General features: G+C 44.6%; 2 protein-coding genes across 4 annotated transcripts; both read left to right on the top strand.

Moving 5' to 3' along the window:
• The first annotated feature begins 84,382 nt into the window (after window positions 1-84,382).
• On the top strand, window positions 84,383-233,223 carry LOC120918610 (protein-glutamine gamma-glutamyltransferase E-like). 3 transcript variants are annotated; one of them, XM_040330283.1, is made up of 13 exons: window positions 84,383-84,488; window positions 95,202-95,375; window positions 100,244-100,486; window positions 104,153-104,271; window positions 107,851-107,979; window positions 108,065-108,236; window positions 112,047-112,185; window positions 118,249-118,352; window positions 122,906-123,148; window positions 125,346-125,672; window positions 129,145-129,302; window positions 131,390-131,523; window positions 233,038-233,223. In XM_040330283.1, the coding sequence occupies exons 1-13, from the start codon at window positions 84,482-84,484 to the stop codon at window positions 233,186-233,188; spliced, it is 2,100 nt and encodes a 699-aa protein (XP_040186217.1). In that variant the 5' UTR covers window positions 84,383-84,481; the 3' UTR covers window positions 233,189-233,223. The 3 variants fall into 3 exon arrangements, with proteins under 3 accessions (XP_040186217.1, XP_040186216.1, XP_040186218.1); XM_040330282.1 differs by lacking the exon at window positions 233,038-233,223 and adding an exon at window positions 136,082-136,748; XM_040330284.1 differs by lacking the exons at window positions 84,383-84,488; window positions 95,202-95,375; window positions 100,244-100,486; ... (7 more) ...; window positions 129,145-129,302; window positions 131,390-131,523 and adding exons at window positions 152,763-152,869; window positions 158,371-158,544; window positions 164,580-164,822; ... (7 more) ...; window positions 224,072-224,229; window positions 228,636-228,769.
• Window positions 233,224-255,411: 22,188 nt separating this feature from the next.
• LOC120918609 (protein-glutamine gamma-glutamyltransferase E-like) lies at window positions 255,412-281,239 on the top strand. The gene is made up of 13 exons (XM_040330281.1): window positions 255,412-255,512; window positions 258,887-259,060; window positions 261,529-261,747; window positions 263,321-263,442; window positions 264,439-264,567; window positions 265,410-265,581; window positions 266,807-266,942; window positions 270,557-270,660; window positions 271,877-272,116; window positions 274,556-274,885; window positions 276,515-276,672; window positions 276,990-277,123; window positions 281,024-281,239. The coding sequence occupies exons 1-13, from the start codon at window positions 255,494-255,496 to the stop codon at window positions 281,172-281,174; spliced, it is 2,088 nt and encodes a 695-aa protein (XP_040186215.1). The 5' UTR covers window positions 255,412-255,493; the 3' UTR covers window positions 281,175-281,239.
• The last annotated feature ends 1,324 nt before the right edge of the window (window positions 281,240-282,563 follow it).

The following is a 282,563-nucleotide window of genomic DNA, read 5'->3' as shown; positions in this document are numbered from 1 at the left end:
AATATTTACATTGATCTTTGCTGGTCACAATTTGACATCCATTTGAGTGCATGGCCTCGAACACATAGGGGCAGATTCAGATAGAGATACGACGGCATACTGTATCTCCTGATACGCCGTCGTATCTCTGAGATCCGACGGTCGGATCTATGCGACTGATTCATAAGAATCAGTTACGCATAGATCTCCCTTAGATCCGACAGGTGTAAGTGACTTACACCGTCGGATCTTAGGCTGCAATCTCCCGCTGGCCGCTAGGTGGCGCTTCCATTTGTATACGCAAGGAATATGCAAATGAGGAGATCCGCCGATTCAGAAACGAACGCCCGCCCGTCGCTTTTTTTTAACGTCGTTTGCGTTCGGCTTTTTCTGGCGGATAGTTACCCCTGCTATATGCGGTGTATCCTATGTTAAGTATGGCCGTCGTTCCCGCGGCGAGTTTTGAATTTTTACGTCGTTTGCGTAAGTCGGTCGCGAATAAGGATGGACGTAATTTACGTTCACGACGAAACCAATGATGTCCTAGCGACGTCATTGGGAGCAATGCACGCCGGGAAAATTTGCGGACGGCGCATGCGCAGTTAAATCGGCGCGGGGTCGCGCCTGATTTAAATACTACACTCCCCCTAGCCGTGGAATTTGAATTCCGCCCGGGGATTTACGATCCGCCGGCGCAAGTTTCGAGGTAAGTGCTTTCTAAATACTGCACTAGCCTCTCAAACTTGCGCTGGCGGATCGTAAATCAGATAGATTACGCGGATCTAAAGATCCACTAATCTATCTGAATCTACCCCATACTGTCTGCATTTGGGGCAGTTCACCAAGACCCACATGGTTATCAGATTGGAAGCAGCTGCTGCATCCATGCAGCCACTGCCTCACAATTGACATCAATGGGACTGCCTGCATGGGGATGTATGGAACACCTGGGCATCCTCATGCGGGAAAACACGGCCCCCTACAGGCGCTTTAGTACACCCTGTGTAAATGTGACCAAATCTTCCCTTTTTCCATCTAAAAGGAAAAAAAGTTTTGCCTTCAGATCTACTTAAAGTAACACTATAAGCACAGCATTTTATTTATTTTAATTTTGGATAGAGTAAGGGAGGGTCATAACCCCTGTCAGTAAATTTTTTGCCATCTGTGTCCCATTGAGGAGATTTCCCCTCCACTTCCTGTTCCATAGCCAAAACAGGAAGTGAGAGGAAATCTGTGCAAATTTAAGGAATGCATTAACCCCCCCCCCCCCCGCACCCCCACCAAGTTACCAGAAATAGTGTCCATATTGGAAGATTTACCCACTATTACTTTTCTTTTACTTCAACTTTCAATTATAATGGTAAACAGGAGAAAAGGAGACTGTAAATCTCCCTAACGGGACACAGACAGCAATAAAAAAATGACAGGTGTTCTAATCCATCTCTACTAAAAAATAGTTTCTGAAATGCTGAAATGAGGGGGAGCTCTGCTGATTTTATCATCCAATCGTGTGCAAGCTAACTTATGGTGCAAAATGGATTTGCCTTTAGTAAATAACCCCCATTGGATCACCTTTCCAGAAATAACATAATAAATAAAGTGTAGGGTGTTATAGTGTGACATGAATTGAGGCAAAATTAATTGAACACAAACATTCAGTGATGTACAGGGGAACTTAAAATAATAACACCTCTCTTGTCTATGATAGAATATTTACAGTGTTAATTAAAGTCTGATTTATTGCACGTAACAAATTATATAATCAAACCGAAAGAATTATTTTGCTTACTGTGATGTCATAGGAGTATAGCATTGTTTATCCTTCTGAAGAACATATCAACAAGTCTAATAAACAATTTCTATGCAGTATAATAATTAAAAATCATTCTCTGCCTCATTTTTTTACATATTTTGTTGTTTTATTGTTAATTGGACCTGAAATTAACAAATGAAGATTTACATTGAACATTTAGAAATGGTTATTGTGTCTATACAGTAACCTTGATTTGATTTTTATTATTTGTAAAGCGCCAAATACAGTTCATGAACTGCGCCTAAGCGCTAGACAGACTAAATACGTGTACTGACATTCAAAATAGACAAAACAGACATCACATGTAAAACAAATTAATAATAGATAACAACTAAGGTAAGATAAGAATCATCTAATCAGAGGGGAAAAGGAATAGAAAGTTGAATAGACAGAATAACAGTCAACATTAGACAAGCAGCAACAAGTCAGGGGCGGGCTGATCAGGTGGTTAATGATAGATAAAGCACGCCCATTATCCAAATGCATTGGAGAATAAGTGAGTCTTCAACCTTGTGAAAGTGGATTAGCGAGTTGATTTTCTGCATGCTCTCAGGAAGATTATTCCATAGAGATACACCAAAGACTTAAACCAGAACCTTAAGGCCTCATGCACACTGGACGTCAAAATAACGTTATAAAAACGCCAGTAGCTTTGCAGTGAGTTTTTCAACTTTTTTCAGCTTTTTTCAAAGTATTTGCAATAGCGTCTTTTTGCGTTTATTAGCGTTTTTCTGCGTTAGCGGTTTTTAGCGTTTTGTTTTTTAAGAATTTTTTTCCCTTTTTCTTCTTTTTCAATGGATCAAAAATGAGTGAGGTTTTTGAGCGTTTATTGGCATTTATCGATGTTTATTAGCAATTGAGCTGCAAGTTTGAAAATGACTTGCGAAGCTGTTGCTAGACTTGCCCTGCTTCACAATTGCAGAAAGTCCACATTACATGACTCCAGATCAACTTTCTTTGCAAATATTCTGGAAGTCTGCTGCAAGTTCTGGTTCAGTTAAGCGGAAATTTTGAGTGTAGTCTCATGTAACAAAAATAACTATTTTTAGCAACCTACCATCTTCCGGGTATTTTAAGAGAAAAAAAGGGTGATGAGGACAAGGGACAAAGGGGCAGTAGCTGATGCAGACCCTACAAAGTTTCCTTCACATAATTTGATGGACTATCTCGGTATTGATAAACAACGACATACATATTGAGATAAAAATATTTATTACATGTAAAAATTATACAAAATGTACATTTTAAAATTGAAAACAACAGAAAATCAGGGTTCCCCCAAGAGATATCTGTCATTAACCTATAGAATGGTCTGGGTTCCCACCAATTTTAGCGGTGTACCCATATGTATGTTTACAATAAGGCAAACATAATGATTCAATAATAGAAATACAACAGCATGTATGAAGGGTGACATTAATAAAGAGGAGGAAATAGCTTACCCAGTATTGAGGTGGTCATGTGCGGCACCAGGCCGCCCAATCAGATTCCCCATGCGGCGGACAAGGGGGATTGTGCAGAAACTCTAAATAAGGGCATAATATTGGTAAGGGCCTGGTGGTTGACAGTTGTAAAGGATACAGCTACCGTAGGGGGGGGGGGGGGCACCGGGGAAGAGAGGGCGAAGGGGAGGGGCATTCAGTAATGTTGTGCACTAGTCATCCCACCACAGGGGTCACTGTGGCTGAATTTGGAAAAGTGTCAACTAAAACTAGAACTGAAAATGTGCAGCAAGTTAACAGACTTACACTTCAACACAGCTACACATTTGTGGAAAGTTATCCTTGCTATCTGGGTGGCTCATGCTTTTCATGCTATAGGCTCCTGGGGGTTCTTCTGATACTGAGGCTATCCCAAAGAGGCAAAGGTGTCTTTCACCTACTGACTGTCTGTCCTGAGATGTTCCTGCCTCTTTTAAGCACTAAGGGCCAGATTCACAAAAGAGATACGACGGAGTATCTCCTGATACGCCGTCGTATCTCTGAGAGTATCTATGCGGCTGATTCATAGAATCAGTTACGCATAGATAGCCCTAAGATCCGACAGGTGTAATTGACTTACACCGTCGGATCTTAGGATGCAATACTTCGGCCGCCGCTGGGTGGAGTTTGCGCCGTTTTCCAGCGTCGGGTATGCAAATGAGCTTTTACGGCGATCCACGAAGCTACTCGCGTGCGTTACGTCGTCGCAAGTCGTTTTTTTCCATCGCAAAGTTAAGCCTGCTTTTTCATGGCTTAACTTTACACCAGCCATGTTAAAGTATGGCCGTCGTTCCCGTGTCAAATTTGATTTATTTTTTTTTCGGGGTAAGTACGTTACGCGCGTCGCCATTCACAAACACGTCGGGGCGCCGTAATTTCGCGCAAAGCACGTCGGGAAATTTACTAACGAAGCATGCGCAGAACGTTCGGCGCGGGAGCGCGCCTAATTTAAATGGTACACGCCCCATTTGAATTAGGCGGGCTTGCGCCGGACGGCTTTACGTTACACCGCCGTAAGTTTACACGCAAGTGCTTGGTGAATCAGGCACTTGCGCTGAAAACTTGCGGCGGTGTAACGTAAAGACGATACGTTACGCCGCCGCGATTCTTTCTGAATCTGGCCCTGAGCTTTCAAACCTGAGCTCTGAAAAGCAGCTGGGACAGGAGAGCGGGCAGTGGAAAATGAAAAAGTGTGAGCAGTGCTGTGCCAGGACCTGGGGCAGAGAGTAGGGGCAAGTGCCTCTTATACCCCACACTGTCTTTTTGGGGGGAAACCAGCAGGACTCAATCAGTGCAGGACAATAGAGTTAAAAGCGGGGCTGCTGGCAAGTACTTTGGGCCAAACATCAGCTGTTCACCCCGTTCTGGGGCACACCTCAATTTTCAGGGTGTTTGGCGGGTTTTTGCCCTGCCAAACGCCCTGCAATGCACTGCATGCTGCACGGTGCAGATTTGCCCAATCAGGGCACAGAAAAATCTTGTTCTTAAGGAGTGGGACTAGGAAGCCCACTGACAGCTGAAAATAAACTAAAAAATGTGCTGGTAAAAAAATTGTAAAAAAAAAAAAACTGTCGTGGGGTCCCCCCAAAATTCATAGCAGACCCTTGTCTGAGCATGCAGCCTGGCAGATCAGGAAAGGGGGGGCCGAAAGAGTGACCCCCCGGACCATACCAGGCCACATGCTCTTAACATTGGGGGTTGCTGTGGGGCAGGGGGGGCACGACTGCCCCCCCTGCCCCAAAGCACCGTGTGCCCATGTTGATGAGGACACGGGTCTCTTCCCCACAACATAGTACCTCTACCCATTCATCAAAAATGTGTGCAAAAGTATAGGATTAACAGACGTAGGCTGCAAATAACTGAAATAATATGTGGAAATTAATATAATCTGTGACATCCCCCTTTTGACTCCTAATTAACCCAAACCCCCCCCCCCCCCGTCCAAAACAGCACAATATCAAAAAGTTACAATCTACAAAAAATGAGAAAAAAGTACACCATTTTCCTTATCTCTGTGCTTTTTTTAATTTTTGCAGATTGGAAATTATATGATTTTAAATTTTGACCATAGGTACACTTTAAATACCTGTACAGCTGCATAAGGAGGTACATATAATCTTTATAACAATTTAATCATTAATATTTAACCTAACCTTGACTGGTTCTCTTTAAGGAGAGTGGGATAACATCCAGGTACACTTGACGCAAGTGTACTGCTTGGTATATATAAAGCACAATGGTCGACCCAGAGAAAAGAGTAGCACAGCACTGTACAGAGGAGTTTTTGTGTAGAATGTGGTTTCCTCATATACTAGGACTACAGTTAGCCTTCGGAGTGCTCACATTCACAAAGAGTAAGGCCCCTTTCACACGTGCGGACTGTATGTCCGCTTTTTCATCCATCAGTTTGCGGATGAAAAGGGGACATACATTGGTCCCTATCAAAAGCCGCGCCTCCTCCTCATCCTGTTCCGCGATAGGCGGAACACTCAGTTTCCTAGAAGAGCCTATGTTCAGTGTTCCGCCTATCATGGATGTTCTTGGCCTCGAACGAGAGGACGTCCGTGATAGGCGGAACACAGACAAAAATAAGAGAGGGCATCATCATCTAAGTGTAGATGTATTGTATAAAATATAAAAATTACACAATAATGCACTCACTGATCAAATAGCTATCTGCAATCTGTATATCAGACAGTAAAGCAAGAGTGCAACTGCACTTTGATAAGTGTACAGCCTATTTGACTTTAAGAGGAGGTCTGGGAAAAAAATAAAAATTAAAAGCCAGCAGCTACACATACTGCAGCTGCTGGCTTTTCATAAATGGACACTTACCTGTCCTGGAGTCCAGCGATGTCGGCAGTAGGGTTCCCAGGAAATGAATTGCTTCACGCCAAGAACCTTACTGCGCATGCGCGAGGCCCCACTCCTCTTTCCTATTAGCCCGGCGGCCAGATGAGGAGGAGGAGAGAGCCTCAAGGTGACGTCGCGGCCGGACTCCCGGAAGTGGGAAAGTATACCTGTCAAAGACAGGTATTCTGTCCCCCCTCCCCCCGAAAGGTGCCAATTGTGGCACCAGAGGGGGGAGGAATCCGATGAGCGGATGTTCCAATTTAGGGTGGAGCTTCGCTTTTAGTAAATCCCCCCCCTGAATCTCATATCTCTCAACTTTTTGAGATGGGAATGAGGGACACCTATGTAGGCAAAGGACACACCCCCTGCCATGCCCCCTTAAAGCAGAATTATAAAAAAAAAAAGAAAAAAAAAACGCTTTTGAAATTTACAAATGCAGCAATTTAGAAACTGGATGAAAGGTTGGGAACCTGGGAAACACCTTTTGAAAGATAAAAAAGTGCATTTTTTATGCAACTATATAGATCAGACCAAAATGAGGGACGAATGAGGAGGAAACAGTGACAGGGGGACTTTGTTCCAAATCAGGGGCAGTCCCTCAAAATCAGGGACAGTTGGGAGATATGGGATCTCTTTAATGAGGACACAGACAGCAGAATAAAAAACAAACACTTCAACGTATCATTTTAAATTTAAAAATAATGTTTTGCCTGCAGTCGCACACTAAGTTAAAGATGTCTCTGACGATAGTGTATTGGACTGTTGTTGTCACTAGGTGACACTGTTGAATAACTTAAACATGTTTGTATTTTCCTTCCCAGTCTTAGATTACGCAATGAGACATTCTGAAATATTTTCTAACTAGTAACTTGCATGAATAACATACATTTAGATTTTTTTTTAAAAGATTTCAAACAAACTTCTTTCATGTTGTCATTTGTAGAATTTTGAGGATAATAATGAATTTAATGAATTTTGGAATAAGGCTGTAACCAAACAAAATGTGTAAAAAGTAAAGCGCTAAGAATACTTTCCAGATGCATTGTATTTTACAAAAGTGAGTACACCCCTCACATTTTTGTAAATATTTTATTCTATCTTTTCATGTGACAACACTAAAGAAATTATACTTTTCTACAATGTCCCTTACTTTTTAATATATTTATAAATGATATTGGGTCTGAGATCAAAAGTAACATTTCTGTCTTTGCAGATGACACCAAGCTATGCAGTGGAATAACGTCCTTACAGGATGTCTCCAATTTACAAGCCGACCTCAATGCTCTGTCTGATTGGGCGACTAAGTGGCAGATGAGGTTTAATGTTGATAAATGTAAAGTTATGCACTTGGGGGCTAAGAATATGCATGCATCATACATACTAGGGGGAGTACAACTGGGGGGATCTGTAGTGGAGAAGGATCTGGGGGTTTTAGTTGATCATAAGCTCAATAATGGCATGCAATGCCAAGCTGCGGTTTCCAAAGCGAGCAAAGTCCTTTCTTGTATTAAGAGAGGTATGGACTCCAGAGACAGAGATATAATTTTGCCCCTGTACAAATCATTAGTAAGACCTCATCTGGAATATGCAGTTCAGTTTTGGGCACCAGTTCTCAAAAAGGATATAGGAGAACTGGAGAAAGTGCAGAGAAGAGCAACCAAACTGATAAGAGGCATGGAGGAGCTCAGCTATGAGGAAAGATTAGAGGAACTAAATGTATTCACTCTTGAGAAGAGGAGAATAAGGGGGGATATGATCAACATGTACAAATATATAAGAGGTCCATACAGTGAACTTGGTGTTGAGTTATTCACTTTACGGTCATCACTGAGGACAAGGGGGCACTCTTTACGTCTAGAGGAAAAGAGATTTCACCTCCAAATACGGAAAGGTTTTTTCACAGTAAGAGCTGTGAAAATGTGGAACAGACTCCCTCCAGAGGTGGTTCTGGCCAGCTCAGTAGATTGCTTTAAGAAAGGTCTGGATTCTTTCCTAAATGTACAGAATATAACTGAGTACTCAGGCCCCATACACACGAGAGGATTTATCCGCAGATACGGTCCAGCGGACCGTTTCCACGGATAAATCCTCTCAAAGATTTCCGCAGATTTCGATGCGATGGAGTGTACACACCATCGCATTGAAATCCGCGCGGAAATCCTCTGCCGATGACGTGTCGCGCCGTCGCCGCTATTATGACGCGGCGACGGGCGCGACGCTGTCATATAAGGAATTCCACGCATGCGTCAAATCATTACGACGCGTGCGGGGAATCCCTTTGGACGAATGGATCCGGTAAGTCTGTACAGACGAGCGGATCCATCCGTTGGAATGGATTCCAGCAGATGGATTTGTTGTGCATCTCAGCAAATATCCGATCTGCTGGAATCCATCCCAGAGGAGATTTCTCCGCGGAAACAGATCCGCTGGCGTGTACACACCATAGGATCTATCCGCAGAAACCCATTTGCTGGGATTTATCTGCGGATGTATTCTATCGTGTGTACGGGGCCTAAGATTTGTAGGTATAGTTGATCCAGGGTAAATCCGATTGCCTCTCGGGGGATCAGGAAGGAATTTTTTCCCCTGCTGTAGCAAATTGGATCATGCTCCGCTGGGGTTTTTTGCCTTCCTCTGGATCAACTGTGGGTATGGAGTTGGGTGTATAGGATTTTACTGTGTTTTTTTATTTTGTTTTTTGTGGTTGAACTGGATGGACTTGTGTCTTTTTTCAACCTGACTAACTATGTAACTATGTAACTATGTAACTATGTAATGTAAAGTAGTGAGTGTACATCTTGTATAACAGTGTCAATTTGCTGTCCCCTTAAAATAACTCAACACACAGCCATTAATGTCTAAACTGGGCCCAATTAGCCATTATCCCTCCCCTTGTTTAGTGTTACAAGGTCTCACATGTGAATGGGGAGCAGGTGTGTTAAATTTGGTGTTATCGCTCTCACTCTCTCATACTGAAAGTTCAACATGGCACCTCAGGGCAAAGAACTCACTGAGGATCTTAAAAATGTTTTTGTTGCTCTACATAAAGATGGCCTAGGCCAGTGATGGTGAACCTTGGCACCCCAGATGTTTGGGAACTACATTTCCCATGATGCTTATGCACTCTGCAGTGTAGTGGAGCATCATGGGAAATGTAGTTTCAAAACATCTGGGGTGCCAAGGTTTGCCATCACTGGCCTAGGCTATAAGAAGTTTGCCATGAAACTGAGCTGCAGTTTGCTGGCCAATACCTTACAGTAGTTTAACAGGACAGGTTTCACTCAGAACAGGCCTCATCATGGTCGACCAAATAAGTTGAGTGCACGTGCTCAGCTTCATATCCAGAGGTTGTCTTTGGGAAATAGAGAAATAGATGTATGAGTGCTGCCAGCATTGATGCAGAGGTTGAAGTGGTGGGGGTTAGCCTGCCAGTGCTCAGACCATACGCTGCACGCAGCATCAAATTGGTCTGCATGGCTGTCGTCCCAGAGGGAAGCCTCTTCTAAAGATGATGCACAAGAAAGCCTGCAAACAGTTTGCTGAAGACAGGTAGAATGAGGATATGGATTACTGGACCAAGTGTCCTGTTGTCTGATGAGACCAAGATAAACTTATTTGGTTCAGATGGTGTCAAGCGTGTGTGGCGGCAACCAGGTGAGGAGTACAAAGACAAGTGTGTCTTGCCTACAGTCAAGCATTGTGGTCAGAGTGTCATGGTCTGGGAGTGTCATGGTGATGGGAGTGTCATGGTCTGGGGGTGCATGAGTGCTGCGGACACTGGAGAGCTACAGTTCATTGAGAGAACCATGAATGCCAACCTGTACTGTGACATACTGAAGCAGAGCATGATCCCCTCCCTTCGGAGACTGGGCCGCAGGGCAGAATTCCAACATGATAATGACCCCAAACACACCTCCAAGATGACCACTGCCTTACTAAAGAAGCTGAGGGTAAAAGTGATGTGCTGGCCAAGCACGTCTCCAGACCTAAACCCTATTGAGCATCTGTGGGGCATCCTCAAATGGAAGGGGGAGGAGCGCAAGGTCTCTAACATCCACCAACTCCATGATGTCGTTATGGACGAGTGGAAGAGGACTCCAGGGGCAACCTGTGAAGCTCTGGTGATCTCCATGCCCAAGAGGGTTATGGCAGTGCTGTAAAATAATGGTGGCCACACAATATATTGACACTTATATATATATATATATATATACACACACATACATACATACATATATACATATACACACACACACACACACACACACACTAGAGCTGCACGATTCTGGCTAAATGAGAATCACGATTTTTTTGCTTAGAATAAAGATCATGATTCTCACGGTGTAACATCTTCTTTCACAAAAAATTGGGCTAACTTTGCTGTTTTGATTTTTTTAATTCAATAGTGTAATTTTTTTTTTATTGCATTTGAAAAAGTGCTGCACAAATACAGTGTGACATAAAATATTGCAACAACCACTATTTGATTCTCTAGGGTCTCTGCTAAAAAAAAAATGTTTGGGTGTTCCAAGTAATTTTCTAGCAGAAAATAATGATTTTTTACTTGTAAGCAACAAATGTCAGAAAATGCTTGGTCTTTAAATGGTTAAACTTCCTTCATCTACACCAGAAGTGATGTGTATTACACCATAAGCCCCTGCTGAAGTCTATTCAGACGAAACACGTCGGGCTTGGCTTATTGCTCCCCACATTGCTCCTTTTTGTGATCACAAATTTTAACCATTACAGATTTTAGTTGTTTTCATCCAATAAAACCTATCCTTTTTGATCTATACTATGTGGAGCCCTTTCTTTTTCTCTTTAAATTTTCCTCGATGAGAGATTTTGTTTGGCCTTTCCATCCGGTTGTTTCAACTGAGTCTTCCAACCTTATGGTTATCTATAAGACCCCTAGAAGCTGCTCCTGCAATCGCCTGGGTTTTCACAATCGGATCTGAAAGATTGCCTATTCTGGCTCTCTCTGCTCGATTGACTCGTTGTTACCGATATTCGAGTCCACCATCTCTGGTAAGAGTACACACCCCATAGCTTTGATAGAAGACACATCACCCCCGATGTTTCCACATGTTCACTACATCACTGTGCCCAACTTCTGTTGGACTCCACGTGTTAACCACACGGATTGGTTCACTTATTTGGACATTTCCCATCATTTTTCATATATGTGTGTTTTTATATTTGTATATGTTATATTTTCACACCTTGTGGCCAACTTGTATGTGTATAGCAACATTTGGTTAATTAAATATTGCTTATTTCAGTTTTTTTTGCTGCTGTGGCCAGGGATGAAGCTAATGGAGCATAATCTGTGTCTAAAGTAACCATGATGCCGCATTAAAGAGAACCTGTCATAAATATGAATTTGTAAGATAAATAAGTTGAACCTCCCCAACGAAAGCTCCTCTGTGAGTGCCAGAATCCCAAGCAACAAAATCTAAAGTAAATGTACCAATACACACATGACTTCAAATTCCAGCACATTTCATAAAACACACATAGTGGGGTTATTTACTAAAGGCAACTGAACTTTGCACTACAAGTGCAAAGTGCACTTGAAATTGCACTGAAAGTGCACTTGGAAGTGCCGTTGCTGTAAATCTGAGGGGTAGCTCTGCTGATTTTATTATCCAATCATGTGCAAGCTAAAATGCTGTTTTTTATTGTCCTTGCATGTCCCCCTCGGATTTACAGCGACTGCACGTTCAGTGCAATTTCAAATGCACTTTGCACTTACAGTGGGGATCGAAAGTTTGGGCACCCCAGGTAAAAATTTGTGTTAATGTGCATAACGAAGCCAAGGAAAGATGGAAAAATCACATTACAGATTAGACATTCTTATAATATGTCAAAAAAAGTTAGAATTTATTTCCCTCATTTACACTTTTAAAATTACAGAAAACAAAAAAATGGCGTCTGCAAAAGTTTTGGGCACCCTGCAGAGTTAATATCTTGTACTGCCCCCTTTGGCAAGTTTTACAGCTTGTAAATGCTTTTTGTAGCCAGCCAAGAGTCTTTCAATTCTTGTTTGAGGTATCTTTGCCCATTCTTCCTTACAAAAGTCTTCCAGTTCTTTGAGATTTCTGGGCTGTCTGTCACGCACTGCTCTTTTAAGGTCTATCCATAGATGTTCAATTATGTTGAGGTCGGGAGATTGTGAAGGCCATGGCAAAACCTTCAGTTTACGCCTCTTGATGTAATCCCCCGTGGATTTTGAGGTGTGTTTAGGATCATTATCCATTTGTAGAAGCCATCCTCTCTTTAACTTTAGCTTTTTCACAGATGGCATCAAGTTACCATCCAAAATTTGCTGAAATTTTATTGAATCCATTTTTCCTTCTACTCGTGAAATGTTCCCTGTGCCACTGGCTGCAATACAACCCCAAAGCATGATTGATCCACCCCCATGCTTAACAGTTGAACAGAGGTTCTATTCATTAAATTCTGTACCCTTTCTTCTCCAAACGTACCTTTGCTCATTCCGGCCAAAAAGTTCTATTTTAACCTCATCGGTCCACAGAACTTGTTTCCAAAATGCATCAGGCTTGTCTATATGTTCATTTGCAAAGTTCAAACGCTGATTTTTGTGGTGAGGACGTAGAAGAGGTTTTCTTCTGATGACTCTTCCATGAAGACCATATTTGTACCTCTTTATAGTGGAATAGTGTACCACAACTCCAGTGTCTGCCAGATCTTTCTGGAGGGATCATGCAGTCAAACGTGGGGTTTGAATTGCTTTTCTCACAATCCTGCGAGATGTTCTGTCTGATATTTTTCTTGGTCTTTCAGATCTTGCTTTAACTTCCACTGTTCCTGATGACTTCCATTTCTTAATTACATTCCGAACAGAGGATATTGACATCTGAAAACGCTTTGCTATCTTCTTATAGCCTTCTCCAGCTTTGTGAGCGTCAATTATTTTCAGTTTCAGTTTTCTAGACAACTGCTTAGAAGAACCCAGAAAAATGGATGGAGTACAGCGCTCAGGGTGTTTGCACAAAACAATCAATGGAGGGTTAAAAATTAAAAATAAAAATAATAATAGAATTAAGTGGATAATAAATTAAATTAAGATTAAAATCACAAACCACAGTGGAGATATATGGTGTAAATGTTCAAGAGTCCATAAAAGGATCAGTCCCAGCAGGGTGCCAAAAAGGCTATAGTTAATGGCAGTGATGAACCAATATAGATGAAGGCAGTAGATCAGGGCTGCTATCCAGGAGCGAAGCCAGCTCAATATATGCAGGAGAAAAACAAGAGAGAAGAGCGCTTAGAAGAACCCATGGTGCTGATTGTTGGGGTAAGGTCAGATGAGTCTGGGCATTTAAAACTTTGAGATTGACATCACCTGATCTTCCCAGACGATGATTGAGAACAATCCATGACACTGGCAGGTTCAGCTTTGCAAAGGAGGCAGTGCATGCTATAAATTCTGCAGGGTGCCCAAACTTTTGCAGATGCCATTTTTTTGTTTTCTGTAATTTTGAAAGTGTAAATGATGGAAATAAAATCTAACTTTTTTTGACATATTATAAGAATGTCTAATCTGTAATTTGATGCCTTTTGGAGATTTTTCCATCTTTCCTTGGCTTCATTATGCACATTAATACACATTTTTACCTAGTGTGCCCAAACTTTCGATCCCCACTTTATAGTGCAAAGTGGATTTGCCTTTCGTCAATATAACCCCATAGAGTATAAAAATACCAACTTATTTATAGAAGTGTACTTCATTTAGACATATACCGTAAGTGATAGTGTACTCTCTGAGCCATTAAAATAAATGGACATATGTTACATATAGTGTAAGCAAAGTGATACTTCTTAGCTCAAAGTACAATGCAATCATATACAAGTATGTGTCTACACGTTCCATGGTGAGCCAGCTTCTTCAAGACCCCACAAGCTAGGTGGTATACAGTTTGTTCATAATAAAATCTATTTGAAAGATCACTTTGCTTGATAACATCACATATCTCTTCAATTATCTGCAATAACATGGAATCATAAACATAAGCAATAACTCACTAACAAATTAATGTACTTGTTCCACTGAATAACATATCATGTTACAGGTTTAAACTCATATAAACTGTGAAATTTAAATAGAACAGTTCTGCCTCCCAGGCATACCTTCATACCAGTGACCTAAGGTGCCCGCTAAATGTTATGCCAGGAGCGGCTGTACCACAGCAGCCTGAGAAGGCATACATAGAAAACTAAGCCAAAGTGTCTAGCAGAGCAGTGAGGACAGAGTGTTCAGGGTGAATTTTACCCATGTTGTAGAACATGGTTTTGCGCCACCTGGAATCCAAAAAAATGCCCCTGTGATACTCCTTCCTCTTCTCTCTATCCATACAAACAAGTGGCCACTGCCCCCACCTATAACCAGTGGGTGACGTATGTCAAAAATAATTCCAAGCTGAACTTACCGACCAGCCTGCAACCAGCCAAATTGATCTGTCTAACACTATGGGGCTGATTTACCAAGCCTTTACTCCATGACTCATGGAGTAAAAGCAGGAGTAGCAGCCGTTTTGCCATTTACTAAAGAAATACGCTGCTAGTGCAGTGTATTTCCCTAGTTACTAATGTGCTCCGTGCGCCCAGGAGAGGGTGCATTGTGCACCAGTACAGACCTGGCGCACGGCACATTAAACTGTAAATTGCGGGGGTTTGGGCGGGAGTTTATTAGGGGGGGAGGTGGGGGGATGCAGGGGAAGTGAAGTGACATGTGTTTTGAAGTGTTTGGCGGGCCGAATTGAAAGGGAAAGTGTTTTTTGAAAACAGATCCCCGTACGCTTGCACAGTGCGCCTGAACCTCGGGAGGTTCATTTGCATACTGGGCATGCGCAGAGAGAAAAGTCAGGGATTCCCGTGCGCCTTGTCAGTACGCCGTGAAAATCTTGGTAAATACCAAGCGGCGTACCCGTGAATGCGCTGCGTGACGCGGCGCACGGGAATCTCCGAGCTGTTTTCAGCCCTGAAGGGGAACTCCGCGCCAAATTTCAAACTTGAAATCGGCGCGGGTCCCCCTCCAGGGCTACATTAGGCTCTTAGGCTTGGTCCGGAACGTGAGGGGTTAAACCCGCGCCGATTCGGCGCGGGGGTCCCCCCCAGATCCAAACCAAGCCCTCATCCCAAGCATGCAGTCTGGCCCGGACAGGAATGGGGGCGGGGACGAGCGAGCGCCCCCCCCCCTCCTGAGCCGTACCAGACCGCATGCCCTCAACATGGGGGAGTGTGTGCTGTGGGGGAGGGGGGCACTGCCCCCCCACCCCACAGCACTCTTGCCCCCATGTCGATAGGGACAAGAGCCTCTTCCCGACAACCCTTGCCATTGGTTGTCGGGGTATGCGGGCGGGGCTAATCGGAATCTGCGAGCTCCCTTTAATAAGGGGGCCCCCAGATGCCGGACCCCCACCCTATGTGAATGAGTATGGGGTACATCGTACCTCTACCCATTCACATGGGGGAAATGTAAAGTAAAATAAAACACCACACACAATAAAATATTTTATTAATCAGCTCCGGAGCCCCCCCTTTCTTCTTTAGCTCTCTTAGAAGGGGGGGTTTCTTCTCTCCCGATCTTCTGCCGGGACCCTGGGCTTCGGTGATTTCTGCCGGGGGAGGGCGCCATCCCTCGGTCCTCTCCGGAGCCTTCCGCCGGATGCCCCCACCCCATTTAAGCTCTTTTTCATTAGGGAGGGGCATCCGGACTTCGGGGTCTTCTGCCGGGGGATGGCGCCTATCCCCCGGTCTTTCCGGTGCCTTCCGCCAGGGTTCCGGTCTTCCTGGTCTTCTGCCGGGGGTGCGCCAACTCCCAGGTCTTTTCTCTGCTCCCTCTTCTGCCTGGCTCCCCCGCGGAGCCAGGGCTTTCTTCCGTCTTCTTTCTTCTCTCTTCCTTCTTCTGCCTGTCTCCTCCGGGAGCACAGGGCTTGTCTGCGCTGTCCTCTCCCTTCTCTTCCATTGGATGTTGACACGACGAGGTTCCGCGCTGACATGCCGTGTCAGCGGCGGGCATGGACTTATATAGGGCAATGCCACCATGTGACCTCAACCCATGTGACATCACATTCCCTGGGCATGATGGGAATGTGATGTCACATGGGTTGAGGTCACATGGTGGCATTGCCCTATATAAGTCCATGCCCACTGCTCAGACGGCATTCCAGCGCCGGACCTCGTCGTGTCAACATCGAATGGAAGAGAAGGGAGAAGACAGCGGAGACAAGCCCTGTGCTCCGCGGAGGAGACAGGCAGAAGCGGAAGGCATCGCAGAAGCCCGGAGAGTGGCGCCCTCCGGCGGAAGACACCGTACAAGCCCGGGACCCTCCCCCAAAGGCAGGAGCCTCCCTGGTGAAGGGGGTCCCGGTGAATTACGTCGCTGAAGACGGGGGTGGGGTGCCAGTGCACCCCCCCCCGCAGAAACCGTCGTGGAAGCCCGGGACCCTCCCCCAAAGGCAGGAGCCTCCCTGGTGAAGGGGGTCCCGGTGAATTACGTCGCTGAAGACGGGGGTGGGGTGCCAGTGCACCCCCCCCCCGCAGAAACCGTCGTGGAAGCCCGGGACCCTCCCCCAAAGGCAGGAGCCTCCCTGGTGAAGGGGGTCCCGGTGAATTACGTCGCTGAAGACGGGGGTGGGGTGCCAGTGCACCCCCCCCCCCCGCAGAAACCGTCGTAGTAGCCCGGGACCCTCCCCCAAAGGCAGGAGCCTCACTGGTGAAGGGGGTTCCGGCAGAAGATGGCGAAGCCCGGGGCCTAATGGGGTGGTGGTGGGGGGCCCCGGCAGAAGACCCCCGGCTGACTAATAAATTAATTTATTCATGTGTGGTGTATTATTTTTTTCCATTTTTTTCCCCAGGTGAATGGGTAGGGGTACAATGTACCCCCATACTCATTCACATAGGGTGGGGGGCCGGAATCTGGGGACCCCTTTATTAAAGGGGTCTCTCAGATTCTGATAAGCCCTCCGCCCGCATACCCCGACAACCAACGGCCAGGGTTGTCGGGAAGAGGCTCTTGTCCCTATCGACATGGGGACAAGAGTGCTTTGGGTTGGGGGGGCAGTGCCCCCCTCCCCCACAGCACACACTCCCCCATGTTGAGGGCATGTGGTCTGGTATGGCTCAGGAGGGAGGGGGGCGCTCGCTCGTCCCCACCCCCATTCCTGTCTGACCAGACTGCGTGCCTGGGATAATGGCTTGGTTTGGATCTTGGGGGGGACCCCACGCTATTTTTTTTGCGCGGGTTTAACCCCTTATGTTCCAGACCAAGCCTAAGAGCCTGGTATGCACCTGGAGGGAACCCACCTTATTTTTTTTTCCGGGGGTCTGGAGTTCCCCTTCATGAACAGCGATCTGTCATTTACACATGTCAGTCCCCCCCCCCCCCTACAGTTAGAACACACCCAGGGAACATATTTAACCCCTCCCTCGCACCTAGTGTTAACCCCTTCCCTGCCAGTGGCATTTTTTGAGTAAGCAATGCATTTTTTACAGCACTGATCGCTAGAAAAATGCCAATGGTTCCAAAAAACTGTTCGATGTGTCCGCCATAATGTCGCAGTACCGATAAAAATCGCTGATCGCCCCAATAACTAGTTAAAACAACAACAAAAAAAAATTTGTAGACGCTATAACTTTTGCAAAAACCAAACACTAAACGCTATTTGCGATTTTTTGGAACCAAAAAGATGTAGAATACGTATCGGCCTAAACTGAGGGTTTTTTTAGTTTTTTGAATATATATTTTTGGGGATATTTATTATAGCAAAAAGTAAAAATAATTTTTACATATGTGGGCGGGACTTACGCAAGTCCCGCCCACATATATAAACATCGTTCAAACCACACATGTGAGGTATTGACGCGTGCGTTAGAGCGAGAGCAATACTTTTACCACTAGACCTTCTTTGTAACTATAAACTGGTAACCTGGAAAAAAAAGAAAAAGGTCACCTATGGGGATATTCACGGAATTCATTTTGGCCCCATTGCAGGAGTGTTTCCAATAGTAAAGCGTGACATGTAAGGTATCTATTTACTCAGTGTAACATCATCTTTCACATTATCCCCAAAAATTGGGCTCACTTTTGTGTTTTGTTAATTTTTAACCACTTGAGCCCGGACCATATTTCTGGTCAATGACCGGGCAAGTTTTTGTGATTCGGCGCGGCGTCGCTTTAACTGACAATTGCGCAGTCGTGCGACGTGGCTCCCAAACAAAATTGGCAACCTTTTTTTTCACACAAATAGATTATTAAATGTGCGTGTTTACTTCTGTCTTTAACACCTCCCCTTCAGGCTGGAAAGCATCAGATCAGGGGAAACCAAAAAAAAAAAGCTCTCATTCCATTGCAGCTTGGTTCCTACATGTGTGATGAACTGAGCATGCTCAAACACTTAGAAAAAAAATATCCTTTCTTTTTAAAAGGTGAAAAACACTCATTGGATGCTCATAGAGCGTGGTTTGGGTTAATTGCAGGTGTGCCCAATTACAAGCTCACCCAAACTAGAGACTGCAATTTGGTCATGTGATTTCAATTGCTTCATTACTAGCACTGTTATAAAAAGCTTGGATCGATCAGTCCTCAGCTGCCCTCAGAAGGGGCAGGCTGGCAGAAATGCTGTTGCTAAACACAAATGTGGTTTGTTGCATGGGTTTTGTTTTATTTTGCCAATGGTTTTGGTTTATTTTTAAATGATGTTCACTTTGATGTATTTGTCTATGTGGCCTTATTTTCTGAAAAATGTGTAAAGCTATGGTTAATTAGAATTTTGAAATGTATTTTTGTTTGTTTGTCTTTTTTTGCTTTCCTTGTTTTGTTGACCAATAAAAATTACTTTAAAATTGTTAAGTTTGTCTTTTGTTACTTTTTCATGCTACATATGTTGGCAGCTGAACTAGGTTAGGGCCTAACAAATTATGTGTGATTTTTGTCTAAGCTTCTTTCCTGGTGTGTAATCATGAAATGTTTGCCATGTTTATTCTCCCTGACTTTAAAGACAAAAACTGGTAAGTATTTTATTTATTCTGCAGTGGTCCTCAGCCCTCAAGTACCCCCGACAGGACATGTTTTGGGGATTTCTCTTATCAAGAATTGCTGTCCAGACTATTTTAAAGCACATGTGCAAGATGAAGGAAAACCTGCAAACATGGCCTGTGGGGGGGGGGGTTTGCTATTGGTGGACAGGCTTGACGTGCTGATTTACAGCACTGTGCTTAAATCTAGCGCAAGGCAATCCTATTCAAATTGTGGGTGTTTGAGGGAAGCCAAGTGAGTGTTAGAACCCCTGCTTTGTGTTTTTTTATTTTTGTGTTGAGCTTTGTGTCCCTTTTCTTAAAATTGGCTTCACTTCCTGTCACACAGCTGAACAGGAAGTGAGGTTAAAACCCTACCAGTGTCATTTCTTGGGGACACCGGTCAATCTAACTAGTGTCCCCATTAAGCAAATTGCACTCCAGCACTGCTGTGTACACCCCAAATCATGGGTCTTCAAACTACGGCCCTCCAGTTGTTCAGGAACTACAATTCCCATCATGCCTAGTCATGTCTGTGAATGTCAGTGCATTACAAGGCCTCATGGGATGTGTAGTTCTACAACAGCTGGAGGGCCGTAGTTTGAGGATCCCTGCCCCAAATGATTATTTAGTTTGGGGTTTAGTAAAGGCAAAGCCACTCTGCAGTACAAGCATAGTTGCTGAAAATCAGAGAGGAAGCACTGATGGTTTTAACATCCAATCCTGTAGAAGCAAAGTTGTTTTGTTTTCTTCCTTGCTTTGCACTTGTAGGAGTGGATTTGCCTTTAGTAAATGGACCCCAAAGTCCAAGATCCCTAATAATTTGGGGTGTACACAGCAAAATGCTAGAGTGCAATTTACATAATGGGAAACTATTTAGATTGATCTCTGTGTCCCCAAGAAAATATATTAGTAAGGTTTTACCCTCACTTCCTGTTTGGCTATGTGACAGGAAGTGAATGAATTAGAAAGGGTGAAGACACCTCACAAATGTTGTCACTATCAGGGGTGCAGACATCCCCAAAAAAATGAGCAGATAATACTTATTTGCAAATTAATAATTTTTTAGTTAACATTGGGTGGGGTGCTCTAACACACACATTCCTACATATTAGCAACGCTCTATCCTGGCCTATTGGCATGGTTATATTTTCTTAGGGCTCTCAATAAAACTCTATGAAATTTGTGCTTAAACTAGAACCAGGGGCGGACTGACAACTCATGGGGCCCCTGGGCAATAGAAGATTATGGGGCCCCTGGGCTTACAGATGACCACCACGCCAGGAGGTAGTGCAGAGGCGGGCAGCTAAAATCTTGGGATATTCACATTAAAAGCATGTCATTTTCGGACATATCAGGGACAGATCTAAAAAAAACACAGATTTTTACATACTGTCCCTGGTTTTACTGAGCCTGGCAACCCGGATGGGGCCCCCTAGTGGCATGGGGCCCTCGGGCAGTGCCCGAGTGACTCAATGGTCAGTCCGCCCCTGACAAGAACTATAATCAACAAGTTTTATTTTCTTTCATTTTGGATAGAGTGAGGGAGGGTTATAGGCCCTGTCAGTTTATTTTGTATTATCTGTGTCCAATTGGGGAGATTTGCCTTCACTTCCTGCCCCATAGCCAAACAGGAAGTGAGAGAAAAACTATGCAAATTAACCACTTCCCGCCCAGCCTATGGCCGATTTACGTCCGGGAAGTGGTTACACAATCCTGACAGGACGTCCTGCAGGATTTCATGCCGCACGCGCCTGTGGGGGCACGCAGCGCGGCGATCGGTGATGCGGGGTGTCAGTCTGACACCCTGCATCTCCGATCTCGGTAAAGAGTCTCTCACGGAGACGGAGACTCTTTACCACGTGATCAGCCGTGTCCAATCACGGCTGATCACGATGTAAACAGGAAGAGCCATCGATGGCTCTTCCTCACTCGCGTCTTACAGACGCGAGTATAGGAGAGCCGATCGGCGGCTCTCCTGACAGGGGGCGTTCGCGCTGATTGTTTATCAGCGCAGCCCCCCCTCGGATCACCACACTGGACTACCAGGGATGCCCACCCTGGACCACCAGGGTGTGCAAAAACAAAAAAAATATAGAACAAAAAAACAAAAAGCATTAAAAAATAAGAAAAAAGATGCCAATCAGTGCCCACAAATGGGCACTGACTGGGAAAATCAGTGCCGCCCCACAGTGCCCATCCATGCACAGTGCCCACCTGTGCCACCCATAAGTATCCATCAGTGCCACCCATAAGTGCCGCCCATAAGTATCCATCAGTGCCACCCATAAGTGCCGCCCATCTGTGCCGCCCATGAGTGCCCATAAGTGCCGCCTATGAGTGCCCATCAGTGCCGCATAGCAGCGCCGCCAATCAATGCCACCTCATCTGTGCCGTCAGTACTACCTCATCGATGTCCATCAGTGCCATCTCATCGGGGCCCATCAGTGCCGCCATATCAGTGCCCGTAATTGAAAGAGAAAAACTTATTTACAAAAAAATTAACCTAAAAAAAGAAAAAGGTTTTTTTGTTTCAAAATTTGCAGTCTTTTTTTAGTTGTTGCGCAAAAAAAAAAACGCAGAGGTGATCAAATAACAACAAAAGAAAGCTCTATTTGTGGGGAAAAAAGGACGCCAATTTTGTTTGGGTACAGTGTTGTATGACCGCGCAATTGCCATTCAAAGTGCGACAGTGTTGAAAGCTGAAAATTGGCTTGGGCGGGAAGGTGCGTAAGTGCCTGGTATGGAAGTGGTTAAGGGAATCCAGTGCCCCCCCCAGAACTAGTGTGTGGGTCCCCTGAAAATTACTGGGCGGGGTTATACAAAAACAGGGTGTGACCTTGACAGGAAGGGGTGGGTCATTTTTCTATTAGGAGGTGCAGATATGTAGTCAGGCCTTGGGCAGAACCAAACCTTAATATACTACTGCATATTAGGGCTTATTTAGACCGGAACCGATTTACAGCGTGTTTTTATATTGTGGGAGGAAACCCACGCAGGCACAGGGAGAACATGCAAACTCCATGCAGATGCTGTCACGGGCGGGATTCGAACCAACGACTCTTTTGCTGCTAGGTCAAAGTGCTATACACTACACCACTGTGGTGAACGAACATGATTGCAGCTGAAAGCATGAGATCTTTTTTTTTTTTTTGCAATACCATGCTTTCCAGCCTTATTGACCCCGCCTCTCTCCATAAAGAGGACCTGTCACACACTAGTCCTATTACAAGGGATGTTTACATTCCTTGTAATAGGAAGAAAACTGATCATTTTTTTTTTATTTTTTTATTTCAGTGTAAAACATTATAAAACTAAATAAAAATAAATAAGAAAACCCCAAAAAAAATTTTTAAAGCGCCCCGTCGCGACGAGCTCGCGCACAGAAGCAAACGCATACGCGAGTAGCGCCCGCATATGAAAACAGTATTCAAACCACACAAGTGAGGTATCGCCGCGATCGTTAGAGTGAGAGCAATAATTCTAGCCCTAGACCTACTCTGCAACTCAAAAAATGCAACCTGTAGAATTTTTTAAACGTCGCCTATCGAGTTTTTTAAAGGGTAAAAGTTTGACGCCATGCCACGAGCGGGCGCAATTTTTAAGCGTGACATGTTGGGTATCATTTTACTCGGCGTAACATTATCTTTCACAATATAGAAAAAAATTGGGCAAAATGTATTGTTGTCTTATTTTTTAATTCAAAAAAGTGATTTTTATCCAAAAAAAGTGCGCTTGTAAGACCGCTGCGCAAATACGGTGTGACAAAAAGTATTGCAATGACTGCCATTTTATTCCCTAGGATGTCTGCTAAAAAAAAATATATAATGTTTGGGGGTTCTGATTAATTTTCTAGCCAAAAAATTGTGATTTTCACATGAAGGAGAGAAGTGCCAGAATTAACCCGGTGGGCAAGTGGTTAAAGTACTCATGGCTATAAAGAATAGAGTCATTGCTCATTAAAAAAAAAAAAAAAAAAAGGGGTCCCTCCAAATTAAATTACCAGGCCCTTCAGGTCTGGAATGGATATTAAGGGGAACCCCGCCGTAAAAACCCCCAAAAAAAAAGACGTGCGGTTCCCGGCAAATATCCATTCCAGACCCTTCAGGTCTGGTGTGGATTTTAAGGGGAACTCCACCCCAAATTGAAAAAAAAAATGGCGTGGAGTCCCCCTAAAAATCCACACCAGACCCTTATCCGAGCACGTTGACCTGGCCGGCCGCAGAAAAGAGGGGGGGACAGAGTGCGGCCCCCCCCCTCTCCTGAACCGCACCAGGCCACATGCCCTCAACATGGGGAGGATGTCCCCATGTTGATGGGGACAAGGGCCTCATCCCCACAACCCTTGCCCGGTGGTTGTGGGGGTATGCGGGCGGGAGGTTTATCAGAATCTGGAAGACCCCTTTAACAAAGGGGACCCCCAGATCCTGCCCCCCCCCCTGTGTGAAATGGTAATGGGGTACATTGTACCTCTACCATTTCACCCCAAAAAAAATGTCAAAGTGATAAAAATGACAGTAGCCGGTTTTTGACAAATCTTTTAATAAAATCTTCTTTTCTTCTTTCCTTCGGGGTTCTTCCGCTGCTTCTTTCTTCTCGTCCACATCTTGCCCGACGTCTTCTTCTATCTTCTCCGTCCGTCCTTCCGCCTTCTGGTCCCGCATCTTGCCCGTTGTCTTCTCCGTCCGCCTCCTCGTCCGCATCTTGGGTCTTCTGCGGTCTTCTTCTCGGTCCGCCGCCTTCTCGTCCCCTGCGTTTGAATTGTAATTGGCCGCCGTTTTCCCGCTCCTGGGACCCGCCCCCCTCTGACGCCACAAGTAAACTCCTTAGAAGGTCATGTGCGTCAGAGGGGGGCGGGGTCGCAGAGCGTCACACAGCGGGGGAATTCAATTTCAATCGCGCCGCCCGGAGAAGAAGTTCCCGCCGTGTCACACTCATGTGACCCCGCCCCCCTCTGACGCACATGACCTTCTAAGGAGTTTACTTGTGGCGTCAGAGGGGGGCGGGGTCACATGAGTGTGACACGGCGTGAACTTCTTCTCCGGGCGGCGCGATTGAAATTGAATTCCCCCGCTGTGTGACGCTCTGCGACCCCGCCCCCCTCTGACGCACATGACCTTCTAAGGAGTTTACTTGTGGCGTCAGAGGGGGGCGGGTCCCAGGAGCGGGAAAACGGCGGCCAATTACAATTCAAACGCAGGGGACGAGAAGGCGGCGGACCGAGAAGAAGACCGCAGAAGACCCAAGATGCGGACGAGGAGGCGGACGGAGAAGACAACGGGCAAGATGCGGGACCAGAAGGCGGAAGGACGGACGGAGAAGATAGAAGAAGACGTCGGGCAAGATGTGGACGAGAAGAAAGAAGCAGCGGAAGAACCCCGAAGGAAAGAAGAAAAGAAGATTTTATTAAAAGATTTGTCAAAAACCGGCTACTGTCATTTTTATCACTTTGACATTTTTTTGGGGGTGAAATGGTAGAGGTACAATGTACCCCATTACCATTTCACACAGGGGGGGGGTCAGGATCTGGGGGTCCCCTTTGTTAAAGGGGTCTTCCAGATTCTGATAAACCTCCCGCCCGCATACCCCCACAACCACCGGGCAAGGGTTGTGGGGATGAGACCCTTGTCCCCATCAACATGGGGACATCCTCCCCATGTTGAGGGCATGTGGCCTGGTGCGGTTCAGGAGAGAGGGGGGGCCGCACTCTGTCCCCCCCTCTTTTCTGCGGCCGGCCAGGTCAACGTGCTCGGATAAGGGTCTGGTGTGGATTTTTAGGGGGACTCCACGCCATTTTTTTTTTCAATTTGGGGTGGAGTTCCCCTTAAAATCCACACCAGACCTGAAGGGTCTGGAATGGATATTTGCCGGGAACCGCACGTCTTTTTTTTTTTTGGTTTTTACGGCGGGGTTCCCCTTAATATCCATTCCAGACCTGAAGGGCCTGGTAATTTAATTTGGGGGAACCCCTACACATTTTTTTGTTTGTTTTATGAATGAATCCCTTTAGAATTGTCAGAGCCGACAATTCATTATAGCCGCGTGTGAAATTTTAAATGACTTTTTTCCTTCAGAATGTCACTTTGTGCAGGGGGAGTTCTAAGTGCGGGAAAAATGCGCTATTTCACATGCTGACATTACACCCCCCCTAGGTACGAAATTTAAAGGAATATTTCACTTTTATTGTTTCACTTTAAGAATTATTAATTTCACTGCTCCCGAAAAAACGGCCGTTTTAAAAAATAAAAAAAGCATTGATACATGTTCCCTGGGGCAGGACTGAGGTCCCCAAACACTTTTTAGGACTAAACTTGCAGATTAGCCTTTAAAATGAACACTTTTGATTTCTCCCATAGACTTCTATAGGGAGTTCGGCGCGGCTTTACATATTAGTTTCAATGCGCCGGCTGCTACGCTGGTTCATGCGCCTGATTAAGCCTCCACCCGGAGTACTAATTAATGCATGAACCAGCGCAGCGCACATAGCTTAGTAAATCAGGCCCTATGCCTTAAGAACTGCAATTAAACGCATAAGCTACAGGTTCCGTGAAGGCACCCTATTTTCTGTAGTCCTAACTCGTAACTTCTGAGAGTCTCCACAATGGAATGTGACAGGAAGTCAGGTAAATCTGTGGGTGTTGTCACAAACGGGACATACATTTCTGCCTTGCTTAGACAATACACTAATCATTATTAGGCGTCGGCTGCGCGAAATAGCCAGACAAGGTCTAAGGGCGTTGAAAGACTCCAGCTGTTCATGATAAAGGAAATTAAGGCCTATATAAGAAGTCCAAAGGATTGCCACTAATTGGCTGCATCACTCCTAAGCCTGTGTGAGTAGGAGAGCAGTGCCAGAAGGTCTTCTGTGGAGGTGAGGAGAGGATTGATTTTTTCTGTGTGAAACAAAATCAAAAGACTATTGTTTTGTGCTGTATGACCAGCACTGTCTACCCAGCAGTAGGCTGTGTTAGACTTCATAGATAGGTTCCTGTGTGGAAGGTAGACGCCCAGAGTGGCTAGGATTTATTTTATGTTTGATTTTGTTTATGCTGTTTGGATGCTTGCAATTGTTTTCCAGCAAGATGGAAAAATAAACCAGAAACTTTGTTTTCAACCGTCTTCGACTGCCGGTCTGTATAAATTCAGTGTGTGGTGAACCCAACCAAGGTGTCACACACCCAGCTACCGAGCTAACCCCTCACATATGTTGGAGAATGCGGGCAGTTAAAGTAAACCCAAAATGGAGGAAATATTGAAACAGCTGGTTTTATCAAATGCAAATCAACAACAAGCAAATGCAAATCAACAGCAGATGAATGCAGATTTGCAGCGGAGCATTGCAGCTCAACAACAGGCTCACCAAGAAAGCATGGCAGCTCAACAACAGGCTCACCAAGAGAGCATGGCAGCTCAACAACAGGCTCACCGAGAGAGCATGGCAGGCTGGGAACAGAGACACCAGCAGCAAATGGAGGCCATCGTGACACAGCTTCAGAGACAGCAGACCGAGGCTGGGAGTCAGGCCAGTAACATACCGACTTTTTGGGACAGAGAACTGGGATAAAAACAAAGCCCAGCAGAGAATTTTCTGTTGTTGGAGGACTGCACAATCTACTGTACAAATGAAGACTTTTTTCAGTGCGAAAGTAGTACAAAATGTTTTGAGAAGAAATACCGATGTGATGGGGTGCCACAGTGTCCTGATGGATCTGATGAAAAAAACTGTACTGTCTTAAACACGTCCGCTGTCAAAGTGGGGAATTTAAATGTCCATCTGGTGATTGCTTGCTAATGGAATGGAAATGTGATGGTGCAAAAGATTGTAAAGACGGAAGTGATGAAAACAACTGTAAATTGGAGAAGATCACTTGTGAAAATGAGCAGTGGGCTTGTGCTAGTAAAGATCAATGTGTTCCGACCTTCTGGCGGTGTGATGGTCCCACGGACTGCCATGATGGCAGTGATGAAGTTCATTGCAACCTGCAGATGTGCAAAAGTAACGAGTATCAGTGTAAAAATCTTAATTGTGTTCCAACTAATGCTGTTTGCGATGGACAATCTGACTGTCTGGATGACTCAGATGACGGTGGTGCAACCCCAGTTCAAGATGAGCGTGACTCTGATGATTCAGAAGATAATGAACCTATAGATATGTAGAAAATGGTAGCAATAATTGTAATGCTAGTGACTCTGAAAATAAAGATGCTCAAAATCACATTGCCAGTGATTCGGATGATGAGCCAACCAGACAAAAAGGCACAAATGAAATTGAGGTTGTGGTAGACGAGGAAGGATTTATTTACCTTTCATTTGAAAACCCGGAGCCAGTTGACAAACCACAGTTCTTCTGGTCCAAGGACTACAAGGGAGCTACAGACTCAGAGAGAACAGACATTTCTACCGATGGAAATAAGTCTAAACTTATTCTAACAAACCCTTCTGAGGAAGATGTAGGCACCTATGTTGTTGAAGTGCCAAATACAGATGGAGTATCTGCTAGTCACATGCTAACAAAGGAAGAACTAGAGGAACTGATGCGCAAAAGCCATGATGTACGACATCCACTGATACAGAAAATCTCAGGCTGGAATGTGGAAGTACTGGAGAATGGGGACGTGCGCCTCTGGTTACAAGTAGAAAAACTGTCCTCTGATGCAGATTTGGAGGTGATTCTTAATGACAAAGTCATCCAAAATACACCGAAACGAAAAATAACATTTGACAAGGAAAATTCACTTATTGAAATAATTAAGGAAGACTTTGGTAAAGAAGATAAAGGAACGTATACTGCAAAAGTAGTAGATGGAAAAGCATCAAACCAGCTCATTGTTACCCTTACTGGGGAAGATTTTGATGAAGTTTATGATGAGTCCCAAAAGAAGAAGAAGGCATGGAAAAAAGGACCACATTTTGAGGAGCAGTTGCAGTGCAAGGTCACAGAAGACTGCCACGTTATTATGATATGCAAGGTTAAAAATACAAAAACAGAGACCACGCTCAAGTGGTCTGTGGACAAGAAACCACTATCTAACGGACAATTTGATAATCAAACTGGGTCAGGGACACTTGTAATGAAAAAGTTTACAAATGAAGATAAAGGACTTTACAAAGCTGTGGTAAAAGATAGCAGGGGAGACAACACGACTGAAATGGATCTTACCAAAGAAGGAATTGAAGATATAATGCAGGAAATTTGTAGAATATGTGCAATGTCTGCCTCCCCACTGAAAGGTAAAGGCACAGCTGACGGAACTAAGATTTACAGCGATGTGAAATATTTCATGGAGAGCATGAATCCTGTGTGGCACCACAAAGATAAGAAAGTAAGCAGTACAGATCGACTTAAATCAGGAAGCACAATGGAACAGGTTTGGCTGCACATTACAAATCCTACAGAGTCAGATCGGGGCTTGTACATGCTGGAACTGTCTGATGGCAAGGAGGAGTTGGGAAAGAACATAAATGCAGATGAAGCAGCAGCTATGGGGGCTGTATATCAAGCAGCTGCTCTTAGCAAGGCATTCAAAGTTAAGCCATTTGTAGTTCGTGATGCAGCGATCTATCCAATACAGGTGGAGTTTACTAGAGAGCTGGAAGAAGAAGAAGACAATGAAGATGACAAACATGATATCAGTGATACCTTTTCAGAGCCAGGTTATGAAAATGATTCTGTTGAAGATTTGAAAGGAATAACTGCCGTGTCATTGAGGAAAAGACGAAAGCGAAAATATTTCTGGGAATATAGCGAGCAATTAATGCCTTCTCAACATGAAGGGATGCTGAGACCGTCTGAATGGGACAGAGACACGCTTCCCAGTAATATGTACCAGAAGAATGGTCTGCATCACGGCAAGGATACTGTGAAGAAATCTTGCAGGACAGATGTGGAAGACATGACTCCAAATCCAAATCCAAATCCAATCCAATCCAATCCAAGAAAACTTCTGCAGATTGGTGGTGAACTGCGTAAACTGAATAAAGTAATCAGTGACATAACACCCGTATCTGAGCTTCCTGTCACTGCCAGGCCGCGATCTCGTAAGGAGAAAAACAAGCTGGCCTCCAGAGCTTGCCGTCAAAAAAAGAAAGCCCAGTATGAAGCCAATAAAGTGAAGCTGTGGGGCCTGAATACGGAATATGATAATTTGCTGTTTGTGATCAATTTGATAAAACAAGAGATAATGACACAAATACAAATCCCCTGAGGGGTCACAGCACTATGCTGGACCGGCATGGGATGGCTCAAAGGGGAGATGTTGTTTCTCCCTTTCCCCTGCTTGTCTCGACACAGGATCGGAGTTTCTCCGGGGCGGGACCGCTCCCTCCCGTGATTGGTCGGAAGAAGGCGGCACCCTATTGGTCGTGGCGTGCGGCGGGAGCCCGCGCTGAAGAGTCTATATATAGCCCTGCGTGAGGTGACCGCTCAGGCTGCTTCTTCCGACACGCAGCAACGAGCGTCACCTCGCCTCACCGTCGCAGCTATGGATCCCTCCAGAGCCCGTGAAGAGCTTCTCTGCAAGTTGCTAGAGAGGGCGGAGAGCGGAGGGGGGGAGGAATGGCTGAGGCGGTGCTTGGGTGAGGAGGGCGGCTCTTGCTTCACACCACCTATCCCAGAGGTGAAAGCGGTCGGGGGCGGCACAAGGAAGCAGCCTGCCAGAAAAAACAAGAAGCAAAAAACGAACGCTCCTCTGCAGCCTGCTAACCAAGAGGGAGCTGTGGCACAGGGTGCCCCTTGCCAGCAAGGGGGCAGCGCTACTCCCCCCCCAGCGGGGGCCACGAGTGGGCACGTTCCTGGTGGTGAGAATCTTTATGTTAATCATTTTGCTAAATTGTCAAATTTGATGGATTCTTTTTCTGAAGTGTTGAAACAGTTTAAAGGGGCACACGATAGTGGTGCGGAGATGAGTGGTGTCACACAGGGTGCACGGGGGTCCGGTGCCAGAGGTAATGTATTAAGAAGTGATGGTGATGTTTCATGCACACAGTTTGCTGGTGCTCAAAGAATGCAACATATGTCTGGTAATGAGTTTAATGGTGTTAACATGCATGATGATATCAGTGCGGTATGGCAAGATTTAGGTGACCCCGCAATGCAGGTCAATGATACTTATTTGTCACATGCCAGTGGATACCAACCAATGTCGGTTAACCCTATGTTGCCGATTAGACCTTCTGCCATGACGGTCGGCGAGTCCTCTTTTAAAGAGCCCCTCCCATGCGCTTTATCTCCACTGGGCTTTCATTTATCAAAAGCTGTGAAAGAAAAAATATGGAGGGGGGAGTATCTTGATATTTTGTCACTATTGCCTGCCTCTAAGGAGTTTCTGTCCAAGTCGGACAAGCAGGCAGGGGATAGAGCGGAGGAGGATAGGAGGAGGGCAATCCCCAAGACGTTTCAGAATTGGCTGCAGGCTTTCTGTATATATGCCGCAGTCATGGGGGAGCGCTTTCCTGGTAAGTGCTCTGGATTATTCCAGCATCTGGATATAATCGCTGAGGCTTTCCGCCATTTTGGCGGCTCGGCATGGTTCACTTATGACGAGAATTTTCGTCAAAAATTAGCGGTCCATCCCTCGTTGCACTGGGGGTCCAAAGATGTGGGCCTATGGCTCAATTTGATGCTACCGAAGCCGCAGTTTACCCCCCGACCCCAGACGGCCGCTCAGAGCACATTTCGGAAGGGGTTTTGCTTCGCATTCAATGAGGGACAATGTAAATTCCTCTCAAACTGCAGGTTTAAGCATGAATGCTCATACTGCAGCGGTACTCATGCGGCGACAAGATGTTTCCGCAAAGCTGCCGCAAGCTCTTTCCAGTCAGGTTCCAGCAGCCTGGGGAAGGGCCCCGACGCCAGTGAGCTTGGCAAAAATGCGCCCGTGGCTAGAACGATATCCCGACCGCAAGATGGCAGCCCTGCTATCTGATGGGTTTACAGATGGTTTCCTGGTACCCACTTTCAGAGGTCCAGGGTGTACAGTGGTACGGAACTTACAATCGGCGGTTACGCATTTGGACATCGTCCGGGATAAGATTTACAAGGAGCTTTTGGATGGCAGAATTGCTGGCCCCTTTTCTGACCCTCCGTTTTCCGATTTTCGGGTGTCCCCCCTAGGCATTGTGCCAAAGAAGGAGGTCGGCAGTTTTAGATTGATCCACCATCTTTCTTACCCCCCCAAATTTTCTTTGAACGATGAGGTCGCTAATGTCAATGCACCGGTGTGTTACGCTTCCTTTGATGAAGCGCTAGTCCTGCTAAGGCAGTCAGGCCAGGGGTCACTTTTAGCCAAGGCTCATATTAAGGCGGCTTTTCGCCTCCTCCCAGTTCACCCCCAGGGATTTAACTCCCTGGGTTTCCACTGCATGGGGCAATTTTATTTCGACAAATGCATGCCCATGGGGTTTTCTCTTTCATGTTATTATTTCGAAGCTTTTTCTTCTTTTTTACATTGGGTAGCGTCAGAGGCGATACCCCAGAGTTTCATCCTGCACTATCTGGATGATTTTTTATTTATTGGCCCGGCGGGGTCGTCATTATGCATGGAATCGCTCCAGGTGTTTTCCGATGTCTGTAAGGAGTTCGGGGTTCCTCTGGCACATGAGAAGACGGTTCTACCCGCAGCTTCCATAGAATTCCTGGGTAATACCATCGACGCTCAAAAGATGGAGTTTAGGTTACCGGAGCAAAAGGTGCAGAGGATGTCCTTGCTGATTACGGGTTTTCTAGCCAGGAAGAAGGTTTCGCTGAAAGAAGCCCAGTCCCTGCTGGGGCTGTTTGCTTTTGCGGCCAGGATCATCCCAATGGCTAGGGTGTTTTCACGGAGATTCTCCTTAGCCCTGCGGGGTTACAAGAGCCCGTATGCCCATGTGCGAATCTCCAAGAATATTAAGGAGGATTTGAAAATATGGGATTCCTTTTTAAGTAATTTCAACGGTGCATCAGCCTGGCAAGTAGATTTCATGGATAGCACGCAATTGGAATTCTTCACGGACGCGTCGGGGTCCTTCGGTTTCGGGGCCTTTTTGCAGGGTCATTGGTGTTCTAGCAGGTGGCACTTGGATTGGCAACAGAAGGAAATATTGCAGAACCTTGTCCTTCTGGAGTTATTTCCGGTCATCGTTGCTGTTGTGATTTGGAAGGACGCCTTTGTGAACCAAAGGATTTTGGTCCACACGGACAACAAAGGCGTCCTTTTTGCAATTAACACGTTATCTTCAAAATCTGAACCAGTCATTAAATTGCTACGGTTTTTAGTACTCCATTGCATGCGGTTTAATATTTGGTTGAAGGCTGAACACATAGCGGGAAAAGTGAATAATATAGCTGACGCTTTATCTCGTTCGCAGCTCAGGAGGTTCCGGGAGTTGGCCCCGTCAGCGGATCCGCATGGCACCCCCTGCCCAGACTTCCTCTGGGGCTTAATCTGGGATTAATCTTCACCAACCTCAAGGCCTCGGTATCGGAGAAAACATCGATGGACTACAGGCACTCTTGGAGCAAGTGGTGTTTGTTCTGTCGCAAGGCGGGTTTGGATTCTCTTTTTGTCACTTCATATGTTGCATTATCCTTTTTGTCCCATTTGATTCAATCCCAGCTTAGCCCGTCCTCTATTAGCAGGATTCTCGCGGGTGTTTCTTTCTTTTTAAAATTTGCGGGTCTCCCCGCTTTGACTTCATTTTTTCAAGTCACCCAGGTCATTAAGGGTCTTAGGAGATCTAATCCTGTGGTGGACGTCAGGCGCCCGATATCCATCTCTATGTTGGGGGACCTTCTGTCAGTCCTGCGGGAGGTATGTGTATCCGAATTCGAGGTTCTTCTTTTCAGAGCCGCATTTGCGGTAGCTTTCTTTGGTGCCCTTAGGCTAGGTGAATTCACAGCACCTAATAAGAAGTCATGGTCTTTTTTGCTTTTTTCGCATGTCCGTATAGAGGGAGGCTCCCTCCACTTTTTTATGTGTAGATCCAAGACATCCCAAGCAGGTCAGGGTCGTTGGTTTCGTTTGTCTAGTTCCCCAAATAGGGCCATCTGTCCGGTTCTTCACACATCAAATTATGTTTCTACTAGGCCCGCGGCCGGCGGGTTGTTTTTTATACATAAGGACTTATCTTCACTGACCAGGTTTCAGTTCTCGGCTGTTTTGGCCGCCTGTCTGAAGTATCTGAACTTATCCGGTCTACGCTTTTCATCGCATTCGTTCAGAATCGGGGCGGCCACTACTGCTGACTCTCTGGGCCTATCTGTTAACAAGGTAAAGAGTATAGGTCGTTGGGGCAGTGACAGATACAAGATCTATGTCCGCCCGGGTCTCTTAACCCCTTGAATTTCTTTTTCAGATCATCCCAGGACAGTCGTGTGGATCGTAGGCCACTCCTACATCTTTTGGGCCGCCAGGCAGGCTGGAGCTAGATCTTACTCGACTGCGTTAGGTCTGGACACAGATTTATTTATGATTTTTTGGTCTGGAGTCAGGGGCATGAGATGGCGGGACTTGCTAGAACATCTGTCCTACTTATCTGGCATATGGCCCGCCCCTCAGGTATTAGTCTTACACACTGGGGCGAATGACCTGGGAAAATACAGAACTTGGGATTTACTGTGTGAGATGAAAAGAGACTTACACTCTATAACCCTAATGTACCCGGGGGTGGTGCTGGCTTATTCAGAGATGATCCCCAGGCTTCTATGGTCCCCTCAGGGCAGCCTTTTTTATGTGGATAGGATCCGTAGGCGCCTGAATAGGACGGTACATAGTTTCATTTCCTCCATTGGGGGGGTTTCCTTTCGCCACACTGAATTGGAGGGGTTTTTGCCAGGATTATTCAGGAAGGATAAGGTTCATTTATCCATGATAGGTTTGAATATTTTTAATATGGGTCTCCAGAGTTTAATTGAATCGGCCACAGTGGTGGGGGGGCCACAGCCGGCAGCTTTGCGGCCGGCTGGGGCCGGTGGGGAGTAGTCGTCCAGCTTCGGCTGGATGGACAGCATTTAAGTCATAGGAGTTCAGCCAAAAAAGGGCTTATTTATTTATTTATTAATTTATTATAATTGTAACCCCCCATCCTGGTGGATGACACCGTGGCCAAAATTTAATCCAAACTTAATAAAGATGTTGTATTATATTGGTGTGTTTGTGTGTTTGTTATGGTATACCTTTGTGCTAGCCCATGAGGGGTCACAGCACTATGCTGGACCGGCATGGGATGGCTCAAAGGGGAGATGTTGTTTCTCCCTTTCCCCTGCTTGTCTCGACACAGGATCGGAGTTTCTCCGGGGCGGGACCGCTCCCTCCCGTGATTGGTCGGAAGAAGGCGGCACCCTATTGGTCGTGGCGTGCGGCGGGAGCCCGCGCTGAAGAGTCTATATATAGCCCACTAATCATTATTAGGCGTTGACTGCGCGAAATAGCCAGACAAGGTCTAAGGGCGTTGAAAGACTCCAGCTGTTCATGATGAGGCAATTAAGGCCTATATAAGAAGTCCAAAGGATTGCCACTAATTGGCTGCATCACTCCTAAGCCGGTGTGAGTAGGAGAGCAGTGCCAGAAGGTCTTCTGTGGAGGTGAGGAGAGGATTGATTTTTTCTGTGTGAAACAAAATCAAAAGACTATTGTTTTGTGCTGTATGACCAGCACTGTCTACCCAGCAGTAGGCTGTGTTAGACTTCATAGATAGGTTCCTGTGTGGAAGGTAGACGCCCAGAGTGGCTAGGATTTATTTTATGTTTGATTTTGTTTATGCTGTTTGGATGCTTGCAATTGTTTTCCAGCAAGATGGAAAAATAAACCAGAAACTTTGTTTTCAACCGTCTTCGACTGCCAGTCTGTATAAATTCAGTGTGTGGTGAACCCAACCAAGGGGTCACACACCCCGCTACCGAGCTAACCCCTCACAGGAAGCACATGCATTTGAATGGATAGGCAGAGGACAGGTGAGACTGGAAAGAGCCCATCCCTCCTTAAAGGCACCCAGCACATAGCACTATGGCATCAAAGGTGGCCACTGCCCCCATCTATAACGTGCCTTTGCAGCAAGGAGCACGTCAAACAAAGCCAAAGAAAGTTCCCAGCTCAACCTACCGACCAGCCTGCGACCAATCAAATCGACATGTAAATACATGCATAAGCTATAGGCCCTGTCAAGACACGCCTTTTCTCTCTACCCTCCTTTAACCACTTCACTACCAGCCGCCGTCAATTGACAGGACGTCATATGACGTCCTCGTCTTTCACAGCCAATAGGGGGCCCGCGTAGGCCGCCGGGCACCCGCGATTGGCCAAAATGTCAAAAGTGTCCGATGTGTCCGCCATAATGTTGCAGTCCTGATAAAAATCGCAGATCACCGCCATTAATAGTAAAAAAAAAATTAAAAAAAATAATACAAAAAGATTTATAATTATTTAGAATTATGTCCCCTATTTTGTAGGCGCTATAACTTTTGCGCAAACCAAAAATAGGTAGAAGAATACGTATTTTTTAAATTGGATATTTATTATAGCAAAAAGTAAAAAATATTGTGTTTTTTTTTCAAAATTGTCGCTCTTTTTTTGTTTAAAGCACAAAAAATAAAAACCACAGAGGTGATCAAATTCCACCAAAAGAAATCTCTATTTGTGGGGAAAAAAGTACGTCAATTTTGTTTGGGAGCCATGTCGCACGACCACGCAATTGTCAGTTAAAGCAACGCAGCGCCGGAAGCTGGAATTTTGCCTGGGCAGGAAGGGAGTATATGTGCCCAGTAAGCAAGTGGTTAAATATCCCTGCTGCATCTACTCCTGGATCCATCATCTCCAGTTCTCTCGTGGGGTAAGCCACTCACCACCATAAGAATGCTGCATCTAGCTTGGAATGCAAGCATAACGTATGATTGTACACTGGTGTCATTCAGTGAATGCTGGAATTGAAAGTCCCTTGTGTATTGGTACCTTCACTATAAATATGCTTTGAGATAGATTGGTCCCCTACGTGATAGCTACTGGAAAAAAAAAATGTAACCCCTCCCCAAAAAAGAGTCCCACCCCAACATACATACATATGAAATGCACATGTATGGGGCACCCATGTATGATAACATTGATTGTTTTATCATCTGTTCATGAATAGTTCTATATGCATTTAAATGGATTGTACACTTTCAAATGTTTTTGTTGTTTTAACCACTTAAGCCAGGGACCATTTTGCTGGTCAATGACCGGGCCACTTTTTGCAATTCGGCACTGCGTCGCTTCAACTGACAATTGTGCGGTCGTGCGACGTGGCTCCCAAACAATATTGACATCCTTTTTTCCCACAAATAGAGCCTTCTTTTGGTGGTATTTGATCACCTCTGCGGTTTTTATTTTTTGCGCTATAAACAAAAATAGAGCGTCAATTTTTGCTATAATAAATACCCCCAAAGAATATATAAAAAACATTTTTTTCCTCAGTTTAGCCCGATACGTATTCTTCTGCATATTTCTGGTAAAATAAATCGCAATAAGCGTTTATTGATCGGTTCGCGCAAAAGTTATAGCATCTACAAAATAGGGGATAGTTTGTAGCACCTCTAATGTGTGCTAGATGTTAATGTAGGTTTGTTAGTGTAGGTACATTTCTTTGGCTTGGGATTAAGCCTGATCTGTAGATCTGGGTTAGAGTTTAGTGTGTCAGGCTGGATGACTCATCCTGACAGCTCTTTTGGTGCCTGCCCTGGTCTGGACGATTTTAGAAACTTCTGGAGCTAGTGGGTGGAGGTTAGGGGGGCGATTCAGAATATTTATGAGGGCCTCGGCCAATCCCAAGCAAAGGGGCTGGCAGGGGGCAGGCCATCTCATATAGAGGCATGAGTAGTACCAGCAGAGGCATTAGGGTGGAAGATGGAGATGAAGTGCTGAGGAGGCTGCCAGTGGCCCTCATGCCCCCTAGTCTGGGGAGGGGGGCCCATCCTTTCTGGAGGCATGGGAGAGAAAACAGCAGGAGCAGGTCAGCACTACTGGGAGATCTCCTGAGAGTCAGCTGGGTGGGCTAGTGAGTGTTAGTAGAGAGGACTGTGGTGGAGAAGTTAGCCTGAAGGACTAATAAAAGGGGCAGCTGCAGACAGGTGGGTTTGCAGTGTCTGAAGAGGTGGTGCTGGGACCAGTAGCCACAGAAGAAATGTGCAAGCTTTTTCCACCGTATTTTTGCTACACTACAAGGGGCCTTGGTTTCCTGCCTGCAATGATTCAGATGGGTCCTGCAAGAAAGTGTGTGCTGTAAGAAGATGGAGCTGTATATAGACTGTATATAGAAAGAAACGTGCACTAATATAATATTACAACCAACTGCACCTACACCCCTAGTGAAGAAATTTACTTTTTTAATACCATCACCCAGATGCCTGTGTTCGGCAATCCATAGTATCCAATTTGGGCACGTAGGGGCAATCACCAGCATTGTATTACTACAGTGTTGAACCTTAGCGGAGGCACAGGTGCTGTGGTTGCCCTGTGTTGACAATCCAGAGTGCTCTGAGTCTGCCTATGGAGTGGGCAGTTCCGTTCTGCTCACTCACCGCCTCCTGTGACGCTCCAACACGTCACACGCGTGCAATGCGCATGTGCAGGCGGCGGTTTTGTTGGATGGGAGTCACATTTCTCCCACGTCACTCTTGCGCCCACAGACGTGTTTGACGCCAGATGCGTCACATGCCAATGCCACACCACCGCCTTGAGGGGATATATAAAGGGCTCCCTCAGCGTATACCAGCTGCACGAGCCCTGCCGGGGAAGCCAAGCTGTAATACAGCCGCCGCAAAGGTAAATACTATTAGAACCTATGGGGGTATTTCCAGCTGCCTCCATATGGCTCATACCCAATATATTGTCTCTTTGATTATAGACCATGGTGTGCCTTTGTCTCATCCATACACCCCTATTATTTGTAGATTTTTATCTATAAAAGGTGACCGTGGAGCAAAGCACCCTTCTTCGAAATCTGAACTCTTTAAGGTATATAATAATTTTTGAACATATGCTCTTTTGAGCAAATATTTCTTCAGTATTTTGAAGTTAACTCAGCAATTTATATATATATATATATATATATATCCCCTTTTTACACCTATCATTTATTTCTTATAATTTTTTATCCTTTTTTTCCACCATTTCTTTCTCTATTCCCTATATATTGCAGTCTACAGGTTGACGTTAGTTACTTCTTTGGCGGCTCTCTGTAATACACACCTGTAGGTTTACACATTTCATCTGTGCACTTGGGCGATACAGGTCTTTGGCATTCCATATATTCACATGAAAGTGGCCCTCAGCCACCCTTTAAAAGCATTTTCCTTTTCGTATTGTCTATTCTTATGTTCTATACGGGTCACTGACCAACTTAGACATAAATAGGACACGGTGGGTTAATCCCACGATGTCTTTCTATTTATATACAAATTTTTGCCATTTGTTAAACAATGGGAATGTACTGGTGGGCTTTCACACCATGTGATAGATGCTCAGACTCTATGTTTCTCCTATCAGGATCATTTCTGGACACAGACATATATGGGTCAGATGTGATGCACTGCTGGTCTGTTATGACACAACAGTGGATCCTGTCATACGGGAAGTGGTATAGCCTTACTCAACAGGAGGACTCGTGATTTTCCAGGAGGTACTGTTTTGATTCCTCTCTGTGTAACAATACAACTATTGTAATTGTGATTCTTTATATATATATATATATATATATATATATATATATATATATATATATATATATATATATATATTCTTTCTATTTATTCAATTATGTTCTCTCTTTGTAACAAGTATTTGCAGTAATATGATATGTTTATTTGCTCATGCTTGACTACAAGACGTAATCTTTTATTTACTTATGTACATTCTCTGTATTTATTATAGATTTTTTTCTATGTCTGTGCCACCCTGAAGAAGCTCTCTTTAGGGCGAAACATGTAGGACTACTAGCATGGGATACACAAGAAAGTTGGTGCACACTGTTGTAAATTCCTCTTTCTTGGGTTCTTTTTAACAAATCTGTACATGTAAAAGGAACAAATATATTTATGAATAAACATATGTTCTTAACTATATAATTGTGATTTTTCAATAATTTCTGTGGCTTTGGTTTAAAATGCCAGTATTTACAACAATAACATTAGAATGTTCCAACATGCATCTATGCATATATAGGAAGAGTGTCCATGGAGTTTTGCTAAAGTCAAGTGAGCATCCCATAACCTCCCATCCCTATCCATTTTTTAACCCTCAATAAATAAACACAAAGTCACGGACTGTTCTCTGTCTCTGGGGTGCTTGTGAAGATTCAGTGTGCCTGGCTGTGCAGGGTAGGGCATCACAGTTTAACTGCTGCTCCTTATGAGGGGGGGCAACACTTTCATACAAGAGGGTAACTTAAGAAAACATATGATGACTGGGGCTTGGTAAAACGTGAGATTTAGAATAACAGAAGTGCCTACACATTTTCCTATGTCTCCATTACACATCTATAAATGATTAAGAAAAGCAGCATTTTCATCGCTTAGTAAGGCATCCTAAGAAAAGGGCAGGGCTGTGTGATGAGTGGGTTTTCCAATTACGCAATATGTTGTCATATTAACATTGTAGATGTGCTCAGAGGGGTTGGTTCACTACAGCAATGTATGTTACAACTGGGGTTGCAAAGGAGACAGTTTCTAAAGCAACCTGCAAGAATGTTCACTATGTTAGACCAATTGCATGCATCCATGGTTGGGGAATTGCAAAATGATCCTGATGATCTAAACTATTATTGCGTCTGGGCTTTATTTACTAATTGTGTAAAGTGATGAGAATTACTAAAGTGTGAAGTGGACCTTGTCCAAAACTTTTAATAATTTTCTTTTTCAGTTGACTTTACACTAGTAAATGAGTCCCTAAGACCAGTATACATATACACATCTTAGGTTATTGTATATGGGAACTCTCATTAAATAGTTTTGACTATAATTACTGGGTGTTAGTCAGCTAACTTACGATCCTGAAAGTATGAGTGCTATAACTAGTTACCTCCCAATGTGAAACTAACAAGGAATTGCTAAAACCTGAAGCTTGTGCTATACAGTATGTATGTACACTATATGGCCAAAAGTATGTGGACACTCCTCCAAATTATTGAATTCAAATGTTTCCAGTTAAGGGTGATGTTAACGCTATAGCATACAAAGATAAATTGGATAATTTGCGCTTCCAACATTGTGGCAAAGGTTTGGAAAAGACCGTTTTCTGTTCCTCCAAGATGGTCTCCTTGGACACAAATTCAGATCTGTGAAGACATGGTTTGATATGTTTGGTATAGAGCAGGGGTGTCCAAACTTTTTTCAAAGAGGGCCAGATTTCATGAAGAGAGAAGCCCGGAGCCAAATACAGAGTATAGGCAGAGGGCTGGCATGACTAAGTAGCAGGGAACCGTGAAAGGGTTAATAAGTAGGGGAGTGACAACTTTAGTTGGGAGGAGGTGGCCAGAGTTAATATTTTCCCAGGTAGAAGGGGCTTGGGGGAAGGTTTGCAGTTCAGTGTGGGGCCAGAGTAGGAAAAGGAAGCAATCACCCTCCCGCCCTATTATGTTGGGATTGTGTTGTGTTGGGGTGGATTTAGCGGTTGGAGATTTTTGGAGGCAGTAGACATTTTGACCAATTTGACATAAGTGGGGAACCATCAAGGTATGGGATCCTCAGTTGATGCCAGCTAACCGTGGTTTAGCTGGCATCGGTTGATGGGTATCAGCGTGGGGAAGGTTCAGAGTACTATGGTCCATTGCAACTGGGATCTTGGATGGGCACGCTGGTACGAGGGAAATTTGGTCAATGCCTTCAATCATCTCCAACATACTGTATGACGTATTTTCTTCCTGGCAATCTAGGGCGCACGCGGCACCGCTCGTGACCCCCGCGATGTCCGCCGGGCACCCGCAATTGTCAGCGATCACGGCAGGAGTGTGGACACACAGATCCACCTCCTGTCAGAGGTAAGGAGAATGATGTGTGTTCCCAGTACAGAGGAACACACATCGGTCTCTTCCCCTTGCGAGTCCCCCTCCCCCTACAGTAAAAATCACTCCCAGGAATCATATTAACCCCTTCAGCGCCGCCTAGTGTTAACCTGTCAGTCACATTTACACAGTAATCAGTGCAGTTTTATAGCACTAATCACTGTATAAATGTGAATGGTCCCAAAAACGTGTCAAAAGTGTCCGATATATCCGCCGCAATGTCACGGTCACAATAAAAATCACAGATTGCCGCCATTACTAGTAAAGAAATATGTAGAAGAATACATATCGGTCTAAAGTGAGGAAAAAAATTGTTTTAAAAAAAAAAAATGATATTTATTAAATCAAAAAGTAAAAAAAGATTGTGTTTTTTTTTTTAAATTGTCGCTATTCTTTTGTTTATAGCGAAAAAAATAAAAGGCGCAGAGATGATCAAATACCACCAAACGAAAGCTCTATTTGTGGGGGAAAAAAAAAAGATTTCATTTGGGTACAGTGTTGCATGACCGTGCAATTGTCATTCAAAGTGCAACAGCGCTGAAAACTAAACATTGGTCTGGGCAGAAAGGGGGTGAAAATGCCCCGTATGGAAGTGGTTAAACACCCCAGCCAGAGATGTGATGTCTGCTGCATATCTGCTCATTTGTGCACTAATATTGTCCTGTAGAGAACTGTTCATTATTTCCTGCAATGCTGAAAAATGTATGAGATTGGGCTGTGTTTGTGACAACTGCCTTATGAAAAGTTGCAGCTTTGTTCCAAAGGCTTTGAGGTGTGAATAAAGCTGATTCGCCGCTGCATCTTTGCCCTAAAGACTCGTGTTCAGTACATTCAGATGCTTCGTAATGTCAAGTAGAAACCCCAAATTAGCCAGCCAAATCAGATCAGATAGTTCTGGCAATGGCTGTCCCGTTGTTTCCAAGAATTCTCAGATTTCCTTTCTGAGAGCGTAGAAACGCTGCAGTGCAGAACCCCGACTGAGCCATCTTACATCGTTGTGATATAAAACATCTTCATATTCAGCCTAGATGTCCAGTAGAAACTTTTTAAACTTGCGGTGCCACAGGGCTTTAGAGTGAATACAATTAATAGTCTTTACCACCAGTTTCATAACATGGTCATATTTGAGATGCTTAGCACAGAGAACTTGTTGATGAATGATACAATGGAGTTTAATAGCTTTGCCTTCTTCTTTGATCACCTTGTTACAGATTAGGCCCCGTACACACGAGGAGACATGTCCGATGAAAACGGACCGTTTTCATCGGACATGTCCCCTGGGAGCTTTTGGTCTGATGTGTGTACACACCATCAGACCAAAATCCCCGCGGACAGAGAACGCGGTGACGTAGAAGACACTGATGTTCTTAAACACGGAAGTGCAATGCTTCGACGCATGCGTCAAATCAATTCGACGCATGCGCGGGATTTCGGAACGCTGGTTACACGTCATAACCAGCGGACATGTCCGATTAGGTGTACTAACCATCGGACATGTCCGACGGACATGTTTCCAGCGGACAAGTTTCTTAGCTTGGTAAGAAACTTTTGTCCGCTGGAAACCTGTCCGCTAGGCCGTACACACGGTCGGACATGTCTGCGGAAACTTGTCCGCGGACCAGTTTCAGCGGACATGTTCGACCGTGTGTACGCGGCCTTAGGGTTGCCAATCCACTTCGTTCACCAGCCTTGGCAGGTGCCCCATCAGTAATAATCCCAGCAAGTTTGTTCCAAGTCAGTTTCATGTCATCTATGTTGGAACTAACAGAAACTAATACATCTTTTAATCTTGTTTGGTCCATAAGGCTCTGGAGGTCAAGTAGCTGTTCAGTCACATTAATTTCATCATCCACCCCTCTCATAAAAATCAGCAACTGAGCCGTGTCAGATAGGTCCTTGCTTTCATCACAGGATATTGAAAAGAAGTCAAAATCCACTCCTTTGGATGTCAACTGTCAACTGTCTCTTAATATCTGATGAAATCTCTTCAATTCTGCGTGCTACGAGCCAGGCAAATGTTGGCAAACTCTTGCTTCTTCTCGGGACAGATATTCTCAACCATTTTCGCACTATTTGATAAAGTCACCCTCAGCAAAAGATTTTCAATTTTTAGCAATTAATGTTGCCACCTTAAAGTTTGCCTTTGTGGCATTTTTATTTGACTCACGGGCTCTTGTGAAAAATCTCCGTTGTGACATTAAAACAGCTTCAAGTTGCTTCAGCTTTTCACTGCGGTCGCGCCCCGTGAGCTTGTCGTATGTGCTATGTCGCGACTGGTAGTGTCTCTTGACATTAAATTCCTTATAAACAGCCATAGTCTCTTGGCATATCATACAAACACAGTGATTCCGTTTTTTAGTGAAGAAATATTCCACTTTCCACTTTTCCTGGAAACGGCGGCCCTCACTGTCAACTTTCCTTCTCTTGTTTACAGTCGCCATTTTAGAAATTGACCAGAAGGGGAAGGGATCATGTGAGCGCAGTGTCAGAGGTTTTGATCTAAGCGTGTTAATCCGATACACTAATACACTGCCCAACAAGTATATACTTTGGATATATATATCTCCTCTTTGGCCCCCAACAAATCCCAGAGCTCCGCTAAGGGTAAGGATTTACAAAGTTTTTACAAATCATTTATTTTCTCTCGCACTGTCATCTTCCCGGCGGGATTTGGAACCCCAGCTTGTCAGTGAGAGGTGCTCGGGGATAAGAGAACACATATTTTTTTTCGAAAAGCTGCAGCCAATCACCGCCGCCAATCACAGGCACTGGCACAGGCATGACTCAGTGTCTGCTATTGGCACCGCGCACTGTCAGTTCCCCGGCGGCGTTTTGATCAAGCCCCAGGAACATGCCCCAACTTGACAGTGAGAAGCGCTCGGGGAATAGAGAACATTTTTTTTTGTGTCTAAAAGCCAAGCTCGTCCTTGTCCTGTGGATGACAAAATGCCAACTGAGATGGGGGCCGTATAAAACCGGACCGCGGGCCGCAACTGGGCAGGACTTTGGACATCACTGGTATAGAGAGACTTGAGTGGCCTGCACAGAGCCCAGACCTCAACCCTACTTAAAGTGATTGTAAAGTCAGAAGGTTTTTTTATCTTAATGCATTCTATGCATTAGGATAAAAATCCTTCTGTGTGCAGCAGCCCCTCTAATAATTATCTGCGCCCTATCTAGATCCAGCGATGTTGTAGGATTGTCTCGGCTGCCCGCAGGGCTGGACTGGGACAAAAATTTGGCCCTGGACTTCATCCAGACTGGCCCACTTTGACAGGTCTCTCCCACAGCGGCCGGACAACTCCCGCACCCCCCCGGCCACCCAAGCCCCCTCTCCCCCTTCCCTAGCCACTAGCCGTTTTACTTTATTAGAGTAGAATGGCTGGTACTGGTACTCTTATAGGCAGTACCAGTGGGGAAGCTAGACATTATTTCTCCTGGGGCAAAGAATCAGTTTGGTGCCCACCCTTATGGGACAAGATTAGACAGAAGTGAGAAACTCCCAGGCCGCTGTCACTGAACCCGGCCCACTGAGCCATCGGCCCACCGGGAAACTCCCTGTAGTCCCAATGGCCAGTCCATCCCTGGCTACCCGGGACTCCCCTCCTCATTGGCTAAGGTAGCAGTGTGGCATTATTGGCTCCCTCTGCTGTCAATCAAAATCAGTCAGTCAATACAGAGAGAAAGGGGGTTGTGCCAGGCCACGGCTCTGGTGTCTAAATGGACACACAGAGCTGTGGCTCGGCTCGGGTGTCCCCATAGCAAGCTGCTTGCTGTGGGGGCACTCAAATGGAGGGAGGGGCCAGGAGCACCAAAGAGGGACCCGAGAAGAGGAGGATCTGGGCTGCTCTCTGCAAAACCACTGCTCAGAGGAGGTAGGTATAACATGTTTGTGATTTTTAACAAAAAAAAAACAAGACTTTAAAATAACTTTAATACTTAGCAAGTAAATAATGTGCTGATTGTAAGCCTAATGCCTCATACACACGACCATTTTTCCTGGCAGGAAAATTGCCATGGGAGCTTTTGGCCGGGAATCCCAGCCGTGTGTATGCTCCATCGCAGTTTTTCCAACAGGAAAACTGCAAGAAAGAAAAAGAGAACATGTTTTATTTTTCCCAGGTGACTTTTTTCCGTCTGGAAAACTGGTCGTGTATATGCTTTTTCGAGGGGGAAAAAAATGCGCATGCTCAGAATTAAGTATGAGACGGGAGCGCTCGTTCTGGTAAAACTAGCATCCGTTTGAATGGAACTTTCCCTTTATAGTCCCGTCGTACGTGGTGTACGTCAACGCACTTTGGACGGGCGGTGTAACGGAACCCCAAATGGGACAGGGGTTAACGCCGTTTAAAGATATTTCATTCCGAACCCAAGACAGCTTATCGACACTCCACAATCCGGCGACACGACCCATACGGATTTTCCCCCCAGAAACGAGACACACAGCTCTATTCTCTGGTTCAACAGGAATAGACTCTTTAATGAGAAACTCAGGCTCTTTATATATAGTCAGCAACCAAATATGGACAATGACTCAACTCCACCCACAACATTACACAATGGTTCCTAACGAGCCTCCAATACACATCTTTTAGGTAGACATCATAACTCCGGCTTCTCTCACCTGCTATACAATACACATTCCTTTAGTAGACATAATTTACATAAGCTAATTAACTACAGCTGACAAGTCAGACATCTGACCTTTAGACTGTGCTAACTCACAACACACATCTATCATCAATAGAACTTTCACACAATACAGTGTCAATTAGCATAACACAATGAAAGGTTCTTAGGAGCCATACTAAGGTTAATTTACATCACAGTAGCAGATGACATTAACACCTTAACAGTCTATGTTCCCACATCGAATGAGTCACTCTTTCAATTGACCTGTTGGGTTCAGAATCAACCAGTAATATTTCAAGATATCCTGAAATACATTGTGAATTATCATTACTGCCCCATCTCATGTAGTTCATCATTTCTCAGTCATTCTATGCCCATGGTGGACATAGGAAGACTTTAGACACAAGAGTCATCGGTGAAGCTGAAACAGTAGTACCCCACACCCTTCAAGAGCCTCTGGGTCCCACAGGCAATTCTGTTACATCTCTTCCCTTTTGGCAGGAGACTAACACAGGAGGAGACCCCAGATGGGTTGACTCCGAAGTTAGTCCATAGTTCCATTCCTCTAATGCCTGGACAACCCATCAGCATTGCCATTTTGCTTACCAGGTCGGTAGATGATGGTGAAGTTGTAAGGTTGCAGGGTGAATAATGGAATTCAGTTCTGGAACACTCACTTGCTTTGCTCTCTCAATGGCTCCCAAAACTTGTTGCTGATGCTCTTGGGAGAGATAAGGCACAACCTGGATGCAAATCCCATTTCACCTTTTGACAATTTCAGCCTGTTAGTGCATTTCAATGTTCAAGCCACGGGATATCTCATAATACATGATGTAGTGTCGTTGCATCTCCGATTTCTCACTGGCCAACTTGTCACATTCCAACTTTAGACTGTGATATTGGACCTGATCTAAGGTACATGTCGGGGAAGATAGTCTTACCCGGGTCTCAGCAGCAAGCGGGTTGGTTCCGGCAGCACGGGTCTGAGCACAGGTAGTCACTGGGTTGGCTTCAGCGGGGTACATCGGGGCGTAAGCCGAAACAAGGGGGGCCAAATCATTCCCCAGTAGTACATCCGCTGGCAAATCTTTCATCACCCCCACATTCACGTGTCCCGAACCAACCCCCCAATCCAGGTGAACACGGGCAACCGGAAGACGGTGCCTCAAGCTACTCTTACGGCTACAGTGTCTCTGGTGTGCTGGCTCTCTGGGATGAGGTTCTTCTGTAGCAGGGTCATGGTGGCACCAGTATCATGTAGGCCATTGGCTACCTTTCCATTGACCCAGACAGTCTGCCTGTGTTGCTGCCTGTTGTCCTGGTTAGCTGCTTGTATTGGATCTGCCTCGTGCAGGACGCCCCAATGTTCTTCCTCCTCAACGCAGTGGGCTGCAGCCATGGATGTGTGGGGGTTCCCCCTTTCTGGCTGTCTCCATGATTGTGACTGCCTGGGTGGATTCAACGGACAGTCTAGCTTTTTGTGCCCTAGCTGTTTACACCCAAAACACTTGATGGGTTGTGAGTAGCCCTGGGAGTTGGACCTGGGCTGGACGCGGGCACCTGGGGGGGGGCTCGATCGAGCCCCTCACCCGCTGGGAGGCAGGGACATATATATATCCTTTTGCCTGCCCATGCCATTCTGCCGACGTATATAGTCGTGCGGCAAGTGGTTAAGGGACAATGTGGTAGTTACAGTATATACAATGCACAATATGAACACGTTGCCAAGAGATTTCCATTAATAACATTTTTTTATAGGCTAGATCTGATGAAACAGGTGAAAGATTTCAACAAAAAATGTATTGTGAATGGTAATAAAGCATATTTGGCCACCCTTATTAATCAAGATATTATACTGATATTGTCAGTGAGATTACAAAGCATTTTATTGCTCAATTTCTCTAGTAACATGTTGTTGAGCAACTATCCTTAGGAAATAAAGGACCTTTTAATCTGACACAGTCACACAATAAAACAGTCTCTAATTTACCAAAAATATCATTTTATATATAATTAAACCAAATAAAGGGAATAAGGTGGTAGTTAAGAGACCATAGGTGTGCCCAACCTATAGCATTAGGGTGTGCACCTCAAACCAAAGCTCATACACACGTGCATCTGTGTATGTGTGTATATATATATGAACCACCTAGCGCCGATAAACGTCGGCACATGGATGTATATATACGTCCCCTTTAAGACCCCAGCCGTGGGTGGCGCGCACACGCGACCTGGCTCGAAGCTCCATGACCGCGCCCACGGGACCCGCGGACCCGATCGCCGCCGGTGTCCCGCGATCGGTCACAGGAGCTAAAGAACGGGGAGAGGTGTGTGTAAACAAACCTTCACCGTTCTTCACTGTGGCAATGTCAGTGATTGTCTTTTCCCTGATATAGGGAATGACGATCCTTGACGTCACACGTCCAGCCCCGCCCCCCTACAGTTAGAAACACACATAAGGTCACACCTAATCCCTACAGCGCCCCCTAGTGGTTAACTCCTAAACTGCAATTGTCATTTTCACAGTAAGCATTTTTATAGCACTTTTCGCTGTGAAAATGACAATGGTCCCAAAAATGTGTCAAAATTGTCCGATGTGTCTGCCATAATGTCACAGTCACGAAAAGAATCGCTGATCAGCGCCATTAGTAGTTAAAAAAAAAATAATAAAAATGCCATAAAACTATCCCCTATTTTGTAAATGCTATAAATTTTGCGCAAACCAATCGATAAACATTTATTGCGGAATAAAGGGGGGGGGTTTCAAATTTGGGACTTTAAATGAGGTAGTTAGTAAACCACCTCCATCCCTGGTTGTATACTAAAAAAGAAAGAGAGAGCGGGACTTTAAATGAAGCATGTGCAGGGATCAGATTACAATGGATAGGGGGAAAATAATAAATATGGAATAAGTTATTAATTTCAAGACTTTCAAATAATGCACCGTCCATGACTATATTGCATTATTAAAGAAATTTTGTAAACAATTATATATATATACTTGACAGAAAAAGCTGGGGTATTTAATATAGAAAAAAGGGGGGGTTTTTTTTGGGGCTATAAATTAGATGACAAACTCAAATACAGGTGAAGCAATAAACATTTCTAACCAGGTTCCTCCTTACCATCCAATCAGCAAGCCAAGTACATTGCGATTTTTTTTTACTAAAAATAGGTAGAATAATACGTATCGGCCTAAACTGAGGACAAATTACGTTTTTTTATATCTTTTTTGTAAATATTTATTATAGCAAAAAGTAAAAAATATTTTTTTTTTTTTTTTAAATTGTCGCTCTATTTTTGTTTATAGCGCAAAAAAATAAAACCGCAGAGGTGATCAAATACCACCAAAAGAAAGCTCTATTTATGTCCCTTCCTTTCTTTTCTCGCTTTTTATTTCTCCTATGTATAAGTTAGGCCCCATACACACGAGAGGATTTATCCGCAGATACGGTCCAGCGGACCGTATCCGCGGATAAATCCTCTCGAGGATTTCAGAAGATTTCAATGCGATGGCGTGTACACACCATCGCATTGAAATCCGCGCTGAAATCCTCTGCCGATGACGTGTCGCGCCGTCGCCGCTATTATGACGCGGCGACGGGCGCGACGCTGTCATATAAGGAATTCCACGCATGCGTCAAATCATTACGACGCATGCGGGGAATCCCTTTGGACGGATGGATCCGGTAAGTCTGTACAGACGAGCGGATCCATCCGTTGGAATGGATTCCAGCAGATGGATTTGTTGAGCATGTCAGCAAATATCCATCTGCTGGAAATCCATCCCAGGGGAGATTTATCCGCGAATAAATATCCGACGGAGTGTACACACCATAGGATCTATCCGCAGAAACCCATTTGATGGGATTTATCTGCGGATAGATTCTATGGTGTGTATGGGGCCTAATAGTTTGTCTATATAGGTTTCTACTCAGCAGAGCCATGATTAGCTGTTCTTGTTGAACTCGCTACTTAATTCCTAATTTTTCTTTATTGTTATAACAAACATGTATACATCCAGATCTGTATGTTACCTGCTGACATTGTGATTGTTTATTTCCTATACTCTCGACCAATCAAATGTCTGGATTTTGTTATTACTTTGTATGACTTAAAAATCTTTAAATAAACAATTAAAAAAAAAAAAAAAGAAAGCTCTATTTGTTGGAAAAAAAGGACGCCAATTTTGTTTGGGAGCCACATCGCATGACCGCGCAATTGTCAGTTAAAGCGATGCAGTGCCAAATCGCAAAAACTGGCCAGGTCCTTTACCTGCATAATGGTCCGGATCTTAAGTGGTTAAAACATTTTTAATTAAAAAAACATTTATCAATGTAAACAAACATAATTTTGTCCCCGGCCGGCGTCTTCATTTTCAGTGTGGGCACCCGGCCGTGACAGCTTTCGGCTTCACGGCCGGGCACCCACTGCGCATGCGCGAGCGCGAGCGGCGCGGCACTGCGCATGCGCGAGCGGCGCGGCCCGGCGCTGCGCCGTGTAATTGGCCAGGAGATCGCCTAGGACCTGTGACGTGTCCTAGGCGATCGCCTACAGCAGCCACTTCCTGAAGGCGATTAAGCTTAGTCGCCTACAGGAAGGAGGAAGTGGGACAGGAAGTCCCACTCGTGCTGAAGCCCCCACTCCCCCCCCCAAAAAAATTACATGCCAAATGTGGCATGTAAGGGGGAGAGGAGTGGGTTAAGAGGAAGTTCCAAATTTGGGTGGAACTCCTCTTTAAATAAATCTCTAAATCAAATAAGCAATTTTAAAAACTGCACGGTAAGTAGGATTTAACAAAAAAGAAAAAAAACAGCTCTGCCCCCACAGCCGCATCATTAAGACACACCGTTCTGTGTGTCTGAGTGAATTATAAGCCCATCCTTGGCTTGGAATTTGTTCCTGTCAGGGAGTATCGGCTTACCTATACCGTTAAGCCGATACACCGACAGTCTACATGAGACCTGCATGGCATCAGTGATCTGCTGATCGCTGCTGCAATGCTTTCCAGGCTTCTGCAACAAAAAATAAGAAATGTAAAAAAAAATTATTGATGGGCACAGTGTCAGCAATTGATGTGCACATTAGTGGGAATTGATGGACTCAGTAGTGGCAATTGATGGGCACAGTGGCAGCAATTGATGGGCAGACTGGCAGCAATTGATGGACACAGTAGCGGCAATTGATGGGCACAGTGGCGGCAATTGATGGGCACAGTGGCAGCAATTGATGGGCACACTGGCAGCAATTGATGCGCACAGTAGCAGCAATTGATGGGCATACTGGCAGCAATTAATGGGCACAGTGGCAGAAATTGATGGGTACAGTAGCTGCGTTTGATGGCACAGTGGCGGCAATTTATGGGTACAGTGGTTGCATTTGATAGGCACAGTGGCGGCAATTGATGGGCACAGTGGCGACAAAAAAAATTGAGCACCAGCCACCACTGCTCCAATGTTGGCTGACGTACAGGTACGTTAACCCACATTTGGCACTGCTTCCCGTCCGCCATATATAGGGACTATGGGCATATCGGAAGTGGTTAATATACACTCTGGATTTATTTTTTATACCAAAGCCATGTAATATATGTACAGTATATAAATAAATATGCACTTTTTACATATAGTTTTAATTATATACATATATATATATATATATATATATATATATATATATATATATATATATATATATATATATATCTATATATATTTATTAATTTTGACACTATATATATATATATATATTACTAATAAGACAAGTAAGACAAGCCAGGGTAAGAATTCATATGGATTGGTTGGCTTTTTTTTGGTGCATCATTTGCCCATTGTCTGCCCTGCTCTGTGCCCAGTGCTGTCTCACTCACTGCAGTGCTCTCTATGTACTTGTGCCACTGCCACAACCTGGTCATCATCTGGACTGGCACCAAAAAAGAATTTGGCAAGTTTATGCAAACTTTGTGTAGCAATAAGTTCAACCTTAAATTCACTATGGGCTAGATTCAGTAAGAATCGCCTATCTTTAGGCGGGCGCAGCATATCTCATATACGCTACGCCGCCGTAACTTTGAAAGGCGAGTCCCGAATTCTGAAAGAAGTTACGGCGGCGTAGCGTAAATGTGCCGGCGTAAGCGCGCCTAATTCAAATTGTGAAGAGGTGGGCGTGTTTTATGTAAATAAAGCATGACCCCACGTAAATGACGTTTCTAATGAACGGCGCATGCGCCGTCCGTGAACGTATCCCAGTGCGCATGCTCCTAATCACGTCGCAAATAGTCAATGCTTTCAACGTGAACGACTTACGCAAACGACGGAAACGACGGAGAATTTAAGTATGGACGCTGTCCCGACGTCCATACTTAACATTGGCTACGCCTCATATAGCAGGGGTATCTCAATTTGAGCATACGCTTAAAGATACGACGGCGCGGATTCGGACTTACGACGGCGTATCTACTGATACGCCCGTCGTAAGTCTACCTGAATCTAGCCCTATGAGTTTAAGGGAATATGGTATATCATTTTTGGATATTGGAATTCTAGTACAGAAAGATGGGTCATTTGCTATGCCTTTACAGCCCACAGTAGGCAAAACAATATTCCATGATACCCATACCCTTCCTTAGAGTGGAAGTATAGCTTATGGTCTGTATTTAACATCTTGGCACCGGCTAAACACATATATGTGGCTTCTCGATAGATGGGCCTTGGTACCAAGCAGCCACATATTTGCGTGCAATATTGCAAAAACAGCTGTGCTGAGAGTGCGCCCTGTGCGCTCCCGGCACTGTTATTAGTGACTATATGAAAGCTCCTGACCACTCCTTGTGAAAGGCGGTCACATGATCATAAACTCCGCCTCCTGGCATCCTAAATCCCTTAAAGAACTGGGAGGTGCCGGCTCCAAGGGGTTAAAACAGTAATAAGCCCAATAACTAATAATTGCAGTTTGCCAGTCCTTAAATGTGGTGAGTTCATTCGTTTTCTATTTCTGGGCTTTTAATTCCATTATTTTGACTTGGTAATCCGGCCAGTAACACAGGGGGTTATCCTCAAAAGAGATACTCCGACTTAACTGCTGTTCAGTCTGTGTGTAACTTTGGAAACGATCCTCAAAAGGCTTTTTCCAAAGTTACACAGAAGATCCGGCATGTGTAATTGAATTACACTGCCTAATTTTAGGATGCAGTACCGCATCCGCCGCTGGGGGCATTTCGAGTCGAAATGCCGTTGCTAGTATGCAAATTAGCACTTAAGGCGATCCACAAAGCTTTCTAGCTTCCTTTTTGCGCCGTAAGTGTTATTTTGCAAGTGTAAAATTAGGGCTCGTTTTACAAAGTGTAAAGTTAGTCACACCTTGTAAAGGCCCATTCCAGCGACGGCATTTGGTATGCTTTCCCGAGGGAGAACTCCACGTCAATTTGTAAAAAACAAAACCGGCATGGGTTCCCCCCCAGGAGCATACCAGGCCCTTAGGTCTGGTATGGGTTGTAAGGGGACCCCCCCTACGCCGAAAAATCGACGTAGGGGGTCCCCTACAATCCATACCAGACCCGTATCCAAAGCACGCTACCCGGCCGGCCAGGAAGGGAGTGGGGACGAGCGAGCGCCCCCCCCCCTCCTGAGCCGTGCCAGGCCGCATGCCCTCAACATGGGGGGGTTGGGTGCTCTGGGGCAGGGGGGCGCACTGCGGGCCCCCCCACCCCAGAGCACCCTGTCCCCATGTTGATGAGGACAGGACCTCTTCCCGACAACCCTTGCCATTGGTTGTCGGGGTATGCGGGCGGGGGCTTATCGGAATCTGGGAGTCCCCTTTAATAAGGGGGCCCCCAGATACCGGCCCCCCACCCTAAGTGAATGGATATGGGGTACATCGTACCCCTATCCATTCACCTGGAGGCAAAAAGTAAAAGTTAATAAACACACAACACAAGGCTTTTTAAAATATTTTATTATTCTGCTCCGGACGCCCCCCCTGTCTTCGTTATTAGCTCAATTACCAGGGGGGGCTTCTTCTTCCACTCTCCGGGGGTCTTCCGCTCTCCGGGGGTCTTCCGCTCTCCGGGGGGGCTTCTCCGGACTCCGGGGGGGCTTCTCCGGACTCGGGGGGTCTTCTTCCATCTTCTCCCCTCTTCCGCTCTTGACTCGGCGAACCCCGGTTCTTCTGCAGCTCTCCGGTGCCTTCTTCTTCAGCGCTGGCTGCCTGCTATGTTTGTGTGTTAGCTCGATTTCAAACAGGCAGCCGGCGCGGTCTTCTGTGGCGTCAGGGTCTTCTGGTCTTCTGGTCTTCCGATGTTGCCTCGTCGCCTGTTGTCGCTGTAATGATGGAAGCGCGCCTTGCATCACATTTATATAGGCATCACCGTCCCATCATGCTCCGGTAGGTACCCACGTGGTGGGTGCCTACCCACGTGCACCCACCACCAGCTGCAGAAGAACCGGGGTTCGCCGAGTCAAGAGCGGAAGAGGGGAGAAGATGGAAGAAGCCCCCCGGAGTCCGGAGAAGCCCCCCCGGAGAGCGGAAGACCCCCGGAGAGCGGAAGACCCCCGGAGAGTGGAAGAAGAAGCCCCCCCTGGTAATTGAGCTAATAACGAAGACAGGGGGGGCGTCCGGAGCAGAATAATAAAATATTTTAAAAAGCCTTGTGTTGTGTGTTTATTAACTTTTACTTTTTGCCTCCAGGTGAATGGATAGGGGTACGATGTACCCCATATCCATTCACTTAGGGTGGGGGGCCGGTATCTGGGGGCCCCCTTATTAAAGGGGACTCCCAGATTCCGATAAGCCTCCGCCCGCAGACCCCGACAACCAATGGCAAGGGTTGTCGGGAAGAGGTCCTGTCCTCATCAACATGGGGACAGGGTGCTCTGGGGTGGGGGGGCCCGCAGTGCGCCCCCCTGCCCCAGAGCACCCAACCCCCCCATGTTGAGGGCACGCGGCCTGGCACGGCTCAGGAGGGGGGGGGGCGCTCGCTCGTCCCCACTCCTTTCCTGGCCGGCCGGGTAGCGTGCTTTGGATACGGGTCTGGTATGGATTGTAGGGGGACCCCCTACGTCAATTTTTCGGCGTGGGGGGGTCTCCTTACAACCCATGCCAGACCTAAGGGCCTGGTATGCTCCTGGGGGGGGAACCCATGCCGTTTTTTTCTTTGAAAATGGGCATGGAGTTCTCCCTCAGGAATGCATGCCGCTGTCATTTTTTTAATCCCCGACGCAACTTTAAGCCGTCGCGATCCTCAAAACTCGGCGTAACGTAACTTCGCGCATGCGCAGTACGGCCGGCGCGCATGCGCAGTACGGCCGGCGCGGGAGCGCGCCTCATTTAAATGGGACTCGCCCCATTTGAATAGGAACGCCTTGCGCCGGCGGAATTTTAGTTACACAGCCTGAAATTTCTAGATAAGTGCTTTGTGGATCAGGCACTTAGGTAGAAACTTTAAGGCAGTGTAACTTAAATTGGATTTTTTAAGTTACGTCAGGTTTTTGTGGATCTGGCCCACACTTCCTATCTTAGGATGGCTTCTCTGTTTTTTTGAGAAGAAACTAGAATTAATAAAAGCTGACCATTGTAGGCACCACTTTCAGTGTTACATGGTTTGTCTCAACCCTCTACCTGCCACTTTTGCTGCACAGCTTCATCTGACAATGAAAGTTGAAAAATAACAGTAGGATATTCAATTACAAAAATAAAATGTAATTAAAAAAATTACGGGAGGGGGACTCAGAAAAGCAATGGCTGCTTTGTTAATTCTAGTAACAGATGGCCTCATATATGTTATTTTTGTTCATGTCCAATATTGTCTTTAGTACCATTCAGACAAGACTAACTTTGAAGAAAAAGTAAAATTCCTGATTAATAGATATGTGCATTCCCGTTCGTACGAATGTTATTTTCGTACGAAAATGTTCATTTTCGTACCCGCAGAATAATGTGTACATACGAAAAAATGAAAGCACCAAAATACGAAAACGACGGGCTTACGAATGAGCTGCATAACGAACAACCGCAAATACGAACGAACGATCCGACAAAAATACGACAAAACGAAAACAGCAAAAGAACGAAAATGATATTTTGTTTGAATCCTTGTTCTGTTCGTATTTTGATTTTCAGTCGTATGTTCATATGACATCTAACAAAAGATTTTCATTCTGTATTTTGTTTGATTCCTTTTTCTGTTCGTATTTTCATATGACATCTATAACAAAAGATTTGTATTCTGTATTCCTTTTTTCTGTTCGTAATTTCGTTTCAAAATACAGAATACAAATCTTTTGTTATAAGATGTAATTTTCGTTTTTTTGAATGGACAGTGAGTGTAGTTAGTTAGTGAAGCAGCTTCTCTTTTGTGCTGAGTACAGTAGTACAGTAGAGCCAAATAAACTTTTCTGTGGATTTTCGTCTGAAGGGAGATCAGTTGGCCAGACTTTTGAACCTGGAACCCAAAAATGGTTTTCTGATGGAGTTTAAAAATGAACGAACGTTCGGTAAAACGATCGTTTTTATGTTTGTTGTTAAAAAAGTCTGACCAAGTGTATGGGGCTTAACAATAGTTAATATGGATGAGCCGCGTGTTGAAAGTGCCGCGTATCCCGCGATATATATTTACGAAAGTACAAAACGACGAAAATTCACGAAAATTATTGTCTAACAAGTAACGAACATGAATTAAACAGAATAACGAACCATCCCGCATGTACGAAAGTAAAACGGTAACCAAAATACGAAACGATAGGAAAACGAAAAAATCACGTCATACGAAAAACGAACGGGAACGAACAGGAAAACAGGCGTCTTACGAAAAACTAACGGAAACGAACCTACGGAACGATACGAAACGGAACAAAAAACACCGAAAAAATATTCTGTGCACATGTCTACTGATTAATAAGGTTACTAAAGAGAGGATATAGTAAAAAAAAAAGTTCTAAAATAAGACTCATCAGAATGGGATGTGTAGCCAAGTTCCTTGGATTATAGATGATGAAGTTTTATTACGAAATGGTTGTAAATTCAAACCTACGTGTTACGTCTTTTCCAGACAAGCAAGAGGTAATATTTATTTCAAACAATGTCATTGTGGTGCTTTAAAAGGGGAACAAACACGTCAGTTTCATCATATTATGAAATCGCATTTATTTGATTGAAATTTGTAAACTATTGAACCCACTCAGTAGACATGTCGGGTTGAATCATAATTATAATAAATTATGGATCAGATTTGAGGCCTTTGATCATATACATGCAGATCTAAGGGGTGATGATTCTGACAAGTTAATCCATAGGCGTAAAACATGCTGAATGCAATCTCTAAAAGTCACGCAGGCACCTGGTTTAGATTAGGATCTTAATTATAAATCCGTTTTTTTAATAATTTACACTTCTATATGTATGATGTGAAATTAATTATAGAATTTTATGTTGCTTAGATACTTAGAAACGTTTATAAGATTATGATGATAATCTTCTTGATCTTTAAAAGTCACTGTATCTTGTATATTGTTGCACTTTAAATATATATGTATATATATGTATATATACATATATACTGTATACAGGTCTCAAAATTACAAGTCCTGAGCTACTAGCCAGGCCTCAAGGGATACTCGCCACCAGTTGCCCCGCCCAACTCCTACCCTGCCCTGCCCCTAATTCCGCCCCTAAACACGCCATCATAAATTATCTATTGAAATGATACTTAAATGTTTTATGCAGAATTAAGTTATAAAAATAAATATTAATAACAACTTTATCCATGCCCAAAAATGTGTCCACCAATGCAGCCTATGTCCGCCAGTGCAGCCTGTGTTTGCCAATGCAGCCTGTGGACCAATGCAACCTGTGTCCGCCAGTGCAGCCTGTGTCACCAATGCAGCCTTTGTCTGCCAACGCAGCCTATGTTTGCCAATGCAGCCTGTGTCACCAATGCAGCCTTTGTCTGCCAATGCAGCCTGTGTCACCAATGCCACCTGTGTCTGCCAGTGCAGCCTGTGTATGCCAATGCAGCTTAAGTCTACAATGCAGCCTGTGTTTGCCAGTGCAGCCTGTGTCTGCCAGTGCAACCTGTGTCTGCCAATGCAGTCTGTGTCACCAATGCAGCCTGTGCCCCCAATGCAGCCTGTGTCTGCCAATGCAGCATGTGTCACCAATGCAGCCTTTGTCTGCCAATGCAGCCTGTGTCACCAATGCAGCCTGTGTCTGTAAGTGCAGCCTGTGTCTGCCAGTGCAGCCTGTGTATGCCAATGCAGCTTGAGTCTCCAATGCAGCATGTGTTTGCCAGTGCAGCCTGTGTCTGCCAGTGCAGCCTGTATCTGCCAATGCAGCCTGTGTCACCAATGCAGCCTGTGCCCCCAATGCAGCCTGTGTCTGCCAATGCAGCCGGTGTCACCAATGCAACCTGTGCCTGCCAGTGCAGCATGTGTCACCAATGCAGCCTGTGTCTGCCAATGCAACCTGTGTCCACCAATGCAATCTGTGTCACCAATGCAGCCTACCTGTGCAGGGAAAGAGAGAGGAGAGCCGCCACCTGGTTTGAGTCAGAAGGTTTGAGGCTTGTCTCTGTGCTGTTTGGCGCACTGTAAGCGGGACACTTTGTGGCATTTGCATAGTAATGGCTTTCTTATGGCGACTCGACCATACAGCCCATCTTTCTTCAAGTGTCTCCTTATTGTGAATCTTGAAACAGCCACACCACATGTTTTCAGAGAATCCTGTATTTCACCTGAAGTTATTTGTGGGTTTTTCTTTGCATTGTGAATAATTTTCCTGACAGTTGTGGCTGAAATTTTAGTTGGTCTACCTGACCATGGTTTGGTTTCAACAGAACCCCTCATTTTCCACTTTTTGATTAGAGTTTGAACACTGCTGATTGGCATTCTCAATTCCTTGGATATCTTTTTATATCCCTTTCCTGTTTTATACAGTTCTACAATAGGAGAGGTAACTGTCAGCGCAGATACAAAGTACATGTATGGGTAGGGGTATGGTTATTAGTCCATTGGAAATAGTAGTAACAGGCAGTTCAATGGTTAAAAATGCAGGTGATTTGGCTGTTCAATGGCGGCTGCTGTCCTCAGAGAGCTGACTCTGTGGTAAACAAAAGAGGGGTAGAGAAAGGAAGCGCCACCTAAGTGCAGTATTAAAGAGGTTCTTTTGAATTCCTGTCGTAAGTCTGCGAAGGATTTCATCTGTTCTCCATTGTACAATTGGTTTAAATGGCTTATCCCTTGTCTCTCGCATTCTTTACATCAAGCGCCCAGAGGCGATTAAGTTCGAATGTGTTGCGCTATATACGTTTTCATTCATTCATTCATTTCTCAATGTCCTTTAATTCTTTTAAGTTTTGATTGGACCAGAGAGGGGTAAAAATTGTTATTCCCTTATAGCCCATCAATACTTTTGTTGTTTGCCACACTTTAAGGCTAAGTTTTATAGTTGGACATTTATGGACGAACGAACCCGCCTCAAGTGCCTCCACTATTGTCCTATGTGGTGCCCCTGTTAGCATCAATCTACCGGAATTCGCACCTCCCTCCAGTCCGCAATTCGCAAGATGTTGCTGCGAGGCTAGGAAGTATGTTTTCGGGTGTGGGACTGCCATTCCCCCCTCTTTAGCTGGTAACTGCATGGTCTGGAGACAAATCCTGGCTTGTCCCTTCTTCCAAATGAACTCTCTGAAGAGGGATTCTATCCTTTTGAACCATTTTTGATCTATCCAAACTGGGGAGTTCTGGAGGATATAGAGTAACTGGGGCAACCATATCATCTTTATTAGATTACATCGCCCCGCTATGGATAATGGTAGTCTACACCAGGTGTCTCTTTTATGTTCCCATTTAGATAATAGAGGGATTAAGTTATTTTGGACAAAGCTATTGATGTCAAGAATTCAACATAACAAATAAAACTTTTTACAGATATCTCCAGATCCAACACGCCATCCAAGATCAGTTCGGGCTACAACCCATCGTATGGTCTCCAGCCCCCACCCTCCTGAAAATAACCTCTTCAAAAACAACTAAAGGCCTGATATCAGAGTTGTACTCTAGAATAGGAGCTAAAACCATAAGTAGGGCAGGCCCTATTAAGAGCAGGACAGGATGGGAGAGAGACTTAGGTCAAATGTCCACGGAACAATGGAGTGCGATCTTGAAGAGGGGGGTATTGGTCTCGATCTCCTCATCTCAGAAAGTATCACACTTGTTCCTCTTGCATAGAGTATACTATACCCCCAGGAAAATGTTCAATCTCGGGTGGAGAAGTACTGACGAATGCCCAAGGTGCAGAGCGACAGGCAATCTTATCCACATGCTATGGAAATGTCCTAAGCTATTTAGATACTGGGAGGAGGTGGTTGCCAAAATAAATACAATTTTCAAAACTAAGCTAGAAGCTGAGTCTAAGATATGCTTGTTAGGCAGCATAGAGGAAAATAGAGTGCCAGCCAGCTCCCTTGAAGTGGTACTGAGATGCCTCTTCCAGGCAAGGAAGTTAGTTGCGTTGAGGTGGCAGGCCCAGATGCCACCCACTGTTAAATCTTGGGTCGAAACCATTAACACAATGATTTGGAGCGAGAGAGTGACACTCACTAGGCAGGGCAATTATAGAAAGTTTGTGAGGATGTGGAAACCCTGGCTAGACGAAACAGGATGCTCTATATAAAAAGAGGACAGTCGTCATTCAAATTCAATAAATATCTTAACACGCTATAGGGCATTCCTGCATGGGGAAGATTTACCCAATAAAGTATATTAATTTTAAAAATTGGTTCACGGTGCGATGGGAGGGTGGTTGTTAGAATGAGGGTTTGTGGGGTGGGGGGGGCTAGGTGAGGTAAGACAGTTTAGAATAAAGAGATTTTTCATTTATTTAAAATGGTACAAAGAAAGAGGAGAGGACAAGATAGGGGGAAAACGGTAAAAAAATGTATGGTTGTGTATTTTTTATACTATGCACGATGATGTAACATTTCTTGTATCTTTTTGTATGCAAACAACAATAAAAAAAGTATTGAAATAAAAAAAAAAAAAGGTTCTTTTAATGACACATTGTACAAAACACACTTAAAGAAGGTAAGGAAAGAAGGCTCATCTGTAACATCCTGTAGTCCTCGTCCCGGATCCATGGGCTGCTTAGAATACTATACAAAAACAAAAATACTATACAAGATTTATACAAAAAAAAAAAAACATGTGTGTAAAAACTGGGATGTATAAGAACCAGGATAATTAACCACTTGAGATTCGCGCTATGGTCGAAAGACGTCCACAGCGCGGCTCTCAAGTGCCGGGTGGACGTCCCTGGACGTCCTGCTGTTGTTGTTCCCTGTGCGTGCCGCTGGGGGCGCGCAGCGAGGAAACAACGTGCCCGGCGCATCGCTCGGGAGCCGAAACGAGTGCCTGGCGGCCGCGATGTCCGCCAGGCACTCGCGATCGTCGGTAACACAGCAGGACGTGGAGCTCTGTGTGTAAACACAGAGCTCCACGTGCTGTGAGGGAGAGAGGAGACCGATCTGTGTCCCTTTACATAGGGACACAGCATCGGTCACCTCCCCCAGTCAGTCCCCTCCCCCCACACAGTAAGAACACAATGAGGGAATACATTTAACCCCTTCCTCACCCCCTAGTGTTAACCCCTTCACTGCCAGTCACATTTATACAGTAATTAGTGCACTTTTATAGCACTGATCACTGTATAAATGTGAATGGTCCCAAAATTGTGTCAAAAGTGTCCGATACGTCCGCCGCAATATCGCAGCCCTGACAAAAAAATCGCAAATCACCGCCATTTCAAGTAAAAAAAAAAAAAAAAAAAAATCATAAATCTATCCCCCATTTTGTAGGCGCTATAACTTTTGCGCAAACCAGTCGCTTATTGCGATTTTTTTTTTTTTTTTACAAAAATACGTCGAAAAATACGTATCGGCCTTAACTGAAAAAAAAAAATAGTTAAAAAAAAAAATGGGATATTTATTATAGCAACAAGTAAAAAACATATATATATTTTTTTAAATTGTCGCTCTTTTTTTGTTTATAGCGCAAAAAATAAAAACCGCAGAGGTGATCAAATACCAACAAAAGAAAGCTCTATTTGTGGGGAAAAAAGGACGTCAATTTTGTTTGGGAGCCACGTCGCACGACCGCGCAATTGTCAGTTAAAGCGACGCAGTGCCGGAAGCTGAAATTTCGCCTGTGCACGAAGGGGGTTTATGTGCCCAGTAAGCAAGTGGTTAAACATATGTTTAATTATCCTGGTTCTTATACATCCCAGTTTTTACACACATGTTTTTTTTTTTTTTGTATAAATCTTTTATAGTATTTTTTTTTTTTAATACACATCTTTTATAGTATTTTATCCAGCTTTTCTACTTATGCCATCGTATTAATTTGTTAGTTTGCTGCTATCTTGGGCCACGCTGGGACCTGTAGTCCCACGGCACCGGCATAAAAGCACCAGCCTCTATAGCTCACCATCAGGCCAATAGAAGGAGCAGTGGCTCCGAGCGCGTAACCCAATCAGCCTTTGTTCTCCCTGTCTGACCCTCCTCCCGGAAGTGTTCCTCGGAAGTAATCACGTGACCTGTCACGTGACCTGTGAGGCTGGATCAGGCTTCATCCTGATGGCCACATGACAGGCCTGAAGCCTCCACACATTCTGCTTTCTTCACTTCTAAGCAGCCCATGGATCCGGGACGAGGACTACAGGATGTTACAGATGAGCCTTCTTTCCTTACCTTCTTGTAAGTGTGTTTTGCACAATGTGTCATTAAAAGAACCTCTTTAATACTGCACTTAGGTGGCGCTTCCTTTCTCTACCCCTCTTTTGTTTTATACAGTTCAGCTACCTTTTCCCACAGATCCTTTGACAATTCTTTTGCTTTCCCCAAGACTCAGAATCCAGAAACGTCAGTGCAGCACTGGATGAAAGATGTAAGGGTCTGTCAGGTGTCCAGAAACTCATTGACTTTTTATACACACACACTAATTACAATCAAACAGATCACAGGTGAGGATGGTCACCTTTAATAATCATTCAAAACCCTTTGTGTCAACTTGTGTACATATTATCAGGCCAAAACCACCAGGGTATGTAAACTTTTGATCAGGGTCATTTGGGTAGTTTCTGTTGCCATTATGATTTAAAAAGAGCAAAGACAGTTGATTGATAATACATGGCTTCAGTCAAACACTAACCATGAGTGAAAGAAAAGTTTTTGTGTTATCATTCATATTCTCTGAAAAATGGCCAAGGAATCATATATTCTGCCAGGGGGTATGTAAACCTATGAGCACAACAATATATATTTATATATATATATATATATATATATATATATATATATATATATATATATATATATATATATATATATATATGTGTGTGTATGTATGTAAAACCTTGGTTCGATGGTAACTTGGTTTGAAAGCATTTGCAAGACAAGCAACATTTTTAAATAAACTTTGACTTAATATACAAGCAATGTCTTGATATAAAAGTAGCGTCATGTCACAACTAAGTAGAAAAGAGAAGAGAGGAGTGTAAAAAAAGAAAAAAGATAAGAGAGTGTAGCAATATAGTTACATTTAATGAAGGTACAACATTTAGCAACACCAGTTCCAGAAAGTGGGGCTTTAATAGACTTTTCTGCTGAGGAGAAACAACCCAGTGAACCTTCAGCAGAAGAGCTGGCTTCAGAGCATGGAATTTCTGACCTTTGCCCACAACAGTCAACTCCTCACCTGACCCCTGTACGTGACATGCGTAGCTGTAGTGCCTGACGTGTCTCATCCATGGGTGCGGTGCATGCTTTGTACACAGGCAGGATACTCCTCTGGTTCAGAGGTGGATAACACATTGGCCAGTATGATCAAGTCCCATTAGAGACGAAACGTCGGGAGGCGGCGTTCTGACGTCACCGCATCACGTGTGAGGACCCGGAAGAGACGGGTACATGCTTCTCAAAGCAGGCCGGCTGATTTTTAATGCTGTTTATCTTCATGATTGATGTAAGTGCGCACAATCTATCTTACCTATTAAAACCCAAGTGATTTTATACTATGCAAGCTTCTCTTGGGTCCTATTTATATCCCGGAGTACTGTTATCCTGTGTTCGTTTGGGATAGTGGCGATTACCTGGCTGACCATACTGAACGGATGTTACTATTACACTTTAATGTGGATGGTGGATGTCACCCTTATTCCTGCTGTGTCCGATCTCTCTGAGATCTTTGGCTCTGGTAAGGGTCAGTGTTTTATGGTGGTGGAGACTCTTGTTTGTCATCAATTACACTGTGTGTCGATCTGTTTTGCACTTTGGGCTTACTATCCTGACCTTTGTCTACCAATGGACTGTGTTTATTATTTTTCATTTTTTCAATTTACATACGTTATGTGTATATCTTTGACATTTCATGTATGCTGATTAGATATTCACTTTGTATTGTGTCCACGTCACTTTAGTGGATAATAAGCAACTTTTTGTTTTGTTCATATAGCGCGACTCCTTTCACTTTTTTATAGAATACATATTGCCCCCCCTCCCCCAGCACCATTCCCAGTAGAGACTACTCTACCCCTAAATTACCCCCAATACAGCCTTTTCTTTACTCCTGGCTTTCTCTACTCTGAGCAGATGGTATAGCAGGACATACTGTGTGTGACTTGCCTCTTAGGCCTCGTACACACGGACGGACTGTCCGATGAAAACGGTCCGCCAGACAGTTTTCATCGGACATGTCCGCTGCCGGATTTTGGTCTGATGGTTGTACACACCATCAAACCAAAATCCCCGCGTACAGGATATGCGGTGACGTGGCCGCGCCGTCGCCGCGATGATGACGCGGCGACGTGCGCGACCCTGGAAGGTCAATGCTTCCACGCATGCGTCAAATCACTTCGACGCATGCGAGGGCTTTCGGCTGAGCGGACATGTCCAGTAAGTCGTACAGACGACTGAACATGTCCGACGGACAGGCTTCCAGCGGACATGTTTCTTAGCATGCTAAGAAACATTTGTCCGCTGGAAACCTGTCCGATCCGCCGGAAAATTGTCTGGTCGGACGTACAGACGACCGAACATGTCCGCTGAAACCGGTCTGCGGACCAGTTTTAGCAGACATGTTCGGTCGTGTGTACGAGGCCTAAAAGCTCATTGTCTGCTACAACACAACCCTCTGTTCTGAGTGTCAGCCTAATTCTTGCCCCTTACAGCTTACTATATGGATGTAAAGGGTGTTCAGTCATGGAGGAGCCAGTAGGGAGCTATGAATCAAATACATTCACTGCCCCCCACCCCTCCACCTCCTTGGGCTGCTGACCTGCTGTGTGTGTAAAGTTTTGAGCAGCCTGGACACACATATTCTCTCCCCATTCAGCAGCACTGTTGATAAACTAAACGTACACATACCTGCAACCCCTGGACACAGTAAAGGAAGTCTTTCTTCACAGACTTGTTTCCAGTTGACAGATCACAGAGAACCAAAGTTCAAGTAAAGCCTGTGAAGGAAGACGTCTTCTTCTGTGTCCAGTCATCACACACATCGCAGGGGGCACCCAGAAGGAGGGAGCAGTCACACTACAGACTAGCTGTGAGTAAACAGCATGGCTCCATCACCCAGCTCTGCCCCCTGGAGTCACCAAGCTGCCGGAACTATAGCAAGCATGGGAAAATGTGGCTCTGGCTGCCTCCACCTAAAAGCCGAAAATAAAAAAAAGTCCATCAATGCTCCAACATCTTGTGCCCCTCTGACTGAAATCATGGGGCCCAAAGAAATGTTATGTTTTACCTATTCCATGTGGGCAGTGTGTGTCAGGGCACAGTGGGCCCCCCTACCATGTGGGCCCATGTTCACTGCAAACCCTGCACACATGGATGATATGCCACTGTATGAGAGTTAGAAGGAGAGTAGGGCAGATTTAAGATGAGACCAGACTTCCACTTCCAAGTCCTTATATAATCTGAACTTTAATTATTTTAAAATGTAACTTTAATTACTGGAAGTTGATGGCGATCAATATACAAGTTTGGCAAGTAAACTTTTATTTTAACATGTATAATGTGTATGTAGCAAGGTCTTTTACCTCTTGTGGTCTAATGAGGACCTCCAAGGCCAAAGATAGCGGACATCCTTCAATATGTGGTGGGTTGTGAGGCATAGTGGGTGCAAAGATGGTAAAAGTCATTGGGCGTCAGACACTCCTTTGATGTAAAAGAGGTTTTATTTCTTTTGACAGTACTTTTTATATATTTTGAGGGAAAGAGGGTTAGAGCCAGGACACCCTTAGATAGTTTGAGACTCAATTGGCAGACCCCGAGACTTCAATAGAACAGCCATGCAGGATTGCTGTCTCCTATGGTAACAATCCTTTAACAGTTCCTAACTCAAATGTATCAGTTCTTTCAGCTCTACTACAACTGCTCCTTGTAGTTCTTCAGTACTGAGCTCCCGGTTTCTCACTAGACCCACTATTTCACTGACTATGAATCCCTTGAGCTCCTCCAAGGTTTGCAGAGGTATCCCCTCAAGCGTCACCCCCGCTTCTCTGCTGAGTCCTCCCTAGCTTGGTACTCCAGATACTCCTCAAGCTTCACCCCTGCTAACCAGCTCCATCCCTGGCCTGGCACACAAGGCTTCTCCGCTGATTGGGTCCCTGACTTGATCACCGCCTGAAGTTTCCTGATTCTCCACTATGCCCTTCGGTGATAATATGGTTTCCGGTACTTGCTTCAGTTACTCACTGTGATCTCGGGTAAAGGCGATTGGTCCCTTTGTGGCGACAGCTTCCCTTCTACCTTCGACCACTGACAGGTTCTCTGGCCAACAGAACTGTCACTTCTGGTTGGACTGCAAGCCTTGAGGCGATTTAGTTTGCATTTGTAGCGCTACCCCCGGAGGAGCTGCTGGTTTGTTTTGGGTGGCATGTTACCTCGTGTTAATCCGCCATCTAGGGGTATTTGGTGAAAATTGTATAGTAACGGAATGTCCACAGGTGTCTTTTTCTGTGCTCTTTATTACCCAGCCGGGTAAAAACAATACAACTTGGTGAAGAGTAGAGATTTAGTAGAAATAGAAATAGCAGATTCAGGTGTGAGTAATAGGGAAACAGTCCTGCTTCCAACGACATTTTCTCTATCACCACTCCAGCCTGAGTGGGTGTAGTGCACCTGGACAGGCCTCTCTCACTAGCCTGGCAGCCAGAATGTCACTCGGAACTTAGGGGAAAAGTCTCTGCCAAAGACCCTCCCTATGGTTGAAACAGCGGAGATAATCCTCCTTAGCAGACACGACACCTGGATCTCCTTCAGGTATTAGTAGTCAGGTTACCGACTGATAGGTGACCAACGTCCAACCTCTCAGCACCCGGTTACCTCGATCCCCCGGTGGATGGTCGAAACCCTTTTGGATCGCCAGCCTCTCTTGGCACTCCTCAGGCAGATTTTCCCCTGAACAGCTTCCTCAATCAGGACTAATGCTTAGGACCTCTTTAGATTTGGGGACCCAGTCGATCACTGGGGCCCAGCCACAGCTCAGATGCCCCGGATCAACGTGGTCCCGGAGTCAGGAACAACGCGTGGCATGCACACCCTGGCCCGGAAGGCCATTTCGTGGCTTGGCTACCCTGAAGGTGGGTGCCACACTCAAAGAAACCCCAGACCAAGGGCATCTGTCTCATCAATACCCTCCCCCAGCAAGCACAGCAAGGCCAACTCCCCCTGATAGGCTGCTGGGTAAGAGCACCTAAACTTTGACTCCACTGCTGCCACCTGCCGACCTGGGGTGTGATCAGCACCCGAGAAACAACAGAATGAACCCACAGCACAGCCAAAGCTGAGACAGAGGCCCACATTTGAACAAATTAACATGGTCAGAGTTACCTAACTCTCTGATCCCCTCTAAATTTAACCTAGCACTGGTTCTAGAAAGTACCCAAGCGCTACACAAGTTATTCACTCACTCACTCACTCAATCCCAACCCTGCACTTCTTTCTCACTTCTGGATAGGCCCTCACACAGCCTAGCAGCCAGATGCCCCCGGGATAGGCATAATCTCTGACCTAGCAGCCTGGGGCGTATGACACACTGGACGTCCAGGTGGCACAGAACAGAGATCACCTGATCACCCGGATATATAGGTTCTTCCAGCAGTGCAAGGGATTCAGGAAAACCTCTGCCCATTGGCTGGGACACCCACATACCCATTACCTGACCTTGGGTTGCCCTTCTCGTATCTAGTACCACCAAGTACCCGGCCACCTAGAGAAAAGTGCAACAAGGTCAAGCTTAGGGAGAAATCAATAGATCCCTATGAATCGACTAAGATAACTACTCTTGACAAGTAAATTTGTGAGGAGCTCCCTGACTAAACCCCAGGGTGCTACATGTATTTATACATTCATGTTTAGATTTACTCAAGCCTTACATGAGATCTGGCATCCCATTTTGTGTGTCCTCTGTGATCTCCTTTTGGATGGCAGTGAGTACCCAGTTCATTATTTGATTGGTAGGTTGTTTTTTGACATATGTAAGCTATATTTTTCTTATGAGTGTGTGTTTTAAATTTGAAAACAATGTTTTATTAATGCCAATTGTGATATAATATTGTAGATACACCTGCTATATCTCTTGATGAAGCAGATCTATGATCTGGGAAACACGTTAAGAATGATCCTCATCCCACTGTAGGAATCAGATTCAACTGAATGGAAAATATCCTTCATTTAAATAATTGTAAATACACCTGAGTTTGCTGAACATTTGGTATTTGATGATATATGGTGGAATAAATGTTATATATTGAACATCTAACACATCTAATTGTATGAACCTAGCTGTTTCTGTGATTTTAAGGTTCATTACAAATAAAACAATTCTTTATGATATAGTGCATGATACCTACAAAGTCTCTCAAACAAATTAGGATGTTTTAATTCTAAACTATAATTCAGAATGAGATATAGAAGACTTCATGAATATAAAAACACTTAAAGCTTTGATGAATACTTTGTTGCTCTCTTTAAAGAGCCGGATGATTTTAGAACAGGATCAACCAGCATTTTTTTTTTCCAAACTGGGTTGGTAATAATTAATATTGCTTTATCACAGACTCTCTTCTGATTCAGCAAAACAAGAAATCAGTCATTATCTTCTTTGTCTGCCATAGGGTGTGTCTTAAAGTATAATTATAGCCATTTTTTCCATTTTGGATAGAGTAAGGAAAAGTTATAACTCCTGTAAGGTTTATTTTTGCCATCTTTGTCCCATTGGGTGGATTTACCTTCACTTCCTGTCCCATAGCCAAATAGGAAGTGAGAGGAAATTCCTGCAAATGAACCACTTACGGACCAGCCGCCGTCGTTATACATCGGTACTTTGACATGGAATACCTTTGTTATGGCAGCAGATAGCTGCCATGACCCCCGTATCCTCTTAAACGGCGAGTAGTCCGCTTTCAGATAAAAGTAGTCTCTGTAGCGGATTTGGCGCAAGATCACTTTTATCTGTGGCGAGAGAGGTGCTCCCACCACTTTGGTCGTCTCCGCCGCTTACCAGAGCCGTTGGTAGACGATCCGATCCTATCCCCTCACAGGCCTGGAGCCGAGTGAGGAAAAGATGGCCCCCACTCAGCTACATAATATTGGATGACGGATGATGGAAAAAAAAATACTTTTTATTGCATTTAAGTGTAAATGTGAGATCTAAGGTCTTTTTAAAGAGGTCCTGTCATGATTTTTTTTCTGTTACAAGGGATGTTTACATTCCTTGTAATAGGAATAAACGTGTCCCAAACTTTTTTTTTTAAAGGACAGTGTAAAAAATAATAATAAAAAGTAAAATATATCAAAACTATTTTTTTTAAAGCGTCCCGTCCCGTTGATTTTGCACGCAGAAGCAAACACATTTTTAAGTAAGTCATGACCGCATATGAAACCGGTGTTCAAAACACATATGTGAGATATCGTGCAATCGTTAGAGTGAGAGCAATAATTCTAGCATTAGACCTCCTCTGTAATTCAAAACTGGTAACTTGTAGACATTTTTAAACATCGCCAATGGAGATTTTTAAGGGTCAAAGCTTGTCGCTATTTCAGAAGTGGGCGCAATTTTGAAACGTGGCATGTTAAGCATCAATTCACTCGGTGTAACATTATCTTTTATAATATAGAAAAAAACTGGGCTAACTTTACGGTTGTCCTATTTTTTTATTCAAAAAAGTGTACCGTATATACTCGAGTATAAGTCGAGATTTTCAGCCCTTTTTTTGGGCTGAAAATGCCCCCCTCGGTTTATACTCGAGTCAGTGTACCTAAAATTATTGAGAGGCTGCGGGCATCCATTGTTTAAAACTTGCGGTCTCCTCCTGGTCCCTTCCGTGATAGGCGGAACTCTGTCTGTTGAGAAACGCCTATCACGAACGTTCTCTCATCCTCACCCATCCCAGCAGACACTGTGTTCAGTGTTCCGCCAATCGCGGACGCCTTTTCATCCTCGGACAAGAGGACGTCCGTGATTGGCGGAACACTGAACACAGTGTCTGCTGGGAAACTTAGTCCGAGGATGAGAGAACGTCCGTGATAGGTGGAACTGTGTCTGCTGATAAACGCCTATCACGGAAGGGACCAGGAGGAGACCGTGACTTTTAAACAATAAATGGATGCCTGCAGCCTCTCAATTTCAGGTACACTGACAATGGACACAGTGACAATGGGCACAGTGACGATGGATACATTGAGGATTGGCACAGTGAGGATTGGCACAGTGAGGATGGGCACAGTGAGGATGGGCACAGTGAGGATGGGCACAGTGAGGATGCAATGGGCACAGTGAGGCGTGCACATGGGCATTGTTGACCCTCTTTTCCGCTTACAGTAGCTGCTGCATTCTCACCCTCGGCTTATACTCGAGTCAATACGTTTTTCCCAGTTGTTTTGTGGTAAAATTAGGTACCTCGGCTTATACTCGAGTATTTACGGTATTTTTTGCATTCAGGTGTAAAAACACAAACCTTTACAACCCCTTTAAAAGCTCATCTTCTTTGAGCTGTCAGTTTGTAAAAAATTTGGGTGCAACCTACACTACTTATGTGTAGTGTTGGTCATACTCGTCTAGCGGCTGGTGTGTACACTACTTTATTCAATGTTATCCCACTAGAGACTATGTAGGAGAAACCTCCAGAAACCTGCGACGGGGTACGACTACCTATAGGCCTCCATAGAGTTTAATCTGACTGGATATCATCACTTCTGAAACAATGTTCTGCAATTATATTTCTGATTCTCTTTTCAGTTTATGGTAAACCTGGGCATGAGAAGGCACTCATATGAACATAACTTCTTTAATATAAAGCTTAAAAAAGCAAATTAGCAACATGAAAAAAATGGAGAACATTTACACATTGCAGCCCAGGAAACCCCTCTGAAAAGCGATTTGCTGTGCAGGGTGGGAGACGATATGTTGTCTTTTCACTGCCTGTTTTAATCCTGAAAACTCCAACCATTGCTCATGGTTGTGGTGTGACCATATTCTTTTGAGTGGGCCATGTTCAGTAGCGGTACTACAGAGAGATTCATTTTTGCATGTGTATCAGTCAGGGGCTGTGAAAGGGGTGGTTGAGGGGGGGCACCATAAAATTGCAGCTCAATCATCTATTTTTACCATCCTCCCCTGGCCACACGCATACCTCCCAACTTTCTGAGATGGGAATGAGGGACACCTATCAGAACAAGTATGTAGGCATAGGGCACACCCCTTGCCACACCCCCTTAAAGGAGAAATGAACAAAAAAATAAGATTGGTTAAACCCACAAGTGCTTTATTACCACTACTATTCCTTTATATTGGCTTTTGGAATTTACAAATGCAGCAATTTAGAAATCAGATGAAAGGTTTAGCACTGGGAAACACTTTTTGATAGATAAAAAGTGCATTTTATATACATCTTTATAGATCAGACCAAAATGAGGGACAAATGAGGAGGATGAGGGACAGAGGGACATTGCTCCAAATCAGGGACAGTCCCTCGAAATCAGGGACAGTTGGGAGGTATGCACACGTGTAATCTAGGCCTTATTAAAGTGCATCATCTTACACTAGTGTATAAAGGTGTCCTTACATTGAAAGATGACTGCCAACTGATTACTGCCAAGTTACTGTGCTTAGCATGCTTTATTTTGCCCCAAAAAAGTGTCAAGACACCCAAAACTGGTATTCAGTTATGAATGGCTGTTGGTGGACTAAATCACTCACTGGCCCAGATTCAAGAAGCTATTGCGCCCGCGCAACCATAGGTTGCGCGGCGCAATAGCTGTTTTGCTCCCGCGTAGCGAATGCCCCTGATTCAGGAACATCGCTACGCGGACTGCAGCCTAGGATATGACAGGCATAAGCCTCCTTATGCCTTCATATCTCAGGCTGCATTCTTGCGTTGGCCGCTAGGGGGCGCGGCCATTGTGATCGGCATATAGTATGCAAATTGCATACTACCACCGATTCACAAAAGTTGCGCGGGCCCTGCGCACGCAAGGTACGGAGTTTCCGTACGGCGACTTTAGCGTAAGGCTGCCCCTTCTCATAGTAGGGGCAGCCAATGCTAAAGTATAGCCGCCCTTCCCGCTCGTGAAATTTAAATTTCACGTCGTTTACGTAAGTGATTCGTGAATGGCGCTGGACGCCATTCACGTTCACTTAGAAGCAAATGACGTCCTTGCGACGTCATTTGCCGCAATGCACGTCGGGAAAGTTTCCCGACGGAGCATGCGCTGTTCGCTCGGCGCGGGAGCGCGCCTAATTTAAATGATTCCCGCCCCCGGCGGAATAATTTACATTAGGCGCCCTTACGCAGGGCTAATTAGCATAGCGCCCGGCGCAATTTACGGAGCTACTGCTCCGTGAATCGCAGGCAAATCCAAATATTTGCGTGGGCGCAGAGCAAAATCTTTGCCCTTTGCCCACGCAAATATTGCGCGGCTCTACCTGAATCTGGGCCACTGTCTTTTAATTTCTTTCCTAGAATTTATGATGTAACATAAAGGAAAACAATGCAGAGTGGAACTTCCCTAGTCAGTTAGTTAATGGGCAGGCTTGATGAATAAATGGCATGACTCAATGTACTGTTCCTGGGAAGTAAAGAAAAGTTGTGGGGCGATGGCTCTCTTAAGTGTTTTCAGCAGGTCTAATGCAGTATAGAGGAAGTGATTATCTCTTACACCATTACGTTTATTTTTAGTCAAGTCTGACGCAGTATAGAAGAAATAATTACCCTTAAAGTGGATGTAAACCCACTGTCATCATTTATAATTCAGTAATATAGTGTATATCTATAAGGATATATATGCCTCCTGCAAAGGGTGTGCCAGGTGTGGCTATGCACACCCTAATCATCCCATGTGGCGCAAATTCCTCCTTTTTTGGATATACATGCCTCCTACAGAGGTGTGCGCACAGGGTGTGCCAGGTGTGGCTATGCACACCCTAATCATCCCATGTGGCGCACATTCCTAAAAATTTCCAAAAAATAATACAAATTAAAATAATAAAAATAAAAAATACTGACACCATCCACTACCCTACAGACACCAATATCGGCCCTACTGACACCGTCCACTGCTCTAATGACACCATCAGTATATTTACACATACACACAGATATGTGTTTGAGCTTTGGGGTGCACACCCTTATTAAATGGGCTGCGCACACCTATGGCCTCCTGTATGTATCCTTATCTTTCAAAACTCACCCCTTTTCAGCTGTCCGAAGCCCCGAAAGATTGTAGAATCTGTGGGCGGATCTTCTTTCCGGCACTCGGTGGACGGAGTCGTGACGTCAGAGGATTCCACTACACTCCCCTGGCCAGCCAGCGTTGCGAGGATGAGCCTCGCACAAGGGGAGACTGAAGTGCACATACAGGAGTAACAGAGCGTGTTCTGTGAAGAAGCAGAGCACGCTCATTTACTCCTGTGCATGTGCAGAAGTAACAGCAATCGAAAGAGGACGATTATAAAGAGCTGAGGCAGAGCTGAGGCAGAGCTGAGGCAGAGAGGCAGAACTGAACCAGAGCTGGGGCAGAGACATTGTGATAATAATTGTAGAGAGAGAAGAGAAAAAATAATGAGAATAATAAGAGAATTATAAGAGAAAATATAATGCCTCTCTCGGGCTCGTGCATGAGATATGCAAATCATCTGTCACTCACAGCAGGGGGGAAGAACTGACTGGGTTTTCTCTCCTTTAGTCAGTTTTATCACACTGAAAAATTATAAAAGGATTGCTCAGAGCTGGATTAACTCTGTGTGGCAAGACTGGGCACAGATGATATGAAATCCTATACTGTACAATGTGCAAGCTTAAAACAAAAATTGGGTTTACGTCCACTTTAAGCACCTCTCCTAGGAGTGGTGGCTTGAAGAAAGGACTCTTCGCTTAAATAGGATCTTTCTGTGCAAGGATGAACGCACCAGAGCGGATCGTACAAGGTCCAGATTTTTTAATATTTTTCTGACACTTGCAGCATAAAAAGCCAGTATTCTTGGGGCATCAAAGGGCCCCCCCGTCATCAGGAATTTGTATTGTTGCATGAAGTGTGTGCTGGATGCCTGTAGTCATCCTGAGGGTTAAATACTATGCTCCTTCCACATATCCATTACTTATCATACTAATACTCTCTCAGGATCCTTCCAGTTGTATCAGTCCATTACACACTTCATTTAAAAGTACAAAGTCTGATTGTAATATTTGCTAAAAACGTGTATAAATCCAGCGTGGACATAAACTAAATGTGGCATCTCCAGAGACCAATTAGGAATGTATATTGAACAACATCAAAGAAAAATAGATGAATACACATGGACATTCTTATTTGACCAGTAGGACTCCTAAAGCCTCGTTTTTCTCAGCAAGAACCAGCAAGAAAATTGCAGAGTAAACCGAGCGTGTGTACGAGGCTTTGAGGTTTCTCGTCAAGAAAACTGCCCAGAATCTAGACGAGAAAAATAGAGAACCTGCTCTCTATTTTCTCGTCGTGATTCTCGGCAGTGTTTTCCTGCTGAGAAAACCCGAGCGTCTGTAAACTTACCTGTTGCCGTGGAAACCCGTGCATGCTCAAAATGACTTTGACGCATTCGTGGTAGCTTCCAAGGCATAGGTAGGGTGTAGCAAGATGGTGGCGACGGCATCGAATGAAGTCACCGCGTTCGTGCCATTTAAAAGAACGGCGGTTCTTTTGAATGGAGTGTGCGTACACTCGGCCGGCAAGAGAATCTTGCCAAGAATTTGGTCAGGGTTTAAGACTATTTACTGCCCCCACACCAGGCCAGAATGGTTCCTGAATATGGAAGGAGTGGATGCACACAGAGGCGTACTAAGCATGGGGCGGAGGGGGCGGGCCGCACCGGGTGCCACACACTGGGGGGGTGTCAGGCCAACGCAACCCCCTCCGCGAATGAAGAGGACTACTTAGCGTGCGGCATGATGATGGCGCATCGCACGGTAACAGGGAGGCAGCGCTAGACACAGCTGAAGCGTGGCTTTTCGGGGGGGGGGGGTGCCTCGTGCGAGCCGTACCCATACCCGGGACCGCAATTATCCCCTTCTCTGTGGCAGCGCAGCGCCCGCGGCTCTGATAGATACGGCTGTGACTGTCTGACACTGACAGTCACACAGCCGAGGAGCGTGAAGCTGCAGCCGCCTCCCCCTGTGCTGTGCTGCCTGTGTGTGTAGACAGTGTAACACGCGGCGCGCTGATGATCATCTGTCTGACGGCATTATGGGTCTGAAGGCAAGGGGGGTGTGTGCACTATTGTAAGGGGGGGGGGGGTGTTCTGTATATGAGGGGGGGGGTGTGCTGTACATGAGGGGGGGTTCTGTATTCTGGGGGGGGGGGGTTCTGTATGTATTGGGGGGGGGGATGTTCTGTATTGTAGGGGGTGGTATCTGTATAGGAGGGGGGGTTCTGTATATCTGGGGGGGTGTTCTGTATATGAGGGGGGGGGGTGTGCTGTACATGAGGGGGGGTTCTGTATTCTGGGGGGGGTTCTGTATGTATTGGGGGGGGGGATGTTCTGTATTGTAGGGGGTGGTATCTGTATAGGAGGGGGGGTTCTGTATATCTGGGGGGGTTCTGTATATCTGGGGGGGTTCTGTATTGTATGAGGTGGAGTTCTGTATTGTAGGGGGGTGGTATCTGTATAGGGGGATTCTGTATTCTGGGGGGGTTCTGTATTGTGGGGGGGGGGTGTGTTCTGTATTGTAGGGGGTGGTATCTGTATAGGGGGGTTCTGTATTCTGAGGGGGGGGGTGTTCTGTATTGTAGGGGGTGGTTCTGTATATGAGGGGGGATTCTGTATTCTGGGGTGGTTCTGTATTGTGGGGGGGGGGATGTTCTGTATTGTAGGGGTGGTTTCTGTATATGAGAGGGGTTCTGTATTGTGGGGGGGGGTGTTCTGTATTGTAGGGGGTGGTATCTGTATGGGGAGGGGGGTTCTGTATATGAGGGGGGTTCTGTATTCTGGGGGGTTCTGTATTGTGTGGGGGGAGTTCTGTATTGTAGGGGGGTGTTCTGTATTGTAGGCGGGTGGTATCTGTATAGGGGGGGGTTCTGTATTGTGGGGGGGGGGTTCTGTATTGTAGGGGGTGGTTCTGTATATGAGGGGGGATTCTGGATTCTGAGGGGGTTCTGTATTCTGTAAGGGGTCCAGAGGTGCAGGATGCTGTGCAATGTAAAGGGGTCCAGAGGTGCAGTGTAATGTAAAGGGGTCCAGAGGTGCAGGGTGCTGTGTAATGTAAGGGCTCCAGAGGTGCAGGATGCTGTGTAATGTAAAGGGGTCCAGAGGTGCAGGGTGCTGTGTAATGTAAAGGGGTCAAGAGGTGCAGGGTGCTGTGTAATGTAAAGGGATCAAGAGGTGCAGTGTAATGTAAAGGGGTTCAGAGATGCAGGGTGCTGTGTCATTTAAAGGGGTCCAGAGATGCAGGGTGCTGTGTAATGTAAAGGGGTCCAGAAGTGCAGTGTAATGTAAAGGGGTCCAGAGTTGCAGGGTGCTGTGTAATGTAAGGGGTCCAGAGATGCAGGGTGCTGTGTAATGTAAAGGGGTCCAGAGATACAGGGTGCTGTGTAATGTAAAGGGGTCCAGAGGTGCAGGGTGCTGTGTAATGTAAAGGGGTCCAGAGGTGCAGGGTGCTGTGTAATGTAAGGGGGTCCAGAAGTGCTGTGTAATGTAAAGGGGTCCAGAGGTGATGTGTAATGTAAAGGGGTCAAGAGGTGCTGTGTAATGTAAAGGGGTCCAGAGGTGCTGTGTAATGTAAAGGGGTCCAGAGATGCAGGGTGCTGTGTAATGTAAAGGGATCCAGAGGTGCAGGGTGGTGTGTAATGTAAAGGGGTCCAGAGGTGCAGGGTGCTGTGTAATGTAAAGGGGTCCAGAAGTGCTGTTGTAAAGGGGTCCAGAGGTGATGTGTAATGTAAAGGGGTCCAGAGGTGCAGGGTGTTGTGTAATTTAAAGGGGTCCAGTGATGCAGGGTGCTGTGTAATGTAAAGGGGTCCAGAGATGCAGGGTGCTGTGTAATGTAAAGGGGTCCAGAAGTGCAGTGTAATGTAAAGGGGTCCAGAGTGCTGTGAAATGTAAAGGGGTCCCGTGGTGCAGTTGTGGAGAGGGGGTACACAGTAGTGACAAAGAGATATTGAAGGATGCAGGGGGCACAGTGGGGTGTTTTTACATTTTACCGGGGGGGGGGGGGGTGGCAGATATTGGATCCGCCCCGGGTGCCAAATGTTCTAGGTACGCCCCTGGATGCACATCCTGAAAACCAGGACCCCTGCAGGGGTTTACTGCCCAAACCTGGCCAGAATGACAGCATGCCTCCAGGAGGGGGAGGGATAAGGACATCTTGTGTGGTCATCTGCTCAAAAGAAACTCAGCTCTGGGCCTGGGATAAGAATGAACTTTATGATCTTTTGGGTCAAGATGTCTTCCACGCAATGTCTTCCAAGCAATGTGCAAAAAACACTTTTAAAGTTCCCTTTATAAGGGTTTATTGCACATTGCATGTTAATATTTGCCATTATATTTTCATATTTTGGTATTTTGGTGGTTACATCCTAGCATTTGAAGAGGGTGATTTTATACATATTTATATATATATACACTTTTGCAAATTTTTTGTACATAATTTAGGAATAGGGCATATTTGCACATTTTTCTTATGGTTATTTTGCACGTAACCTAATATTTATTAAGGATATATTTGCACACTGTGCACACTGTTCCAACACTTTTACCGGATTTAATGTAATTTATTATATTTTACAGTATGTTTAAAAATATCTTTTGCGTGAATCAGCACAGTAACATTTTGGTACATTCCTTCATTAGCAGACATGACATCCCCTCCAGAAGTACAGTGACCCCCCGCCGCCCCCCTCACCCTTAATTAGTCCAGAGAGAGTGACAACCCCACCCAGGCGGCATCTGGAAAGGAGAGCCTGAGAGGAATGTGTGGAGCTGCGCCGCCCGGGTGGAGAAGAAGATCGTGACACGGCGTTGGTAATCGGCGCAGAGAGACACCGACAAGGAGAGGAGGGAGGGGTACAGTGAGCACTCTAGCGCTTGAGCTCCCCCACCTCTGTGGCGCCTGGGTGAACTGCACCCCGCGCAGATGTCTCGAATCGGCCCTGACAGTTTTCCGCCCTGTTTCCCTGGTGGCGCTGGCACCGTAAGGCAAGTTCCATTGTTGCCTTGCGCTAGCGCCGGCCCTAGTCTCAGGCTAGACAAGAGGCATTGGGGTGTGTGAGAGATTCAGTGAGGATGGATGAGTGTTAAGCAAGACGAGACCCCTTTTGTCCCCTATCACCTCATTCCATTTTCCCCCAATTCCTTATTTGTAACTGTAATGTATTTACACCCCTATTTGTAAATAAACCCCAAATTAATTTTAAGACCCAGTTGTCCTTCATTAGAATCGACACACCCCCAAACAAATAGAGCATTATAAAGAGGACCAATCGAACCCCTGAAACAGAGGCTTTTATAATAGAAGCGTCTGGATAAAGTTAAACTTGGACTTTATGGTTCTGCTTTTTGTGCTTTGCACATTACACATCACTGACTCGATATATGACTTGATGACAGAAGTAAATTAGTTATTCAACTGCTGGCATCTATGTAGTTGGAGCAATTCCATGCTGAAAAAGGAAATTTAGCAAACTCCTTGCAGGTGTAACCCACTATGAAAGTGGAGTTACCCTTTGAAGGCATGAGAGGGAGGAATTGAATTTTCCAATCATTATTGAGGTTTATGTCCAAGTCAGGACATTGTTGTTATTATTATTATTATACAGGATTTATATAGCGCCAACAGTTTGCGCAGCGCTTTACATCAGGGAAGATAGTACAGTCACAATACAATTTAATACAGGAGGGATGAGAGGGCCCTGCTAGTTGGAGATTACAATCTACACGGGAGGGTCAAGTGGAACAAAGGGTAGTAGCTGTGGGGGATGATCAGATATACTCAAATGAAAATACAGTTGTTAGGTGCGGGAAGGATAGGCTTCTCTGACGAGGAGGGTTTTCAGGGATCCTCTAAAAGCTAATAGAGAAGGAGATAGATGGACAGATTGGGGTAAGGAGTTCCAAAGGCTTGGAGAGGCTCTGGAAAAGTCCTGGAGACGAACATGGGCGCAGGTGATGAGAGAGCTAGATAGTAGGAGGTCTTGAGAAGAACAAAGAGTTAATACGGGTGGGGAACATTACAGCATTCATTTGAATGGCTGGATATGGGGGTAAACATGGCTGCATATGGGGCACATGGCTGGATATGGGGGGGGACATGGCTGGATATGGGGGAGACATGGCTGGATATGGGGGGAGACATGGCTGCATATGGGGGGAGACATGGCTGCATATGGGGGGACATGGCTGGATATGGGGGGGACATGGCTGCATATGGGGGGACATGGCTGGATATGGGGGGGACATGGCTGGATATGTGGGGACATGGCTGGATATGGGGGGGACATGGCTGGATATGGAGGGGCACATGGCTGGATATGGGGGGGACATGGCTGGATATGTGGGGACATGGCTGGATATGGGGGGGACATGGCTGGATATGGAGGGGCACATGGCTGGATATGGGGGGGGGACATGGCTGGATATGGGGGGACATGGCTGGATATGGGGGGGACATGGCTGGATATGGGGGGGACATGGCTGCATTTGTGGGGGGACATTGCTGCATTTGGGGACACATTTAAAAAAAAAGTATCGGTATTCGGTATCGGCGAGTACTTGAAAAAAAGTACTCGGTCCTAAAAAAGTGGTATTGGAACAACCCTACTCTTAACGCCGGCCATACATGGATCCAAATTCGGACAGTTTGGTAGGGACAGTCCGCATTTAGATCCATGTATGAGCAGGCCGATTGTACCAAAGTCGATCCATCGACTGCTTTTTGGATTTTGTATACTTGGTTAACGCCGGAGGCTATAGCCGCTAGCAGTAATCATTATGTTTTTCCGGCCTGCAGAACACAATAGCGCTGCAGAAGGGATTCCCCCATCAACACTGAATGTATTGATAAGAGAATTGGGCTGTTTTCTTTCCTTCCACCCGTGGGGGAAGGAAAGATAATCGAATCATCTATGTGCTGCTTAACTCTTCCCATAGGGCCTGTGTCAATGGTCTTTTGTTCTCTTTATTGTATTCAAAACCTGCTTGAAGCAGGTCGAGTGCAGGTCAGGAGGAGGACGACAGCTGGTCAGAAGGAGGACAACTGTAGGTCAAATATACCGTATTTGCCGGTGTAAAAGGCGACCAGGCGTATAAGACGACCCCCGAATTTTACAGTTTTTAAAGATTTTTTGCCTGTACTCACCGTATAAGACGACCCCTGCTTCATATTTCTTTCTTCTGGAGCCATATTCTTCTTCATTCCTACTGGAACCATATTCTTCTTCCTTCTTGCTGGAGCCAATCACAGCGAGCAATGTATTCTATTAATAAATACAAAGCCTGCTTGGATTGGCAGAGCCTGTAACATCATCAGCCCACGCCTCTCTGACTCTCAAAGCCAATCCGAGCAGGCTACTGTATGTAGCCTGCTCGGATTGGCAGAGGTTGTTACTCCAATCAGAGCAGGCTCTGTATTCGTTTTAATACATCGCTCACCGGGATTGGCTAAGCGGTATATATTGTATGTAGCTGAAGCTACATACAGTATTACTGAACATCCAGCAAGCATCCGAGAAGCTGACCCGGCGTATAAGACGACCCCTGCTTTTTGGCCAGTTTTTTTAAGTGTAAAAGGTAGTCTTATACGCCAGCAAATACAGTACCTGTCAGTATATTCTTAAAGCGGATCTCCACTCTAAAGTGGAGTCCCGCTGATCGGAACCCTCCCCCCTCCGGTGTCACATTTGACACCTTTCAGGGGGGAGGGGGGTGCAGATACCTGTCTACAGACAGGTATCTGCACCCACTTCCGGCCCTACGATACGGGCAAAGGACGGGTTTTTTCCTTGCTTCCCGTCCGTCCCCCGTTGTATGCTGGGAACACTCGGCTCCCAGCACACAGCGGGAGCCAATCGACTCGCGCATGCGCCGTAGGGAACCGGGCAGTGAAGCCGGAGGATGTCATTCTATTGACGAAACGACGTAGGGAGGAACGGCGTGCTGACGTCATCATTGTTTGCCCGCGACTATCCGGAAGGAACGAGCGGATTATACAAGCCGGCCGGCTTTACATTTTAAACACACGCCAACTTACTATTTTGGATATGTGAGTGCATAAATTTTATTTTTATCAATAAATCGCTGTGTTAGCAGTACTACTCTATGTTTGCCCTTCTTGTCTTTACTCCTGGGTTTAACGCATGAGTGCGTTCTGGCTAAGGACTACCAATTGTTTTCATCTGGTGTGGAAGAACCTAGTTGGGGAACGGAGGTTACCTGTCAGTACTACATGCGATTTATTAATTGGTGTTCGGTAAGCAGGAAATTTTACCTAAGGTGGAGGTGCTTCAATCAGCTGTCTTTCACATATTGTGGATTTGCTTTCCAACACCACTCGGTGCTTATATGAAGATTTGTCACGTTTAATCAACCTCTAGCTAACCATAGCTATATGGACTTTTTTTCTGTGCACCATTCATTTTTGTATTTATTAGCACATAAGCACTTTTTCTGTGATGTGTATAATTGTTCACTTTATCATGTCAGTAATGATGTACACACGTCTACCATACTAGCAGCGCAGCAATCATCCTTTTTATATTCTATATCATTTGTTCATCTAACATTTTTTTGCTGCAGCAGCTATACACTAATAGATTTTGACATCACGTCATTATTTATTATATCCATAGACCTGCGCTGAATTTTCACATATATAGTGAAGCCGGAGCGCTTCACTTCCTGGTTCCCTCACCGAGGATGGAGGGGGGAGCAGCAGGGTGACGAGCGATCGGCTCGTCATCTGCTGCGATCGGCGCTGGACTCCAGGACAGGTAAGTGTCCTTATATTAAAAGTCAGCAGCTGCAGTATTTGTAGCTGCTGGCTTTTAATATATTTTTTTAGTGGCACATCCGCTTTAATAATCTCAGCAGAATGTGGAACTGATGAAAAATTAATGCCATCAACTGAAGCCCTAAGCCCTTTTGACACAATTTCTTATATACAATTATTATATTTCCAATCAAAGATTATTCAAAGCTATCAAGGTATGGTTTGTATTGTTCGTGTTTGACCAATGTATGTATGCAGATTTCATACCTGTGGGATCGCTGCGGAAGCTGGAAATTACTGTAGACTTCGCTGCTACTATAGTGATGATTTGTGTATTTGTGAAGTGTATTGCGCTAACTTATATAAACATTTTACCACGACTGATCCTGTGAACTTGTTACTCAAAAAACAAAAAATATGTACATGTGTCTATGATTATTAGTTAATGTGCAAACAATCAACAAATAGTGTGCAATGAATACCAGTACAGTGCCCTGTGCCAAACTATAACATATGAATTTCTCAATCCATCAAAAAAATTTGAAATAAATCCAAAAAGATTTCAAATATGCTACTGTCCACAGCGTGAATGTGCCCCAAGAAAGCAAGAAAACTGTATTTTATACAAAAAAATATAAAAAAAATAAAAAATATATATGTATATGTGCTAAGAAAGTCCTTAATAGATGATTGCTTGCAGTGATGCCCAGCTATGTTTCCACCTTCACCGCAAATAGTGCCTACACCGTCACCGGATAAAATGGCCACTCACCAGATGGACCCAGAAATCTGCCTTTGGTTCATATGGATAACCACTCCCTCTCTCAGGTTTATCAGCAATCACTCCCAATGCTTTGTCTGTAGTCTCGTTCTATATCCACTCATGTAACATATAAAAGACTATCATGGTGTAGTATATCAAAGAATTTTTTTATGAATAAAACATATATAGTTATTCCACTCACATGTAAAAGTGCCTGAGAGCCGGCACTGAGCTAATCCAGCCGTAAATAGGAGTATACAAATGTACAAGTATGTCCTGGTCCGCACGTGTGATGTCTCACTTTGTCGCCTGCGTTCCCAGCCTTAGGCCCCGTACACACCATAGAATCCATCCGCAGATAAATCCCAGCAAATGGGTTTCAGCGGATAGATCCTATGGTGTGTACACGCCAGCGGATCTGTTTCCGCGGATATATCTCCCCTGGGATGGATTCCAGCAGATCGAATATTCGCTGACATGCAGAACATATCCATCTGCTGGAGTCCATCCCAACGGATAGATCCGCTGGTCTGTATAGACTCACCGGATCCATCCGTCCGAAGGGATCCCCCGCATGCGTCATAATGATTCGACGCATGCGTGGAATTCCTTATATGACAGCGTCGCGCACGTCGCCGCGTCATAATCGCGGCGACGGCGCGACACGTCATCGCCAGAGGATTTCGGCGCGGATTTCAATGCGATGGTGTGTACACGCCATCGCATAGAAATCCGCGGAAATCCTCGAGAGGATTTATCCGTGGAAACGGTCCGCTGGACCGTATCCGCGGATAAATTCTATCGTGTGTATGGGGCCTCATTATACTCAGACTGGACATGACGAACTGGCAATGGTCCCGCAGCCTCTATAGTGATGATTACCAGTTTTCCAAGTCCTGTGCCAAGTGGCTGCCCTGCCATAGTTACCATAGGTGGTTGCTCTCTCAGCAAGGGCCTCATTCAGAGTATGCATCATTTTTCTCAATGAATGCAAAACGCTCTGTGATTGGAGGAGGTAGAGAGACATGGCAGTAATGTAATGATGTTATTATTTCTCTTAGTACAAGTTTCCTTAAGGAAATGGTATCCAGTCAAGTAATACAAAATCCTTCAATTTGTAATTAAATATAAAACGTGTGATCAAGCTGTATGTATAATTTCCCTACAGAAGCTATAGGGAAGTAACATTTGTATGTATGAGTAGCTCTGACTGACTAGTCCCCAGACACGTTCTGGTTGTTGTGACAATGAGATTTTCAGCATTGAGCAACCCCAAAATGTGTGTACATACATCATTAAAAAAAAGGAGGAAAAACCTCACCCAGAAGTTTTGCATACTGAAGCCAATATAAGAAGACAACAATATTGGATACAAGTATACGAAATAGTGACTGTCTGATACACGGAGATACAACCAGCAAGATGCAAAGTAAGTGTGTATATATGTGTGTGTGTGCACCTGGTAGCCTACTAAATGTTGTAGAAATTATTAAGTGACTGTCTGAGCAATATAATTACTTATACTATTTAGGCATTTTAAATACTTTTACAATAAAAGTTTTATGGCATAAAACAATCTAAAATAAAATAAAAATCGAACAAATTATATAGCTAAATATTATGAAGTTGTAAATATTGAAAATGCTAACAATATTACAATGCTCTGTTAAATTTTGCAAAACATCATCGATTGAACTATCAAAAAATTACATCTATATATACACAGTAAAACCTTGGTTTGCGAGCATAATTCGTTCCGGAAACATGCTTGTAATCCAAAGCACTTTTATATCAAAGCATTTTTTACAGAGTATAAAAGAGAAGAGAGGCGCCTCTAAGAGTAGCAATAAGTTGCTAAATGTTGTACCTTCATTAAATGTAACCATATTGCTACACTTAGAGGCTCCACTCTCCTTTTTATACTCAGTTGTGATATGACGCTACTCTTATATCCAGACATCGATTGTATATCGAGGCAAAATGTATTGTAGCGCCTTGTTACTTTCCAGAACCGGTGCTATGGTAAATTTAGAGGGGGTCAGAGAGTTAGTTAACTCTGACCATGTTGATTTGTCCAAATTTGGGTCTCTGTTTCAGCTTTGGTTGTGCTGTGGGCTTATTCTGTCCTTCCTGGGGTGCTGATCACACCCCAGGTCAGCAGGTGGCAGCAGTGGAGTCAAGGATTTGGTGCTCCTACCCAGCAGCCTATCAGGAGGGTTTGGCCTCGCTGTGCATGCTGGGGGAGAGTATTTATGGGACAAACGCCATTGGGCTGGGTCCTTCTTCCTGTGGGGCGCCCATCTTGAGGGTGACCATACCATGGCGCCCCGGCGAAATGGCCTTCCAGGCCGGGGTGCGCGTGCCATGCGGTGTTCCTGGTTACGGGACCACGTTGGTCTGGAACTTGTGAGCTATGGCTAAGCCCCAGTGATCGACTGGGTCCCTAAATCTAACAAGATCTAACAAGCGTTAGTCCTGTTAGAGGAAGCTGTTCGGTGGAAGTCTGCCTGAGGAGTGCCAAAAGAGGCTGGCGATCCAAAAGGGTTTCGACCATCCACCGGGGTTGTAACATGAAGAGGAAACTGGTATTTCAGTTTCATCCTTTCTTAGAAAGGTCCACTTTGGGACCTGGAGCCCGGGGATTTCTGAGAGATTTGGGAGGAATGAAATCCCAGTCCTGGGTCCTGATTTTGAAAACAGCCAACATACTGATTGGTCAGGTGTGTGCTGGGCTTTTAGTAGTAACCTGACCATAGTTCTGGGATCCACCCCTGCAGATAGGAAGTCTCAGTACCAGGAGTATAGGTCCCTATAATGACGTTTTGGTGCATGAGGCTGCATAGTCTGTGTCAGTGTTGCCAACCTACCAGATTGAAATTTACTGGCACGACACCCGAAATTTACTGGTGCAGCCACGTTTTTACAAAAGTTCACATTTCACAAAAGTTACTAAATTACATTTTTAGCTGCAAATTTCAGTATTTAGGCTACAAACAAGTACGCTAGGCAAATAGCAATGTGATTTAAGGTAGATATTAAGGTTACAAAAAAACATATTTTTGTTATTTTCGATATAATAAGCGAAAACATTTTAGTCACATTACCCCCTGCCTCCATCCCTCTCTGCCACCAACACCCCCTGCCTTCACCCCCCTCTGCGGTGCCAATCTCCCCCTGCCTCCAACTTCCCCCTGCCTCCAATCTCCCCCTGCTTCCAATCTCCCCCAGGCCCCCTGCCTCCAATCACCCTCAGCCTCCATCGTCCCCTGCCTCCATCCCCCTCTGCAGTGCCACCAACAACCCCTGTCTCCATTCCCACCCTCTGCGATGCCACCATCCCCCTCTGCGGTGCCACCAACACCCCCTGCCTCCAATCACCCCCTGCCTCCAATATCCCCCAGGCCCCTTGCCTCCAATCGCCCCCTGCCTCTATCGTCCCCTGCCTCCATCCCCCTCTTTGGTGCCACCAACAACCCCTGTCTCTATCCCCCATCCTCTGCGGTGCCACAAACCGCCTCTGCAGTGCCACCAACACCCCCTGCCTCCAATCACCCCCTGCCACTAACACCCTCTGCCTCCAATCTCCCCCAGGCCCCTTGCCTCCAATCACCCCCTGCCTCTATCGTCCCCTGCCTCCATCCCCCTCTTTGGTGCCACCAACAACCCCTGTCTCCACCCCCCACCCTCTGCGGTGCCACCAACACCCCTGCCTCCAATCACCCCCTGCCTCCAATCTCCCCCTGCCTCCATCCCCCTCTGCGTTGCCACCGCAGCCACCATCACCCCCTGCCTCCAATCACCCCCTGCCTCCAATCTCCATGCGCAGTTCCAAGCCGAACCGATCTCGGCTATTTTTACTGGCACATTCCTGCAACCACGGACATTTACGAACGGGGGTAAAAAGTGCCTGTTTTTACGAACTGTCCGTAAAAATACGGATGGTTGGCAACACTGGTCTGTGTGTGCAGGTAAGGAGAACCTGCAAGAGAAAGGTAAGTAGCCTTAGAGAAAGTGCTACAATTTGTTGCTGAACTGTGCAAAGTTGTTCTGGAGTGACTAAGTATGGGGCAATCAAAGCTCCAAAAAGAAGCGAGGATCGCTGAAATGAGAGACAGAGCTCTGTGGCTGGAGGGGTTGTTACCGCCTGATCGAACCCCATACATGCCTGAACAGAGTTTGCCACACTTTATAAGCAGTTACAGCAAATAGTTTTTTTTTATTTCTGAGATAAAAGTGTTATATAAATAAATAGAAGCTAACCATTGTAAGCACCCCTGCCACTGGAAAATGGTTTGTCTCATCCTTGTAACTTCTACATCAGCAAGAGAGCTTGTTCTTTTGAAAAACAACAGACCTACTGGCTGGATCACCAGATGAAAACAGACGAAAGAAAGCCTAAAAAAGAAAGCAAATACAGTGGCGAGTACCTTGGATCACTTAAGCCTCGTACACACGATCGGATATCTGATGGAAGCTAATCCGATGGATTTTTTTGTCGGATATCCGATGAAGCTGACTTTCATCAGTCTTGCATACACACTATCAGACTAAATTCCGGTTGTGCCAAAACACTATGATGAAGTTCAATGCTTCCGAACATGCGTTAACTTGATTCTGAGGATGCGTGGATTTTTCTCAGATGGAGTCACACAGACGATCGGATTTTTCGATCTTTTTTTTATCCATAGGAAAAATATTTTTTTTTAAAAAGACCGATGGGGCCCACACACGATCGGTTTGTCTGATGAACAGTCCATCGGTCCACCAGGACATGCGAACAGACAAAATATTTGTACGAACATGCGAACACCATTATAGTCTATGGGACACGAACGTGAAATATCAAAAATTAAAATTTTAAAGGCTTATATGCAAGTTATTGCTATAAAAAGTGTTTTGGGACCCGGGTCCTGCCCCAGGGTACATTTATCAATGGGAAAAAAAGTTTTTAAAATGTCTGTTTATTCAGGAGCAGTGATTTTAATGATACTTAAATTGAAACAATAAAAATGTAATATTTATTTTAAATATCGTGCCTGGGGGGTCCCCTTAGTCTGCCTGTAAAGTAGCGACTCTTTCCCATGTTTATAACAGTACCGCAGCAAAATCACATTTCAAAAGGAAAAAATGTCATTTACAATTGCTTGCGGTTGTAATGTATTGCCGAATCCTGGCAATATACATAAAAAATCATTGAAAAAAAACAGCGTGGGTTTCCCCTCAGTCCAATACCGGGTCCTTCAGGTCTGGTATAGATTTTAAAAGGGAACCTTGTGCCAAATAAGAAAAAAATGGCGTGGGGGTTCCCCCCAGAATCCATACCAGACCCTTATCTGAGCATGCCACCTGGCAGGCTGCGGGAAAAGGGATGGGATGAGAGAGCACCCCCCCTCCTAAACCATACCAGGCCACATGCCCTCAACATGGGGAGGGTGCTTTAGGGTCCCGCCAAACGCACATTGTCTCCATGCTGATGGGGACAAGGGCCTCATCCCCACAATCCTTGCCCGGTGGTTGTGGGGGTCTATGGGTGAAGGGCTTATCGGAATCTGGAAGCCCCCTTTAACAAGGTGGCCCTCAGATCCCATCCCTCCTATGTGAATGGGTAGGGGTACATTGTTCGGCTTGGAACTGTGCATGGAGATTTGAGGCAGGGGGTGATTGGAGGCAGGGGATGATGGTGGCTGCGGTGGCACCACAGATGGGGATGGAGGCAGGGGGAGATTGGAGGCAGGGGGTGTTAGTGGCAGGGGGTGATTGGAGGCAGAGGGTGTTGGTGGCACTGCAGAGGAGGATTTGCCACCGCAGAGGGTGGGGGATGGAGACAGGGGTTGTTGGTGGCACCGCAGAGGGGGATGGAGGCAGGGGACGATGGAGGCAAGGGGTGATTGGAGGCAGGGGGCCTGAGAGAGATTGAAAGCAGGGGGAGATTGGAGGCAGGGGGTGTTAGTGGCAGGGGGTGATTGGAGACAGGGGTTGTTGGTGGCACCGCAGAGGGGGGTGGTGGCATCACAGAGGGTGGGGATGGAGACAGGGGTTGTTGGTGGCACCGCAGAGGGGGATGGAGGCAGGGGACGATGGAGGCATGGGGTGATTGGAGGCAGGGGGCCTGGGGGAGATTGGAGGCAGAGGGAGATTGTGGCACCGCAGAGGGGGGTGAAGGCAGGGGGTGTTGGTGGCAGAGGGGGATGGAGGCAGGGGTGATGTGACTAAATAATTTGCCCTTATTATATCGAAAATAACAAAAATATGTTTTTTTTACCTTAGTATCTACCTTAAATCACACTGCGATTTTCCTAGCGTACTTGTTTGTAGCCTAAATACTGAAATTTGCACCTAGAATGTAATTTAGTAACTTTTGTGAAATGCCAGTAAAAACTTTGCTGCGCCAGTAAATTTCGGGTGTCGTGCCAATAAATTTCAATCTGGTAGGTTGGCAACACTGATAGAGTTCTGAATTTTAATTTACGTAAGAACCCCATGGATGCCCTACTGAAGTTAAAACACAACTAAATTAAAAGCAATGATTAGCAACAAATTGGTAGCTATATTGCTAGCCATGGATAAGTGGTCTGTCAACCACAGAAAATAAGATATTCTCCCCATCACACATTTCTTGCCCCTCTTAACTCCGTCTTTCCCTTCCCCCTTTTTTCTTATCCTTTCTCTTCCCCTCCCTTCTCACATACTGCTTTTTTCATCTTACGTATTCCCCTTGCTACCCATTTACACAGTGCAGATATAATATACTCATATGAGGAAATGCATATTAGCTGGTGTTTTGAGAGCAAACGTGCCAAATCCCATTATTGAATCAATATTTTTGGAAGGGTATTTGGAGAAATTTTTCAGGTGCAAAGACAAAAATAAGTTATTTTTATATAAAATACATACATTTTATTTGTAACAGAATAAAAGAATGCTGTTTAAAAACAATAACAACATTTTCTTATGGTCATAGCATAAGTACAGTAGTTTTTGCTGGACATGTTTCACCTAAGATATGGCTTCTTCAGGAGACTCATGAAGTGCTGTAAAGAGTCTTACTATGAATCAATAGAGAATATTACATTCTAAGGGTAATTACAGAAGTACTTCGGTATACTCCACTACACTTATAAACATTATTCAGGAAACGCAACATTACTATATTATGATACATATGACAGAGCCTCTTACCATGCCCACATGTGCCAAATAACATACGATGTAAAGCACCTAAAAAGTCATCCCACAGAAGTATCATTAGTCACAGAAGGGATACGCCCATTCAAGAACCTGGGAGATATATAGCACTATCCCCGGAGGAGCTGCTGGTTTAGATTTTGGGAAATTGCAGGTTACCTCTAAGTTCGTTGTCCAGGGAAGGAAGTCTATAGAAATTGCAATGTCCACACAAGATGTAAATCCTTCAACTGTAGGCTTTATTTTTTCTGCATAAAACTTGTGAAGGAAGTAGAGAGTATAGAGAGAAGGGGAAAGTACAAGGTACGCAGTACAGAATGCACAATAGTATTCAAAGTTCCAATATTCACCACTCACTCCTGAGTGGGTATTGCTCACCCGGATAAACCCCTCTCACATGGCCCAGCAGCCAGAAAGCTTCCCCCACTTGGATGGACAGCTTAGGATCCTTTGTAGAACCATAGGCCCCAGCCAGCATAGCTGGACCTACCTGATAGGAACGCAGCCTCGGACCAACATGGTCCCGGGGGTGAAATCACACACCCACCTCACGCCAGGAGAGCCAATAGGCGAAGGACCCCAAAAAACGGCGTCTGCGCCTTAAGTATCCCCTCCCAGCATGCACAGCGGGGCACCACTCCCACTGGGCTGCTGCCGAAAAGGTTCACTCGAGTTCCAACATGGGCCTGAGATGGTACCGCCACCTACAGGCAACGAGGGAAAACTTATACCGAGCACAACCACAGCCAGAACAGAGGCAAATTTAAATAGACGCCCCTAAATTTATAGTAGTGCACTTGTCATTGGGAGCCCGGCGCTACATATATATATATATATATATATATATATTTATATATATATATATATATATCCTAGGTTCTTAGGCTAGACCGCAAGAAAATTATGTTATTGATTTTAAACAGCATTCTGTTACAAATAAAGGGCCAGATTCACAAAAGAGATACGCCGTCGTATCTCTGTGATCCGCCCGCCGTAACTCAGTTACGCATAGATAGCCCTAAGATCCGACAGGTGTAATTGACTTACACCGTCGGATCTTAGGATGCAATTCTAGGCCGGCCGCTAGGTGTCGATTCCATTGCGGTCGGCTAGAATATGCAAATTACTAGTTACGGCGATTCACGAACGTACACTTTACCCATCGCTCTAAATTTACGTTGTTTCCGTCGAGATACGCCGCGTAAAACTAAGGCTGCCCTCTAGGGGGTGTAACGCATGTTAAGTATGGCCGTCGTTCCCGCGTCTAAATTTTAAATTTCACGTCGTTTGCGTAAGTCGTCCGTGAATGGCGTTGGACGCCATTTACGTTAACGTCGAAACCAATGATGTCCTTGCGACGTCATTTAGCGCAATGCACGTCGGGTAATTTGACGGACGGAGCATGCGCAGTACGTTCGGTGCGGGAACGCGCCTAATTTAAATGGTGCCTGCCCCATTTGAATTAGGCGGGCTTGCGCCGAGCGGATTTACGTTACACCGCCGCAAGTTTACAGGTAAGAGCTTTGTGAATCAGGCACTTACGCTGTAAACCTGCGGCGGTGTAACGTAAATGGGATACGTTACGCCGCCAGCTTATTAAATACTGTTCAATTGTAGATCTTCTGCTCTAGAATGGCTCATAATACCAAACCCACAGATGAAGTACTTAGATGCACTGATCAAAAAAAGTCACAGAAGAATAAAAGATTTGAGGACTCATCCAGACTATGGTGTTAACATACGTATTCACAATGTGCTCAGGCACACAGCACTATTACAATGAGTGCACCCATGCAGTAGTGGGATAGCACATTTTGTGTGGTATGGTGCATTAGCAGCCCACTCAAAAGAATAGGCTGCCTCAGTGTAACAAGTGTTAAAAAGCATGCATTGATGCATTGCAGACATAGGCGTGTGCACAGGGTGTGCCAGGTGTGTCCAGGCACACCCTAATCTCCCTGTGCAGCACAATTTCCCACCACTGCCCTGGCTCCCTCCTCTTCCCCCCGCAGTGCTTCCGGCTTCCCTCCTCTTTTAGGATGAGTGGGGGAAGGGGCCAATAAACATTTAATTTACTGGTCCCTTTTTTTTCTGAGTGAAAATCGGGCGTGATCAATAGTGTGTGTGTTTGAGCTTTGGGGTGCACACCCTACTGCAATAGGCTGCGCACCTCTCCTCTCCTGCCGAATGTTGCTGCGGGGATGTTTTAGGATGAGTGGGGAAAGGGGCCAATAAACATGTAATTTACTGGTCCCTTTTTTTTCTGAATGAAAATCGTGCGTGATCAATAGTGTGTGTGTTTGAGCTTTGGGGTGCACACCTTACTGCAATAGGCTGCACACACCTATGAATGCAGAGCAAAGTGGTAATCCACCCTCACGGGTAGGCTGTGGTTGTTATAACAATCCAGAACATTTTCTATCTTTTTTTTTTCAAACCCTATTCCAGATTAACATTTTTAGTTGTTTCTTTTCTGTATGAATCCTCAGAGGAACATTTAACCTTCAATAAGTGGTCATTCAGACAATAGGTGAGATGAAGTTTCCAAATGAAAAGACTAAAGCCGTGTACACGCGACCATTGTTCATGTCATGGGAAAAACAATGTTTTTCTCGACATGATTCTTGTCAAGTCTGCCTTGCCTACACACGATCGTGAAAAAAAAATGCTCGAGCAAAGCGCGGTGACGTACAACACGTACGACGGCACTATAAAGGGGAAGTTCCATTCGGATCGCGCCACCCTTTGGGCTGCTTTTGCTGATTTTGTGTTAGTAAGAGTTTGGTGAGAGACGATACACACTTTTCAGTCTTTGTGCTTTTCAGTCTGTTACAGCATGACGAATGTGCTATCTCCATTACAAACGCAAGTTTTACCAGAATGAGCGCTCCCGGCTCATAACTTGCTTCAGAGCATGCACGTTTTTTTCCCATCGTTAATGCCTACACACGACAAAACATGTGAAAAACAACAAGAAAAATTAGAGCATGTTCTAAATTTTTAATGGCCATTTTTTACGTCGAGAAAAATGCTCTGGAGCCTACACACAATCGTTTTTAATGACCAATTTAAAAAATTGCATTTTCACGTCATGAAAAACAGTCGTGTGTACGCGGCATTACAGCAAAAAAAATCACTTTTTATTAAAGGGGGTGATATTTAGAGCGTCTGTCATATGTTGCTGTTCTTTCCAAAAAGAGACATTCTCCTCACCTCCTTTGTGGTCACAGTTACAGGACGTGATAAAAAATCTCCTTAATGGGGACAAGAGTTTTACCACTTTTATCCATTCTGTACAAGTTTAAGCTCTGGCCAGAGTGGCGCTTTCATACAAAGTAAATTTATATATACAATTCTCATGAGTCTTCTGTAAATATAAAGTACTTCTCTGATTGCACTGTTAAAAACTAGGCCATAGAATATCTAAAGGCCACCACACCTTGCTTGCTTGAAGGTGCCAAATACAGTAAAATCTTTCTTAGAATTTTGCCCAACCTACTCCAATGAATCTGATTATGCAAATTAAGAGTTGTTTAGTTTTCTATATTAATAATGTAGGGCTGTGGAAATTAAAGATTAATTCCTCGATTAATCGTTAATTTTTTTGATCGATTAAAATTCTTTTGATCGGTACTAGTGGTGCAACAGATCGTAAATGATCCGTGATCCGAACAGGTCACCATATGCGGATTGGCACACCACGTAATCTGCGGAGCTCCGCTGCTGCCCCGGCCATAGGAAAGGCCGCGGCTTCGGCCTAACTCCCGGAGCGGTGGCCATCTTGGTCCACCCGGTGGCAGCCTAGGTGAGTCTAGAGCGGCGCGCTGACGTTATCACCCGGCCTCAACAGCATGTGTTCGGTTGGCTTCTCTGGTAAGACTAAGCAAGCACTAATCTTCCTATACAGTGGGGGAGATGTGGACCATATTAAAGTGGGGAGATGTCTGTGGATATTACAGTGGGGGAGATGTCTGTGGATATTACAGTGGGGGAGATGTCTGTGGATATTACAGTGGGGGAGATGCCTGTGGATATTACAATGGGGAGATGTCTGTGAATTACAGTGGGGAGATGTCTGTGGATATTACAGTGGAGGGAGATGTCTGTGGATATTACAGTGGGGGAGATGCCTGTGGATTACAGTGGGGGAGATGCCTGTGGATATTACAGTGGGGGAGATGTCTGTGGATATTACAGTGGGGGAGATGTCTGTGGATATTACAGTGGGGGAGATGTCTGTGGATTACAGTGGGAAGATGCCTGTGGATATTACAGTGGGGGAGATGCCTGTGGATATTACAGTGGGGGAGATGCCTGTGGATTACAGTGGGGGAGATGCCTGTGGATATTACAGTGGGGGAGATGTCTGTGGATATTACAGTGGGGGAGATGTCTGTGGATATTACAGTGGGGGGAGATGTCTGTGGATATTACAGTGGGGGGAGATGTCTGTGGATATTACAGTGGGGGGAGATGTCTGTGGATATTACAGTGGGGGAGATGCCTGTGGATATTACAGTGGGGGAGATGCCTGTGGATATTACAGTGGGGAGATGTCTGTGGATTACAGTGGGGGAGATGTCTGTGGATATTACAGTGGGGGAGATGTCTGTGGATATTACAGTGGGGGAGATGTCTGTGGATTACAGTGGGGGAGATGTCTGTGGATATTACAGTGGGGGAGATGTCTGTGGATATTACAGTGGGGGGAGATGTCTGTGAATATTACAGTGGGGGCTATATATGGTGGTGATCCAAAAAATGTATGTACGTTATAATAATCGAAATTGGTCGATTAATTGATTAAAAAAAATCAATTAATCAAACACAAAAATTTTAATCAGTAACAGCCCTATTAAAATGCAATGACAGCGAACACTATGCATTTCAAAGCAGTGCATGCATTTCCAAAAAAGTGTTTGTATTCGGTTGTAACATAAAATCATTTTTGTTTCAGATCTTTTAGTGACCAAAACTGACTTCCAGAAAGTCAAAAATGCCACAGCTCACAAGACCCAAGACTACGACACCAATGAAATGGTGCTCAGAAGGGGACAGCCAGTTACAATGGCTTTTACATTCAACAGACAATTAACGTCAAGAGATGAGCTTAAAATAATTGTGGAAACAGGTAATATGATTTTCTAAAGTGACCATTCTGTTAACTCCCAAGACGCACATGCAGAATACACATACATAGGATTTAGGTAATGATTTGTGCAGAATAAACTGGGGGTATAATATCATTATGAAAGAGGTAGCTGAGTGGTGTCGTGTATTCACAGAAAATCGATGCTAAGAGAAAAATAAACATTTTATTAATGTATGATATCAAATACAGCCTATGCGTTTCAGGAGACTAGGGCTGACCCTTCCTGGTAGAGTGTATGGCGCCTGCAGACACTAATGCAGATGCAACAGACAAACATTGTTTGATGATTTATCCGCCTGAAAATGTCCGCTAGGCCGTACACACGACCGGATCTATCTGCTGGAACTGATCCGCGGATCAATCCCAGCGGATCGATCCGGTCGTGTGTACGGGGCCTAAGGCACTTGCCGCTTCTAACTCTGAAACTGAGTAGTCAGCAGGGATGGACTGGCCATTGGGACTACAGGGAGTTTCCCGGTGGGCCGATGGCTCAGTGGGCCGGCTTCAGTGACAGCAGATCGCCGCCGCCGCCCCCCCCCCCCTCCGATCCTCTGTCTCTCCCTCCCCACAGAGCTCACCTCCTCTCCCTCCCCGCAGCGCTCACCTGGGGGGGAACAGAGAATCAGGGGGAGGAGCAGGGGGGAGGGGACAGACAGCTGACTCAACAGCTATGGACTGGGAGTTTCTCACTTCTGCCTAAACGTGTCCCATGGGGGGGGGGGGGGGGGGGCACCGAACTGATTCTTTGCCCCGGGTGAAATAATGTCTAGCTTCCCCACTGGTACTGCCTATAAGAGTACCAGTACCAGCCGCTCTACTCTAAGTAGAACGGCTAGTGGCTAGTGAAGGGGAAGAGGGGGCTTGGGTGGCCAGGGGGGGGGGGTGGGAGTTGCCCGTCCGCCATAGGAAAGACATTTCAAAGTGGGCCAGTCTGTATGAAGTCCAGGGCCAAATTTTTGTCCCAGTCCAGCCCTGGTAGTCAGGTTTAGGCAAAGTCAGTAAACTTAACAAAGGACAAATAAATGCATCAAAAGTAAGACTGCAGAGCACAACTAGAGTGTATGATTATCCATGCGCTACCATAAACAATATTAAATAGTGAAACTGCTGCAAGCAGGTCAGACCATACCCGTATAAATCAAATAAAGGAGGGGGGGGGGGTGCTGCGCTGTTCCTAGTAAATAACTCTTACTATGAGTAAAGACACAAAGTATAAAACTAACTGATATCACAAAGTGCATAAATGCTAATCGCACAAACATAAACTTCAAAGATATGAACAAGTAAAATATATTAAATGATCCAATGATATCAAAGTGCAATGTGCATTTATAAAAAATATTCTAAGGGCCGGATTCAGGTAGGGGCGCGCATTGTTACGGCGGCGCAGCGTATCGTATTTACGATACGCTGCCGTAAGTCAGAGAGGCAAGTGCTGTATTCACAAAGCACTTGCCTCCTAAGTTACGGCGGCGTATCGTAAATGGGGCCGGCGTAAGCGCGCATAATTCAAATGAGGATGAGGGGGCGTGGTTTATGTTAATTTTTGGTGACCCGACGTGATTGACGTTTTTCCCGAACGACGTATGCGCCGTCCGTGGAATTTCCCGGTGTGCATTGCTCCAAAGTACGCCGCAAGGACGTCATTGGTTTCGACGTGAACGTAAATTACGTCCAGCTCCATTCACGGACGAGTTACGCAAACAACGTAAAATTTACAAATTTCGACGCGGGAACGACGCCCATACTTAACATTGGCTACGCCACCTAGGGGGCATGTTTATCTTTACGCGGCGTATCTCTTACAAAAACGGCGTATCGTACTGCGACGGGCAAGCGTATGTTCGTAAATCGGCGTATCTAGTAATTTACATATTCTACGCCGAAATCAACGGAAGCGCCACCTAGCGGCCAGCGGAAAAATTGCACCCTAAGATACGACGGCGCAGGCCGTCGTATCTTAGCTAGGTTTAAGTGTATCTCAGTTTGAGCATACACTTAAACTTACGACGGGCTTAGATTCCGAGTTACGTCGGCGTATCTACTGATACGCCGGCGTAACTCTTTGTGAATCCAGCCCTAAGTGTACACTGGTGTACATAAATAAGCTGTGCAAGATTACAAAATAAGGGCCAGATCCTCAAAAGAGATACTCCGACTTAAGTGCTGTTCAGTCTGTGTGTAACTTTGGAAACGATCCTCAAAAGGCTTTTTCCAAAGTTACACAGAAGATCCGGCATGTGTAATTGATTTACACTGCCTAATTTTAGGATGCAGTACCGCATCCGCCGCTGGGGGCATTTCGAGTCGAAATGCCGTTGCTAGTATGCAAATTAGCACTTAAGGCGATCCACAAAGCTTTCTAGCTTCTTTTTTGCGCCGTAAGTGTTATTTTGCAAGTGTAAAATTAGGGCTCGTTTTACAAAGTGTAAAGTTAGTCACACCTTGTAAAGGCCCATTGCAGCGACGGCATTTGGTATGCTTTCCCGAGGGAGAACTCCACGTCAATTTGTAAAAAACAAAACCGGCATGGGTTCCCCCCCAGGAGCATACCAGGCCCTTAGGTCGGGTATGGGTTGTAAGGGGACCCCCCCTACGCCGAAAAATTGACGTAGGGGGTCCCCCTACAATCCATACCAGACCCGTATCCAAAGCACGGTACCCGGCCGGCCAGGAAGGGAGTGGGGACGAGCGAGCGCCCCCCCCCCTCCTGAGCCGTGCCAGGCCGCGTGCCCTCAACATGGGGGGGTTGGGTGCTCTGGGGCAGGGGGGCGCACTGCGGGCCCCCCCACCTCAGAGCACCCTGTCCCCATGTTGATGAGGACAGGACCTCTTCCCGACAACCCTTGCCATTGGTTGTCGGGGTCTGCGGGCGGAGGCTTATCGGAATCTGGGAGTCCCCTTTAATAAGGGGGCCCCCAGATTCCGATAAGCCTCCGCCCGCAGACCCCGACAACCAATGGCAAGGGTTGTCGGGAAGAGGTCCTGTCCTCATCAACATGGGGACAGGGTGCTCTGAGGTGGGGGGGCCCGCAGTGCGCCCCCCTGCCCCAGAGCACCCAACCCCCCCATGTTGAGGGCACGCGGCCTGGCACGGCTCAGGAGGGGGGGGGCGCTCGCTCGTCCCCACTCCCTTCCTGGCCGGCCGGGTACCGTGCTTTGGATACGGGTCTGGTATGGATTGTAGGGGGACCCCCTACGTCAATTTTTCGGCGTGGGGGGGTCTCCTTACAACCCATGCCAGACCTAAGGACCTGGTATGCTCCTGGGGGGGGAACCCATGCCGATTTTTTCTTTGAAAATTGGCATGGAGTTCTCCCTCAGGAATGCATGCCGCTGTCATTTTTTTTTTCCCCGACGCAACTTTAAGCCGTCGCGATCCTCAAAACTCGGCGTAACGTAACTTCGCGCATGCGCAGTACGGCCGACGCGCATGCGCAGTACGGCCGGCGCGGGAGCGCGCCTCATTTAAATGGGACTCGCCCCATTTGAATAGGAACGCCTTGCGCCGGCGGAATTTTAGTTACACAGCCTGAAATTTCTAGATAAGTGCTTTGTGGATCAGGCACTTAGGTAGAAACTTTAAGCCAGTGTAACTTAAATTGGATTTTTTAAGTTACGTCAGGTTTTTGTGGATCTGGCCCTAAATGTGCAAACAACAGTTTGGAGTTCAGCTTTAGATAATAAATAACTAGTTAAAAAAAAATTATGTATTAGGTCACCCATGCCATGCCAGTATTCATTTTACGCTCATAAAATTTCATGTTCCACTAACAACAGAGATAGGAAGCTATTTTTATTAAAGTGAAACTAAACCCTCCAATCATTTTCAGCTAAAGAAGGTGCCATCTTGGCCTTTGTTTGATCTTCAACTGTTATGATGCTGCACATATGATCGTTTATGATACCAGTCATTTAAACAGTTTGACAGTGTGGTTAAGAACACAAAAGGTGTGACAGTTACTGTACATTACCGGCAAGTGCTGGCAATGCAACTTTTTTGAAAAGTGGATGTAAACCCGATTTTTTCTTTTTCTTTTCTTGATGTCACAATGTAGAGTATAATATTTCCTATTATCTGTGCCCAGTCTTGCCACACAGAGTTAATCCAGCTCTGAGCAATCCTCTTTTATTGTTCAGTGAAATAAAACGGACTTACAGAGAAAAACCTTTGTCCGTTCCGCCCCCTTGCTGTGAATGACAGGTTATTTACATATCTCATGCACTAGCCTGGAGGCAGGCATTATTTTTTAATTCCCACCCCCACTCCTTTTCTAAAGTCATGTGGTTACTTTTCTGGATTTTGACTGGATGTTAGTGATCATAGCAGAATTTAGTGTAAGGAATACACAGAAAAAAATGCATGTTGACAAGGGGAGTGTAGAGGAGGGCGGGGAGTCTACTGACATCACGACTCCACCCACCGAGCTCCAGACAACAGATCCACCCACAGAATCTGCAGTTTTTTAGTTCTTATAACAGACAGAGGGGGAGACATTTGACAGGTAAGGATACATGCAGGAGGCGTGTATATCCTTATAGATCAGCACTATGGCAGTAGTTTAGAAAGGATGAGAGTGGGTTAACTTTAAATCGATGGGTTTAGTTCCGCTTAAAACCTAAAGAAAAAAAAAGGCAATGCCATAATAGCTAATCAAATGTTTACATCAGTTAGGTGTTGATTGGTTGCCAAAAGCATTACAAACCCACCCTAGTCATACCAAAACAGTTTGACTTATTGGATTACAATGGCTAATGTATAACTGGTTTCATTGCATGTATCTAAGAAAATGGTATATAAAAAGTATGGAATTTCCATTTTAACAAATAATTACTTTTATTGTCAGGTCCCTCTCCATCAAAGCAGACAAATACAAAGGCAGAAATGCTAGTGTCCAGCTCTAGCAGTGGGACATCCTGGAGTGCGGTACGTGGATCAAGCAGTACCAACGTCTTGAACATTACAATAAATATTCCAGTCAATGCTGTGATTGGCCGATATAAAATGAGTCTACAGACTACCAGTGGAGGAAGACCGAATGTCTCCAAAGTGGGAAACATGATTGTGCTGTTTAACCCATGGGCAAAAAGTAGGTTATCTAAATTGCTTTGACAGCATGTTTTACTTGTTTACTTGTTAGTATGATTAGCATGTTCATCCCCTACTGAAGAAACACTCACAAGTCATCAACATTACATATCCACACACACAAATCATGAGTTAGAGGGTAAATCTCTTCCTTTTAATAGGTTTTATTTTAAAATAAAGGTTCTAAGAACTACATACAATATACCTATTTTAATCTGTGGTCCATGACAGACAGTCCCTATGTCCTCTGATCTTCAGCATTGCAGTGAATTCCTATGGCCTTGTCCATGTCCTTTCCTAATGCCTGCAAGCAATCAAATAGTCTTGCACTAAGGGCTTGTTCACATATGTATCAATACCATGTGTAGCACTACCCCCAAAGGAGCTGCTGGTTTAATTTGGGTGGCATGTTACCTCTATTTCTCCGCCGTCTAGGGTACTGGTGGATGAGAGCTGAAACAAAGTCAATGTCCACGCGTTGCATTCCTTTTTCTCTGCTTTATTTACCGAACGTGGTAAAAGAACGAACAATAGATTGAAGAGGTAAATTAGGGTATTGGTAGTGGGTTCAGGTGTAGAACTTGATCGGAAGCACTGCTGCTTCCAGACATAAACTCTCATCGCCACTCTAGCCAGAGTGGGTAGTGTGCCCCTGGATAGGCCTCTCTCACTAGTCCTAGTAGCCAGAGCGCCACACGGAACCTTGGTACAGTCTCTGCCACTGACCTTCCCAAAGGAGGAGATACGTTCGGTCCAGAATCCTTTCACTTTAGGATTTTGCGAAATCAAGAAACTGACGGGCGATCACTGCTCAGCCTTTCAGTAGTAATGTGTTCTTCAATGAAGTTCAGGCCACCCTGAGTGTACCAGCCTCGTGCTTGGTGCTCTCCAGAACAGGTACTTCATTCGGTGGCTTCCTCGCTCTAGGACAGATAGCGCAGGACCTCTTTGTCAATGCAGACCCTGTCTGACTACTGGGTCTGCCCGGAAAATCACGACTCCAGACCAATGTGGTGCCGGAGCCAGGAACTCTGAACAAGCACCCCCAGCCAGGAGGGCCACACACAGGGGTGATGGGATGACTGCCCAGGGCGGACGACGATGACCCAGAACTAATCAATGAACTACTACGGCGCTTCATAGTGCCGTGGTAGTTCATTGAGAACTACAAGCCGCCAGCCACCAAGGATGTTGGAGCTTGTAGTTCATTCACACACAGAGCTGGGGGGGGGGGGCAATAGAGGTTTCTGTATCCCAGAATGCACTGGGAAATAATAGAGAACTAGGACAGAGCAGCTCCAGCCACTTCCTGTATGTACAGAGCAGCCATGTGGTAACAAAATGTACTTCTGTGGAAGCAGGGCCGTCTTTAATATGGTTTGGGCCCTGGGCAAACATTTTTTTTGGGCCTGGCTGGTTCACATGTATGTGTTTTGGTGGCCCTCATTTGTGCAGGCACAGCAGCCCATTGATTTGAATGGGCTGCCATGCCTTTGTTTCCTGCAGAAAAAAGGTGCATTCAGCATTTTAAAAATACAGTTGCCTTAAAATCCATTCTGCTTTTGCACCATGCTACTTACCTGCAGTTCTTGCACACACAAACGCACTGTGTTTTTAAAAGCGTGACCTAAACATCTAAAAATGCAGCAAGTTTGACAGTGCGGGAACTGCAGATAAGTCACAGCAGACAGCATAATGGACAGACAGTGCTTGATGGGCATAGGTGTGCCGTGTGCGCAGCCTTTTACATGAGGCATGTGCTTTTCTTTGCAGGAAACGCAGGCATGACAGCCCATTCAAATGAATGGGCTGCTGTGCCTGCGCAAATGTGGGCCGCCAAAACACATACATGTGAACCAGCCAAGCCCAAAATAAGCCCATCAAGCAGTTAAATACAGATAGTAATGCCATGTGCTCTAAAGGCCTTTCTCAGCCTGGACTGCAGGTCTGGTCTGTGATTTAAAGAGTTCCTCTATTTTACACATGGCATGGCATTGGGTCCCATGGTGCTAAAGCAAAATGGACAGACGGTGCTGTGACCCCATGCCATGCCATGTGTAAAATAGAGGAACTTTTTAAAACACTGACCAGACCTGCAGTGAATCATCAAATATTATAAAGACTTTGGGCACACTCTACAGAAAACTTCTATTTACAATATAGATTAGCAAACAGTGACATACCTTGAGGAGCAGGACATTAAGAAGTCAGCCTCGGGAAGAGCAAACTGGGGATGTTATAAAATCACATTCTAATTCACTTTTATATACAAGCAGCACCCAGTGGCAGGAAGGGAGAAGTGCACGTCTAAAGGGAAGCCAGGGGTGCTGTACATTTTAAATCTTAACGGGCGGCTCTGCGTTGGGCCCCCAACAGTGACAGGGCCCTGGGCAGCTGCCCCTGTTTTCCCTATGGTAAAGACGGCCCTGGGTGGAAGCATCAAGCTGGCCAGAAATACTGACAGTGCCAGGCAGGAGCAGAGGAATTGAGCAGGATTGCTGTGGCAAAACTTTTTGTGTCCCCAAAGTTGAGCTGGAACAAGCCAAGTGCCAAAGAGATCAAAGTATACGAATTCCAGAGAATTCACAAAAATGTTGGCTATTACACCACAGCCTAACCACACCTCAAAGTAGATATTTTCCTCTACAGCACTTCCTCTTTTAGCACTTTCCACTTGAAAAGTGGTCTCCAAACTGTGGCCTGAGCCCTGGATGTGGCCCTTTGCTAGACTTTATCCGGTCCTTGGGGGATTATTCCTCCCTCGGGCACCAACATTGGGGCATGATACCTGTCACTGACACTAAAGATGGGGCACTATTTCTCCCACTAGTATCAGTGATGGAGCACTATTCCTCCCACTAGTATCAGTGATGGGGCACTATTCCCCCCACTAGTATTAGTGATGGGACACTATTCCTCCCACTAGTATCAGTGATGGGGCACTATTCCTCCCACTAGTATCAGTGATGGGGCACTATTCTTCCCACCGGCACCAAAAATAGGTAACTATTTCTTCCACTGATACCAGTGATGGGGCACTATTTTTCCTCCTACTAACCACCAATTTTGAGGCCATATTTATTCTCACTGATGCTGGGTCCAAGACATGTTTTACCCTCATTGGCCACAATCTTCCCCCTGTAAAGTTTGAAGGACAGTGAACTGGCCCTTTGTTTGAAAAGTTTGGAGACCCTGCACTAGAAAACAACACTTTCATAGGCATTTATCAAGCATTCTTGAAGCTTTTTCAATGCTTTAAAAACACAACAAAAACACAAAAATGTGTTCTTTATAATCAGCACACATCTAAACGAGCCCTAACAATGCTGCTAGGATGAAATCTACATGACCAGTTGCCATAACGGCAACCGTCATTGCTGAAGATCATGGGACCACTGATTAAGTATAAGTATATGGGTCTTAGAAACTATTTTTTTATTTATTTTTTATAAAAGTTAAAGGAATGCCTGGAAGCAGGGGGAGGTAACAAATAGAGTTTTATCCCTGGCCAGAGTTCAGCTTTAAGGACAGTCTAATATTTTCAGAAGTTGAGATTTCATGTTTTAAATAGGTGGATGGGACGTTTTCTTACATGCTATACTCACCATGTCCTACACTACCCATTCCTGCTTAATAAATATATAATTGAAGGTTCCTCTCTCCTCAGGTGATGAGGTATACATGAGTAATGAAGCCGAGAAAACAGAGTACGTTCTGAATGAGATTGGACTCTACTGGTTTGGAAATGCGACTAGTTATTCATCTAGAAGATGGGATTATGCACAGGTGATTGCCATTCTTAAATATTGGGCTTATAATTAGTATGAGTAAGCGGTTTCCATGCACTACACTAATGATGGTCAATAAGCCTGAAGCATTTTTATTAATGTTTGGGTAGCTGTTGGAGAGTTGTAAGCCCCTTTCACACAGGCTTTTCGATCAGGTCTGCCTGTCAAGTTTTCAGGCGGACCTGATCGAACGCTCCATTTATCCCTATGGGGTGGCAGATGTCACTGGTGACACACACTGCTATCCTATCCGATCCTGTCTGTGAAACCCTATTTTCCAATTAGATGGGATCGGATGAAATCTTCAGTTTTTATTCAATTTCACCATAGAGGAGAGCGGGACCCTGACAGTTCCGTCTCAGCACAATAACTGGAGACGGACCTGTCATTCGTCTGCTTAACAGGGATCAGCGAATCAATCCCCCGCTGAGCAAAGCTGAGTCTGTCATTTCCTACCTAGTAAAATTGGTCTGCACTCTGCAGAATAAGGCCCCATACACACCATAGAATCCATCCGCAGATAAATCCCAGCAAATGGGTTTCAGCGGATAGATCCTATGGTGTGTACACGCCAGCGGATCTTTATCCGCGGATATATCTCCCCTGGGATGGATTCCAGCAGATCGGATATTCGCTGACATGCAGAACAAATCCATCTGCTGGAATCCATCCCAACGGATGGATCCGCTGGTCTGTACAGACTCACCGAATCCATCCGTCCGAAGGGATCCCCCGCATGCGTCGCAATGATTCAACGCATGCGTGGAATTCCTTATATGACAGCGTCGCGCACGTCGCCGCGTCATAATCGCGGCGACGGCGCGACACGTCATCGCCAGAGGATTTCGGCGCGGATTTCAATGCGATGGTGAGTACACTCCATCGCATTAAAATCTGCTGAAATCCTCGAGAGGATTTGTCCGCTGGACCGTATCCGCGGATAAATACTCCCGTGTGTATGGGGCCTAAGAGAACACAAATCTCTCCAACAGACCCACAGATTGTAGAATTTTTTTTGACATCTGACCCTCCTTCACTCTATCCAAAAAATAAGAAAAATGTTTTTGTTGCACCTACACTTTAATATTCAAAGAAAGCATTTAATAGGTAGTGTGACTAGGATCTCCTATTCCATAGTATTCCCTACAATGTAGGGGCAGTGTGGAAACAATTTCGTATTCTGTGTCTAATAATGTCATCTATTCATCATTATAAAGAAAGCGCTAAAACATAACTTTTTAAAGATTTTAGATTTTTATGGGGTTCAGAAGGATAAAGTAAAATAGTGAAAAATTAGCGCAACCCACAACAATATATAAATATATCTGAAAAAGAAAACTTTTTGTTTGAACAAAAAATTAAATACTAAGTAAAACAATACATAAAAAATTGTCTCTCGTGATAAGTGCCTAGAATGCAAAATAAAAGTCCACAGAGCAAGATCACATTCCCTGGTTTTGACAGCAGCGATGTTTCCTTATCTTCGTAGAAATAAATGAACATCCATAAGCAAAGGCAACAAATAAAAGCAGGTTGGCCCCTTACCAGAAAGGATGGATCTCAAAAGAGATCATACAGGCATGTAATGAGGGATCAATGGCTGCGATTCCTGTTGGTAGGTAGGATCTGGCGTCCGTCCTGTATTCTCCAGGTGTAACAGCGCTTCCAATCCACTTCAATGCTGCAAGATTGCAGACATTCACAGCTATGCAATGACACAAACACATGACCTTCAGACTGATAGACTGGGTAGCAACTGCTATTGTGTTCCCACCAGAGACAACGGTCAGTCTTTTTTTGTTCCCCCTTCAGAAGAATAGCCGTTGTATATTTGCTTTTCCCAGGGTTTTTTTTTTCTCAGAAATTAGGTGCAGGAGCCCATCCCCCTCATCCCACGGAGGAGAGTAGCGATGTGGTGCTTTGTGCATGCTGCATTATAGGGTGGATGTTGACAATAGAATGCAGAGTTTATGAGTACACTACACAGAGTGCAAGGTTCCAGAGTGCATTACACACAGAATTCAGGATTCAGAAGTGCATTACAAACAGAGTGCAGGGTTTGAGAGTGTGTTATGCACAGAATGAAGGGTTTGGGAGTGCATATGCACAAAATTAAGAATTAAGGAGTGTGTTATGCACAGAATGCAGGGCTCAGAAGTGCATTGCAGCGAGTGCACCTCTACACCTACATCCAAAGCTCACCTCTGCATCCTTCTTCCACAGCTTATCTCTGCAACCCCCCAACCCTTCCTCCTCATCAACTAAGCTCTGCAGGCATTGTACTCAGGTCTGACTTCTGTACCTCCACAGTCCTCACCTTTGCACACACAAAACTCATCTTATCACCTCTCAGCAGCCACCTCTCAATAGTCTTCTTTTCCCACACAGTGCACTAAGTGCACACTCATTTGTGGCTCCACCTCTCCCTTGTTGGCCAGCACTGGCCGCAAGATCATCCATCAGGGGGCATTGCTATCCAGGCACCAGGCTGCAGCTGAGCGAGGGTTGCCCCCCTGCAGTCCATAAACACACTGCACCCTAGTTGCTTCCCTCCCTTGTACCCTCCATGAGTGCAGGGCAGGGGGGGTTCTGTGGAAGCTGCCATGAGAATTGTGCTGTCACGGAAGCCAGGCTTCTGTGTTTACAAATAGAGGTGTGCACGGGGCCACTGCTGGAGGTGGCAGAACTCCATTTGGCCACGGTTTGCCTGAAATAAACCTTGGGTTTTCCCACAATTTTTAAGACATTAAATTAGAATGACCTCAGTACAATCAGTGTCAATCCTTTATGGGTCACTCATTTATAAATGTCCATGATTAGGTCTCTGTTAGTGGACCACTCTCATTGTAGTTTCCTTTATAAGAGCTGGTCTTATTGGTCACATTGTTTAATTAACTCCAAATATTTGAAATTTCAAGTGGATGTAAACCCAGTCTCTAAAATCTCATATAAGCTTTAACAAGGTAATATAATCCAAAAAGTTGTTTAGCCTCTGTAAATCTAAAGATCTCATTAAAGTATTACCTGGTGATCCTGCCATGCCTCTCTGGCGATGACTACAAGCAGCTGTGCGGATACACATAGTGCAGGCCCGATCCACTGTTGTCACTGTCAGGAAGCTGTTCCCGAGTAATGAGGTGCAGCCAATGCTGCATGTGTATATAGGCAAGAAGAGGCTGAAAGAGATGCAAAAGAGGATTTAGAAAATCTAAATACAATATTTTGTAAAATAAAAAATTGCAATTGTTTATGATACACATAATTTAGAAAACTAATTTCTGTCCAGTTAAGAGTTGAGATCTAATTTAAAATGTACATAATAAAAATGTAGCGAAGCACGGGGGAGTCCTACTTCTTACTAAAGCTTTGTCCCAAAGCTAGCCCTAAATAGCTTTCTTGCCTAGATATTTGTGAGTATATACTATACTATATGCCTTTATTTATGACATCACTGTTTCAGTTGTCACTTGGATTGAGATATGTATATATATATATATATATATATATATATATATATATATATATATATATATATATTTATTTTATTTATTGTTTTGTTTTAATTACCATCACACAGTTTGAAAGAGACATATTGAACATCACCCTAACCATGCTTGACAAGAATGTAGAATACAGGAAGAACCCAGCTTTGGATGTGTCTCGCAGAAACGATCCCATTTACGTGGGAAGAGTACTAAGTGCTATGGTGGGTGAAATAAATTGAACTTGACATAATTCAAAAAGATTTAACTCTAAGAAACTCGACAAAGTAATCTGAATGTATTCTATAGGTGAACAGCAATAATGACAATGGAATTGTTGTTGGAAACTGGAGTGGAAGCTATCCTGGTGGAGTGAGCCCAACAACATGGAACGGAAGTGCTGCCATTCTTCGCCAATGGATGCAGAAAGGACCTGTCAAATTCGGGCAGTGCTGGGTGTATGCAGGAGTACTTTGTACAGGTGCAGCTTTTCAAAATTACTACGACTAACAGTATAATCCTTTTCAGTAGAACATTGGTGGGGAAGGTTGAGATATGAGGCACCAACTTTCTGAAATGAGAAAGTATTTAACACAAAGGGCACACTGCGCTATGCCCCTATGCAGGGCTTTTTTTCTCAGGGAATAGGTGCAGGAACTCCCTACTTCCGAGTCACCTGTTGTGTCCACCCGCTACCCACCTCCAAGCACCATTCCTTGGTTCCACCCCCTACCCACCTCTGAGCACATTCGTTGGTTCAACCCCTACCTACCTCCGAGCACCATTCCTTGGTTCCACCCCCTACCCACCTCTGAGCACCATTCATTGGTTCAACCCCTACCTACCTTCGAGCACCATTCCTTGGTTCCACCCCCTACCCACCTCTGAGCACCATTCATTGGTTCAACCCCTACCTACCTTCGAGCACCATTCCTTGGTTCCACCCCCTACCCACCTCTGAGCACCATTCGTTGGTTCAACCCCTACCTACCTCCTAGCACCATTCCTTGGTTCCACCTCCTACCCACCTCTCAGTATGGGATACAGAACCAAGTATCAATTTGTGGTGCTAAGTAATTTGTACATGATAGGAAGTAAAATAGATCCACTGTAGCCAGCAACAATAGACTCTGAACAGCTAGCAACAATAGACCCCCTCCCTCAACAGTTGATGTCTCCCAGTAACATAAGAGCGCCCCCCCCCCAGCAACAATAGATCCCTTACCAGCGACAGCTGACCTCCCCAGCAACAATAGACCCCCCCTGTAAAAATAGATCCCCTCCAGCAGCCAGCATTAATAGACCCTCCAGTACACACCCCAGCACCCCTTGCCATTACATACATTCAGAGCTGGAGGTGCAGGAACTGCGTTTCCCTGAGTTCCTGCTGAAAAAAAGCCCTGTACCTATGTAAACCTAATATGCAAATGATTGTTTTAACCCTCCAGTGCTTTTTCATTACTTTTTTTTTCCATAGTGGCTTTTCAAAATAACAAATGCAATTATTTGAAGGTCAGATAAAAATTTAAGTACTTTTATTGTTAAAAAAAAAAAAAGTTAAGTACAGCACAACACTTTTAAAAGTTAAACCTAAAATTTATAGAAGTACATCAGACTAGAAGTGGAAATCTCACTCACCAGCTATGGGAGTTGGGACATGAAAAGCAATAAAGCACTGACAAATTTTCAAAATCTGTCTCAGACTTCTAAAATATGTGTTTCCTCTTCTTTATCAGAACCATCAAATACACATGAATTAAAAACGATTTATCATTATAATTTTTTTTTTTTTTGCAAAGTACTTTTTTACTGTATTCTAAATTCCAACCTGCCCCCCTCCTCTCCTGCCTTGGCTGATCTGACAACAGCTTTGAAGGAGAGGGCTGATTCATAGCTGCAGCTTGTCATGACTGTGAGCACTTTCCAAAGACAAGTAACAGCAAGAGGAATGCAGAGGAAGGGGGGGGGTGTCAGTCTCTGCATTCCTCTTGTCACTGCTTTACTATGGAAAGTGCTAACAGCTGAGATAAGCTGTACTTATGAAGCAGTCATCTCCTTCAAAGCTGTTGTTGGTTCAGCCACAGCAGTGGGGACAGATTGGACCCTAAAACTTTAGTTAGAGAGCACTTACAACATGGGATAAAGTACTACATGTACTTTGGCCAATAGGATACATGACTGTAACAAAAATATTATGATAGATCTTCTTTAAGATTTTCCTTTATTCGTGAGTCATCTGACATCCATCAAATAAAAAGTAAGGGGAAATCCCACAAATGAGGGTCAACAGAGGTGTTAACCCTTCTTCAAATTGAGAAGCCCAGCTCCAATAATAAAAAAAAAAAAGGTCCAGCAAATCGGGAAAAGAGAGATAGTGTTATGTGCAGAAAGACTGAATAAAATTTGACTTTGATTTCTTGTCAGAGTGACCCCTACATCACTAAGGGCTTGTTTACACTTGTGGTTAGGGACCATAAACCACACGGTTTTTACCTTCCCCAAAACGCTTCCTTTTTAGATACAAAAACTTTGCAGCTGCCACAGAAATTATAACCCCTATCACGCTTGGTGGGTCCCACTAAACATGACACATTCAAGAAAATGGGACTGCACTGCAACTTTTTCAATGCATCTTTGTGTATTTACGGGGTTACTGGGTTAAAAACACCTGTTAAATGCAAAAAGCACTCAGATTACTTTTCAGAGGCATTTGACAGGTGGTTTTAAACCCGTAAATACACACAGATGTGTAGAAAAAGTGGCAGACCTTACCACTAGTGTAAACATGCCCTTAAGGACTCTGCAGTGACCTTGGGCCAGATCCACGTAGCGCGGCGCTTTATTACGTCCGGCGTAGCGTATCTCAGATACACTACGCCGCCGTAACTTACAGCGTATTTTCCGTATCCTCGATGAATTTGCGCCGTAAGTTACGGCGGCGTAGTGTAACTGTGTCGGCGTAAGGGCGCGCAATTCAAATGGATGAGATGGGGGCGTGTTTTATGGTAATACGTCTTGACCCGACGTAAATGACGTGGGGGTATCCCAGTGCGCATGCTCCAAATTAACCCGCAACAAGCAAATGCTTTTGACGTGAACGTAATTCTACGCAAAGCCCTATTCGTGAACGACTTATGCAAACGACGTAACATTTTTAAAATTCGACGCGGGAACGACGTCCATACTTAACATTGAGTATGCCTCATATAGCAGGGGTAACTTTACGCTGGGAAAAGCCTCACGGAAACAACGTAAAAAAATGCGCCGGCCGGACGTACGTTTGTGGATTGGCGTATCTAGCTAATTTGCATACTCGATGCGGAAATTGACGGAAGCGCCACCTAGCGGCCAGCGTAAATATGCACCTTAGATCCGACGGCGTACTAAGACATACGCCAGTCGGATCTAGCCCAGCTTCAGGCGTATCTTGTTTTGTGGATACAAAACAAAGATACGCCGGAGCAACCTAGAAGTTACGTGGCGTATCAATATATACCCCGTCGTAACTTCTTTGTGGATCTGGCCCCTAATGTTTAGAGAAGGCAATCACAACACCTAGCAGGGGACACAGGCATCCGCCAAATCACAGATGATTTAAATGACAAAGAGAGTGTCTCAGGCTGCAGAGTTTGATTTGTAAGGCCTCGTACACACGATAGGCTAAACAGAGGACAACGGTCTGATGGACCGTTTTCATCAGTCAAAACCGATCGTGTGTGGGCCCCATAGGTTATTTAACCATTGATTAAAAAAAAGCCAACTTGCTTTAAATTTAACCGATGGATTCCTAACCGATGGTAAAAAAACGATTGTTAGTAGGCACAACCATTGGTTAAAAATCCACGCATGCTCAGAATCACGCATGCTTGGAAGCATTGAACTTCGTTTTTTTCAGCACGTCGTTGTGTTTTACATCACCGCGTTCTGACACGATCGTTTTTTAACTGATGGTGTGTAGGCGCGACGGACCATCAGTCAGTTTCATCGGTTAACCGATGAAAACAGTCCATCGGTCCGTTCTCATCGGATGGACCGATTGTGTGTACGCGGCATAAAAGGTAGGAAATATAGGCCACTGAAGCGGTGAGTATAATGCCAGGGTGGCTTTCAACCCAAAACTGTACAAAAAATATTTGAATTACAATTTATTTTGGTTGACCAGCGATAATAAAACATATATTATAACATATAAGAACGTTTGTAGTTTACGAAAAATTCTATAATGGACATCTACATGACATGAATATAAAATAGTTGTACAATAATATTATTTTTTTCTTTTGTTGCCCAGCACTCAGATGTTTGGGGATACCAGCTCGTACAATCATAAATTTCCAGTCTGCTCATGACACTGATAAAAATCTCTTTATTGATGAGGTCTATGATGAAAATGGTGTAAAAGTTGAAGCTGAATCTCAGGACAGCACTTGGTAAGTGTGTCAGTTGTACCTAATTAAAGAAAAAAAATAGTTGTTGGACCATTAGGGCCCTTTCACACAGGCTTTGCGATCAGGTCTGCTTGTCCATTTTTTAGGCAGACCTGATCGGACCCTCCATTCACCCCAATGGCACAGCCGATGTCAGCGTTGACATGTACGCTGACACCTGCTGCTATCCGATCGGATCCTTTCCGCAAATCCAGACGAATGGTGACCCTATTTAGAATCCGTCTGAAGGATGGGATTGGATGAAAACAGACAGGCGGTCCAGCTTCATCCGATCTCCCCATAGAGGAGAGCGGGGCTCTGACAGGTCTGTCTCAGCACAGTGAGCAGAGACGGACCTGTTATCCGCCCACTCAGTGGGGATCAACTGATCGATCCCCCACTAAGCAATCAGAGTCTGACAGGAGAGGAGAGTGTGACCGACTTTCAGTGGAACCGGTTGACACACCTCCGGAGCGGCCACGGTCCCAATTGCAGAAGGGTCCTGTGTGTCATTTGGTCTGTTTCAGGTGCGAAATTCAGCCAAAAATTTGAACAGACACAAATAGTGTAGTGAGTGTACAGCTTGTATAACAGTGTAAATTTGCTGTCCCCTTAAAATAACAACACACAGCCATTAATGCCTTAAACTGCTAGTAACACAAGTGAATACACCCACAAGTGAAAATTTCCAAATTGGGCCCAATTGGCCAAGGTCTCATGTGTGAATGGGGAGCAGCTGTGTTAAATTTGGTGTTATCGCTTTCACTCTCTCACATTGGTCACTGGAAGTTCAACATGGCACCTCATGGCAAAGAACTCTCTGAGGATCTGAAAAAAAAGAATTGTTGCTCTATATAAAGATGGCATAGGCTATAAGAAGATTGCTAAGGCCCTGAAACTGAGCTGCAGCATGGTGGCCAAGACCATACAGTGGCTTAACAGGACAGGTTCCACCCAGAACAAGCCTAGTCATGGTCGACCAAAGGAGTTGAATGCACATGCTCAGCATCATATCCAGAGGTTGTCTTTGTGAAATAGACATATGAGTGCTGGCAGCAATACAGCAGAGATTGAAGGGGTGGGCGGTCAGCCTGTCAGTGCTCAGACCATACGCCGCACACTGCATCAAATTGGTCTGCATGGCTGTCGTTCCAGAAGGAAGCCTCTTTTAAAATTGATGCACAAGAAAGCCGGCAAACAGTTGCCTACAGTCAAGCATGGTGGTGGGAGTATCATGGTCTGGGGCTGCATGAGTGCTGTGAGCACTGGGGAGCTACAGTTCATTGAGGGAACCATGAATGCCAGCATGTACTATGACATACTGTACTGAAGCAGCACATGATCCCCTCCCTTCGCAGACTGGGCCGCAGGGCAATATTCCAATATGATAACGACCCCAAACATACCTCCAAGATAACCACTGCCTTGCTAAAGAAGCTGAAGGTAAATGCAATGTACTGGACATGCATGTCTCCAGACCTAAACCCTATTGAGCATCTGTGGGGGATCCTCAAAAGGAAGGTGGACGAGCACAAGGTCTCTAACATCCACCAGCTCCGTGATGTCATCATGGAGGAGTGGAAAAGGACTCCAGTGGCAACCTGTGAAGCTCTGAACTCCATGCCCAATAGGCTTAAGGCAGTGCTGGAAAATAATGGTGGCCCAAAATATTGACTTTGAGCCCAATTTGGACATTTTCACTTGGGGGTGTACTCACTTTTGTTCTCAGCAGTTCAGACATTAAAGAGAAAGTAAAGCCTCTGTAAAAAAAAAATACTCCCTGCAAGACAAAGGCATAATGAGCTAGTTTTCATTGCATACTAGCTCATTATGAAGTGCTTACCTGAGATCGAAGCCCCCGCAGCCGTCCTTGTTCACCTCCTCCATTGCCGCCATCTCTCCCGGAGTGACTTCCAGGTATCGCGGCTCCGGCGCTGTGACTGGCCGGAGCCGCGATGACGTCACTCCCACGCATGCACGAGGGTGCCGACACTAACGGCATTATTGCTGTTAGAAACGGCACGCTCAGTGCGCCTGCGCGCCGTAGACATCGTTGCATGTCTTTTGCAAATATCTCCTAAACCGTGGAGGTTTAGCAGATATTTCTTGCACCTACAGGAAAGCCTTAATCTAGGCTTACCTGTAGGTAAAAGTGGTCTGTAAGGGTTTACAACCACTTTAATAGCTGTGTGTTGAGTTATTTTGAGGGGACAGCAAATTTACACTGTTATACAAGCTGTACACTCACTACTTTACATTGTAGAAAAGTGTCATTACCTTCTGACACCAGACAAGAAGTGAAAAGCAATCTTACAAATAGGGACACAGACCCTATTGATAGTTGACAGAGTGTCATGAATATGCAGTCGTCTCTCAGCTTACCTGTTTCCTTCTGTTCTGGTTCAGGCCTGACCCTGTTCTGGTTTCCTTTTCATCACTTCCTCTTCCTGTATGGCCCCACCCAGGCCATTCCAGGAAGTCTATATTAACTGTTGCACTACAGGTCTGCAGTGCTGTTCAATAGTGTAGTTTGCTAAGTTCCTGTTTGCAGTGTGCTACGATCATCTTCCTGTGTACCGTTTTTGGCTCGTCCCTGACTTCTGCTGTTTGCCTGTGCCCCTGACCATTTGCCTGTCCCACGGTTACCCTTGTCTGCCTGTTGCCCTGACCTCGGCCTACCCATCACCACCTTTTGTCCTGCTGGCTGCTTCCCCTCTCTCCCTGCAGGTTGTGACCTAGGGGATCTCGGGGGCCGCGACCTGGATCCAGTTGCGGCCAAGGCCATCCTCACCACTAGAGGCTCTGGTGAACACAAAACTGGGTCTTAGACTCCGCGCCCTGGGTGATCTTGGGTTCACGCTTCCTTTCTGCTAGCGGAAGTCGGCTATAGGGTTCACTACCCTGTGGTGCATCCCTGACCCCAACGGGGTGCACTTGTCACCTGGCCACGGGTGACCAGACACAGAGGTTCTAAACTTTCCCTATTCTATCCAGAACTAAATATATATATATATATATATATATATATATATATATATATATATATATATTTTGGGGGTTGGGCTTTCATTTTTTTGGGATGTCTTTGTTAGCATAGATGATTGACATAAATACTTCGCATTTTTAACCAAACTATTTACCATAAAATGCATATTACAACACCTCTGTTTTCAAAAAGAACACACCTAAAAGTAAATCATCTTGCATAATTTAGAATTACTCATTGATAACTGTCAAATATCAAATGCAGATTATCTGTTAAATGCTAATGTAATAAAAACAAGAGATTAGGGATGAGCATGGCTGAATGTTTACATTTCTAATCTGTGAAATGTAAATTGTTGAAATCCAAGGCAATTTTGTTTAAAATCAATATTGTATGTAGTCTGCCAGTGCTAACCTTCTGAAAAATGCTAGTAGTCTCATCTGACTGTCTCTGGGTTAATACATTTAGGGTCACTAAACCTAAACACGTAAGCAGTCATTTCCAAACTGCAGCCCTAGGGGCAGATGTGGCCCATTGCTTGCCTTTATCCAGCCCTTGGGCATATTACTAGAACTGAACCAAAACACTATTATGCCAACTGACTCCAACAATGGGGCACAATTTCTGCCACTGACACCAATATTGGGTCACTATTCCTCCCAATGATACCAACGATGGGATATGATTCTTCCCCCTAATACCAAATGTGGAAATGTTTACTCCAGCCGTTTTCCACCAGGGTGCCCAGGCACCCTGGGTGGCTTGAGGTTTCTTCAGGGGTACCTTAGAAAAATTTCTAAAAATTTATCAAAAATTGTATATAAGTAAGCAGGTGGCTCATGCCTGCCCTTTAGTTACACAAAGCCACGGGTTTTCATTATGCACCATTACGATTGGCATGATGTCATCAGTTGATGAGGAGGATGTATGTTGCCTCCACAGCATCCTTTTTTGACCTGCTCTGTCCCTGTCCCTCAGTCTACATCTGGCCCACTTGTGTCTTTTATCCAGCCCACAGCTCACCCAGACTCTGCCAACAGCAGCTGCTGCAACAGCGACAACTCCTGGCTACACGCCCACTGTTTGCATTAAAGATCCTTCCACATGTGTAGGGAGGTGTAGGAGAGCTGAAGTCAGCTCATACTGAGGCAAAAGGCAAAAGTGCTGAAGATGACATGTACAGGACACTCTGATGGGGACACTGCTTATGGGGACACTTCTGCTGGGGACACTGCTGATGGGAGGACTGCTGATGGGGACACTGATGGGGAGACTGCTGATGGGGAGACTGCTGATGGGAGGACTGCTGATGGGGGTCACTCTGATGGGGAGACTACTGGGGACACTGGGCTGGGGACACTGATGGGAGGACTGGTGATGGGGACACTTGGCTAGGGTCACTGATGGGGAGACTTCTGGGGACACTGCTGATGGGGTCACTGCTGCTGGGGACACTCTGCTGAGGACACTTATGGTAGAGATGGGCTGTGATTGGCCCCGTCTGTACCATGTGGTGACTGTGACCAATCACAGAGCTACAAGGCGTAATAAAACCCATTTAAAAAAAAAAACCTTGTGGTATCCTCCTCCCCTTCTGTGTGTAGGCTGGCTATAAAAAGTAAATACTTTTTATTTATTTTTTTATCTGAAAAAGTAGATGCATGCAGGGCCAGGGGCTCAGTGTGACATACCTTTTGGTGGATGGTGCGGCTTTGCATTTAAACATGGCGCCGCCCGGCACTTGGGCGCCACTGCGCATGCGCCATCTGCCCGTTTTCTGGCTTTCCCAAGCAGCTGCGGCGCATGAGCAGTGTGCCTGTCGGGGCCGGCAGCAGCCATTTTTCTCAGGTGCCGCAGCCGATGCGTTGCTCTTCACCCAGTCCCAGGGCAGGGGGACCTGGCAGCGCCTGCTGCTGTGACTCGTAAGAATCAGACTCCTGTCTTGATCATGTGAGTAACTGACTGTGACTCACATTCTGCGAGCTGTGATGGCCCCACAGCGCCCCTGTTGCCCATGGCGCCCTGTGCGGCCGCACAGCTTGCACACCACAAAGGCCGGCCCTGGTTGTCGGGAAGAGGTCCTTGTCCTCATCAACATGGGGACAAGGTGCTTTGGGGTGGGGGGCACAGTGCCCCCCCCGCACCAACCCCCCCCCATGTGGAGGGCATGTGGCCTGGTATGGTCTAGGAGGGAGGGAGTGAGGGAGCCCCCTTTCCTGACCTGCCGGGCTATGTGCTCGGATTTGGGTCTTTTGTGTCTATCCTGGGGGAACCCCCACAATATTTTTTTGGTGTGGTGGATTTTCCTTAAGATCCATACCAGACCGAAGGGTCTGGTATCATCCTGGGGGAAACCTCACACAATTTTTTTTTTTTAATTTTCGCGGGTTCCTCTTCAAGATTCTCTGCACACGAGTCGCCCCACAGATCGGATCATCTTGATCCGACTTCTGTTGCGACCTCTTTTCAAATCAATGGGCTCCCATAGGGAACCATTGATTTTGAATAGAGGAAGAAAAACACGGCTGAAAGCTAGAGAGGCGAAATGTGCATTGAATTCAATGCAAAACGCGGAAAACAGTTGCGTTAAAAACGCCGCTTTTTTCCTGGCGTCTGCACTAGCTTTACAGCCTTTTTTAAAACGTCCGTGGGCATGAGGCCTTACATTAGATGTGCCCAAGATGACCATCATTTACTCTCTCTACAGTGGTTATTTTAGCTAAAGCCTTGTTTTTATTCTTGGTACCTTAATAGTCCCATCCTGGTATAGAAATGTTATTCTATTATATGTCAACAATGAGAACGTGACCCTCTCCTAATTATTACAGTAGGTGTCCAGGAACTCAGTTGCAGATGTGACACCAATGGAGTCCCTGAGAGACATATAAGAGAAATATAAGAGATATAGGAACTTGTCAACTAGTTTTATTCTCCAGCATCTACCAAAATTGCAATGCACATTTTTTTGATGGACCCTTTAACTAACCCTTTAATAAGATAACTATTTGAGGGCCCATTCAAAATATTGTGTTTCAGTAATTCAGCAGGGTATAATGATGTATACGTTTTTCTATTCCTAGGAACTTCCATGCATGGAATGAAGCCTATTTTGCAAGAAAGGATCTTGGGCTCCAGTATGGTGGATGGCAAGTAGTTGATGCAACTCCACAGGAACAAAGCAGGGGTATGTGACTGAATAAAGTTAAAAAAGATGTGCCCTGTATAAATACACATAAAGTATATTTCTATTCATTACATATACTGGATGGACAGATACAATAGATAGATAGATAGATAGATAGATAGATAGATAGATAGATAGATAGATAGATAGATAGATAGATAGATAGATATATAGATAGATAGATAGATAGATAGATAGATAGATAGATAGATAGATAGATAGATAGATAGATAGATAGATAGATAGATCAGTGTTTCTCAACTCCAGTCCTCAAGGCGCCCCCAACAGGTCATGTTTTCAGGATTTCCTTTAGATGAATCGGCTGTGGCGATTACTAAGGCAGTGAAACTGATCAAATCACCTGTGCAAAATAATGGAAAGCCTGAAAACATGACCTGTTGATGCGCCTTGAGGACTGGAGAGTTGAAAAACTTTGAAATAGATACGTTTGGTGAACAATAGCATCTACTTATGTATTCTTTTTGATCCTTTTGAAGCTAGGCAAAAACAGATCAGCAGATCTGAATCCTGGTATGTTAGATTTATAACTTCAAAGGATAAAGCATACATTGTAATGTTTTGCAAATGCCCCTTATACATTAGGGTTACCCTGTCTATTTATTATCCTGGTTTCTATCGCCAAAAAACCCTGCAGAAAAAAAAGTTAGAAAATATACTTACCTTACATTGTGAATTCTAAACTTACGAAAGTGATGTCACGGCCCTTCGAACGAGATCTGGCAAAACTGAGGGCCAGATTCAGCATTGAATTACGCCGCGTAAATTCAAAGCTGTGCCGGCGTATCTTTTTTCTGTATTCAGAAAGCAAGATACGCCGACATTAGCCTAAGATCCGACTGGCGTAAGTCTCTTACACCGTCGTATCTTAGGGTGCATATTTACGCTGGCCGCTAGGTGGCGCTTCCGTCGTTTTCAGCGTAGAATATGCAAATGACCTAAATACGCCGATTCACTAATTTACGTACGCCCTGCGCTATTTTTTTACATCATTTACGTTAGGCTTTTTTGGCATAAGGTTACTCCTGCTATTAGGAGGCGCATGCAATGTTAAGTATGGCCGTCGTTCCCACGTGGAAATTTGAAAAATTTACGTGGTTTGCGTAACTCGTCCGTGAATGTGGCTGGACAAAATTTACGTTCACGTCGAAACCAATGACGTCCCTGCGGCGTACTTTGGAGCAATGCACACTGCATGCGCCATTCGGGAAAAACGTCAATCACGTCGGGTCACCAAGAATTAACATAAAACACGCCCCCTCATCCTCATTTGAATTACGCGCGCTTACGCCGGCCCCATTCACGCTACGCCGCCGTAACTTAGGAGGCAAGTGCTTTGTGAATACAGCACTTGCCTCTCTAACTTACGGCGGCGTAGCGTCAATACGATACGCTGCTGACAGCGGGGAACCTTCTCTGCCATTAGAATACACTGATCAATGCTGCCTTTGTGTCACTTCCCAGTGGCACTGATCATTCAGAAAAACCTGACAGGATGGGAAAACCCAACAGTCTGGTTTTAAAGACATCGATCAGTTATCGGTCAACTTCTGTACAGCCAGCCTGTCCATACATAGATCGAAATTCGACCAGTCCCTGCTGAACCAGATTAATATCAATCCATGTATAGTCATTTTTATAACTTTTCTCCACAGTTTGTTTTTAGTTTTATATGTTTAAAGCTGCAACTGTAAATGGAGTAGGCCTGATATAATAAGCAGACCATATATTGTAAGGTCTCCAGATCTTGTCCTATAATATAGGAGAAACCTGCCTGGAGAGTTTCTTCCTTATTCATTTTTTTTAATAAAATAATACAGTACCTAAGAGGTACTCAATAGAGTAGGGGCTACAGGCATGAGCCAGAGGGATCTGTTAGGATAGATCCAGGATCCTGAGACATACCCTGGGGCGAGACGCCCAAGGTCTAGCAAATGCAAATGCCTAAAATAGCAGGTTGCAGGGCTGTACCTACTAGGGAGTATAAGGCTTCTAGCCTTTTATTCACTGGGTGCTTAAACTCTGGGAAGTCCACAACGGATATAGTCACAGTCTCCAAAAGGAAATGGTAGGGTCTAAACAGGGACAGACCTTTTCTTTAGGAACCCCTCCTCCATAGAGTATTGTTGGGAAAAATGCATAGGAGAAGCAAAGACCTTTTCTGAATTAGACCAAATACTATTCAGGACTGGATGCAATAGAAATTACATTGGAAATATCTTAATAAGTTGTGGGCTCTTTTAAGAAAATGAAGACTCTGGGGGTACTAACTGCAAGTCAGGCAGGAGACAATGATCTGGGCTATTAGCATCAGGCCTTTTAGAAGGTACAGTGCAAGCCCCTCCCCCCATCCCTCCCCAACAAAACGGTTAGAGGATTGCATGCTGACAGGACCTACAGGGAATGCTTCCATTGTGCTTGTCAACTGTCATGCTCTAGGTATTGCCAGGAGGGGTACTCACAGCAAAACTGCAGAAGCAGGAATGTCTACTACCATCTGTGATTCATTATGGGAGGTAGCAGTGTAGGCAGGGCTAGAGCAAGGATTGTTGACACCCTAGGCAAAACCCTACCCCCTTTGCCCTGCCCATGCATACTCCACCTTCTTAATGAAGCGCTCATCATTATGGGAGGTAGCAGTGTAGGCAGGGCTAGAGCAAGGATTGTTGACACCCTAGGCAAAACCCTACCCCCTTTGCCCTGTCCATGCATACTCCACCTTCTTAATGAAGCGCTCATCAAATACAGCCTTCCTGGGCCCATCAATGCAGCCTCACCAGCGCCCATCAAATCCAGCCTACCAGGCCCATCAGTGCAGCCTACCAGTGCCCATTAATGAATGTTTGCTTGCTTCCATTCATTCAGGAGTTAGGACACAAACACAGTCCTCCACCGCCGTTGCGCGTCTGACACTATGTGCAAATGAAGCGGCAGCTGTTCTGAGACTTAGTTGCTTGCTGCAGAGAGAAGAGAGTAGGAACACCAGTGGCCGGGCACCCTAGGCAGCAGTGCGCCCTAGGCTGCTGCTTAGTTTGCCTAGTGGTAGAACCGGCCCTGAGTGTAGCCCAAATACCCTTGCAAACCATCAGAGGTCCAAGTCTACTGAGGGGGTGGTGGGAGAGGCTGTGATAGCGTGGCAATGTCAAGAATCAGCTGATCTGGAAAGCTGCAAAACGAGCCCCTTCTGATTCCGCAGCAACTACAGAAACTTGCTAGTGGGAAAAACAAATCTTGAGAAAAGTAAAGCTTTTTCTTCCAGCAGAGGAGAGATGTTGATTCTCCTAGGACAATAGCATAAAACCAAGGCATGCTAGGACTGGGAAAAATTATCTTGGGCTGTCCTTACAACTTTTTTTTGTCTGATTTCCTGAAGATATTTTACCTTAATTCTGTGTCCTGTGTATGTAATGCAGTGGTTCTCAACCTGGTGGTCGGGACCCCCTCGGGTTCAAATGATGATTTGCCAGGGGTCACCAAATTCTGGGCTATTCCTGAAGCCTGAACCTTTTTTGCAGCCACCCAGCAGGGCTGTCCCTGGAGCCCACAGCCGCCCACTCAGCCTCCCATTCAGTTCACAACATGGCTGGGGGGGGGGGGGGGGGGGGGCAGAGACTTTAGGTCAGCTGACTGGTCAGGAATGTGAAGTGGGAGACATAGTGAGTAACACTACCTGTGATTATAGTTTCCATTAAAAGTCCCCACTACAGTTCTCAGATCAGCAAATGACCTTGATCAAGAGCACCTATGTTGGCTGATCAGAACTCTCCCACCAGCACTGCCACTCATCCCAAATCTCCCACCAGCACTGCCACTCATCCCAAATCTCCCACCAGCACTGCCACTCATCTCAAATCTCCCACCAGCACTGCCACTCATCCCAAATCTCCCACCAGCACTGCCACTCATCCCAAATCTCCCACCAGCACTGCCACTCATCCCAAATCTCCCACTAGCAGTGCCACTCATCCCAACTCTCCCACCAGCACTGCCACTCACCCAACTCTCCCACCCCCACTGCCACTAATCCCAACTCCCCACCCCCAAGGAGTAAGGGAAGGAATAAAAATAGAGATTACATGGAAAGGAAAGCAAAAGAGGGGGAACACCAAATAAAAGGGAGAGAAAGAGCAAGAAAGACGGCTAGATTGAGGGATGGGGGAAAAAAAGAAGAAGAAATTAGGATAGAGAGAAAAAAGGGGAAAGAAAGGAGAACAAAGAGTGGTACATACTAAAATGTACCATATGGGTTTTAATACTTCACAAATGTAAGGGTTAGGGGCGCAAATTACTTGTTTTGCCTTGGGTGCTGACAACCCACGCTACGAACATTTTTACTGTTAGGGGTCCCCACAACTTGGGAAATTTTATCAAGGGGTCACGGCACTAGCATGGTTGAGAACCACTGATGTAATGTAATGTAAGATTAAGGAGAACTTTCTTATGAAGTATTACATTCCATAATTTTTAACACTTACCTAATCGCAGATCTAATCATGTTATACTATAAAACAATACATGACTGTGTTTTCATACAGGTATATACCGATTAGGACCAACCTCATTGTATGCTGTGAAGAACGGAGATGTAGACAAACCTTACGATACACCATTTGTGTTTGCTGAAGTGAATGCCGACACAGTAACCTGGGTAAAAAGTAGAGATGGAACCAAAAGAAAGGTTTACACCGATACTGCAGGTGTAGGGAAGCTCACCAGCACCAAAGCCGTTGGTGCCTTTGAACGCAAGGATGTAACTAATGACTACAAATACCCTGAAGGTATCTTTTACTTTGATTTGGCTCAGCATAAAGTGTTCAAATCTTGCTTGAAGCTTTTGAGTTATATACTAGTCATATGATTAAGAAATAAGCAGCACAAGGGAAGAAAAAAATGGGTCAGGGGGATAAAACTCCAAAAACAAGCCAAGCTTTATACTGTTTATATGCATGTAAAGATGTAAGAAAGAATTTTCTCTGAGAGAGAAGCAGAGGCTGCATTGCAGTGGCGTAGCGTGGGGGGTGCAACATTTGGGGGGCAAAATCCAGCGCCAGTGTGTGTCACCCTCGTCTCCATCCTCCTAATTTTCATTTTCTGTGACCCCGTGCTCCGGCCACCATGTTCAGTGTATAGTGCTCAGTGTGTAGTGTAGTGGTCAGTGTATAGTGTAGTGGTCAGTGTGTAGTGTGGCGTGTAGTGTAGTGGTCAGTGTGTAGTGTTGTGGTCAGTGTATAGTGTAGTGGTCCGTGTGTAGCGCAGTGTTTTGGTCAGTGTATAGTGTAGTGGTCCGTGTATAGTGCTCAGTGTATAGTGTAGTGGTCAGTGTACAGTGTAGTGTGGTGTGTAGTGTAGTGGTCAGTGTGTAGTGGTCAGTGTATAGTGTAGTGTGGTGTGTAGTGTAGTGGTCAGTGTGTAGTGTAGTGGTCAGTGTATAGTGTAGTGTGGTGTGTAGTGTAGTGGTCAGTGTGTAGTGATCAGTGTGTAGTGTAGTGGTCAGTGTGTAGTGTTGTGGTCATCGTATAGTGTAGCGGTCAGTGTGTAGTGTTGGAATACTGTTTGGAATACTTGTTTGGAATACTTATTCCAAACAATTCCGTACAGAGATCTGACACAAGTGTAGAACAGGCTTCTACTGAATTGAACTTTCACTATAAGGCTTAACCGGTTAAGACCCGGACCAATATGCAAGTTATGCCCCTTTTTGCGATTCGACACTGAGTCGCTTTAACTGACAATTGCACGGCCGTGCGACGTGGCTCCCAAACAAAATTGGCGTCCTTTTTTTCCCCACAAATAGAGATTTTTAATGGTGGTATTTGATCACCTTTGCGGTTTTTATTTTTTGCGCTATAAACAAAAATAGAGCGACAATTTTGAAAAAAATGCAATGTTTTTTACTTTTTGCTATAATAAATATCCCCAAAAAAGATATAAAAAAACATATTTTTTCCTCAGTTTAGGCCGATACGTATTCTTCTACCTATTTTTGGTAAAAAAAAAAAAATCGCAATAAGCGTTTATCGATTGGTTTGCGCAAAATTCATAGCGTTTACAAAATAGGGGATAGTTTTATAGCATTTTTATTATTATTATTTTTTTTACTACTAACGGCGGCGATCAGCATTTTTTTTGTGACTGCGACAATATGGCAGACACATCGGACACTTTTGACACATTTTTGGGACCATTGTCATTTTCACAGCGAAAAGTGCTATAAAAATACACTGATTACTGTAAAAAAATGTCAATTGCAGTTTAGGAGTTAACCACTAGGGGGCGCTGTAGGGGTTAAGTGTGACCTCATGTGTGTTTTTAACTGTAGGGTGGCAGGGCTGGACGTGTGACGTCAGTGATCGTCGTTCCCTATATCAGGAAACAGACGATCACTGACATTGCCACAGAGAAGAACGGGGAAGGTTTGTTTACACTCACCTCTCCCCATTCTTCAGCTCCTGCGGCCCAAAAGCGGGACAGCCGCAGCGATCAGGTCCTCGGGACCCGCGGGCACGGTCACGGAGCTTCGGACTGGGTTGTGAGCAAGCCGCCGGCGGAGCGTTCGCGACCCACGGCTGGGCTCTTAAAGGGGACATATATATACGTCCATCTGCCCATCCGTGCCATTCTGCCGACGTATATCGTCGTACGGCGATCTATAAGTGGTTAATGCACATGGGGCGTCCGTTACGCCCATCAGAATGCCAGCACTCCTGGCAGGAAATTGCTGCTTAAAAAACGCGGTTAAAGCCACATATGGTGTACGTGTTTAGGGGCGCCTAGCGTTTGAGCATTATTGCATTCTGCTGGCCAGTATTATTTTTCCTAGCCATTGGAATGCATTAACAGTCAAACGCTAGACGTGTCTAATGTTTATGCGTGTTTAGACTCGTTCCGGTACATTCCAGGTTTTTCTGCTCTTCAGCTCCAAAAAAAATTTCAAGGTTCCACATTCACTGACTGTTATATCAAATTTGTTTGCAGGTTCTGATAAAGAAAGAGAGATTTTTGAAAAAGCAAGAAATATAATGGAGCCACCCAGATCATCTGAAGCGTTTGGAATGTCTATGCGCGAATCAGATTCTGCTGATGATTCTGCTCCTGTAAAACCTTTATTTACTGGCAGTTTTAAAAAGGCCCCTGAAACACAAGTTGGTGAAGACCTGACAGTCACCTTGATGCTCACAAACACTGTAACTGACCCCCAGAAGATACAGATCAACATGACAGCCACCTCCATAATATACAACAGTAAACCAGTTAAAGATTTTCTTACTGAATCCCATTCAGTTTCCCTAGGACCTAATGAAGGTAGGTACAATGTACAGTATGTATGTATGTATATATAAATTCATAAACTGTAAATATTGCACACAGGGAATTTTACTGCCAGGGAATACATAAAACCACGGTTCTACAAATGGTAAATAAATAAAAAAACAAGATTCCTATTGAAGATGAACATTGGTTAGTATGTTACTAATATGTCATCCCTTTAATGCCTGGGGGGCAGAAAGACCCAACTGATTACGTGACCACTGTGATTAGCTAACACCAATGTTGCTAATTCCCTATACGTCACTGACCTTATGCCCGGTTTATGCCTTTTTGTCATGGACCCTACGCCTGGTTAGAGCTTCCCACATGTAATCACCATGCAGCAGTTACCTGTGAGTGATCGGCCTTGGATGAAGACTGCACTTGCATGTAATCGCCAGGATCCAAGAGGGCGGAGAGCTGAAATTACACACTGCAGAATTAAGTGAGGATTACTCTGAGAGCTAATTGGAAAGAAGGGACACATACCCCTTAAAGTAGCACACAGGAAGATAGCTGAGGCTGTCAATCACAGGCTGTGTACTGGAGCTTTCTCCCCTCTCACCTTTTTTCTCTTGGTGTCAGGAAAACTTGTCAGAAGTGACTCAAGCAGATAGCAGAGGAACAGTGTAGCAGAGAGAAATGATACTTAGTGCTCGGAATTGAGACAAGCACACACTATAGAGGAATATAATTTGTTCAGATATAATGTCTGAGGTTTACAAACACACTAACTAGCCTTAACACTATTATCAGAAATCCTTACTCCATGCACTATTTTTTTTTAGGGAAGGGAAACTTTTTTCCTTGAAGTTGGGTAGACCTAGCCAATCCTGTATTTTCTTTTAAACCTAAATTCCTTGCATCTTTAAAATTCACCTTACACTCACACAGCACCCTTTCCCTGCACTGTAAGGGTTATTTGCCCATATTTTCAAGGGACTAAAATGATTTTTGGCTCCTTCAGGCTTCCTTCCTACAGTGCAATCAGTCTCCAAAGCCACTTCTCTCCGGTCACAGCCTGATGTCATCATGTATAATGTAGGACCAGAATTCCAAGGGCCTGCCTACATACCAGGAGTATTAGAGATAAACGGATGCTGGGGAGTGAGGAATAAAATAATATTGTGCTTATTTCACTCCCCATAGCAATAAAAGTCTAAGTTCACCAGAAAAAATATTAAATGCATATATTTTTTCAGAAACAAGAAAATGTGCATTTATTTTTTCCTACAGGAATCTTAGGCCCCATGCACACGAGAAGCAAATGCAAACACATGTAAACTCAAGTTTTCAAAAGCAAAAGCCGGCGTTTTGCTGTGTTTAGCAGCGTTTTACCGCGTTTGTGGCTATCAGCGTTCATAACAAAGACATTGTAGACCCTCCCAAAGCTTTGAAACGCAAAAACGTTTGCGTCTGAACCCAAAATTTTGCATCTGAAAAAACGAGCCTAAACCCAACTGCTTTAAAACTCAAAAAAACGTGAATGTGTGCATGGACACATAGGATAACATTAAATGTGTTCAGGGGCAGTTGAAAAAAATGCCCAAATGCCTCTGAACTCGAGTTTACCAGCGTCTCGTGTGCATGGGGCCTTAAAGCATTGCACCAATGATCAGTAGATCACGGGTGTGATATGGGACATCTCCTCCAGCTTTCAGCCCATACCTCCATACGGGCTTTCTGTTTGAGGATGTGTCAGTGGACTATGAGAGCGCTCATTAGCACCCCTGCTGCCCACTGAAACTACAAATCCGTCTGCCACAGTGAAAGACTATTGGTAGTTTACTTATTCTTAGCAATTTGTGAACAAATGACACGAAAAGTTAAATAAAGTAAATAAAAACATTTTCTAAAGGAGAACTTTTTACACTTACAGTGTTGGTGGAAGCCGTTCTCAAGGTGCTATTTTTTCAGATGACCGGAGTTCTGCTTTAAAAAAAAAGGCTGGATGTGCGTTTAAATGTACCTCTAATTAATGTTTATAAGTATTAATTGCAGGGGTGTCAAACTCAATTGCAGGCCGCATCAGAATTATGGTTGACCTTAAAAGGTCCGGTTGTATCTATGATGCCGCGTACACACAATCATTTTTCAGCATGAAAAAAAAAGTTTTTCAGCATGTCGAATAAACGACGTTTTCCCAACTTCATCATTAAAACGATGTTGCCCACACACCATAGTTTTTAAAAAATTATCTTTTTTTTGAGCTTTTTTGTCTGTTACAGCGTGATTAATGTGCTTACTCCATTATGAACGGTAGTTTTACAAGAACGAGCGCTCCAGTCTCATAACTTGCTTCTGAGCATGCGCAGGTTTTTTACGTCGTTTTAGCCCACACACGATAATTTTTTACAACCCGAAAAACTACATTGTTTAAAAACTATGTTAAAAAATGCAGCATGTTCGAATTTTTTATTGGTCGTTTTTCAGAAACTGAAAAATGATGTGAAGCCAACACACGATCATTTTAAATGACATTTTTGAAAAACAAAGTTTTTTTCAATGCCGAAAAATGATCGTGTGTACGCGGCATAAGACTAATTAAATGTATCCAAGTTTTTTTTCCCCACAGAGAATAGGTGCAGGAAATCAACCATGCCCCCCCCCCATGCCCTCCCCCCCCACCACCCTGCCTGCCAAACCGCATTAAATAGTAGGTGTGGCCAACAGGCACTAAGAGTGGGAGGATCTTAAAGGGGCAATAAATACCAGGAGTGTGTTATATGCAGAGTTCAGGGATGAGCTATGTATAGAGTGCAGTTTCAGGGGTACCTCACCTATCCAGCCCGGCTCTAGTGCCTTCTGGAAATGGAGTTGATGCCACTTCTCTCTCACTTGCAGGGAGATCATTGGCCGGCACAGATGGGGATCACATTGTAGCTTACCACGTGATACCCCATCCCACACTCCACCTACATCTGCATCTCCCTTGTCCACACTGTGGGGGCAGGGCAGACAGGGATCTGTAAGAGCCACTGAAAATAAATCTGTCCTTATAAACACAGAAGGTTTCTTTGTTTACAAGTGACAGTGGTGATTGGGGAGTGCAGGGTGAGAAGTGGAGGAACACTGTTCTGCCACCTTCCAGTCTAAATAAAGCCCAGGGTGTGAGGGCCACATGAAATGGTCTGGCGGGCTGTATTCGGCCCATGGGCCTTGTGTTTCACACATGGACTTACTACAGTCCATGTGTGAAAAACAAGGCCCATGTCCCGAATACAGCCATATCACCGTGGCCACAAGTTGAGCACATTTACTAGAGAAGCATGTATGAAGTTTTTCCTTTGTTAGAGCAAACTAGACCATGCATTAGATGGGTCTTTAGCCTTACTCTGGATGAACTGTGGGCGTCTTCTATTTGTTGACCTTGATGAATCTGTACTTTTTCAGCCTAAATGTAAAACCATATTTTGTTGTGCTTTGATGCCTTTTCATAACCTTTATTTATGTACTTGTTTTCCAGAGAAACCTCTTGAGATGAAATTACCATATGTTGCTTATAGAGATGCCATAACTGCAGACAACATGATCCAAGTTGTAGCTGTGTGTACCGAAGAAAAGGGAGGCAGCTTGCTAGCACAAACAGTGACTACGCTGAAGAATCCAGCACTGCTGATAAGGGTAGGACTCAATCTTCTTACTGCACCCCAATGTCCAGAGGTACAATAAGGGGTCTAGTTACAAAACAGAGGTATGGCCATGCCGTGGGTCATAGCACTGCTTTAACAAAACAAAAAACGATTGAGCATTTATAAAATAGCAGTCTGCGGTACAACATTGCATTGCGCTCCTCTGGCTCCCGACTTCTGCAATATTAATAAACAGAAGTAGAAGAAAGAAAAAAGCCAGCAGTATAGCGCAGTCACATGACCTCTTATGCCTCTTATGACCTCTTATGCCGCGTTCACACGACGGGTTTTTCCAACGGAATTCCGCTCAAGCTGTCTTGGATACACACGGACACACCAAATTTCGACCGTCAAATCCCGGTGATGTACAACACTACAACTAGCCTAGAAAAAGGAAGTTCCATGCCATGATTTTTTTTCTCGGTCGGAATTCCATATAGACGAACAACATTTTCGTCTGAAAAAAGAGAACATGTTCTCTTTTTAAGTCCGTCCGAATTTTCGACGGATTTCCGACGGAAAAAGGCCGATGGGGCATACACACGGTCGGAATATCCGATGAAAAAATTCCATCTGACTTTTTTTCATTGGAAATTCCGATCATCTGATCGGCTCTTTTCTAATTACAGAGTTCTCTCTGCTGCATAGGATTCCGTAGAATGTATTCCGTGAAGCACATTTTATGAATGGGATGCTGTAGCATACAGTCTGCGAAGTATAGCGAAGAGCGTATAGCCATATTAGTTCACTATTATAAATGAGCCTTTTAGTTTTCATATTGAGAGGAAGGAAGAGGAAGGAAGAGAGAGAAAAAGCGGGAGAGGAAGGGAAAAAGGCACTATACCCACATACTGTATTTTTCCAAACAGTGTGTTAAGGGATGAGGTCCTTAACTCTGTGCAAGCTCCCATACAAGACCAACATAGTGCTGAGAGTGGGATTAGAACATATACTATAGAGCAGTCATTATCAACTAGGGGTTCCTCGAGCTGCAGCAACAGACTAATTCATACTGCCTGCATAGATCTGAGGCCAACGCCTCTGTGCGACACCATTTACCCTTTTAGGTGTTTGTATAGGTAGAATTTTGACCATCTCTAATAATGGCACATTTTGACCATAACTTTAAACACTTAAGGACGGGAAGATCGTGCAACGTTGTACCCAAACGCCAGCAGTGACTCCTGCACGACACGACATACAGTTAGGACGTTTCATGCAAAAGGGCCGTCCTGCAGCAGTATATATGAGGTGGGCGGTCCTTAAGTGGTTATGGGTGGCATTTTTCACATTATTTGGTCTTAGCAGGGGGTTCCCCAGGATCTGAAAATTATTCCAAGGGTTTCTCTGAAGTAAAAAGGTTGACAAAAGCTGAAAGGGAAAGGGTACTGTAGTCCACGGAGAGAGAGATGAGAGCAATAATAACTTATGAGGGCTCATTCAGACATTCTTTTAAATGTTCCCATGTATGCCCATTAATGTACCTATTATGTTACTATTCATTAGTGATGTATTCTGCAGGCATTTTAGATGCTTTCCAGGTTCTTCTTTTGTGTTGGTTTTCTTTTGTATAAATTATTTTACAATAATTTTGGCTAGTAAAGCTTTCTAATAGCATCTCAAATGCACCATAGGGTAATTTGTGGTGACCTTGCAGAGCATTTACATTGACATTAATGGAGACGTTTGGGGAGCAGTAAAGCCAGGCAAAGACTTTTTGTGAGATACATTTTGGTGCAACACACCACAAAGTGAAGCAAATGCAATCATGTGAACAACACTGTTCGCTTCAATACATGTAAGAAATACAGAGCATTGACAGGCATTCAATAGGCTTCAAAAACGCAGCACAGGAAGTTACCATTTCACAAGATTCTGGCAGGATCACCTGCCATGGATATAACAAAAAGCTCTGAATAGTAATCTTAACAGACTGAAAGGAAGCAAAGAGAAGTTCATTATTAGGGTTTACATACACTTTAATTTATACATATTATTTTGCATATTAAAACTACTACCATCACCACTATTATTACTACTATAATAATAATACAGATTATATATGCATTTTATTTATAGCCTATCGAAGACGTCAAATACGACAAAACTGCAAGTGTGGATTGCATATTTACTAACCCAATCAAAGAGGATGTCCCGGACAGTATTTTGATTGTAGAGGGGAGTGGCCTTTTGCGTGACCAAGTATTTATCAAGTGAGTATAAATATTATTTGAAAAATTATATCAAATGTAATATGCACTATCATAGTGTAGCACTACCCCCAAAGGAGATGCTGGTTTGTTTTGGGTCTACGCTCTGGCTATCAAGCCCTGAAACTGGCTCGAACCCTCCCTTGACACAACTGGTATCAGTAAGAATTGTGGACCCCACTAGCTGCTGGGGAGCACAATATTTTATCACACCACAGTAAATATGCAAATAAATTGTTACTTTGTTTTGCACCGGTCCCACAGGATAATAGACTGCACACAGATTTGCACTTAACTAAGGAAGCTTTACTTGGTAAAACAAAAAAGTAAGCAAAACAAAGGTAAAACAAATAGTGGACTACTTACAGGGCCCTGCAAGAGTCAAAAATAGCAACAAATAATCACAGGTTGAATTATAATGACTATACGGACCTGTGTAAGTGCACAGCAAAGGGATTCCTTCAGTAAGATATATTCGCACTGAAGTACCCCTCAGCCAGGCCTCACCCAGCTCTTACGGACAACAATGCTGTGCAGCTTCATATAACCAAACACTTAGCTAGAAATATATATATATATATATATATATATATATATATATATATATATATATATATATATATATATATATACTGTGTATATATATATATATATACTGTATGTGTATATATATATATATAATGTATCAACAACTCACTTTGCCTATCAGGCAGTCTTTAAATCAGGTACCACACCAGGGTAGTTTGGTTAATCAGACCAAACGTCAATACGATCGTTTTTAACTGTTCCCACGTATATTAGTTGCATGCGGTGATGCACAATGGTGGATTTGTAATCTGGAAAAGGGAACAAATAAACTGATGAATAATGCCCGGGTAATCAAATCACAAAGGCAAGTCTAAATTAGTCACCCTCCTGCAATACAGTCAGTATACTTGGGCAGGTGCCCGTCTTATCCAACCAGACCAGGCCTTGTCTTTCTGGCACCGACAATCCCCGGTCCTTACACAGGTCACCGCTGAGCTGGGACACAGTCCGGTCACTCCATCAGGGATCCTTTCTTTCCCAATGGACGATCCGCACAGGCGTGGATAGGCCTCGAGACTCCGGCCTAGGCTTCTGGAGAGGCGCCTCACACAGGCATCCTCCTTGGTTGAAGAGGCGGTCCAGAGAGAGCGCGCCAAAGACCATCTCCCCCTAAAATTCCTTCCCCCAGCAGGCTGTGCAGGGTGCAAAGTACTTTGGAAATGCACAGTTGCACTCTGGGTATTGTAGTCTATCAATTAACCAGGGCAATGGAGTCGTTATCTCCCTGTACTTCGATTCCCACAATTCCTCGCTGAACCAGTGTAAAACCAAATAGAAGGTGGCTATCCAATAATTGGCCACTGGAGGGAGCTAAGTTCCTTCTATATCTGTAAACGTTAGTCTTTTAACCATATAGAAAGTGATACCTTGCTACAATAGCTTAAAGCAGTTTTCACTATCTTGACCAATGCCAGGCATTGTGGGCTGTTCTGTCCACTGAATGGACAGAACAGTTTTCAGACATGGTCTACCATATACCGAACAGTTTTTTTCAGTTTAGAGAAGTTAGAACTTTGTTCAGCTTGTTTTGTGCCTAACACGCCTTTGCTATACGTAAGATGGGATCCATCTTTTGGTTCAGCGCTCCTTCTGACTGGACAAATGAATTAGCATTTGGTGATGCTAGTGACTCCGCAAGCTATAAAAGCAGTCCACAGAGTTCAATTGTCACCTACTGGATGCATAGCGGATGTCACAAGAATGGTTGAGCAGAATTGCAAATCCTTTCACTGGAAAACTGGTTCAAATAAGTGGAATTCTAGCTAAAACCAAGCTTTAGGCTTGGTTCCCCGGATCAAATTTGCAATAGCAGGAGATTTTGACCAGCTCTCTATGGAGCCGGTACACATATCTCCGCAACTGATGGGCACTGATAGGCGGCGCTGGTATGCGGCACTGATGGGCACTTATAGGCGGCACTGATGGGTACTTTTGGGTGGCACTGATGGGTACTTATGGTTGGCACTGATAGGTGGCACAGATCCGCACTGGTGGGCACTGATGGGTATAGATGGGCACTGAGAGGTGGCACTGATACTGATGGTGGCATTGCTGGGCATCACTTTACATTGTTTCCAGTCAGTGCCCATTTCCGCCTGGAGGCTCTTTACCGAGATCGGAGATGCAGGGTGTCAGACTGAAACCCCGCATCACTGATCGCCGCGCTGTGCGCGCCTGCATGTTGTCCTGCTGGACGTCAATAGACATCCAGTCAGGATTACAGAACCACTTCCCGGACGTCAATTTACTATTGACCGGGCGGAAAGTGGTTAAACTGTGGGTGCAGGCAAAATTCTAGGTCTTGTCACCTCTCTCTGGTTGCAAGCAAAAAAAGAAGAAGACAGCTGCACACTATTTTAATTCCACATGCAATACTACCAGGAGAGATTCTGCATCCGTTCTTCCATATGATATATTTCGCTCCATACTATAGTTTAATCATAGAGTACAATTACTCCACAGTAGATGGAATTCCAATTTAACAATATCAGCTGATTGATTCAGGAGTTCCACTTCAAAAGAGAAGTGTGGGAAACCAAAATCCAAATATGCTGTTCCCTGCAGGCTCTACACTGTCTGGCTGTGGAAGGGGCAGGACCTTCTGGCTTAGGCTCTTGGTGGTGCGCTGAGAGGCTGAGCCAGCTACTGGTCAGGAACTTGGGCCAATCATGATATTATTGTCAGGATCCTTGCAGAGCTTTGACCAGCTCCATGGCGTCTGTGATGTTAGATGACAGCAGTCTTTAGCCCACTGTTGGCTGAATCTGGGTCACGGGAGTGCAGAACTAAGTGCACTCATTTGACCCACATGAGAAGTAGGGCCAAAAGAGCTTTAAATGATATGTAAAGATTTTTTTTTTTTTTTAAATAACAAACATGTTATACTTACCTCCACTGTGTAGCTCGTTTTGCACAGAGTGGCCCCGAAACTGGTCTTCTGGGGTACTGTATCACTCGGCCCTACCCCCCAGCGTGCCGCGTCATTGGATGTGATTGACAGCAGCGCCAGCCAATGGCTGCGCTGCTTTCAATCAACCAATGAATTAACCTGAGAAGCCTGGCCGAGAAGCAAGTGCGTTCACTTTCGAGGTGTCAGGTAAATGAACGGGGGCTCGGGGGGGCCACTAATGCGCAGATGTTTTTCACCTTAATGCATAGAATGCATTAAGGTGAAAAAACTTTAACCTTTACAACCCCTTTAAAGTAAATCTTTCACAATGATGAGAAAAAAAACTGTTAAATAAACAAAATGATACACCTGAGCCACAGAAATATCCATGCCAAGATAATACAGTAAAACCTTGGTTTGAGAGTAACTCGGGTTGAGAGCGTTTTGCAAGACAAGTAAAATTTTTAAATACATTTTGACTTGATATACAAGCGATGTCTTGATATAAGAGTAGCGTCATGTCACAACTGAGTATAAAATAGAAGAGAGGCACCTCTAAGGCCTCGTACAGACGACCGGACAGGCCGCTGAAAACAGTCCGCTGGACCATTTTCAGCGGACATGTCCGGCCGGAGATTTCTGTATGATGGTTGTACACACCATCATACAGAAATCCGCGCGTACACGATACGCGGTGACGAGGCCGCGCCGATGACGCGGCGACGTGCGCGGCCCTGGAAGTTCAATGCTACCACGCATGCGTCGAAGTGATTCGACACATGCGAGGGATGGCGGCCGCTCGGACATGTACGGTGAGTCTGTACAGATGACCGAACATGTCCGACGGACAGGATTCCAGCGGACATGTTTCTTAGCATGCTAAGAAACATTTGTCCGCTCGAAAACGGTCGGGTGGACAAATGTCCGCTGGAAACCTGTCTGGTCGGCCGTACACACGACCGAACATGTCTGCTGAAACTGGTCAGCGGACCAGTTTCAGCAGACATGTTCGGTCGTCTGTACGAGGCATAAGTGTAGCAATATGGTTACATTTAATGAAGGAACAACATTTACAACTCACATGGTTGATGATTAAATCAGGCACATCTAGGTATGAGGACCATCCTCCTCACCGACATCGATGTCGTCCCTTCCACACTGCACTCCACGAGCGGTTCAAGCCTCGCTTTCAGATCGCTCTACTGCAGGGAAGTCTTCCCGGTCACGATTGCAAACTGATATCGGTGAGAGCCGGCGTTGAGGAGGACGGTCTATGTGGATCGCTTTACCCCGGGTTGCCTGCATACTTAGATGTGCCTCTTTTAATCCCCAACCATGTGAGTTGCTAAATGTTGTACCGTCATTAAATGCAACCACATTGCTACACTTAGAGGCGCCTCTCTTCTCTTTTTAACTCTGTATCTCCTGCTGGGTTTTGCTTCTAATCCCCTTGTGGAGGCTTCCATTTGTGGATGGACATTTTATGGTTACACAACCTATCACATTGCTATAATCTTTTTATATGGACTATAACCTGTTACATACTTCCCACAACTTACTAATAAACATCTTTTTTTCTTCTAGTGTACCAAGTATGAAACCACAAGAGAGGATTACAATTACGTTTAAGGTGACCCCACACAGAAAAGGTGACAGAAGTCTCCTAGCGGATTTCTCCTCTAAGAAGTTTCCAAATGTGAAGGGCTTCCAAACAGTTCAGGTGGCTTCATCATAAAAAGCCATACCTGCCGGAGGGAAGAGAAAAAAACCTAATTTAGAAGCCTCATTTGTTGTTTGTGCATGGAAACATCACCATGCAAAAAGATTTTTAAACATTGGGGGGTCATTTACTATAGCGCCAGAAAGTACTTGGCACTATTGCATATAATAGCGCCCATTTTAGCCAATTAAAATTTCAACAGGCAAATGTGCGAATGAAAAATAGCGTATTAGCGGCGAACAAATGTTAGTAAATTTGAAATCAGCGCTAATTATCGATTCTGCGGACATGCAAGTGCCAATTTTTACTATGTTGTTATATAGTATTGTACTGCAACCATGGTCAATGTATGTGAAAGAAACATTTTTATATGAGATGTTCTCTACCTTGTGTGCATCTATTGATGTATATTGCAATTAGTATTCCTATTTTTTTTCCTTCTTTTGCTAACGCATGCAGTTGTGAATGATTATTACAGAGTAATGTCTGCTATTCTGTAAAGTTACATGTATTAAACATTTAGGTTACCTATTTGTTGTATGTTGTTTTTTTTTTTTTTTATTCCGGTGACTATAAAGGGGTAATTACGGTATTTTTGTTCATTCTTTAATCATAGAACACTATAACGCAGGGCTCAGCGTACTTAACTTAAAGGGGTTGTAAAGGTTCGTCTTTTATTTTCTAAATAGGTTCCTTTAAGTTAGTGCATTGTTGGTTCACTTACCTTTTCCGTCAATTTCCCTTTGAAATGTTTTTTTTCCTTTGTTTGAATTTCTCACTTCCTGTTTCTCCTCAGTAAGCTTTCCACCATCATCAGAGCGGTGGAAAGTCATTTAGAACAGCTTACTGAACACCTTACTGAGGAGGAACAGGAAGTGAGAAATTCAGACAAAGAAAACAAAGAAAAAAAACATTTAGAAAGGAAATCGAAGGAAAAGGTAAGTGAACCAACACTAGCTTAAAGGAACCAATTTAGAAAATAAAAAACAAACCTTTACAACCCCTTTAACAATGGCTTGGTGGTCTGCTCAAATGTCTCCACAGCACTCAAGGTATGAGTTCATATCCCAGCCAACCTACCATCCACCAGCTATGTTTCAGAGCACAAGCAAATTAAAATAAACAAAAAAATGAAAACTGCCCTTTAACTAGTGTGTGATGTTTGAAATTCCACACCATAATATTATTAAATACTTACATACCATTGCATGCATTTAAAGAGTTAAAGTGGAGTTTCACCCAAACATTTGGCACCTTTCAGGGGGGAGCAGATACCCGTGTAATAGAGGTATTTGCTCCCACTTCCGAGCATAGATACATGAGCCACCCACGGGAATCTACGCCACTTTCCTCTTCCCCCCCCCCCCAGCTGTTTTGTAGGAGACACACAGATCCCAGAAGACAGCAGGGACCAGTGGGATCACGCAGCGCTAGGTGCGCATGCGCAGAGTTGCGCATGCGCAGTAGGAAACCAGGAAGTGAAGCTGCAAGCCGAGATGGCAGCAGCAGCACCCCAAGAGTCTAGCGATAGCTTGGCTTCGGGTGCCGACATCCCGTGCTCCCTGGACAGGTAAGTGTCCATATTTTAAAAGTCAGCAGCTGCAGTATTTGTAGCTGCTGACTTAAAAAAACAAAACGCTTTAATATAATAAAATCAGCCAAACTAAGGTGCATTGGCTAATTGCCATTCCCCTTTTTTCAGCATATGCTGCTTTGGCTAATTGTGATTCACCTTTTTTCCACCAATGCATTCTTTTAGGATCCCTCTGTGGGATTTGAACCCATGAGTTTTTCAATGCCTGAAATTTTGAATGTTTAAGTGCTGACAACTAGCCTATTGGGCTAAGCACAATTATACATACAAAATTATTTTACTAGTGTTTGATGTTTTTAATACTATACAATACTGTTTAGAAAATTAGCCATTAATATAATTGAAACCATGCCTAATGCTGATGTGCCATTGGCTATTCCTATTTAAAAAATAGCATGGGCCCCCCTCAGTCCATACCAGGCCCTTTGGGTCTGGTATGGAAATTAAGGGGAACCCTGTGCCCAATTTAAAAAAAAAAAAGGCGTGGGGGTCCCCCCCAAAATCCATACCAGACCCTTATCTGAGCATGCAACCTGGCAGGCTGCAGGAAAAGGGGGAACGGACGAGAGAGCGCCCCCCTCCTGAACCATACCAGGCCACATGCCCTCAACATGGGGAGGGTGTTTTGGGGTCCCATAGCAGATGGGTTTGGGGTCCCCTCAAAACACCTTGTCCCCATGTTGATGAAGACAAGGGCCTCTTCCCTGTAACCCTTGCCCGGTGGTTGTGAGGGTCTTCAAAGGGGGGCTCATCAGAATCTGGAAGCCCCTTTAACAAGGGGACCCCCAGATCCCGCCCCCCATGTGAATGTGTATTGGGTACATTGTACCCCTACTCATTTGCCAAAAAAAGTGTAACAAAACTAAAAATGACAGGAGACAGTTTGGAACAAGTCCTTTATTAAAAAAACTTAAATAAATTGTCCCGCGATGTAACTCCATCTTTGATCACAACAACGTCAACAAAAAATATACGGAAAAACTCAGCCGCGATGGGCGGCATCCCCATGACTGCAGCCTTTTTGCGATGACAGCTGTTATATAGCGTCAGGTGACGTCACATGATGTCAGAAGGGATTGGGGTCATATATAAGAGCTGTCAGCGCAAAAAGGCTGCAGTCGGCGGGTCGACTCCCATCGAGGCTGAATCTTTTTGTTCTCGGGTCATTGGCGTTGTGATCGAAGATCGATTTACATTGCAGGACATTTTTTATTTTATTTTTTAAATAAAGGAATTGTTCAAAAATGTTAACTGTAATTTTTTTACTTTTGTGACACTTTTTTTGGTGAATGTGTAGGGGTACTGGGGGCCCCCCCTTGTTAATGGGAGCTTCCAGATTCTGATAAGCCCCCCAGGCCACAGACCCCCACAACCACTTGGCAAGGGTTGTGGGGAAGAGGCCCTTGACGCCCTCAACATCGGGACAAGTTGTTTTGTTTTCGGGACCCCAAAACACCCTCCCCATGTTGAGGGCTTGTGACTTGGTACAGTTCAGGAGGAGGGGGACCGCTCTCTCATCCCCCTCTATTCCTGCAGCTTGCCAGGTTGCGTGCTCAGAGAAGGGTCTTGTATGGATTTTGAGGGGACCCCCACGCCATTTTGTTTTACATTTTGGTGCAGGGTTCCCCTTAATATCCATACCAGACCTGAAGGGCCTGGTATAGACCTGGGGGGGATCCCATGCATATTTTTTTTGCTTTTTTTAAAAAAAAAATTTTTGGGCTGGCATTTTTTATTTTTTTTGACTTTCAGTGGGGAAGCCGCTGACAGCTGAAGACTCATTGGTTGTTAAGGACACGACAGCTGGCTTACTGGCCCCCCGGTTAGCAACAAGCTACATACAGTGTTAAAATAATAACCCACAAAACACATAAAAAAAATCACATCACAAACGCAACAGTTGCGTTTCTGGTTCGGTTCCATTGAAATCTATTACCTGCAAATCGTGTGAAAAAAGTCCCAACCTTTTACAAAAACACACTGGCCACAAAACGCATACATGTGAACTAGTACCATAGGAAACCATGTTAAATGTACTGTAGAGTGTTTCTGCAAACTGCAAAACGCACTAAAAAATGCATAGGTGTGAACCTAGGGTCAGGACCAGTTCACAATGGAGCGATGCGGGAACCCTGCGAATCCAGTTCCCGCATCGCATTCAACTCGCAGGCAGTTCACACTGCCTTATGCAAACTGCTGGGAGTGTCAGTAGAAAGCTAATTACACCCCTAAATCAGTTTGCATATCGCAGAGCGAACTGCAAATTCAGACAACACATATGCAATCCGATTCTGCTGCGGACCAAAAATATGGAGTTTGGTCCAAATGCGATGCAGATTCAACTATACAATCTGTATGGTTGAGTTTGCATCACACAGACATCGCATGTGACATGTGATTTGCAATTCGGGGCAAATCACATCCGATGTCGGACAGCACAGCAGTGTGAACCGGCCCTAAGGCCCCTTTCACACTTGTGCGACTTGTCCTGCAATTCCTGTGTCCATAGACCTCAAGATTACACTGGCATTGCTTCAAATCACACCAAATGTGCGGAAAAAAGCACTGCAAAATCGTGAGACTTTCAGATCGCACAAGTGTGAAAGGGGCCTTATGGACCTCAAGTTGTATGAAAAATCTGCCAAGTGTGAAAGGAACCTAATGAGAGTCATTGATAACACCTTTGAATTAGGCCCCATTTGAACTTGTGCGACCAATGCCTGTGTAATTTTGTGGTATATGAACCTCAAGTTGCATCAAAGTCAAACCAAAGTAGTGCAGAGACGAATTTGCTCCACTTGCAGGATGCACAAGTGAGAATAGTGCCTAATTCAAAGGTATTATCCATGAATCGCAATCACACTGCTGCAACCTGAAAGTCACACTATTTTGCTGCCACTTTGCTGCTGCAACTTGGGCCCAACTTCTGGGAATGCCTGTGTAATATTGCGCCCTATGTACCGCAAGTCACATGAAAGTCACACCAAAGTAGTACAGGGAATACTTTGAAGTTGCTGCAACTTGAAGTAGCACAGCTATGAATGGTTATCATTAAGAATCATGGGGTACAACTTGTCATGCAACTCGGAGGTCCAAATTTGCTGGAAAAGTTGCCCAACTGTGAAACAAGTCATATATATTTTAATAGAAAGGAGCTCTCATTTATATTTGCATAGTCCTTACTGATTTACATCAGCAGGGGGACCCTGCGTCAATTAAAAAAAAAAAACATGGCGTTGGGTTCCCCCCAAAATCCATACCGGGTCATTCAAGTCTGGTATGGATTTTAAGGGGAAACCTGCACCAAAATTGAAAAAAATGGTGTGGGGTTCCCCCCAAAAATCCATACCAGACCCTTCTCCGAGCACGCAACCTGGCAGGCCGCAGGAAAAAAGGGGGGATAAAAGAGCGGCCCCCCCTCCTGAACCGTACCAGCCCACATGCCCTCAACTTGGTGGGGACAAGGGCCTCATCCCCACATCCCTTGCCCGGTGATTGTGGGGGTCTGCGGGCGGGGGGCTTATCGGAATCTGGAAGCCCCCTTTAACAAAGGGGACCTCCAGATGCCGCCCCCCCCATGTGAATTGTTAACGAGGTACATTGTACCCCTACCATTTCACAAATAAAAATGTCAAAATATTAAAAACCACAGGAGACAGTTTGGGACAAGTCTTATTAAAAAGAAAAAAACGATGTAATCCAGTCTGGAGTGATACGGAGAAAAAAAAAAACGATGCAGCTACGAACGACGCGTTTTAAATTACTTTTTTTCCTTTAGAAATGTCATTTTGTGCAGGGACTTTTCCAAGCACGGGAAACATGCGCTACTTTACAAGCAGACTATAGACACCCCCCCCCCACCCAGGTACGAAATTTAAAGACGTTCTCGGCTTTGTGGGACTATATCTGAATGATGCCTGCAGCTACAGGCATCATTCAGATATTGCCGTTTTCAGCCGGCGATTCCCTACACCATAAGAGGGCTTGATCGTTCTTACAGGTGACGAGAGGAGACGTCCCCCCTCCCGCCGCCCTCTGGTGCTTCTACCGACTCACCTGAGGGGTGGATGAGAGAGAGGGTGTGAGAGCGATGGGTGTGAGAAAGAGGGGGGTGGGGGAGAGGTGGGTGTGAGGGTGGGAGAGAGAGATCCCCCTGTGACTTTCTCAGGCAGCCCCTGTCTGTGTTGGTAGGCGTGTGTGATGCACCTACCTCACGCCTGTCCTCGGTCAGCCTGTCTTCCTGTTCCAGGACAATCACAGCTGGGAGAGGAGTTGGAGAAGGAGTACAGGCTCTGACACTCTGGGAGGTGTGGCGGTGAGGCGTAGTCTTCTCTCACTCCCTCCCGAGCTCTCCCTCTTGCTATTTGAAAATGCCGCTGCCCTGCACCCCACCGCCACTGGACTAACGACGAACTCTCCAGGACCACGACAAAGGGGCGGGGCTCAGCTGAAGGGGACGTGCTGCTGCTTTGAGCCCCTCTGCACTGAAGGAGGAGTAAGTTAAGTCCTCCTCCGCTTTGATTGCTGGGCGTTACATTGAGAGCAAGTGCTTTGTGAAAACTGTGCTCGCCGCTCTGCGCTACGTCGGCGTAGCGTATATTCGATACGCTACGCCGGCATAACTATGCGCCGAGGTATGTGAATCCGGGCCATACTTTATACCTTCTGCTTTTTGTGCTTTGCTCATTACACAACCTTAACTCAATATATCACTTGATGACAGAAGTCAATTGGTTATTCAAGCTGCTGGCATCTATGTAGCTGGAGGAATGCCATGCTGAAAATTGATAGGTGTAACCCACTATCATTATTATTCATCTACAGCAGCCATTTTACAGTCTACCACCATGGCCAAAAGTTGGCCAAAAGTTTTGAGAATGACACAAATACTAATTTTCACAAAGTCTGCTGCCTCAGTTTTTGAGATGGGAAATTGCATACCCTCCAGAATGTTATGAAGAGTGATCAGACGAATTGCAATTAATTGCAAAGTTCCTCTTTGCCATGAAAATTAACTTAATCCCATAAAAAAAATTTCCACTGCATTTGTGAAGAAGGCTTCAGGGTGCCCAAGAAAGTCCAGCAAGCGCCAGGACTGTCTAAAGAGGATTCAGCTGCAGGATCGGAGTGCCACCAGTGCATAGCTTGCTCAGGAATGGCAGCAGGCAGGGGTGAGCGCATCTGCACGCACAGTGAGGCGAAGACTTTTGGAAGATGGCCTGGTGTCAAGAAGGGCAGCAAAGAAGCCACTTCTCTCCAAAAAAAAAAAAATCAGGGACAGATTGATCTTCTGCAGAAAATATGGTGAATGGACTGCTGAGGACTGGGGCAAAGTCATATTCTCCGATGAAACCTCTTTCCGATTGTTTGGGGCATCAGGAAAAAGGCTTGTCCGGAGAAGAAAAGGTGAGCGCTACCATCAGTCCTGTGTCATGCCAACAGTAAAGCATCCTGAGACCATTCATGTGTGGGGTTGCTTCTCATCCAAGGTAGTGGGCTCACTCACAATTTTGCCCAAAAACACAGCCATGAATAAAGAATGGTACCAAAACACCCTCCAACAGCAACTTCTTCCAACAATCCAACAACAGTTTGGTGAAGAACAATGCATTTTCCAGCACGATGGAGCACCGTGCCATAAGGCAAAAGTGATAACTAAGTGGCTCGGGGACCAAAACGTTGACATTTTGGGTCCATGGCCTGGAAACTCCCCAGATCTTAATCCCATTGAGAACTTGTGGTCAATCCTCAAGAGGCGGGTGGACAAACAAAAACCCACTAATTCTGACAAACTCCAATGTGCTTTGCTCATTACACAACCTTAACTCAATATATGACTTGATGACAGAAGTCAATTGGTTATTCAAGCTGCTGGCATCTATGTAGCTGGAGGAATGCCATGCTGAAAATTGATAGGTGTAACCCACTATCATTATTTTTCATCTACAGCAGCCATTTTACAGTCTACATATGGTGCTCAGTTAGTCTTCAATCTATAGTTCATATGCTAATACCACTATGCTGTACGTGCTTTTAACTAAAACATTACAAGCTATAGAACTTTTTAGAACAACAAGCTTTCTAGAACATTACACGGAACCTTGTATAGGCAGTAGCGGCCGGTGCTCAACATTTTTGGATGGGGCGCAAACAAACTGAAAAAAAAAAAAAAAACATAAATTTGAGCTACCAAATTGTCATCAAACGCAGCCACTGTGCCATAAACACAGCTACTGTGCCCATCAAACTCAGCCACTGTGCCCATCAAACGCAGCCACTGTGCCATCAAACACAGCCACTGTGCCATCAAACGCAGCTACTGTGCCCATCAAACGCAGCCACTGTGCCCATCAAACGCAGCCACTGTGCCCATCAAACGCAGCCACTGTGCCCATCAAACGCAGCCACTGTGCCCATCAAACGCAGCCACTGTGCCCATCAAACGCAGCCACTGTGCCATCAAACGCAGCCACTGTTTCCATAATTTGCCACCACTGTGCCCATCAAACGCAGCCACTGTGCCCATCAATAGCTGACACTGTGCCCATTAATTGCCGCTACTGTGCCCCATCAGACGCTGCCAGTGTGCTTATCAATTGCCACTACTGTGCCCCATCAGATGTCTCCAGTGTGCCCCATCAGATGCTGCCAGTGTGCCCCATCAGATGCCACCAGTATGCCCCATCAGATGCCGCCAGTGTGCCCCATCAGATGCCGCCAGTGTGCCCCATCAGATGCCACCAGTGTGCCCCATCAGATGCTGCCCGGAACTTACCTGTCTCGGAGCGGGTCAGCCGCGGTCTCCTGCATGTCCTCCATGTCTTCTTTCGTCCTCTCTCAATCGTCCAATCACAGCACCTGACGTTTCAGCCAATTTGGTGACCGGTAACAGACCCGGCAACCTGATTGGCTGAGAGGCAGATTCAGTGTTAGCAAAGCAAATTCCTTTGCTAACACACAGCTGAGTGGACAGCGAATGCCTAGCATGGCGCCCGCTGTTCACATTTTTGGGCGCCTATTAGAGCCTATGGCTCTAATCAGGTGCTTCCAAAAAACACCTCGCCGGTGAATTTCAGGTGCCCGGTGCCCGAAAAGGGGCCGGACACCTGAGTCTATCTATGGTGATAGAGCGGTGCAGGAGAGAGGGGGCCGCGCTCCTGCGCCCTTTATGGATGCACCGCCACTGGTATAGGGAGAATATTGTCAGAAAATCTTACCTCTCTAAAAATTCTCACTGAGATCTGCTAAACCAATTTCAGAGTATAAAGAGGTAGGTTGGTAAAAGCTGTTTTATTATTACATTCCTAAACAAGATGGCGGTCAGCTGTGACATTAGGCCTGAAGCCTCCTGGGATGTGTATCAAGATCCCAGGTGGCTGTGGACAGGGTGGGGAAAGTGGGGCTGGCCAAGGTGACGTCATCCTAAAAAAAAAAATGGATTCACTTCATAAAAAACACAATGGGGTAGATTCAGAGAGAAGATACGACGGCGTATCTCCAGATACGCCGTCGTATCTCTGAGTCCAGCCGGTCGTATCTATGCGCCTGATTCAATAGAATCAGTTACGCATAGATTTCCCTAAGATCCGACCGGCGTAAGTGTTTTACACCGTCGTATCTTAGGCCATATTTACGCTGGCCGCTAGGTGTTGCTTCCATAGATTTACGCAAAGAATATGCAAATGAGCTAGATACGCCGATTCAAATTTTTACCTTACCTTGCATTGAAGCAGATATGCAGAACCCCTGATAGTGCTGTTGTTTTTCTTAGCATGACTTTCAGCAAGTTAATTGTAATTTTTCTGGATAGCCCAGAAGTACCACATAATGTTCTGGAAAACACAGCTAATGTAACCGTGATAAAAGTCTGACTCACCCTCACATGGTGGGTGGATTTCGCTTTAATTACTGTTCACTAAAAGATCTTACTCAAGAACTAGTGACTATTTTGTAGTCACTACCCCTCTTTCTGATCACATACTGTATGGTTTTCCATTGACTAGAGAATGATTTAATTAAGAGGAAAAAGCCAGGCTGTTGCTATGCAGCAAGGGGAAACTGATCCATTTATTATAACACCGGCCATACATGGGTCCAAACTTGGCCAGTCTGGTAGGGAACGGTCAAATTTTGATCCATGTATGAGCAGGCTGATTGTACCCAAGTGGATCCACCGACAGCCTTTTGGAGTTACTTTTAGATACTTGAAGATACTGGAGAGTTAATAAAAGACCACACAGATGAGTTCTTGCTGGGAAAAAAAAAACATTTTAAGCAACAGACAACATGGATTCATGAAAAACAGAAGTTGTCAGACAAACCTGATTTCTTTTTATGAAGAGGTAAGTAAAACCCTGGACAGAGGCGTGGCTGTGGACGTGGTATACTTGGATTTTGCAAAAATCGTTCGATACAGTTCCCCACACACGGCTCGTGTGTAAGGTAAAGTCTACAGGATTGGAAATATCTGTGTGTAAATGGATAGAAAACTGGCTGAACGACAATTAAGAGACATTAATGATTCTTACTCCGAATGGTCTAGGGTTATCAGTGGTGTACCCCAAGGTTCAGTGTTGGGACCCTTACTTTTTAATACCTTTATAAATTATATTGGGTCTGAGATCAAAAGTAACATTTCTGTCTTTGCAGATGACACCAAGCTATGCAGTGAAATAACGTCCTTACAGGATGTCTCCAATTTACAAGCCGACCTCAATGCTCTGTCTAATTGGGCGACTATGTGGCAGATGAGGTTTAATGTTGATAAATGTAAAGTTATGCACTTGGGGGCTAAGAATATGCATGCATCATACATACTAGGGGGAGTACAACTGGGGGGATCTGTAGTGGAGAAGGATCTGGGGGTTTTGGTAGATCATAAGCTCAGTAATGGCATGCAATGCCAAGCTGCGGTTTCCAAAGCAAGCAAAGTCCTTTCTTGTATTAGGAGAGGTATGGACTCCAGAGAGAGAGATATAGCTTTGCTCCTGTACAAATCATTAGTAAGACCTCATCTGGAATATGTGGTTCAGTTTTGGGCACCAGTTCTCAAAAAGGATATCGGGGAACTGGAGAAAGTAGAGAGAAGGGCAACCAAACTGCTAAGAGGCTTGGAGGAGCTCAGCTATGAGGAAAGATTATAGGAACTGAATTTATTCACTCTTAAGAAAAGGAGATTAAGGGGGGATATGATCAACATGTACAAATATATAAGGGGTCCATATAGTGAACTCGGTGTTGAGTTATTCACTTTATGGTCAACACAAAGGACAAGGGGGCACTCTTTACGTCTAGAGGAAAAAAGATTTCATCTCCAAATACGAAAAGGTTTCTTCACAGTAAGAGCTGTGAAAATGTGGAACAGACTCCCACCAGAGGTGGTTCTGGCCAACTCAGTAGATTGCTTTAACAAAGGCCTGGATTAGTTCCCAAATGCACACAATATAACTGGGTACTAACATTTATAGATAAAGTTGATCCGCGTAATATCCGATTGCCTCTCGGGGATCAGAAAGGAATTGTTTCCCCTTCTGTAGCAAATTGGATCATGCTCTACTGGGGTTTTTTTTCGCCTTCCTCTGGATCAACTGTGGGTATAGCATTCGGTATATGGGATTGTATGATATTATTATTATTATTATTTTATTTTTGTATGGTTGAACTGGGTGGACTTGTTTATTTTTTCAACCTGACTAACTATGTAATCAAAAACTCTCTATATGGGGGATAGATACATATAAACCCCATTGGAGGGGCAGCTCTCTTGTTAGAGAGATTTCCAAGCAAGAAATGGCTTGGATATACAGGGCAAAAACATATGCGCCATTTAGATTGAACGTCAACACTGATGTGAACGCCTTTATTAATAATTCTTGATTAGTCACACTATGAGAGGTGGGGTGGAATATGGTTGTTCACTAGGCACAATATTCATGTATATCACGTCAGTACATGTGTGTATATTTTCTTTTTCTTGTAGATATTTGGAAGTAATTTTTGTAGTATAAAAAATATATGGTGATTGTCACCGGCGCAAAGAAATAAATTATATTAAATTGACCTGCTGCAGTACTATATAAACCTCCGAAAAGGTTTAAGTGCGTAAATAGAAGAATGTTGTTACTGCGCTGGTCTAGTTATGCGATGACACAAAATATTAGTAACTTATATGTGAAACAATAAAGTGCAAAATCCAGTGCAGTGATATACGTGATAAAGCACAATATAAATAACTATACAAATAAATAAATAAATAAATTGCAATATCCAGCTCTTGGCACTACGCAATTGTACATGCTCGTGAGAGCTGGATATTGCAATTTATTTATTTGCATAGTTATTTATATTGTGCTTTATCACGTATATCACTGCACTGGATTTTGCACTTTATTGTATCACATATAAGTTACTAATATTTTGTGTCATCGCATAACTAGACCAGCGCAGTAACAACATTCTTCTAATTTTTGTAGTATGTTTGTAATATTTATTCTTGGTTCTGGTTCATCACCTACCCACGGATTAGCAGTTATGTTTTTTCATTATTTTTCACATGTAGTTTCTTGTCCCAATAAATTGGGTTTATTAATCTATAGTTCCTTGACAGGAATCTGCGGCCTTTGTAGTTAGGGCAGCGCATATAGAATCACTTTGATCACTTTTTGTAAATGAATATGGGGCAGTTCCATCTGTGTCATTCAGGAATTTACCTGTGAGATACTGATAATTTACATTTTACATTTGGTCCACCTAGATTCTTTATATATAGGTCAGCACAAGGGAGTTTCAGGCAGTCTTGGAATCCCACACACTATTTTGAGTGACCTCAGCGTATGGGTGGGGTTCTCATCAATGAGCTATAATCCGCACTACGTGGTGGTGTCCTGGAGTTGGTGTTGAGTTGATTAATTCTTTTTAGAAACATTCATCATATAGTCATTCCAGGGGCATCAGTAGGGTTATCGGAATTTTTAATTCATTTAATCGATAATCAATAATTCAACTTAACAAAATTGAATACATTTTTCTAGATAACCGAACATTGTTTTGTTTTTTTAAATCAAAGGAATTTTTTTTAATTTTAATTTAATTGCAGGGGGGAACCCAGAATATCATTTGGTTTTCCATCCCTTTTTTATGGCATAATTTAATTTATTCAAATCATCTTGGTTTGTATAATAGTCCAAACAAACCTAATATTCCCAGTTATACCAATGTTTTCGTACATTCCATTTTTTTAGATCAGTACCGTTACTGGGCAGTAGGTGTCGCTGTATTTTTGGAGTGAATAGCTCTGCTTATGTACATCTGATCTATTCCCGGAGTGTAGGATGGGATATAAGATAGTTGTGGCAGTATGGTTTTTGTATAACGAACAAATGTTTAATGTCTATAGATGATGTGTCTTTACAGATACAATCTATGGAGTTTTTTTTGCGCCAATTTCTGGTGACATACCATTCCACTATTGTCATGATGGACAATTTGTGCTGTCTGCAGAGTTGGGAGCCATGTTGGAGCCAGCTCGGCCAACACTGCGCATGTCCATGAGTTGGCTCTGAACCAGAAGGAGGCTTTGTTTTATCTATGACTGTTAAATAGTGGTGCCCCTGGAAGAAGTATGTTTTTTACGAAACGGACGTAGGGCAGAGCGGCGTAGTGACGTCACCTAGAGCTCCAATACGATCCCCCAGCAGGACGGGTGTCTGGAATTTGTTTACCGGCCGGCACACCAGATTTAAGGCCGATTTTTCTGCTAAACATTGTAAGTGCAATACTTATTTTAAATAATCTTTTGTATACGTTTAATGCGCTATGTGGAGCCATTGTTGTCTCTTGCATGTTGGATATATTTGCTGGTGATTTGCTAATATTGGATGAGCTGTTAAGGCTGAATCTGTCTGAGCTGCTTGGCTGGAGTAAGCATCTTAACTACAGGCTTGAATGATCCCCTGTCATATGGGATCCTGGTAAGCTGGTAAGGAGCCATTTCATTCATTGGTGGAGGATCATCACTTTTTTGGACACGTTTACTTTTAGACTTTGGATTTCGTCACAGAACACTGGTGTTCAGCAACTTTGATGAATCATTTAATACATGTATGGACTATTTTTTGTCATATGAATTTTAGTTCAAAACTTATGGTCACTTTATAATTTATATTCACTATATTGGCTATACTTAGAGTCACATTAGTATATGTCACTAGTTAGATATATTTATCAACACTAGATTTTTTCTGTGGTAATTTATTATTTATAATTACCAGGATTACCATTAGTTAGGGGATAGCGCAATTTATATATTCTTTCTAACTATGTAATCAATTCGTTAAAGGGTTGAATATTTTTAGGTTCTTTCGGATTTTTGTATTTTCAGATGTTCACTCTTTTGGATTTTCGTTCTTTCTGACAATTAGTATGCATATGCATTTGCCAAAAGAGTCTTTTGTTCATTAGGATGCTTCCGAATTAATGAATATGCCGAATTTCATCCGAAAACAAATTAGTAACAAAACTTGCACATGTTTAATCCAGGCATTGTCCGGCTTTGACCAATGTATGTATGCATATTTCATAACTGTGGGATCCCTGTGGAAGCTGGAAATCACTCTGGACTTTTCTACTACCATAGTGATCACCACAGTTTTCCAAGTCATGTGTCAAGTGGCTGCCCTGCCATAGTACCCCCGGGGCGAGGGTCTTATTCAGAGTATGTGTCAAATTTTTCTCAATGAATGCAACATGCTCTGTGATTGGAGGAGATAAAGAGGCGGGGCAGTAATGTAATGATGATCATGTTATTATTTCTCTTAGCACATGTTTCCTTTAGGAAATGGTGTCCAGCCAAGTAATACAAAATCCTCCAATTTGGAATTAAATATAAAACATGTGATCAAGCTGTATGTATGTAATTTCCCTACTAAAGCTATAGATACATCTTCTAGATTGTAAGCTCTAATGAGCAGGGCTCTCTGACTCCTCCTGTATTGAATTGTATTGTAAAGCCTCGTACACATGTGACTGACATCTGACAAATCCGTGGAATTTTGTCCGAAGGGCGTTGGCCGTGAACTTGTTCTGCATACAACCGGCCGGCACACCAGATTTAAGGCCAATTTTTCTGCTAAACATTGTAAGTGCAATACTTATTTTAAATAAACTTTTTTTAAACGTTTAATGCGCTATGTGGAGCCATTGTTGTCTCTTGCATGTTGGCATGGGCGTCCGCTCCATAGGGCAAGGGGGGTCATCTGACCCCCCCTGGGATCGTGTAAGAGTGTCACTGCAATGATTATTTATGTCTGCAGTCTGTCAGTGTATTTACTCCGCTCCCGCGGCCCGCCCCTGTTTGCCGGCACCAATTCCAGCCTGGCCAATATGATCATCGTGCTGCCGAGCTGCTAACCTTAGTTTACACCCCCGCCCGGCGCCCGTCCTGTCGGCGTGATGTCACTCACGGCGGGCGGGGATTATCATTCAGGGCTGGCTGGGATGGCACTGATGAGGAGTGTAGAGAGGAGGAGCCAGCGCCGCCAACGAGGAACAAACCAGGCAAGCACCAACAACATCTATTTTCATCACAAAATGTCCTAAATGTCCTGCACAGTTGCACTGGTCATAGTAACTCATGTATTAGTGTCCTGCACTGTGCAGGACATTAATACATGAGTTACCATGACCATGCATATTTACTCTGGCCGCTAGGTGACGCTTCCGTATATTTACGCAAGAAATATGCAAATGAGCTAGATACGCAGATTCAGAAACGTACGTCCGGCCGGCGCATTTTTTTACGTCGTTTACGTTAGGCTTTTTCCGGCGTAAAGTTACCCCTGCTATATGAGGCGTAGCTAATGTTAAGTATGGACATCGTTCCCGTGTCGAGTTTTTAAAATGTTACGTCGTTTGCGTAAGTCGTTCGCGAATAGGGCTGTACGTAAGTTACGTTCACGTCTAAAGCATTGATGATTTGCGGCGTAATTTCGAGCATGCGCACTGGGATTTTTTCACGAATGGCGCATGCACCGTTCGTAAAAAACGTTGATTACGCGGGGTGACAGTTAATATACATAAAACACGCCCACATCATCCACATTTGAATTAGGCGGGCTTACTCCGACACACATACGTTACGCCGCCGTAACTAAGGGCGCAAGTTGTTTCTGAATACGGAACTTGCGCCCAAATTTTCTGCGATACGTTACGCCCGCCCATAGATCCGGGCCCTGATTTTTTTTTACTAGTAATGGCGGTAATCAGCAACTCTCTGCCCGTCGCCGCCCGTCACACGGCCTGTCAAATCTTACTTTCCGGGCCCAACTACTACTGGGTGGGGAGCGGAGGAAGATCACTCCGCCAGGGAAGGCAAGGAGATAAGAAGGCAGGCGGCTGTCCAGGACTTGAGCCAAGGCAGAAGAACATGCGAGCGGAGCTGAATGGGCATGCACCCAAAACGGAAGAAATATTCCCTCCGCTCCGACCAGCATACGATCATCAGAAAGGGGCACAGATAATGGAAAAAATACACCCCCCTAAGCTAGCAGGGGTGTGTAATTAAGATTTTCTTTTTTTATTCTGCACAGACTTTCTTTGAAATTGCCCCAGCCCCTGTTCAAATCCAATCCGGGGACAAAACCGGGGACAGACTTGGTCCGGGGACAGTGTCTTCAATCCGGGGACTGTCCCCAGAAACCAGGGATGTCTGGTCACCCTACATTAAATGTACTGTCTGCCCTCATGTTGTAAAGTGCTCTGCAAACTGTTGGTGTTATATAAACCATGTATTATAATAATAATATTAATTTGTATACGTATGAGTAGCTCTGACTGGCATGTCCCCAGACAAGTTCAGGCTGTTGTGACTGTGAGACCTCAGTAATTACATACCAGCCTTAAAAAAACCCAATATGTGTGTACAGCAGTAACAAAAAAAAAAGAAGGAAACAACCTCACCCATGTGTTTTGCATACAGAATACAATATAAGAACACACAGCATTGTTGGATAGTATAACAAAGACGGACTGATACACAAAGACACAAAGTGCAAGATGTCAAGTAAGTGTGTATAGATGGGTGTGTGTACCTGGTCGCCTGAATGTTGTAGGAATGGATAAGTGACTGGCTGAGCATAATAAATAATTATACTATTTAGGTATTTTAAATACTTTTCCAAAAGAAGTTTTAAAACATAAAAACAATATAAATTATTAAGAAAATCTAACAAGTTATCTAGCTCAATAAGCTGTAAATACTGAAAATGCCAACAGTATTACAATCCTCTATTACATTTTGCAAAACATAATCAATTGAACTATCAAAAAGACATTTACACTGAGTTTTAGCACAGGGATATGTCTTGATGGCAAGATGTAATTGTTACCATAAAAGTTTACAGTGTGAGAAAAGGTTAATGACACCCTGTCTATAGGGTACAGGGGAGTATCAACGTTCTCAGGGGGGTCCAAGGTCCATAACCCCATAATGTGTGTATATATATATATATATATATATATATATATATATATATATATATATATATATATATATATATATAATTAATGTATTTCATTAATGTATTTATTGATAAGCAGATTTGTTATATTGTCTGAGGCATGGTATGTGGATCTTTGGGTACCGCAAATCCTATTGAATGATTTGGATTTTTTTCAGACAATAGCCAGTTGCAGTGTAAACAATGAATGCTGATGATGTCATGTGTCCTATAAACCTACATTAGTGTTAAAGTGGAGGTCCACCCTAAAGAGAGAAAAATGACACCAAAATGCTACAAAAAAAATGAAAAAAAATCATTTGAAATTGTTATTTTTTTTACATACCAGAATTTGCGGTTTCTATGCGGATCTTTCTAATCTGCCTTTTCCTAGTCCGCGGCTGGTCTTTATCCTTGCGTTGTCTTCTGGGGAATGGGGAGCGCTGCCTTCTGGGAACTTTGTGTATCCCAGAGAGCAGCCTCCATTTCACAAGACTTGCACATGTGCAGTAGGAAAACGGGCAGTGAAGCTGCAAGGCTTTACTGCCTGTTTCCCTTAGTGAGGATGGCTGCACCCTGCCACGATCGAGGGATCGCCCTCGGGGGGGGCGACGTCGCGGGCGCCTTGGACAGGTAAGTGTGTTTTTTAAAAGTCAGCAGCTACAGTGTTTGTAGCTGCTGACTTTAAAAAAAAAAATCGCTGCTGACTTTTAAAAAAAAAAAATCCCAGGTGGAACCCTGCTTTAAAACGGATCTTCACCCTCAATTTGATGTTGCCTCCTCTTCTCCATCCCTCTTTCTCTCCATTGTGCAAAAAGGGCTTCTTACCTTTATTTTTAATAAGTACATATCCCAGGAGGCATAGTCCTTCAAAAGGTCTGGACCCCAAAGCATCTTGTCCCCATGTTGATGGGGACAAGGGCCTCATTCCAACAACCCTTGCCCGGTGGTTGTGGGGGTCTGCAGGTGAGGGGGCTTATCGGAATCTGGAAGCCCCCTTTAACAAGGGGACCCCCAGGTCCTGGCTCCCCCCAGGTCCTGGCTCCCCCCCCCTATGTGAATTGGTAACAGGTACATTGTACCCCTACCATTTCACCCAAAAAAGTGTAAAAAAAACAAAAAAAACAAAGAGCCAGCTTGGGACAAGTCCTTTATTAAAAAATAAAAAAGTCCAGCGATGTAGATCCATCTCGCTCCGACAGGACTGAAAAAAAAGTTGCTACAGATACGCCTCGACCCCCAGGCATTTTTTTTTTTTTTTACATTTTGGTTCGGGGTTCCACTTAACCCCTTCCATACAGGGCATTTTCACCCCCTTCCTGCTCAGACCAATTTTTAGTTTTCAGCGCTGTTGCACTTTGAATGACAATTGCGTGGTCATGCAACACTGTACCCAAACAAAATCTTTATGTTTTTTTCCCCCCACAAATAGAGCTTTCGTTTGGTGGTATTTGATCATCTCTGCGGTTTTTATTTTTTGCGCAATAAACAAAAGAAGAGCGGAATTTTTTTTTAAAAACACATTTTTTTACTTTTTAATTTAATAAATATCACAATTAAAAAAAAAAAAAAAACATTTTTTTCCCTCAGTTTAGGCCGATACGTATTCTTCTACATATTTTTGGTAAAAAAATAAAACGCAATACTCGTATATTGATTGGTTTGGGCAAAAGTTATAGCGTCTACAAAATAGGTGATAGATTTATGGCATTTTTATTTTATATTTTTTTTTACTAGTAATGGCGGCGATCTGCGATTTTTTATTGTGCCCGTGACATTGCGGCGAACACATCGGACACTTTTGACACGTTTTTGAGACCATTCACATTTATACAGTGATTAGTGCTATAAATATGCAATGATTACTGTCTAAATGTGACTGGCAGGGAAGGGGTTAACCACTAGGGGGCGCTGAAGGGGTTAAAATGTTCCCTATAGTGTGTTCTAACTGTAAGGGGGAGGGGACTCACAAGGGGAGGAGACCGATGTGTGTTCCTCTGTACTGGGAACACAGCATTGGTCTCCTCACCGCTGACAGGAGGTGGATATGTGTGTTTACACACACAGATCCACACTCCTGCCGTGATCACCGGCAATCGCGGTGCCCGGCGGGCAATCGCAGCCGCCGGGCATGCACGCTTGGTCACAAACGGTGCCGCTGGCACGCGCGCCCTAGAACGCTGGGAATACAGGACGTCATATGACGTCCACCCGGATTGAGGAAGGGTTCCTGCCGACGTCATTTGACAATGCGTCGGTAGGGAAGGGGTTAATATTCATTCCAGACCCAAAGGGCCTGGTAATGGACTGAGGGAGGAGCCCATGCCATTTTATTTCAATGACTTTTATCTGTATTGCTGGGACTCGACAATTCATTATAGCCATTACTTTTTTTCCTTTAGAAATGTCATTTTGTGCAGGGACTGTTCTAAACATGGAAAAAATTTGCCACTTTACACGCATACTATAGACACCTCCCCCGGTATGAAATTTAAAGGAATATTTCACTTTTATTCTTTCACTTTAAGCATTATTAAGATCACTGCTCCTGAAAAAACGTCAGTTTTTAAAACTTTTTTTGCATTGATACATGTACCCTGGGGCAGGACCCGGGTCCCCAAACACTTTTTATGACAATAACTTGCATATAAACCTTTCAAATTAGCACTTTTGATTTTTCATGTTCGTGTCTCATAGACTTTAATGGTGTTCGTGTGTTCGAACACAATTTTTGCCTGTCCGCAAGTTCTGGTGCGAACCGGCGTGTTTTGGTTATCCTTACTTTCTATTTCAGTGATCCAGAACGAGTAGTGTGCAGTTGATAGGTCTGATCATACTGGGTCAGTAATGACTTTAACTGCTTGTCCACCACCCGCCGTCAAATGACGGCGGGAGGAAGACCCTTTTGTTCTGGGTGGATGTCATATGACGTTGCACCTTTCTAAGCCAGGGGGCGCGTGTCAGACACCCGTGATTGCCCAGTAATTGAGCAGGACCGTGGATCTGTGTGTGTAAACACACAGATCCACGTCCTGTCAGGGAGAGGAGACCGATGGTGTGTCTCTTGTACAAAGGGACCACCATTGCTCACCTTCCCCAGTCAGTCCCCTCCCCACACAGTAAGAATCACTCCCTAGGGAACACATTAACCCCTTGATCGCCCCCCAGTGTTAACCCCTTCCCTGCCAGTTATATTTATACAGTAATCAATGCATTTTTACAGCAGGGATCGCTGTATAAATATGAATGGTCCCAAAAATGTGTCAAAAGTGTCCGATGTGTCTGCCGCAATATCGCAGTCACGATAAAAATCACTGATTGCCGCCACTACTAGTAAAAAAAAAAAATGCTACAAATCTATCCGCTATTTTGTAGCTGCTATAACTTTTGCGCAAACCAATCAATATATGCTTATTGCAATTTTTTTTTAACCAAAAATATGAAGAGGAATACATATCGACTGAGGAAAAAATTTGTTTTAAAAAAAAAAAGTCTCTATGATCGCCGGAGGTCGGGTGCGATGTTGCGACGTCACGCCCGGCCTCTGCATTTCAAAAAATGGCGCCGCTTCGGCTGGCAAGCCTTGATCTTTTTTATTTTTTATTTTTAGCTTCCCAGCCTAGAAGTGAGATGTGGGGTCTTATTGACCCCATATCTCACTGTAAAGAGGATCTGTCATGCCATTTTCCTATTAAAGCGGGAGTTCCGCAGGAAATGCTTATTTTTTTAACCTGTGCATATACTGCTTTTAACAGAGTTAAGAGTGTACTCACTTCTTGGAATTTTCTAGGCATTTGCATTGAAATTCTGCCGTAAATCAGTGTTTATAAAAATTTGTGCACTTCGGTTCCATATTGCTTGTGGGTATTGTGAAGCCCACAAGCAAAGACTTCCAGGATTCGGTGAATGCTGATATCCCAGCATTCACCGCTCTATGGGCAGTGTTGACGGCGAGCAGCGCGGTTGCCAACAATTAAAATGGTTGAATTAGATCCGCCCTCATCACCTGACCTGCTTCATGGGTCACGTGATGAGTAAAATCCCGCGATATTTCGTTAATCAGCCTTATGAATCGTCTCCTGGGAAGCGTGACGCTGTGCTCCCAGGAGACATTGCAATCCAGAAATGAAATGACACGCCCACTCCCGCGGGAGGGATACCCGGAAGTGCCTGGTATTGTGTCCTGAATAAAGGTATTGCAATCATATAAAAAATTATTGATAGCGGATTTTATATGTACTTATTGTGCCGGTCTTAATAAGCTGCTGTTTCTATTGAGGGTGAACCTCCGCTTTAAAAGTGATGTTTACATTCCTTGTAATAGGAATAAAAGTGATCAAAAATTTATTTTTATTTTTTTAAAGTGTCAAATTATTATTTTTTAAGTAACATTAACAATAAAATATATATTTTTTCTAAGTGCCCCTGTGCTCGCACGCAGAAGCGAACGCATACGTAAGTCCCGTCCACATATGAAAATGGTGTTCAGACCACACATGTAAGGTATCGCTGTGAATGTTAGAGTGAGAGCAATAATTCTAGCCCTAGACCTTCTCTGTAACTCAAAACATGTAACCAGTAAGAAAATGTAGAGCATTGCCTATGGGGATTTTTAAGTACCGAAGTTTGGCACCATTCCACGAGCGTGTGCAATTTTGAAGCGTGACATGTTAGGTATCTTTTTACTCTGCTCAACTTTATCTTTCACATTATGCAAAAAAAAATTGGGCTAACTTTACTGTTTTGTTTTTTTAAAAGCATGAAACTGTTTTTTTCCCCCAAAAAAATGCTGCGCAAATACTGTGCGAGATAAAAAGTTGCAATGACGGCCATTGTATTCTCTAGGGTCTCTGCTAAAAAAACATATATAATGTTTGGGGGTTCTAAGTCATTTTCTAGCAAAAAAAAAATGATTTTTACATGTAGGAGAGAAATGTCAGAATTGGCCTGGTTGACAAGTGGTTAATAATGCAATGACAGCGAACACTATGCATTTCGAAAAAGTGCATGCATTTCCAAAAATGTGTTTTTATTCGGTTGTAACATAAAATAATTTTTGTTTCAGATCTTTTAGTGACCAGTATTGACTTCCAGAAAGTCAAAAATGCCACAGCTCACAAGACCCAAGACTACGACACCAATGAAATGGTGCTCAGAAGGGGACAGCCAGTTACAATGGCTTTTACATGCAACAGACAAATAACATCAGGAGATGAGTTTAAAATAATTGTGGAAACAGGTAATATGATTTTCTAAGGTAACCATTCTGTTAACTCCTAAGAAGCAGATGCAGAATACACATGCATAGGCGTTAGGCAATGATCAGACATCCCCCCGGTTTCCGGGGACAATCCCCGGATTGAGGACACTGTCCCCGGACCAAGTCTTTTGTCTCCGGATTGGATTTGAACAGGGGCTGGGGCAGAAAAAAAAATCTGAATTACACCCCCCACCGCTCCGCCGCACCTACTAGCTTAGGGGGTGTCATTTTTTGCCCCTTTCTAATGATCATGTGCTGGTCGGAGAGGAGGGAATATTTTTTTTAGTTTCGGGCGCATGTCCATTCAGTTCCGTTTGCATGTTCTTCTGCCTTGGCTCAAGTCCCGGCCAGCTGCCAGCCTGCTTATCTCCTTGCCTTTACTGGCGGAGTGATCTTCCACCCCACCCAGTAGTAGGCGGGGGGCCTGGAGAGTGAGACTCGACAGGCTGTGAGGCGGGCAGCGGCGGCGACGGACAGAGAGTTGCGGATTTCCGCCATTATTAGTAAAGTTGCTAGGAGAAAAATAAACATTTTATTAATGTATGATATCAAATACAGCCTATGCATTTCAGGAGACTAGGGCTGACCCTTCCTGGTAGAATGTATAGCGCCTGCCAGGGGCGGACTGACAACTCATGGGGCCCCCGGGCAATAGAAGATTATGGGGCCCCCGGGCTTGAAGATGGCCACCACGCCAGGAGGCAGTGCAGAGGCGGGGCAGCTAAAATCTCGGGATTTTCACATCAAAAGCATGTCGGTTTCGGACATATCAGGGACAGATGTAAAAAAAACATAGATTTTTACATACTGTCCCTGGTTTTACTGAGCCTGGCAACCCTGATGGGGCCCCCACTTGGCTTGGGGCCCTCAGGCAGTGCCCGAGAGCCTCAATGGTCAGTCCACCCCTGGCGCCTGCAGATGCAACAGACAAACATTGTTTGACGATTTAAACCGTCTATGGCCCACTTTAAAGTTTCATGTAACTACTACTAGTCTACCACATCAAATGTCTAATACTTACTTGCAGACAGGTGCAGGTCAAAGCAAATAGCCTGCCATTAGCTGGCACAGGGATGTTTCCCTATTCACCCCTGTGTTTGGTCAAGAGATTTGTAATGTCACATGCATAGGCGTGCGCAAGGGGTGTGCCAGGTGTGCCTGGGCACACCCTAATCCTGGGGTTGGCAACCTGTCAATGGTGGGTATGTGACAGGTAAACCGCAATCCTTCCTTGCCGACACTCAGAACCTGGACAGGAGAGGTGGCGTGGGTGGAATTTAGTGGAACCGATCTGTATTTTCCTCCTGCAGCAGCTGAAAGTAGGCTTCTCCTCCTCTACCTTTTGTCAACATTGAGCTGCCACAGGAGGAAAATACAGGGGATCAGTACTAATATATGCCACCCCCTCCTTACCCTGTTCCTGGTGCCCGGGTCCCCCATGTGCTCCCTTGCTCCCCCTTCCTCCCATTGTTTCAGGATGGAGAGCAGGGAAGAGGCCAGTAAATATGTCAAATGCATATGTGTTGGAGATTTGGGGTGCACTACCTAATGCAATAGGCTGCGCACACCTATGGTCATATTGCTGAATGCAGGGGGAGCATTCAAACATGTGAACGGGACAGTCATCAGCAGATCTCTATTTTGTAGAGGAGGTAATCTGCACCTACAGAATACTCTAGGTTATCTGTGAAAGAAAATAATGTCTGAAGTGAATGAGCAGCAGAGTTGGGGGTTGGCAGCAAAGTGGAGGGGGTGCAATTGGTAGGGGGCGCTATAGGGTTCCCCTTTTCACTCTATGCAAAACTACAAGTATCATAAATGGCTTTAGATGCACTTTAACTACTAGACTGTGTTAATTGACCCTGGTATTCATTTTCAGGAGGAGTTTACCAACAGTCACATAGACTTCTGGGGCACTCAGGGCAGCCATCAGGGGGGTACAGGCAGTACACCTGTAAGGCCTCGTACAGACGGGCAAACATGTACGATGAAAACGGTTCGCTGGACCGTTTTCAGCGTACATGTCTGCCTGGAGATTTCTGTATGATGGCTGTACACACCATCATACAGAAATCCGCGCGTACTCGATACGCGGCGACGTGCGCGGCCCTGGCAGTTCAATGCTTCCACGCATGCGTCAAAGTCATTCGACGCATGCGAGGTATGGCGGCCGCTCGGACATGTACGGTAGGTCTGTACAGACGACCGAACATGTCCGACGGACAGGATTCCAGCGGGCATGTTTCTAAACATGTTTAGAAATATTTGCCCGCTCGAAAAAGGCCCGGCGGGCAAATGTATGCTGGAATCCTGTCCGCTCGGCTGTACGGGGCCTAAGGGGCCCGGAGGTCCCCAGGGCTCTGGATGGCAACCCCCCTTTTTTGATTTTATTTTTTTATAAAAAAAAAATTATATATATTATTTTATTTTTTGTTTTTATTAAAGGGACCAGAGCCTGAAGCTGTGTAAGGGGCCCCATAATTCCTGATGGCGGCCCTTGGGGCACTTGCCACTTCTGACTCTGAAACTGAGGAGTCAGGTTTAGGCAAAGTCAGTAAACTTAACAAAAGGACAAATAAATGCTTCAAAAGTATAACTGCAGAGCTTGACTATTCTGTTTTTTTTAAGCCCTGTTTATTACAATTCTCTTTAAAAGTATATCCATGGTTAAAAATTACAATAACTTACTACTAACACTATCCTTATGTGACTTGAAGGACCGGTGTCAGAAAATTTTATTTTATCACAGAGTCAAAACCAGTCTTTCCAGAATTGTCTCACTCCTTGTCTTGTCTAGCCTAAGATTTGTCATATTTCCTAATCCATTAACATTAAAGAAGACAATTAGGTCAGATGCGTCTTTTTGGAGCTATTTCCCAACAACCATCAATCAAACTGAAATTTGAATGTGACTTGGGGGATGGGAGTACCTCCAGTTTTTCAGAAGACATACCTGATGAGTTTGTTCTGTGAGAAATGAATAGCTAGTAATGGTCATGTAGTTAAGGTATATACATGTCCCTATATGTGGACCTCTCACTGAAGCAATTTTGCTTGATATATTTTGCACAAAAGGAAGTTATTTAACATTTAATAGCAGGCAAGTACTGGCCATCAGGACTACGGGGAGTTTCCCGGTGGGGGTTGGCTTTTGGTGCTATAGCCCTGAATCTGGGGCCCATAGCCCCGAGGCTCAGGGGTCCCCAACCACAAGGCCATGGCCCAATATGAGGCCGTGGTCTCTCTGCAGCTGTGCGGCGGGCAGCATGGGAGAGCTGGGCGGGTGTGAGAACAGAGAGATTACATCATCTCTCACCACCCGCCCTACATCACCAATGTTCCGCCCTCACTGTGCAGCCATCGGCAGCAGAGAGATTACATCATCTCTCACTACCCGCCCTCTCTCTTGTGACCCTGATGTAAGGAGCGACTCTGAGGTAAGGAGGGGCTCGCTGGGGACCCTGATGTAAAGGGGGGCTCTCTAGGGACTCTGATGTAAGGGGAAGGCTTTTTTCGTGCAATTGCGTATAGTTTATATACCAAAATGTTGTCCCGGTCCAGCCCTGTTTGATAGTAGAGATAAAGATAGACTAATCAGCTAAATATGCCAAATGCCAAAAAAATAAGTAATATTCAGTGGAAAACTATGTGTTAAAGTTCTCAATACAAGCAACACTGAGTTGATCAGATCATTGAACAGATATAATACAGAAGTGCATGTTGTGCAGTGGCAAAGAGTAGGGCAGTAAACTTTGGCGTAGTGGTGAAGAGTGAGGTTATTTGCAATGGTGCAGTGGTCCCAAGCGTAGAAATGTTCAGTGTTAATGGTGATTAGTCAAGTAGTGAACGTTGGCATAGTAGTGGCAAGAGCAAAAGTGCACATTGGTGAAATGATGGCGAGTGGGATATAGAGCATTGGTGCATTGACATGTGTTTGCAGGAGTGGAAAGTGGTGTAGTATGTTTATTTGTGCAGTGGCAGAAAGTGGAATAGTGCGCATAGGTAAAGTGGCAGTAAGTGGAGCGGGGCACATGAATGTTGTGGCAGTAAATGAAGATGCATTGGTGCAATAGCAACAACTGGAGCAATGCATATAAATGCAGCGGCAGAGAGAATAGAACTGCAGATTACTGCCGTGGCAGTTAGTAGGGTCCTGCACATTCATGCAGTGGCGGTAAGTGCACATCAGTGCATTGGCCTGAATGGGGTCAAGTATGTTGATGAAGTAGCATCAAGTGCAGAAATATGCATCAATGCAGCGGCAGCCGATACGATAGCTCATTTTGGTGCAGTGGCAATGAATGTGAAAGTGGTCGTTGGTGCTCCAGCTGCTTCCTGGTTCCAATATTGATGCCCACACACTGTGCTCCATTAGCACCTACCCTCCTCTCACTTCCAGTCTGTGGCGCCAAGCTGCTTTCTTGTTGGCATAGTGACCCTTACAGCACAAAACAGCAGTCACTCCTACTATGTGTGTAGGTGACAATATGGCAAGCAGGAATCTGCTGGGTGCTAGTGGAATGTACAGAGTAGAGGTCATAGGTGTGCGCACAGGGTGTGCCAGGTGTGCCTGGGCACACCCTAATCACCCTGTGTGGTGCACATTGTACCGAAAAATACTACATTAAACTGGTACTAACGCACAGAAAAATACAGCATTAAACGGCACATAACAAACCAAAATATACTACTTTAAACATGCACTAATGCACAGAAATATGCTGCATTAAATGTGTAGTAACACACTGGAATATAGTGCGTTAAACATGCAGTAATGCACAGAAATATACCCCCAATATTTCACCAAGGCTCCCTAATGGGGCTCCTAAAAAAAAAAACTACTGACACTGTCCTCTGCCCTACTGACACCGTCCACCGCTCTGCTGACACTATCAGTATACTGTATATACACATGCAAATATGTTTGAGCTTTGGGGTGCACACCCTAATGCAATAGGCTGCGCACACCTATGGTAGAGGTTATGCGAGCCACAGTATGAGGAGTGTAAGTACCAGGAGAGGATAGCGTATATAGGCATTGTTATGTCAACCAGGAAGCAGCTGGTGACCTTTTGCACTTGACTGCTCTTGAGCCATGTACATCAACTGCAATTAACAGTTTGGAGTTCAGCTTTAGATAGTAGATAACTAGCTAAAAAAATGTATGTATTAGATTACCCATGCTATGCCAGTATTCATTTTATGCTCATAAAATTGCATGTTCCTCTAACAACAGAGCTGGGAAGCTATTTTTTTTAAAGCGGAACTAAACCCTCCTATTGTTTTCAGCCAAAGAAGTTGCCATCTTGGCCTTTGTTTGATCTTTAACTGCTATGATGCTGCCCATGTGATCGTTTATGATACCATGATTTAAATTGTTTGACAGTGTGGTTGAGAGCACAACAGGTTTGACAGTTACTGTACATTACCGGGAAGTGCTGGTAATGTAACTTTTTTGATACTGTTAAATCGATGGGTTTAGTTCCGCTTTAAACCTAAAGAATTAAAGAAAGGCAATGCCATGATAACCAATCAGATATTTACATCAGTTGGGTGTTGATTGGTTGCCAAAAGCATTACAAACCCACCCTAGTCATACCAAAACAGTTTGACTTATTGGATTACAATGGCTAATGCGTAACTGGTTTCATTGCATGTATCCAGAGCTTTTTTTCTCAGAAAATAGGTGCAGGAACTCAACCACGACCCCGTTCAGATTTCACAAACAGTAGAAGGGTGTTAAAGGGGCATTAAACACCAGGATTGTGTTACATACAGAGTGCAGAGTTCAGGGGGTTACACACAGAGTGCAGAGCTGTCACTTGTAAACACAGAAACCAGACTTCTGTGTTTACAAGTGATTGTGGTGAGCAGGCGCCAAAGGGTCTGAGCCAAAGGTGGTGGAACTGAGTTCCCCCAAGTTCCCCCTGAAAAAAAGCCCTGCATGTATCTAAGAAAATGGTATATAAAAAGTATGGAATTTCCATTTTACAAATAATGACTTTTATTGTCAGGCCCCTCTCCATCAACGCAGACAAATACAAAGGCAGAAATGCTAGTGTCCAGCTCTAGCAGTGGGACATCCTGGAGTGCAGTACGTGGATCAATCAGTAACACCGTCATGAACATTACAATAAATATTCCAGTCAATGCTCCGATTGGCCGATATAACATGAGAGTACAGAGTACCAGACGAGGAAGGACAAATGTCTTCAAAGCGGAAACCTTCGCTGTGCTGTTTAACCCATGGGCACCAAGTAGGTTATCTAAATTGCTTTGGCAGCATGTTTTACTTGTTTACTTGATAGTATGGTTTAGCATGTTCATCACCTACTGAAGAAACACTCACAAGTCATCAACATCACATATCCACACACACAAATCATGAGTTAAAGCGGGGGTTCACCCTTAGAGGGCACTTTTTCCCCTTAGATTCCTGCTCGGTTTCTCTAGGGGAATCGGCTATTTGTTTTAAAATATGAGCAGTACTTACCCGTTTACGAGATGCATCTTCTTCCGTCGCTTCCGGGTATGGGCTGCGGGAATGGGCGTTCCTTCTTGATTGACAGTCTTCCGAGAGGCTTCCGACGGTCGCATCCATCGCGTCACCATTTTCCGAAAGAAGCCGAACGTCGGTGCGCAGGCGCAGTATAGAGCCGCACCGACGTTCGGCTTCTTTCGGCTACGAGTGACGCGATGGATGCGACCGTCGGAAGCCTCTCGGAAGACTGTCAATCAAGAAGGAACGCCCGCTCCCGAAGACCCATACCCGGAAGCGACGGAAGAAGATGCAGCTCGAAAACGGGTAAGTACTGCTCATATTTTAATACAAATAGCCGATTCCCCTAGACTGAACGAGCAGGAAGCTAAGGGGAAAAAAAAAAAAAATTAATAAATGGGTGAACTCCCGCTTTAAGGCTCGTACACACGATCGGACTTCAAACAAACTTTCCCTTGAATTTTTGTCTGAAGGGAGTTGGCCAGGCACACCCATAGTATACACACGCTCTGACTTTTCTGCAAACTTTCCTAACACTTTCCCAACATCACATGCTTGTTCTGCTCTTTTCTGCTCTTTACTGCCACCCTTTGGTCAACTTCTGCTTTTGTTGGTTAATTTTAACATTGGTTCTGGGCATGCGTATTTGCACTTTGTACAAAAGTCGGACTTTTGTTGCCGAAAAGTTTGTTCGTTTGCAGAGCGGACTTTTGTCCGATGAAAACCGAAAAAGTTTGTCCGATGGAGCGTACACACGGTCGGATTTTTTTGCAAACTTGCTCATTTTGAAGTTTGTTGGCAAAAAGTCAGACTGTGTGTACGAGCCTTCAGAAGGTACATTTCTGTAGCGTCATCTCAGATGGCAGTAAAATCCTATATACAAATCGAAACCAGCACCTAACTCTGAAAGTCGCTGATGGGGAGTGCATGACTACCAGTGTCATCTTGAGAAAAGGGGTCCAGTGTGGCCTCAAAATATCAATGGAGGAACATGTTTTTGACACCGTCTTTGTTACTTGTTTATATGAGCCCTCAATAAACAAGTGAGGCTCATATAGAGTGTTGGCTTTTTCTATTTTATGAGTAGTTAAAATCTTATGCCCTGTACACACGATTGGTTCGTCTGATGAAAACGAATCGATGGATTTTTTCATCAGATATCCGATGAAGCTGACTTTCATCAGTCTTGCCTACACACCATCGGTTAAAAATCAGATCGTGTGCAACGCGGTGACGTAAAACACAACGATGTGCTGAGAAAAATGAAGTTCAATGATTCCGAGCATGCGTCGACTTGATTCTGAGCATGCATGGATTTTTGACCAATGGATTTCCCCACAGACGATCGTTTTTCTCTATCGGCTCTTTATCCACACAAAAATTTTAAAACAGGTTCTATTTTTTTTCACCGATGGGAAACAAACCGATGGGGCCCACACACAATCGGTTGGTCCGATGAAAACGGTCCATCGGTCCGGTTTCATCAGACAAACCGATCGTGTGTACAGGGCTTTAGTGTATCTGTGTGCCCGCACATCTCATAAGGGCAATTAGATACACTGACAGGAAGAATCAATGAACTACTACAACGCTTCACAGCACTGTGGTAGTTCTTTGAGAGCTACAAGCCGACAGCTGCAAATGATGTCGGGGCTTGTAGTTCATTCACACACAGTGCTCTGGCCATGTGGGCAGAGCTGATTTAAAAAAAATGACAGTACCTGTCACAGGGAGGGGGATTCAAGCAGCGGCTGCAGCATTGGAAACATGTTACATGTTCAACCCTAAAAATGGGTGGAGCATGTAATCCCAAAAGTAATCTGTATTTGTTCAGCACTTTTAAAGCCTCATAACCACCCTTCAATGCCTGCCATAAATATTACAATGTCCCCATACGGTGCTGTTCACACAGGAGCTGTGCAATTGTGTTGTGTTTAAAATTAAGTAGCATATTGTTTTCGTGAGGCATCAATGTTTGACAGCCGCCTCCATTGATTTCAATGCTAATGCTCTGTAACTGAACCTTAACCGCACCCATAGCATTTATCATGTGTTAATGAAGCATTTTTAAAGTGTTAGCTGGGTGTCGGGGGGGGGGGGGGGCATTGAGGTTCCTGTATCCCAGAATGCACTGGGAAATAATAGAGAACTAGGACAGAGCAGCTCCATCCACTTCCTGTTTGTACAGAGCAGCCATGTGGTAACACAATTTACTTCTGTGTGCAGGCGGAAGCATCAAGCCAGCCAGCAATACTGACAGTGCCAGGCAGGAGCAGAGTATTGCTGTGGCCAAGCTTTTTGTGTAACCAAAGTTGAGTTGGACCAAGCCAAGTGTCAAAGAGATTAGAGTATATGAATCAATTATTCAGAGAATTCACAAAAATTTCTGCTATCACACCATAGCCTAACCACACCTCAAAGTAGATCTTTTCCTCTACATCACTTCCTCTTTAAGCACTCCCCACTAGAACAGTGGTCTGCAAACTGTGGCCTGAGGCAAGACTTCATCTGGTCCTTGGGGGACCATCCCTCACACGGACACCAACCTTTGGGCATAATACCATTCACTGACACTAAATATGGGGCACTATTCCTCCTACCAGTATCAATAATGGGGCACTATTCCTCCCACCGAAACCAACCATGGGTAACTATTTCTTCCACTGATACCAGTGATGGGGTACTATTCCTCCTCCTACTGACCACCAACTCTTTTACTCTCACTGGAGCTGGGTGCAAGACATATTTTAACCTCGTTGGCCACAATCTGGCCCCCCTAAAGTCTGAAGAAAGATGAAAAAACCCATACGTGGACCTTTAAGGCACAATTAATATAATGAAGTATTACAGTAAGTATTCAGAGTATTTTAAATACAAAATATTTATTTATTACAGAAAATATTACATAAAAGTCATCAACAAATAAAATACAGAATGTATTGTACGTCTACAAAATTGTCACCATGTAAGTATTCAGAGTATTTGAAATACAAAAGATTTATTTATTATACAAAATATTACATAAAAGTCATCAACAACTAAAATACAGAATGTATTGTACGTCTACAAAATTGTCACCATGTATTCATATAAACAAGTACAATCCTCTTTTACCCTACGCGTTTCGGAGTATGAATATCTCCTTCTTCAGGGATGTACATTGATAGAGGAGAGTTTTAATCTACAATATAATGAAAATATTTTCTCCCCTTTTTTTGACCCCAGTGAGTCTTTTGGCTATTTCATCTGTGGTGCAGAAAGAAAACTGGCAGTCGCCCCCTAGGGGACAAAACACCTACCTATAATTCATTTTTTGTAATAAATTTATTGAAGATATTTTGATTGGAGCAGGGAGTTAAAACACATCGGCCCATATTCTCTCTAAAAATCCGCGGGCTGCGCTTAAGGCACTTACACTCCGCTGTCCCAACTTACAGGAGCAAGTGTTGTATTCCCCAAACACTTGCTCCGTAAGTTGGGACGGCGGAGTGTAAATGCCCCGGCGTAGCCTGGCGGATCTCCAAGGGGGCGGCTTGTATTCAAATTAAGCACGCCCCCGATTCTAATGAACTGCGCATGCGCCGGGCTTCAAAAAGCCCAGTGCGCATGCTCCAGTTCTCGGCGGAAAACGTCAAAGACGCCGACGTGTGTGTCATTGACGTAAAGTCGTATTCAAGAACGACTTACGGAAATTACGTACCCGACGAAAAAACACGACGCGGACCCGACGCCATCCGTAACATGGCCTACGTGGGACTTGCGGAAACGTACTCCTCATATAGCAGGAGTAAGTTTCCGCTTACGCAAACGACATTAGCGACGGTTACGCGACGCAAACTCGTTCGGGAATCGGCGTAGAAGGATCATTTGCATACGCAAATGAGTCCTTCACGTAAATGCCATCTAGCGGCGGCCGGCGACATTACATTTAAGATCCGCCAGTGTAAGTGACTTACAGATGGCGGATCTTAAGTGTAACTATTCGAAAATGATTCTAAGAATCAGTCGCATAGATACACGGGCCAAAAAAGGGAGATACGATGGAGTATCCTGAGATACTCCATCGTAACTTCTATGAGAATATGGCCCTTTGTTTTTAATTAATGGAATCCTACTATCTCTCCATGTATCCCTAAAAACTTTGCAGTTAAGAATTTTATACATGGATGCTTACTATCATACTTCATTTTGTTTCAAATTATAGTGTAGATAAAAAATCTCCTCTATCAATGTACACCCCTGAAGAAGGAGATATTCATACTCCAAAACGCGTAGGGTACAAGAGGATTGTACTTGTTTATATGAATACATGGTAACAATTTTGTAGACTTACATTCCGTATTTTATTTTTTGATGACTTTTATGTAATATTTTGTATAATAAATAAATCTTTTGTATTTCAAATACTCTGAATACTTACTTTAATACTCCGTTATATTAATTGTGCCTTAAAAGTCTACCTTAGGGTTTTTTTCTTCTTTCTTGATCTATTTACTGGATGTGGCACTAAAATGCATATTATTACTGGCCCTTTGTTTGAACATTTTGGAGGCCCCAGCACTAGAAAAACAACACTTTCATTGGCATTTATCAAGCATTCTTGAAGCTTTTTCAACGCTTCAAAAACATAACAAAAACACAACAAAAACACATCATAAATGTGTTCTTCATAATCAACACACATCTAAACGAGCCCTAACAATGCTGCTATGATGACATTTACATGATCAGTTGCCATAATGAGAACTATCATTGCTAAACATCATGGCACCACTAATTAAAGCGGGGGTTCACCCGTACATAACACTTTTTCCCCTTAGATGGATGCTCGTTTTGTCTAGGGGAATCGGCTAGTTGTTTTAAAATATGAGCTGTACTTACCGTTTACGAGATGCATCTTCTCCGTCGCTTCCGTGTATGGGCTGCGGGACTGTGTGTTTCTATTTTGATTGACAGTCTTCCGAGAGGCTTCTGACGGCCGCATCCATCGCGTCACGATTTTCCGAAAGAAGCCGAACGTCGGTGCGCAGGCGCAGTATAGACCCGCACCGACGTTCGGCTTCTTTCGGCTACTAGTGACGCGATGGATGCGACCGTCGGAAGCCTCTCGGAAGACTGTCAATCAAGAAGGAACGCCCGCTCCCGGAGACCCATACCCGGAAGCGACGGAGAAGATGCATCTCGAAAACGGTAAGTACAGCTCATATTTTAAAACAACTAGTCGATTCCCCGAGACAAAACGAGCATCCATCTAAGGGGAAAAATTGTTTTATGGGTGAACTCCCGCTTTAAGGTTAGTAGAAACTATTTTATTTTTTTTATGTATAAAAGATATAGAATGCCTGGTATCAGCTTTAAGGACAGTCTAACATTTTCAGAAGTTGAGGTTTCATGTTTTAAATGGGTGGATGGGCCATTTGTTTTTTTTTACATGCTATATTCACAAAGTCCTACTTTACCTATTCCTGCTTAAAGAATACATAATTTAAGGTTCCTCTCTCCTCAGATGATGAGGTATACATGAGTAATGAAGCAGAGAGAACAGAGTACATTCTGAATGAGACTGGACTCTACTGGTTTGGAAATGCGAACAATTATGGATCTAGAAGATGGGATTATGCACAGGTGATTGCCATTCCTAAATATTGGGCTTATAATTAGTATGAGTAAGCTGTTTCCATGCACTACACTAATGATGGCCAACAAGCCTGAAGTATTTTTATTTATATTTGGGTAGCTGTTGGAGAATTTTAGGCCCCCTTTCACATGGGCTTTCTGATCGGGTCCGCCTGTCCATTTTTCAGGCGGACCTGATCGGACTCTATTTTTATCTCTATGGGGTACGGATATCAGTGGTGACATGCCCGCTGACACACACTGCTATCTGATCTGATCCTGTCCGTGAAATCCAGACGGATGGAAACCCTATTTTCCATCCTTCTGGTGGATTGGATGAAAATGGACAGGTGGTCCGTTTTCATCCAATCTCCCCATAGAGGAGAGCGGGGCTCTGACAGGTCTGTCTCTCCACAGTGAGCGGAGACAAATCTGTCATCCGCCTGCTCAGAGGGGATCAGCAGATTGTTACGCCACTGAGCAAAGCTGAGTCTGTCACTTCCTACTTAGTAAAAATTTGTCTGCAGAATAAGAGAAGACAAATCTCTCCAACAGAGCCCTAGTTGTAGGAAAATTTTGACATCTAGCCAGAGCCGAATTTCCCACAAGGCCACCGAGGCCAGGCCTCGGGGGCGGCAGTGGATCAAGGGGCAGCGCTCTTTACTCTTTTTGCGTTCCCTGTCTGCTCGCCAATTTTTGCTTGTAGAGTGGGCGTTTCCTTTCACGGGAAGCATTGTGGTTGTCTTGGAAACATACAGCCCCACCCCCAGTCACTCTCGCGGGAAGGATCCCAGCAATAATCTGGCCGCTGTATAGGTGTAGGCGGGGTATCAGGAAGGGGCGGGACCGTGCGGCAGTGCGGGCTGCTCAATGCTTGATGGCTAGGATCAAGATAATAGCAGCAGGGGGGGGGGGGGGCAGAGACAAGCTGCCGGGTGAGTGTGTGTCCAGCCTGTCATCGGTGACAGCGGAGATCGGACCGTGTGTGTGCTGCCTGCGAGAGATCGCCTATATACAGCCCCACATATCATCCTACACATCGCTCTGTATAGACTTTCTCATGTCCTCTATAGAGTACTGCATACACCGACCTGTACAGTGTTCCCGATCATCCCCCATGGAGCTCTGTGACAGCTATACATTCTATATGTGACAGAATTATATAATACCTCCGATCATCCCACTATCCCCCTATATACATTCCTGTGTCATCCCATACATTGTATGTTCTATACAGTACATCATAGGATACTTTCTATCATCTCCTATAGAGTACTGCATGTTTTACTTCCTACTATCCTCTATATATATTTCTGTGTCATCCTATACATTCTATTTTCTATCAACCCCCATAGAGTACTGTGTCACCCTATACATTACTCTGTTATACTTCCCACCATACCATACCATATATATATTTATAGAGAGAGCTCTGGGCGATCTATACACTGTCCTGAATAACTCTTCCTTTACTACCATTACTCTCTATAATACTTCCCTTTATCCTGTGTGATCCTATACATTACTACTATACTAGAAAAATACTTTTTGATTTCACCTGTACAATGTTGTACGATACTGAACATTACTGTACGATACTGAACATAATAATACTCACCATGATCTTTAGATTGTTCCATATGTGAAGGACCCAGCCTTGGGGGGTGGCAGTGAAGGACCCAGCCTTGGGGGGTGGCAGTGAAGGACCCAGCCTTGGGGGGTGACAGTGAAGGACCCAGCCTTGGGGTGGCAAAGGGAGTAAATCCAGGCCTGCACCTAGCCCTCCTTCACTCTATCCAAAATATAAGAAAAAAAAATTCTGTTGCACCTACATTTTAATATTCAAATAAAGCATTTAAAAGGTAATGTGACTAGGATTTTCTATTCCATGGTATTTCCTACAGTGCAAATGTAGGTGCAGTGTAGAAACAATTTGGTGTTCTGTGTCCGATAATGTCATCTATTCACCATTATAAAGAAAGCCCTAAAACATAACTTTTTTAAAGATTTTATATTTCATGGGGTTCCGAAGAATAGCCGTTGTATATTTGCTTTCCCCAGGGCTTTTTTTCCTCAGAGATTAGGTGCAGGAGCCCATCCCCCTCATCCCACAGAGGAGAGTAGTGATGTGGTGCTCTGTGCATGCTACATCATAGGGTGGATGTTGACAACAGAATTCAGAGTTCAGGAGTGTTTTATGCACAAAATGCAGGATTCAAAAGTGTACGGGGTCGGGGTCTGCAATGTGTTAAACACACAATGCAGGGTTCAGGAGTGCGCTACTAAGGAGTGCAGGGTTACGGGAGTGTGGTGTACACATAATACAGGGTTTAGGAGTGCGTTATGCACAGAATGCAGGGTTTAGGAGTACACTACACACATAATGCATGGTTCGAGAGTGCATTACACACAGAATTCAGGATTCAGAAGTGCATTACATACAGAATTTAGGGTTTAGGGTTTGAGAGTGTGATATGCACAGAATGCAGGGTTTAGGAGTGTATGATGCACAAAATGCAGAATTCAGGAGTGCGTTATGCACAGAATGCAGGATTCAGAAGTGCATTGCAGCGAGTGCACCTCTACACCCAAAGCTCACCTCTGCATCCTTCTTCCACAGCTTATCTCTGCAACCCCCCAACCCTTCCTCCTCATCAACTAAGCTCTGCAGGCATTGTCTTCAGGTCTGACTTCTGCACCTCCACAGTCCTCACCTTTTCACACACAAAACTCATCATCTCACCTCTCAGCAGCCTCCTCTCAATAGTATTTCTTTCCCACACAGTGCACTAAGTGCACACTCATTTGTGGCTCCGCCTCTCCCTCATTGACCAGCAGTGGCAACGAGATCATCCAACATGGGGGCGTTGCTACTCAGGCACCAGGCTGCAGCTGAGCATGGGTTGCCCCCTGCAGTCCATAAACACACTACAAGATTGGAGGGCACACTGCCCCTCCCGTGTGCCCTCCATGAGTGCAGGGCAGAGAGGGTTCTTTGGGAGCTGCCATAAGAGGTGTGCTGTTACAGAAGCCAGGCTTCTGTGTTTATAAGTGACAGCAAATAGCGATGCGCACAGAGCCACTGCTGGAGGTGGCAGAACTCCATCCGGCCACGTTTTGCCTGGAAAAAAAAACATGGGTTTTCCAACAATTGTTGAGACAGTAAATTATAATGACCTCAGTACAATCAGTGTCCATCCTTTATGGGTCACTAATTTTAAAATGTCCATGATTAGGTCTCTGTTAGTTGACCACTCTCATTGTAGTATCATTTATAAGAGCTGATCTTATTGGTCACACTGTTTAATTAACGCCAAATATTTGGATGTAATCCCAGTTTCTAAAATCTCATACTATATAAGCTTTAATAAGGTAATATAATTTCAAAAGTTGTTTAGCCTCTGTAAATCTAAAGCTCTTATTAAAGTATTACCTGGTAATCCTGCCATGCTTCTCTGGCGATGACTACAAGCAGCTGTGCGGATACACATAGCGCAGGCCTGATCCACCTTTGTTACTGTCAGGAAGCTGTTCCTGAGCAATGAGGTGCAGCCAATGCTGCATGTGTTTATAGGAAAGAATAGGCTGAAAGAGATGCTAAAGAGGATTTAAAAAATCTAAATACAATATTTTGTAAAATAAAAAATGGCAATTGTTTATGATACACATAATTTAGAAAACTAATTTCTGTCCAGTTAAGAGTTGAGATCTAATTTAAAATGTACATATTAAAGCGGAGCTCCGCTGGAAAAAAAAATATTAAAAGCCAGCAGCTACAAATACTGCAGCTGCTGACTTTTAATATTAGGACACTTACCTGTCCTGGAGTCCAGTGCCGTCCACAGCAGAGGACGAGCGATCGCTCGTCACTCTGCTGCCCCCCCCCGCCATCCTCGGTGAGGGAACCAGGAAGTGAAGCGCTCCGGCTTCACTGCCCGGTTCCCTACGGCGCATGCGCGAGTCGCGCTATGCCTGCCGATTGGCTCCCGCTGAGTAATAGGAGCCGAGTGTTCCCAGAACACAAGGGGGGAGGGGTGACGTCATGCCCGCAGTCTGCCCGAGACTGTGTGGCCGGAAGTGGGTGCAAATACCTGTCTTTAGACAGGTATCTGCACCCCCCCTCCCCCCAGAAAGGTGTCAAATGTGACACCGGAGGGGGGGAGGGTTCTGATCAGCGGGAGTTCAACTTTAGGGTGGAGCTCCGCTTTAAAAATCTAGTGGCCCAGACAAATTCTCCCACACTTGGGCCTGCTACACCCACTTCCGCACCTAAGATAGATATAAGCTACTGATGAACCAAACTCAATCTAACCCATCACCCCAAGATACGTTAGACTCATAATTTCCCCATCCCTAACTGATGTTCCTATTAAAACACGAGACATAGGGCCTCCCACCCCTAAACAAGGTAAGAGTGAGGGGGGACCCCTCTCGAGACATCTAATTATATATATAGTACTGCTCTATAGGCTGCTCTATCCGTATTTCATTAATTTTTTTAAAGACAGTTGGCAGAGACTGGGAGGTGAATCACACCCCTTCCCCCTCTCCAACACAACTTCCTTCCCCCCCTCCTCGTTCTTCTCCCTTTCTTTTTCTCTTATTGGTTTACATCTTCAACCATCTTATGCAGCTACTAGAGCTCTTTATCATAAAGCATCGAAAAGTTACCAGATCGGGTCACATATCACTTAAAGGGGTTGTAAAGGAAAAAATGTTTTTCCCTAAATAGCTTCCTTTACCTCAGTGCAGTCCTCCTTCACTTACCTCATCCTTCCATTTTGCTTTTAAATGTCCTTTTTCTTCTGAGAAATCCTCACTTCCTGTTCTTCTGTCTGTAACTCACCACCATAATGCAAGGCTTTCTTCCTGGTGTGGAGAAAGCCTCTTGAGGGGGCGATCAGGAGTGTCAGGACGCCCACTAACACACAGCTCCTTTCTCTATCTGCAAAGTATAGAGTGTCCTGACTTGCCTGCTCGCCCCCTCCCCCCTCAAGAGGCTCTTTCCACACCAGGGAGAAAGCCTCGCATTACGGTGGTGAGATACAGACAGAAGAACAGGAAGTGAGCATTTCTCAGAAGAAATAAGGACATTTAAAAGCAAAATGGAAGGATGAGGTAAGTGAAGGAGGACTGCACTAAGGTAAAGGAAGCTATTTAGGAAAAAAAATAAATTTCTTTTACAACCCCTTTAATCAAAATATCACACCTAATGTCCGTGGTTATTATATCAACTCTTAATGACCCAATTTTAGACATGATATACACCTCAATACAATTTAGTACTATACAGAGGGCTTGTTACTGTAGCTAATGTTGAACAAAGGTTCAACAAAGGTTGTTGTAAAGGTTCGTCTTTTATTTTCTAAATTGGTTCCTTTAAGCTAGAGCATTGTTGGTTCACTTACTTTTTCCTTCGATTTCCCATCTAATAGCTAGATTCAGATACACTGGCTTAATTTTGAGGCGGCTTAGCGTATCATATATACGCTACGCCGCCGTAAGTCAGAGAGGCAAGTGCTGTATTCACAAAGCACTTGCCTCCTAAGTTACGGCGGCGTAGCGTAAATGGGCCGGCCTAAGCGCGCCTAATTCAAATGAGGAACAGGGGCGTGTTTTATGTAAATGACTCGTGACCCGACGTGATTGACGTTTTTAATGAACGCCGCATGCGCCGTCCGTGGACATATCTTAGTGTGCATTGCTCCAAAGTACGCCGCAAGGACGTATTGGTTTCGACGTGAACGTAAATTACGTCCAGCCCCATTCATGGACGACTTACGCAAACAACGTAAATTTTCAAATTTTGACGCGGGAACCACGGCCATACTTAACATTGGCTAGGCCAGCTATTTGTTCGACTAACTTTACGCCGGAAAAAGCCTTACGTAAACGACGTAAAAAAATGCGCGTACGTTTCTGAATCGGCGTATCTAGCTCATTTGCATATTGTACGCCAAACTCAACGGAAGCGCCACCGAGCGGCCAGCGTAAATATGCACCCCAAGATACGACGGCGTAGGAGACTTACGCCGCTCGTATCTTAGCCTAATTTAAGCGTATCTGGTTTCCAGAATACGCTTAAATTTACGACGGCGTAGATTCAGAGTTACGACTGTGTATCTACTGATACGCCGGCGTAAACGTCTCTGAATCCAGCTATAAATGTTTTTTTTCTTTGTTTGAATTTCTAACTTCATGTTTCTCCTCAGTAAGCTTTCCACCATCATCCGAGTGGTGGAAAGTCATTTAGAACAGCTTACTGAACAGCTTACTGAGGAGAAACAGGAAGTGAGAAATTCAGACAAAGAAAAAAAACATTTAGAAGGGAAATCGAAGGAAAAAGGTAAGTGAACCAACAATGCACTAGCTTAAAGGAACCTATTTAGAAATTAAAAGACGAACCTTTACAACCCCTTTAATGGTTCCAACACAACCAAACCGTATGTCTTAACTAATACTTGTTTTATAGACTTTTAGACTTGTTTTTCGGCTTCGTTATATATTCTGAACAACAACTGTTTTACCATTGATTGTAACTGCTAATGGGTTTTTCCAACGTCTTGTTCAACGATATTGTAAACCTTCACTTCTTTTTCTACCAGTAAAATATTGTGGAATAAAAAAAATGTAGTGAAGCATGGTGGAGTCCTCCTTCTCACTAAAGCTTTGTCATAAGACTAGCCCTAAATAGCTTTCTTGCCTAGATATTTGTGAGTGTATATATACTATACTATATGCCTTTATTTATATGTATATATATATATATATATATAATTTTTGTTTGTTTTGTTTTAATTACCATCACACAGTTTGAAAGAGACATATTGAACATCACCCTCACCATGCTTGACAAGAATCTAGAATACCGGAAGAACCCAGCTTTGGATGTGTCTCGCAGACATGATCCCCTTTACGTGGGAAGAGTACTAAGTGCTATGGTGGGTGATTTTTTTTTTAACTTGTCATAATTGGAAAAGATTTATCTCTAAAAAACTTGACAAAGTAATCTGAATGTATTCTATAGGTGAACAGCATTGATGACAATGGAATCATTATTGGGAGATGGACCAACGATTATAGTGATGGAGTGAGCCCAGGAACATGGAACGGAAGTGCTCCCATTCTCCGCCAATGGATGCAGAGCGGACCGGTCAGATATGGGCAGTGCTGGGTGTATGCAGGAGTACTTTGTACAGGTGCAGCTTTTCAAAATTACTACGACTAACAGTATAATCCTTTTCAGTAGAACATTGGGGAGGGGAAGGTTGAGATATGAGGCACCAACTTTCTGAGATGAGAAAGTATTTAGCACAAAGGGCACACTGCGCTATGCCCCTATGTAAACCTAATATGCAAATTATTTGTTAAACCCTCCAGTGCTTTTTCAAACACTTTTTTTCCTATAGTGGCTTTTCAAAATAACAAATGCAATTATTTGAAGGTCAGATAAAAAGTTAAGTACAGCACAACACTTTTGATAGTTAAACCTAAAGGGCCAGATTCACAAAGAGATACGACGGTGTATCTACAGATACACCATCGTATCTCTGACGTAAACTGGTCCTATCTATGCGCCTGATTCATAGAATCAGATACGCATAGATAGGGCTAGATCCGACAGTGTTACAATGTGTTACACTGTCGGATCTTTTTTTCAATTTAAAAATGTCGCCGGGGGCGTTCCCGATGATTTACGATAAATAATATGTAAATCAGCGAGATACGCAAATTCACGAACGTACGCGGACCCGTCGCAGTCTTCTTACGTCGTTTCCGTAGCGGTTTTCCGTCGTATACTTACCCCTTCTTTTATCAGGCGCAGCCAATGTTAAGTATAGCCGGCGTTCCCGCGTCGAATTTGAATTTTCCTACGTCGTTTGCGTACGCCGATTCACGAACACGCGCGTCGCAAGTCCCGCTCACGTCGCAACCACTGACATCCTAGTGACGTCAGTGGGAGCAATGCACGCCGGGAAATAACCCGGACGACGCATGCGCATTTAAAACGGCGCGGGAACGCGCCTGATTTAAATATGACACTCCCCTAGCCGCGGAATTGGAATTCCGCTGGGGGATTTAGGATCCGCCGTCGCAAGTTTGGAGGTAAGTGGTTTGTGAATTAGCCACTTGCCTCCTAAACTTGCGGGAACGGATCTTAATTCACGTAGATCGAGCGGATCTATAGATCCGCTGAGCTACGTGAATCTGGCCCAAAATGTATAGAAGTACATCAGACTAGAAGTGGAAATCTCCCTCACCAGATATGGGAGTTGGGACATGGAAAGCAATAAAGCACTGACACAACTTCAAAATCTGTCCAATGTCTTGTACACACGATGGTGAAGAAAAAATATTGCGCTTATTTTAAGTGGAAAAGCAGCGATCAAAATTGTTATACCACACAAACAATATGCAAAGGAAAAAAGATCGCGCTAAAATAAAAAAATTTGAATGAGTAAAAACACATTAATGTTCATATTAATGTGCATAAATAAGTCCGCCCATAGGCAAATTCAGTGTATATGTTCTCCCAAGTGTATATGGAAATCCACACAGGAAAGTGATTGACAGGAAAGAGCCTCCACCGCAGTCAAATCAAGCCTCTTACCGAATGGAGTTGATCTCCAGATTATAAGAGATCAAAAACAGCATGGTAAGAGCATGGATAAAGGTGTCCAATATGAAGCCCAGATGATGGAAACTCGTGATTCGTATCTTTAGAGAGACTCCCGATATGCCATCTGAGGGTATGTAGGAATAAAAAGGGCTCACATGGTGTAAAACCTTAATTTATTCGTTAAAATAAGTGAAGATACACTTACATTGCATTCAAGTTTGCAGAGCATAAAAGCCGGCCAGCTTCAGCATATACAGCCCGTATCCGGGTAGAAGGAAAGACGCGGTGACGTCAGAACGCCGCCTCCCTACGTTTCGTCACGACAGGACTTGGTCACGGGACCCTGTACACACGAGCCGAATTTCCAACGGAAAAAGCCAGACAGAAGCTTTTCTTCAGATTTTCTGTCCGTGTGTATGCCCCATCTGACTTTTTCCGTCGGAATTTAAATTTTTCCGAATTCTGAATTTCCGGTCGTCTGGATGCAATTCCGACGGACTAAAAACCACGCATGCTCAGAATCAAGTCGACGAATGCTCGGAAGCATTGAACTTAATTTTTCTCGGCTCGTCATGGTGTTGTACGTCACCACGTTCTTGACGGTCGGAATTTGGTGTGACCGTGTGTATGCAAGACAGCTTGATCGGAATTCCATCGGAAAAAACGCTGGAGTTTATTCCGACGGGAAAACCGTCGTGTGTACAGGGCATCAGACTTCTAAAATATGTGTTTCCTCTTCTTTATCACAACCATCAAATACACATGAATTGAAAAAGATTTATCATAATTTTTTGTTTTGCAAAGTACTTTCTTACCATATTCCAAGTTCCTGCCCCCCTCCTCGCGTGCCATGGCTGATCTGACAACAGCTTTGAAGGAGAGGGCTGATTCATATCTGCAGCTTGTCTTGGCTGTGAGCACTTTCCAAAGGCAAGTAACAGCAAGAGGAATGCAGAGGAAGGGGGATGTGTCAGTCTCTGCATTCCTCTTGCCACTGCTTTTCTATATAAAGTGCTTACAGCTGGGATAAGCTGCACTTATGAATCAGCCATCTCTTTCAAAGCTGTTGTTGGATCAGCCACAGCAAAGTGGACAGGTTGGACCCTAAAACTTTAGTTAGAGAGCACTTAACATGGGATAAAGTACTACATGTACTTTGACCAATAAGATACATGACTGTAACAAAAATATTATGATAGATATTCTTTAACCACTTGCTTACTGTGCACTTAAACCTCCCTCCTGCTCAGACCAGTTTTCAGCCTTCAGCGCTGATGCACTTTGAATGAGAATTGCGCGGTCATACAACACTGTACCCAAATTAAAATTTTATAATTGTTCACACAAATAGAGCTGTTTCATATTTTGTTATAAAATTTAGCAAACAGGTAATTGTTCTCCTTCATTGATATGCGCTGATTAACCGCTTAAGGACCGCCTCCTGCACATTTACGTCGGCAGAATGTCACGGCTGAGCACATGCACGTACAGGTACGTCCTGTGCTAGTGCCCAGCCGTGGGTCGCGGGCGCGCGCCCGCGACCTGGTCCGAAGCTCCGTGACCGGTACCGCGGGACTCGATCGCCGCTGGAGTCCCGCGATCGGTCCCCGGAGCTGAAGAACGGGGAGAGCTGTGTGCAAACACAGCTTCCCCATTCTTCACTGTGGCGGCGTCATCGATCATGTGATCCCTTTTATAGGGATACACAATCGATGACATCACACCTACAGCCACACCCCCCTACAGTAAGAAACACATATTAGGTCATACATAACCCCTTCAGCGCCCCCTTGTGGTTAACTCCAAAAATGCAATTGTCATTTTCACAGTAAACAGTGCATTTTAAATGCATTTTTTGCTGTGAAAATTACAATGGTCCCAAAAATGTGTCAAAATTGTCCGAAGTGTCCGCCATAATGTCGCAGTCATGAAAAAAAATCGCTGATCGCCGCCATTAGTAGTAAAAAAAAAATCATAAAAATGCAATAAAACTATCCCCTATTTTGTAAACGCTATAAATTTAGCGCAAACCAACCGATACACGCTTATTGCGATTTTTTTTTACCAAGAATAGGTAGAAGAATACGTATCGGCCTAAACTGAGGACAAAACAAGTTTTTTATATATATTTTTGGGGGATATTTATTACAGCAAAAAGAAAAAAATATTGTTTTTTTTTCAAAATTGTCGCTCTATTTTTGTTTATAGCGCAAAAAAATAAAAACCGCAGAGGTGATCAAATACCACCAAAAGAAAGCTCTATTTGTGGGAAAAAAAGGACGCCAATTTTGTTTGGGAGCCACGTCGCACGACCGCGCAATTGTCTGTTAAAGCGACGCAGTGCCGAATGACAAAACCTGGCCGGTCCTTTAGCTGCCTAAAGGTCCGGGTCTTAAGTGGTTAAGCGGCACTGATAGGCTGCACTGGTGGGCACTGATAGGCAGTACTGATGGGCACTGATAGGCACAGATAAGACGGCACTCATGGGGACAGATAAGGCAGTACTGATGGGCACTGATAAGATGGCACTGATGGGCCCTGATGGCTGGCACTGAAGGGCACTGATAGGTGTTACTGATGGGCACTGATAGTTAACACTGATGGGCATTGATAGATGGCACTGATTGGCACTCGTAGGTGACACTCATGTGCACTGGTAGGTGATAATGATGTGCAGCACTGTTGATGAGGCATTGGTAGTTGGCACTGTGGGCACTGATAGGTGGCACTGGTGGGTACTGGTAGGTGGCATTGTTGTGCTTTGTTAGGTGGCACTGACAGGTGGCACACAGGAGGACAGATGAGCTGGCGGCAGCTCTCCCTGATCAGGACTGATGTCCCTCTGTCAGCGTGAGGAGAAAAAATTGCCGATTATCGGCTCTGTTTACATCACATGATCAGCTGTCATTGGCTGACAGCTGATCACGTTGTATGGGGTCGGGATCGACCCCTTACCCCGTAATAAGAAGCCCAACTCCAATTAAAAAGAAAGGTCCAGCAAATCGGGGAAAAGAGAGATAGTACTATTATATGCAGAAAGATTTCTTGTCTGAGGCCGCATACACACGATCAGTCCATCCGATGAGAACGGTCCGACCATTGTCATCGGTTAACCGATGAAGCTCACTGATGGTCTGATGTGCCTACACACCATCAGTTAAAAAAACGATCGAGTCCAACGCGGTGACGTAAAACACGACGTGCAAAGAAAAATGAAGTTCAATGCTTCCAAGCATGCGTCAACTTGATTCTGAGCATGAGCGGGTTTTTAATCGATGCTTTTGCATACTAACTAGGGTTGTCCCGATACCGATACTAGTATCGGTATCGGGACCGATTCCGAGTATTTGCCCGCAAAACCCCCGATACCGAAATAGAATACTTCTCCCCCCCCGCCGACGCCGCCGACGCATCCCTCCGCTACGCCGCATCCCCGCTTGGTTAATACGGGCGGGGAACATTACAGCATTCATTTGAATAGCTGTAGTCTTTCCTGCCGCGCCGCGTATAGACACTCCCCCTTGCTCGGATGAACTGTCCAATCCCGAGCAAGGGGGAGTTTCTATACACAGCGCGGCGCGAAAGACTACAGCTATTCAAATGAAAGCTGTAATGTTCCCTGCCCGTATTAACCAAGCGGGGATGCGGCACTGCAGCGGGGATGCGGCAGCATGTACGGTAAGGGGGATATGGCAGCATATATGGGGGGGCATGGCTGGATATGGGGAGGACATGGCTCATGGCTGCATATGGGGGGGACATGGCTGGATCTGGGGGGGGACATGGCTGCATATGGGGGGGACATGGCTGCATATGGGGGGACATGGCTGCATATGGGGGGACATGGCTGGATATGGGGAGGACATGGCTGCATATGGGGGGTACATGGCTGGATATGGGGGGGACATGGCTGCATATGGGGGGGACATGGCTGCATTTGGGGGAACATGGCTGGATATGGGGGGGACATGGCTGGATATGGGGGGGACATGGCTGCATATGGGGGGGACATGGCTGCATATGGGGGGGACATGGCTGCATATGGGGGGGACATGGTTGGATATGGGGGGGACATGGTTGGATATGGGGGGGACATTGCTGGATATGGGGGGAAATGGCTGCATATATGGGGGGAATATGGCTGCATATATGGGGGGGACATGGCGGCATTTTGGGGGGACATGGCTGCATTTGGGGACACATTTAAAAAAAAGTATCGGTATTCGGTATCGGCGAGTACTTGAAAAAAAGTATCGGTACTTGTACTCGGTCCTAAAAAAGTGGTATCGGGACAACCCTAATACTAACCATCGGTTTTGACCTATCGGTTAAGCGTCCATCGGTTCAATTTTAAAGCAAGTTCTAAACATTTTTGACCGAAGGATAACTGACCGATGGGGCCCACACACCATCGGTTTGGACCGATGAAAAGGTCCTTCAGGCCGTTTTCATCGGTTTGGACCGACCGTGTGTACGCGGCCTGAGTGATCCCTATATCACAAAGGGCTTGTTTACACTTATGGTTGAGACCATAAACCACACTTTTTTTTTACCTTACCCCAAATGTTCCTTTTTAGATGCAAAAACTTTGCAGCTGCCACGGGAAATATAACCCCTATCACACTTGGTAGGTCATACTGCCCATTAAACATGACCCATTCAAGAAAACTGGGCTGCACTGCAACTTCTTCTACACATCTGTTTTTTTACAGGGTTAAAACCACCTGTCAAATGCCTCTGAAAAGCAATCCACACTCAGATCACTTTTCAGAGGCATTTGACAGGTGGTTTCAAACCCGTAAATACACACAGTTGCGCAGAAAAAGTGGCAGACCTTACCACTAGTGTAAACATGCCATTAAGGACTCTGCAGTGACCTAATGTTTAGAGAAGGCAATCACAGTACCTGGCAGGGGACACATCCGCCAACTCCCAGATGATTTGAATGACAAAGAGAGTGTCTCAGGCTGCAGAGTTTGATTTGTAAAAGGTAGGAAATATAGGCCACTGGAGAGATGAGTATAATGCCTCTTTTCCTAAAGGACCCGACAGGGTGGCTTTCAACCCAAAACTGTACAAAAAATATTTGAATTACAATTTATTTTGGTTGACCAGCGATAATAACCATAAGCATAAAACATATATTATAACATATAAGATCAGTGTTATATAAATATACTTCCATACAGAAAGTTTGTAGTTTATGAAAAATTCTATAATGGACATCTACATGACATGAATATAAAATAGTTGTACAATAATATAATTTTTTTCTTTTGTTGTCCAGCATTTAAATGTTTGGGGATACCAGCTCGTACAATCATAAATTTCGAGTCTGCTCATGACGGTGATCAAAATCTCCAAGTTGATGAGATCTATGATGAAAATGGTGTAAGGGATGACTATGAGACTCAGGACAGCGTTTGGTAAGTGTGTCAGGTGCACCTAATAAAAGAAAAAAAAATTGTTGTTGCACTATTAGGGCCTTTTCACACGGGCTTTCCGATCAGGTCCGCCTGTCCATTTTTCATTGGACACTCCATTCACCCCTATGGGGCAGCGGATGTCAGCGGTGACATGTCCGGTGACACCCACTGCTAGGCATGTGCATTTTGTTTTGTTCCGAATCAAAATTCGGATGAATTTTTCATTATTCGGACATTCGGATGCATACGAATTCCCGAATTGTAATATTAACGAATTTAACCGAATCCGAACGAACGTTTTCGAATCGAAAACCCGCAGACGAAATTCGATCGAATTCGAAAACAAATTCTATTCGCCTCGAATTCGAAAACAAATTCTATTCGACTCGAATTCGAAAACAAATTAAAATTAAAGTGGAAAGCAAATTTTAATCAAAATCTAAAAAATATAAATCGATTTCTAAAAAAGAATACAATAAAATAGAATATAAAATAATAAAACGATAGAATGAAAATCAATGAATGAATGAAATCTTATATAGCGCAACACATGCAAACTTAATCGCCTCTCAAAGAATAGTAAAGAACAGAATGGAATTTAATAGAATGTAATCAAATACAATAGAATATGACCTGGCTTCTTCTATCTATCTATCTTCTATCTATCTATCTTCCATTTTCTGAAATTCGAAATTCATATAGAATGAACTCAAATTCGAATAGAAAAATATTAGAATAGAGTAGAATAAAAAAAAAATATATATATATATATATATATATATATATATATATATATATATATATATATATATATATATATATATATATATATATATATATATATATATAATATTTTATTATTCTACTCTTCTAATATTTTTCTATTCGAATTTCAGTTCATTCTATATAAATTTCGAATTTCAGAAAATGGAAGATGATAGAAGATAGATAGAAGAAGCCAGGTCATATTCTATTGTATTTGATTACATTCTATTAAATTCCATTCAGTTCTTTACTATTCTTTGATTTTCATTCTATTGTTTTATTATTTTATTGTATTCTTTTTTAGAAATCGATTTATATTTTTTAGATTTTGATTCAAATTTGTTTTCAATTTTCATTCGAATTTGTTTTCGAATCAAATTGTTTTCGAATTCGATTCGAATAGAATTTGTTTTCGAATCCGCTTGAAATATTATCGAATCCGGTCGAAATATTTTCGAATCCGAATGGATTTTTCGAAATTCGGTCGAAAACTAACGAATTTCGAAAACTAATTTAACACATGTAACGAATCTAACTTAACGAAATTAATTAAATAACGAATTAAAACGAAACAAAACAAATTTTTCCCAACTGCTATCCAATCGGATCCTTTACGTCAAATCCAGATCAATGGTGACCTTATTTACCATCTGTCTGGTGGATCGGATGGGATTAGATGAAAGCAGACAGGCGGTCCAGCTTCATCCAATCTCCCCATAGAGGAGAGCGGGGTTCTGACAGGTCTGTCTCAGCGCAGTGAGCAGAGACGGACCTGTCATCCGCCTGCTCAGCAGGGATTAATGGATCGATCCCCTGCTGAGCAAGAGGAGTCTGTCAAACGGACAAGCCCATGGGAAAGGGCCCTTAGGCTGGGCTCACACTGATGCGAATTGGAAGTAGGTTTCCCCTCATCCAATGCCGCATGACAGGAGAGTGTGACCGACTTTCAGTGAAGCCGGTTGACACACCTCCGGAGCGGCCGCGGTCCCAATTGCAGAAGGGTCCTGTGTGTCATCTGTTCTGTTTCAGTTGTGAATTCAGCCAAAAATTTGGACCTGATTTCCACCTGAAACAAGACACGAATAGGACTCCCTGCTGTGAGCTGCGGTCGCAGATAGTGTGAACCCAGACTTATAGCCAGATTCAGGTAGCTTTACGCCGGCGTATCAGTAGATACGCCGACGTAACTGTGAATCTACACCGTCCTAAATTTAAGCGTATTCTGGAAACCAGATACGCTTAAATTAGGCTAAGATACGAGCGGCGTAAGTCTCCTACGCCGTCGTATCTTAGGGTGCAATATTTAGACTGGTCGCTAGGTGGCGCTTCCGTTGAGTTCGGCGTAGAATATGTAAATTACTAGATACGCTGATTCACGAACGTATGTGCGCCCGGTGCATTTTTTTTACGTCGTTTACGTATGGCTTTTTCCGGCGTAAAGTTAGTCGAACAAATAGCTGGCCTAGTCAATGTTAAGTATGGCCGTCGTTCCCGTGTCGAAATGTGAAAATGTTACGTTGTTTGCGTAAGTCTTCCGTGAATGGGGCTGGACTTAAGTTACGTTCACGTCGAAACCAATACGTGCTTACGGCGTACTTTGGAGCAATACACACTGGGATATGTACACGGACGGTGCATGCGCCGTTCATAAAAAACTTCAATCACGTCGGGTCACCAATCATTTACATAAAACACGCCCCCTCATCCTCATTTGAATTAGGCGCGCTTACGCCGGCCTCATTTACGCCGCTGTAACTTAGGAGGCAAGTGCTTTGTGAATACAGCACTTGCCTCTCTGACTTACGGCGGCGTAGTGTAAATACGATACACTACGCCGCCTCAAAGATGCGCCCGGCTACCTGAATCTAGCTATTTGACTTAAAATACAATTTTATATCCTACGTAAGTTTTTTAGCATTGTTTGCAATCTCATGGGAGAGATTTAAGCAGGCCATACACGGTCAAATTTTTAACAAATTTTCTTTTCAAAATCAGAAAGTTTTTTTTTTTTTTTGTGATCCGATGATGCCACCATTGATTTTCGAAAACCTTCATGTTGCCGGGAATATTCGTTTCTCTCCGGGAATATTCGTTTCTCTCCGGGAATATTCTTTTCTCTCCAGGAATATTCTTTTCTTGCACATGCGCATTGTTTTTTCTATTACATTTCTCGCACAATTCTCCCATCATTGATCAGAAAATCGTTAGTTTTTCAAAAAATTTCCAACATGTCGGATTTCTCAAATTTGTTTGCCGCATGAAAATCGGCTGTTGCGGCAGCCCACTAATGGTGCGAAATTCGTACGAAAATTCTTTGATACGATTTTCGAAAGAAAATTCTTTTGAAATTCGAACCGTGCATGGCCACCTTTAGACTGACCATACTGGCCCTTCAACTAGTATGTAGTACAAGGGCCTGCCTGATTGCATACAAATTGAAAGTGTTTAGGTTTGGCCTCATAATATATGGTTTTGGTACATCTACAGGAAAATTGTACAAGAAAATTGTATAATGTATGGCCAGCCTCACCCTCCATTCTTGTCCCAGAAATATAACAAGAAGTGGGTAAAATTTTTCCCAAATATGGGAAATTCCATCCTTCACAGCTGTCACCATTGTAAGATCTCCCTTTACTGATCCAATGACTACTACAAAAAATTTAATTTCCTATAATGTTTTGTCCTAATAACAAAATACTGGAAATATTGGTAGATTCTAATGCCTCGTACACACGATCGGAATTCCCGATGAAAAAAGTCAGACGGACTTTTTCCGTTGGAAATTTTGACGGAATTAGAAAGAGAGCATGTCTGTCTGTATGGAACTCCGATGGAGAAAAAAAACACGCATTTAAGTCGACGCATGCTCGGAAGCATTGAACTTAATTTTTCTAGTATAGTGTTGTACGTTGGAATTTGGTGTGTCTTTGTGTATGCAAGACAGCTTGAGCGGAATTCCGTCGGAAAAACCTGTTGGAGTTTATGCCGACAGAAAAACCGATCGCGTGTACGGGGCATTAGTCCATATATTGAGTTGGCCCACCCTTTGCAGCTATAACAGCTTCAACTCTTCTTGGAAGGCTGTCCACAAGGTTTAGGAGTGTGTCTATGGGAATGTTTAACCATTCTTCCAGAAGAGCATTTGTGAGGTCACGCACTGATGTTGGACTAGAAGGTCTGGCTCGCAATCTCCGCTCTAATTCATCCCAAAGGTGTTCTATTGGGTTGAGGTCAGTCAAGTTCCAAACGTTCTCATAAACTTAAACTTAAACTTCTAAACCTTGTGCACAGCCTTCCCAGAATAGTTGAAGCTGTTATAGCTGCAAAGGATGGGCCAACTCAATATTGAACCCTACAGACTAAGACTGGGATGTCCATAAAGTTCATGTGCATCTAAAGGAATACCAATACTTTTGACAATATATAGTGTGTACTGTATCTCACAAAAGTGAGTACACCCCTCACATTTTCGTGACAACATTGAAGAAATTACACTTTGCTACAATGTAAAGTAGTGAGTGTACAGCTTGTATAACAGTGTTAATTTCCTGTTCCCTCAAAATAGCTCAACACACAGCCATTAATGTCTAAACTGCTGGCAACAAAACTGAGTACACCCCTAAGTGAAAATGTCCAAATTGGGCCTAATTAACAATTTTTCCTCCCCGGTGTCATGTGCCTCATTGGTATTGCAATGTCTCAGTTGTGAATGGGGAGCAGGTGTGTTAAATTTGGTGTTATCGCTCTCACTCTCTCATACTGGTCACTGGAAGTTCAACATGGCACCTCATGGCAAAGAACTCTCTGAGGATCTGAAAAAAATTATTGTTGCTCTACATAAAGATGGCCTAGTCTATAAGAAGATTGCCAAGACCCTGAAGCTGAGCTGCAGCATGGTGGCCAAGACCATACAGCAGTTTACTAGGACAGGTTCCACTCATAATAAGCCTAGTCATGGTCAACCAAAGGAGTTGAGTGCACTTGCTCGGTGTCATACACAGAGGTTGTCTTTGCGAAATAGACGTATGAGTGCTGCCAGCATTGCTGCAGAGGTTGAAGGGGTGGGGGGGTCAGCCTGTCAGTGCTCAGACCATATGCCGCACTCTGCATCAAATGGCTATCGTCCCAGAAGGAAGCCTCTTCTAAAGATGATGCACAAAAAAGCCGACAGTTTGCTGAAGACAAGCAGACTAAGGACATGGATTACTGGAACCAGGTCCTGTGGTCTGATGAGACCAAGATAAAATTATTTGGTTCAGATGGTGGCAAGCATGTGTGGCAGCAACAAGGTGAAGAGTACAAAGACAAGTGTGTCTCGCCGACAATCAAGTATGGTGGTGGGAGTGTCATGGTCTGGGGCTGCATGAGTGCTGCTGGCACTGGGGAGCTACAGTTCATTGAGAGAACCATGAATGCCAACATGTACTGTGACATACTGAAGCAGCGCATGATCCCCTCCCTTCAGAGACTGGGGTCCAGGGCAGTATTCCAACATAACAACCCCAAAACACACCTCCAAAATGACCACTGCCTTGCTAAAGAAGCTGAGGGTAAATGTGACTGGCCAAGCACGTCTCCAGACCTAAACCCTATTGAGTATCTGTGGGGCATCCTGAAACGGAAGGTGGAGCACAAGGTCTCTAACATCCACCAGCTCTGTGATGTCATCATGGAGGAGTGGAAGAGGACTCCAGTGGCAACCTGTGAAGCTCTGGTGAACTCCATGCCCCAGGGGGTTAAGGCAGTGCTGTAAAATAATGGCAACCACACAAAATATTGACTTTGGGCACAATTTCGACATTTTCACTTAGGGGTGTACTCACTTTAGTTGCCAACAGTTTAGACATTAATGGCTGTGTGTTGAGTTATTTTGAGGGGACAGCAAATTTACACTGTTATACAAGCTGTACACTCAATACTTTACATTGTAGCAAAGTGTCGTTTCTTCAGTGTTGTCACATGAAAAGATATAATAAAAAAAAACTATACATATATCTGTGTATGAGTAATTTATTAGGAACATCTGTAGACCTGCAGAGGATGACCAGACTGGATGAGCTGAAAGAAACCACATGTTTTTAGAGTGTAGGAAAATGTTTCACCACTATTGTTAAATAACTCTGATTTAGCTATTGACTGGTTACTCCGATCATCTAATGCCATGTACACACGATCAGGCTTTTGCCCAACCAAACTCACATCGGAAAGTCAGACGGACTTTTTTCATCGGAAATTCCGATTGTGTGTATAAGGCATTACACTGCATACATTTTCACTGCACAGTTAGGATTGTTAGAGGGATACACAGTCACTAAACAAATCTTGGAACATGATGCGAGCCTTGTCCCTTGTGCACGTACCTCTGTACTCTTGGATACAATAGTGGATGGGGTAGCTTCATCTTTCTCCCCGCTTTGCTCTTTTTGGGTTATAGGAGTCTCTGCTGTCCAGGGGGCTGGACCTGGATGCAATGCTGAGATATGCTGATCACTGTTACACTCTCTGCATCATATGTTAGCTTTGCAGTCAGAGATGAGTGATGATACCGCTCTAAAAACTGCTGATGCACTGGCTATGCACAGGTGCATTGGATAGAAGAAGATCCTGGACCGCCATACTCCTTAAAACGATGTCTTTATTGTACAAATAAAATCCAAAAAAACAACCAAAGCGATGCAGTCAAAATTAAGTGAACAACAGGAAAAAGGTGGCTTACTCATAGTTAGCTTTGCAGTCCTTAGCAAAATGTTTGGATGCACAGCATCTAAAGCAGACACAATTTTCTTTCAGGTAAGCTTTACTTTCAATTAGGAATGAGCTTCGAGTTTGAGTCAAACCCATGTTCGACTCGAACATTTGCTGTTCGATTATTTGCCGAATTGCGAACATTATGGGCCATTCATGCCAAATTCGAGTGGCGCGTCACGGCCCATAATTCACTGCGGCATCGCTGTGCATTGCTGGCTGATTGGCCAAGCATGCACTATGACCCGCATGCTTTGGCCAATCACACCGCGGTAAGAACGGAGAGCCATAATTGGCCAAAGCCAGGGTGGCTTTGGCCAATTATGTCTCAGGGGGTTTAGTACATGCCCCACACTATATAAGGCCGCCTACGTGGCGGCCTTGTGCAGTGTGTTACAAGGGCAGAGAAAGATAGACAGAGAGAGAGAGTAATTCATTTGATTTAGATAGAGCAGGAAGGCGAGTTAGTTAGCTGCAGTGACAGTGTATGGAGGATATATATGCATCCCAGGTGTTGTGTGTGTGTGTGTGTATATATATATATATATATATATATATATATACAGTCATGGTCGAAATTGTTGGCACCCCAGAAAAGTATTGCAGTAACCCATGTTTTGCTATACACATGTTTATTCCCTTTGTGTGTATTGGAATAAAACAAAAAAGGGAGGAAAAAAAGCAAATTAGACATAATGTTACACAAAACTCCAAAAATGGGCTGGTCAAAATTCTTAGCACCCTTAACTTAATATTTGGGTGGAAAACCCTTTGAAAAAAATAATTGAAATCAATCGCTTCCTATAACCATCAATAGGTTTCGTATACACCTCTCACACGGAATTTTGCACCACTCTTCCTTTGCAAACTGCTCCAGGTCTCTCTTATTGGAAGGGCGCCTTTTCCCAACAGCAATTTTAAGATCTCAACACAGCTGTTCAATGGGATTTAGATCTGGCCTCATTGCTGGCCACTTTAGAACTCTCCAGCGCTTTGTTACCATCCATTTCTGGGTGCTTTTTGACATATGTTTGGGGTCATTGTTCTGCTGGAAGACCCAAGATCTCAGACGCAAACCCAGCTTTCTGACACTGGGCTCTACAGTGCGACCCAAAATCCTTTGGTAATCCTCAGATTTCATGATGCCTTGCACACATTCAAGGCACCCAGTGCCAGAGGCAGCAAAATGACCCCAAAACATCATTGAACCTCCACCATATTTCACTGTAGGTACTGTGTTCTTTTCTTTGAAAACAGTAGAATGATGTGCTTTACCAAAAAGCTCTATCTTGGTTTCATCTGTCCACAAGACGTTTTCCCAGAAGGATTTTGTCTTACTCAAGTACATTTTGGCAAACTGTAGTCTTGCTTTTTTATGTTTCTGTGTCAGCAGTGGGGTCCTCCTGGGTCTCCTGCCATAGCGTTTCATTTCAATTAATTGTCAACGGATAGTTTGCGCTGACAATGATGCTCCCTGAGCCTGCAGGACAGCTTGAATTTCTTTGAACTTGTTTGGGGCTGCTTATCCACCTTCCGGACAATCCTGCGTTGCAACCTTTCATCAATATTTCTCTTCTGTCCACGCCCAGAGAGATTAGCTACAGTGCCATGGGTTGCAAACTTCTTGATAATGTTGCGCACAGTGGACAAAGGCAAATCTAGATCTCTGGAGATGGACTTGTAACCTTGAGATTGTTGACATTTTTTCACAATTTTGGTTGTCAAGTCCTCAGACAGTTCTCTTCTTCTCTTTCTGTTGTCCATGCTTAGTGTGGCACACATAGACACACAATGCAAAGACTAAGTGAACTTCTCTCCTTTTTATCTGCTTTCAGGTGTGATTTTTTTCTATTGCCCACACCTGTTACTTGCCTCGGATGAGTTTAAAGGAGCATCACATGCTTGAAACAATCTTATTTATCCAAAATTTTGAAAGGGTGGCAAGAATTTTGACCAGCCCATTTTTGGAGTTTTGTGTGACATTATGTCCAATTAGCTTTTTTTTCTCCCTTTTTTTGTTTTGTTCCAATACACACAAAGGGAATAAACATGTGTATAGCAAAACATGTGTTACTGCAATACTTTTCTGTGAGAAATACTTGATTTTCTGGAAAAATGTCTGGGGTGCCAACAATTTCGGCCATGACGACTGTATGTGTATATATATATATATATATATATTTATATATACACACACTGTATTCAGTTTAGCTAGATCCATTCCTGTAATTCTCTTCCTAATATACTGACAGGCAGGCAAGTGATTTTGGTAGCTGCAGTATTTTCAGTTAGTGTAGTGTGTCCTCTGCACAGTGTGCACCTAAAGCTACCTGAAGACAATTGCTGGTGTTTTCTTCCTAACAATAATATAGGCAGGCAGTTGATTCTGCTAGCTGCAGTATAATCAGTATATATATATACATCCCAGCTTTGTGCAGCTACATCTCACTGCAGGCCATTAGTATGTCTGGAAGGCAAACAAGGAGAGCCAGTCACAAGCCAATAAAAGAGTGCAAGCAGGCTCTGTGTTAGAGGCAACAGTGCTGGTCGTGGACACAGTGCATCCTCATCAGCACGTGGCCATGGGACACGTTTATCCTTTTTTTCGGCAGCTGGCTGTGTTGAGCCGCAACATGCCGAAGACTTGGTAGAGTGGATGACCAAGCCGTCCTCATCTTCCTCATCCTCTCTCACCCAGGCTCAGGGTACTTTGTCTGGCAAAGCAGCTGCCAACGTGGCCTCTTACCTCGGCTCAATGGCATCAGTCACTCCTTCCCTAGCGCCACCATGTCCTCCTGAGGAGTCCCCCGAACTGTTTGACTACAGTGTTGGGTACATGCTGCAGGAGGATGCGCAGCGTTTTGAAGGCTCCGATGATGGTACCCAGCTAGAGAAAGGCAGTAACGTGAGCCCAGAGAGAGGGGGTAACCAAGAAGGACAGCAGTCTGGCAGTCATGTTCCCCCAGCTGCAACATACTGCCAGGTTTGCCCCAGTGATGAGGAGGGAGGGGATGATGAGGTCACTGACTCCACATGGGTGCCTGATAGGAGAGAGGAGGAGGAGGCACAGGCACATCTCCAACGAGGCAGGATGCCCTCCTGGGGCCAGCTTAAGGGCAGCACACCGACTGCATCACAACGCAGAGCTACGCATGTGCAGGGCGCTGCTGTGTCTCAGCGTTATTCCAAAAGTTCTTTGGTGTGGGCCTTTTTTGAGACAAGTGCATCAGATCCCACTGCTGCTATTTGCAACATATGTCTCAAGCGTATCTCACTTGGCCAAAACATCACCCGCTTGTGCACCACATGCTTGATGGCACACCAAAGAACAAAGCGGACCTCTCCTTGCTCCTCATCAGCTGGGATCTCCAACCCCACTATACCTTCAGTCCTCTCTGAAACCTGCACTGAGAGGAATGAAGGTGTAGAATTAGGTGTGTCACAGCCAAGTACCTGCGGGCAATCTGCTATCAGTACACCAACATCAGATTGTACCATTCCCAGCAGTTGAATGCTAGCTTGGATAAACTGCTAGCACTTCAACTGCTGCCTTTCCAGTTGGTAGACTCTGCCCCCTTCCCTGAGTTTGTGGAATGTGTGGTTCCTCAGTGGCAGGTTCCCAAACACCACTTTTTCTCACGGAAGGCGATTCCGGCTCTCTACCGGCATGTGGAAGGCAATGTCTTGGCCTCGCTGGACAGGGTGGTCAGCGGTAAGGTGCATATTACCGCTGACTCATGGTCCAGCAGGCATGGACAGGGACGTTACCTATCTTTCACGGCGCATTGGGTGACTCTGCTGGCAGCTGGGAAGGATGCAGGACAAGGTACAGTAGTGTTGGAGGTTGTTCCGCCACCACACCTCCAAAATGCTACTACTGGTGATTCTGACACACCTCTCTCCTCCACCCCCTCCTCTTCTCCTTCTTTCCCCATGGCCTCTTCCTGTGCTTTGTCCTCGGAACCTGCGGTCCCCCCTAGGCGATCAAGGGCCTACACAAGTATGCAGGTAAAAAGATGCCATGTGGTGCTTGAGCTGGTGTGCTTGGGGGACAGGAGCCACTCTGGGGCAGAGGTTCTGTCAGCTCTGCAGGGGCAGGCTCAGAGGTGGTTGACGCCACTCCAGCTTAAGCCAGGAATGGTGGTTTGCCACAATGGCACCAACCTCCTCTCCACCCTGCAACAGGGACAACTGACCCATGAGCCCTGTTTGGCTCACATCCTTAACTTGGTGGTGCAGCGGTTCTTGGGCAGGTACCTGGGCTTACAGGATGTTCTGAAGCAGGCCAGAAAAATCTGTGTGCATTTCCGTCGGTCATATAATGCCAGTGCTCGGCTGGCTGACCTCCAAAAGGAATACCACCTGCCCAAGAACTGCCTAATCTGTGACATGCCCACCAGGTGGAACTCAACGTTGGCCATGCTGCAGCGGCTGCAGCAGAGGGCCATCGATGAGTATCTGTGCCAATATGGCACCAGGACAGGGTTAGGGTAGCTTGTTTTTTTTCCCCCACACCAGTGGGCCATAATCAGGGATGCATGCACTGTCCTGTCACCATTTGAGGAGGCCACGAGGATGGTGAGCAGTGACATTGCATGCATCAGTGACACTGTCCCTCTTGTCCACCTGTTGGACCACACGCTGCATGGAATAATGGACAGGGCACTTGAGGCAGAACAGAGGGAGGATGAGGAGGACTTCCTTACCTCTCAAGGCCCCCTTTATCCAGACAGTATAGCAAAAGATTACAGCGCTCAGGATGTCTGCACTAACAATCAATAAACTGTAAGGTGAGATAAATAACAAAAAAAATAAGGTGAGAGACCATAACGGAAGCGTGTATGGTCTTATAGTCCATAAGTAAATAAGTTCGATTAGGGAATAGTCCAAACACAATGCCGTTTAAGCTAGTGCTGTTGGCCATATAAAGCCAGTGTGGATGGTATACAGGTGCTCAGGGCAGCTCTCCAAAAGCGAAGCCAGCTCAGAATATGCAAAAGAAAAACAAGAAGAAAAGCGCCTCTGAGTATTCTGTTATAAATTGTTATGGTTTTAAAATATCCAGCACTTACATCATAGTACAAATGGTGTAGTTCGGGGAGCTGATGTAGTCCTTGCTGACAATCAGTAAAGCCAGGAACGGGAGATGTGACATCTACATCAGACTTCTGCAGCCGTTCGGAGCCGGGGGGGGGGGGGGAGCCGACTGTATCCGCAGTGGTGAAGCGCTGCTGGGCTGAGATCACGTGTGCTGGCGTGTGACGTCAAGTGTTTGAAAAAGGAGCGCGCTCGTCTGTCCCCTGACCCATGCATGCTCTGAAACGCTTGTGGTCCCTCTTGGCTCCCGTCCACCTGACGTCACATGCCAGCACACGTGATCTCAGCCCAGTAGCGCTTCACCACCGCGGATACAGTCGGCTCCCCCCGGGTGCAGAAGTCTGATGTAGATGTCACATCTCCCGTTCCTGGCTTTACTGATTGCCAGCAAGGACTACACCAGCTCCCCGAACTACACCATTTGTACTATGATGTAAGTGCTGGATATTTTAAAACCATAAAAATGTATAACAGAATACTCAGAGGCGCTTTTCTTCTTGTTTTTCTTTATCCAGACAGTGTTCCTGCTGGCCCGCCTATCACACAGGAAGAGGACGAGGAGGAGGAGGATTGTCAGCATGGAGGTGGAGCCTAGCACTCAGCATCAGCAGCAGTCTTCAAGGGATCAATTACAGTCCCAAGAAACCTATGGACTTGTACCAGGCTGGGAGGGGGTGGCTGTGGATCATGTCGTTCTGAGTGACCCAGAGGACTCTGGAGCGAATGCCTCAGCAAACCTACTCTGCATGGCCTCCCTGATCCTGCAAAGCATGCGGAAGGATCCTCGTATTCACGATACAAGGGTAAGGTTGCGGACCTTATCTTGCTGTCGCAGAGGATGAGCAAAGTGTTCCCAGAGACTGGAAGGTTACAAAATCCTGGTCCTGGACAACATGTAGCTAAGGCTTCGGTCAGTCAAAGAAGGAGCAGTGGAGAAGGTGGCCGTCTTACCGGTGCGTTCAGACAATTTTTTAGTCCGCAGCCCTAAGGTATGACCGGTTCCAGCAACCATCGCCAGCCCCGGTTTTACATGGTGCAGCAATACCTAGGGGCAAAATCAGATTTGGACACCTTTCCCACCGAAAATCCTCTGGGTTACTGGGTCTTGAGGATAGATCACTGGCCAGAGCTTGCACATTATGCAATTGAGGTACTGGCCTGTCCTGCATCCAGCGTTTTTTGGGAACGCACATTCAGTGCTGCTGGAGGCTTTGTAACCAATCACAGGATGCACCTGTCCACCCACTCATTAGATCGACTGACCTTCAAAAAAATGAATCAGTCTTGGATCACCACCAGCTACCAAGCACATGATGCTGATGTAACCGAATATATTTTTTTGAAATGTCAGATCCCTTCAAGACTTCATATGCTGATGCTGAGTGACTATCCTGTTATGCTGAGTGACTATCCTCTTCCTCCTTAATGATCATGCTGATACCTTGTAATAACATTTTTGGTTCTGGGCAACGCCACCAGTGTAGCTAAGGCCCAATTTTTCTGCTCCTGTTAGGGGGCATGTAATTACAATTTTTGATGCAATACTTTGCAGCAGGGCCCATTCCTGCACCCACCAAGAGTAACTGTGAGGGCTTACAGTGTTGTGGCAACACCACCAAAGGCCCAATTTTTCTGCCCCTGTTCAACAGGTGCATGTAATGCACTGCCTGTATACTGCTGTTCAGAGTATATAGGGCCTGGGGGCCCCACGCCTTTCCTTTTTTTAATTTGGGTGCAGATTCCCCTTATTATCCATACAAGACCCAAAGGGGCTAGTAATGGGCTGGGGGTGGGGGTGTACCCATGCCATTTTTCTCAATGATTTTCATCCATTATGCCGGGACCAGACATGACATTAAAGCCGCAAGCAGTTTTAACCACTTAAGCCCCGAACCTTTAGGCAGCTAAATGCCCAGGCCAGGTTTTGCGATTCGGCACTGCGTTGCTTTAAGAGACAATTGCACGGTCGTGCGACGTGGCTCCCAAATAAAATTTTGACTTTGCCTGTTATATGTATACTTTTTACTGTGCTGTCCTACTATCCCTAGCACAAGAGCGCAACACAAATATTTTTGATGAGAAATGATTGTAAGATATATACAGTGGGGCAGATCCACAGAGAGAGTACGCCGGCGTATCTACTAATACGCCAGCGTACTTTCAAATTTCCCGCGTCGTATCGTTGTTTTGAATCCTCAAAGCAAGATACAACGGCATCTGGGTTAGATCCGACAGGCGTACGTCTTCGTACGCCTTCGGATCTAAGATGCAATTCTTCGGCGTCCGCTGGGTGGCATTCCCTTCGTTTTCCGCGTCGAGTATGCAAATTAGCTATTTCCGACGATCCACGAACGTACGAGCGGCCGGCGCATTCCTTTACGTCGTCTCTAGTCGGCTTTTTTCGGCGTATTGTTAAAGCTGCTTTTTCGTGTCGTATAGTTATACCTGCTATGTTAAGTATGGCCGTCGTTCCCGCGTTTAATTTGAATTTTTTTTTATTTTTTGCGTAAGTCGTCCGTAAATCAAAACAATGACGTCCTTGCGACGTCATTTAGCGCAATGCACGGCGGGAAATTTAGGGACGGAGCATGCGCAGTTCGTTCGGCGCGGGGATGCGCTTCATTTAAATGAAACACGCCCCCCTACTTGCCGATTTGAATTAGGCGCCATTACGCCGCGAGAGATGCACTATGCCGCCGTAACTTACGGCGCAAATTCTTTGTGGATTCAAAGCATCACAAAGTAAGTTACAGCGGCATAGCGTATCTCCCATATGCTGCGCCCATGCAAATCTACGTGGATCTGCCCCAGTATATATACAGTGGGGCAGATTCATATAGATCTGCGGATCTTTAGATCCGCTAGATCTACCTGGTTTACGATCCGCCGGTGCAATTTAGCGAGGCAAGTGCATGATTCATAAAGCACTTACCTCGCAAACTGCACCGTCGGATCCTAACTCCCCCCGGCGGAATGCAAATTCCGCGGCTAGGGGGAGTGTACAATTTAAATCAGGCGCGTTCCCGCGCCGATTTAACTGCGCATGCGCCGGGGCGAAAAAGCCCAGTGCGCATGCTCCAAATGACGTCGCTACGACGTCATTGTTTGCGGCGGGTACGTCGTTTGCGGCCATCGGTATTCCCGATCGCGGTACGCAAACGACGTAGAAAATTTTAAAATCGGCGCGGGAACGTCGGCCATACTTAACATTAGCTACCCCTCATAGAAGCAGGGGTAGCTATCCGCCGGAAAAACCCGAACGCAAACGACGTAGAAAACGAGCGACGGGCGGGCGTACGGACGTGAATCGGCGGTTTTCCTCATTTGCATATGCGACTGGTAAAAAATCGCGATGACACCTAGCGGCCGGCGGGAGATTACACCCTAAGATTCGACTGGTGTAATTCACTTACACCAGTCGGATCCAAGGGAGATCTATGCGGAACTGATTCTTATGAATCAGTCGCATAGCTCCGACGGTGGGATCTCACAGATCCGACCGTCGGGTCTCACAGATACGACGGCGGATCAGGAGATCCGCCGGCGTATCTATTGATGAATCTGCCCCAGTATATCTATGTACAGTATTTACATTGATGTTTGTGGTCTGCATATTAGATCTTTTGGTAAGAAGTACATCTTCCTGACACAGCTTATCACAAAATGCACTGAAGAACTACAGACCGTCTGCACTGAATATGTATAGTTTCAATAATGGGTATTTGTAACCCTCTATTGTAATGTGATGTGTCTATACAATAGTTGTACGTTGTGGTATGACATCCCCGAAATTAGATGTGCCCAAGATGACCATCATTTACTCTCTCTCTACAGTGGTTATTTTAGCTAAAGCCTTGTTTTTATATTTGGTACCTTAATAGTCCCATCTTATTCTAGTATATGTCAACAAGGAGAATGTGACCCTCTCCTAATTATTACAGTATGTGTTTAGGAACTCAGTTGCAGATGTGACACAAATGGAGTCCCTGAGAGACATGTAAGAGAAATATAAGAGATATAGGAAATCGTCAATTCGTTTTACTCTCCAACATCTACCAAAATTGTAATACACATTTTTTTGATGGACCCTTTAAATAAACCTTTAACAAGATGACCATTTGAGGGCCCATTCAAAATATTGTGTTCAGTAAGTAAAGTAATTCAGATAAAGAGATACATGTATCATAACACAGAGTGGCACGGTGGATACATCCAAATATAACACGTGCGGGTCCTCATAAGAGTTTATAGAAGGAGAACAAATAGAGGGGCTATTTTTAGGACTTTGTAGGCACAGTAATGGACCATATTTTATAGAAAAATGTAAACATTTATTAGAACCATTCTAAAAATCCTTTGCATATTACAGATCTTAAATAAAACATTCAAACAGATACAAAATGCAAAATGCATTGCATTACCTAGTGGAGAAACCATATTGGTATCACTTCCAGGGAAAATTGGTATATTAATTCCAAAATAGCAAAAAACATCCTGGAAGTGTGGTTCACCACTTGCAGCAGTGTATAGTTGACATGTTTCACGTGGAGGCACGCTTCTTCAAAAGCCTTGTTTGAGTGAACTATGCAGAGGAAAAACAACGTTTTAGAAAAACATATATATAATCAAGGTAAATTCAAAATAGTATTGATTATATATGTGTGGGAAATACATGCGCAGACATTGAGCCATCAACAAAAGATGTCGGCCAAGGGCAATAGCGCGACGCAAACACCAAAAAAGAAAAATACTGAACACTACGGGGGCATGAATAATAGTATAACAAAGAATTATTTAAATTAACATAATAAGCCTAGGTATATAGCTTTTAGTCAAGGACAATTATATAGTCAGCTTTAGCAGTAACATGCTGCCAGCACTTGGAAAGTCATAAGCAATATCAGAGTAATCATGAAAAAGTGTCTAAGCTCCAAAAGGTAAAAACAAAATAGTACTTACTCATATACAGAGACTAGGATAAGAGAGTTTATTAGGAAAAAACGCGAGCTTATGGAGCCAGAGAATTTTTAATGGGCCTTCACAGAAGAAAGAGCTGGAGGTAGATAGGGCTGCAAGAAAAGTTATGGCATACATAATTCAAAGTAAATATGGGAATAGCCCAGTGGCCTAGGCATTTATTTACTAAGGATGGCCAAGATAGTACCAATTAGGCACAGAGACTCACCGATATAACAAAATAAATCATAGAGAAATCCGGCGTCTACAGATAGATCATAATAGCCATCTATCATCAATGTCCCATCAAACAGACTTTATTAGTTCCAGATGGAACTAGCACAATTGCTCAGGATCCAAAGCTCAGAGCATTAATTAGAAGGAATCCAAAAAAAAAAATATCAGCCCAGACTCCAAGGTCCATACGAAGTGATGCTGGAAAAGATAGCAATATGCATCATGTAAGCATAGAGCAACCAGTATTTACAGCAGCCAGAGGTCCCTAAAATAAAACATCACTGACCTGGAGCTTGTGCGGGAACATAGACACAGAGACTCTTGAATAGAGTCTCAAAAAGAGGCAGCTGCACTTGCACGCTGTGAACAGCGTGTTTAAATATTCTCGTCCCGACCGTCAGTCGCAGCCGGCTGACGCGGCCACTACCAGCATCCCAGTCTTGCAATTTATCATCTGCTCGACTGCGATGCTTGCTCAGACCACCAGGGGGAGACGTTTCTCTGTGTCCCTCTCCTGGTCATAGACGTTATTGCGATGGCGGCGCATGCGCAGTGTAGGTAGCGGCCAGTCCGGATGACGTCACACCGGCCGCGTCCGCCGGCTGCGACTGAGGTTCGGGACGTGAATATTTAAACACGCTGTTCACAGCGTGCAAGTGCAGCTGCCTCTTTTTGAGACTCTATTCAAGAGTCTCAGGGCAAGATCCACGTACCCTGGCGCATATTTCCATCGGGCGTAGCGTATCTAAGATACACTACGCCTCCGTAACTTTCTTTTTTTTGTATCCTCAAAGTATGCGCGCCGTAAGTTATGGCGGCGTAGTGTATCTTTGGCGGCGTAAGGGCGCGCAATTCAATTCGTTGTGATAGGGCGTGTTTTATGAAAATACGTTGTGACCCGACGTAAACAACGTTTTTTTTTAGCGGCGCATGCGCCGTCCGTGGGGGTATCCCAGTGCGCATGCTCAAAATAAAACCGGAACAAGCCAATGCTTATGATGGTGACGTCATTCTACGCAAATCCATATTCGCGAACGACTTACGCAAATGACGTAAAAAAATCAAAATGCGACGCGGGAACGACGGCCATACTTAACATTGAGTACGCCTCATATAGCAGGGGTAACTATATGCCGGAAAAAGCCGAACGCAAACGACGTAAAAAAATGCACCGGCCGGGCGTATGTTCGTGGATCGCCGTATCTAGCTAATTTGCCTACTCGAAGCGGAATTCGACGGAAACGCCACCTAGCGCCCGCCGGAAAAATGCACCTAAGATCCGACGGCGTACTAAGACGTACGCCTGTTGGATCGAGCCCAGATGCAGTCGTATCTTGTTTTCTAGATATAAAACAAAGATACGACGCGGGAACTTTGAAATTACGCGGCGTATCAATAGATACGCCGGCGTAATTCTTCTGTGGATCTGGCCCTCTGTGTCTATGTTCCCGCACAAACTCCAGGTCAGTGATGTTTTATTTTAGGGACCTCTGGCTGCTGTAAATACTGGTTGCTCTATGCTTACATGATGCATATTGCTATCTTTTCCAGCATCACTTCGTATGGACCTTGGAGTCTGGGCTGATATACTTTTTTGGGGTTCCTTCTAATTAATGCTCTGAGCTTTGGATCCTGAGCAATTGTGCTAGCTCCATCTGGAACTAATGAAGGCTGTTTGATGGGACATTGATGATAGATGGCTATTATGACGCTGGATTTCTCTATGATTTCTTTCGTTATACCGGTGAGTCTCTGTGCCTAATTGGTACTATCTTGGCCATCCTTTGTAAATAAATGCCTAGGCCACTGGGCTATTCCCATATTTACTTTTAATTATGTATGCCATAACTTTTCTTGCAGCCCTATCTACCTTCAGCTCTTTGATAATTTCTTCTGTGAAGGCCCATTAAAAATTCTCTGGCTCCATAAGCGCACGGTTTTTCCTAATAAACTCTCTTATCCTATTGTCTGTATTAGTGTTGAGCAGAATACGCCATATTCGATTTCGCGATATATCACGAATATATAGCCGAATATTCGAGAAATATTCGCTAAATTCGAATATTCGTGATATTTTATCGAAATGAAATGTTTGCGAAATTTCGCTATTGCGAATGCGAAAATAATTGCGAAATTTCGACAACTGCGGTAGGAGCCCTTTGATTGGCTCAGAATATTCGTGATATTTTATCGAAATTTCGCAAAATGCGAATGCGATATTTATTGCGGAATTTCGACAACTGCGGTAGGAGCCCTCTGATTGGCTCAGAATATTCGTGATATTTTATCGAAATTTCGCAAAATGCGAATGCGATATTTATTGCGGAATTTCGACAACTGCGGTAGGAGCCCTCTGATTGGCTCAGAATATTCGTGATATTTTATCGAAATTTCGCAAAATGCGAATGCGAAATTGATTGCGGAATTTCGACAACTGCGGTAGGAGCACTCTGATTGGCTCTGATGCAAAAGAAGGGCGGAGAAAATAATCGCACAATATTCCTATTGCCGAATATTCGCATTGCGAATATTCGGCAATATAAAATTATCGCTTCAGCTACTCGGCCCAAGGTCTCTAATCATACCAGCAATGCTTTTAGACGTCGATGGAGATCACTAGGATGTGATCTGTTCTAAAAATAAAATTGAAAAAATCTGAATATTCGGAATAGCGAATATTGACCGCGAAATTCAAGATATTCGCGAATACTCGAATATGCCATACTCGAGCCAAATATTCGCAATACGAATATTCGTGAGCAACACTAGTCTGTATATGAGTAAGTACTATTTTGTTTTTACCTTTTGGAGCTTAGACACTTTTTCATGATTACTCTGATATTGCTTATGACTTTCCAAGTGCTGGCAGCATGTTGTTGCTAAAGCTGGCGATATAATTGTCCTTGACTAAAAGCTATTTACCTAGGCTTATTATGTTACTTTAATTAATTCTTTGTTATACTATTATTCATGCCCCCGTAGTGTTCAGTATTTTTCCTTTTTGGTGTTTGTGGCACGCTATGCCCTTGGCCGACATCTTTTGTTGATGGCTCAATGTCTGCGCATGTATTTCCCACGCATATGTTTTCAATACTATTTTGTATTTACCTTGATTATATATATATATTTTTTTCTAAAACTTTGTTTTTTCTCTGCATAGTTTACTCAAACAAGGCTTTTGAAGAAGCGTGCCTCTACGTGAAACATGTCAACTATACACTGCTGCAAGTGGTGAACCACACTTCCAGGATATTTTTTGCTATTTTGGAATTAATGTACCAATTTTTCCTGGAAGTGATACCAATATGGTTTCTCCACCTGTTAATGCAATGCATTTTGTATCTGTTTCAATGTTTTATTTAAGATCTGTAATATGCAAAGGATTTTTAGAATGATTCTAATACATTTTTTATATTTTTCTATAAAATATGGTCCGTTACTGTGCCTACAAATTCCTAAAAATAGCCCCTCTATTTGTTCTCCTTAAAGTGGAGTTCCACCCATAAATATAACATTACATCAGTAGTTTTAAAAAAATGTCATTAGTCGTTTAAGAATTTTTTTTTTTTTTTTAGATGCCTTCAAAGTGTTGTTGCTAGGCAGAATAGTTAATCTTCCCTCTTCCTGCACCTAGGTGCTTAAGCTTCCTAACCTACACCGCACAGACTCCTGGGAATGTAGTGGGTGCAACTTTCCAGGAGTCTGTGCACTCTCCAGTCTCGAAGAATCATGTGACTTGGACAGTACAGGTGCTGAAACCTGATCTGAAACCTATTACACTGCTTGTGCAGCACTGAGCATGTGCGAGATCTGCAAGGCTGAAATCCAGGAAGTCATACAGTCTGGCTTCATGATGCCCACACTTAAGATGGCCCCAGTCAATTTCTATTTTATAAAGTGTCTAAATGCTGTAACAACCTAACAAAACGGACCTTAGTTTACAGACTAACTTTACTAGAATACATTAAGCTTGTGTATTACAGGGGTATTTATATTTAAAAAGTGAAATTGTGGCCGGAACTCCGCTTTAAGTAAAGTAATTCAGCAGGGTTCATTTTTCTTTTAGTAATGATGTTTTTCTATTCCTAGGAACTTCCATGCATGGCTTAGTGCCTGGATTGCAAGAAAGGATCTTGGGCTCGAGTATGGAGGATGGCAAGAATATGATGCAACTCCACAGGAACCCAGCGAGGGTATGTGACTGACTGAGGTTAAAAAAGATGTGCCCTGTATAAATATACATAAAGTATATTTCTATTCATTACATATACTGGATGGACAGATACCACAAATAGATAGATATATATATACTGTAGATACATTTGGTAGACAATAGCATCTACTTATGTATTCTTGTTGATCCTTTTGAAGCTAGGCAAGAACAGATCAGAAGATCTGAATCCTGGCATGTTAGATTTATAACTTCAAAGGCTAAAGCATACATTGTATCAGTTTTGCAAAATCCCCTTATTACATCTGGGTTACCCTTTCTATTTATCATCCTGGTTTTATTGCCAAAAACCTGCAGAAAAAAAAGTTAGAAAATATACTTACCTTACATTGTAAATTCCAAACTGACGAAAGCGATGTCACGGCCCTTCGAATGAGATCTGGGAAAACTGAGTATCCAAAATCTTTTGACAGGATACTCCTATGCTGTGTGAGGGGATTTGGGAACCTTGGCTGTCCCAGGAACTCACATGTCATACAGAAGTCAAATATAAAGCAGTCCATACATTATTCTTTTTTTTTTTTCAGTCAACCAGTGGGTTTAAAAAAAAGACCCAGTTTACCCATTCACACATTTTATGTGGATGGGAGAATTGTTACTGCTGATCTATTGTATTCTGACAGCGCCATCAGAATAAACTGATCAATGCTGCCTATGTGGCACTTCCCGGCTGCTCCGATCGTTCAGAAAAACCTGACAGGCTGGGAAAAACCCAACAGTCTGGTTGTACAGACATTGATCGGTTAATCAGCTTCTGTACAGCCAACCTGTCCATACATGGATAAAAATTCGACCAGTTCCTGCTGAACCAGACTAATTTCAATCCATATATAGTCACCTTAAGTCATTTTTCTAACTTTTCTCCACAGTTTGTTTTTGGTTTTACATGTTAAAGCGGAGGTTCACCCGTACAATACACTTTTTCCCCTTAGATTCCTGCTCGTTTTGTCTAGGGGAATCGGCTAGTTGTTTTAAAATATGAGTCTAGTCTTCCGAGAGGCTTCCGACGGTCGCATCCATCGCGTCACGATTTTCCGAAAGAAGCCGAACGTCGGTGCGCAGGCGCAGTATAGAGCCGCACCGACGTTCGGCTTCTTTCGGCTACTAGTGACGCGATGGATGCGACCGTCAGAAGCCTCTCGGAAGACTGTCAATCAAGAAGGAACGCCCGCTCCCGAAGACCCATACCCGGAAGCGAAGGAGAAGATGCATCTCGAAAACGGGTAAGTACAGCTCATATTTTAAAACAATTAGCCGATTCCCCTAGACAAAACGAGCAGGAATCTAAGGGGTAAAGAGAAAAACAAACTTAGTTGGGTGAACTCCCGCTTTAAAAGCTGCAACTGTAAATGGAGTAGGCCTGATATAATAAGCAGACCATACAATGTAAGACCTCTAGGTCTTGTCCTATAATATAGGAGAAACCTTACTGGAGGGTTTCTTCCTTGTTTATTTTTTTTAATAAAAATAATACAGTACATATGGCTGGGTTCATAACAGGGACAGACCTTTTCTTTAGGAACCCCTCCTCCATTGGGTATTGTTGGGCAAAATGCATAGGAGGAGCAAAGACCTTTTCTGGACTAGACGCAATAGAAATTACAGTCATGTCCATAAATATTGGGACATCTACACAATTCAAATTTTTTGGGCTCTATACACCACCACAATGGATTTGAAATTCCAAACAACATCTAAAAAAGCCTTCACAGTTCTGGAACAACATCCTATGGACAGATGAGACCAAGATCAACTTGTACCAGAGTGATGGGAAAAGAAGCGTTTGGAAAAGGAAAGGATCTGCTCATGCTCCAAAGCATACCACCTCATCAGTGAAGCATGGTGGTGGTAGTGTCATGGCGTGGGCATGTATGGCTGCCAATAGGAACTGGTTCTCTTGTATTTATTGATGTGACTGCTGACAAAAGCAGCAGAATGAATTATGAAGTGTTTTGGGCAATATTATTATCTGCTCATAATCAGCCAAATGCTTCAGAACTCATTGGACGGCGCTTCACAGTGCAGATGGACAATGACCCCAAGCATACTGCGAAAGCAACCAAAGAGTTTGTTAAGGAAAAGAAGTGGAATGTTATGCAATGGCCATGTCAATTACCAGACATGAATCCAATTGAGCATGCATTTCACTTGCTGAAGACAAAAAAGAAGGGAAAATGCCCCAAGAACAAGCAGGAACTGAAGACAGTTGCAGTAGAGGCCTGGCAGAGCATCACCAGGGATGAAACTCAGTGTCTGGTGATGTCTATGCATTCCAGACTTCAGGCTGAAATTGACTGCAAAGGATTTGCAACCAAGTATTAAAAAGTGAAAGTTTGATTTATGATTGTTAATCTGTCCCATTACTTTTGGTCCCTTAAAAAGTGGGAGGCACATATACACTGTTCACCTGATTTGGACGTAAATACCCTCAAATTAAAGCTGAAAGTCTGCAGTTAAAACACATCTTCGTTTCATTTAAAATCCATTGTGGTTGTGTATAGAGCCGAAAAGATTGGAATTGTGTCAATGTCCCAATATTTATGGACCTGACTGTACATGGGAAATGTCTTAATAAGTTGTGGGCTCTTTTAAGAAAAGGAAAACTCAGCGGGGAGGGGGGGGGGGGGGTACTGCAACTCAGGCAGGAGACAATGATCTGTGCTATCAGCATCAGGTCTTTTAGAAGGTACAGTGCAAGCCCCTCCCCCCATCCGCCACCCCTCCCCAACAAAACGGTTAGAAGATTGCATGCTGGCAAGGCCTACAGGGACTGCTGTCAACTGGCATGCTCTAGTTGTTGCCAGGAGGGGTACTCACAGCAAAACTGCAGAAGCAGGAAGTCGCAGTGTAGCCCAAATACCCTTGCAAACCATCCAAGTCTACTGAGGGGGTGGTGGGAGAGGCTGTGCCAGCGTGGCATTGTCAAGAATCAGCTGATCTGTAAAGCTGCAAAATTAGCCCCTTCTGATTCTGCAGCAACTATAGAAATTTGCTAGTGGAAAAAAACATTTTTTTGAGTAAAACTTTTTCTTCTAGCAGAGGAGAGATGTTCATTCTCCTAGGACAATAGCTTAAAACCAAGGAATGCTAGGACTGGCAAAGTTTATCTTGGGCTGTCCTTACAACTTTGTTTTGTCTAGTCTCCAGAAGGTATTTTACCTTAATTCTGTGTCCTGTGTATGTAATGTTGTTACATTACATACACAGGACACAGAATTAAGAATTAAGATTAAGTAGATAACTTTCTTATGAATTAGTACATTCCATCATTTTTAACACGTATCTAATTACAGATCTATTCATGTTATACTAACAAACAGTACATGACTTTTTTCATACAGGTATATACCAACTAGGACCAGCCTCACAGTATGCTGTGAGGAACGGACATGTAGACAAACTTTCCGATACACCATTTGTGTATTCTGAAGTGAATGCAGACAGAGTAACCTGGGTAAAAAGTAGAGATGGAACCAAAAAAAGGGTTTACACTGATACTGTAAGCGTGGGGCAGCGCATAAGCACCAAAGCCATTCGTCTCTTTGAACGCAAGGATGTAACCGATGAATACAAATACACTGAAGGTATCTTTTACTTTGATATGTCTCATTCAATGACAGCATAATGTGTTCAAATCTTGCTTGAAGCTTATGAGTTATATACTTGTCCTATGATTAACCACTTCCATACCAGGCACTTACGCACCTTCCCGCCCAAGCCAATTTTCAGCTTTCAGCCATGTCACACTTTGAATGGCAATTGCGCGGTCGTGCTACACTGTACCCAAACAAAATTGGCGTCCTTTTTTCCCCACAAATAGAGCTTTCTTTTGGTGGTATTTGATCACCTCTGCGATTTTTTTTTTTGCGCAACAACTAAAAAAAGACTGAAAATTTTGAAAAAAAATTACGTTTTTATTTTTTTCTGTTAATTTTTTTGTAAATAAGTTTTTCTCTTTCAATTACGGGCACTGATATGGCGGCACTGATGGGCACCGATGAGATGGCACTGATGGACATCGATGAGGTAGTACTAACGGGCACAGATGAGGTGGCACTGATTGGCGGTGCTGGTATGCGGCACTGATGGGCACTCATAGGCGGCACTGATGGGCACACATAGGCGGCACTGATGGGCACACATAGGCTGCACTGATGGGCACACATAGGCGGCACTGGGCACTCATAGGCGGCACAGATGGGCACTCTTGGGCGGCACTTATGGGTGGCACTGATGGATACTTATGGGTGGCACAGATGGGCACTGATATGTGGGCACTGGGCATGGATGGGCACTGTGGGGTGGCACTGATGGACACTGTGGGGTGGCACTGATGGACACTGGGGTGGCACTGATTTTCCCAGGTTGCCAGTCAGTGCCCATTTGTGGGCACTGATTGGCATCTTTTTTATTTTTTTGAATGTTTTTTTTATTTATTTTTTCAGACTTTTTTTTTTTTTTTGCAGGCTTTTTTTTTTTTTTCCAATCCTGGTGGTCCAGGGTGGGCATCCCTGGTGGTCCAGTGTGGCGATCCGAGGGGGGGCTGCGCTGATAAACAATCAGCGCAAACCCCCCCTGTCAGGAGAGCCGCAGATCGGCTCTCCTCTACTCGCGTCTGTCAGACGCGAGTGAGGAAGAGCCATCAACGGCTCTTCCCGTTTACATCGTGATCAGCCGTCATTGGACACGGCTGATCACGTGGTAAAGAGTCTCCACCGGAGGCTCTTTACCGAGATCGGAGATGCAGGGCGTCAGACTGACACCCTGCATCACCGATCGCCGCGCTGCGTGCCCCCACGGGCGTGCGCGGCATGAAATCCTGCAGGACGTTCTGGAACGTCCTGTCAGGATTTCAGAACCACTTCCCGGACATAAATCGGCTATAGGCCGGGCAGGAAGTGGTTAAGAAATAAGCAGCACAAGGGATGAATATAATGGGTTAGGGGGATAAAATTTCAAAAACAAGCTAAGCTTTGAGCTGACTGTTTTTTTATACTGTATATATGCATGTAAAGATGTAAGAATGAACGTGTTCTAAAAGAGACACAGACACTGCCTTGGACCCACTACTCAAAGTGCTAGCTTTCTGGCTCTCATGCCGACCCTCTCACTTCAGTTCTTTCGAAAAATTACTCAGAACAAGTGTGAAAGTCAGGAGTTCAGTTTTTTCTGATATCACTGACCTGTACTCTTGATACAGTTCAGAGACTCAGCAAATTGTGAGTCCCTAGGTAGGCATGACAGCCTGGCAAATGGCATTTTCAGTAGTAAGTTCGCCTTACATTTATGTCTTAATAGGTTTACTTTGAAGCCTTGCACACACGGCTGAGAATCCCGTCGTAAAAAAACCCATTATTTTTCTCTACATGATTCTTGTCAAGCTTGACGGGATTCTTGTCTAGCTTTCCTTGCATACACACTGTCAAATTAAATAAATAAATAGTGCAGCGCAAAAACATAAAATCTATAACAGAATTAATAACGATTAATAAAAGTCCATAAAGTGCAAGGTGGTAAAAGGTGCTCCAAAAAACAATAGTGACGAATAGTGCAGCAATCTTTCATAAGATCAGTGACCCACAGGAAAGGGATATCCTCCACCAAGGCTATGGATGGCCTCTCACCTCAGCAATTCGATCTGTGGCTAGGTCAAAAAGCATAAAACATATCCTCCAAGTAATAGATGGTAACAGCATACAAGAAGTCAGCTCTGTGCATCCCCAGATGGAACCAGCAATCAGTAGGACAACTCAGCAATCTCCCAAACTTATTCCATGGACCGAAAAGGCCATCAAAAAGCCCCAAAAAAAAAGCCAAAATCTCATTGTTCTCAAACGCGGTGACGTACAACACGTACGACGGCACTGTAAAGGGGAAGTTCGATTCCACTGGCGCCACCCTTGGGGCTGCTTTTGCTAATCTCGTGTTAACGCGTGTTAGTAAAAGTTTGGTGAGAGACGATTCGCGCTTTTCAGTCTGTTACAGCGTGACAAATGTGCTATCTCCATTATGAACGATAGTTTTACCGAAGGTGCGCTCCCGTCTCATACTTGATTCTGACCATGCGCGGGTTTTTAAGACTCGGAAAAGCATACACACTAACGTTTTTCTCGTCGTTAACTTCCCCGACGAGAATCACGACGAGAAAATTGAGACTCCCGAATCGTCAAGATTCACAACAGTTTTCTCGACGAGAAACCACACACAAATGGTTTTCTCTGCAAAAAGCTCTGCCAGCAGTTTTCTTGTCGTGAAAAACGAGCGTGTGTACGAGGCTTAACACTTGACAAGTGTGTGTTATGCACCGTACATCACATACATGCCAAGTCACATCGGAAATCCGACGGAATTCCAATCGGAAAAATATAGAACATGTTCTATATCTAAAGTCCAATGGAATTCATCGGAATTTCCGATGAAAAAAATCTGATGGGGCAACAAACGATCGGAAAATCCGATTTAAAAAGTCCATCGGAAATTCCGATCGTGTGTACGGGGCATTAGTGGTGCAAGGCCTATCTGCTTCACAAAAGTTGTCATTTGATTTTTGAAATAATAATTATAATGTACAGTTGCACAGGACACAAGTACGGATTGGCATTTATGCATATTAGTTGGAAACAGTAAAGATATAAATCCTATGGGGATGCCTCCATTGCAAAGTGCCCCTGTAGGGAGTGGAAGGGATAAATTAATTTACTCATGGGTCAGACACTAAGACCCCTTTCCCACTGAGGCGCTTTGCAGGTGCTATAACGCAAAAAATAGCACCTGCAAAGCGCCCTAAAAAAGCCGCTGCTGTCTCTCCAATGTGAAAGCCCCGAGGGCTCATCGCGCCCGCCAGCCACACTCATTGGCTTTGGCGTCGCGGGAATGCGCTCACGCCCCCTACAGCTCTTAAAGTGGCCGACGTACCATGACGGCGATTCACCCAGGGGAGCCAACCTGTCGCAGTATAACATTCCAGGTTTTTCTGCTCTTTAGCTCAAAAAAGAGCTTTCAAGTTCCATGTTTACTGACTGTTATTTCAAATTTGTTTGCAGGTTCTCCTCAGGAAAGAGAGGTTTTTGATAAAGCAAAAAATCTAATGGCGCCCAATGCATTTATAATAGTTTCGCGTGAATCTGCTCCTGTAAAACCTTTATTTAATGGCAGCTTTAAAAAAGCCCCTGAAACACAAGTTGGTGAAGACCTAACAGTCACCTTGATGCTCAAAAACACTGTAACTGACCCCCAGAAGATACAGATCAACATGACAGCCACCTCCATATTATACAACAGTAAACCAGTTAAAGATTTTCTTACTGAATCCCATTCAGTTTCCCTAGGACCTAATGAAGGTAGGTACAACGTACAGTATGTATGCTAATTTATGTGGATATAAAAACATAAACTAAATATTGCACACAAAACAAGATTCCCATTGAAGATGAACATTGTTTAGTATGTTACAAATATGGCATCCCTTTAACGCCTGGGGGGGGGTTGCAGAAAGACCCGACTGATTACGTGACCACTGTGATTGGCTAACACAATGTTGCTAATTCCCTGTGCTGTCACTGACCTTATGCCCGGTTTACGCCTTTTTGTACGCCTGGTTGGTGCTTCCCGCATGTAATCACCATGCAGCTGCTGTTACCTGTGAGTGATCGGCCTTTGGATGCAGACTACATTTGAAGGTAATCGCCCCGACCCCAGAGGGCGGAGAGCTGAAATTACACACTGCAGAACTCAGTGAGGAAAACTCTTATGCCCTGTACACACGATCACTTTTTGTGGTGAAAAAAAATGACATTTAAAATGATCGTGTGTGGGCTAAACATCATTTTTTGTCTTCTGAAAAACCCCAAAAAATTCGAACATGCTTCAATTTTTTAAGTCATTTTTTAAAATTAAATTTTTTGTGTCGTAAAAAATGATCGTGTGTGGGCAAAAACGACGTTTTAAACCCGCACATGCCCAGAAGCAAGTTATGAGATGGGAGGTAAAACTACCATTCATAATGGAGATCGCACATTCATCACGCTGTAACAGACAAAAAAGCGTGAATCGTCTTTTACTAACAAGTAACCAGCTAAAAGCAGTCTCAAGGCGAATAGAACTTCCCGAGTCCCGTCGCTTTGTTCATAATTTTTCAAAAACGATGGTGTGTGGGCAATATCATTTTTAATGACAGTTTTTTTCATCACAAAAAGTGATTGTGTGTACGGGGCATGAGAGCCCCCCCCCCCTTCAAGCAGCACACAGGAAAAGAGCTGAGGCTGTCAATCACAGGCTGCATACTGGAGCTCTCTCCCCCCTCACCTTTTTTCTCTTGGTGTCAGGAAAACTTGTCAGAAGTGACTCAAGCAGATAGCAGAGGAACAGTGTAGCAGAGAGAAATGATACTTAGTGCTCTGGATTGAGACAAGCACACACTATAGAGGAATACGCTTTGTTCGTATTTAATGCCTGATGTTTACAACCACTTTAACTACTAGCGTTCGCACTATTATCAGAAATCTTTACTCCATGCACTATTTTTTTTAGGGAAGGGAAACTTAGTTCCCCGAAATTGGGTAGACCTAGCCAATCCTGTATTTTCTTTTATACCTAAATTCCTTGCATCTTTACCATATTGCTGGTCAAAGACCAGAGCACTTTTTGCGATTCGGGACTGCAACGCTTTAACTGACAATTGCGCGGTCGTGCGACGTGGCTCCCAAACAAAATTGGCGTCCTTTTTTTCCCACAAATAGAGCTTTCTTTTGGTGGTATTTGATCACCTCTGCGGTTTTTATTTTTTGCGCCATAAACAAAAATAGAGCGACAATTTTGAAAAAAAATAATATTTTTTACATTTTGCTGTAATAAATATCCCCCAAAAATATATAAAAATTTTTTTTTTTCCTTAGTTTAGGCCGATACGTATTCTTCTACATATTTTTCGTAAAAAAAATTGCAATAAGCGTTTATTGATTGGTTTGCGCAAAAGTTATAGCGTTTACAAAATAGGGGGTATTTTTATGGCATTTTTATTAATATATTTTTTTTTACTAGTAATGGCGGTGATCAGCGATTTTTTTTCGTTACTGCGACATTATGGCGGACACTTCGGACACTTTTGACAAATTTTTGGGACCATTGGCATTTTTATAGCGATCAGTGCTATAAAAATGCATTGGATTACTATAAAAATGCCACTGGCAGTGAAGGGGTTAACACTAGGGGGCGGGGAAGGGGTTAAGTATGTTCCCTGGGCGTGTTCTTACTGTGGGGGGGGGGGTGGCCTCACTAGGGGAAACACTGATCTTCTGTTCACATTGTATGAAAATCAGCATTTCCCCCGCTGACAGGACCGACAGCTGTGTGTTTACACACACAGCTCCCGGTCCCCGCTCTGTAACGAGCGATCGCGTGTGCCCGGCGGCGATCGCGCCCGCCGGGCACACGCACGGGAGTTGGGAGCGCACGCGCCCCCTAGTGGCCGCTCGAAGAGCGGACGTATAGCTACGGGCTCTCGCCCAGGAGAGCCGACCTGCCGCCGTATAATGACGGTGGCTGGTCGGCTAGTGGTTAAAACTCACCTTACATTCACACACACCCAGGGGTCAAGTCCTGGGGGAAAAAGTGTGGGAACTCCCACCCAAGATCCACTCCCCCACCAAAAAATAAATAAATGATACGCTCATATGCATAATTACTAAACCGCATGTTTTTTTTAAAGCAAGTTCTTTCTCAATCCCGCGATAATTTGCGACAGACCTCCGCAATGTCTCTTGGGAACAATGACAAAAGCTCCCAGGAGACATTGCGGCATCAAGGAAGTGACACAATACCCGCACACTACCCAATGAATCCATATACAGGAAGCGGCCAGTAGCATAAAGGATTACTAAGGTTTGCCTGTCCCTGACAGTGACTCGAGCTGGGCATCGCCGCTTAGTGAAGGATTGGCTCGGGTGGCTCGGCTGCCCTCGGCTGCTCTAGTCCTGCAAAGGGAACTGCGTTCCTGCTCTGAAAAAAGTGCAGGGACTCCGTTCCCACGCGTTCCCGCAGGACTTGAGCCCTGCACACACCCTTTCCCTGCACTGTAGGGGCCCTTTCACACGTACGGATCCCGTGAGGATCCGTTCCTTTAACACCCGCTTGCTCAGCGGGAATCGCTCCGTTGATCCTCGCTGAGCCAGCAGATGACAGGGCTGGCAATGCACACTGTGCAGGGCCCGCCCTGTCAGATCGCTGCTCTCCTCTAAAAGGGGGGGGGGGGGGGAATCGGATGAACACGGACCGTCTGTCCGTGTTCATCCGATCAGCAGAAGGATGGAAAAATAGGGTTTTCCTCTGTCTGCAGAAACGGAGCATAGCGGACATCCGCAATCCCATAGGGATACATGTATGTCTGTTTTTCATTCCGAAAACAGATGGATTAAAAATGGACAAACGATCCGCATGTGTGAAAGAGCCCTAAGGGTTATTTGCTCATATTGTCAAGGAACTGAAATTATTTTTGCCTCCTTCAGGCTTTCTCCCTACTATGCAACCGGCCTCCAAAACCACTTCTCCCCGATCCCAGCCTGACATCATAGGGCCAGATCCACAAAGAAGTTACATCGGCGTATCTTTTGATACGCCGCGTAACTTCTAGGATGCTCCGGCGTATCTTTGTTTTGTATCCACAAAACAAGATACGCCTGAATGGGGGCTAGATCCGACTGACTTAGTATGCCGTCGGATCTTAGGTGCATATTTACGCTGGCCGCTAGGTGGCGCTTCCGTTGATTTCTGCGTAGAGTATGCAAATTAGCTAGATACGCCGATTCTCAGAACGTATGTCAGGCCGGCGCATTTTTTTTACGTCGTTTACTTAAGGCTTTTTTCTGCGTAACGTTACCCCTGGGTCTATGAGGCGTACGCAATGTTAAGTATGGACGTCAGGCCAGCGTAAAATTTTCCGTTGTGTACGTCGTTTGCGTAAAACGTTCGCGAATAGGGCTTTGCGTAAATTACGCTCGCGTCTAAAGCATTGACTATTTGCAACGTGATTTCGAGCATGCGCACTGGGATACCCCCACGGATGGCGCATGCGCCGTCCAAAAAAAATGTCATTTACGTGGGGTCAAGTTGAATTAACATAAAACACGCCCACATCTTTGTCATTTGAATTCCGCGCCCTTACGCCGACACATTTACGCTACGCCGCCGTAACTTTAGACGCAAGTGCTTTGAGAATACATCACTTGCCTCTCAAAGTAGCGGCGGCGTAGCGTAACTACGATACGCTACGCCTGCTTAAAATTACGCCGATCTACCTGGATCTGGCCCATAATGTATAATGTAGGACCAGAATTCTAAGGGCCTGCTCACATACCAGGAGCATTAGAGAGAAACGGATGCTGGGGGAGTGAGGAAAATAATAATACTGTGCTTATTTCAATCCCCTGAGCAATTAAAGGCCAAGTTCACCTTTACAGAAAAAATATTAAATGCATATATTTTTGCAGGAGCCTGGAAAGCATTGCACCCATGATCAGTAGCTTAGACGTGCAGAATGAAAAAGTGTGTTTTTCATTTCGATTCGTTATTTACATAAATTTGTTTTGTTAAATTTGTTTACTCTGTTTAATTCATTTTCGGAATTCGTTTTGCTTATGCATATACAAATTGTTTTGAAATTTTTTAATTCAAATTTGAATCGATTCGAAACGTTTTTGAATCAATTTTGAATATTTTTCGAATTCGAGTAGTTATTCAAAAAGTTTTCGAACTTGAATCGTTTTCCAATTTCCAAAGAGAATAAAATAACAGAAAATAAAAGAATAGAATAGAAAAATTTTGAATAGAATATAAAAAAATAAATAACAGAAAATAAAAGAATAGAATAGAGTAAAACAGAATAAAATAGGATAGAAAATAAAAGAACGGGATAGAATGGAATAGAATAGAAAGGAATATAGTAGAATAAAAAATATTAGAATTAAATAGAAAGAGTATAACCATCTTCTGAAATTCAGGTAGAATAGAATCAAAAAAACAATACAATAGAATAGGCTAGAATCAAATAATATTTTATTTTATATGTATTCTTTTTCTGTTTGTTTTTACTTTTCTATTCTATTATTGTATTTTCTAATCTTTTCATATGCATGCAAATTTAAAAAAAAATCTATTTGAAATTCAAATTTAAGAAGATGGTTATGTTATTCTATTTGTTTCTAATAAATTCTAGTCTATTCTGTTCTTTTATTTTCTCTTATATTCTTTCCTATTTTTTTTTCTACTCTATTCCTTTATTTTCTATTCTATGTTATTCTCTTTGGAAATCCAAAAACTATTTGAATTGGAAAAATATTCAAAAACGATTTGTTTAAATTCGATACTATTGTAATACGAAAGTCATCCGAATTTTAATTCGGAACGAATGAAACGAACCGCACATGTCTACAGTAGATCACAGGTGTGATATGGGACATCTCCTCTAGCTTTCAGCCCATACCTCCATACGGGCTTTCTGCTTGAGGATGTGTCAGTGGACTATGAGAGCGCTCATTAGCACCCATGCTGCCCTGTGCTTTTAAATGTAACTTAATGTTTATAAGTACTAATTGCAGGGGTGTCAAACTCAATTTCATTGCAGGCCACATCAGAATTATGGTTGCCCTTAAAAGGTCAGTGTATCTGTAAGACTTTTTAAATGTATCCAGGGTTTTTTCCCACAGAGAATAGGTGCAGGACCTCAACCACGCCCCCCTGCTGAACCGCATTAAATTATGGGTGTGGCCAACAGGCAGTGGGAGGATCTTAAAGGGGCAATAAATACCGGGAGTGTGTTATATGCAGAGTTCAGGGATAAGCTATGTACAGAGTGCAGTTTCAGGGGTACCGCACCTATCCAGCCCGGCTCTAGTACCCCCTTGAAATGGAGTTAGCGCCACTTCTCTCTCATTTGAAGGGAGATCATTGGTCGGCACAGATGGGGGATCACATTGCAGCTTACCACGTGATACCCCATCCCACACTCCACCTACATCTCCGCTGAAAAGAAATCTGTCCTTATAAACACAGGCTTCTGTGTTTACAAGTGACAGTGGTGATTGGGGAGTGCAGGGTGAGAGCTAGAAGTGGAGAAACACTGTTCTGCCACCTTCCAGTTTAAATAAATCCCTAGGTGTGAGGGCAACATGAAATGGTCTGGCGGGCTGGATTCGGCCCATGGACCTTGTGTTTCACACATGGGCTGTAGTATGTTGATTCAGTGATCATCACTGCGGCCACAGGTTGAGAACGTTTACTAGAGAAACGTGTATGAAGTTTTTCCCTTGTTGGAGCAAATTAGACCATGCATTATTTGGGTCTTTAGCCTTACTCTGGATGAACTGTGGGCGTCTTCTATTGGTTGAACTTGATGAACCTGTATGTGACGAACCCTTATCTTCAACAGGACTATGTCTGCCATAAATGCTTCCTTTGTCCAGAACCAGCATCCATCTTTAGCCTACCCAGTCACTAGACGTACCACAGTGTAGGGTGAGAAACAGCAAACTCCTTTGATCAAGCACGTTACAACAGATATATAACTCAGAGACACTCCCCCCCCCCCACCCTTGAATTCAGGGCGGGGTAAACTGTCCAATAACAGTAAGCACACAGGTCAGGGGTATTCAAACTTCCCAAACTTCTTATCAGTAGGGAGAGCTTTTGGAGGAATTCACCCCTCCCCTCTCCACCCTACCCCCAGTCTACATGCCAGGAACACAAATACATATATCCATCCCATAATAAATAATAACGTTCTCCTAAGGCAGACAGACACAACAGAACAATAAAATACAACCACACCCCAAACAACCCAACAAAGAGTATAAAACAAAATGAGACAATATACAATATATACACACACACACACACACACACACACACAACATTCCAGTGTGGTTGTACAGTGAGTCCAATTAGTATAGATCATAGTGGGGTTCTCAGTTACCCTGTGTCACTAATGGACACAGGGTGATTTACACATAAAAGGGGCCAGGGGAGCTGGACACAGAGGCCCAGATTCTCGTACAATTGCGCAAAACTGGGCGGGCGTAACGTATTTGATTTACGTTACGCCGCCGCAAGTTTTACAGGCAAGTGCTTTATTCTCAAAAAACTTGCCTGTAAAGTTGCGGCGGCGTAGCGTAAATCACCCGGCGCAAGCCCGCCTAATTCAAATTAGCCGGGTAGGGGGCGTGGAGCATTTAAATTAAGCGCGTTCCCACGCCGAACGTACTGCGCATGCGCCGTCTGTAAAATATCCCAGGGTGCATTGCTCCAAATGACATCGCTAGGACGTCATTGGTTTCGACGTGAACGTAAATGGCGTCCAGCCCCATTCACGGACGACTTACGCAAACAACGTAAATTTTTAAATTTCGACGCGGGAACGACGGCCATACTTAAGATTGGTTGCGCCACCATATAGCAGGGGTAACTTTACGCCGGGACAAGCCTAACGTAAACGTTGTAACTTCACTGCGTCGGCCGCGCGTACGTTTGGGAATTCGCGTATCTAGCTAATTTGCATACTCGAAGGGGAAAACGACGGAGGCGACACATAGCGGCCAAAAAAAAATTGCATTTAAGATCCGACGGCGTAAGAGCCTAAGGCCCCGTACACACGGGAGGATTTATCCGCGGATAAATCCTCTCGAGGATTTGCGCGGATTTTGATGCGATGGAGTGTACTCACCATCGAATCGAAATCCGCGCCAAAATCCTCTGGCGATGACGTGTCGCGCCGTCGCCGCGATGATGACGCGGCGACGTGCGCGACGCAGTCATATAAGGAATTCCACGCATGCGTCGAATCATTACGACGCATGCGGGGGATCCCTTTGGACGGATTGATCCGGTGAGTCTGTACAGACCAGCGGATCCATCCGTTGGGATGGACTCCAGCAGATAGATATGTTGTGCATGTCAGCAAATATTTATCTGCTGGAAATCCATCGTATGGGAGAAAAATCAGCGGAAACAGATCCACTGGATTGTACACACCATAGAATCTATCCGCTGAAACCGATCCGCTGAGATTTTTCAGCGGATGGATTCTATGGTGTGTACGGGGCCTTACGCTTGTCGGATCTAATAATTATCTATGCGTAACTGATTCTAAGAATCAGTCGCATAGATACGACGGCCCAGATTAGGACTTACAACGGCGTACATGGCGTTGCGCCGTCGTAAGCCCTTTGAGAATCTGGGCTTTTCCAGAGCTCTCCAAGGTAAGCAGAGTTCCACAACCCACCCCCCCTCCCCCCACCCAAAGTGACTCCCGTCACACATCGCCCCTTTCAGGAGGAGACTAACACAGGAGACCCCAGACGGGTTAAGTCCGAAGTTAGTCAGAGGTTCAAGTTCCCCAATCCTGGTATCTACACTGGCCCTTCACCTTGGAGTCCTTTCAGCCGCTGGAGAGAAGACAGGATGACTGGGCTCACCGACTGCCCAGCATCCCTGGGGTATCCAAGTGGAGACTTCAGTCCTGTCCACTTTCACAGGAACTCCCTCTTTTGTTAGTCGAGTGCAGAGGCCAGTTGCATTCTGCCTGTTAGCACTTCAGCTGAGGTCTCCACATCATCCACTCCGGCTAACTGTTGGGGAGTGACCGTCAGCTTCTCACCATGGACCCCTGGAACTGACGCAGGTGTGGGGCAGAGGTCTTGAACCCTCTGTCCAATGGCCAGCGATTCAGCTGGAGAAGTCTCTTGGAACTCCACAGATGCTACTGTTCGTGCTGAGCAGAGCTCAGTGAAATTTGGCCCTGATACCAGCTCTTCTGCTGGAGGCTCACCAGATTGTCGTTCCTCAGCAGAACAGTCTATCAAATCCCCAATCTCTATAACTGGTGTTTGGGGATAGAGATTCACCATCTAATGTCCGTAGAATGAAGAGGAGGTTACTGGTGCTGGGCAGAGCTCAGTTATGTCTGGTCTTGATGCCAGCCCTCCTGCTGGGTTGGTGGCATAATTTTGGGGTGCCATCTGCTGCTGGAAAGGGGAGCCAGTTGCTCCACATCCCTTACTCTCACCTGGCTGCTGGGACTGCATGCCTCTGGTACTGTCTCCCAGGTGCATGGATCTTTGCTGGGGAGGAAAGATTGCTTCCTCCACCCTGACCAACTGTTGGAAAGGGAGGATGAACACCTCCTCTCCCTTCTTCCCCTGGATCTTAATCTGGTGCTGGGAAGTGACCATCTCCTTCTCACCCTGGGCCTCCGGAACCGTCACAGGTGTAGGGCAGAGGTCTTGGACCCTCTGTCCAGTTGTCAGCGATTCAGCTGCAGAAGTTTCTGGTAACCCCACAGATTCTGCTGGCAGAAAATCCCATGTCTCTGTCAGTATTGTGGGAGAAAGGCCTCTTCTCCCAGGATTGCTGAAGCTGCTGTTGGTGCTGGGCAGAGGTTAGCAGAGCTTTGCCCTGTTGTCAGCACTTCAGCTTTGGAGACAGCAATCTCTGGAGTTTTCACTGTTCTAGCAGTTTCCTGTATGCCCTTCCAGATGCTGTTCCTTCCATAGCAAATAGTCCAGATCAGGTTTAAGCTCTGAGACCCCTGCAAGACCAAGCATTGCCTCTCTGTTTTCTCGCAGGTCTTCAAGGGTAGGTTCCCCTTCATCGCCAAACACAAAACAATCTGTAGGGCTCTCCCACAGCAATCCAGGGCTGTCAAAGTCATATCCCTCCGGAGAGCATTCTGGTGTCTCCCCTAAATATTCCTGCTCTGCGTGCCATTGCAGAGTCTGATACCGATTGTCCAGCTCTATCTCCTGCTGAACCAGCCTGTCCAACTCAGTCACCCATTGCTCCTGTGGCCGCTCTCCCAAGAATTGCATCCGTAACTCCCATTGTTCACTGGCCTGTTTCTCTGGGATTGGAAAGCACTTGTCCTGTTGCATACCAGCAACCTGGAAAGCTTTAATCCAGAGTCCTACCCTAATCTGCTGCCTGAGCTTCAGGTATTCATCCGCAGACACAGTCATGGTGTATGCTGAAAGAAAGGACGATCCACAGCAGCCCCGGGATTTCTGATGCCAGATCTATATCTCTGCTGGGGTGACCAAAGTCTGCTATCCCGATCTTGAATTCAGGTGGTGGTTTGGACATGTTCACAGCGAGGAAGCACGGTCCCACCGCTGCCAACCAGTTGTGACGAACCCTTGTCCTCAACAGGACTATGTCCATAATAAATCCTTGCTTTGTCCAGAACCAGCACTACCCAAGACTCTTTAGTCCACCCAGTTAATAGTCGTACCACATTGAAGGGTGAGAAACAGCAAATATATATATATATATATTCACACAAACACACAACATTCCAGTGTGGCTATACGGTGAGTGTGATCAGTACAGATCATAGTGGGGTTCTCAGTAACCCTGTGCCCCTAATGGACACAGGGTGATTTACACATAAGAGGGGCCAGGGGAGCTGGAAATAGAGGCCCGGATTCCGATAGGAGTTACGACGGCGCATCTCCGGATACGCCGTTGTAACTCTGAGTTGCGGGGTCGTATCTATGCGACTGATTCATAGAAAGTGTCTTACACTGTCGTATCTTAGGCTGCATATTTACGCTGGCCGCTAGGTGGCGCTTCCGTAGATTTACGCAAGGAATATGCTAATTAGGTAGATACGCCGATTCAGAAACGTACGTCCGCCCGGCGCATTTTTTTACGTCGTTTACGTTCTGCTTTTTCCGGCGTAAAGTTACCCCTGCTATATGAGGGGTATCCTATGTTAAGTATGGACGCCGTTCCCGCGTCGAATTTTGAAAATTTTACGTCGTTTGCGTAAGTCGTTCGCGAATAGGGCTGTATGTAATTTACGTTCCCGTCTAAAGCAATGACGATTGCGGCGTAATTTCGAGCATGCGCACTGGGATTCTTTCACGAACGGCGCATGCGCCGTTCGTAAAAAACGTCAAATACGCGGGGTCACATGTAATTTAAATAAAACACGCCCACATCATCCACATTTGAATTAGGCGGGCTTACGCCGGACCACATACGTTACGCCGCCGTAACTTAGGGCGCAAGTTCTTTTTGAATACGGAACTTGCTCCCTAATTTACGTCTGCGTAACGTATCTGAGATACGTTACGTCTGCCGATAGATACACTATTGTATCTGAATCCGGACCAGAGTTTCCAGAGCTCTCCAAGGTAAGCTGAGTTCCACAAACCCCCCCACCCAAAGTAACTCCCATCACACTGTACTTTTTCAGCCTGAACGTGAAACCATATTTTGCTGTGCTTTGATGCCTTTCAATAACCTTTATTTATGTACTTGTTTTCCAGAGAAACCTCTTGAGATGAAATTACCATATGTTGTTTATAGAGAGGCCATAACTGCAGACAACATGATCCAAGTTGTAGCTGTGTGTACCGAAGAAAAGGGAAGCAGCTTGCTAGTAAAAACAGTGACTACGCTGAAGAATCCACCACTGCTGTTCAGGGTATGACTTAAAATCTTCTTACTGCACTCCAATGTCCAGAGGTACAATAAGGGGTCTAGTTACAAAACAGAGGTATGGCCATGACGTGGGTCATACCACTGCTTTAATAAAACTCAATTTTGAGCACCGGCCGCCACTGTAGAGCAGTGATTCTCATCTAGGGTTCCTCCTGAGGTTACTAGGTGTTCCTTGAGCTGCTTCAGCAGAAGACCTCATATTTCATACTGCCATCATAGTTCTGAGTCCAACGCCTCTGTGCGACACCATTTAATTTTTAGGTGTTTGTATAGGTAGAATTTTGCCCATCTGTAATAATGGCACATTTTGAACATAAATTTAACCAAGGACCGAAAGGATTTGCCCCCTTAATGACCAGGCCATTTTTTGCGAGATGGCACTGCGTCGCTTTAACCACTTAAGACCCGGACCATTATGCAGGTTAAGGACCTTGCCCTTTTGCCCTGACAATTGCGCGTTCGTGCGACGTGGCTCCCAAACAAAATTGGCGTCCTTTTTTTCACACAAATAGAGCTTTATTTTGGTGGTATTTGATCACCTCTGCGGTTTTAATTTTTTGCGCTATAAACAAAAATAGAGCGACGATTTTGAAAAAAAAACAATATTTTTTTCTTTTTGCTATAATAAATATCCCCAAAAAAGATATACAATTTTTTTTTCCTCAGTTTAGGCCGATACGTATTCTTCTACATATTTTTGGTAAAAAAAAAAAAAAAAAATCCCAATAAGCATTTATCGCTAAATTTATAGCGTTTACAAAATAGGGGATAGTTTTATGCCATTTTTATAAAAAAAATATGTTTTACTTGTAATGGCGGCGATCAGCGATTTTTTTCGTGACTGCGACATTATGGTGGACACATTGGCCACTTTTGGTACCATTGTCATTTTCACAGCGAAAAGTGCTATAAAAATGCACTGATTAATGTGAAAATGACAATGGCAGTCAAGGGGTTAACCACTGGGGTGGGGGCGCTAAGGGGTTAAGTGTGCCCTAAGGGAGTGATTCTTACTGTAGGGGGGCGTGGCTGTAGATGTGACGTCACTGATCGTCGTTCCCTATATCAGGGAACAGACGATCAGTGTCACTGCCACACAGAAGAATGGGGAAAGTGTGTTTACACTCACCTCTTCCCGTTCTTCAGCTCCTGTGACCGATCGCAGGACACCAGCGAAGGCGATCGGGTCAGCGGGTCCCGCGGTCACGGAGCTTCGGACCGGGTTGTGACCTCACGGCTGGGCTCTTAAAGGCAACGTACAGGTACGTGCCTGTGTGCAGCCGTGCCCTTCTGCCAATGTATATCGGCGTGAAGGGGTCCTTAAGTGGTAAACTGACAATTGCATGGCCGCACGACGTTGCACCCAAACATCCACGTTGATTCGTGCTCAAATTAACGTACAGGTACGTTGCTTCACATGATAGGGCCATCCTGACACAGTATTCATGCGGTGGGCAAGGGTGGCAATCTTGACATTCTTTAGGCCCCTTTCACATTGGGGCGGGAGCTATACCGTCGGATTTGCTGCGGGATTCGGCCGCTAGCGGCGCGGTATTAACCCCCCCTAGCGGCCGATAAATGGTTAATACCGCTGTAGAGGCGCATTGCTGTTGTTTCCCATTGTTTTAAATGGGAAGGAGCGGTGAAGGAGCGGTATACACGCCGTTCCTCTCACCGCTCCAAAGATGCTGCTGGCAGGAGATTTTTTTCTCTCCCGCCAGCGCATCGCCTCAGTGTGAAAGCCCTTGAGTTGCAGTGCAGGAGTTTTTCAGGCGGTATAGCAGCTCTATTTTTAGCGCTGTACCGCCTGAAAAACTCCTCAGTGTGAAAGGGGTCTAAGTTTTAGCAGGGGGTTCCCCAGTATCTGAAAAATATTCCAAGGGTTCCACTGAAGTAAAAAGGTTGACAAAAGCTGATACAGAGTATTTAAACCCAAGTACAAAAATGTATTATGTTGGAACCTACCATTCTTTAAATGTAATGGCTCCATTTGTTTTAATTTTTTCAGGCTTTTGTTCTCATTATTTTCACCGAGTGACCCTGCTAGTAATACACTTCCTGTCCTAGGGTGACAACAACATTGGGGAAATGTAGTTTTAGGGTTGACGGGGAATTCAGCGGTGGGGGTGATTTGTCGGGTGAATGGCTGGTGCTAGCACTGAAAACATCCCGACACCATGCTTAATTTGGTGTCAGGATGATCAAATCACATTATTTCTATTACTACATTGTAATATATAATGAAATAGTTCAACTCACCAGAATGCAGAATCAGTGGGAACCATTGCCTGTTACCAGATGCAGCATGTCATTTGCCACCGCCGCCTGCCACCAGATGCGGCGTGTCACTTTCCACCATCGCCTGCCACCAGATGCTGCGTGTCACTTGCCACCAGATGCAGTGTGTCACATGCCACTGAGGGGGAAGAGAGAGGGGGACAGGGAGAGAGAGAGAGGGGAGGGGACAGATAGAGGGGGACAGGGAGAGAGAGAGAGAGAGAGAGAGGAGAGGGGGACAGGGGGAGAGAGAGGGAGAAAGAGGGGGGGCACAGAGGGGGGGACAGAGAGAGAGGGGAGGGGCAGAGAGAGGGGGACAGGGAGAATGGGGACAGGGATAGAGAGGGGAGGGGGAAGAGAGAGGGGGACAGGGAGAGAGAGGGGCAGGGGGCAGAGAGAGGGGGACAAGGAGAGAGAAAGGGGAGGGGGCAGAGGGGGACAGGGAGAGGGGGCAGAGAGAGGGGGACAGGGGGAGAGAGAGGAGAGGGGGACAGGGGGAGAGAGAGGGGAGGGAGAGAGAGGGGGGGGCAAAGAGGGGGGGACAGAGAGAGAGGGGAGGGGCAGAGAGAGGGGGACAGGGAGAATGGGGACAGGGATAGAGAGGGGAGGGGGAAGAGAGAGGGGGACAAGGAGAGAGAAAGGGGAGGGGGCAGAGGGGGACAGGGAGAGGGGCAGAGAGAGGGGGACAGGGGGAGAGAGAGGAGAGGGGGACAGTGGGAGAGAGAGGGGAGGGAGAGAGAGGGGGGGACAGAGAGAGAGGGGGACAGGGAGAATGGGGACAGGGATAGAGAGGGGAGGGGGAAGAGAGAGGGGGACCGGGAGAGAGAAGGGGACAGGGAGAGAGAGGGGCAGGGGGCAGAGAGATGGGGACAAGGAGAGAGAAAGGGGAGGGGGCAGAGGGGGACAGGGAGAGGGGGCAGAGAGAGGGGGACAGGGGGAGAGAGAGGAGAGGGGGACAGTGGGAGAGAGAGGGGAGGGAGAGAGAGGGGAGGACAGAGAGAGAGGGGGACAGGGAGAATGGGGACCGGGATAGAGAGGGGAGGGGGAAGAGAGAGGGGGACCGGGAGAGAGAAGGGGACAGGGAGAGAGAGGGGCAGGGGGCAGAGAGAGGGGGACACGGAGAGAGAAAGGGGAGGGGGCAGAGGGGGACAGGGAGAGGGGGCAGAGAGAGGGGGACAGGGGGAGAGAGAGAGGGGAGGGGGCAGAGAGAAGGGTCAGTTTCTGGTCAGTGACAGTGCTCAGCTCACATACTTGAATGGTCCAGGGGGGGCTTTAATGTGACTGTCACCTGCTTGTTTAATCTTCCTGCTCCCTCTTGCTCTTCATAGATGTAACGCATGGACAGGGAGAGAGGGTTGGGAGAAGCAGTGTGTGTCACAAGCTGGCTCATTCATGCTGAACAGAGCAGTGTGCGAACCCCATCTTCTAGGGCAGCTGCACCGAGGCAGCTGTCAACCGCTTCCCACACACTGACAACAGGGATGTTCCGGAGGATGGAGAGGCAGCGGCCGTCGGAGGACTTCTGTCCCCGCCCACCAGCGTGACCTTTCAGACACCTATTGCAGCGGCAGAGCCTGCCTGCCCACCACCTGTGCTACAGGTGGTGGGCAGGCCGGAAAAAATAAGAAGCAGCAAAACACTGAAGCACCCAGCAAGCTCCCACCATCCCGACCCAGTCCACTCCTGAACTGCTGCCTCGGTCCCATGGTAGGGCCAGCCCTGCGCAGTACAGCAGTGCTCAAAATAATGGCTGCGCGGGCCGCGTAGATTCAGAGTTACACCGGCGTATCTACTGATACGCCGGCGTAACTCTCTATGAATCTGGCTAGAAATGTCTAGTGTAAACTTAATGTAAGAGTGCAGCACAGGAAGTTACCATTTCACAAGATTCTGGCAGGATCACCTGCCACGGATATAACAAAAAGCTCTGAATAGTAATCTTAACGGGCTGAAAGGAAGCAAAGAGAAGTTCATTATTAGGGTTTACATACACTTTAATTTACACATATTATTCAGCATATTAAAACTACTACCATCACCACTATTATTACTACTATAATAATAATAATAATACTAATAATAATACAGATTGTATATGCATTTTATTTATAGCCTATCGAAGATGTCAAATCTGGCAAAACTGCACGTGTGGATTGCATATTTACTAACCCACTCAAAGAGGTTGTCTCGAACAGTACTTTGATTATAGAGGGGAGTGGCCTTATAAGTGACCAAAAAATTATCAAGTGAGTATAAATATTATTTGAAAAATTGTATAAAATGTAATATGCTTTATCATAGCTTAAAGCGGAGGTTCACCCTCAAAATGAACTTTCCAGCATCCTTAAAGCGGAAGTAAACCCATCAATTTAACAGTTTGAAAAAGCAGTTACATTCCTGGCATGACGGGAATGCTAACTGTCACATTGGTTGTGCTCTCAACCAAACTGTCAAACCATCCAATGGCTGGTGTCATAACTGATCACATGTACAGCATCATGGCAGTTGAAGATTAAACAGAGGCCAAGACGCGCCTTAGCAGCCGTCAATCAACTCCTCTTCGCTTAGAAACGCCCATTCCCCGCAGGATTCCCCGCTCGGAGCCGGAAAACAAGGGCTCATATAACGATAAGTACAAGTAAAAAATAAAAAAAAACAGCATACTGCAGATGTTAGCAGTATGCTACAGCTAATGTCAAAAAGTGGATTTTTGGGTGAACCTCCGCTTTAACCACTTCAGCCCTGGACCATTATGCAGCTAAAGGACCAGGCCACAATTGCGCGGTCGTGCGACGTGGCTCCCAAACAAAATTGACGTCCTTTTTTTCCCCACAAATAGAGCTTTCTTTGGTGATATTTGATCACCTCTGCGGTTTTTATTTTTTGCGCTATAAACAAAAAAGAGCGACAATTTTGAAAAAAAATCAATATTTTTTACTTTTTGCTATCCCCAAAAAATATATAAAAATATTATTTTTTCCTCAGTTTAGACTGATACCTATTCTTCTACATATTTTTGGTAAAAAAAAAATTCATTAAGCGTTTATTGATTGGTTTGCACCGCTCGTATCTTGCCCAAATCTATGCGTAACTGATTCTATGAATCAGGTGCATAGATATGACGGCTCGGATCCGGACTTACGACGGCGTACGTGGAGATACGCCGTCGTAAGTCCGTTGTGAATCCAGGCCTACAGTAAGTCTCTCAGTACCACAAGGTCCATGATGCACTGCTCCATAATAGCTAAACCGATCAAGTTGCAGCAATATAATAAATGAACACCGGAGGGAGCCGAGTTCCTTTTAATCACAAACTGTACAAAAGTAGTCTATGAGCTACATTCCAAGTGACAGCTTGCTAATATATATTATAGATTTTTTTATATATATATATATATATATATATATATATATATATATATATATATATATATATATATATAAAATCTCATGTTAAAAATACAACACATGTTCTAGAAAGTAAATCACATTTGATTTTAGTTTCATGATGAAAAAGTGTCTGACTACATAAGAAAATATTATATATTGAAAGGACTATACCAGTGGTTCTCAACTCCGGTCCTCGGGACCCACTTACAGGGCAGATTTTAAATATTACCTTGAGGAAAACATTTCAGTTAATTTCAGTTATTTTGAAAACGTTTCAGTTATTTTGAAAACGTGACCTGTTAGTGGGTCCCGAGGACCGGAGTTGAGAAATGTATTTTTCTGGTCCTATGTCTAAGCTACAAAGTAAACCTGTAAAAAGAAAGAGAGAAAAGATAATAAAAGTAAATAAAGAACAAGCATTTTAAAAAGGAAAGTAGCAGAAAAGTTAGCGTAAGAGTAGCAATGCTAACCTGTTTTTCAAAGATACAGGCTCCTCTCCTTTTAAAAAAAACGTTCGGGTTTGGGAACCCGAACCCGAACTCCGAACCCTATTGTAGTCAATGGGACACGGACTTTTAGAAAAAAAAAATGCGCGGAGGTCCCCGCAAATTCAATAACCAGACCCTTTAGGTCTGGTATGGATATTAAGTGGAACCTCGCCGTCAATTTAAAAAAAAAATGACGTGCGGTTCCCCCTAAATATCCAAACCAGACCCGTTATCCGAGCACGTTGACCTGGCCGGTCGCAGAAAAGAGGGGGGGATAGAGTGCCGCCCCCCCCCCTCTCCTGAACCGCACCAGGCCACATGCCCTCAACATGGGGAGGATGTCCCCATGTTGATGGGGACAAGGGTCTCCTTGCCCGGTGGTTGTGGGTGTAGGCGGGCGGGAGGCTTATCAGAATCTGGAAGACCCCTTTAACAAAGGGGACCCCCAGATCCTGACCCCCCCCCCCCCTGTGTGAAATGGTAATGGGGTACACTGTACCCCTACCATTTCACGAAGGAAGTGTAAAGTCTTGTAAAAAAAACACACACACATACACCGTAGAATAAAGTACTTTATTAAAAAAAAAAAAAAAAAAAAAAAACTCCAGCGGTGATAATCCACCCGTTCCCGGCTTCCTGCGTGGAATGAAAGCCAGGAGGCTAAAGTGTTGCACAGACTTCTTGGGCCGGATTCAGATACCTCCGCGTATCTGTCCGGCCGGCGTAACGTATCGTAGATACGCTCTAACTTTGGGCGCGAGTTCTTTATTCAGAAAGAACTTGCGCCCTTAGTTATGGCGGCGTAACGTATGTGTTGCGGCGCAAGGCCGCGTAATTCAAATGGGGATGTAGGGGGTGTGTTTTATTTAAATTATGCTCGACCCCGCGTATTTGACCTTTTTTTTGAACGGCGCATGCGCAGTTCTTGAAAACATCCCAGTGCGCATGCTCGAAAATCCGCCGCAAAACGTCATTGCTTTCGTCGTGAACGTAAATTAGGTCCAGCCGTATTCGCAAACGACTTACGCAAACGACGTAAAAAAATTCAAAACTCGGCGCGGGAACGACGGCCATACTTAACATTAGCTACCCCTCATATAGCAAGGGTAACTATATGCCGGAAAAAGCCGAATGCAAACAACGTAAAAAAAAAGCGCCGGGTGGTCGTTCGTTTCTGAATCGGCGTAACTACTCATTTGCATATTCCTTGCGTAAAAATACGGAAGCGCCACCTTGCGGCCAGCCTGGAATTGCAGCCTAAGATCCGACGGTGTAAGACACTTACACCTGGCGGATCTTAGGGAGATCTATGCGTAACTGATTCTCTGAATCAGTCGCATAGATACGACCGGCCGAACTCAGAGATACGAGTCGTATCTCTTTCTGAATCCGGTCCCTTGTCTGTTGGGTGGGGCCCTAAACCATAGTCAGGTCAGAACTAAATAGCCCAACACACAGCTGTGCAATTAGCGTACCTTTCTCTCCAAAATCTGGCGTACACCAACCGTCTTTAAGGTCGCACAGTGTCCCATCGCCACACAGCAGATAGAAACACAACTGAATTTAGCCTGGGCATCTAGGTTTCAATGATTTTTGGACATTAAGGAGTTTGCATAATACTAAAGTGTGCTATTACACCTTTAAGGTACAAATTATAAAGCCTAAGTTTTAGTATCTATGGGCCAAATCCTCAAAAGAGATACGACGGAGTAACTGCTGTTACTCCGTCGTATCCCTGGTCCTCACTATGGAACTGATCCACAGAATCAGTTTTCCATAGTTAGGGAGAAGATCCGGCATGTGTAATTGAATTACACTGCCGGATCTTAGGATGCAGTACCGCATCCGCCGCTGGGGGCATTTCGTGTCGAAATGCCGCCTCGGGTATGCAAATTAGCACTTACGGAGATCCACAAAGCTTTTCTACTTCGTTTTTTCTCCGTAAGTATTAAGTTGCATACGCAAAATTAGGGCTGCTTTTACATGGTGTAAAGTTAGTACACCATGTAAAAGCAGACCCTTCTGTCTAGCGACGCGTTTTTTTTTCGAATTTGAATTTTTTTTTTCGCGCCATATTTTTTTTTTTTTCGACGCAACTTTATTGACCCGTCGCAATCCACAAAGCCCGGCGTAACGTAATTTTGCGCTATGCCGTCACGAGCATGCGCAGTACGGCCAGCGTGGGAGTGCGCCTCATTTAAATGGGAATCGCCCCCATGAAATGAGGAACGCCTTGCGCCGGCGGAATTTAAGTTACACGGCCAGAAATTTCTAGGTAAGTGCTTTGTGGATCGGGCACTTAGGTAGAAATTTTAAGGCAGTTTAACTTAAATTAGAAATTCGCCGTTACGCCGGGTCTTTGTGGATTTGGCCCTATCTATTTATCTACAGTATCTATCTATCCAGCATATTTCATGAAAAGTTGTATCTGACATCCATTATAAAAGGATCCAAGATCCCTTCCAACAAAATTGGCTTCATTCCATGCATGGAAGTTCATAGGAATAGAGAAACACGTATGCTAAAGAATTACTGCAATACAAGATTTCCACCCATCTGCCTGCCCTTCTGTATATCTACATAAACAGTTACATACTTCCCACAACTTACTAATAAACATCTTTTTTTTCTTCTAGTGTACCAAGTATGAAACCAAATGAGAGGATTACAATTCCGTTTGACATAAAACCACGCAGAAAAGGTGACAGAAGTCTCCTAGCGGATTTCTCCTCTAAGAAGTTTCCAAATGTGAAGGGCTTCCAAACAGTTCCGGTGGCTTCATCATAAAAAGCCATACCTGCCGGAGGGAAGAGAAAAAAAAACTAATTTAGAAGCCTCATTTGTTGTTTGTGCATGGAAACATCACCATGCAAAAAGATTTTTAGCCATTTTGTCATTTGCATTCATTTCCAAATAAAGGAATTCCTATTTAAATAATTAGGAGAAAATCTGTACAGTGGAACCTTGGATTACAAGCATAATCCATTCCAGGAGATTGCTTGTAATCCAAAGCACTAGCATATCAAAGCGAGTTTCCCCATAGCAGTCAATGGAAACTAGGATAATTTGTTCCGCAATGACTTCTATTGCATGCAATACCGCATGTGGCCAGAGGTGGGAGGGGGCAACAGAGAGCCTCTGAAATACTCGAGGACAGCTCGGCTGAACTTGAAAACCCACGGAAAGACTCGAAAGAACTTGGGAACTGAGTATTTCCGAACGGCTCGGAACCGTTCTGAGTGTCCCCGGCGCCCCCGCACCTCTGGCCAAATGCGGAACTGCATACCCCATTGACTTGAATTCTGCTCAATTTGCGAGACAACACTTGCAAACCGAGTCAGGATTTAGAAAAAAAAAAGTTGTTCATCATTTAGAACGCTCGTTACCAAGGTTCCACTGTATCTTTGATTTAAAAGTAAGAATGCTGACTCTACAAGTTAAAAAGTGAATGATAACAGACAAGTATTGGAATGTCCCAAGAATAGAACACATAGATATTCTTAAAGAGGAGCTCCAGGCTCCTGCAGAAAAAATACTGTAGCTACTGACTTTTAATATTCAGGCACTTACCTGTCCAGAAATCCAGTGGTGTCTTTACTCGAGCAAATTTTTCAGTCGGCTATCGGGTGCCGCCGCCGCCATCTCCTCTAAGTGAAACCAGCAGTGAGCAGTGCGCTCTGTGAATTAATTAAAGTAGAGTTCCACCCTAAAACGTACTTACCAGAAATAGCGGTTGCTATGCGGATCTTCCTAATCTGCCTCTTCTTAGTCCGCGGCTGGTCTTCATCCTCACGTTGTCTTCTGGGGAATGGTGCGCGCTGTTTTCTAAGAACTGTGTGTATCCCAAAGAGCAGCCGCCCATTCATACAGCGCCGCGAGACTCGCGCATGCGCAGTAGGAAACGGACAGTGAAGCCGCAAGTCTCCACTGCCTCGGGAGGCCGACATCGCGGGCTCCTAAGACAGATAAGTGTCCTTATTAACCACTTAAGACTCGGACCTTTAGGCAGCTAAAGAACCCAGCCAGGTTTTGCGATTCAGCACTGCGTCGCTTTAACAGACAATTGCACGATCGTGCGACGTGGCTCCCAAACAAAATTGGCGTCCTTTTTTTCCCACAAATAGAGCTTTCTTTTGGTGGTATTTGATCACCTCTGCGGTTTTTATTTTTTGCGCTATAAACAAAAATAGAGCGACAATTTTGAAAAAAAATCGAAATTTTTTACTTTTTGCTATAATAAATATCCCCCAAAAATATATAAAAACAACATTTTTTTCCCTCAGTTTAGGCCTATACATATTATTCTACCTATTTTTGGTAAAAAAAATCACAATAAGCGTTTATCGGTTGGTTTGCGCAAAATTTATAGCGTTTACAAAATAGGGGATAGTTTTATTGCATTTTTATAATTTTTTTTTTTTTTTACTACAAATGGCGGCGATCAGCGATTGTTTTCGTGACTGCGACATTATGGCGGATACTTCGGACAATTTTGACACATTTTTGGGACCATTGTCATTTTCACAGCAAAAAATGCATTTAAAATGCATTGTTTACTGTGAAAATGACAATTGCAGTTTGGGAGTTAACCACAAGGGGGCGCTGAAGGGGTTATGTATGACCTAATATGTGTTTCTAACTGTAGGGGGGTGTGGCTGTAGGTGTGACGTCATCGATTGTGTATGCCTATAAAAGAGAACACGATCGATGCAGCCGCCACAGTGAAGAACGGGGAAGCTGTGTTTACACACGGCTCTCCCCGTTCTTCAGCTCCGGGGACGGATCGCGGGACTCCAGCGGCGATCGGGTCCCGCGGTCACGGAGCTTCGGACCAGGTCGCGCGCCCGCGACCCACGGTTTGGCACTAGCACAGGATGTACCTGTACGTGCATGTGCCCAGCCGCGCCATTCTGTGGACGTAAATGTGCAGGAGGCGGTCCTTAAGTGGTTAAAAGTCAGAAGCTACAGTGTTTGTAGCTGCTGACTTTAAAAAAATAAAATAAATTGTGGGAGGAACCCCGCTTTAAGGATGGTGAATCTTCCCAGGGGGGACACAGGCAGCAATCTTGATAGGGTTCTAATCGTAGCCTACTCCATCCAAAATTGAAAAAATTAACTAAAGGTAGAACTTGATTTGTTATTTTCTGATGACTTACAGGTTGACATACTTTGTATTATTTTCTGGGCTTGCTGTGTTCTGTCCCTAGTTTTTTTCCTTATACCCTTTCCCTTCTCCTCTTTTAATTACCTTCTTCCCCCTCAGCTCAAAGAAGAAACCATAGCGGGAAGATCCTGCAACTGACATTTGGATTTGTATTGCTTCCCGAGCAAACTATTTTGTAGCTTTCTCCTAATTAGGGCAGCACAGTGGTGTAGTGGTTAGCACTTTCACCTAGCAGCAAAAGGGTCGTTGGTTCGATTACCGACCACGATACCATCTGCCTGGAGTTTGCATGTTCTCCCTGTGCCTGTGTGGGTTTCCTCCGGGTCCTCCGGTTTCCTCCCACACTCTAAACACATGCTGGTAAGTTAATTGGCTCCAGTCTAAATTGGCCCTAGTATATGTACCAGCGCGTCGAGATCCTACAGGGTAAATGACCGTGCTATATCAAGATGCAACTCAAATCGATTGTTGCTCAGCAGACTTTATGCTTTGCTTTGCCAATGTTCAGCTTTCATTGTACCTTTGACCATTATTGTCTTTTCTGAAATGACATTGTAAACCTGTTCCGTTGTTAGATTTTGAGGCATTAAATAAAAATACAATTATAAAAAAAATTACGTTTTGGCTGTACATATACTTGAGGTATACAATGCAAATAGAACACTCACCCTAAAAGAATCATTCTTATCCATACGAATACGATATATACAGTACATAGCTCAAGAGGTACTCTACTGGGATACTGCATGCCCATTGTAATAGAAGTCATCATGTTGTATATTTGTCAGAGAGATATTAATAAATGATGCCTAGTTCCTTCCCCAGTACCATGTAACTCCTCTGGAATTAGGACAACTACTAAACAACAAAGTAAATATTTTGTACGCTCTATCTTCTGTGCTGGAATGTGGTACTAGGGCAGGGGTGTCCAAACTTTTTTCAAAGAGGGCCAGATTTGATGAAGTGAACATGCTCGAGGGCCGACCATTTTGCCTGACATTCTTTAAACCATAAAAATTTGGTCTAAGTGTGTTCGTTCGAGCACTAATATACCGCCTAACAAGAATTATCTTGCCTTTGTGGCTGTGTGTGGTGAAGAGATGAGCTCAGGCGTATTATTTGGATATACCGTATTTATTGGCGTATAACACGCACCTTCACTTTAAGAGGGAAGTTTCAGGGGAAAAAAACTAAAACATTTGAAATAAAGGACTGTGAAGCAAAACAAATGTCAGTGCCCATCTGCAGCACCCACCATTGCCAGGAATGCAGAACCCACCATTGCCAAGAATGCAGCACCCACCATTGCCAAGAATGCAGCACCCACCATTGCCAGGTAATGCAGCACCTCTCATTGCCGGGAATGCAGCACCTATCATTGCCGGGAATGCACCCACCATTGCCGGGAATGCAGCACCTATCATTGCTGGGAATGCACCCACCATTGCCGAGAATGCACCTATCATTGCTGGGAATGCACCCACCATTGCCAGGAACGCAGCACCTATCATTGCTGGGAATGCAGCACCTATCATTGCCGGGAATGCAGCACCTATCATTGCCGGGAATGCACCCACCATTGCCGGGAATGCAGCACCTATCATTGCTGGGAATGCACCCACCATTGCCGGGAATGCACCTATCATTGCTGGTAATGCACCCACCATTGCCAGGAACGCAGCACCTATCATTGCTGGGAATGCAGCACCTATCATTGCCGGGAATGCAGCACCTATCATTGCCGGGAATGCAGCACCTATCATTGCCTGGAATGCAGCACCTATCATTGCTGGGAATGCAGCACCTATCATTGCCAGAAATGCAGCACCTATCATTGCCAGGAATGATCAGCAGTGCCCAAGTGTCCATCTGCAGCCAGCGTGCCCAAGTGTCCATCTGCAGCCAGCGTACCCAAGTGTCCATCTGCAGCCAGCGTGCCCAAGTGTCCATCTGCAGCCAGCTTTTCAATTTTGCCACCGAGATGTCCTGTGTTATCGGCGTTATTCGGCTCCTCTCGCAGTCCCGCCCAGTCCCGCTCCTTGGCCCGGCTTCTATGATGGACATAACACACGTCCAATGGCGGGACTGGGCGTGACTACGAGCGGAGCGGAGCCTAGCCAAGTACACAGTATACTCGGCTCGGCTATTTCGGAGGTGCTAGCTCCTCCTCACCCACAAGCAGCAGGGAACAGCGTATAACACGCACAAAAGTGTGTGTTATACACCGATAAATACAGTATATCTTTTGTGGTCCTGGCGCTGGGAGATCGCTGATGGCCACAAAAGATATATATGTGTAGATAACCAGGCGTGCTGTTCAAAACCGGGCCACGGGCCGTGATTGGCCCCCGGGCCGGACTTTGGACATGCCTGCACTAGGGGAAGGCTCTCCACTCTTTTTAGTTGCAGCGCTCACCAGCTTTCCAGCCCTCTTAGGACTATGGGTATTCCTTCATATTCAGCACTACAAAACAAAAATAGTGCGCACCAGTCTAGAGCGTTACCATAATATACAATTTATTGATGAATAAAAACAAATGACATACTCACAATGTGCTCGAACAAACATAACGGACCAAAAGCCAACTATCTCCAGATCAGCAACGCATATCCTATAGGAGAAGAAAGACTTCTTATGCGCCCAATATTGCTTGCGCATTTCGAGAGGCAGCCCCTCTTCTTCAGAGCCAAATCTGACAATGTCTGAAGTCTGGTTGAAATATATATATATATATATATATATATATATATATATATATATATATATATATATATATATATAAAACGAATAACTCATATGTCCAATTCCTAATTTGTATAGAGAGCTTGCCATTCTGACCACTCTGATTTGCACATGCAGACTGGCTTATTCGTAGCCCATGTATACTGTAAAGCAGGGTTCTCCAAAATTCTAAAACAAAGGGCCAGTCTACTGTCCTTCAGACTTTGGGAGGGTTGGATTGTGGCCAGCAGGGGTAGAAAGTGTCCTGAGCCCAGCAGCAGTGAGAATAAATATGGCCTCGGGGTTGGTGGTCAGTAGGAGGAGTAGTGCCCCATTATTGGTATTAGTAGGAGGAATAGTATCCCATGATTGGTATCGGTGGAAAACACAGTGTCCCATTGTTGGTGTCAGTGGGAGGAATAGTGCCCCAAGGGCCAGATAAAGGCTAGCAAAGGGCCAGATAAAGGTTAGCAAAGGGTCACACCTGGCCCTGGGGCCGCAGTTTTGAGACCCCTGCTGTAAAGCATAGGGATTACACATATAGGACCCTTTTTACACTTGCCTCAGTACAAAAGAACAAAGACCTGTAGGCTTAAAGGGGTTGTAAAGGTAAAACAAAAAGTTCCCTAAATAGCTTCCTTTACCTTAGTGCAGTCCTCCTTCACTTACCTCATCCTCCGATTTTGCTTTTAATTGCCCTTATTTCTTCTGAGAAATCCTCACTTCCTGTTCTTCTGTCTGTAACTACACGCAGGAATGCAAGGCTTTCTCCCTGGTGTGAAGAAAGCCTCTTGAGGGGGGCGAGCAGGAGGGTCAGGACACTCTCTACTTTGCAGATAGAGAAAGGAGCTGTGTGTTAGTGGGCGTCCTGACACTCCTGCTCGCCCCCTCAAGAGACTTTCTCCACACCAGGGAGAAAGCCTTGCATTACTGTGTGTAGTTACAGACAGAAGAACAGGAAGTGAGGATTTCTCAGAAGAAATAAGGACATTTAAAAGCAAAATGGAAGGATGAGGTAAGTGAAGGAGGATTGCACTAAGGTAAAGGAAGCTATTTAGGGGGGGAAAAAATTACCTTTACAACCCCATTAAAACTGGGGACCTTTTTATTCAGTTCTGGTGCTTAGGAAGGCCAAAGGTGATCGTATCCAGTGCAATTAAAGAAAGTATTCTTATCAGTTCTGATGTGGTTTGCAACAATCCAATCAAGAGGTGTGATAACAAGTATCAGGCATAAGAAGAGCTAATTATAAAACAAAGCATGCTGGAGGCTTTCTTCACCACAGTTTCTAGATCCTTGCCTCTCTATGGAATGAAGGGAAAATGGGAATGGCTCCCCTTTTCCTCATGGGAAAATGGCGGGAGGATAGGGTATATTTTTCCCCTGGAGTCTATTTCCCTTAAGGGGTTAATTTGGCGGGCTCACAGGTCTGAGGGGACAAGGTAGAGTGACCTCTCAGTGACCTGTGAAAGCCCGCTTGAGTTTGACAGGTTAGATCCAGTTTTTCAGTCATTTGGCTAGCAACAGGGAAAGCCCGCGCAAAGTGTTCAAAATCTAGTTAGAACTGGCTGAGTTTGGGGCTATTTAACCACTTCCTTACTGGGCACTTAAACCCCTTCCTGACCAGAGGACTTTTTGCGATTCGGCACTGCGTCGCTTTAACTGACAATTGCGCGGTCGTGCGACGTGGCTCCCAAACAAAATTAACGTTCTTTTTTCCCCTCAAATAGAGCTTTCTTTTGGTGGTATTTGATTACCTCTGCGGTTTTTATTTTTTGCGCTATAAACAAAAATAGAGCGACAATTTTTAAAAAAAAAAAACATTTTTTTACTTGTTGCTATAATAAATAGCTCAATTTTTTTTTTACGTTTTTTTTTTTATCCTCAATCTAGGCCGATACGTATTCTACATATTTTTAGTAAAAAAAAAAAAAATCGCAATAAGCGACTGGTTTACGCAAAAGTTATAGCGCCTACAAAATAAGGGACAGAATTATTATTATTATTATTTTTTTTTACTAGAAATGGCGGCGATCTGCGATTTTTATTGGGACTGCGACGTTATGGCAGACACATCGGACACTTTTGACACATTTTTGGCGCCATTCACATTTATACTGCAATCAGTGCTATAAATATGCATTAATTACTGTATAAATGTGACTGGCAGGGAAGGGGTTAACACTAGGGGGTGAGGAAGGGGTTAAATGTGTACCCTAATATTAGTGTTCTAACTGTGGGGGAAGGGGGGTGACTGGGGGGGGGTGACCGATCTGTGTCTCTATGTACAAGAGACACAGATCCGTCTCCTCTCTCCCCTGACAGCACCGCTGTCTGCGAGAGCCAGGAATGAGAGATGATCTCATATGTAAACATATGAGATCATCTCTCATTGGCCGCACAGATCGCCTAGGCAACGGCCGCTCCGATTGGCCGTTCAAGGCGATCTGTGACTGGCTGTGTCCAAAGGACAGCAGTTCCCTCGGGAGCGCGCGCGGGGAACGTGCAAAGGGGCGGCCGTAAAAAGACGGCCTGTTAGAGATTGGGAGCCGCGCTGCGGCCGTACAAAGTCGTACGGCCGTCAGCTAGTGGTTAAAGAGGGTTCCGTCGGCTTGGAGATTGGGAGCCTCAGAGACAGAAGAACTGTGGTGTTCACTTATTGTGTTACTGTGGTGTTTATTTATTTATCTATCTATTTACTTATTTATTTATTTAAAACCAATAATAAACATCCGCGTCCTTTAATATCCAATGAGTGTCTGCTTCGTTTTTTCTATTTTAAACTTTTAAGAATTTTATTTATTTCCCGTCTGTTTTCCCATACATTTTAACCACTTCCCGACCGCCGCATGTATATGTACGTCCACAGAATGGCACGTACAGGCAAATGGGCGTACATGTACGTCCTTGCCTTCTAGCGGGTGGGGGGTCCGATCGGGACCCCCCCGCGCTACATGCGGCGGTCGGATTCCCGCGGGGAGCGATCCGGGACGACGGCGCGGCTATTAGTTTATAGCCGCTCCGTCGCGATCGCTCCCCGGAGCTGAAGAACGGGGAGAGCCGTATGTAAACACGGCTTCCCCGTGCTTCACTGTGGCGGCGTATCGATCGAGTGATCCCTTATATAGGGAGACTCGATCGATGACGTCAGTCCTACAGCCACACCCCCCTACAGTTGTAAACACACACTAAGTGAACACTAACTCCGACAGCGCCCCCTGTGGTTAACTCCCAAACTGCAACTGTCATTTTCACAATAAACAATGGCCCAGATTCAAGAAGCACTCGCGCCCGCGCAACCATAGATTACGCAGCGCAAGTGCTTACTTGCTCCGGTGTAACAAGTGCTCCTGATTCAGGAACCTCGTTACACCGACTGCAGGCTAAAATCTGCGCGGCATAAGGCTCTTATGCCTCGCAGATTTTAGGCTGCATTCTTGCGGGGGCCGCTAGGGGGCGCTCCCATTGTGTATCAGCGTGTAGTATGCAAATTGCATACTACCACTGATTCACAAGCTTGCGCAGGCCCCGCGCAAGCCAGGTACGGAGTTTCCGTACGGCTACTTTTAGCGCAAGGCTGCCCCTTCTAATAGTAGGGGCAGCCAATGCTAAAGTATAGCCGGCCTTTCCGCGCCGTGAAATTTGAATTTCACGGCGTTTTCGTAAGTGAAACGTGAATGGCGCTGGACGCCATTCACGTTCACTTAGAAGCAAATGACGTCCTTGCGACGTCATTTGCCGCAATGCACGTCGGGAAAGTTTCCCGACGGAGCATGCGCTGTACGCTCGGCGCGGGAGCGCGCCTAATTTAAATGATTCCCAGCGGGATCATTTAACTTGTGCGCGCTTACGCCGGGCAAATTTGCCGGCGCGCCCTCGCAACTCACGGAGCTTCTGCTCCTTGAATCGAGGGCAGCGCAAAATATTTGCAGGGGCGCAGGGCAAAATTGTTGCCCTGCTCCCCCGCAAATATCGCGCAATTCTACTTGAATCTGGGCCAATGCAATTTAAATGCATTTTTTGCTGTGAAAATGACAATGGTCCCAAAAATGTGTCAAAATTGTCCGAAGTGTCCGCCATAATGTCGCAGTCACGAAAAAAATCGCTGATCGCCGCCATTAGTAGTAAAAAAAAATAGTTAATAAAAATGCAATAAAACTATCCCCTATTTTGTAAACGCTATAAATTTTGCGCAAACCAATCGATAAACGCCTATTGCGATTTTTTTTACCAAAAATAGGTAGAAGAATATGTATCGACCTAAACTGAGGAAAAAAAAATGTTATATATGTTTTTGGGTGATATTTATTATAGCAAAAAGTAAAAAATATTGAATTTTTTTCAAAATTGTCGCTCTACTTTTGTTTATAGCGCAAAAAATAAAAACCGCAGAGGTGATCAAATACCACCAAAAGAAAGCTCTATTTGTGGGGAAAAAAGGACGCCAATTTTGTTTGGGAGCCACGTCGCACCACCGCGCAATTGTCTGTTAAAGCGACACAGTGCCGAATCGCAAAACCTGGCCTGGGCATTTAGCTGCCTAAAGGTCCGGGGCTTAAGTGGTTAATAATGCATCCATGTTCTATTGGATTTGGGTAAAGGGCGATGGTCAGGTTTCTCAGTTGCCGCAATTGCAGTAGTTGACAGCCTTGACTTTTATTTGGGATTGTGATGAAAGTGAGACCTACAGATACCCTTTGTTTTATGATCTTGCCACTTGTTGAGTAGAGTGTTTTTGGTATTGTTTAGCCTGTCCTTATCGTAAATTGTCTAGTAAATAAGGCTAAAGATGTGTAGAAATTTTAAATATGCAACTAAGATACGGCGGCGTAAGAGACTTACGCCAGTCTGATCTTAGCCTAATTTCGGCGTATCTTGCTTTCTGAATACAGAAAGAAGATACGCCGGCGCAGCTTTGAATTTACGCGGCGTATCAATAGATACGGAACCTTAGACTATTCAGCGTAATGCCGCGTTAAAATCTCATGGGCCAGATTCACAGCTGAAATACGCCGGCGTATCTACTGATACGCCGGCGTATTTTCAAATTTGCCGCGTCGTATCTTTAGTTTGAATCCTCAAACCAAGATACGACGGCTTCTGGCTTCGATCCGACAGGCGTACGGCTTCGTACGCCTTCGGATCGTAGGTATAATAGTTTGGCGCCCGCTGGGTGGAGTTCACGTCGTTTTCCAAGTCGAGTATACTAATAAGCTGTTTACGGCGATCCACGAAGGTACGCGCGTTCGCCGCATTCTCTTACGTCGTCGCTAGTCGGCTTTTCCCGGCGTATAGTTACGGCTACTATTTCTTGGCTTATATTTAGACTTGCCATGTTAAAGTATGGCCGTCGTTCCCGCGTCGAATTTAAAATGTATGTATTTTTTGCGTAAGTCGTCCGTGAATAGGAAAGGACGTAACGCACATTGCCGTTCAAAAAATTACGTCGGTGCGACGTCATTTCGCACAAAGCACGGTGGGAAATTTCAAAACGGAGCATGCGCAGTACGTTCGGCGCGGGAACGCGCCTAATTTAAATGATATCTCAAAAATATTCCGATTGCACACCTTCCGGCAAAATGGCCAAGTAGTAAAAGGGTGCTGAAACGATCACCGGCTGGGAACCGGAAAGCAAATCATATATATATATACTCGCCAGCACACCAGGAATCATAACGTCCAAAGATTTAATGCATATCTATTATGTCAAAAAGAGCAACGTTTCGAGGCCACGCAGGACCTCTTCGTCAGGCAAGAAGAGGTCCTGCGTGGCCTCGAAACGTTGCTCTTTTTGACATAATAGATATGCATTAAATCTTTGGACGTTATGATTCCTGGTGTGCTGGCGAGTATATATATATATAATTTAAATGATACACGCCCCATTTGAATTAGGCGGGCTTGCGCCGGACGGATTTACGTTACGCCGCCGCAAGTTTACAGGCAAGTGCTTTGTGAATCAAGCACTTGCCCGTAAAACTTGTGGCGGTGTAACGTAAATGTGATACGTTACGCCGCCGCGGATTTACGCAATTCTACCTGAATCTGGCCCCATAAGGGAGTTTATTGTAACAGGTTCATTTAGCTTTCCCACATGACAGTTGTAAAAAAAAAAAAAAAAAATTGGCCACATAGAGATGATACTGTTTTCAATTAGTCAGTTGACTCATAGGTTTTTATTGCAAGGAGGAGCAGAAAAGCAGAATTGCTACTTTCTATAGCACTTCAATGCTGTAAGTAGATTCTGCTTGTAAAGAACAAATATGTTGCCGACATGTACTTTACATGCATAATTACATACTATACTCAGAAACATGGCAACTAACCACATTCTAATTATAAAAAAATGATATAATTGTACAAAGTTTATTAATACAGTAGATAAAAACATATCACATATGACCATAAATAAAATAAAAACTACAGGGGGTTATGTGACTTTGTTCCTCAACGGATTTAGGGATATGGAAGAATAATGGATCCACAACATGATATAAAGGTAAGTACTTTTACCAACCTGATTGACAGAGGAGACCACTTGGACTTTGTGGTCTATATATAAAGATGCATAGTCCCTGATGTAAGGGAAGGGCGGGCTCTGGGGACCCTGATGTAAGGGGGGGGCTCTCTGGGGACCCTGATGTAAGGGGGGCTCTCTGGGGACCCTGATGTAAGGGGGACTCTGGGGACCCTGATGTAAGGGGGGCTCTGGGGACCCTGATGTAAGGGGGGGGGGGCTCTCTGGGTACCTTGATGTAAGGAAGGGGCTCTCTGGGGACCCTGATGTAAGGGGGGCTCTCTGGGGACCCTGATGTAAGGAATGGGCTCTCTGGGGACCCAGATGTAAGGGGGGGGCTCTCTGGGGACCCTGATGTAAGGAATGGGCTCTCTGGGGACCCAGATGTAAGGAAGGCTTTCTGGGGACTCTGTTGTAAGGGTGGCTCTCTGGGTACCCTGATGTAAGGAGGGGCTCTCTGGTGGACCCTGATGTAAGGAGGGGCTCTCTGGGGACTCTGTTGTAAGGGTGGCTCTCTGGGTACCCTGATGTAAGGAGGGGCTCTCTGGCGGACCCTGATGTAAGGAGGGGCTCTCTGGCGGACCCTGATATAAGGGGAGCTCTCTGGGGACCCTGGTGTAAGGAAGGGGCTCTGTGGGGACCCTGATGTAAGGGGGGGGGGGGCTCTGTGGGGACCCTGACGTACGTAAGGCTCTATGGGGGCATTCAGTCAGGTCCATAAATATTGGAACATCGACATAGTTCTATACACCACCACAGTGTATTTGAAATGAAACGAACAAGATGTGCTTTAACTGCAGACTTTCAGCTTTAATTTGAGGGTATTTACATCCAAATCAGGTGAACGGTGTAGGAATTGCAACAGTTTGTATATGTGCCTCCCACTTTTTAAAGGGACCAAAAGTAATGGCACAGATTAACAATCATAAATCAAACTTTCACTTTTTAAAACTTGGTTGCAAATCCTTTTCAGTCAATTACAGCCTGAAGTCTGGAACACATAGACATCCCCAGATGCTGGGTTTCATCCCTGGTGATGCTCTGCCAGGCCTCTACTACAACTGTTCCTGTTTGTTCTTGCGGCATTTTCCCTTCAGTTTTGTCTTCAGCAAGGGAAATGCATGCTCAATCGGATTTAGGTGAGGTGATTGACTTGGCCATTGCATAACATTCCACTTCTTCCCCTTAAACTCTTTGGTTGCTTTCGCAGTATGCTTCGGGTCATTGTCCATCTGCACTGTGAAGCGCCGTCCAATGAGTTCTGAAGAATTCGGCTGAATATTAGCAGATAATAATATTGCCTGAAACACTTCAGAATTCATCCTGCTGCTTTTGTCAGCAGTCACATCATCAATAAATACAAGAGAACCAGTTCCATTGGCAGCCATACATGCCCACGCCATGACACTACCACCACCATGCTTCACTGATGAGGTGGTATGCTTTGGATCATGAGCAGTTCATTTCCTTCTCCATACTCTTCTCTTCCCATCACTCTGGTACAAGTTGATCTTGGTCTCATCTTTCCATAGGATGTTGTTCCAGAACTGTGAAGGCTTTTTTAGATGTTGCTTGGCAAACTCTAATCTGGCCTTCCTGTTTTTGAGGCTCACCAATGGTTTACATCTTGTGGTGAACCCTCTGTATTCACTCTGGTGAAGTCTTTTCTTGATTGTTGACTTTGACACACATACACCTACCTCCTGGAGAGTGTTCTTGATCTGCCCAACTGTTGTGAAGGGTGTTTTCTTCACCAGGGAAAGAATTCTTTGGTCATCCACCACAGTTATTTTCCAAGGTCTTCTGGGTCTTTTGGTGTTGCTGAGCTCACCGGTGCGTTCTTTCTTTTTAAGGATGTTCCAAACAGTTGATTTGGCCACACCTAATGTTTTTGCTATCTCTCTGATGGGTTTGTTTTGTTTTTTCAGCCTAATGATGGCTTGCTTCACTGATAGCTCTTTAGGTCTCATATTGAGAGTTGACAGCAACAGATTCCAAATGCAAATAGCACACTTGAAATAAACTCTGGACTTTTTATCTGTTCCTTGTAAATGGGATAATGAGGGAATAACGCACACCTGGCCCTGGAACAGATGAGCAGCCAATTGTCCCATTACTTTTGGTCCCTTAAAAAGTGGGAGGCACATATACAAACTGTTGTAATTTCGACATTATTACATACATTTTTATCATTTATTAGCGCTGCGTCAGCCTTAGGGCTTTTTTTTATATGGTCCTGAGGATTAAGAGTTGTGTAGGAGGAATGAAGAGGAATAGTCTGCAAGCAAGGAAAGTTCTGGAGGAGACTGAAGTAGTAACTTGTACAGAGAAATGTACATAGTTGTCCCGATTGATTGATTGATTGATATACAATCCACCAATTGATTGATATACAATTCACCAAATGATTGATATACAATTCACCAATTGATTGATATAAAATTTGCTAAGCATCATATAATTCCCTTACCCCATTCAAGTTAAATTCCCTCAATAAAATAAACAAAAACAAGTATAGCGCCTGGCTACTTTCATAGCAGGTGCTGCTGTAAATTTAGAGGGGGTCAGAGAGTAAGTTGCCTCTGACCATGTTTATTTGGATAAATTTAAGGGCCTCTGTTCTAGCTCTGGCTGTACTGTGTGCCCATGCTTGCTGTCTGGGACTCTCACCCCCCCCCCCCCAGACAGCAGGTGGCAGCAGTGAGGTTCGGGTCGTGTGGATGCTTCTCTTCGGCAGCCAATCAGGAGGGTTGATCGCCTCGCTGTGCATGCTGGGGAGAGGTATTTAAAGGGCAGATGCCATTGGTGTACGTCATCGTCCCGCCGCCATCTGCCTGGGCAGTCGTCCCACCACCCCCGTGTGTGGCCCTCCTGGCCGGGGTGTGTATGTTAGAGTGTTCCTGGTTCTGGGACCACGTTGGTCCGAAGCCACTAATCTACCTGTGGGTCCGGTGGGTAGACTGGGTCCGCAATTTGCAAGTGGTCCTGTGCTGTCCGTCCCGGGGGAGGAAGCTGACCAATGAGGAACCTGTCGGGGGGAATACCGAGCACGAGGCTCATGTTCTAGGAGAGGCCTGGTGCTTCATCGAAGGACACATCGTTCTGAAAGGCTGAATGATGGTCGCCTATCAGTCCTGAAATTACTAAAGCTGCTTGAAGGAGATATAGGTGCTAAATCCAGTTTGAGAAGGCTTTCGGACCAAGAAAATCTCCACTCTTTGGGAAGGTCTGTGGCAGGGACTTTCTTAAAGCTCCGAGTGACACTCTGGCTGCTAGGCTGGTGAGAGAGGCCTATCCAGGTGCACTATACCCACTCTGGCTAGAGTGGCAAAGAAAGTTGTCGTTGGAAGCAGGACTGTTTCCAGTAACCAGTTAACCCTGAATCCGCCATCTTCCATTTCTTCTATCCCTTCACCTACAACCACTTTTACTATTTTACCCCGTTGGGTAAAAAAAGCACAGAAAATACATCGACAGTGTGGACATTAACTTTATTACAGCTCTCATCCAGTACCCTAGATGGCGGAGATATAGAGGTAACATGCCACCCAAATCAAACCAGCAGCTCCTTCGGGGGTAGTGCTACACAAGCATATAGACTGTTCATTGTCTCAAAGTGACTGGGAAGTGAATGCCGGGCTGGGCAGTGTGACAAGTGGGCCACATCACTTAGCAGCCCCTAAGGGGGTACCGCTATAATTCAATTACAATATGACTTGTGTCGTAATTGTACACGCTATATAATTTTTTCTTTATTTGCAATTTTTTTCCCCTCAAAAGGGGAGTTACCCTTTAAAGCTTTCCTTTCCCTTGCCCTGGGAGATCTTTGGAGCAGTTGGGTGGGCTGGTGAAGAAGCAGCCAGGTGGGCTGGTATTCCTTGCAGTCAGTAGAACTGGGATAAGTGTCTACAAGGGAGTTGGAAATACTTCCGGAATGCAGACTCCTTAAAGGGGTTGTAAATAAAACATATTTTTTTTTAAAATAACAAACATGTTATACTTACCTCCACTGTGCAACTCGTTTTGCACAGAGTTGCCCCCAATCCTCGTCTTCTGTCTCTGGTCCTCCCCGCAAGAACTCCACACAGTCATGCAAGCTCCCTTGCATTGTGTGGAGTCCTTGCGGGCGCGCTCCCGTGATACAGCGAGTGGCCATAGCCGCTCACTTTATCACTCGGCCCTGCCCCTCGGTGCACCGCATCATTGGATGTGATTGACAGCAGCATCAGCCAATGGCTGCACTGCTTTCAATCCATCCACTCTAGCCAATCAACGGCCAGGCTGAGCGGCGAAGAGGATGTCGGGGCCGAGCGCGGTACTTTCGAGGGGTCAGGTAAGTATAACGGGGGGCTGGGGGCGGTATAGTCAGAAGTTTTTTCACCTTAATGCATAGAATGCATTAAGGTGAAAAAACGTTTACCTTTACAACCCTTTTAAGGGGATTTTGCATCTTTTATTATCAGAGACTGTCAGGGCCAGATTCTCAAAGAGCATACGACGGCGCAACGCCATTTGCGCCGTCGTAAGTCCTAATCTGGCCCGGCGTATCTATGCAACTGATTCTTAGAATCAGTTACGCATAGATATCCATTAGATCTGACAGGCGTAAGGCTCTTACACTGTCAGATCTTAGATGCATTTTTTTTCCCGCCGCTAGGTGTCGCCGGCGTCGTTTTCCCCGTCGTCTATGCAAATTAGCTATTTACGCGAGATTCCCGAACGTACGCGCGGTCGACGCAGTGAATTTACAACGTTTCTGTAGCTTTTGCGACGCATAAAGTTGCCCCTGCTATATGAGGGGCAACCAATGTTAAGTATGGCCGTCGTTCCCGCGTCGAAATTTAAAAAAGTACGTTGTTTGCGTAAGTTGTCCGTGAATGGCGCTGGACGCCATTTACATTAACGTTGAAACCAATGACGTCCTTGCGACGTCATTTAGCGCAATGCACGTCAGGAAATTTTAGGGACGGCGCATGCGCAGTACGATCGGCGCGGAAACGCGCCTAATTTAAATGATCCACGCCCCCTACCTGGATCATTTGAATTAGGCGGGCTTGCGCCGGAGAATTTACGCTACGCCGCCGCAACTTTACAGGCAAGTGCTTTGTGAATCAAGCACTTGCCCGTAAAAAAAACTTGCGGCCGCGTAACGTAAATGAGATACGTTACAGCCGCATAGTTTAATGCCGATCTAGGAGAATCTGACCCTCAGTGTTCAGGAGGAGGACCGTTCTGGTGCGTGTACATAGGGAGGAAGTTGTCCCTGTTTTGTTGCAAACAAGCTGGGCATCCCATAATTCCTTATCCCCATCTACATTATTACCCCTGCCGGGGTAGTGCTACACATGCAAAATGAACAGCCTAGTTGTGTTTAGTAAATCAATCCCTGATATTTTATCTGTAACAAGCACACAACCCAACATTCTGATAGCTACATCAAATAATTAGGATGCCAAGCACCAAATGACGCTAATTAACGTATTGGCCTATTTTAACTCCTACACCCATTTTGTTTTTTCAATTAATTTCTTATTGTAAAGTAATTTCTCTCAGTAGATGCAAACAATGTACATGACAAATTTGAGCTTCTCTGAGTAATCATAATTGGCATATTCTTTGTCAAACCTTTTACAGCACACACCCTTGTACAAGACTAAAGGAGAATGTATCAGAATTATAATGATGACCCATTTCCAGATCATTTGAATATTTAAGGCACAGGGTTGAGAATGTCATCATCTATGGGATACAAGAGCTGAGAAGCCCCTTAAAGGGGTTGTAAAGGTTTGTTTTTTATTTTCTAAATAGGTTGCTTTAACCACTTGCCGCCCGCCAATGACAAATTGACGTCGGCAAAGTGGTTGTAGAATCCTGACTGGACGTCATATGACGTCCTCAGGATTTTGAACCGGGGGCGCGCATTGCGGCGATCGTTGTTGCAGGGTGTCAGTCTGACACCCCGCAACACCGATCAAGGTAAAGAGTCTCTCACAGAGACTCTTTACCACGTGATCGGCCGTGTCCAATTACGGCTGATCACGATGTAAACAGGAAAAGCCGGTAATCGGCTTTTCCTCACTCGCGTCTGACAGACGCGAGTAGAGGAGAGCCGATCGGCTGCTCCTGTGACAGGGGGGGTTTGTGCTGATCGATTATCAGCACAGCCCCCCCCCGAGGATGCCCACTGGACCACCAGGGATGCCCACTATACCACCAGGGATGCCCACTAGACCACCAGGGATGCAAAAAAAAAAAGTATGCCACCCTAGACCACCAGGGATGAGAAGGACACAAAAAATGGATGCCAATCAGTGCCGCAATGGATGCCAATCAGTGCCCACAATGGGCATCACTGATTGGCAGGCATTGTTTGGCACGGATTGGCATCCATTAGTACAACACATACGATAGTGCCCATCTATGCCCATCCGTGCCACCTATCAGTGCCCATCCCTGCCACGTATCAGTGCCCATCCATGCCGCCTATCAGTGCCCATCCATGCCGCCTATCAGTGCCCATCCGTGCCGCCTATCTGTGCCGCCTATCTGTGCTCATCTGTGCCACCTATCTGTGCCCATCCGTGCCGCCTATCCAAGCCCATCCAAGCTGCCTATCCGTGCCGCCTATCAGTGCCCATCTGTGCCGCCCATCAGTGCCGCATATTAGTGCCCATCAATGACACCACATCAGTGCCACCTCATCGGTGCCCATCAGTGCTGCCTTGTCAGTGTCCGTCAGTGCAGTACCATCAGTGCCCATCAGTGAAGGAGAAAACGTACTTATTTACAATGTTTTAGAACAGAAACAAAAAAAAAACTTTTTTTTTCAAAAAAAATGGTAATTTTTTTTAAAATAATTGCAGAAAATAAATATCCCAGAGGTGATCAAATACCACCAAAAGAAAGCTCTATTTGTGGGTACAAAATGATAAAAATTTAGTTTGGGTACAGTGTAGCATGACCGCGCAATTGTCATTCAAAGTGCAACAGCGCTGAGAGCTAAAAATTGGTCTGGGCGGGAAGGTGTATACGTGCCCTGCATGGAAGTGGTTAAGCTAGCGCATTGTTGGTTCACTTACCTTTTCCTTCAATTTCCCTTCTAAATGTTCCGTCGGAAGTTCCGACGGAATTAGATAGAGAACATGTTCTCAATTTTTCAGATGAAAAAAAAATCTATCGGAATTTCCGGACTAAAAACCATGCATGCTCGGAAAAAATTTGATGTATGCTCGGAGGCATAGAACTTAATTTTCTCGGCTCGTCATAGTGTTTTACGTCACTGCGTTCTTCATGGTGGGATTTTAGTGTGACAGCTTGAGCCGAATTCCGTCTGGAATTCCGTCTGTGTTTTTAATCGAACAAATGTTCGCTGTGCGAACAGACAAACTTTCTGGCAACAAATGTCCGATGGAGGCTAATCCAATCATGTGTACACAAGTCCATTGGACTAAAGTCCAAAGTACAAACACGCATGCTCAGAACCAATGCTATAAATCAGACAACAATAGCAGAAGTTTCCCACAGGGTGGCGGTAAAGAGCTGAAAAAACACGTGATTTGGTGAAAGTTGTCTGAAAAAGTCCAGCCGTGTGTATGCATACCAGGTTCACAACACCTATTCGGGACAAAATCCACGGAAAAGTCAGTTGAAAGTCTGATCGTGTGTATGAGGCTTAAGTCTATTTCTCAACACAACAGAACAGGCTGTAATGCAGTTAGCTGGAGTGTGACTTCAATTTGTTAGTGTATATAAATCTGCTAGAACATCTAAAACCACCCTACCCCCAGACTGACAATTAGAGAAAAAGGAAACTGCCGCTCCAGGTGAGTGCACTCAGCAATCAGTGTCCTCTCAGAAGCGTGGGTGCAGGCAATGCACGGAGCGAAGAGAAAAAGACTGGACAGCCGCACTTCCACAAAATTCTTAAAATATTGCCTTTAATAGTAAAAAATGGAAACAGCACTACAAATCACAGCAGCCAGTGGGCTGGATAGTTGACGCGTTTCGCACTGGGGTATCAGCGCTTAGTCATAGCTAAAAGCTAAAAGCTATGACTTTTAGCTATGACTAAGCACTGATACCCCAGTGCGAAACGGGGTATCGCACTGGGAATCGGGAATGTTTTTGGCTAAAAACAGTAGCGGCTACACAAAAATGTCCACCGCCGCCACGAGTGTTGTTCCCCTTGTGTTCAGTGCAGAGAAGAGGGGCAGCCAATCAGCAAAATTCTATTGTACACCGAAGCCTATTGGCTGCAGGGATTGGCGGCCCCTCCCCGCTCGCCACTGAACACAAGGATGTGATCATCCTCCACCTGCCGCTGCTGACAATGATGCCATCCGCCGCAATTATTTCTGCATATTGGTTACTGTTTATGCACTTTGTTTTTTCATTTATTACTGTATCACTGATTTATATTAGTATTGAGCACATGCACTTTATTGCAGGATGTTGATATCACAATTGTATGGTTTATATATATTGCTTTCAAAGTGGTACAATATTATATCATATCTAATCCATTACAAGTTCTATGATCATTGCACATTTGCACTTTACTTTATAGCGCTCCCTTATCACCATACACCCCATTAGAAAGTTTGTTATTCATAACACTTCAGGGGAGAAGCTTTATTATTATATTTTTCTCTGACCATAGAGCGGAGTCCTTTTTTATATTTATTGCTGTGTAGTGGAGTGGAGTAATCAGTGTAGTGTAGTAATCGGTGCTGTGTAGTAGTTAGTGTAGTGGTAATCAGTGTAGTGGATGTTGTGGTAATTAGTGTAGTGTAGTGGGTGTTGTGGTAATTTAGTGTAGTGTAGTGGGTGTTGTGGTAATTTAGTGTAGTGGGTGGTGTACAGGGCCGGCCCTACCATGGGACCCGATGGTACCATTGTACCAGGCAGCACTTTAAGGGGGGCAGCAAATTGCCGCCCACCCGCCAACCCATTCCACCAGCTCCGCTCTCCACTCCACTCCACTCCACTGTGGGGCTAATTGCCGCTCCTCCTGTTCTGCTCTCCGCTCCACTGTGGGGCTAATTGCATGAATAGAACCATAACAGGTCCTTTTTATACTCCTATACCTGTAAACAACCATAACAGGTCCTCTTTATACTCCTATATACATGTATAGAGCCATGATAGGTCCACTTTAGTTATCATGATATAAAATAATGGATGTGGGGGCATTTTGGTGGGTGTAATTTTTTTTGGGGGTGGGGCAGCATTTCATTCTTGGTACCAGGCAGCACAATGTCTTGGGCCGGCACTGGTGGTGTAGTAACCAGTGTAGTGTAGTGGTAGTGGGTGGGTGGTGTAGTGAAAAGTGCAGTGTAGTGCGTGTTGCACCTGATGCAAGGACGGACTCTGCTGGGGAGGCCCCAGATGCAAGGACGGAGTTCTTGGGAGGCACCTGATGCAAGGACGGACTCTGCTGGGGAGGCACCAGATGCAAGGACGGACTCTGCTGGGGAGGCACCTGATGCAAGGACGGACTCTGCTGAGGAGGCACCTGATGCAAGGACGGACTCTGCTGGGGAGGCACCTGATTCAAGGACGGACTCTGCTGGGGAGGCACCTGATGCAAAGATGGACTCTGCTGGGAAGGCACCTGATGCAAGGACGGACTCTGCTGGGGAGGCACCTGATGCAAGGACGGACTCTGCTGGGGAGGCACCTGATGCAGAGACGGACTCTGCTGGGGAGGCACCTGATGCAAAGACGGACTCTGCTGGGGAGGCACCTGATGCAAGGACGGACTGCTGGGGAGGCATCTGATGCAAAGACGGACTCTGCTGGGGAGGCACCTGATGCAAATACGGACTCTGCTGGGGAGGAACCTGATGCAAGGACGGACTGCTGGGGAGGCACCTGATGCAAGGACGGACTCTGCTGGCATCTGGTGGTAGGTTTCACGCTCAGGGCTTCCACTGATTCTGCATTATGGCGAGTTGAATGATTTCATTTTATATTACAATGTAATAATAGAAATAATGCGCTTCAATCACCCTGATACCATAACAACCATGGTGCCGGGATGATTAAAGCGCTACCTCAGGGGTTTGGAGAATCTTTATCTGCCGATTTGTTAAACTTTCTGGAATACACACATTTTTATTGTGGTTTTCTTTCTTTCTTTTTTTCTCCATCCCTCATTTATCTCAGACTCTAACCACGCCCCTTTCCGAGCCACGTCCATTTAAGCCACGCCCACTCTTCCATGTCCATTTTCCGTTGCGGCGTGCTTAGGGGGAAGTAATACTGGGTCATGCAGTAAACATGGGGCAGATCCAGAGTCTAGTCTCGGGAGGGGCACTACCAGCATTTTTTTTTCTTTGGGGGGCAATTTATCAGGGAAATGACTGGTGTTATGACCAGGGCTGTGGAGTCAGAGGAAATTTGGGGTACCTGGAGTCTGAGTCGGAGTCAGCAAACAATGCACCGACTCCAACTCCGACTTCTACTAAATTTAGATTGTCGAAACATTTAGGAGTCGAAACATTTATCTACCGACTCCACAGCCCTGGTTATGACCATGGTTGGTATGTTATCAGGATGTGTTAGCCTGGTCTCCTGCTCAAGATTAGAAGACTCCACTTCAGGTTTTGCACCTCTCCGTTTTAGGCAATTTAAGCTCACCTGGAACACCCATGGTCAGTGCTCTGCAGCCTGGAGAGTGAAGCAATCATGCCTGTTGCAGTGAAAGGTTAGTGAAACCGCAACACTGTGGGTAGGTTGACAAACAGTAGGTTAGCTAGGATTGCCAAGGTGTAGGAAGAGCTTAAACATTGCTACGTTTTGTGGCAAATATATATTCTTCTAAAGCACTGAGTGATAGTGCAGTGCAAGTTTGGGTAGTTGAAGTTGGTGAGGGTGGACAGAGTCTGACATGGATGTGTACCTGTAAATTGCACAAACTCCTCTCTGTTTGGCAAGATACTATTAGCTGGTAATTTTACCCAAAAAAATTAAAATAAAATTCTCGAGGAGCATTCTACTCACTAAGGCCCCTTTCACATTGAGGCGTTTTTCTTGCATATAAATATAGCGCTGCTATACCGCATGAAAAAACCTGCCCTGTAGTGTTCAATGTGAAAGCCCGAAGGCTTTCACATTGAAGCGGTGCGCTAGCAGGAGCGCTCCAAAAGTCCTGCTAGCCGCATCTTTACTGCGGTATAGGAGCGGTGTGTTCACCGCTCCTATACCGCGCCTTCCCATTGAAATCAATGGGAAAACGCGGTAATACCGGCTGCAACGCGGGCGGTATTAACCCTTTTTTGGCCGCTAGTGGGGTTAAAACCTCACCTCTAGCGCCCGAATATCGCGGTAAATACGACGGTATAGCCCCGCTACAAATAGCGCGGCTTTACCGTCACCGCGGCTCCACGCCTCAATGTGAAAGAGGTCTAAGGGCCCTTTCACACTGGTGCGTTTTTCGCGGTAAAAATAGCGCTATTAAAACGCTCCCCCCCATGCCCCTTCCATTGAAATGAATTAAAAACCGCTGTAAAAACGGAGCGTTAAAATCGCGGTAAAACACCGCGTTTTTAATTCATTTCAATGGAGAGGGGCATGGGGAGCGTTTTAAGGCTGCATTCACACCTTGGCGTATTTACGCCCGACGCTCGTGCCGCTGGAGGGGCGATTTTACATTGTTGTCTATGAGATGGTTCACGCCGAAACGCCTGCCACCTGAAAACAAGTCCCGGACCCTTTTTTTTTTTTTTTTTCAGGCGGCGTTCGGCATAGACAACAATGTGTTGTAAAAAAAAAAAAAAGAGGTTAAAACTACCCGTTTTGTCGCGGCAAATCACGGTACAATATGCCGCAATTTGTCGCGGCAAAATATGCCGCGTTATAGTGTGAATGCAGCCTAATAGCGCTATTTTTAGCGTGAAAACGCGGCAAAAACGCACCAGTGGTGTGAAAGGGCCCTAAGAGTGTGTGTGCGTGTGCGTGTTTTTTTGTTTTGTTTTTTTGGCTGACCAAACTCGCCTCACTCAAAGTCCCCAGGGTGAATCCTATGTATATATGATTTTTGTCAAATACTTGATTTTCTTAACCTTAAAGCAACACTGCATTATGTTGTGATCGCATGCATATTCTGCTTTTACCCAGTGCACACCAATATAGTACACTGGTGTTAGATTAGAACAATAGATTACAGCTAGTCATTGTGTTGACTCTTAGAGCCCTATCACACTGGAAACGCCTATAGCGGAGCGTTAAAATAGTGTTTTTACCGCATTTTCAATTCATTTCAATGGAGAGGGGTGTTTTTGGAGCTTTTTTTTTTTCTCAGCGCTCAAAAGCTGCTCCAAAGATGCTGCTTGCAGGACTTTTCTCAATGCTCCTCCAGTGCAATGCCTCGGTGTGAAAGGGTCCATTGAGATGCATGGGGAGCGTTTTATGAGCGTTTTTAATAGTGCTATTTTTACCATGAAAATGTGGCAAAAACGCACCAGTGTGAAAGGGCTCTTAGTGAGCAGCACATTACAATGCACATTGTGTGAATGGTCCCTAATGGCTACTATTAGTGTGTGGGGGGGGGGGGGTGTCCCCATCTTCCTCAAATGTAAAGTTCTTGCAATAATTCTTTTAACCACTTGCCGACCACTACACACCTATTTACGTTGACAGAATGGCACGGGCATTCCCCTATTCTGCCTAGTGACCCTGTGGACCGTTCCCTGTGGTTGAGAAGGAACATCAGTGATGTGTCATGTGTAGCCACGCCCCCTAATATCACAAATCGCTTTCTAGGGAGCACTTAACCCCTGCAGTGCCACCTAGTGGTTAACCCCTTCACTGCCAGTGTCATTTTTTTACAGTAATCGGTGCATTTTTATAGCACTGATCGCTGTAAAAATGACAATGGTCCCAAAATGGTGTCTGATGTGTCTGCCATAATGTCGCAGCCACGATAAAGATCGCTGCCATAACTAGTAAAAAAAAATATTAAAAATGCCATAAAACTATCCCCTGTTTGGTTTGTGCAAAAGTTATAGCTTCTACAAATCAATATTTTCCCAAAATATGTAGAATACGTATCGGCCTAAACTGTGAAACTGTTTTATAAATATTTTTGGGGGATATTTATTATAGCAAAAAGTAAAAAGTATTGAATTTTATTTTTGTGTGTTTATAGCACACAAAAAAAAATTGCAGAGGTGATCAAATACCACCACAAGAGAGCTCTATTTGTGTGTGTGTGTGTGTGTGTGTGTGTGTGTGTGTTACATGGTTGTGCAATTGTCAGTTAAAGCGATGCAGTGCCGAATCGCAAAAAGTGTCCCGGTCTTTAACCACCAAAAGGGTCCGGGGGTTTAGCGGTTAAAATTACACTAAAGGCAAACTTTGTTATATATATATATAAAAAAAAAAACACACATGTTATACTTGCCTCCACTGTGCAGCTCGTTTTGCGCAGAGTGTCCCTGATCCACGTCTTCTGGGGTCCCTCGGCGGCTGTCTCGGCTTCTCCTCGCAAAAGCTTTCCACCTTCATGCGTCGACTGTATCACTCGCCCCCTGTGCGCCGCTATCATTCCGTCCAGCCTAGCCAATCAACGGGCAGGCTGGGAACCGAAGAGCATCACGTGGACGCGTGCGGGACTTTCGAGGGGTCAGGTAAGTAAAACGGGGGTTCAGGGGGGGGGGGCGGCGGTACCGTCGGATGTTTTTTCACCTTAATGCATAGGATGCATTAAGGTGAAAAAACATTTACCTTTACAACCCCTTTAAGAGACATTTCGGAGTGTGGCTCATATTTCCTTTTGATATTATTCAGGGCAAGAAGTAAATTTTGAGGTATGTTTTTAGAAGCTCATCCAGAATCCTCAACTTTTATAGCTCTCTGGTTGCTCTTCTGGCCTGCCTCATTCCTGTTGCCCAGTGAGCGCCAACAGAAATGTGGGGGGGAGAATGGAAGGGAAGAAGTACCCTGGATGTCTTGGTAGCCTGTGTTTGGTGTGCGGGGGGGGGGGGTTTTTTTTTCTTTTTTTTTTTTTTTTTCTTTTTTTTTATGCCATGAGAATCGTTTTAACGTTATAAAAAGTATATTGGCTGTCTTTCTTTTTAGCCTTGCAGGTTATTAACCTGGACCTTCAGCGAAGCTCAAATACTATTGCACATAGGACCAATGAGTTCATGACTGAAAAGCTTGTTGTAAGGAGAGGTGAGCCATTCAGCATGAAAGTCGTGTTCAACAGGGACGTGCAACCTGAAGACAACCTGATATGGTGGACTCAGATAGGTAATGCATTTGGTTGTATTCAATGCTATAAAAATACAATATGCAAGCTGGTTAAAATCATTGTAATTATGACAGGAGGACAGGGAAGTACAGTAGTCCGGTCTGTTCAAACTGTAAAGTGTGGGGGTAATTCTACATTTTAGAGTTGTCATGAGAGAGATAAAAGCAAATCTTTTAATGGGGACAAATGTTCTGGTTACAAGTGTCTTGGATGGGAATTAATCTTATTTTGGGGAGAATCTTGCGTCCTGTATCTTCAAGACCAGAAGAAAAGGGAACTCTCCCTAGCTGGATACATACAGGCAGTGGCGTATCTAGAGTATGGCATGTGCCATGGGCGCCATAGGGAGGGGGGCGGCAAAAAGCCACCCCCCTGCATGAAAAAACCTGCACCCGTCCTCCCGCACTAATGTAGCTTCCAGCACAGCAATTGCTAATATTTCTCTTTCTGCCTGGGGAGGGGAGTGACGGGTGCACCCAATATGGCCGATGACTGGCCAGACCGCATCCACATAGGGTAGTGGCTGCGCTTGATGAGCACAGTGGCTGCAATTGTGTGTTGTGTTTTTTTTTTTTAGTTTGCGTGCCCCCCAAAAAAATTCAGCATCAGCTACCAGTGGTCCCCAGTGTTCCTCTGTCCCCGCCGTGTCCCTGGTTATCTGAAAGATGGGTTTCAAATGTTTTGACAAGGGCGCAGTTTCAGAGCTTGCCATTTTCACTAGATACGCCTCTGCTTACAGGGGAAAAGTAAAAACACCATCCGGTTCTTTTTTGCTAAGTTATCAAATATTGGCCATCCATGCACTGTAACACATAATCGAGACAAATCGCAAAAGCTGTTTTTGAGCATTGTACATCTTCAATGTAGAATATATATATATATATATATATATATATATGTGTTTTTTTTTTTCTTTATTTTGATGACTATGAAAATTGTAGATTTACACGGAAGGCATCAAAACTATGAACTAACACATGTGGAATTATACATAACAAAAAAGTGTGAAACAACTGAAAATGTATTTCATATTCTAGGTTCTTCAAAGTAGCCACCTTTTGCAGCAGACACATCTCTAGAACTGGTAAGAGGAGACTGTGTGAATCAGGCCTTCATGGAAGAATATCTGCTAGGAAACCACTGCTAAAGAAAGGCAACAAGCAGAAGAGACTTGTTTGGGATAAAGAACACAAGGGATGGACATTAGACCCGTGGAAATCTGTGCTTTGGTCTGATGAGTCCAAACTTGAGATCTTTGGTTCCAACCCCCGTGTCTTTGTGCGACGCAGAAAAGGTGAACGGATGGACTCTACATGCCTGGTTCCCACCGTGAAGCATGGAGGAGGAGGTGTGATGGTGTGGGGGTGCTTTGCTGGCTACACTGTTGGGGATTTATTCAAAATTGAAGGCATACTGAACCAGCATGGCTACCACATCATCTTGCAGCGGCATGCTATTCCATCCGGTTTGCGTTTAGTTGGACCATCATTTATTTTTCAACAGGACAATGACCCCAAACACACCTCCAGGCTGTGTAAGGGCTATTTGACCAAGAAGGATGGGGTGCTGCGCCAGGTGACTACCTCTTGAGTGTGCCAAGCAGTAATCAAAGCAAAAGGTGGCTACTTTGAAGAACCTAGAATATGAAATATATTTTCAGTTGTTTCACACTTTTTTGTTATGTATAATTCCACATGTGTTAATTCATAGTTTTGATGCCTTCAGTGTGAATCTACAATTTTCATAGTCGTGAACATAAAGAATTCTCTTTGAATGAGAAGGTGTGTCCAAACTTTTGGTGTGTGTGTGTATATGTGTGTGTGTGTGTGTGTGTATGTATGTATATATATATACATACATACATACATACATACATACATACATACATACATACATACATTATAAAAAAAAAAAGCTAGTGCATTGTTGGTTCACTTACCTTTTCCTTGTCTGAATTTCTCACTTCCTGTTCCTCCTCAGTAAGCTGTTCTGGCTGACTAAACACCACTCAGATGATGGTGGCAAGTTTACTGAGGAGAAATTCAGACAAAAGGGGGGGGGGGGACCTTTAGAAGGTAAATCTAAGGAAAAGGTAAGTGAACCAACAATGCACTAGCTTAAAGGAACCTATTTAGAAAATAAAAAACAAACCTTTACAACCCCTAATAATTGGTATGCCTGGAAAGGCTCTGCTCACTGTTATCAGTGGAACTGGGAAAGCGGGGCTCTATGGAGAGACAATCCAAGAATGGGCTGGTAGCATGGCCCTTCTTTTTGTAGTGCTCAGCGGGGTTGTCATGTGTTTTGAGTGCAACTCTTAAATCCAAAGTGTGTAGGGTGTGTGGTGGTTTATTTTTCTCATCCTTTTGCAGCATATATTTGCTCCAAATGAAAAATGGTTTAATGTAGAATATTAAGTGTGTACATTAACTTCAACAGCATTGCTGTTATCTTGTAATTGTTACAGGCCACTCAAGCTCCAAAATAATACTTGGCTCCAGCAATGAACAATCTTGGCATGCTACCTCCAAAACCAACATTGACCACTCCATGGTAATCGCTATCAAGTCACCGGCTGACGCAGTTATTGGACGTTACCTTGTGGGTTTTCAGATCAAGAGTGGGCAGAGTAATGTATTCCACAGCATTGGGGCGTACATACTGCTTTTCAACCCCTGGTGTTCAGGTATTATGTGCAAAATGCATACACCTAGTTAAGCTCTCTGTACTGACCTGTGTAACTGTTCCCTGGGTTATTTACTCAGTAGTCCCCCCCACCCCCCCCCCCTTTTTTTTTTTTTTTTTTTTTTTTAATGCTAACCATTCGACAGGGTGAGGGAGCAATGGCAGGCGGTAAGAGGGAAGAAGCATTACATCAGAATCAATAAAAATGTCACACAACCAAAAGTTCACAAATCTACTCATTATTGTGTTGGTACACCAGGAGACCTAATGGTTAGAATTAAAGGGTTTGTACACTTCAGGCATGAAATCTGAATAAAGCCTAGCCCTCTATAGCAGGGGTCTCCAAACTTTTCAAACAAAGGGCCACTTTATTGTCCTTCAGACTTTAGGGGGGCCGGATTGTGGCCAGCAGGGGCAGAAAATGTCACAGGCCCAGCATCAGTGAGAATAAATATGGCCTCAGGGTTGGTGGTCAATAGGAGTATTCCCCCCTATTGGGAGGAATAGTATCCCATCATTGGTAGCGGTAAAAAATATAGTGCTCCATTGTTGGTGTCAGTGGGAAAAATAGTGCCTCATATCAGTGGAAGGAATTGTGCCCCAAGGGCCGCATAAAGGCTAGCAAAGGGCCACATCTGGCCCTCGGGCCACAGTTTGGAGACCCCTGCTCTATAGTCTGCACTTGGCACAATTAAGAGCACTAAGTCCTATGGCTTTGAAATCGTGCAACTTCATCTGAAATGGCACAATCTTCAAAGCTGCATTTCAGTGGGGCTTCATGCAGATGTCTATTGAGGCTGTGGCCAAAATCGTACAAGAACTACTTTTGCAAATCGGTGCTGTAAAGCTGGCGTTGCACCGATTTTTAGCATGGCGCCACTGCCAGCAATGGGCTGCAGATTGTCAAATCGCTCCAATGTGAACAAGGGCTCGTCTGCTTCTCTGTTCCTCTATCAGCAGGAATCACTTCAGACACGAGGGAAGGTGATGGGGAGGGATCTCCAGCGCACAGCCTGTGATTGATGGCTTCAGCTCTGGTTTTTGGCAAGTGCCCCCCTTTCCTTCAATCGGCTCCCAGAGTTCTCCTCACTGAACTCTGCAGAGTGTAAATTTGTGCTTTTTTTTTTTATTTATTTTTTATTTTTTTCTTTCTATTTCTTCTTCACTTTGTTGCAGCCATATAGGAAGCTAGGAGAACAGATGATAAAACGATGTGAACCTATGCCCCTCAACTTTTATTTATTTTGTGCTACCCCTACTGTGTAGTAGGGTCTCAGTCTCCCATCTTTGCAGAGATTCAGTCTACCATACAAGTGCATCTTTTAGTAGCCTGTTGAAAGAAACCAATGTCTAGGAGTGCTTAACGGGACTACAGAGCCCAAAAGTGCCTGAAAAATGCCCCAGTGTGAAAGGGGTCTTGGTGAAATTCCTCTTTCAGTTCTAAAAATTTGGCATGGCATTAGACCTGGAACATTCATTTAAAGGTTTTTTTTTTTTTTTTTACCACAAAGTATGTTATTGCTGAATTGCATGTAGTAATGTCACCTAAATATTACTTTCCTTACCTCCGCTAGATGACCCAGTGTACATGGAGGATGATGCTGCAAGGAAGGAATATGTTCTCAATGAGAGTGGAACCTTTTTCGTGGGAAGTGCAAGTGAAAACCCTCCTCAGAGACCCTGGGATTTTGGCCAGGTAACTTTTTGAGGCCCAAAATATATATGTGTGTGTGTGTGTGTGTGTGTGTGTGTGTGTGTGTGTGTGTTCATTCATGTTCATATTTTGGCTGCTTTTGCTGTGACCTGGTTAAAAAATAGGTGGTGTTCCGTGGTATGGTTTGCCATGATTTTACTTCTCCTGCCCATTCATGTGTAGTAGCCAATCATACTTGTTAATACTCGCAGACATTTTACAAACTTGTTAAAAATCCTGAGTAAATGCTGGTAATTTAATAGATTTTACAAAGTATGTGCCATATGCAGATAGTTTCTTGTGATTGAGAGTACTCTGAAGGTGGTGGGCGAAGTGAGTACTCCCACTCCCTTAGGCAGTCTGCGGAAGACAAACGTCAACTTCTTAAAGTAGAAGTCTTGTCAATTTTATTCAAAAGCCGGCAAAAAGCTGTCAGTTGAAATCCAAGCACAATGGGGTGATTTAATAAAGCTGGGAATCTTTCATAGTGTGAATAGATGCCCTTGGATTGATGGAGTCAGGCAGTCAGCATTATCAATATTGACAATGGCAGCCAAGTATAGGTTAAGTCCACTTTCAAATAACGCATACTCCTCCTTCCTGCTGGCTCCCTGATAGGGGGTCTCCCCTGCACCAGATGCACGAATCTGGCATATGTAGCCTACTGAATATTTTGGGGGGGGGGGGGGCCCATGTGGATGTAATTTGCGGGTGCTTTTGACCTATGTAGTGCCTACTGGTCTAAAAGCTGCATAATCCCTCCAGAGGCAGGGGCTAGCTGAGCGGGTGGTAAGTCCATGGCTACAATTGGTGTTTTTAACAGGAATTGAGTGCCGGTGTACTGTGAGCTCTTAGAGGTAATAATTGCTTGGCATGTATGCATTAAACAGGTGGGGGGAGCCAACTCTTGTAAAAAAAAAAAAAAAAAAAAAATTGATCTAAAATTTTCTAACAGAATGGGGAATTTTTATTTATATAAAAAATATATTTTTTTTTCAGTTTGAAAAAGGCATTTTGGACATCTGCTTAAAAATGCTGGACAGTAGTAATGAGTACAGAACAAGTGCTGCTAAAGATCTTTCTCGCAGAGGAGACCCATCCTATGTATCAAGAATACTAAGTGCTATGGTGAGTACACTGGAAGGGCCTAACCATGGGGAAACTGTACTGCTGCTAGTAGATCCTAAGCATGGGTGGCCCTCCAGCTGTTTCCAAACTACAAGTCCCATCATGTCTCTGCCTTTGGGAGTTGTGCTTGTAACTGTCAGCCTTGCAATGCACCATGGGACTTGTGGTCCTCCAGCTGCTGCAAAACTACAGTTGGGCACCCATGGAAGCATGAAAAAAAAATCGGGTAGGGTCTTTAAGAAAACTCAGATGGTGTTGTGGTCAGGATTTGAACCAGTGACCCTTTTTACTGCTAGGTGACAGTGCTAACCACTACACCAGTGCATAATGGCACTGGCCAATGCATCAGAGGGTGATGCCAAGCTTGAATGTACAAATTGTGATAACTTCTCCACTTTGGATTCCCTCTTGTGGCTACATTTATTCAGAGAATTACAAGAGGAAGCATATGAAGGGGATTGTTGGAGGATTCTTAATTGGTCTATACCAGGGCTGCTTTAACAAGGAGTCATGCTTCCATTTTCAGGTTGTGGACTTGTTTATCGTGGGTTGCCACATGACTGTGTAAATGTAGCCTAGGTTGGCTGTCTGAAAGAAGAATCTGATGGCTGATCTGTACAGCATTCAAAAGAATAAATTTGTTTTTTCGTGTATTTCTTTGTATTTCTTTTTTTCTTGGCCAAAGTATCAGAAATGGTAGAGCCTGCAATGTTACACGCCTATCGTAAATTGTCCGGTTCCTTTGACAATTAAGAGTCTGTGTTGGGGCGGGGGGGGTGTCTTCTCACTGTATAGGAGCTCTGGGCTATAGCAAAAATGTAACCTTTTCACTCTGCTTTTAGGTTAACAGTCCAGATGACAATGGAGTTATTGTTGGCAATTGGAGTGGGGATTATAGTGGAGGAGAAGAACCCACAAGATGGAATGGAAGCGCTTACATTCTTCGTAAATGGAATGAAAGTGGACCTGTCAGATATGGACAATGTTGGGTGTATGCAGGAGTCCTCTGCACTGGTTTGTACATGTGTGGTCTCTTTAGCAAATGTTTAGTGCAGGACTTGTGTGTTAGGCCGGGTTCACACTAGTCCGACAAACGCGCCGACATTGGGAGCTCATGACGTGTGAAAATGAATGTTTCTCTATGGGAGCCGTCTTAACTGGTCCGACACATGTCGGAGCGACTTTGCAAATGCTCCCTGTACTACTTTGGTCCGACTTTGATCCTACTTCACTCCATTGAATATCATTGAAGTAGGATCAAAGTTGGATTGCAGTCTTGCACGCTCCGACTTTGGCATGCGACTTGTACTCTGCTGATCTTGAGGGGGAACTCCACGCCAAATTTTAACAAAAAAACGCATGCCAGGCCCCCCAAAACTCATACCAGACCCATATCAGAGCAGCAGGTCGGTCAGGAAAGGGGGTGGGGACGAGCTAATTTTATTAGTCAGCTCCGGGGGTCTTCGCTCTCCTGGGGTCTTCTGTCTTCTCTGCTTTCTTCTTCTGCTCTCCACTCTCCCTGGTACCTTCTGCCGGGCTGCGCTGATGCTGCTATCTTCCTCGTAGCCTTCTTCCCTTTTCTTCCGGTGTTGACTCGACGCTCCCTCCCGCTGTAATGCCGAGTGCGCGGCTCGCACCAATTTATATAGGCCTATTATGATGTGAGTCCCAGCATGCTCCGGGTGGTGACGTCACCCTGCCCCAGAGCACCTACCTCCCCATGTTGAGGGAATGCGGCCTGGCACAGTTAAGGAGGGGGGGGGTGCTGCTCACTCATTCCCCCCCTCCCCCCACCCCCTTTCCTGACCGACTGGGCTGCTGCTCGGGTCTGGATTTTGGGAGGACCCCACGTCTTTTTGGCATGGGGGGGGTTCCCCTTTAAATCCGCACCAGACCCATGGGCCTGGTATGCCCTATAAATTTGTGCCTGTTGGCGATCCTGGCATTTGAACAAAAAACACAGCTGTTTGGGCTTCCATAACATTTAAAGGATAAAGTTCATATGACTGCACCTCCCCCGAACCCTGCTTAGTCAGCTAGCGGGGGCTCTTATCCTCCCGCTAGCTGTTGCATTTTTTTTTTCCCCCACAATGACCCAAAACAAACTTGAAGTTTAAGTGAAATTTGTCTCGAACATGAGGTTAACTTTCACTAATGCTTTTTACTCTGTATGTTTATCTAGATTTATTTGTGCTTTTCTTAAAAAGGAAGCTCGTCTATTTACACGTTTTTCTCTTAGTGCTCAGATGTCTTGGAATCCCTGCACGTACAATCTCAAACTTTGCTTCTGCTCATGACACTGATGGAAATCTCATTGTTGATCGGTACTTTGATGAGAATGGCAGGGAATTGCGTGATACAGCTGACAGTATATGGTAAGATGGGATCTTTTTGTACTCTGCTCTGGAACTAACATAATTGGTTCTAGCTGGAATACAATATAACTTAATGTTGCCTCAGGTGGTAATGACCCTGCTCCTTTACAGGTGAACTCGAGAAATTTTAATCGTGCAAAAGTTCATTATTTCACTAATGCAACTTAAAATGTAAAACTAATGAGAAACTCATTACATGCAAAGCAAGATGGTTCAAGCCGTGATTTGTCATAATTGTGGTGACTATGGCTTGCAGCTCGTGAGAATCCACAATCCTCAAATTATATTATGAAAAGGCGCAATATTCTAGGCTCAAAGTGTCCTACTCTAATCAGCTATTTAAGACATAACACCTGGAAAGGGTTCCTGAGCCTTTAAATGGTCTCTCGGTCTGGTTCAGTAGGAATCACAATCATGGGAAAGACTGCTGACCTGACAGTTGTGCAGAAAAACATCATTGACACGCTCCATAAGGAGGGAAAGCCTCAAAAGTTAATTGCAAAAGAAGTTGGATGTTTCCAAGTGCTGTATCAAAGCACATTAATGGGTTATGTGGAAGAAAAAGGTGCACAAGCAGCAGGGATGACCGCAACCTGGAGAGAATTGTCAGGGGGGAAAAAGGCCATTGAAAAGTAGTAGACTTTCACAAGGAGTGGACTGAGGCTGGAGTCAGTGCATCAAGAGTCTCCACACACAGAGATGGCACATAGGCTTCAAATGTCGTATTCCTCTTGTCAAGCCACTCTTGAACAACAAACTTGTCTTACCTGAACCCCATAGAGAATCCTATGGGGCATTGTCAAGAGAAAGATAAGACGGAACAATGCAGAAGAGCTGAAGGTGCTATTGAAGCAGCCTGGACTTCCATAACACCTCAGCAGTGCCACAGGCTGATGGCTTTCATGCCATGCCACATTTAGGCAGTAATTGCTGCAAAAGGGCCCAAACCAAGTACTGACTACAAATGTGTAGCACTATCCCCGAAGGAGGTGCTAGTTTGTTTTGGGTGGCTCCTCCACCGTCTAAACTTTGTGGTGATAGAGTTGAAGGACAAATGGCAGATTCAGGCATATCAAAAGGGAAACGGTCCTACTTTCAACAACACTTGGTCTTCTTCGCCACTCCACCGGAGTGGGTATAGCGTACCTGGACAGGCCTCTCACTGACCTGGCAGCCAGAGTATTCCTCGAACTTAGAGGAAAAGTCTCTGCCACAGACCCTCCTTAGGATTGAGGTAGCAGAGGTAATCCTCTAAAACAGTGGTCATAAACCCTGCCCTACAAGGCCCACTAACAGACCAGGTTTTATGTATTACCATGGGGAGATGCAGTCTAGCATACTGCAATCACTGAGCAGCAAATGATGGTTGATGACCACTGCTCTAAAAGACTTTGGCATGGATCTCCTTCAGGTAGTTCACAGGTGACCGACTGACAGGTGACCAGCGTCCATCCTTTTAGTATTCGGTTCCCTTGATCCCCGGTGGTTTGCCAGCCTCTCTTGGCTCTCCCACCGAACAGCTATCTCACTTGAGATCTTCTCAGGATTGGGGACCTAGTTGATTACTGGGGCCCCGCCACAGCTTTAAATGTTCCGGACCAACATGGTCCCGGGAAACGCCGTGTGGCACGTGCACCCCGGCCTGGTAGGCCATTTCGCCGGGGCACCATGATGCAGTCACCCTAAAGGTGGGTGCTTCACTCGAAGAACCCAGACCAATGGCGTCTGTCTCATTAATACCCTCCCCCAGCATGCACAGCGAGGAAAAACCCTCCTGATGGGCTGCTTTGAGCGCCCAAACCTCGACTCCACTGCTGCCATCTATCGTCCTGGGGTGGGAACAGCACCTCAGGAACAACAGAATAAGCCCACAGCACAGCCAAGCTGAGACAGAATAAATTAACTGGATCAGAGCTAATTAACTCTGATTTCTCCACCCCCTCTACATTTAACAAAGCCCTGGTACTTGGAAGTAACCAGGCGCTACACATGCATGCTTATATTTTTCAGAGGTTCTATGTATGGCATTTTGATTGCATGTCTTTTTTTTTTTTTTTTTTTTTTTTTTTTTTTTTTTTCTGAGATTGTGGATTTGGGGTTTTCATGAGCTGTAAGCCATAATCAATTATGATAAATCATTGCTTGAACTCTCATATTCGTTTCACCTAAGTTGCATTAGTGAAATGAACTTTTGCACGATATTCAAATTTTTCGAGTTTCACCTGTATAAAGTTATGTACAGTCATTATGCATTGTGGCTGAGGGGAATTCCTTAATTACATGTAACTAATTTAAACTCTGGTTTGGGATCACATTAAAGTGGAGGTTCACCCAAAAACTTAATTTTTAACATTAGATTGAGGCTCATTTTGTCAAGGGGAATCGGGTGTGGTTTTTTTTTTTTTTTTTTTTTTATCGAAGCAGTACTTACCGTTTTAGAGCTTCTCCGGCGCTTCCGGGTATGGTCTCCGGGACTGGGCGTTCCTATTTGATTAACAGGCTTCCGTCGGTCGCATACATCGCGTCACGAGTAGCCGAACGTCGGTGCGGCTCTATACGGCGCCTGCGCACTGACGTTCGGCTACTTTCAGAAAATCGTGATGCGATGTATGTGACTGTCGGAAGCCTGTCAATCAAATAGGAACGCCCAGTCTCGCAGCCATTTGACAGGCTTCCGACGGTCGCATACATCGCGTCACGATTTTCCGAAAGTAGCTGAACGTCGGTGCGCAGGCGTCGTATAGAGCCACACCGACGTTCGGGTACTCGTGACGCGATGTAATCAAATCAAATAGGAACGCCCAGTCCCGAAAGACCATACCCGGAAGCGCCGGAGAAGATCTATCTCTAAAACGGTAAGTACTGCTTCGATTTAAAAAATGACACCCGATTTCCCCTTGACAAAATGAGCCTCAATCTAATGTTAGTTTTTTTTTTTTTTTTCGGGTGAACTCCCGCTTTTAAGGTGGTGCAACTACATCTGGGGATTTTTTTTTGTTTTTGTACCATTACGGTGTATGAATAAAGCGTATTTTCATTTTGGATAGGAGGGACTTTTTTTTTTTTTTTTTTTTTTTTTTTTTGTCTCACTTTGTCCTGTTTTACCATTGCTGGTAAACCCCCCCCCCCAAAAAAAAAGTAAGGGGGGGGGGGGGTACCTTCCTATGCAAGCAGCCCTAAGATTCCCTTCAGTTTCAGTGATTTCCTTCCACTTCCTGTGTTGGCTTTGGCACAAAGTAAGGGAAGTCACCCCCCCCCAATGGGACACAAATGGTAAAAATAAACCTTACACAAAGCTCTCTTCTGACGGCAGCAATGTGATGTTTTCTTCCCAAGGCAGGAAGTTAAACAGCACATGGTTGGTAAAACATGTTGGGCATACATTTAACCTGTGTGTGTGTGTGTGTGATGGCCACATATTCTAACATAGAAGTGCAAACAATTCTGTAGGTTTGTAACAATTTTTAATGTCTGTGTGCATGAGGTCAAATTATGCTGGCACATCCCTAGTTCTCTAAAAAGGTAAGTGCAACTTATAAACATGAATCTTTACTGATGCAATTCATCTTATGGAGGGCAAAGAAAATATAAAAAAAGTTAACTTCCTTTTACAGGAACTTCCATGTGTGGGATGAAGGTTGGTTTATCAGAAAAGATATTGGATCCAAATATGATGGATGGCAAGTTGTGGATTCAACTCCACAAGAGAGAAGCAAAGGTAGGGAAACCATACATAACATTTGTCTATCTTGAAAAAAATCGGGACGTTTTTACTTTAAACTAAAAGGGCTAGAGCCTCTTGGAAAGATCAGTTTTGTTAAACTATATAATCCTGGCTCTAGTTGTTCTCTCCTTGGGTCTCCTGTCTGTGCTTTGGCTGCCTCTTGGCAAGCCACTTTCTATGAGGGCACAGCTGTGGTGGGGGGGCTTGATGGCAATCTGGGCTGTGTCACTTGCCGGTGCAGCTCAGCCCCACCCTCATGCTCTCAGGATTTAATTGGCAGCAGGAGCCAATTGCGTCTGCTGCTCTCTGAGCAGATGCTGCTGCAATGGGCACAGCAAGAAGGAACTCTGGTAATTAGGGTTGCCACCTCATCCCTTTAAAACAGAACACATATGAATTACACAGGTTCTGAGGCCAATTTAACGCAGGTAAGGCACCAAATCAGTCTAATTACCACCTTAATTGGCCTCAGAACCTGTGTAATTCATATGTGTACTGTTTTAAAGGGATGAGGTGACAACCCTACTGGTAAGTAATACAGCAGGGTGGTACAAACTCTTGGAATGCCTTTAAGGTAAAATATCCAGGCTTTAGGACCCCCTTTAAAGATTGGTGTTCTAACTGGAAATTACCACCAGTGACATTTTATGATGGAGTGAGGAAGGGTTGTAGCATTTGGCAATGGGTTTATTCTCTGCCTTGTCCTGGTAATGCTGTGTGCCCCAACCCCACTCAGGAAAATCCTTATCTGAACATGCAGCCTGGTCAGGGGGGGGCGCAAGCATGCCCTCAATGGATGGGGGGGGGGTGTTTTGGGGGTTTTGGAGGTAGTGTGCTTGTGGAGGGGGGTAATGGTGGTCAACTCCTGTGGATGGAACCCTGATAGTGGCCTCTTGGTGATGAAGCCCTATTGCCGAGATCAAGGAAGCTTATGCCAGGATGATCACAGGTGTGGAGATTTCAAACGGCATGTCTTGATACATTTGCAGGGATGACCTCATGCAAGTTCATCTATATATATATATATATATATATATATATATATATATATATATATATATATATAATTTTTTATAAATACTATGAGGTTTCTCCCTTAAGAGTAGGCTGCAGCTTTGAATGTAAAATAAGCAGATGGGGAGGGAAGTGAAACTTTAGATTGGTGTTTGAAGACCCTTTAACCATTTTACTGTGTTCATACTATTTTTAGGTTCATACCGCTTGGGACCATGCTCTGTGAACGCAGTTAAGGAAGGTGATGTTGACAAGCCATACGATGCTCCTTTTACATTTTGTGAAGTGAACGGCGATCTAGTAGACTGGTTAGTTTACTCTAATAAGCGAATAAGAATAAACACACAAACTAGTGCAATTGGAAAATTTATCAGCACCAAGGCCATCGGTTCAAGTAGACGTGCCGACCTAACCAACAACTATAAGTATACTGAAGGTACACTTTTTTTTTTTTTTTTTTTTTTTTTTTTTTTTTTTCTCTTCCTTCTGCAGCGATAGTCAGAGTTTCACAGGTTGGAATAAGCTTCCAGGGCTTGGAGATGCAAATTGGCCTCAGATTCCAAATATGTTTACTAAGCTCCCCCTGTAGTACAGTGGATATAGGCAGTGATCACTCCTATATCCACTGACACATGGTAACCGCAAGTGTGGATCCCTGTCATTTTTATGAAGATTCTTCATTTGTAGTGCTGCAGAGAAAAGGGACCATCTTCAGTCACTTTCTATCTCAAAAAAACATGGGGGTCGGTTTAGACCCGGATACCCCCCCCCCCCCTTCCATGGCTTCCTCAGCTTCTCCTCCTGGCCAACCCAATCTTTCATGAGTAGCCAGAAGATGATGGCAAATATTTGCTATTGTGACAAGTGGGTGTTCAGGGTGCAATTCTCTGTGCCCTGAGCGGAACCTTTTTCAAGCCAATTAAAGCCTTGGGCTTTTAATCATGTGGCTTTAAGTGAAAACTCATACGTGTAATTTCAGCCCCCCCTACTAAAACAACCGGCCACTCCTGGTAAGACCCTCTCTCACAAGGACCAGGCAGATGACAGGTCTGATGCAGAGTGGACATGGACACAGCCAGCTATACTCTACGGGGCGGTCAGATGGAAATGGACCACCTGGCCATTTAGATCTGATCTGCTAGATGGATGTGGAATCGGCCTCTTCATAAAGAACAATGGGTGGTCCAAAAAAAGCAGACCTGATGGATCATGTGTGAAAGGGTCCTAAGGCCTTGTTCACACAGCATATCATTAGAGATACATAGGCAGGGGCGGACTGACAACTCATGGGGCCCCCAGACAATAGAAGATTATGGGGCCCCCGGGCTTACAGATGGCCACCATGCCAGGAGGCAGTGCAGAAGCGGGGCAGCTAAAATCTCGGGATTTTCACATCAAAAGCATGTCGGTTTCGGACATATCAGGAACAGATGTAAAAAAAACAGATTTTTACATACTGTCCCTGGTTTTACTGAGCCTGGCATCCCTGATGGGGGGGGGGGGGGGGCCCCTAGTGGCATGGGGCCCCCGGGCAGTGCCCTAGTGACTCAATGGTCAGTCCGCCCCTGTACATAGGCATTCCATGCATCTGTGCAGGCAGTCCACTGATGTCATTTGGGATGTAGCACCTACACGAACAGAGCCGTTGCCTCCAATTTTACATCCATGTAGGTCCGCAGGCATGTCCTTGATCTCACACTCTGTGTTCGGGGTCATGTACCCATAAGGATGTCAGATTGGGAACAGCAGCTGTTGCATTCCAATTGACATAAATGGGACTGCCTGTGCAGGTAAACATGGCCACATGTGAACCATGCTTTAGCAGGAATTTTGTGTTGTGAACATTAGTGTATTTTTTAGCAAAAAATATTTTGCTTAACATTTGCACAAATAAACAAACATTGTTGGGGTACATTCAATTGTCACCAGTTTACAAGAGGTGCAATTAACAAATTTACAAATATTTAACTCCATACAGGTTACAAATCCACTCTCATCCTTTCTAAACTGCTGCCATAGTGGTTATCTAAGGATATAGATGCCTCCTGCATGTATCATTACCTGTCAAATGTCACCCTCCTGTCAGTTGAGAACTGGAACTGCAGATTCTGTGGGTGGGTCTGTTGTCTGAAGCTCGGTTGGTGTCGTGATGTCGGTAGACTCCCTGCCCTCCCCTTGCCAGCATGCATTTTCTCCTGTGTATTTCTTGCACTAAATTCTGCTATGATCAATAACATCCTGTCAAAACCCAGGAAAGTAACCACATGACTTCAGAAAAGTAGTGGGGGTGGGAATTAAAAAAAAGAATGCCTGTCTCAGGCTTGTGCATGAGATGTGTAAATCACCTGTCACAGCAGGGTGGGGGGAGAACCAACCAGGTATTTTATCTTTTTTCAGTGAGAAAACAGGAGGATTGCTCAGGGATGGATTAACTCTTTGTGGCAAGACTGGGCACAGATGATCTGAAATCCCGTACATTGTGCCGGCCAAAAAATACGATTTTGGGTTTGCATCCACTCAAATCTTTTATATTGTAGTCGGGATTTAGCAGGAATTCTGTAAAACTAGCTGTGTTTCTGTCTGCTAATGGTTTAGTGTATTTGCAACCCCCTGCGGGGTCAAATTTTTTTTTCTTTAGAGGTTGGATGCTTCCAGAATAGGGGGGGGGGGGTCTCTTTCACAAATTCTGACAGTTGTAAGGGGCAAATGGAAGTTTCAGAGAAATTTGCACTTTTGTAAGACCCCCCCCAAAACACAAACTTAGATGACCATTTCTCACTTCTAGCTTTCAGATGCTAAAAATGGAGCATAGGGGTTAAACCAGCTCATTGGGTTTTATATATTTTTTTTATTTTATTTTTTTTTCCTTTTTCAGGAAGCAAGGAAGAGAGGGAGATTTTCAATAAGGCAGAGTCCATCTGTTCATCTATGCTGTCCAGAAATACTAATAATGCCATTATTTCACTCGTGGCCCTCTCAGTCAACGACACAGAGCCAGAGGCAAAACCAGATTTTAAGGGTGTTTTTACACACAATGAACCCCAGATTGGTCAGGATGTCACTTACACACTGATGCTGCAAAGCATAAGTTCTGAGAAGATAAGTGTACAACTCAAGATGACTGCTACAGCAATTATATACACGAATGCCCAAGTAAAAGAGATCCTGAGGGAAGTGCAATCTGTAACCCTGGAACCTAAAGAAGGTATGCTTGCAGATACTTATTTTATTGAAGGAGCAGCCCATTCGCAAGTAACATGTTAAATGTGGAGCATGTTGGGCAACTGACTTGTTTCTTAAATGCTTCACTAACGAGTTCATTGCTATAGTTCTCAAGCCTGCTCCAATCTGCTTGTTTTTGGGTGGTCTTTGTAATTTTTGTATTTGGCAAATCAACAGTGGAAACCCTACATGATAACCATAGTGGGGGGTCCAAAATTGGCAACCCACATGTAAAGTCCTAAATGTATAATTTAAGGATATTTGGACACTGAGGCATGTCCAGCTCTCTAACAGTTTTCAACGTATGGTAACTTTGGGTGGAATGACCCTTTAAGCAGGGGTTGTGACTGTTGCTGCACTTGCAAGCAAGGCAAACCTATGCTGAAATTTGGAGGCAGAGTTTTGACCTCCCTGGGAAAATCTTTTCCTGTCAGTCATGCTAATGCTCAATCTTAAATACTTTTTAAGTAGCGGACAGTAACAAATGTCCAGAAAGTGAGGGATGTCGCCATTGCATAATTTTGTATTTCTATGCATGCGACTTGTATCACTATGATTTGAGTTAGCATGATGCCCAAGAAACCTTTTTCTAAAGTAAAAAGTTGGCACTAGAACATCCATGTCTCCAAGTAAAATATATATATATATATATATATATATATATATATATATATATATATATATATATATATATATATATATATATAATATGTGTGTGTGTGTGGACAAGCCTGAGCAGTTCTTAATCATTAACCTTTTCAGCCCCAGAGGCTTTGGCTGTCAAATGACCAGAGCACTTTTTGCGCTTTGGCACTGCGTCTCTTTAACTTTCATACCATGCCTATTCTGCCACCTCTCTCCATGTAAAAATCATATTTTTTTTTTTTTTTGCTAGAAAAGTATTTGGAACCCCCAAACATTATTTTATGTGTGTGGAGGTCTGTAATGGACTATTTACAGTGACATTGTGATAAAGTCTTTAATTGCATGGGGGTCACTTTTATATGGAAGTGTAGCATAATCAATATTTGCACAAATTCACTTTATATATAGGTTTAGCACAACTTTAATATTGAAAATTGTTTTTGTGTTTTATCTCACAGGAAGTTGCAGTTGGCTTTCTATAATTTGTAGTTTTTTTTTTTTTTATCCAGTAATTTTATTTTCTGTCAATAGATATGCATAAGACAAAGTGCTAGACTGTGAAACCTATTAAGGCCATGGAGCAAGGTTCTCAGTGTTAATGGGAGAATCATTCTTGCCAGTCCCTGCCGGGAGAAGACAGTTGATTACTGGTAGGGGGCTACTGGCGCTAATCGTAGATAATACTGTGTACCCTGCCTAGTGTTAAGATATGCATTTGAGATTTGACATGAATGGTGGTCTGGAGGCAGGAACTCTTTAAAGCAAGCATGCTAAACAGGCGTACAATGGGATTATGATGCACCCTAACAAGCAGTATGAGTAGCTTTTAGAGTGGTACTTTTTTTTTTTTTTTTTTTTTTTGTGTATGCAGTCATTCAAGGAAATCTAGATTTGCGCTTTTTATTTTTTTTTTATTTTTATTATATCCCTTCTGTAGAATTCATTAAATCTGTTCTCTCTTTCTTAGAAAAAAATATACCCTTTTTAATACCATATGCTCAGTATGAAGCTGCCATAACTACAGATAATATGATCAAAGCTGTTGCGCTATGTGAAGATGAGAAAGGAGGCAAACTACTGGTGGATTCGGTGATGAAGCTGAGGTCCCAACCCATCGTGATAAAGGTATAATATAATAACTGAAAACTCCTGTCAAATGGTCCACCCCAAAAAATTACCCCCCCCCCCCCCCCCAAAAAAACTAATGTCTAATTTCCAGAGGTAAGATGTGCCCTTGCATTACCTGGTCTATGAACACTACACTATTTAGTTTATATCTATGAGAATGACTCTGGATTTGTGGGAATTCTGAAGGGCTGGGCCATTCAGGATATCTGCGATTCTATAAAAATAGCAGAAGCCATGAGTGACTCTGCCCAGCACTTTGTCTATAAATTGGATACATTTTTGGGTGGAATGACCCTTTATCCCTTCTCTTACAGACAACAGGTGAAGCACGTGTGAGGCAGCCTCTCCAGTTGGAGATTATTTTCACCAATCCCATTTCCCAGGACATTGTCAACGCCGTTCTGACAGTGGAAGGCAGCGGGCTGGTAAAAGAGCCTATCCATATTGAGTAAGTGTGAAATATGATTCTGCAGCGCTTTTACAAAGGGGAAGGTGTCCATTAGGGATGAGCCAAACACCATGCCAGCGTCCCCCCCCCCCCCCCTTTGCAGCAGAACAGGCATAAAAAAAAATTCGAACACCATCTATGGGACACTAACATGAAAAATCTAAAGTGCTAATTTTCCCCAGGGGACATGTATCAATGCAAAAAAGTTTTTAAAACTGCCGGTTTTTTTTCGGGAGCAGGGTTTTTTTTTCTTTCCTCTTAAGGTTAAATATTCCTTAAATTTTGTACCGGGGTCTATAGTATGCCTGCAAAGTAGCGCATGTTTTCAGTGTTCAGAACAGTCCCTGCACAAAATAACATTTCTAAAGGGGGACTGTCATTTAAAAACTACTCACAGCTGTAATGAATTGTCGGGTCCCAGCAATACAGATAAGTCATTGCAGAAATGGAATGGGTCAACCCCCCCCAGTCCATTATCAGGCCCTTTGGGTCTGGTATGAAGGGTAAGGGGAACCCCGAACCAAAATCTTAAGTGTGGAGGTCCCGCCAAATTCCATACCAGGCCTTTTAGGTCTGGATATTAAGTGAAACCCTGTGCCCTTTTGGGGGGGAGAAATGGTGTAGGGGTCCCCCCTTAAAATCCATACCAGCCCCTTATCCGAGCACGCAACCTGGTTGGGGGGGGGGGGGGGGGAGTGCACCTGAACAGTACCAAGCCACATGCCCTCAACCTGGAGGATGTCAAAAAGGACCTCATATTCCCCCCCCCCCCTCCCCCCACAACCCTTGCCCGGTGGTTGTGTCAGTGGGCAAGGGGCTTATTGGAATCTGGAAGCCCCCTCTAACAAAGGGGACCCCCAGATTCCAGCCCCTTTATGTGAATTGGTAATGGGGTAAATTGTACCCCCTACTATTTCACAAAATTCAAAAGCCACAGTTTGGGACAAGTCCCTGGCCCCCCGCGTTCCTTGCGGCCTGCCAGGTTGTGTGCTCGGATAAGGGTCTGGTATAGCTTTTGAGGGGGACCCTACGCCATTTAAAAAAACATTTTTTTTGGTTTGGGGTTCCCCTAAAATTCATACTAGGCCCAAAGGGCCTGGTAACGGGGTGGCTCAATTACTTGTATCTGTATTGCCGAGACCCGACAATTCATTATAGCTGCAAATGGTTTTAAATTATTTTTTCTTAAAAAAAAATCTCATTTTGTGCAGCGACTGTTCTAAGCACTGGAAACATGCACAACTTTACAGGCATACTAAAGATTCCCCCAGGTACAAATTGTCACTTTTAGTTTTGTTTAAGCATTATTAAAATCGCTGACATTTAAAAAAAAAAAAAAAAAAACTTTTTGCATTGATGCATGTCGCCTGTGGCAGGACCCTGGTCCCCCAAACACGTTTTATGATAAGAACTTGCATATTAACCTTTTTTTAAATTGGCACTTTTGATTTCTCCCATAGACTTTTAAAGGGTGGTCCGCGGCTTTCGAATTTTTTGCCGCAAACACACCCAAACTCTTCACCTTTCAGCAAACATCAGGCTCAGCCATAGTTTCATTATCCATCGTATCCAATAGATGTAGGGTGTGGTTCCCCCCCAATATGTAGTAGAATATGGACACCCTAAAATGATTTTGCTGAGCGAAATAAAGCCAAATCGCATGTCTATATACATGAATGTTACAAACCAATTGGAGGAGATCAAGGATATCAACATTCCTATTAACAGTGTTTTTAAATATAGCTATGCGGTCTAATAGTCACTAGCATGTGACCACATTGCCCAGCCACACCCCATCTTTCTCTGCGCTAATGCCTAGTTCACACTAGTGCCATTTTACATGCAATTTGCATCGCATGCCAGGGAAATAGTGGTTTTTGCAACTTGGCAATGAGCTATTTTGGGAAAGGTTTCTGTACTAATTTGATAAATGTTTGTTCTATGGGACAAATTCACGCTGGAATTGCACCAAAGTTGCATCCAAGTAGTACTGGAAGGCTTGCTTTGCAGCAGTGTGTGAACCTAGTCTGCAGAAGTATTTTTTTTTTTTTGTGATGGATGGTGTGGCAGTTAGTCATCCATGCTGACGAACACAATGTATAGTGCAGTTTGTCAGGAGGGAAATTTACGTGAAACTACTGGTAACATTTTAATTGATTCTGCCAGCAGTGTTTATATTTTAAAGGTATGTATATGCAGATTGCATTATGAATATTGGCATTTTCAGCACAAAAAAATTGCTGAAACTCGGCTTGTACTCGAGTATATACGGTATAGCCCCAGCCTAGTCCAGAGGCAGGCTCTGAAGTAGACTAATCTGGGGGCACACAGAGCTCTAGGTCTTGCCCAGGGTGGAGTCGTCCAGCCTGAGGTAAGGGGATGCTGACCTTTTTGGGCACAAGATGGAGGCCTCAGGTGGGCAACTTGAGGGAGGAATACTGAGACCCAAGTGCTTGAAGGAAGCTGTCTGGTATCACTGGCGAGCATGGATTGTATGGAGACTCCATCTGTCCTTGGGCCTTGTAAGTATAGACCTTGCAAGATCGCGTAGACTTTGTGCTTTAGCTACACTTCTGGTGCCTTAGTCAGCTGTGGGCCTATCAAAGGGGACACCAGCTGGTGTTCTGAAGAGCTTTGTGCAGACCTTTTCCTACTTAACGTGACTTTGCTCTAATGGCTTTTACTTAACGGCTCAAGGACTGCCGCACGATCCCTTAAGTTGACGGAATGGCACGGCTGGGCAAATGGGTGTTACAGGTATGTGGTGTCACTGTGCTGAACAGGGAGATGTCAATACAACCTCTCCCTGTTCTTAGTGACATGTCACTTATCGAATGCTCCCCCTCATCGGGAGCAGTGACGTCACTCGTAGCCACGCCCCCTAGCGGTTAGAACTACTCCCTAAGACACACTTAACCCCTTCACTGCCAGTGTTTTTTTAATACAGTAATCGTTTAATTTTTATAGCACTGATCGCTGTAAAAACGACAATTGTCCCAAAATGGTGTCCGATGTATCGCCATAATGTTGCAGTAACCATAAATTGAAAAAAAAATAAAATAAAAATGCTATAAAACTATCCCCTATTTTGTAGATGCTATAACTTTTGTGCAAACCAATAAACCCTTGTGTTTTGGATATATAATATATTATTTTTGTTATATTTTTTTTTTGCCATATTTATAGCAAAGTAAAAAATATAGCATTTTTCAAAAAAAATATTTTTTTTTTATAGCACAAAAAATAAACCGCAGAGGTGATCAAATGCCACCAAAATCTCTATTTGTGGGGGAAGAAAAGGACATCCATTTGTATGGGGAGCCACATTGCACAAAAAGGCGACGCAGTGCCGTGTCGCATAAAGTGGTGGTAAAGCACAAGGTTTTTACCTTCATACTTTCTATGCAGGAAGATAAACCTGTGTGCAGCAGAACCCCCCCCCCCCTTCCCCAATACTTGCCTGAGCCCCCTCATGTTCCAGTGATGTATACAAGGGCCTTGCCTTTGCAGAGACTCGCTCCTGATTGGCTTGCTGGCTGTGATTGGCAGCAGTGTGAGCCAAGCGGCTGCTGTTGTGGGGGCACCTGGCAGGAGGAAGGAGCCAGAAGCACTGGCAAGGGACCCAGGAAGAGGATCTGGGCTGCTTTGTGCAATACCATTGCTCAGAGCAGGTAAGTAACCTTTTTGTTTAAAGCCTTGGCTTTAGCTTTATTTTTTTGGGGAATGGTGGTTGTTACATGTGCTTTAAACTCCTGAATGGTTGCTTTGGGCATCAGACTTTGTATTTTATTTTGAATGGCCATCATGGTGTGTTCTATGAATGCATAGCACTGAAAGGCCATGTAAATGTCATACACTGTTAAAATGTTATCTCACCAAAGCCACTGCTTTCTTTTACAGAATACCTTGTCTGAAGAAAAATCAGCAATCTGTGACCAATATCAACATCATCCCTTACCGAGGTGGCCCCAGGTGTGTCGTGGTGGACTTGAGCTCTAAGAAGTTCAGTGACATTAAGGGGACATTGACAATTAATGTGTCTTCTGCATAACCTACCAGCTCCACATTCTTCACATTCTTCATCAAATAAAATGGAAACATTTTGCACAAAGAAAACTGGTTGTGTTCTTTTCAAGAGCTCTGGTCCAAAAGCCCAACTGCAATCTTCAAAAAAAAAAAAAATGGAGTTGGGCTTTTGAAGTGAGATGTTTGCAAACAATAAGTTGGTGAACTTGCTTGGTACAGCCTGTTAATGGTAGACTGTCTGTCTTGACATTACCAGAAGATTACGTGCTTGCTGTTTTTCATATATTTCTATATCCTAATTGGAGCTGCTGTTCTTTCTAATAGTCTACATTTTGGGGGGAGAATGTGATGGTTGCTTTCTTAAAACTTTTTCTTAAACTGTGCCTGTGTTTATACGCAGGGACTGTGGTATTTAATTTTTTTTTTTTTCCTCCTGAAACTTGACTCTTAAGGGTGTGTTATATGCCAATAAATACGGTATGTAGGCGACCCAGCAAAGTATCCTGACACTTAACAATGAGAACTTTATTAACACTTATAACTTTGTGTGTGTAAATATTATATATATATATATAATCTCTCTCATTGGCCAACTATTAAACCCATCCATGGCAGGGGAATTGTGTAAATGTGTGCGCGCCCCCCCCCCCCCAAGGGGACACAAATGTGATTCAAAGTGTTCAAAATATGTATACCCAAGTAGTGGGTATAAACTTAAACTTCTCTGATTCTTGTAACTGGATTTATTTTTATTTTTTTCCCCAGGATTCCTGAAAATATTGGTAGGATATATTCCAGGACTTGACATAAATGTATACATTCCTTTGGTGGAGGAATAACCCCTTTCCACTGCCCTGCTCCCCAGTCCTCCTCTTCTGGCTCTGCAACCTCCCAGTTCTCTCTCCAGTCCTCCTGGCTGCAACCGGTAGTGTTCTCTCCCACTGTCCTCTCACCTGCTCTTGTGTGCATCCTGATTCCAGTATCTCTACACTCCTCCCATATGTACTCGAGCTGTAGCCCCCCCCCCCCCCCCCCCCCTATAAGGTGAACTTGCACTGGACCCCCTCCCCGGTCCTAACTTGGAAGTTCAGCTTTTTTTTTTTTTTTTTTGCCTCCCAGGCAACTGGTACCCAAATACATTTTATATGTTTATTTGAGACCGGGCTTTTCTTTGGTATCAACTATGTCTTCTATATTTAAAAATAAATAAAGGGGGGGAGCAAAGTGGCTGTTTTCCTTCTTGCGTTAGGTTATGAAAAATACCAGTCCAATAAACATCCTGGAAATGACCCTGTTGATCTGAAATGACCCAAGGTGTTCATATTTTTATTTATTTTTGCCACAATTTTCTGGATATTAAGAATTGTGCTGGTAATGAGCAGGTTAAAATATGGAGCTTGGCAATAGTCCACTA

This window comes from Rana temporaria, chromosome 12, assembly GCF_905171775.1.
Source record: "Rana temporaria chromosome 12, aRanTem1.1, whole genome shotgun sequence".
NCBI lineage: Eukaryota > Metazoa > Chordata > Amphibia > Anura > Ranidae > Rana > Rana temporaria.
Note: the sequence above shows the minus strand (reverse complement) of the source record. Positions and strands in the feature narration are given on the sequence as shown.

What these genes read in the sequence shown, in the direction of transcription:
- LOC120918610 (XM_040330283.1), top strand. An exon ending in GAAGATGGGATTATGCACAG is followed by an intron (nt 104,272 to 107,850) that starts GTGATTGCCATT and finishes ACCATCACACAG; the next exon opens with TTTGAAAGAGACATATTGAA. An exon ending in TCCACAGGAACAAAGCAGGG is followed by an intron (nt 118,353 to 122,905) that starts GTATGTGACTGA and finishes GTTTTCATACAG; the next exon opens with GTATATACCGATTAGGACCA.
- LOC120918609 (XM_040330281.1), top strand. An exon ending in TTTCAACCCCTGGTGTTCAG is followed by an intron (nt 261,748 to 263,320) that starts GTATTATGTGCA and finishes TACCTCCGCTAG; the next exon opens with ATGACCCAGTGTACATGGAG. An exon ending in TGCAGGAGTCCTCTGCACTG is followed by an intron (nt 265,582 to 266,806) that starts GTTTGTACATGT and finishes TTTTTCTCTTAG; the next exon opens with TGCTCAGATGTCTTGGAATC.